At 44.0% G+C, this 288358-nt stretch overlaps 1 long non-coding RNA gene across 1 annotated transcript; it reads left to right on the forward strand.

Moving 5' to 3' along the window:
* The first annotated feature begins 116300 nt into the window (after positions 1-116300).
* LOC144766983 (uncharacterized) lies at positions 116301-225789 on the forward strand. Its single transcript, XR_013598013.1, has 4 exons — positions 116301-116489; positions 117961-117996; positions 225277-225387; positions 225692-225789. It is a non-coding gene; the product is annotated as an uncharacterized LOC144766983 (long non-coding RNA).
* Positions 225790-288358: the final 62569 nt, after the last annotated feature.

The following is a 288358-nucleotide window of genomic DNA, read 5'->3' on the forward strand; positions in this document are numbered from 1 at the left end:
AGTGGTTCTGTGAATGATGTCATCGGTGATGGCATCAGTGATGTCATTTGCGATACCATCAGTGATGTCCTCAGTGATGTCACTTGCCATTTCATGAGTGATGTTATTTGTGAGGTCATACGCAGTGCAATACGGGGCATAAGTTATAGTTAGCTCAAGTAACAATAACTGCTATATTTCTATGGTTTTGCATGAGTGAAATTTAAGCCTAACTATAACATCCCTGTAACCTTTGATTTTTTGGGGGAATATATGTGAGTGCTTGAGTGGGTGAGTGTGTGTTTTAGTGTCTCAGTCGGTATGTGAGTGGGTGTGACAGTGTCTGGGTGGGTCTGTGAGTGGGAATGTGAGTGTCTGAGTGTGTCAGTGAGTGGGTGCAAGAGTATATCAGTGGGTCCGTGTATAGATGTGAGTGTGTAAGAGACAAAATATGTGTGTGTATCGTTTTCAGCAGAATACGCAAATTTCCACAGGGAGCGTGCTGAGCGTTCCTGTGGATTCACAAACCCTTGTTTATGGTACAAAACATTTTGGTGTATTTTCTAATCCATCAAAATGTCCTTCACAGATCCCTGTATTCCACTCATGGGTACCTCTACCCTGACCCCTTGTACCTCATTACATCTAAATTTTTCCAACTTTTCCTCGATATCGAAAATGGTTGCCGTAACTTTCTACACAGTTTGTGACCAACCAATCATGGCATTGCTGGTGGCGCTTGGCTTCGCAGATGCCCCACAGGGGATCAACAGAGGGTCTGCATCACTAGATATCTATAATTGTTTTATCTATAATATCTCACAATCTACTGAACAGATTTACACCAAATCATGAAAAGCATGCTTTCTGAACCAAAATCTAGCTTTCTACAACATTTAGTGTAATTCCATTCAGCTGTTCGGTCTGTAGTCATGGCGAAAATCTCTATAGGAATAACCATGGGAACACACATTTTTTTACCCCTGTCTTTTTCTCTGCCCCCCCCCCCGCTCCCCCCTTGACGGATCACCCAGTAGCTTTCGATGCTCAACTACACAAAGTGGGGCACTTTTTTGGAAAAGTTAGTGAAGATAATCAAGCACACAAGTGGTTGACTTTACGTATGGTTGGCCACCAGACCTATAGAGAGGGGTCAATGTTCCTCCCTCCCAGGCCTTAGTACGCCCTGGGGACCCCATCCCATAGGCCCCTATTTTTTGTAAAGGGGAGGGCAGCCTAGGGGTCACCCTTCCCGAGCCTTATTAAGTACTTGGGGCCCGGTCCCCCAGGGCCTTTTCTTTTTAAGAAAGTGGAGGGGGGCTGCATGGCCCCCTTCCCTGAACCTGATTAGGCCCTGTGGACTTCCCCTAGGGGGATTTATCCTCCAGGGCCTTTTCTTTTTAAGAAAGTGGAAGGGGCTGCATGGCCCCCCTCCCTGAGCCCGTTTAGGCCCTGGGGATCCTATCCCCAGGCCATTTTTATATGAAAGGAGAGGGGAACGTGAGTCCACTCTCCAGGATCCTTATTAGGCCCTGGGGATCCCATCCCCCAGGACTGATTTTTTTAATTAAAGAGGAGGGGGATAGATGGTCACCCTGACCGAGACTTATTAGGCCCTGTCTGTCATGCCCACAACTTAAAATAAAGGGGAGGGTGTTGTGTGTCCCTCTAGACATGGCCTTGGGGACCACATCTCCCAGAGCCATTATGAAAATTAAAGGGGAGGGTGGCTCCCATCAAAGCCTTTCCCACCCGGGGGGGCTCATCCCTCTGAGCTGCATTATTAAAGGTGGATGCCCACCCAGTACACCCACCATATACTCTGGTAGACACTGGCAGATCCCTAAGGCCCCCACTGCCCCAGCCGGCTCCCCACATGCAGTGGGAGCCGGCATTGATCTCACCGGAGGCACCATCTACTAATGCTGTTCCCTCCAGGCAGAAGCAATTTTTAATTTGTTTCTCTGGCCCACATCAATGCGGGCAGGGAAACAGATCAAAAATCTGCTCCCAGCCAGCAGTAGCATTTTCAAAGCTCCCTCTGGCTGGGAGCAGACTTTGTGTTTGTTCCTGAATGTTGAGAGTTTTGAAAATGCCCCGTCAAGTGGGAGCAAACACAGGGTTCCCTGTCTGCATCGGTACGGACAAGGAAACCGCTGTGTCCCTGGGGTGGGCTCCCCGGGATCCAGCAGGTGATAATGCCCATAGAAATAGGGTTCCAAGGGCATTAATGCCTCTGGGAGCTGGACCAGGCAACTTCCCTCCCTTAATTAAAATAATCTGCCCTGGTGGTGGGCTCCCCAGGGTGTTTAGAGGCTCACGAAGGGGATCGTGTTACCCTCCCCATTTCCAAAAGTTTTGGCATGGGGTGGGCTTCCTGGGGCCTGTCATGGATCTGGAAAGACCCCGCTCCCCATATAAACAAATTTTTGCCCTGGGCCCTGTCATGGCTTGGGGAAAGGGGGCCACGCAGTCCCCCTCCCTTTTATTATTGAAATTGGCACCAGGGGATGAGGTCCCTGAGGCGTCTGGAGTCTCAGAGGGAGGCTGCATTACCTCCCTACCCTTATATGCACATTTTGGACCAGGGTGTGGGCTCCCTGGGACCTTTAATATCTCGAGGAAGGGGCCACAGGGCACCCCTGACCTTATTTAATACGGCGCAGAGGTGGGCTACCCGGGTTTATAATAAATTCATGGAGGCTGGCTGCCTTTTTTTTTGGCCCCTGTTGGAGTCCCGCAGGATTACAGCAATTCTTGAGGATTTATATATAATTTTTATGTAGATAAGAAACCATTAGACTACATTAAAAATGTATAATTTACTCCCTGTAAGAATCCAACCTATATCATCATTGCTTCAAAAGCATTAAAAATCCTTCCGAGTTTGTGATATGTAGTCCAAATCTATCACACTGCATCATTTGTAAAATAAGCTCTTGAACCCTTCTGTAACTGTTACTCTTGTAACTTTCTGAGGGTTGCAAGTATCAAAACAGAAATAAAGAAACATTTACTCGTATGTTCAGTAAAGGAGTTTTATCCCCACTTCTGAATTATTCCAGTTTTCTTTTTTGAGGTGGAAACTGATTATTTCTCTCCTTTAGAACAAAAATTGGCTGACACCTCCAACAAACAATTGTGTAGTTATGTAGACAAACACAGACATGGCAGGGGTAAGCTAACCTCTGAAAACTCGTCACCTTAATGAAACTCATCCTCTTCCAAATCCAGTGAAGAGCCACACCTTTCATTTCAGACAATTTGTAAAACTTGTCCAGCTGACATTACTAGTATCAATCAAGTCAGTTATGTGCGATTTGTCATGCAAGGCCTCGGCTCAGATTGGCCAATTAGGTAATTAACAACACCCTTAATATTGTGAGAACGCTTCGAATAATGGCGTTCACTGTTGCTATTTTGATGGAAATGTATTTCTATTTCTAGTGGCTTTTGTACTCCCAATCGATCTGCCCAATTATAACTGACTAATTTTGATCCATCGTCATTGGGAGTAATTTTTCTTAACTAAGTGACATTTTTTGCTAAACTCAGCCAATTAGGTAATTAAGAACACCCTTAATATTGCAAAAATGCTTCGAATAATGGCGTGCACTGTTGCTATTTTCATGGAAATGCATTTCTATTTCTAGTGGCTTATGTACTCCCAATCGATCTGCCCAATTATATCTGACTAATTTTAATCCATCGTCATTGCGAGTAATGTTTCTTAACTAAGGAACAGGGTAGGCCTTCCTGGAGGAAGAGGTGGAGGTAAGGCGGCTTCGTCATCATCTGCTTGAATCACAAGGAACTTTTAAAGCAAACTGGGAGGGACATCAAAGAGAAGTCATTGCAGGCAAGCAATGTCCCGACTACCACGCCTCATGCAAATTTGCATATAAGCACGTTCTGCATAAGTGTATTGAATACAAGCATTGGCAAAGTTATTAGGGGCCAGATTTATGACTTATTTTTGCACCCTTTTTTGCAATTGCAAAAAGAGGGTGGGGGTATGTACAAACTCTATTTTTAGATATGTACCATTGTTTTGCAACCAAATTTGCGGTCGCAAAACACTTGCCGTTTACCGCCTACTTCAAGTGGGTGTTAAGCCACTCACAAACTGGGAGGGGTCCCCTTGGGACCCTTTACCATTTGTTAATGGGTACAGTGGTCCCAGGTACCACTGCCTGCCCTTAAAAAATGAAAAGAAACTTTTTTATTCTTGTTTTTAAGACGCATCCCGTTTTCCTTTCAAGAAACCGGGCTACATTTGAAAAAATAGAAGTTGCTTTTATAAAAAATTAAACACAGACATGGAGGTCTGTTGTCCCCAGCACGCCACCATCCCTGTGTTTGCAGGCCATTCCCAATGGGTGGCAAATTGCAACCTGACTCATGAATATTAATAAGACATGTCCTTTGCGACCTATTTGAGAATCATATACAGGGTCTCAGACTCAGAGTCGCAAATAGCAAGTCACAAAATGTCGCAATTTGCGACTTGCAAAATGGATGGTCGTACATCTGGCCCAGGATCACGACTACCAGAGAACTGCTGGCTTTGTCAATGTTTTTAGCCATCTTCTTCAGAAGTACAACTGCTATGCAGCATAGCTAAAAGAAATATATATATGTATATGTGCTACGACTCGGCCAGCGTTGGCTGTGTCACAGAGCTTTTGTTATTTTTTTTTAAGCCGCTCTTGCGGCATACTTCACCAAACTTTCAAAGTTGCGAAAAACAAGCAAAGTTGCAAGTCAACCACTGTAGTGCTTACTCGCTAAAGTACTGCAGTGTCTACTGCAGTGTCTTTCAAAATCGTCTAGGAAGACTAGGGATTTCTAACGCTTTATTTACACCTTGGGAGAATTCAGGGAATTTCATTCTACTTTTAGAACTATGAAGTTCCCTAAATTAACCCAAGGTGGCATAGTTACAGTTTGCACGATCTATGCGTTATCTAACTTGAAGTGGACATCACGCTTCAGGGACTCATTTTGGGGGTGAGGTTAATGGAGATGAAGAACAATACTGACAAAAAAAGTAAACAGCTACTTCTACAGGCCTTGCACAACAGCTGGAAAGGTACCTCAGCAATGTATGGACATTTTCCGTTTTTTTGTTGTTTTTTTGTTGTTGTAATCCTCATTATTTTGCAATTGGCAAATCTAAAACACAAAGAAAGCTGCGGGAATTGAATATTCTAACAAAGCAGTAACCAAGATCTAAATAGAGGCCTATGTGGCAAGCCTTCCACTGCACTCTCCTGGGACGTGGAGGGTAAGATGGCTGCCAGTACCCTTTTATCAATGAAAATAAAATGGCTTAGATTGTTCTGTCATGCGCAGAAGGGAAAGGGAAGGATCCCACTACTGTGTTCTAAGGAGGGTGGGTAACTAAGATGGTTTCCACTACTTTTGCCCAGGCAGGTGGAGAAAGCGGTTTCTCTCATCTGAGTGGTGAGAACAAAATTAGTGCCACTGCTCTTTTCTGGGAATGGATATTAAGATTTCTTCAACTTTATCGCCTGGACAAGAGAGTATAACGTTTCAGCTGCTTTCTTTAGTAATTGGGGGGCATATTTATCAAGGGTTTGCGTTGCTTGGCCCTGAAGGTTTGATTACTCTGGAGTAAAGCAATTCAGCATAAATCGCTTCGTTGCGTTACTCTGCCCCATGTAAGCATTCCATGGGCATTATGTGGGTGTTCCTAAGCAACTCCCATGGATTCTGATGCATTCCCTGATTTATCATTACTGCTAGACCTCAGAATGAGCCAAAATACCACGCCTTCCTAGGGGAGGCTTAATGCAGTAAACTATCCTTATTTCTCATTGTTGCTTCCGATTTCTACGTGCGCTGCATCCTGCAGCACACATAGAAAGAGGAAAATTCCTCATGGTATTTATACCCGCCCCAGCCAAGATGGCTGCCAATCAAGTGACTGGAACGAGACCACAAGCATATTTCTTTACAAAGTATGAGCATGCTGGAAAGCCTATAGGTCTCAAAGATCACAAATAGTGGATAAAGGCCTTCATTAGAAAGTGAAGCAAATGGAGGCCTTTAACTCCACTACAGGTTGTTTGGGGGCAACATGAAGCAACTCATGGATGTCAGGATTGGCAACAGGGACTGAGGTGTGTGAATGTGGCTAAACAATGCTGAGTGACAAAGGCCACAAATGGCTCAAGTGGCATGAGAAGGAGAGGCGCTAATAAATAGTAGTAGAAGCTAGTTTGAATTTGATTCCAGCTTCGAGATAAAGGAAGAATACACCCTTTACAATGCTAGCATGCATTTTCCACCTGTGGTGAACGAAGACGCTGAAATTCACGCTTCTTTGAGATAGCAGGTTTAAAAGATGAATTATTTTCACTAGGGACACTGCGTCCAATACTAGAGTTTCGCTTTACTAATCATTTCAATTTGCTTCCTTATTCAAATTCATGGAATCAGGGTGTCGTTTGAGTACAGCCAAAGCTCTCAATATTTGACTTTCTATGTATCCAGCCATTACTTTTCACTTCCAACCCATAAACTGATCAGCTAACCTGGCAGGATCAAAGGTCTAACAGCAGCTTTGTATTGGACAGACTGTCTGATTTAAAAATGCTTCATATTGCATTATCTTTGCATGCAGATAATGGGGCATATTATCAAGGGGGTTTATCTCCGCTTTTTTGGCTTTAAAAGCCAAGAAAGCGGAGATAAAATTATCTCCCTATTACCTAGCTGTCGCTAACACCAGTTAGCGACAGCTAGTAGGAGATAGCGACCATCTTGGGCCCCACTTTGCATGTCAGTGATATTTATCACTAATGACATGCAAAGTGGGCGTGCCAAGATGTTAGCGACTGGAAACAGTCGCTAACATCGCTATCTCCTATTACCAACTTTTGGAGATATTCGCGCTAAGTGCGAATATCTCCAAAAGCTAACACCTGCCCTGAGCAGTTCTTAGCCATGTTATCCAATGGGAGGTGGATAACATGGCTAAGAGCATTAGCTAGGTAATGCATGAATATCGCTGACTTTTCAGCGATATTCATGCTTTGCGGCCGTTTTTTATCGCATTTGCGATAAATCTTGGTAATACCAAGGTTTATCTGCGATAAAAAGCGCCGCAGCTCAGCGGTAAAATTTTGTCTCTAACCAAGCAATAGCGATAATTATCGCTATTGCTTGGTAATATGCCCCATTGTTTCTTTCCACAGTCTTGTATATTAATTTGCATGTTGTCTCAAAAAAAGTCCTCTATATTCCTGAAGTTTTGCAATAAAACTGGTTATTACTCAAAACGTCGGATTGTTGCATTTCTTTTTTCTTTCTTTCAATTGGCCCTCTCCTTTGCTTAAATTATCTGCATACCTCCTCTTGTTCCGCACAATCTACTCTGTCACATGCATGTTTGCTGTATGCTCCGCATTTCTGCAAAACACCCACAGCTCATTTACAAGCTCACAATTCTGCTACTTTCAAAGTCATACCCCTGCAACCTAACAATATTGGGAAACAGTAGGAACACCGCTGCCTCCGCCATGTCGGTTCCAACATCGCAAGCGTAACCACGCTTTCCTTAACCACGCAAATGCCTTAACCAGGCATATGCATGGTTAAGGCAGTGTGTGGTCTAGCTGCTGACCACAGCTGGGTGGAAGCAGGAAGACCACGTCAGGAAGAGAGCCAGAGGATGTGGTGAGGTAACTGGGGCAGGGCTCTGGGGTAGTGTTCAGAGCTGTGAGATCGTTTTCAGGGCTGGGTAAGTAGGGGTAGTTTTCATTGCTGGGGGGGTCAGGGTAGTTTTCAGGGCTTGTGTGGTAGTTTTTAGGGCTCGGGTTGTTTTTAAAATTAGGGGTTAGGGTTTTAGGCCTAAGGGCAGTAGAAGGGGTTGGCGTAGTTTTAGGGACAGCACAGGGCTCGGAGGGGGTTGTGGTAGTGTATGTTAAGGAGCAGGGTTTTAGGCTATCAAACCACAAGAGGGACAGACAGGGCTTGAGTAGTTCCAACGTACATGCCCTACGCTCTGTCTTTGAGCAATGGGAGCTGGGGAGGTTCTAATAAAAAAAAGAGGAACCACCAGCAATATCCCAACTATAACATACAGCACTTTCATTGCCCACAGCCACCATACTGGCCTTTTCCAATGTACCATCCAAATCAATCACAATTTTATTCTACTGAGAACCCCTCTTTTGCAGGCAGAGGCTGGGGCAGAAGAAGAGGGCGCAGAAGAGGAGGTCAGAAACAAGTACAATGGCGGGACGAAACACCGAATGGGATGGACACCCGGAGCAAAATACGGGGAAGGGCAGTCTAGTAGTGAACTTACCACAGAGACAATTAACTGCCATTGAGGAAAAAGTACTGGAAAAAGGGCTAGGGTTTGTACCTACGCCGAAGGTAAACCGGTTTCAAGAACAATGTGAGGTTAAAAACCTGTTTAGGTAGGTTCGACTAAGAGCATATTTATAGGACACTCCAGAAACTAACCAAATTGACTCAGGTCTACACAATCCATCTACATTTACTCCAACTACGAACATGGTACCAGCAGAAGTATTGACTTTTGAAAAAGCAGTGCTAAAAGAACTTGAGAACGGGAACATACCGGCCCCCTTCCACAATCTGTCTAATCAAGAACGTGCAGCTAAAAAACACTAACAGAGGACACAAGCATTACAATAAAACAATCTGACAAAGGGGGAGCAGCTGTCATGCAATCCACCAAGGATTATGACACTGAATGCTTACTCCAACTTCAGAATAGAAAATTCTACACCCCGATAACAGTGAATCCAACAACCCGTTTGGCAAGAGAAATTGTCTCTATGGTTTTTGAGGCAGAGAGCAACGGATGGGTTAGCAAAAAATCACTAAACACCTAAAGACTCCATACTTCTACACCCTCCCGAAGATACACAAGGGTACAACCCCAGTCCCAGGTAGAGCTATTGTATCAGGAATAGGTTCTCTCTTAGAACCCCTGTACAAATGTTGTGATTATTACCTACAACCATTGGTTAAACAGATCCCTTCATACGTGACAGACACTATTGATGTTTTACGTATCATTGATGGTTTGGAAGACAGTACTGACATTGACTTATTAGTCACCTTGGATAGAGAGCAACTATGCACCAACATCCCACAGAGAGAGACACTGACCATGATAGAAACAGCTCTGATGGGTACTGAATGGGGGTCACCCACCCCCATTCCTTTCATCATGCAGTGTGCCACCTTAGCACTTACAGAACACTTTTTCGAATTCAACATACAACTCTTCCACCAGTCTCAGGGTACTTCGATGGGGAGTACCTTTGCACCTAGTGTAGCATGCCTATACATGGAGGCATTTGAGCATGAGAAAATACAGCATGCCAACAACCCCTTTGGCGCTAACCTGAGACTGTGGAAGAGATACATAGATAATATACTCATCTTCTGGAAAGGGGGATCACAAACTTGCATTGAATTCTGTGAATGGATCAATACCAAGAACCAATACCTGAAGTTCACCCACACGATTTCTAGTACAGAAATTCAATTTTTGGATATGACAATCAGATTACAAGAGGGCAAACTGGACACAACCCTGTACAAAAAACCAACAGATATGAATAGCTTGCTGTTACACAGCAGTTACCACCCTAAGACCCTAAAAGGCAATCTACCTTTCAGTCAATTTCTCCACATAAGGAGAAACTGTAGTTTAACACATGACTAAAAAACTCAAGCTGAACTATTGTCTACAAACTTACTGAAAAGAGAATACCCTAAAAAACAAGTCAGGACCTGTATGAAACGTGCCCGAAATAATCACTGTGAGACTATCTTAGAGGTAAAAAGAAAGGAACATGACAATGACGTCACCTGTGTGACTATCTACACAATGCTGCAGCCAGAATGGTCACCGGAATTAAGAAATTTGACCACATTTCTCCTGCACTCAGAGATCTAAAAGGGCTCCCAGTCGAATTGCGGGCCAGTTTCAGAACTGCCTGCCTCACACACAAAGCCCTGTACACATGGAAACCGGAATACTTAGCCTCCAAACTCAAGAAAGCCGGACAAGCAAGAAGCCTCAGGAGTTCCAACTCCCTCCTACTGATTCCCCTAAAAACGCGTAAACAAAAGACTGCTGCCCGCTCTTTTGCAGGAAACGCTCCGAAAATCTGGAACGCCATCCCAGTCAAAATCAGAACCACCCCCTCCTTTCCAAAATTCAAAAGCCTCCTAAAAACCCTCTACCCCAACCGTGCCTTCCCGAATGCAATTACGTGACGCTCTCGCCGCCACAGGCTGTCACCTGACAGCGCGCCCCAACTGGCAACCTTCAGTAATCACATAATAACTACCTACCTCCTAACCTCTCTCTGAACTCTCATCCCCTGGGTCAGCACCGCAAAGAGAACTTTTCCAGCATTAGTCTTGCCTTTCCCTAGGATTTGAGACTACCTCTTGACCCCTCTTCCTCAATGCCACACCTTGGCCTCCTCGACCTCTCGACCTCAACGGCACACCTCTGGCACTCAGCAGAACTGTAAAGCTTCTTTTTGAACTTTTTCTACCTCAACGGCACTCCGCCGACACTCAGCAGGACTATAAAGTTTCCCTTTGAACTTTTTCTGTATTTTTTTTTCCTACCATGCCTTTGTCCTGTATTTTTGTCTCCTCTCTGACATGTTGTAAAGCGCTCCAATACCCTCGGGTCTGGCTAGCGCTTAGAAACCTCAAAAATAAATAAATAAAACACCCCGATCGAACTTGATTAAGAAAGCCGTGAACAAACATTGGGGTATTTTAAATACTAGGGACCTTGAAATTCCTAAACCAAGATTTGCGTTCAAGAGAACAAACAATCTGAAAGACTTGTAGATACACACAAGATCCAAAAACAAACCCACTACTAGCCAAAGATGTTTATGGGACCTTCCACCCTTCACAAGACATTTTCCTTGTGGGTCGTGTGCTGTTTGCCCATAGACAAAACCAACTAAAGAATTGAAACTCTCTGAGAGGTTCACATGGAGAATCACAAAACATACTAATTGCAATACGACACATTGCATATACTTGTTGACATGCCCATGTGAGAAAAAATATATAGGGATGACCATGAGAATCATTAAAACTAGGATAACAGAGCATAAAAGTAATATTCGCTGCCTGAAGACAAGCACAAAACTCTACACCCAATTCACGGAACACCGACACCCTCCTGAGAGTTTGGGTGGGTGGTGCTAGAAGTACACCAACAGATTACACAAACAGCTCTTTTCAGGATGGAGCAGAGATGGGTTTATCGTCTGGACTCAGCTAACTGTGGCCTGAATGATGAAATCCCGTGGAGCATCCTGAATTATTGATTGACAATTTGCCAATCCCTACTACCCTCCCTTAATCATTGTGAGCACCCGCTGAGATTAGAGCGGCATAAAAATATGTAACCCCTACACCATCCGGCAACACAACTCCATCATTGGTGACATCTTCAGCCATAACTGAATTAGGGCCTGCACTGACTAAAGCCTGGATCCAAAGGTTACCATATGGAATCCAACCCACTGGCGCCCTTAAACCAAGCTCCTTTGAACACACTTGTAGACCCCAACCACACGGGCCCTACATCGCCCAGCCCATTAGATTTTAACATGTCATCCGCATATCTATTAACTTTGTCTGACTAGCTCAAAAATTTCACACTACTTTTATTTTTTGATTTTATTTTAATTACATTTTAAACCTTGGAAAACACACAAGCCATGGTCGTTTTAAAATTCCTTATGAGTTCCAACCTACATTATGACAATTTTTGGTTTTAAACCGCATCAGTAATATATTAGTTAGGATAAAGATCCGTGACACACTCTCACAGACTATAGGACCATCCTGCTGGTACGCTCCAAGATGGCCGCCGTGTTTACGCAGTCACACGAGCACCTTACACCATCACATGACACGCATTGACACCAGCTGTACCCGCTCGGCTTTCCCGCGCACTCCTCTGCCGCAAACACGGAAGGTATTTAACGCTGCCAAGTACAGGGATGAAACACCTTCCTGGATGCAGCGGAGCGGGGTAGGTCTGCTGGCTGGCTCCTAATGGCAGCAGGTAAGTTAGCACTACTGGTTGGAGGCACTACATGTCGACTGCGACATATAGAGGTAAGGTATACTTGTGCCAGTATCTGAATTGCGCCTGCCTGTGGAGCCTGCCACTTTTGCCTATAAACATTCTTAGAACCTGCCTTACATGCACCCGGGACCTTGGGGAGCTTGTATGCGGTGGTTATCACCATGGCCTCCATTATCCGTTAATGTTGTGGTGCGCCTAGTACTTCCCCCTGGGATTACGGACTGTGACCACGGCAGTCTCTTTTAATGGAGTTTCGAGAGGGTGCAATGGCACCCACTTAGGCTACACCCGGACTGTCCAGGATCCTTTATACTTGTTTTATTACTTGGCAGAGACATTGTGCAAAATATCAGGATACTAACCCCTGAGAGTGGGAAATGTGTCATTTTCACAATTGCAGAGACACCACTGACTGTGTCTTTTACACTCCGCTGCAACTGATGAGGCAGCACTCGATACCAAACTAGGTGAGTCTACGCTCCACTCACCTCCACGTTTTTTATCACTTGTGCTCAGATAACTAAAGGGGTCTTCTAATGAAAGTCAGATAATGCTCTAGAATGTAATGCATGATTAGCATTATTTTTTTTAAATAAGCAACTTGAACACACCACATCACCATTGTCTTGTGTGAAACCTACATAGACTGTTGTATTCTCTCTTGTACTACAGGTTGTCTCAGTCCCCAAGTGTAATGTCCCAGGGGTACAACTAGTGGAAGGGTAGCGTTGCACCTTGCCATTCATGTGTAGATAGTTTTTTAAATTCACTCGGTCCTGAAGAATTGCCAATGACCACTTCTTGAAGGCATAAGGTGAGAAACATGTTGACCATCTGGGAGTTGAGTGCATTTTTTGTCACATTATAACAAAAGACCCACCCCTCCCTATTGACTTTTAACCAGGTTGGGTCCCTCGCAGAATAAAAATTACCATAGAGGACTCCCTTACCTGTTTTATCACCACTCTTCACATCTACACTCACGTAAGCCCCTCACACCCACGGCACCAATACGGCGAGGAACAGAAGATCTCCGATAAAGAGCCCCTTTAAGGCCCATATGATGAAGCATGACACCTAGCTTGCTGGGTGTGTGTGGGCCCTAGGTCCTCCTCACTACCTGTAGTACTTTTAAACCCTCCCCTTCCAAGTGATTTGCATCACATAGGAACTCCATACCCTCTTTTTTATAGATTGCAGGGTTTTAGGCCTCAGGGCAGGAAGAGGGAAATGGGTAGTTGGGGTACTTTTTAGGGCTTAGGGGAAGACAGGGTAGTTGTTAGGGCTCGAGGTGGTCTGTAGTTTTTTAAATTAAAAGTTAGGGTTATAGGCCTGAGGGCAGTGGAAGGGGTTGGGGTATCTTTAGGGACAGTGTGGGGGTGGGAGAGGGTTGGGGTAGTGTATGTTTACGGGTTAGAACAGCTCTGGGTGGGAGGGGGTCGGGGTAGTGTATATTAAGGAGCAGGGTTTTAGGCCTCAATGCAGGGGGGGAGAATGAGTAGTTATCGGGTTTGGTGCCACAAGGTGGGGGGGGAGGAAAGGGGTCTAAAGCTTAGGGAGGGGTTGGGGGTCGGACTGGTGGCAACCTTATCTGCACATACCCCTTTACCATTCATGTCTGTAGGATGAAATTTCGTGGTGAAGGAATGTGTGGTTAAGACACATTTGTGGTTCAGGCTGTGTGGTAGAGGCATGAATGGTTTAGCCATGCGTGCATCTATCATATAACCAACAATATCTAATCGGCAGTAGCTCATGCATGAGCACCATCAACCTTCATCATGAGTTCACATACTCCCCTCTCCCTCCGGTAATGACCACACCTAAATCCTATTAATTTAATCTACCACAATGATACTGGAGTGAATGCATGGAATGGTTTGCTTGAGCACACATAACTAATCCATGCAGCCAAAAATAATAAAGAACACCAGATTACCCACTACCTTGGTTTCCAGAGCTGCGTAAAGCACTTCATTGCCTAGTTAGGAGTAGAAAGTGCTATGTGGATACAATTGTGTAAGAGATAAAGTACCCATTGCCGTACATTATCAGGATATTGCAAGTTACCAAGGAGTACCTTGATAAGGTTATAGAACTCCAAGGTGACTTGCAATTTCCTTATCATGTACTCCAGGGTGTACTTTATCCTATATAATACATGGTCATACTATCATCTTTCCCACTAACCACTTAAACCCTTGGTACGTAGCTCTTTCAAATAAAAGAACAAGTATGTCTGCAAACACAAAAAATAAAAATAAAACGTCTGGTGCAAAATTAAACACAATAAAAAAAAGTTATATATTTGTGGAAAACAGTTATTAGAAATGGTTCAAATAAAAGCTTTTTTTTACATCTGCAGAAGCTTGGAATGTGTAGAAACATGCAGAAAGATTCTAGCTTTTCTCTTTCTCAGGGGTACAAAATTAAAGGTATTCTCTCTGCTTATCGTTGTAAACTATTAAATAGAACAGAAGAAAGAAAAGCAACTTTTAGTTTTTGTTGCTTTTAACAGCTGCTTCAATTATGCTCCATGACCTGATCTGGCTTTCACCGCGGGTGCTGGCTTTGGCAGCAGGCATTGTGATGTCAGAATTTAATTTCATTCAAAATCAGTTCTGATGTATTTTCTTTATAAGTAACTAATCTGCGATTATAAATAAATAAGAGATGAGCATTCATATAGGTATTACAGAATCTTATGTGTTATGACACAATTACAACAAAGAAATGGCAAAACCAATCTCTGGAGTTCCCTGAACTCTCCAATATATGGTTTGAACCACAGTTAGACCAACCATCATCCATTAATCTCCAAAGAGGAAACGTAAGGCATCACACTGACTGGTATCCCATGCTAGTCTTATTTTATTGAGTAGTTCATTCAGATTCAGAATTGTTAAGCTTATATACCCAATTCCAAAAGGCTGGACGATGATATTTGTGAAATGTGAGCAGCCTGCCTACTAATATTGACCACCTCCAATTAATAATCATACTGCCACTAGAATATTGAAGCCTCTCTAGAGTTTGACATTGTATGCTATAAGTAAAATGGCAGAGTCGTGAGCACAGACAGGAGAAGGGATTGGATTTGGCCTGCCACAATAAAGAAGTGACTAAATGCATTCTCCCTTCTTGTCACAAATTATTGAGAGTATACAATATTGGTCTATTGGGATGTTCACTATCGCACAGAAGTCCTAACAAATTGGTGGGAATAATGCAAAGGGCGACTACTTCCCTCCAGGTCATGAGGGGCACAGTTGCAAATCCAGCACTTTTGTGTGATACGAATGCGTTCTGGGTGTTGTAGTTCTGTTTTGCTGCAATTGCATGAAATAGACGAACGCACCTGATTTGTGGTTGAAAAGTTTGAGACTGGAGTCAGTCTCCATAATGACCTGGAGTAAGGTGTCGGTTACCCTAATACAGCCCTTCCACTATTTTAAATTGAGCCTCGGGTTTTGAAGGTGCAAGGATCTGGGACCGGTTCGTGTTTTTCTTTCCAGGCCTGTCTGAATATTAGGTATTTGCTTATATCCATATAGCAACGAGTTTGGAGTCCATTTCTGAATCAGAGAATACGTTCATTCTGCCCATTGGTGGATACCTTTTCAGAAATATTGGGGCAGATTTACGACTTCTGGCGCATCTCTGCTAATCAGCAGAAATGTGCCCGAAGAATTGCGACGCATCGGCCCACCCGTGCGCCACCACTGATGTGCCGCATTTACAATGCGGCGCACCATGGCGCTCGGATGGGCAGATGCGTGACGCATCCCTCGCGGAAATACAGTGCATTGCTGGAGTTGTGTCGCAAGCGTGGCGCAGCTCCAGCAAGGCTCAGGGGTGCCCTATCTCTAACATGCTGCGTCAACCCTTATGCCTGCTTCAAGCAGGTGCAGGATTTTGACGCAGCATGGCCCTAAATGTGACTGAGTGAAATCTTGTAGATTTCACTCAGCCACTTTTAGGAGGCGTTCCTGTGCCGGAACCCCCCCCCCACCTGCGCAGGTACGCCTTCTTGTGGCGCAGGGCTTTACAACGTGATGCATCTCCCAGATGCGTCACGTTGTAAGTACCCCGCATCATGGCGCTGGATTTGCGCCACCGCTGTGTCACAAAAGTGACGCAACGGCGGCCTAAAAGAGGCGCAAGGGGCTTGTAAATCTGCTCCTTAATCTTTTGTTTTTTGATTTAGCATTTGCTACCATAGGTTTCCAGATTCAGGAACCTAAAAAACATAAAAAGCGTCTATCGACCGAATCAATAGTAATTTTATAGACATTAAATGGATGAACATTGAATACCAGCCCAGCAGGTATTCAATGCTCTGACCTTCCAGTGGCAAAGAGATAGCAGAGCAAGCACTTAACTCACTGGACTACCTTCACATGAAATGAAATGAAATGAAATGAAAAATTGCATTTGTATAGCGCATAACTGCCCTGAGGCCTCGCAGCGCTTGAAGATTAAATGGTTTAGCGCAGGCTCAGGGCAGATCAGCAGGATTTTGCAAACAAATGCGTTTTCAAGGCCTTTCTAAAAGACAAGAGGTTGCTGTTTCCTCGGATGGTGAGGGGAAGGGCGTTCCAGAGTCTGGCCGCCGAGTGGGAAAAAGAGCGGCCACCCCACCGGGCTTTATTGATCTTAGAGGAGGTAGCCAGCTGCAGGGTGCCAGAACGAAGGGAGCGAGCTGGAACATAGGGCGTAACCAAGAGGTGCAGAATCGCTGGGCCTACACGATGGAAGGATTTGTGCAGGATGCACAAAGCCTTGAACTGCACTCTGGCAGCTATTGGGAGCCAATGGAGGTCTTTCAGAGCCTTCCTCGCCGACTGCCGACGGGGCAGATTAAACAGTAGGCGGGCCGCACTATTTTGTGTGACCTGGAGCTTCTGAAGTACCGAGGCCGGTGCTCCCAGATAGAGAGCATTCCCGTAGTCCAGGCGGGGGAGAATCAGGGCTTGGACCATGATCCTCCTCGCCTGGAGAGGGAGCAGAGGGAGCACCCGCCGGAGCATCCTCATTAGTCCAAAGCAAGTGGCAGCGGTCTTAGTGGCCTGGACCGAGAAATCAAGAGCGGTGTCGAGCCAGATCCCAAGGCTCTTTATCTCGGACCTGGGGGCGGGGGGAACGCCAAGACATGGTGGCCAGACGGGTGCAAGAACAGACGGGGAGGAATTTCCGAGGAGAATGATGTCTGTCTTCTCCCCGTTAAGTTTCAGACAGGAGGCTTGCATCCATCTGGCAACAGCCTCTAGACAGGGGCCTAAGGTGTTGGATGATCCGTCTGCGTGGTCTAGCGAGACCACCAGCTGCGTATCATCCGCGTAGGTGACAATACGCACACCAAAGGGATGGACTATCCTGTCCAGAGGTTCCATGTAGGCGTTAAAAAGGGTCGGGCTCAGGGAGGAGCACTGAGGAACCCCGCACCTGAGAGGATGTTTGGGAGAGACTGTCTCACCCTCAAAGACCTGGAAGAAACGCTCGCTCAGAAAGGAGGCAAGCCAATCCAGGGCCGCGCCCGACACGCCCATGCCAGCCAGTCGATGTAATAGCGTGGCATGGTTCACCGTGTCGAACGCGGCGCTAAGGTCTAACAGGATGATGGCCACCTTTCCTCCCTGATCAAGAATAGCTCTTGCTTCTTCTGTAACCGCTAACATAGCGGTTTCGGTACCATGTTGAGGACGAAATCCTGTCTGGGAGGCACGCAGCAGACAGTTGGACTCCAAATAGTCTGTTAAGATGTTGTTGACGTGCCTCTCCAGCAGTTTACTCAACCAGGGGAGCAACGAAATGGGACGGTAGTTGGACAGGTTGCTCTGATCCAGGGTGGGCTTTTTGAGAAGTGCCCTCACCATGGCACATTTCCAGGAGAGTGGGACCGATTTGGACACAATGGAAGTGTTTAAGGTTTCCAAGATGACAGGGCGAATAACGTCCAAGGCCTTGACAAAGATCCGGGGGGGTGCCGGGTCATTGGGTGACCCGGAAGTAACTTTGGAGATTAATCTATCCAGACTACAGGCATCAAGAAGCGGAATTGTGTCCAGCTTACAGAGAGCCAGAGAGTCAGCTGGTTTGTGTGGGGCAGAGCGGGCGATGACCATAGAATTGCTAAAGGAGGAGTATATGGTCAAAATTTTCTTTGAAAAGAAGGCAGCCAGCTCATTGCAGCGATCTTGTGCACCTTCGGCAGTGGGACGCTCAGCCGGGGGTGAAATAAGGGACTTAGCTATCCTAAAGATTTCCCTAGGGGCATTGGCTGCTGCATTAATTTTCCCTTCATAGAAAAAGGTTTGCGCCTTTTTAATCTCTAATTTGTAGAGCTTCATTGCAGACCTATAATCATCTTTCCTAGACGAAGAATGGTCCTTCCTCCACGCTCTCTCCAGTTTACGGCAGTCAAGTTTTAATGACCTATCGTATAATGTGCGCCAACGTCTTTCCCTTGTGATTACTAAATTAACAAATTAAACAAGTAGTCTCACCATGTATGGAATCGCACCTCAGCCTCGAGAGGGGCTGCATTATTTATCTCTTACATCCAGGGCCACTGGAATTATGGGGCAGAGGAGGGCCAAATTATGTGGTGCAATGCTGCACATTTTGTGATAGTAATACTTTGTTATTTTGTAGTTTTTACACTTGTTAAAACTGTCTGGGCATCGGTTGCACCTCATATTAACACCCACATATAGCAATAAGCAACAAGTGAACTTTTTCTTATGGCCTTTTTGCTTCGTTTTACTAACTGTTGAGCCATTTAAGGTAGAAAAAACATAATTTTGTTTGTCAAAATCTGAAGATCATGCAGTAGATGATGGATTATGAGGCAAATGCTGCTTATCTATAATTATGCAAAAAACGCCGTGGCACACTATCACATAATTCCAGTGGCCCTGCTTACATGCCAGGAGCTCCAGTTTTAGTTCAAAGGTCGACCAAGATCCGTTGTGAAAAGATTTCTAAAACCCACAAGAGCTTGGAAAGGTTTATAAAAATGTATCTATTCCGCCTCTCTTTTCCCAGACCACAATTCTGAATTTATTTCTTGATTATGTGTTGTGTCACCATGCTGATTTAGGAACTCATATCTAGTACAGTTGTATGTCCAGAAGTTGGTTGTCCTTTTTGAGATAGAGGAAGAATCCTTTGATAATAAAGTATTGAATGACCAAGACATAGAAAGAATGTTTTGTATTATCTTCTATGTGCTTAAGTTAAAACTTTAAAATACTATACAATTCATTTAAAATTGTTGAATTCTTAGAAGGTGGCACCAGTATGTCATCATGAAAATGTCTTGTTTAGTTGTTTAGTTGTTGGTCACGTATTAAAATACAGGCCTTGTTGGCAAGTGTTAATGTTAACTTCATGTGGTGGCTGCTGAGTTTGGCAGGCCTCTCCGTTAACTAAGACCTTGCCCAGAGGCTGTGGCCTTCAACAGGTCAGCAATGGAGTGAAACAGCGGTCTCATGTACCCGACATGCACTTGAATGAGCGCCAACTTGACTGCCCTTTCAGAAATGTTGAGAACACAATAAATTCGTACATTATAAAGATATCAACATTAAAACAGCGTAGGCTTATATGGGAATGCAAGGGCAGTAAGAGCTCCTTGTGGGGGAAATCTTATGTGGTTTGTGTCAACCTGAAGTGTGCCAAAAGTAAGACTAGGGATCTATTAGAGATTTTGACTATAGAACTTCCCAGATCACACAGGCTTACCGGGAGATATTTAATAGCCACCTGCAATGTGCATGACATCATATAGCGCTTTACCCAATACTACTTAAGAACCTGCTAAGACAATACCCATTAAACTGATACGAGTCAGTACCACCTTTGCTGCGATGACATCGCTCACCCTTTTAACCCAGAAGCTTCATGGTCTTCTGAAGACCCTGTTAGTCTGAGCTTCGTGTTGCAATGCCACTCCCCCTGTTTGATCTTGCAGCAGTTGTTCAAAAGAGAGCAGCGAGCTTGTGAGTCACCTGCTCTCTCCAGGCCCCGAGCGCTCTGCAAGGCCAACATGCACATGACACAGAAAGGTTTTCAGAATAATAGTCCTGCTACTTAAGGTTAATCAGAGCGGGCGCCATGCAACTTGCAAAGGTACCAATTTTCCGTCATTATAACTCGAATCTGGGTAGAACGTTTTAGGATTCCTCTGGGCTAATTACAAGGTGTTAATAATAACAATATAATAGCAGCAATTTTCAAGCTTTGCCCAAACCTATAATCTGCCTGAGTGCTTTGTAGGATTGTCTGTGAGTTTATATAAAGCCGAGTGTTAGTCCAAAAATGTTTTTAGCTGCTTCAATTTTTACATCATGTCTCTATCAGTATTTATTATGATATGTTAATTGCTGGGGAGGTAGGTTTCCTTTCTACGTCTGGGAAAGGGCATGTAGCAACAAGACAGTGTGCAAACAAGCCATCTACCTGCAACTGAGCAGAGGGGAGTGGCTCTTTAGGCGTAGAGCCCTCTGTTTGGGGAGCAGCTTAGGGGTTCCCCTCTTCCTAGAGGTGAACTGCACTATAATAAGCCTACCAGGAAACCTAATACTTCCTAAGAGCAAGGAGAGTTGTATTGGTCTGAGGCAATACACTTTCTCCTCAGTCTGGCTCTGTCTCACTCACACTATCGTTTCAGAGACACCAGGTAGTTGGGAAATCTCTCTCTCTACTTCAGCCGCCTGCCAGTCACAGTTCTAGGAAATGTATGAATGATGCAGTCTTACTTCCTTTTGGAAAAGAGGATTGTGAAGTGACAGCTGGCAAATCTGTTCACCCAACTCACTAATCCGCAATGACAAGCAACGCCAGCTTTAGGGTGGTCAGGGCCGTCACATACATGAAAGTGTTTTTCACAAGGCTCACGTGTCATAGGAGAGCTGGGCTCCTACTGTAGAAGTTGAGAACTACCAAATCAGTGCCATGCTGCTCTCTTGGCTGAAATAATAGGAGCAGGGTAAGTCTCCTTTCACCACATTTGTCTCTTTTTTACCCTGAAATATTATTCACTTCTAATATTGAAAACGGAATTTGTTCTGGGATTAAATTCTAGAAGGTCAGGATCATGTGTCCTTATAAAATTAAGAAAGAATAAGGCTTTCTAGAATCCAAGACCTCCATTGGGCTCACATGGAGGGTGAGGCCAGCAGGGGAACATGAGGCAGGCAAATTTAGGATTGAGCTGTCCGGACAACACCCTGCCAAGCGCTTCTTCTCTCACCCTCGTATGTTCAGGTATGCCAGTCTGGCCTGTATGGTGCCCGTCCACCTTTGTAGCCTTCAAAAACTTGAGAGGAGCCTGAGGCGTGAGCCCCTGCTCAAAATGTTGGCTTCCTTTGGCATAGCAGGAGTAAGTTGATTCAGGGCCTTTTAAAGCTGTATAGTTTCTGCTCAAGTTTCCAGGCCCAATTGCTCTTTCACTTCTTTCCTCCTTCATGAGGTGCATCTATTCAGCAGTCAGCAGTGTCCCAGCCATAAAAACAATATGCAAATAACTATCAAAAATGTAAATAGAATAGTGCAAGGCTACTGCTTATATCACCAATTCCCATTCTTGCCCTATTTCTAACCTTTTTAGGGTCGAGCCTGGGTAGCGAATGCGCTGCTCTCCGAGGCATGCTGTATTAAAGTATGGACTTGAAGCTCCGCCCACTCCCTGCCCATATTTTTCATTGGCTAGTGTCATTGTTCTTTGTAAACCGTGGCTTTTCTTTGGTCAATAGGCTTAGTAGTCCCTTCTTAGTACCACAATTGTCTAATTTTGTAGCCTCCCATGAGGACACTACCTGTTACATGTGTTGTTACTCAGTAGGTTTTAATTACAGTGACATGGTTTTCACCTGCTGCTGTTTCAGGCAGGACATGCACTACCGCAACACTTTATTTTATTTTTTTTCATAGCACGCAACTCCACACTGATACAGTGGTGGCCGAACCTTTGGTTTATTTGCAGCGCAGAACACGGCAGCATGTTTTTTTTTCAATTTCTTCCCTTTTTTAGGTCTCGCCTCTCAATGCGCATTGAGTGGAGCGAGACTATAGGGGCTTAAACAGACTTTAACTACACTGGCGATTTGCTGCTGTGGCCGTGCGCTTTTAGCTCAAAATGCGCGTGCACAGCAGCAAATCGCCAGCCATCTGTTGCCCAGCTGGGTGCCGCTCCACCCCCTGCTGCATCAAAGGCTTTCACGGCCGGCTGGCCGTGCTTTCAGTTTTACGGCCGGCCGGCCGTGTCTCCTTATTTAACTTGTTACTGTTTCATTATCAATTAATAGCGCGAGATTTAGAGCGTTAGAAGAAACCTCTCAATTAATATACACCGGCACTCCTTGTTCTATCAATCCAGAACGTTAGCAGCCTTAAGCTGTACCTTTTAGAATATCCAGCCCCTTGTTCTTGACCAATTATGTTGTAGCTTATAGCAACTGGCCAGACTTTGGGTTTTCCGTCTTTTTTCGAGCTGACATCAGCTGCACCTTTAGGAATATCCAGCCCCTTGTTCTCGGCCAATTATTTTGTCGTTTACATAAACTAGCCAGACTTTGGGTCTTCCGTTTCTTTGCGAGCTGACACCAGCCAGCAACATCAGCCGCGAAGCATGAGACTGTTAGGAGGAATTCACTGCCCCTCAGGTAATTACCCCATTACGCAGCGCCCATTTGCCATTTTTTTACACCGGCCGTTTGCTTTTAGTTACACTGTGTTCTGTGTTTTTCACTTTCACAGAAACACAGCAGTATCAGCAACTTACATTTTACGGTTACTCATCAGCCACGCAGCGCAAGCTCGCTAGGAGGCAAATATTGCCCCGTAGGTAATTACTTCATCATGCTCCGCTTATTAGCTGGCTTTTTACATCAGCCGTCTGCATTTAGTCACACTGCGTTTTGGTATCTCTTCTCTTCGCAGAACTTTGGCATTATCAGCAACCTAACTCCACAGCTACTACCGGCCCGTTTAAATGCCCTGCGATACATCCCGAGCCATAACCGGATTGTTGTTTAACGTATAATACAGTCACACGTGGCGCCAGTGCCCTAATTATCAGGTAACTTCCGAAGCAGAGAGCAGAGAGCTTTATAGCTGCATTTGTCTTTCATGTTATTGTTAATCACTAGCAAAGCGCCTCCAGCGTTTCCCCTTTTCTGCCCCCATGTAATGCATGCCCTCGTGTAATTCCAAACATCAGAGCAAGCTACTAGCAATACTACTTGTCCAGAATCTTTAGCCGCTTCTCTATCTCCTATGTATTGTTTGCAGCAGACTGACTGAGATGACAAGTCCACCCCTTAGGTCTGCCACATTTGCCTGTAGCACACAGCCCTATGAAACACATGTTACCAAGGCGCACTTATCTTTTTTTCCCTTGTCGGCTTTAGCGTTTTACTATGGCTTCATTGTCTAAAGGATTTACTTTGATCTGCGATCCCTGTGTGCTTTAATGCAACAGTCCACTGTGAATTAGTAAGTCATGTGGCCGCTATGTTGATAACGATTTTGTCTGCTTTCTTTTTGTTGTGTTTTATACATTCACTTCACGCTATTTTTTAGGGGTTCTGAGGGCAGCGTGACCTGTCACACCGTAGCTTTTGCCATTCGCTTCATTGCCATTCCATCTATTTTCTTGGCGTTCCCACTTTCTGGCTGCATGGCGCAGTGACCCTTGCAGCCGCGCACCACCTTTGAAGTGTTTGTGCTGCGCCTTGAGTATCACAGGAAAGAGTCGAGCAGATAAATTGCCGACAGCAGTCACTCCCATCCCAACTTCCCGCGCTTTTGAAATGTGCTCTTGTCGAACAGCTCCGTGCTGATCAAAGCATCGCTTTGATATTCTTATCACAATCACCTCCTGAACCAGCCTCCTGCCTTGGAAGAAAGCAGCCTTAATTGACACTCAGATGCAAAGGAGCCTGGTTGCTGTTATCTGCGTGCAGCTCCTGAGAAACATGTTAATTGTGACAGAATAGTCCACTTCTGGCAAACCGTGTTCCTATCTATTCTGTAGAATCAATATCACCACCACAGCATCACTGGTTCAAATATGTTCTTTCAATGTTTCAAGAAGTTTTCAAGCTTACAAGCTTTATTACAAATCACAAAAAGATGTTAATTTTTCACTTGTGTTCTTGAATTTTCGACACAATAAAAAACACTAAACATAATCTTCACAAAAGTTATTTACAAAACTTAAAGCTATTGACATTACAAATTAAATAAATTATTTAAGTATTAATTATTTAAAAAAAATTAAAAGCCATTGTTATTTGTAATATCAATACATCTAAGTCACATAAATACAATACATGTTGTATTACAAATGATATAGTTGTCACATTTGCGAAAGTTATAACTATTGGCATTGTAAATGACAAAGCTATTATTTTAGCTATTTTAAAAAACAACACATAAATAAATAAATAAATAATTTATAAGACCAATAGCTCAAACTTTCCTAATGCGAGACCTATTGCATTTCCAATGCTTGTTTTACAATCTCCCCATGCCATGTTTTCACCTTAATGGTGGCTGCGCCCCATTCTTTAGACAAGCTGCGTCTAAAGAATGGTGTCCAGCTGCTATTAAAGTGAAACCGCTGCATGGGGCGCTTTTACAAAAAAAGCATTTATATCTCAACTTGACAAACAGATGCTTTTTTTTCTAAAAGTGCCCCAAACTGCACTTTCACTTTAATGGTGGCCACGCCCCTTTCTTTAGATGAGCCGCGTCTAAAGAAAGCAGAATGGCCACTGTTAAAGTGAAAGAGCAGTATGAGGCGCTTTTACAAAAAAAAGCCTTTGAAATGCAGTAGGTCTCGCATTTGCGAGAGCTTAAGCTATTGGCTTTGTAAATGGCCAAGCCTTTTATTTATCTGTTTTAAAAACAACGAATAAATAAAAGGCATTGTCATTTACAATGCCAATAGCTCAAACATTCATAAATGTGAGACCTGTTGCTTTGCAAATGCTTGTTTAATTTGTAACAGGCTGACTTCCAGCATGCCATGCTACAGACAGGAACAGCACATTTACATTTATCATTGACTCTGAAAATAAGAAGATTTCTTTTAATCTTCATTTGCACCCTATGTTGTGATTATTGTGCAACATCAGCTAGGAGCTTAGTGTGAGTAGTCCTATGCAACTGATGTTGAAAAAAGTATGCATGTACTAAACGTGTTTAGGTTGGGGTGTTGTTAACACCACATTTACTAGAGGGAGTATATATTTTAGAACAACATTAGTAATTTACACAGTGCACATCACAAACTCAGCAGCCCTTCGATGAGTTATCATAGGCATTATTATTACTTAATTCAAACATTAGACCAGATGTCTGTCGCAATTTTTGACTGGTATTGTTTTACAAGCTGACCTGTGTACTAATAGGTCAGTTCATGGAATTCCGATTCAGAGTAGGTCTTAATCTGTTTACCTCATGAATAATTTTGAGGTATGTTGCAAATTACTACTTACTCCTATTGGTGAGCATCACAGATATGGTGGCCTTCTTGGATCAACATTCCATTATGAAAGTAAACTTTTTTTGTAATGCAGCTCATTTTCCTGAAAGGAAAAGGTGCCACGGTTTTAAAAGTAAAGTTTATTTTGAAATTTTAAAGTTTGTTAGAGGGTTGACAGTGATCCACTGAAACACTGCCTACTCACCAGCAAACTTTTTTTTAAACATTTACAAAGTGGAAGCAGTCCCAATGGTTACTACCCCTGTTTGGGAGTCTGTGACTTTGTAATGTCTGCAACCAGATTATGGTCCCAAAACATTGATACATTGCATATCGATGCCAACAACACTCCTTTTCCAAATACCTAACAAGCACAAAGTTGCAATCTTTCTTTAATAGTTGGTAACAGTTTACTGACTCCTATATTGGGATAGGTACATTAGAAAAAAATATTGCAGTCACATCTTCCAAATTGGAGTGTTTGCAAATGTCAAAATAATTTATACGTCTGGCCCTAGTCATTTCCATTCATCAGAAGGTAGACCTACATATGTGTTTCATGTTACAAATATATTTTTGTGGCAGATGTTAGACCAAGTGAAATACTTTTAAGGTTCAACAGTCCATGGATAGTGCTCAGACATACCCTCTTTATACATGATAAACATTCTTTTCAATCAGTGCATTTTTGCACACTTTATAGTAGTACATAAAAGTCTAGCCATACTTTACCAGTGATTCTCCATTTGAGTCCAAAATCAGTGCCATTGAATAGACTACTTTCTTTTAGACAACTCTCTTGAGAAATATCATTCTTGGTAGTCCATTGTGATTGCCCTTGACTCTTTACCCTCTTCACTATGTTGGTGATGAGTCAAGGAGTTCTAGTACAGTTCACAAAAAAAGTACTTGACTGACACCCAGCTGTACATATAGAGCACACTGAACTCCAGTGAAAATCTCAGTTCTCTAATCCTGGTAGCCATACTTGGGAAGGTGAAAATAGAGCACTGACTATTCTGTGTGGGATAATTTGTGTTCATCTCTCCATCACTCGCTTTCTCTCATATAACTAAGTAACAGTTTATCTGTCTAACTGCTTGCATTTTTGTCTGCTTTCCTGTTTTCTATGTGCACACTGTGCTGTCTCTATGTTTTCATCCCTGCCTGCACACCCATCGTGCCATTAATCAATTCATCCATCCATATGCCTATCTCTCAGTAAAGCTATTGTTCTATCAATATCCTATCATGTCATCTATCACCAGTGTATCTATCTGTCCGTCCGTCTGTCTTTCTATGTATTGATCACCCTACCTGCCTATATCTCCATGCAGCTGTCTGTGCATTATCCATGTCACTAGCTAACTATGCATCAAACTGTGTAGAGATGTATACATTTATGCATCTAATATTGTTTGGGCATTTATGTCTCGAACAGGTTAACGCACACAGCTAAGAATGGCTTCGTGTGACTCCTTCTCAGCCCTTCTCTGCTCAGCCCTGGTCATAGCATGCTGTAGCCCAAGCACACAGGATGAAACAAGGGCTCATGCGCCTTCTTGCTTGGACAGAATCTTGTTTAGGTGTTCATTTAAAGCTTAGCCAAGGAAGACAAACATATAATTGCATTTCAACAGCATGCCGCTGAGGCTCACTATACTGTGTTTTGCCTGGAGGAAACGCCTGGGGCTTCAAACATCAAAGACAGACTTTGCTACAGACCTGCAGTATGTTGCTTGGGAGGAGTTGCAATGGTTGACGGACTTCATTGTTTTCCTGTCATTCCGTAAAACAATGTTCTACAGCCAGTTGAGCATGTCGTTAAAGTGAGACAAGATGGCTCTCCTGCAGCGCCAGCACAGAGACAGTGTAATTAGAGTTAGGCTTATCCTAACTGCACAGTTTATGCTGCTTAAGAATACACGGAGGCCTCTGTGGTTTCTTCTGAAGAGGAAAACATAACTGCTATAATTGGGATGAAATAACTGACAAACGGTTACTGAGTGGATAGTTAAAAACCCATTGTGAGAGGCACCTTGGTAAGCGCAAGAAATGAGCCGTCCAGCTTATGACAACATCCTTTGTGCATGAACACGGCCACACCGGCACCAATGCAAGCCTCTGCAACTAGTATAACTCGCCGCATGTACAAAAGACACTGGTGAAGTTCCAGGGGGTGCTAGAAGGAGGCCGTGCATACATACATACCTGCCTAGATTAGCATCCTGTGCAGTGTTCAAGCCTAAATTCTTTCAAGTAAAAGAGGGCCACAAAATGCATTTTGATGCACAATTTTTTAAAACAATTGCTAGAAATCCAGGCGTTATGGGTTAAACATCCCAGTACTTTTGTGCTGTCCTAGGCAAACCTTAATATTATATTTGGAGTACATTCTCCAAGAAAACCTTGGTCACAAAATATTGTTATTTTCGGTACTTTGCCCCTTAAAATTAGCTATATGTTTGACAAGCAAATTAAACAACCTGGTTAGACAATGTTACATGCTCAATCTTTTTTCAAAACACATACAGCAACATTCTTCATTGCAAATTTCCATCCTGGTATTTTAGTATATATTGTCAGTCAGCCACAAGCCTTCCACACTCAGCACGAACTACCTCTCAAACACCAGCTTTAAATATATTTTAAAAATTCAGTCTTGTTGTCTGAAGTGTCAGACTGCTAGTTTCTAACATCACAGTCATTTCACCCTGAAATTTAGAAATTTAATTTCACCTAATTCAGCAGAAGTCCTCCAAATAGAAGCATATCCATCAACAAAAAGAGTTTTCTCTCATGAAATGGCAAAAACTAATATGTTCGTAAATAGTCTCCAAACAGAAGCGTGTCTTTTTCGCAAAGGAGTCACATGTATTACTGTTCCTGCTTGCCATAATCTTCATCGCAATTGTCATCAAATAGAAGGTTTACCCATTATTTGGCAATTACGTTTTCAATCATTATGTAAGGCATAGCCAGAATTGTGTCTGGAATGGCCACAGTAAGTCAAGGGATGGGCACAACTGTGCAACAATCATTTTTCTATATGTATAAAGCATTTATTTGTTTGCTATTTCCATTTTACATCTACAATGTAGATTTCCGATCATATGTTATGACTGACATTCAACTCGGAAGGGGCAGTCTGGAAAAAAGCAAAAGAAACTCAGATATCATAATCACAGAAACAAAACTGTGACGCGCAGCTCTTTTCCTCTCGCGCAGGAAGACAGAGAGGAATGACGTACACACAGCGAGCGCGAGTCAAGGAATGATGCAGGCACAGTGAGCGCGAGTCTCGATTCAAACGATGCAGATTACTCACAGTTCGTTGCACCGTCAACAAAAGCCAGGTAAATTCCTCAGTTTTGAAGAAACAAAATTTCTTCTCCTTCTTGGACTTCCGATGTACACAGCACTTTCAGCCTGATTCATGAAGCGAAATAGCGCCCGCAATGGCTGCGAAAACGCAATTGCGGGTGCAAAACACGGAATCGGCATTCAAGTACGAAATAGCGAATTCGCAAAAAATTAATAGCGATTGAAATAGCGATTACGCTATAATAGTCGCAGACTCCGGGAAGTCGAGCATTAGCGATACGGAAATAGCGACCAACCACGGAATCTGCGAAATGAATAGCGAAACGCAATATTGTCTCAATCGGCATTCATGAAATAAATACATTAGCGAAAAAGCGCTAATTCGCACGTTTGCGCGGCGCAATTTAAGGACAACTCAAAGCAGGTGGTAACCATAAAAGCCATGATTAAGTAAAATTTGAAAAACTGTTGGCCAATCACCAACAGGTCCAGGCCTGACCAATCACACATAAGGACATTCAGCAGCAGCATTAGGCGTTCCACAATGCCTGGGATGTACATGGTGGTGAGGCGGCGAAGGCTACAGCGAGCTGCACGGAGGAGACGCATGAGGCAGGCAAGGATTTACCGGCAGCGGGTCACCTTGCTGGGCCAAACCAGAGAACAGATTTATGCAAAATACAGGCTGAATGGGGAAATGATCACCTGGCTGATACAAGAACTCGACCCCATCATGCAGCACCCAACAAGGCGAAACAATTCTGTGCCCACACATGTGCAGGTATTGTGCAGCCTGCACCTCCTGGCCTCCGGCAGTTTCCAGGGCATAGTAGCCGCTGCTGGGGGGATATCCCAGCCCACCATGTCACGCTGCCTCCACACTTTTGTTGACGCCATGCTCAGCCAGCTCCACCGGCACATCACATTTCCCACGAGCCAACAGGAATGGGACCTGACAAAACTACAATTTTATAATGTCGCCCATTTTCCCCATGTCCTCGGCTGCATAGACTGTACCCACGTCGCCATCTGCCCACCTGCTGGCACGGAGTATATGTACCGCAACAGGAAGTCCTACCACTCCCTCAACATACAGATGGTCTGCAATGCCAAGACCATCATCACTGACATTGTGGCCCAGTACCCAGGGAGTACCCATGACTCCTTTATCTTCAGGCACAGCGGACTCCACACATGACTGATCAGGGGAGAGTTTGGGGAAGGACACCTACTTGGTAAGTACACTTTGTCGACAATGTCACATTGCTATGAAGTAACTGCGCTGCACAGGCAATCAACATCTGCTCCTCTCATTCAGGTGACAGTGGCTACGCCCTACGGGAATACCTCCTGACCCCTTACCTCAACCCTGCCACACCTCAGCAACGGCGCTACAATGTTGCGCACATCCGGACAAGGAACTGTATTGAAAGGACATTTGGCCTGCTCAAGAGCAGGTTCCGTATACTGCACAAGACAGGTGGGGCCATGTATTACAGTCCTGCAGCGTGCTGCCGCATTGTGGCTGTCTGTGCAATGCTTCATAACATTGCAACCAAGCGCCGGATACCAGTTGACATCTCAGGCAGTGAATCTGAGGGGGACGACCGGCCACCAGCACATGCGCACCATGCACGCGGGGAGAACCCAGCTGAAGGCCACAGACGTCGCAACCACATCACAGCTAACAATTTCTAGCCCACCCCCTTCCCCCACCCCACATATCACAATTGCATGCAAAATGTAATGATTACACAAGGCGAATGTGTGCAGCAAAATAAATGTATTTGTTTGATTCACAAGAAAAAAGGGTCATGGTATCAACTATTTACAAAATACAGTATTCCTGCATACTGCATGTGAAGGTTCATGGCAGGCTTAGCGTCAGCCTGCGCCAGTGTCCCTCACACAATGTCATTGGCGCCTCCGGCGCAGAATGCCCAGGCGCCTGTGAGGCTCTTCCTCATCCTGGGTAGCTGTACCAGGCGTAGCCCTGGTGCTGCGCCTAGGTGGCGGGACCTGCGTGGCAGAGTGGCTGCTCACGCTGGAGGCACCCTCACTCGCATCGTCTCCCCCTACAATGGCCGGTAGCACAGGTGTATGCAGTGCGGTCACGGCGGTGGTCAAGTGCTCCAGCACCCGGGTAATGTCCTCGCAGCACTGGACCAGTTGGTGCTGCTGGGTCAGAGAGCGCCGCGCAAGTTGGGTGGTGGCATTTGCTGCCACATAATTAGACCTACTATAGGTCGACAGCCGGCTCAACAGCTGGTGGTGGCGCCTGCTTGCAACACTGCGGTGTTTCACGAGCGCTGCAGTATTGTCCTCCATTGCCGCCGTCATGCGGTCCGTGGCCGCCGTCATGCGGTCCATCCGCTCGCCGACTCCCGCCACATTGCGGCCAATTTTATGCAGCTGGAGCTGGATGGCTCCTTGCTGCTGCGACTGGCGCTGGTGTATTCGGAGCATGCGCCGCTCCACGCTCATGCAGGCATGGAGATGCCCATTGCCCCTCCTGCTGTTCGGCCGCTGTGTTGCGGATGTGGCTGGCCCAGATCTGGTTGGACGAGCTGCAGGTGGTGTAGCAGCTGGTGTTGCTGGTGCGGCAGGCACTGGAGGCACATTGGTGGGGTGCCTGGCTCTGGCAGCCGGTGGGCCGGCAGATGTAGCAGCAGGTAAGGTGGGGGGCCTGGCCTTGGCAGCCGGTGGGCCGGCAGATGTAGCAGCAGGTAAGGTGGGGGGCCTGGCCTTGGCAGCCGGTGGGCCGGCAGATGTAGCAGCAGGTAAGGTGGGGGGCCTGGCCTTGGCAGCCGGTGGGCCGGCAGATGTAGCAGCAGGTACGGTGGGGGGCCTGGCTGCTGGTGTTGGTGCAGCGGCAGGGGCTGGTGGCTGGGTATCGGGTAGGGATTCCTCCTCCTGGGCCTCCTCATCAATCAGCAGCCTCTCGCTGTCACTGCTATCATCGGCACCTGTGAGGGTAAGTGGATACTCATTAGGTGCATGTGACTGTCAGACGTGCAGATGTTACATGCATGCTGGGTGTCATTCCCTGGATGGCTGTGGATTTGCGCACTTTGGAACCTTACTGGCCGCATTGTGGTACTACTACATTGTGGACATACTACGTCTCCCACAATGCTTCAGGGCATTTCCTGATGCACAACATAGGCATGACTAAGGGCCAATGAGTGAGCCTATTTGGTCAGGGACGGTCATAGGGGACAGGGTCGCAGTCGCATGCCACTTACCTTGGGTGTCTTGGGTGGGGCGGGAGGAGTCCAGAGGGGTCACGCCAACACACGCCTCCCTCTCCAAGGTGTCCTCAACCTGGTCCTCCAGGGGTGTGTTGGGTGAGACAGTCGGTCCGCCACCTCCAGTGCCCGAGGCCTCACCAAGGCGCTCCGCCACCCTCTCCTTGGCACGCCCTCGGAGGTCGTACCAGCGCTTCTTCAGCTCCTCCAACGACCTGTCCGCCACACCCACGGAGTTGACGCTGGAGGCTATCCCCACCCAGATCCTCCGCTTCTCCTGCTCTGGGACCCTCCTTGAGTTGGCACCAAAGAGCCGGTCGTGGTTGGCCACCACCCCTTCAATCAGGTTCTCCAGCTCCTGCTCGGAGAACTTGAGTTTGCGCTTGCGGCCAGCGCTGTTGCTGGGGCCAGGGACAGGTTCCTCGGACATGGCGGTCGCTATTTCGGCCGGTTCGGGAGTCGCTAACGGAGGTTTAGCGTCTGCTTTCCCTCGTGCACACTCGAACGATAGCGTCACTGTGGTGTTTGGGGGTGGGAACGGGCTGCTTCCTGGTTGTGATGTCATCACGGTGCTCGGAATGCGTCTTCCCGTTTTCCAGATCCCGCGAGAATGCGACTCGCATTCCCGAGCGCACGGGATTGCGAGTCGCAATCCCGTGCGATCGGGATTGCGAGTCGCAATCCCGATCGCAGGTAGCCGGAAATAGCGATTTTTCTGCGTTTTTTGAAGGTCGCTAACGGCTTTAGCGCCCGCGTGCGAGTCGCTATTTTTTCCCCGAAAAGTACATGAATGCCGTTTTGCGTTTCCTCGATAGCGAGTCGCTATTAATCGCTATTAGGGACACGCAAAACGGCCCGTACATGAATCAGGCTGTTTGTGGGTTCCTTTGCGATGGTAGCTGCTGCTTGTCATTTTCTTAAATCTGTAAAACGTCTTCTTCCGTTCACAGGACACAGCTCACCTTCTTTAGACCTTCTGACCAGCAGGAATCTTCGTCATCGTCGCCAAATTGTTGTATATAAGAGGTGATGCTTTCTTGTAGATTAAATAGGTTATTTTATTTGAGCATAAACAGCAGTCTACCAAACGCTTGCTGGCCAGGCACAAACTGACTCTAAAAGGTTCTATGTGAGTCAGAGCCACCTAAGTTCTAGAATACAGAATAGAGCACGGGAGAAACAGGGATCATAGAGTTGAGAAAACAAGTGATATGTTTACAACACTCTACTACGCACTTAAATAGAGCCTACAGGGTCAAACATGTGGCACTAACTGTACATGCACAGGTTGAGGCGGCAGCAGTGATAATGCCATAGAATGCTTTATCAACATAAATGGTGAAAAGCCTCCACAAGAGAAGAAATCAGAGACGTTTTATGGCATGGGCAAAGAGGGCTCTGGCCCAGGGCCCCAGCCTTTCAGGGGGCCCCTGATAGAGCCAGCTCTGTTCTGACGAGTCTTGTCCTGATTGCCTTGAATGATTCTTAAACAGATTGTTTTAAAAACCATTTTCTTTCAATGTATTTGTAACTTGGGTGATGTGTGAACATCTATTACAGACATTTTGCAGAGAAATGTTGTGTTTATGTTTCGTGCAACATCCATTAAAAAGTTTGTTTTAGATCAAAACAGGCCTGCAGATTATGTGCAGTAATATTAATGAGCTGCTGCTGTGATACAATATTAAAAACATAATTCTAGATCCTTGAATATTATATGCAAACACATTTAGAATTTGGAGGAGTGTGCCTGTGCAATGTCAGTGACCTGGCCAAAGCCAGTATGAAAGAGCTGAAAAAGGATCACCCATAGTACTTTCACACAGGAACAGATTCTGACTTTCATACCTATTCACCAATATTACAATTAAATGCGTGGGTTCATATAATTTCATATTGAGCAACAACTCAGTTGAAGTATGTAAACAAGGCTTGAGAGGGCAAATAATGAGCCCTACTGTGTCTGGGCGATCAGTACGACTTGGAGAACAATTATTATTACAAGAAGACACTCAATGTGTCATGCATGTGCCCCATTATGGCACTAAAAGACAATTTGTATTCAGCCATGCTATCTATGTATGTCACAAGAGGCCTCCTATATGACATGGAAAGATAAATGTGGCTAGGAATGCCCAGGATATAGGTCACAATTATGCCAATGAAAGCAAGATTCTAAAGTCAATTGCTTGTCACACCATATAAAGGTAACCTTTAAGAAAAGAGAAAAAAATGTTCTGTAAGGCAAGCCATTTGATCTGTTTATTGAATCTGTGGGCTGACCGGAAACTACATGGAGATAAATGGATTCCTTCAATCCCTGTGATTATTGACATTAACATCGATTATTCAAATGTAAAAAAGAAGAGGCTACTAAGCATAGGTACAATGTCCCACCCATTACTAGATCATTTATATACAAATCAATGTAGTTGAAAAAAAGTTTCCATCCATCAAGGATAGTACTTTCATGCAAAACATTGAACAACATTTTTATACGTGCATTAAATAAATTTACAAACAAAAACAAAAGAACAAGACCAGTTAAAAATTATAACAGTGAAGAAAATGGCGTTCACCTAGTGTAGGCTCTATTTGTTTTCATAGAGATGTGCAGTTTTCTTAGTAATCAAGTTCCAGCAGTTTGCTGCAAATGACTCTTGACAATCCCATGTGCCTATGGGAACCAGTCCCTTCCTTGGGAAACTAAAATTTGTTTTTGTTAAAAATGTCTAGGGTCATCGCATATAAATGAAATCATAGAGATGAAATCTACCCATTTCAGAAGGAATTCATAAAATGCCTCCCTCAGGATGACATTGACCTAAGGAGAAGGAAAAAAAGATTATGTAAGATTATGTGCTCAGTTTGTAAAAGAATGAGTGCCGGTGCCCAAAGCCCTGCTCAGAATCCTGCGGCAGGTGACACTAAATATCAGTGCACCGAATACCAAGATTGCCTAGTCTTGAATCCACTCCATGCCTCATTAATCCAATGCAAGACACTCCCTGACCCCCTTTTCTCCCTCTTGTGAGTCCCTAGTTTCTCAATTTGTGACTGTTTTTCTGTCTTTCTCTTTCACCTTTGTGTGTTTTTCCCTCTCTTGCTCTAGGGAAATGTGTGAAGAGGAAAAATAAATGCTGGTTTCCAAATATGAGTGCTGGTGACCTCAGCAGCTACCATCGGGTCAAATTTAGCACTGCAACACCCACAATATATCATAGTAAATATCCATACCAGTGAACCAAACAAAAAACATGGTGCCATCTGTCTTTCTTTTTATGGACAATTGCAATGTCTATAAATTAAGGTGTAATGATAAGAAAAAAACAGCTATAGTCTTTTTGAGCCGAATGTATAAAAAATGACAACTTGGCAGATCATTAATGAATAAATCACTCAACAAAAAAGCTGGTGTTGGGTGTCTGCTGCCAAAACTAGCCAGTGGAAATGGACTCTGTTATTATCTAAATTCTCTATGGGCTATTTTAAGGTCTAATCCATCTCTTATGTAAGCAAGGTTCCAGGATCAATATCTAACATTGGGATATCACACATTTTGTTTGAGCTGTTCTCACACATCTTACCACTTATAACAGCCTTGGTAAAATTGTATGAACTGTTGTTATTTAGGTGTGCTGTGTTTTTTTTTTTAAAGAACCATACTGGGTGGGATAAGCGAAGCAGTTCCATGCAGAATGACATAACTCTGCATATTTATTTATTTATTTATTGGTTTATATAGTGCTTGAATCCACTCCAGCAGGAGTATCTCTGTGCTTTTTTAGAACCGGTAGGTTAACGGGCATGGTATGAAGCTGACGTTTAGATTTCATTTTTAAACAAAATGGTTTTTAAAGATTTCCGGAATGTAAGATGTTCTTTACATCGTCTTAAATCCAGCGGGAGTTTATTCCACAACTTGGGACCAATGATGTCCAGAACTCTATCTCCGTGTCTGGCTTTTTTTACGCGAGGAACCACGAGGAGGAAATCATTACTTGATCTAAGGGATCGTGCTGGAACGTAAGGGACAAATTTCCGCTTAAGATAAATCGGCCCCTGTCCATTCAAGCACTTATGGATCAAGCAGCAAATTTTGAATTTGGCTCTTTGTCGAACTGGGAGCCAATGAAGTTGTTCGAGGAGGGGCTTAGAGGCAGTTCTCGAGGGGGCATTCAGAACGAGCGGGCTGCTGTGTTCTGAATGACTTGTAACTTAGCCAACACTCCTTCGTTTGCAGAGAGCAACAAGCCATTGCAGTAATCGATCCGACTAAGGATCAGTGCCTGAACTAATGTTTTTCTAACAGAGTCGGGTAGAAGTGGGAAGACTTTGCGGAGCAGACCGATGGTATGGAAACATATCCCTGAGATGTAGCTTGTATGTTGTTTTAATGACAGGTCGTGATCAAACCGAATTCCCAGATTCTTCACGACCTGTTTAGGTTCAGGGACTGCTCCTAATTCTGATGGCCACCATTCCGGAGTCCATAGTATTTTAGCCTCCCCAAACAACATGACCTCCGTTTTGTTGACATTACATTGGAGATAGTTGGTAGACATCCATTTTGCCACTTCCTTCATACCTGAAGAAAAAGAGTTCCTAACCTCAGCGGAAAGAGTTTTAAAAGGAAATAGGAGCTGGGTATCATCTGCGTATGATACGGGGATGAAGCCGTACCTACGCAGTACTCCTGCCAGGGGTGCCACATAGATTTTAAAAAGAGTAGGGCTCAAACATGAGCCCTGTGGCACCCCCTTAGAAACCTCTATTTCCGCTGAGTGATACGCACCCATGGTGACTCTCTGGGTGCGATCGGATAGGAAACTCTTCAGCCAGTCAAGGGCTTTGTTCTTAATGCCAGCGTTCGACAACCGTTGAGTCAGAATGGTATGAGACACGGTGTTGAACGCTGCCGACAGATCTAGTAGAACCAAGATGACTGAAAAGCCCTTGTCCTGGTACATGTGAAGGTCATCAGTAACGGACAGGAGGGTGGATTCTGTACTGTATTTGGGGAGGAATCCTGACTGCGAGTCATCCAGAACATTGGCAAGTTCAATATGTCCGGATAGGTGGCGATTCACATGCTTTTCTATAAGTTTTCCTAAGAATGGTAGTAGAGAAATAGGTCTTAAGTTAGTTAAGTCAGACCAAGGTATGGCGGTGTTTTTTCTTATAGTTCTGACAAGAGCTCGCTTCCACTCCTTAGGGACGATACCTGAACTAAGTGAGAGGTTCACCAATTCAGTGATCGTAGGGCATAGTTGTTCATCCAATGCAGGCATTAACCTGGCAGGGATAGTGTCCTCTGAGCTCCCACTTTTGATCTGTTTTATCAAAATAGATGTTTCTTGTAATGAGATGAGGGGAAGGATATCTAAAGAGTGCATATCCGATATAGCTTCTGTAAGATTCGGAGGGCGTTCTACATCTAAAAGTGTAGCCTGGTTCGTGCACACTATTTTGTCATAAATTGTATTGATTTTATTAGTGAAAAAACAAGAAATTTCATCACACAACTGTTGGGAAGATATATCAGGGGCTTCGCAGGCAGTGGGTTTAGCAAATGTTTGTAAGATTTGAAAAAGAACCCTGGGAGAGTTCTCTGCCTCTTGTATTTGTGATGTGATATAAGCTTTTCGTGCAGTGCGAATTGCTTTATGGTAGAAGGATAAAGCGTCCCAGTATTTATTCTTATCCTCTAAAAGATGGGAAGTTCTCCATCTTTTTTCTAATTTCCTAGCCCCTAATTTAAGTTTTCTTAGATGGTCAGAGAACCAAATTTCTTGCTTTTTAGCTGGCCTAGATTTAAAATGTTTTAGTGGGGCAATTTTATCTATAGCTTTCTCGGTTTCTCCTTCAAATTTTTTGAGAGCAGTTTCAATGTTATCCGAAGGTAGGAGAATAGGAGGATTAAAATTTTCTCTAAAGGTCAGATTGGTAACTTTATGTCACTGTCTACGGATGCAAGGTAGTGAGCTGGGGAATGAAGGAGTGGGTACTTGGAAGGGGGTAGTGAATTCCAAAATAAAATGGTCAGTCCAGCTCACCTGAGTTGCAGGCGGGCAGGAGACAAGCGGGACATTAGAAAATATCAGGTCTAAGGTATGACCTGCCTGATGTGTGGGTCCGCAGTTCCTTAATATTAAGCCTAAGGGTGATAGGTCTGTTAGTAGAGATTGTGCCTCATTACAGTCTGATCTCTCACTATGTATGTTAAAATCTCCAACTAATATGAACTCACTATCATTATTAATATGTGGGACTAGCAATTCGACCAAAACATTGGTGAAATTACTGTAGGGACCAGGTGGCCGATAAACTAGAGCGCCTTTATAATTTTCTTTAGGGGATGTATGTATTTTGAAAACTAGGATTTCAATGTCGGGAGAGCTGAGTTCCTCTAAGACCGAGACCACCAGCTCTTCCTTATATACAATGGCAATCCCACCGCCAGTTTTCAAAGGACGGTCTAATCTGACCATTTTATAGTTATAGGGAGTAGCTAAAGTTATGGCTGGGGTGCAGTGTGGCTTAAGCCACGTTTCCGTAAAATAACATACATCAGGTTGTTTGGAGGAAATTAGTTCCCAAACCTCTGCGGTATGTTTCGAAAGGAACCTTATGTTACATAAAATGTTTTTCCTCCCCATTGGAAGGTCATCTGCGACTAGCGATATGGTGGAAGTTAATGGATTAGGACATCTTCTGCAGTATGTCTTCCTCATTTGCGTAGAGAACTGAGTGTGACAGAAGCGGCAAGAGAAAGGGCCTTCAACCTCTGGACGCATACTGCAGCTTATGCCTAACGCATAGTGAGTATTTATGCTCCGCAGTACCTTGGAGGAGTATGTTAATCTTTCCGGGGGGGATACATGAGGTAGATTTGTGTAATCCTCCATGGCCCCTGGCCCGTTCTTGCGCGGACGGGCGCAGACGGGCTACTCTTTGGCTCCTCTTAGGCGATCTCGCAGGTGATCCACTGCGCGCGACCGCTGCGCGCTCGAAATGGTAGAGGGGCTTTATGTCTCTCGCCCTTGTGTTAACTAGAGCGCTAACCGCTCAAACACCGGAAGTGAGTCTGGCTCTCGCCTGTCCGCCCTCCGCCCAACGGTGCTAGTCACCGAGTCGGAACGAGGCGTGCAGGCAGATGATCGAGCTCAGGCACCTTGGGAAGTATCAATACCAATCAGGTCTTTAAAATTGCTATGAAACAAAATAGTTTCGTTATGCTTTTTAAAAATTATCAATTTAAAAGTATGTCACAATAATGCTGGCAGTAAGTGTAAGCATTCAGCCTTGCTCTTAGCCGTAGCGCTAGCCAGTTCTAAAAAGCGGAGGAAGAGACTCTGCCACCGTCCCTACCTTTGGTCAGGTACTGCCGATTCTCCTACAATCAGGTTGACCCCAACCTCCCCTCCAGAGACCATGGGGTACTTCCCGTCCCCACCTTTCCCCCGAGGCAGAGATAATTAATCAACATCCAACACAGATCTTGGAACAGGGGTCGATAACCCCCGCCGTATTTTATTAAAATAAAAAATCATAATTTGAAAATTTTTAAACATTTTTCAATACGCTGAAAACCCACACATATTCAATAACTTTATATGTGTCATACACAACGTATTTATACATCTTTATGGCTAACTTTAAGACTTATCTAATACATAGCCATACCTAACCTTAAACTGAAATATCTACAATTTGTTTTCTGCGTATTCCGGATGAGCCTACATGCAAGGTCATGGCTGGCCCCAACTACTTGCTAGGTCTCCCTTCTTACCAGAGTTACCTTGCGCAGGAGGCCCGGTTGCCCATCAGATTCCTTCCCTCGGGCACCCCCTATACCCTCCAATACTACCTCCCAGGAACTGCTGTTATACCAACTTGGCGCCCATGAGCCTGGGCAGGGTTTGGCCCAAGGGCCTGCTGGAAGCAGAACTTCCTACCTCCCGCACCCTTCAGCCTACCACCCATAAACACCCCCTGGAGTATGATGAGAGACCACTATCCCTCCCCAGGTGTCCCCATTAGTAATGGGATGCCTACTAAGAGATGGAAAAATTTACTAAACAAATCAAGACCTTACCGCAACAGGCCAGTATAAATGATCGACTATCTGCCCCCCTTCCGCCCTCTGACAAAAGGTCATGCCCTGTCTTTTGCCCCTAACATCTAGGCTAGGTCATGCCCTGTCAGCAACATTTCCTGTGAAAAAATGTTGTTTCAACCTGCTCACATAGGAATGACCTATGATACAGACTTCATTTTGGCCTGGCCCCCAGGCGGGGACCTCAAATGGGTGAGGCTCCGATGACCGGCAGACAACGGGTAGCTCCCCTCATGTGGCACAGTCAGAAGACCAACACCATATTCTCTGAACTTCATGACTCTGCATTCCCGAGCAGTGGCTTCAGTGGCTGCCCCAATCCTAAAAGAATGGGTACCAAATTTTGATGTATCCGGGCCTGCAACCCCCTGCGCCAACGTCAATATCCTGCCAAACTGAAATTTCGTGAGGGGGTCCCATCCTAGTGAATGAATAGTGGCCCTCCCGCGCCTTGTGGCCTGCAAGCCAGAAAAGCCTCTAGGTTGCCTACCAAACAGCATGTGCTTCCTTGAGCTTTGCACAGAATATCATGGTCACCCCTCCAGTTCTGGTCCATCTTGGACCTCGGAATTGATAGGGAAACAAATCCTCCCTGCAGGTGAACATGTGCAAATTGCATCCCGCCATGCCAATCATGCTTGTTACGCGCCACTAATTCTCCCACCCTGAAAACACCATAGAAGGTGAGGGAAAAGGCGGACATGAAAAGCTGTACCTCCCCAGTGGATCTACATACTTTCCCCACTGCCTCGATGAGGGCTGACAATACTTCCTCGCTAATCGGGTGCTGGATGTCCGGCTGGGACCATTGCAGGCACTGCCACCCTTTCAGAGCCCTTTGTACTACAAAAGAGCCCTGTGGTATCCCTATGTCCCTGCATCTTTGCAAAAAAGGCTATCTCCACCACGTGGCGCCTGGCGCATGCCACCGAGCGTCCCATCCCTCAATTCCTACCCGAATGATATGACACGTTGGCTCGCGCCATGCTCCCTCCCAGCGCCCCCAGAAAATTGCAGTAGGTAGTAAAAGCCCCCTCATAGGCCCCTCCTGGTCCTGGGTGCTAGGCTAGCTGCCACAAGGTCCGATAGGTAGGGGCACCAAGTTGCCACAGATGCTCTGAAAAAGACATTGGACTGTCCACTGCTCCTGGATGGTAGAACCTGAAACCCTGCATCTTGAAATTAGACAATGCATCAGCAGCGTGGTTGAGTACTTCGGGGACATGCCTGGCCCTACACATCACATTTAATCTCATGCATTGAAGTACTATCTCTTTTAACAAGCGAAGCATCATTCTACAATTAGCAGACTGCTGATTAATGCATTCAACTACTGCCATATGTTCAGACCAGAAAACTACTGATTGATTGTGAAACTGGTGCAGCCAAAAGATTAGGGCCACCAAGATGCGAAATAGTTCCATAAATCCAATGTTACCTGTATTTCCGGCATCAACCCGCCAAGTTGCCCATCGATGCGCTGCTCATTGTGGGCCCAGAACGTCACCAAAACCCTCACTCGCAGCAGCGTCTGTCATGAGACCAAGGTCCAGGCTGGACCTAGCAGGGCTGGGCCACACTACAGTGCCATTGAAATCACGCTGGAATGGCATCCAAATCCACATATCCTGCTTAACCTCACTGGACAACCTAGTGTGGTGACGCTTCTCTTTCAAACCAGACATTGCTTGTGCAATGGAACGCAAAAAAGGGGCGGGCCATTGGAATGATTCTTAGCGCAAAATTAAGCATTCCCCCTGCCTTCTGCAGTTGATGTAAAGTGACCTTTTCCTCGCTCAGGCAATCTTCCAAATGCTAGCGTTAAACCTCTTACCTTACTCAGCGGCAGGCATGATACACCCTCCACTGAATCCAGTTCTCTGTCCAGAAACTCAATTTGTGTGGGCGATCCCACTGTCTTTCCTGGCTCCAAACATGTGTATGAGTGTGCAAAATGCTTCTAAAGCCTTGTCACACTCCTGTGAACCTGGCGCTCCTAGCAACAATAAGTCATCCAGATAGTGCAATACCCAGTGGTGCCCAGTCACCTGCCTGAAAACCCACTCCAGAAAGGAGCTGAATTTCTCAAAATATGAGCAAGAGACAGAGCACAGCATTGGCATGCACTTGTCCATGTAGTACTCCCTCTCTAGCTGGAACCCCAAAAGATGAAATTCTTGTGGATGAACTGGCAGTAAATGGAAGGCAGATTCTATGTCAGATTTCGCCAACAACGTGCCTGGGCCAAGCGACTGCAGCATTGCAATCGCCTGATCCAATGACGCGTGTCTCACAGTGCACAGGGCCCCATCAATAGCATCATTCAATGATTGACCCCTGGGAGCGGATAAGTTATGGATCAAAGGGAACTCCCCTGGGTCTTTTTTGGGCACCACCCCCAGCCATGCGCAGACAAAATCTTCAATCACTATCATATCAAAAGGACCGGACAGTCTCCCTAAAAGCAATTCCTTAAACATTTTAGCTATTGCCACAGGCTTGTTATCCCTCACTGATTGCTGATTGCGGCAGTAAGAGATCCCAGAAAAGCCAGGTGCAGGACCCTTCTAACAAAGTCTGGGCTGTGTTTGGGCAACAGTATTTATTAAGGCAGGGTATCAAAGCCATTGTTTTTATGGATGAGTGTGCCTTGCTAAGCAACAAGCCCTCATTCCTGTTTTATACCTCCCTTATCTTTTGATTTCTTGAAACATAAAATTCCGGGAGGGAAGATAGGCCGTAGAAGGAACAGGCATGCCTGGATTTGCACATACCAGTGGGCCTAGTGCAGGTCCACCTGTTAAAATCCCAACAAACCCCTTTCTTGCCCCCCTCCCCTGCTATGGAGTGTACCTGACCAAAAGGACTGCCCTCTTTTGTTTACCTTGGCTCAGGGGTTTCATGTGCCGCAACCACAAGATGACATCCATTTGATTCTAGGTTAAGCCCAGGTCAGATGCCTTCGCCCTCCAGAAATCCTTGTCATACTCCTTCCAACCCACTCCCGCATACTCATCATGCGCTCAGGTGATCCTATTCTGATAGCACGCCAATTGCGCGCCCAGCCGGGGAACCGTTCCACCATTATCGCATGATAGTTGGAGAATGCCTTTATCCAATTAACCAAAGTTTCATCAATCTTTTTCCTAGTGGGCCAATTGCCCAATCCCTTGGATGAGCCTATTCCCTCATCTATTTAGCCTCCCCTTCTCATCCCTATCAACTAACAAAGAAAACATATTCACGTAGCCCCCTTTCCAGATTTGTTCCTTCACCTCCTGTGAAATGTGTCTCCCCAGATGCTCTCAGGAGGAGCGCTGCTCTCCCAAACCTAAACTCAATAAAACTTGCACTGTACCTGGAGTCGTGCCGGCTTGTGTCTTGACGTGCTCCGTTCCTGCAGCTTTGGAAGGCTCAGGGCCACTCTTGTCGCTCACTGAGCTGTTTTGCCCTGCCCCGCTGGTAACCCCAACAACTGCCGCTGGTGGGCCCATCTTAACTGATTGCGGCACCCCCTGCTTAGCCTCTTCCACTTGTGCTACAAACTTCCTGGCCCTTTGCACTGCCTACCCCTTGCCTACCAGGCCCCCATTGCCTGCATAAGGGATCATTGTCCCAGCTTTTGCTAACCATGGGAGCACTGCCACTAGACTGGCCACCAAATCTGGTTGTCCAGGCACACTACCCGCAGGGGACCCACAGGGGGGTACTACCAGCTGGGTCGGGCCCCCTCTGACCTGGGACCCCTTAATGTGCCTGGTTGGCTAGGGCCCCCTGGTGGGGTTACTCCCAATGGAGCTGCCCCATTCCCCTCCTCTGGCCGGAAATCCCCTGCTGGGGCTGAAGGCCCTGGGAGCCCTGGACTCAGCAACTCTAGTGGCGCAGCCCCCCACTCCCACACTTGGGTTTAGATCTCCTGGGTTACGGAGGGAATGCTGCCCTGGGGGCCACCCCAAATGCCTAGACCTTTCTTCAGCTTCTTCCTGCCCATCTATTCTCCTATGTAACTCCGACAAGGACTGCCACATATCAGTCACTGTGCACATCATTGCATCCATCCACTCCTCCATACGATTGGAACCTGACCCCTCTTCACCTTGGGTGCTATTACCAAATTAACACATGAAAAGGAGAGCCCACTAAAGATATATATAGCACACAAGTACAATCAACAAAGAGCTCCCTTACAACCTATATTTCTTTCTTCACAGTGAAACTGAATTCAGAATGGGCTTAACAACAATGTAGTTACATCAACAAGAATCTTGGAATGAAATTGTTTTTAACATGGTTGTTTATTTTCCTTCTTTTTTAGCATTGAAGGTATATGTATCAAAAATTTCATAAACTTGTTCTCCTTTTTTATAAAACTTTTTATATATATATATATACATGAAACTCAAGAATAAATACAATACACTGTTGAACTAATACCCTCCGAATTAGAGCAATTACAGATACATCAAACAAATACTCATGCAAACTCAAACGCAAACCATCCAGACTCATACAACATTCACAAGCAAATATATCTGGATAAAGGGTAGAGAATAGGTTGTGAGGTCTCCACGACCATGTAGGATAACTGTGTTCAGCAAGATCTGAACAACCTAGGTCAACGCGCGTTTCGGTGCCACACAAGCACCCCTAGCAGCCCCAACAGGGAAGACACCGATCTTATGCAACAGTCCAAAAATCACCTATGGAATGCTGACTTAAAGTTCAATATGCCCCCTTGCACAATCGGCAAAAGCTCCAAAATCTATGCTGCAGGTCAAAACAATACCCCTGCCTACGCTAATGTGTCTCCAAAAACCCTTGCCCTAATGCACTCCCCAACTACCCTGGGTCCAGTTAGGGCGATGCCCAAACCCTTACCTCCCTTTTAAATTAATCAACAAACCAAGCCCCGGCCGACTGCAAGCACTCCCACAGCCAGAGCCACTCCCACAAGTCCAGTCAAGTGGGGCAGGTGAGTATTCACTCTAACCCGCATGGCGCACAGGCGTGATACAGTGCAGGTCCACCGAGGAGGAAGGGAGAGTGCCCAAAATTGCTGCTGCCAGTTGCTGTGTTCTCCGCATGCTCACAGTCCTTGAAAAATTCCAAAAAGAAATAGCCTGCAGAGGTAAAGAAAGAAAAGAGGGTTTAAATGAAGACATCTGTCGTGTGGACAGGGGCGTGCAGTTGTCCCAAGGTGGAGCGGTGAGGAAAAGACTGTGTCGCTGCTCCGCACTCCTTTTAAAGGAGCAAACAGCCAAAATACTGGCTCTAACAGGTCCCGGCAGGATCCAGGAACTGTTCTTCCTACTTTTCCCCGGAAGTGCTTGTTGCACTTACGCGGCATTCCTCAACAATCCAATCATTGCCCGTGGGCACCGGCAGCATCAATTGCCGTGCTGACCCCGCCCCCCACAGGAGAAGCGTCCCGGGGACCGGCACAACCGCCATATTTGCGGCATGCCCATGTTCCCGGTGGCGCCTATTGACATTCTCTGGTGAGGCTGGCAGTCTAGTCTATTCATGTCTCCAACCTCCTTAAAGTTTCAGTTGCTGGCTAAGAGAAGAAACTTGCAATAAAAGTGTTTCATAATTAAGCAACCAAGGTTTTTTTTTAAAGAATTCCAGACTAATAAATGTTACATGAATTTCAAACATTAACTAATCAAACTTACATATAAAACAATGACACAAAGCTAAGTTTAAACAAAGCAAAGTTACTGACCAAAGAAAATCAGCTCAGTTATATTTACAAAGAGGGTTGGATTTGTCAATAAAATTGGGCAATTTATTAGGGATGCTAGCCATTTGTTCATTAGGTAAACTAACAGCAATTTCTTGAATGAGGTTGTTATTGGAGAGTCCTAGCTCACTTTAAAATTACTGTGCACAATAAACTTTCAAGTAAGATATTTAGCTGTAGCAATCTTTAACTATTAATCAGTTGATCACCTCGCACCAGCTCTTTATGGGCACTGTCCGCAATCCTGATGTTTTCATCTACAAATCATTGATTATCCTGTGCTCACCGTCTGGTAGCTCGGCACAGAGCAGTCAGGATTAACATAAGATGCAATGTGTAAAGTATTTGTGTAATATTTAAACAGTAAAACAGTGAAAACATCACAAAAAGACTCCTAACATTTTTGAAAAATAAATTGTGATTTTTATAAATAAAACAAGATAAAAATGATATGAATCTTTTCAGTAGACTTTGAAATATGAAGTGTATGGAATCCAAAACTCAGAAGAGCGCTTAGAGACAATAGGCGCATAAGTGAATTATCGAGTCACACTAGGCCAGGACGAAGTCAAGAGTTTAGGACAATTGTGAGGAAGCACGGGCCAGCAGCAGAGACCTCCTTGGGTCGGCTGAAAAAAGTACCTTTGATCCAGATGATGTTGTCACTACGAAGATGCGTGGATCACGCTGTGGACGAGATGTGTAGAAATCTTCTACATAACGGTGGCAATGCGCCAAGTCCACTATAAGTAACAGCAAGAGTGCACTGGTCCAGACCCACACAGCACCAGAGAGGCACTGAATCCGATGTGGATGTTTGAGTGCAGGTTATTGAGTACATTAGGGCCTCAATTCCAAGAGTCCAGGACTAGGATGGCACCACTTGGTCAGGCTCATGGTGTGTAGAGTCCAGGCGTAGAAGCAGTTGGTTCAAGTCTTTAATATCCTTGAGACTTAGAAACAGGAAGCATGCCAGCAAGCCCTTGGAGACACTCTGGGTTCAAGTGATGAGGGTCCAGTTCATCTCACCCAGTCAGTCGCAGAGCAGGCAGCAGGGCAGTTCAGCAGGCAAGAGCACAGCAAGGCAGTGATCAGCAAAGCAGGGGTAAAGCAGCATGCCAGTCCTTTTAGCAGCACAACAGCTCTTCTTCTTGGTAGAGTGGTCACAGGTCCAGACGTGTTCTGTCTTGGTAGGGTCAGCGACCCAGTACTTATATCCATATGAGCCTTTGAAGTTGAGGAGATTTCAAAGAAAGGTCTTTGAATGGCACAGCCCCAGGTCCAGAATATAAGTAGTGGGTAATCAGTCCTTTGTATGGGTTCAGGCCACTATCTTTTGAAGTGTAAGTGTCGTCCCTTGCCTCCCTCCATGCCCAGGAAGAGCCATCAGAATACAGATGTACATAGTTGGGTACTCAGACACACCTAGCATTGCTGTGTTTGTGGCTATCTAGAGGGAATGCACAAAGTGTAGCTGTCACCCACCCCAGATATGTATAGAGACAGGCTGCAAGGCACACAGAGCTGTAAGAGCAGAGAAATGTCCACTCTATAAAAGTGGCATTTCTAAAATAGCAGTGCTAAATCCAACTTTACCAGTAAAGAGGATTAATCATTACAGATCAAAAGAAATAAAACATGAAATAACTACTCCTTTCTGAATTACAACTTAAAAAGTGAATTAAGAAATTCCCAATGTTAGCCTATGAGATGAGCAGGCCTCACAGTAGTGAAAAACCTGTTTGTCACTACCAGGACATGCAGACCATAACAGTACATGTACAACCATTGACGGATGTATGACATTACAACGCATGCTTTTACATCGCATGCTTTTACAACACGGTTTTTACAACGCATACCATTACAACGCATAGTGCTTTTAGGCGCAGGATAGTGAATTGTTTAATTTACTATTCCAACTCCAGTCCCCGTGGATAGTAGGGAAGGTGTTGGATAGTACATTAAACCTATTCCCTATCCTAGAGCGCCCCCCAGCGCAATGCGTTGTAATGGTTTGCGTTGTAAAAGTTGCGTTGTAAAGGCACTGTGTGGTAAAAGTTGCGTTGTAAAGGTTGTTTACCACCATTGACTTACACTGTACCCTGTCCTTAGGGTGACTTATGTGTAAGAAAAGGGGAGTTTAAGGCTTGGCAAGTAGTTTTAAATGCCAAGTCAAAGTGGCAGTAAACTGCACACACAGGCACAGGAGTGGCAGGCCTGAGACACGGTTAACGGTCCAATTATGTGGGTGGCGCAAATAGTGCTGCAAGCTTCTAGATATATTTACAACAAGGGGTGGTGAGGGACAGAGTCTCTGAATTAAGCAGAATACTCTCACCCAGTCAAAAGATCAGGGCTAGATCCAACACCGTTTTTTAGCTCATTGCACCATCCCAGTTTCAGAACCTGGCTGTATGCAAATTAGTCTGTTCCTGTCCCAGTGCATGATGGGAACAGGGCAAACCAAACTACAAAAGCCAATTCTTACACTGGGAAGGAAACAAGCTTCCGGGGACCGGTTTCTGGCATTACAGCCGTCTTCGGCCCGGCTTGCTTGAATCCTGATGGTGCAATGAGCAAGGGACTCATGTCTGAGTATACCCTTCCACGATTAGGGTGGACAAAAATATTTACAACAAGGGGTGGTGAGGGACAGAGTCTCTGAATTAAGCAGAATACTCTCACCCAGTCAAAAGATCAGGGGTAGATCCAACACCGTTTTTTAGCTCATTGCACCATCCCAGTTTCAGAACCTGGCTGTATGCAAATTAGTCTGTTCCTGTCCCAGTGCATGATGGGAACAGGGCAAACCAAACTACAAAAGCCAATTCTTACACTGGGAAGGAAACAAGCTTCCGGGGACCGGTTTCTGGCATTACAGCAGTCTTCGGCCCGGCTTGCTTGAATCCTGATGGTACAATGAGCAAGGGACTCATGTCTGAGTATACCCTTCCACGCTTAGGGTGGACAAAAATATTTACAACAAGGGGTGGTGAGGGACAGAGTCTCTGAATTAAGCAGAATACTCTCACCCAGTCAAAAGATCAGGGCTAGATCCAACACCGTTTTTTAGCTCATTGCACCATCCTAGTTTCAGAACCTGGCTGTATGCAAATTAGTCTGTTCCTGTCCCAGTGCATGATGGGAACAGGGCAAACCAAACTACAAAAGCCAATTCTTACACTGGGAAGGAAACAAGCTTCCGGGGACCGGTTTCTGGCATTACAGCCGACTTCGGCCCGGCTTGCTTGAATCCTGATGGTGCAATGAGCAAGGGACTCATGTCTGAGTATACCCTTCCACGCTTAGGGTGGACAAAAATATTTACAACAAGGGGTGGTGAGGGACAGAGTCTCTGAATTAAGCAGAATACTCTCACCCAGTCAAAAGATCAGGGCTAGATCCAACACCGTTTTTTAGCTCATTGCACCATCCCAGTTTCAGAACCTGGCTGTATGCAAATTAGTCTGTTCCTGTCCCAGTGCATGATGGGAACAGGGCAAACCAAACTACAAAAGCCAATTCTTACACTGGGAAGGAAACAAGCTTCCGGGGACCGGTTTCTGGCATTACAGCCGTCTTCGGCCCGGCTTGCTTGAATCCTGAAGGTGCAATGAGCAAGGGACTCATGTCTGAGTATACCCTTCCACGCTTAGGGTGGACAAAAATATTTACAACAAGGGGTGGTGAGGGACAGAGTCTCTGAATTAAGCAGAATACTCTCACCCAGTCAAAAGATCAGGGGTAGATCCAACACCGTTTTTTAGCTCATTGCACCATCCCAGTTTCAGAACCTGGCTGTATGCAAATTAGTCTGTTCCTGTCCCAGTGCATGATGGGAACAGGGCAAACCAAACTACAAAAGCCAATTCTTACACTGGGAAGGAAACAAGCTTCCGGGGACCGGTTTCTGGCATTACAGCCGTCTTCGGCCCGGCTTGCTTGAATCCTGATGGTGCAATGAGCAAGGGACTCATGTCTGAGTATACCCTTCCACGCTTAGGGTGGACAAAAATATTTACAACAAGGGGTGGTGAGGGACAGAGTCTCTGAATTAAGCAGAATACTCTCACCCAGTCAAAAGATCAGGGCTAGATCCAACACCGTTTTTTAGCTCATTGCACCATCCCAGTTTCAGAACCTGGCTGTATGCAAATTAGTCTGTTCCTGTCCCAGTGCATGATGGGAACAGGGCAAACCAAACTACAAAAGCCAATTCTTACACTGGGAAGGAAACAAGCTTCCGGGGACCGGTTTCTGGCATTACAGCCGTCTTCGGCCCGGCTTGCTTGAATCCTGATGGTGCAATGAGCAAGGGACTCATGTCTGAGTATACCCTTCCACGCTTAGGGTGGACAAAAATATTTACAACAAGGGGTGGTGAGGGACAGAGTCTCTGAATTAAGCAGAATACTCTCACCCAGTCAAAAGATCAGGGGTAGATCCAACACCGTTTTTTAGCTCATTGCACCATCCCAGTTTCAGAACCTGGCTGTATGCAAATTAGTCTGTTCCTGTCCCAGTGCATGATGGGAACAGGGCAAACCAAACTACAAAAGCCAATTCTTACACTGGGAAGGAAACAAGCTTCCGGGGACCGGTTTCTGGCATTACAGCCGTCTTCGGCCCGGCTTGCTTGAATCCTGATGGTGCAATGAGCAAGGGACTCATGTCTGAGTATACCCTTCCACGCTTAGGGTGGACAAAAATATTTACAACAAGGGGTGGTGAGGGACAGAGTCTCTGAACTAAGTAGAATACTCTCACCCAGTCAAAAGATCAGGGCTAGATCCAACACCGTTTTTTAGCTCATTGCACCATTCCAGTTTCAGAACCTGGCTGTATGCAAATTAGTCTGTTCCTGTCCCAGTGCATGATGGGAACAGGGCAAACCAAACTACAAAAGCCAATTCTTAAACTGGGAAAGAAACAAGCTTCCGGGGACCGGTTTCTGGCATTACAGCCGTCTTCGGCCCGGCTTGCTTGAATCCTGATGGTGCAATGAGCAAGGGACTCATGTCTGAGTATACCCTTCCACGCTTAGGGTGGACAAAAATATTTACAACAAGGGGTGGTGAGGGACAGAGTCTCTGAATTAAGCAGAATACTCTCACCCAGTCAAAAGATCAGGGCTAGATCCAACACCGTTTTTTAGCTCATTGCGCCATCCCAGTTTCAGAACCTGGCTGTATGCAAATTAGTCTGTTCCTGTCCCAGTGCATGATGAGAACAGGGCAAACCAAACTACAAAAGCCAATTCTTACACTGGGAAGGAAACAAGCTTCCGGGGACCGGTTTCTGGCATTACAGCCGTCTTCGGCCCGGCTTGCTTGAATCCTGATGGTGCAATGAGCAAGGGACTTATGTCTGAGTATACCCTTCCACGCTTAGGGTGGACAAAAATATTTACAACAAGGGGTGGTGAGGGACAGAGTCTCTGAATTAAGAAGAATACTCTCACCCAGTCAAAAGATCAGGGCTAGATCCAACACCGTTTTTTAGCTCATTGCACCATCCCAGTTTCAGAACCTGGCTGTATGCAAATTAGTCTGTTCCTGTCCCAGTGCCGCTGACACTTCGTGGTGCCACTAGCTTGCTGGCTTTCAGGAAAGGTCTTAAGACCTGGCTGTTTACTTTATAGGTTTCTTTTTCTGTTTATCACATTCTCTTTCTGCTTTGTTGTCGTGTTGTGTTACTTTCTGTAGGTCTCGCTGTGAAAGCGCCAGGATACTCTTTTTGAGTCGTTGTGCGCTATACAAATAAAGTGTAACATAACATAACATAACATGATGGGAACAGGGCAAACCAAACTACAAAAGCCAATTCTTACACTGGGAAGGAAACAAGCTTCCGGGGACCGGTTTCTGGCATTACAGCCGTCTTCTTTTGACTGGGTAGGAGTGTTCTGCTTAATTCAGATACTCTGTCCATCACCACCCCCTTTTGAATCGTTTTGGCCACCACAAGTGTGGAAGGGTATGCTCAGATGTGAGTCCCTTGCTCACTGCACCATCAGGATTCAAGCAAGCCGGGCCGAAGACGGCTGTAATGCCAGAAACCGGTCCCCGGAAGCTTGTTTCCTTTCCAGTAAAGAATTGGCTTGGTAGTTTGGTCTGCCCTGTTCCCATGATGCACTGGGCCAGGGTCAGACTAATTTGCATGTAGCCAGGTTCTGAACTGGGATGGTGCAGTGAGCTAAAAAACGGTGATGGATCAAGCCCTGATCTTTTGACTGGGTAGGAGTGTTCTGCTTAATTCAGATACTCTGTCCATCACCACACCTTTTGAATCGTTTTGGCCACCACAAGTGTGGAAGGGTATGCTCAGATGTGAGTCCCTTGCTCACTGCACCATCAGGATTCAAGCAAGCCGGGCCGAAGACGGCTGTAATGCCAGAAACCGGTCCCCGGAAGCTTGTTTCCTTTCCAGTAAAGAATTGGCTTGGTAGTTTGGTCTGCCCTGTTCCCATGATGCACTGGGCCAGGGTCAGACTAATTTGCATGTAGCCAGGTTCTGAACTGGGATGGTGCAGTGAGCTAAACAACGGTGATGGATCAAGCCCTGATCTTTTGACTGGGTAGGAGTGTTCTGCTTAAGTCAGATACTCTGTCCATCACCACCCCCTTTTGAATCGTTTTGGCCACCACAAGTGTGGAAGGGTATGCTCAGATGTGAGTCCCTTGCTCACTGCACCATCAGGATTCAAGCAAGCCGGGCCGAAGACGGCTGTAATGCCAGAAACCGGTCCCCGGAAGCTTGTTTCCTTTCCAGTAAAGAATTGGCTTGGTAGTTTGGTCTGCCCTGTTCCCATGATGCACTGGGCCAGGGTCAGACTAATTTGCATGTAGCCAGGTTCTGAACTGGGATGGTGCAGTGAGCTAAAAAACGGTGATGGATCAAGCCCTGATCTTTTGACTGGCTAGGAGTGTTCTGCTTAATTCAGATACTCTGTCCATCACCACCCCCTTTTGAATCGTTTTTGCAAGCCTACTAGAAGCATTTAATTTACAGGCCCCGGGCACATGTAGTGCACTTTACTTTGGGACCTAAAAGGAAATGAAATATGCCAATTTGGGATGAACCAATATTACCATGTTTAGGCGAGAGAGCACAAGCACTTTAGCACAGTTTAGCAGTTGTAAAGTGCAAAGAGTCCCACAGCCAGCAAAGGCATGGTCAGAAAAATGGAGGGAGGCAGGCAAAAAGTTGGGGGAAGACCACCCTAAGGCTGCCAGGCGTACATACAAAACCACTTGACAGGATTAGGACCACAGAAGAGAGGGAGCTAGAAAGAGGCAACACTGTCACCATCATTGTTCACCTTGGCAATAAGCCTTTTGCCTGACAAATGTGAATTTCTTTACAAAATCGAGCGATAGAGGTACTCAACCACAATCACATAGTATTATTATTTGCAGATCATCTAAAATTAATTTATGTTTCCTCTCGGTTCACTACTGAAAGTACCAAGGGAAATATTTCTAGGGATCATGGTTACACATTTAGAGGAAAGATGGAATTAACTGAACACAGAAAGACTGATACTAGACATAAAAAAATCTACAAGCATTTGACATCATTGCTGTGGGCCTGGCAGGGAGAATAGTGATAGCTAAAATAGTAGTGCAACTGGAGCCAGCCTTATCAAACTTGATCTGGGGAAAAAACAAAAGTAGAGTCAAAATAGAAACTTTATAATGCACATATGAAGAATGGGGGATTGCGAGTTCCAGGTCTATAAGGATATTAATAGGCACTGTAATTAGAAATGTGGCAGGGTGGTTTGGGGATGAGAATAGTATAGACTAGACCCATTGGGAGGCCTTCGAATGAAAGATGGACCTACATCTAGCTTTATTATACAGTCAAATCATTGATATATGATGTATACATGATGACACAGGTTTGGATGTTCCACGTGAGGTGGGGTAAGACGTTTCCATATGCACAACAGTTCCTGCTGTGGATATTCCCAGAATTCGTACAATTGGATAAAAAACTGAACTTGGCTAGATAGTAAATGCAGGAATAGAAGACAAAAATATTGAAATACCTATACAGTCCTGTAATTGTCTTCCCACAAAGCAGGACAATTCAAACAATACAATGCCATTAGAAGAATGGAAAACCAAGTGTGGGTACTATTACGAGAACCTTTATGTAACTCCCAAACCTTAGAGCAGATCAAGACAGAGGAAGAATCACTAGACTCTACTGAGCTATTCATGTCCATACAATGAACACAGATTAAATCACAACAATGTGAAGGCAATTGTGGTGTGGAAAATTGAATTTTGCCTTGTCATGTGTGCCTACGTGTTCCCCATCCTATATTATATGTGCATGATCGATATGCATGTATTCCCCTATGACCGAATACAGACGCAATTATAGTCGTGTCCAACTCTAGTATGCCAGTTATCCAGTCCCCGTGAAAGCAACGTGAATTAGGCTTCCAGGCCTATGTTGCCAACGTTTTCCATTGTGCACGTTAATTCATTGAATTGTCCCCGTTTCTAGGCCTCATGAGGGCCCGAACACCAGATTCAAGCTCCAGTCTCCTGAACCTGCTCCGAGGAGCGATACAGCCCCCACCTGCATCCCTGACCCTTCACTTACTTCCTGCCGCGCAGCGCGGTGCCCGGCCTGGCTCTGCCTGCCTGTCTGCCAAGAATATGTTATGCCTCTAGTTATCAGTTCAGCTCTTCGTCTTCACATTCCTAAGCTAACGAACTGTATAAACAGCTTCAGCTATAGTCTAGTCTTCCTGTCTCCATGCAAGAGAATTACTGTATTAATATTCATAAAAGATTCATAGCACACGGAATACATGAAGAATATATGCATGCCCCAGTCTTAGTGTCAAGTAGCCTTTACCCTGATGACTTTTGGATTCTATCAACATGTACTCCAAACACCAGATACCAGATATGCTATAGGTACATGTCGTCCTGACATCGCAGACTTTAGTCTCCTCTTCTAGTGCAGAAGTCAGAGCCCCCAGTTCTCCCCAGATACACGTCATAGTCCGTTTGCGCGCACCACTAGGTTAAAGGTCCCAGCTGCTCAGGTAGCCCCCTCCATGTATCCACCCACTTCATGACACTTCTGTGACGTTCTCATCACATGTCTACGTGCACGCCCTGTGCACGCCTACTTTTCACGCCCATGTGTTCTTATCTTACGCTTGTCACTTGTTACGCCTACTGTATGTAATGTAATTGTGATGTTTTACTATATATACCATGTACTGTTAATATGACGCTAGCTGTCCTGCTGTCCCTCTCTCCCCTGTCCCGGCAGCTGCCACTTGTGCCACTCTATTTCAGGCTGTCCCGATCCTGTCCCTTCCCTTATGCCTGATTAAAGCCTGTTAACCTCAGATTCCTCGGATCCTGCCTCTTATTTATTGAGCTATCTGTTATTATAAATGTATTCAAAAATAGTACCGGTAATTAATTATTTATTTACCACATAAATGGCGCCCGAATAGGGACGAGCCCCTTCCCCACGCGCCGGCGATGTAACGCAGGCCCCCTGACCCTTCTACAGCCGTGACGGAACTCTACCGTGCACGTGCAGATATTTCTGCTTCAAGTCTCCCTCAAGCCCACGGAGGAGACGGAGACTGCGGTCCGGCATCCAGACGAGGCGGTGTGGAATGCGGTTCGTTCCGACCAGAGCCCAAGCCGAGAGAACAAGGTCCGAGGTATCCGGAGGCCCACCTGTAACCGAAGCCCGAAGTTCGAAGCACATGCGTGGTCCGTAATGCGTAACCAGACGTCGTAGCAGTCCAGTCCAGTCCGAGGCCTTCAGTTTCTGCTTCCCGGTGAGTACCGTTGCGGGGGAAGTATCTAGACAGGATCATTAGTTTGTTCCTGGTCCGTTGGGTTTGGGTACACAGATCCAATCCGAAGTATTCACCTAGGTGGATACGGTCCGACGTGTCTCTTTATGAGACCGGTCTGTTCTGTACTGTTTTAGCAGTGCATCCAGTATTTCTGTTAAGTCTGTTCTCGAGAAATTCAAGTATTGTGTTTTCAATGTATCAGGTAATATTTCTGTTCGCTCTGTTATTCATGTATTTTTATGTCGTGGTATGAATGATTTGTTTGCCATTTCATTACTGTGTCTATTGTATATTGTGTTAAAGTCGAAGTACAAGTTCAAGATGCCTCTATTCTCGAAATTACGCCAGATCAAAACTAGGAAAGGGTTACTCGAAGAAGCAGTTCCTGTCCCCCCTAGGGACAGTCCTGGTCATTTTATGTATCACAAGCATGGCTTAGATGCCATATTATATCTAGACTTATGGACAGATTACACTAAAGATCTTGAAGAGAAATATAGATGGCCTGTATCAGGTACATGGGATGCCGAGTGCATCATGCGAGTAGAAGAAGCATTATGGAAAAAGAAAGCCAGACAGTCCCAGAAAGACGCCATCGAGTTATGGCGCAAAGAATCTCACAGGAGATCCGAGAAAGAATTCAGAAAAGCAGAATTAAGTAGGGAATCCTCAGAAAAAGCCCAAGAAAGGGAACTTCTAGAAGAAGGTGAACGAGTTAGAGCAGAACAGTCAGACAGACAGAGAAATGCCCTTATTAAAGGTATGTATCCTCTTCTTGCCGAGGGCTTGCCGAAGGCAACCCCGGAAGCATCCTGTAACTTACCGCCACCCTTGGTCCCGACTAAGCTACGTCATAAACCGACTGCAGCTGAAATTTTTCTGTCGTCCTATTTGGACGATACTGTCCCAGAATATGCAAATCCTATTCCGCCTGCTCAACCCCAGCACCCTGTTAATAATGTAATTCCTGTTCCTCCAGTCACTGGTCCCGGGAACCCTGTCCATGTGCCAGTACCCCCGGACCAGTCCGCACCACGTGTTTTGCCAGTCACTTTACCAGCACATTCAGTATTAATAGACGATTCTAGTCCGGGAGGGGCGGCAGGAGGTGCTCCTATCACCCCGCCTCAAACAAAACGAATGACGCTGAGAGAAGCAGCGTTACAGCGTACGCCAAAAGTGACTACATACGCAGATCTCAAGCGACACCTTACTGACTGCACATATGATTCAGTACCAGGTGAAGATCACATGATCCTGTATTCAGTACGTTTAAGACGAGTTGCCAACTTCTTGGCCACCCTGCCCGATATGAAGGAACATCTAGACAGAATATATCATTTTATCCGTACAGGGGAGAATCCAGGAAGTATTCACGAAGCTATGGCACACAGAAAGGTCGAGATCCAAAGTATGATTCTGCAGTTCTTGATCAACTGTTTAATAAGAGAACAAGATTATCCTGATAAAGATAAGGAAGAGATGAAAGCCCTGACGAGATGGAGTGATAACATAGCTGAGGGAAAACACAAGACACAAGGTAGTATAGAAAGTATGTACAGGAAAATTCGTAAAGTAATTTTACGTTTACACGAGAAAGAGAAAGCAAATAGAGCAACCGAGAAAGAGAATGACTCTTCCAGTGAAGAGGTAGACAGCGAGAATCCCGACAGAATAGCGTATGTAGGTAGAACTAGATTTTCCGACCGACATTCACACCTAGATTACAAGAAAGTTTTTCCCTCTACAGTACCAGAACAGTGTTCTCTGGAACAAGTATTCCAGGCTACAGATAAAATCCTGAAATTACGAATAGGTTATAGTGAGCCTAGTACCATGCATGAACAAGAACTAGCCCGATCCGCCGTCCGATGGACTAGTGACTCCGCCACATTTCCAGACGAAATAGTGGCACAAACGTTCCTGAAACTGCCCCCAGCCGAGCAGCGACTGGTGGGTATGTATATGATCCAGCACCTCATCACACTGTATGAGGATCAGCATTCTGATCCAGGTCCTTTGTATGATGTCCTGAACGAATTACTCCTCAACAGATGGAAAGGTCTAGGTACCGATTTAATTAGTGTCATTCTAGAACAACGCCACAAATACAGAACGTTCCTGAATCCGCATTTTGTTCCTGTTCCAGCCCCAGTAAGAAAATCATTCTACATAGACAGACAGAATCCGTTACGAGAAGTACACCGAGTTAAGGGAACGGGGGGTGAGCTAGAACGAGTATTTGTTTACACCCCTATCACGAAAATAGAACTCTTGGAAATGAAAAAGTTAATACCCTGTCACGATAAAGTCCAGCAGGGTTCCACCGTGAATTAAAAGACATGCTCCGTATGGGTGAATACACGTATCCTGATATCATTAAAATGCTAAAGGTCCTGCTGCCTGCGGGCATATATGAAAAACTCAAAGAAAAAGAATGGGAGGTGGGAGAGAAAAAGATAGATTGGACCGCATTAGAGACTGAAGATAACACACGAGTTCCAGGTACCGGTCTTGGGGAAAAAGCCAAAGCTTTGCCCGAATTGTTAATACAAGTCTTGCCAAGACTACTAGCCACGAAAAAGGAAGACTGGGATGCTATCTCAGCCTGTAAACAGAAACAAGAGGAAGACACTAGTGACTTCTATTCTAGATTTGAGAAATGTTTCATTATAAATAGCGGTCTGAAAACAAGTAGTGAGTCATATCCACATCTTTTTGTTACCAAACTAGTTGAAAATTCTTTACCACAAGTTAAAAATCGAGTACTGAAAATCGAGAGTACTTGGCAAGCTAATACTCCGTCACAAATGCTTCAGATGCTCCAGTACCACCAGAACAGAATCAGGGAAGAGCAAGAACACGAAAGGAGACGTATGAAAGACACGAAAATGAAAGTACTGGTTGCACAGTCTGTTCCCCAAGACAGTCAGAAGAGGGGTGCGAATCAAACCAGTCATTCTGCAGTTCCCGTTAAAGGGACCTGTAATTATTGTAAACAGCCAGGTCATTATATAAACGAATGTGCAGTTCTGAAACATAACATAGCTACTGGTAAGACGAAAGAGAGACCACGTCCGCCTAGACAAGAACATGTTCCGCAGAATACGCAAGCACCGCAGAACGCACAACAGACAGTTACAGTACCGCAGCCTATAGCTGCCACACAACACGTTACACAGCAAATGTACCAGTACGCACAGTCAGATTATCCAGAATATCAGCAGTATTCATGAAACAGCCTAGAGAGGGAGGTTGGCTTGCCTCTCATCGAGATTCCTGTAGATCAAGAGGGTCCCTATGTACACAGTCAAGTATTAGGGAAGGACAGAAAGTTTCTGATTGATACAGGGGCAAGTAGGACTACCATCAGTCATGACGAGGTTCCAGGGGCTCCACTCTCAGGCTCTAGAAATGTCTCCCTTGGATTTTCAGGAAAGCCTATTGTTAATGAAATATCGAAACCAGTTTCCCTAGAAGTTGGTCCATTGTCCCGAACTACAGACTTGTTACTTACGAAATCTTGTCCAGAAAACTTATTGGGTATCAAGACATTGAAAGAATTAGGTGCAGTAATTTGCTGCTCCCCAGAAGGAGTACGACTGTTCCTAAGTGATTTTAAGGGTCATTATGCATTACGTGATTGTGATTCAAGATTATTGAATGTACCACAGCATTTATGGGCGCAAGGTCCAACTGATGTAGGTTGTATGCACATTACACCCTATCGTGTCACTCTGAAACAAGGTGTTGTATTACCACGAATCCGACAGTACAAGTTGCCACCTGAGGCTGTAGCAGCCTTATCCAAAATTATTGACGAGCTCATTGCTCAAGGAGTAGTTGTAGAAACTGACTCCAATGTATGTAATTCTCCTATCATTCCGATTCTGAAACGTACTGATCCAAATGCACCTCCAGTTTATCGATTAGTGATTGACCTTCGAGAACTTAATAAATGTATCATACCCCAGTACCCAGTGGTCCCAGATATTTCTTCCCTATTGACAGCTATTGATTCCGAAGCAGAGTTCTTTACTGTTATTGATCTCAAGAATGCATTCTTTAGTGTTCCCATTCATCCAGACAGCCAGTTTCTTTTCGGTTTCTGTTTAAATGGAAGAAGCTATAAATTCACACGAGCACCTCAAGGTTTCACAGAAAGTCCTAGTATTTACAGTCAAGCACTTAAGAGACAACTAGACAATATACACATGCCAACTGACACTGCCCTGATCCAGTATGTCGATGATCTATTGATCACAGCCCGTTCTGAACGTGACTGCGAACGTGCGTCACTTACAGTCCTGTATTTCCTGGCCGAGATGGGGCACAAGGTGTCCCCTTCGAAACTGCAATTCTGTGTCCAGCAAGTGGTCTACCTTGGACACTTACTGTCCAAGAGGGGTAGGCAGTTGACACCAGACCGTATCCAGTTAATAGCACATCTTCCACAGCCCAAGACTCAGAAGGAGGTACGAGCTTTTATCGGCCTCACTTCTTACTGCAGACAATGGATCCCTCAGTACGCATATCTAGCCAAGCCACTGATACAGTTAACGACACAGGAGGCAGCCACATCGACTGTCCTCCCTTGGACCCAAGAACATACACTTGTTTTTAATGAGTTAAAGAAAGCCTTATGCCAAGCACCTGTTCTAGCAACACCGAACTACAGTAAGCCTTTTACACTTTTCGTTACTGAACGTGAAGGTACTGCATTATCTGTTCTCACACAAGATCAAGCGGGACAATACAAGCCTTGTGCTTATTTTTCTAGCACATTAGATCCAGTGGCCCAGGCTCTGCCTGCGTGCCTCAAGTCAGTTGCAGCCACAGCTCTAGCTATCAGACAAAGTGATTCCATAGTGTTAGGACACTCCCTGACAGTACAAGTTCCACATTCTGTGGAAGTTCTTTTAAACCGAACACAGACTCAGCACTTGACAATTGCACGTTTAACAGGTTATGAACTGACACTATTTCAGCCACACATAGAAATCAGACGCTGCAACATTTTAAATCCTGCTACACTGTTGCCCTCGACTGTTCCAGATCCTGCCACACATGACTGTGTGGAAGTTGTTAACATCATGACAAAGCCAAGACAAGACTTGACAGACATTGCATTACCTGATCCCGACCTGACACTCTATGTGGATGGTTCATGTATGAGAACAAGTACAGGAGAACTAGTAGCCGCGTATGCAGTGACTACTGAAACCGAAGTTATAGAAACACATCGTATTGACACACTGTCTGCTCAAGCAGCAGAGCTCGTCGCTCTGACCCAAGCCTGCATACGAGCTAAGAACCTGAAAGTAAACATATACACAGATTCACGTTATGCATTCGGAGTCGTACACGACTTCGGAGTACTCTGGCAAGAGAGAGGTTTCATGACATCTCATGGAACCAAGATTCAGCATGGCCCCCTCATTCAAGCTCTGTTAGAAGCAATACATTTACCGACAGCTATCGCTATCATGAAGTGCAAGGCACATACGAAAATCACCGACATCATTTCCCAGGGTAACGATCTAGCAGATCGAACAGCCAAGCTCACAGCTCAGACTCCAGACATTCCAGTTAACACGACACAGACAGACATTCCAGCCCAGACTACTTGTATGACAGTTAAGGACCCTACACAAGACGTACTAGATATCCAGTCACATGCTACTCCCGATGAAATCAAGAAATGGTCTGAACAAGGAGGGGTCCAGACAGATCAAGGATGGTTGACGAAGGGGAAAGCCACATGGTTTCTCCCCGACTCAATGGTTCAAGTCATCATTAATACCGCACATAGTCCTGCACATCTAGGAGAAAAAGCCATGTTAGACAGCATTCAGAACCTTTGGTTTAATAAGCATCTACGAGCAGCAGCAAAGCAGAAAGTGCGTACCTGCATGATCTGTTGTCAGTTCAATCCAGGTAAAGGTGTCCCGGTGGAACAAGGTGGATTCCATCCTCCTGACCACCCTTTTGAAGTCCTCCAGATGGATTATATTCAGATGGAGCGATGTCGAGGTTTCAAGTATGTTCTCGTAGTTGTATGTGCTTTGTCCAGATGGACAGAAGCATATCCAGTCCCAGATTACACTGCCGCGACCACTGCCAGGCAGTTGGTTCGTGAGTACTTCCCCCGCTATGGATTACCGAGGGTCGTGTATTCAGACAACGGCCAGCCATTCTCATCCGAACTCATGAAACAAGTATCTCTTCTGTTAGGGTACCAGTGGAAGTTCCACTGTGTACGACATCCCGAAGCAGCAGGTCTCGTTGAGAGACATAATCAGACTTTAAAGATCCGCATTGCAAAGGTATGCGCAGAGAAAGGCGTAGATTGGTTGGTAGCACTGCCAGTCGCCCTTTTTTATATGAGAATGGTCGCTCACTCCCGTTCAGGTCTGTCACCTTTTGAGGTAGTTTTCGGTCGTCCCCCAAACATGTGGGGTACTCCTAGACCCCGTAAGATAACTGATGTTGACAGTAATATGCTGACAGATTACTTGGCCTCCTTGATGTCTGCACTACAATCTTGTCGTTCACAGGTTGCCGCCGCTTTTCCAGACAACACCGAACTGAAACCGCACGAGGTCATACCAGGCGACCTAGTCCTTGTGAGGAACTTCGATCGTTCAAGTCCGCTGGAGCCCCGTTGGAAGGAGCCAAGACTAGTACTACTCACCACGAGGACGGCCATCAAGGTGGAAGGCAGGAAGGGGTGGTTGCACTGCAGCCATGTAAAGCGATTCCATGGACTTCGGCCAAAGACATTTTTCAAAGACTGCCCCGTTCTCAAGGACTGCCCAGACACTGAATCTAAACTTCCCCTGTTAGAGAAAACTCCGCAGCAGGAGTATAAAGAAAAATTACGGTCTAGTAAGTCAGTCAGTTTAATTGTCTAAGTCCCTCTCGGGTGAAACGGTTAGACAGGTTCCTGACATGTATAAGATAGACCCACTTAGTGAGAAAGTTAGTCGAAACTCTAAGAGAATCCGTTATCAAAAGAATATTCGAAGTCGATGTATTATTACACTATTACTTTTGTTTTTTCCGAGTTTTATGGTTACAGGCATAAGTTATGTTTTATATATATATTTTCCTCCTATTAATTCACATGTACATATGTTTTCTAATGTTACAGCAGAGCACACTTTCAGTGAACTGCCTCCTCACGAGTTATCCTATCGTCTTGCCATGCGCAACAATTCTTTTATCCGTATGTTACACTATTCACACCAGACCAGCAATGCCACTAATTGTTGGGTGTGTGGTCGACTCCCCCCTTTCCAGACACCGAAGGGAGTTCTGCCACTCTTTCCTTATCCGTTTTCACATAATGGTTCGTGTGGAGCATGGTCTACGTTAACGTCATCCTCAAACGACATGTCCCTTCTGAATAGAACATGTTTCCCAGACAAGGAGGGTCTTCCCCATAGAACAGGGTTAGATCTAGAAAATGAAGTATATGATCTAGGTAATTATTCCTCGAATTTCATGGTTTTGAATGTTCAGTCCGAGACTACTTCAGATTTGCCTGCTATTTCAGTTCTACCAGTTAAAGGCGAATTATGTGTCAGAAAGAATGGTTCTGTACATCTAGGACACAGTGATTGTACTACTGTGATCGAGTATAGTGACAGTGGGAAATCTATTTTTAAAGCCTCACGTCATTCGTATTTTGTATGTGGTCAGACCGCATATGTACGTCTGCCCCTTGATTGGGATGGAACATGTTATATTGCCTTCCTACTGCCACCAGTTTTCCTAGCCCCATCGGATTATCACAGAAACACACATCTAGTACACGTTAGACATAGAAGGGAGATCGAGTCCCCAATTGTCGATCAAACTGAAACTGCTCTAGAACAGTATACAGACTTCAATAGAGGTTTCTTTTTCTTCATAGGTCCTGTCCAGAATAGTAAGTTAATACGTAGGTTAACTAGAACCCTTGAAGCAGTAGTGAATGAGACTACTTCCTCTCTAGGTAACTTAACTGAAGAGCAATCTGCTATTAGATTTGTCGTGCTTCAAAATCGCCTCGTCCTTGACGTCATACTGGCCGATAGGGGAGGAGCTTGTAGAGTCATCGGATCTAGTTGTTGCATTTTCATTCCTAATAACGCACCGTCTGTTTATTCAGCTATAACCAGACTTCATAAAATTGCCCATCAGTTACACCAGAATCCAGGCACCTGGACATGGTCCGGTTGGCTCTGGAGTATTATATCTGCCTGGGGATGGAAAGTATTGTCATTCCTGGGTATAGCAGTAATGATCATATTCAGTTGCTGTCTCTGTTTACAATGTGGCCCTGCGATTTGCGGCTTGTGTGCTACATCTTGTATTCCTAGTCCAAAGTCCCGTTCCCAGACAATTCGAGACGAGCAAATGATGCTATATGAAATGATAGATGGTATCATGAATATTGATGTTTCCTGATGGAAACGTAGGGCACAAGGAGGGAATGTGGAAAATTGAATTTTGCCTTGTCATGTGTGCCTACGTGTTCCCCATCCTATATTATATGTGCATGATCGATATGCATGTATTCCCCTATGACCGAATACAGACGCAATTATAGTCGTGTCCAACTCTAGTATGCCAGTTATCCAGTCCCCGTGAAAGCAACGTGAATTAGACTTCCAGGCCTATGTTGCCAACGTTTTCCATTGTGCACGTTAATTCATTGAATTGTCCCCGTTTCTAGGCCTCATGAGGGCCCGAACACCAGATTCAAGCTCCAGTCTCCTGAACCTGCTCCAAAGAGCGATACAGCCCCCACCTGCATCCCTGACCCTTCACTTACTTCCTGCCGCGCAGCGCGGTGCCCGGCCTGGCTCTGCCTGCCTGTCTGCCAAGAATATGTTATGCCTCTAGTTATCAGTTCAGCTCTTCGTCTTCACATTCCTAAGCTAACGAACTGTATAAACAGCTTCAGCTATAGTCTAGTCTTCCTGTCTCCATGCAAGAGAATTACTGTATTAATATTCATAAAAGATTCATAGCACACGCAATACATGAAGAATATATGCATGCCCCAGTCTTAGTGTCAAGTAGCCTTTACCCTGATGACTTTTGGATTCTATCAACATGTACTCCAAACACCAGATACCAGATATGCTATAGGTACATGTCGTCCTGACATCGCAGACTTTAGTCTCCTCTTCTAGTGCAGAAGTCAGAGCCCCCAGTTCTCCCCAGATACACGTCATAGTCCGTTTGCGCGCACCACTAGGTTAAAGGTCCCAGCTGCTCAGGTAGCCCCCTCCATGTATCCACCCACTTCATGACACTTCTGTGACGTTCTCATCACATGTCTACGTGCACGCCCTGTGCACGCCTACTTTTCACGCCCATGTGTTCTTATCTTACGCTTGTCACTTGTTACGCCTACTGTATGAAATGTAATTGTGATGTTTTACTATATATACCATGTACTGTTAATATGACGCTAGCTGTCCTGCTGTCCCTCTCTCCCCTGTCCCGGCAGCTGCCACTCGTGCCACTCTATTTCAGGCTGTCCCGATCCTGTCCCTTCCCTTATGCCTGATTAAAGCCTGTTAAGCTCAGATTCCTCGGATCCTGCCTCTTATTTATTGAGCTATCTGTTATTATAAATGTATTCAAAAATAGTACCGGTAATTAATTATTTATTTACCACAGTGGAATGCAATTCACGTACAAAATGTGGGTAGCTACCCTTTGACTTATATGGCTTTAGTCCGGTAATGCAAGATTTGGGCTTATGCATTTTAATTACTTGAATGTGATATACATCACCTCAATAATGATGCATAAAATAGACCCTACAAAAAATATTAGCAGGTCTAAATGCAAGCTGCCAGAAGGTACATTACAACACTTAACTTGAGACTGTCAGCACTGTTGAGCTATGAGAAAACCACCATAGACAAGTACTAAGAACATATAAATCCAGAAATACAACCACAGGTATGACTGTTAGGCATAGAAGCCAGCAACTCTAAAAAAACATAAAAGAGAATTACAAGAAAATATACACATGCTTACAAGCACCGCGTTGGGGCGGCTCCTCTAGTCACTCGAGAAGCTACCGGCTTAGCTTCACTCAACTCACTGCCATAGCGGCGGACATCTTGGGTGGGGGGTGAGGCTCTGCACGGTCTAGTCGTAACAAGGACGCTAGACCGGTACTTAAACCGGCTATGCTTACGCGCAGCGGTCACGCGCTGCGGGCTCGCCAGATCATCGCCGGAGTCACGCCAGAGTCCAGCCCGTCTGCGCCCGTCCGCGCACGGACGGGCTCGGGGCCGGGACTCTTGACCATCGGCATATCTATACATCGGAGGAACTACGTTATCTAGATAATGGTGAGCCGCTAACAGATCATGGAGTCATTACTAGGCTAAAAAAATATGTCATACTGCGACCTCATAGTGGAACCCTTAGAGCCCAATACCCTGTATTAAAGATAGCGAGTCTAAATACCAGGTCACTTCACAGCCATCATGTGGAGAATTATACACTGCTTCAGGATGAGGACCTTGATGTCCTGACCCTTACAGAAACTTGGATGGGCGAAAATTCCATGCCGGACATCATCGCTGCTCTGCCAAATGGCTATGATGCAATATGGCAGAACCGCGGAGGGGTTGCGCGGGGGGGGGGTGGAGTAGCGATCCTATTTAAAAAGACCTTGTCCGTAGAAAGACTATTGTCAGAAACGGTGGATCTAGCTGATTTGGTAGGAGTAAAGATTACCCTGAATAACTCCTGTTGGGTGGTTCTGTCGATTTATCGCCTGCCCAACTCAACCCCACTTTTTAATGACTTATTTGCTCCTATTATGTCTGACCTCCGTACAAGGTATAAGAAAATCCTGATAATGAGAGATTTTAACCTGCATTGGGACAGCCCCCACAGGGACTTGGCTACACGCCAATTGGACATTACAATGTCCTCCCTGAGTTTTAGTCAACTCGTGGAAGTTCCCACACACATCAAGGGTCATACCCTTGATTTAGTATGGACCACAGACCCAAATGTCATTCTTAGGGATGTGGTCCCTTGTGTGTGGACTGACCATTATTTGGTGACCTGTGAGGTAAATATCAATGACCACTTAAAATATCTACCCCGGGGTACTAGAAAAACCCGTAAATGGGCTGAGGTTGACTTAAAAACCCTGACCCTGGTATTCCCGAAAGTGGCCTGTCTGTTGAATACAGATAAAAGTCTGGACCTAGAATATGCGGATCTAACTAGGAGCTTGAGTAAAGCCATTGATCAGATAGCGCCGGAAAGAACTCAACTAATAAAAGGACCTGGCAAAGAGGCCCCTTGGTTTACCCCACTACTGAGGGAACAAAAAAGAAAACTCAGAGCTCTGGAGAGATCCTGGAGGAAATCTAAGCAGGATACAGCAAAGAATCATTATAAAAGCTCCCTTCACCTGTATAAAAAAACGTATTTCACTTGCTAAGGCGGAGTACTATGAGTTGTTAAAAATAGCAATATGTATGTACATAAGCGGCGTTCATTTATGTTCACGGTACCTCTTGGTGTAAACAGAATGGATATCGCTAAAACTCTGACTGTGTTGTCCCACTAGCATAGACCCCTGCACACACGTACACGACAGCCATTTTAGGTTTCATGATCTCCCCGTTCACGATCGCTCATCAACGCCACTTCCCTGACCCTGCAAGCATCCCCCATGCACCCTGACTACCCCCGCTCTCTCATGCACAAATCATTAGCCCTCCCCTCCCGCATGACTCTGTCCCTAAGAATCGCACACCCCGCGCCTGACCAACACCTCCTGTCCCTCCATGAATACCCCTCCTTTGATGACCTCTTCCTCTGAGCCCGAATGTCTGCACAAGACCGCTGGTCATCCCTTAGCCTGAGGATACAGTTCATTGTCCACTACAGTATGTATTCGCCTCTCTAGAAAGAAGCCACTATTGATCATGACCGCCCCAACCCCTGAGATTCGATCAGGCACGCACATTCCAAAGGAATCAGCAGAACACTCAGCCGCATGACAGCCCCCTCCTGTTGCATGGAGGATAAGGGCCCTACTGTAGCCACGTGTTGGAATACCTCCATACTATACAAAGTGTTGATTGTAATGAAGGATGCCTGTGTGTCACCAACCTGTGTATAAAAGACGAAGCCTCAGAGAAACTTGTTAGAGCACCTCCCGAAGACACTATGCGAGTGTCCCAAAGGACAGGCTCTCCTCATGAGTAATAAACCCTGTTCTTGTTTTCCTACCTCCAGTGCCCGTCTCTTTATTTGGTAATTATTCAAGATAGAAACGAAGAGTCGCCCAGCACCAGCAGCCGGGGCATCGGGTGCGATATGGGATGACCCTTTTTACAATTGGCGCCCTAAACGCGGGGCCCATCAGCGACATAAGGTCCGGTAAGAGAGGTCCAGACGATGGGGTGAACACCTAAATGATTGGAGTATACCTGCCTTGAGAGGGCCCTCGTCCGGCTGCCGATTGAATGGACTTCACCGATTCCGAACGGACCTCTCTCAAGTGACCTGTTGTCCTGACTGGAATCCCACAGGAATGCTGCGGTAAAAACATGGAGAAAGAGAACGATCGGGCGCTGGAAAAAGGAAGACGAAGAACTACCCATATGGTCCGGTCCGGGTAAGGTCGTGAAACACGACAAATTGCGAAATTGATTGATTGATTGATTGTTTGATAATACTAGTATTACTTATTGACCGTCTCTGAGAAATTCTCTATTTGCAAACAAACGCAGAATCGCCATACTCTGTTTAGTCTTTGCAGATAGTGGAGAGTAGGCAACGCAAAACTGTAACACGTCGTGCTTATTCATTTTTTCTCCCCATTGATTGATTGATTGAATCGAGCATTGAATTGTTCGAAGTTGGTTCTCTTGGGGATCTTCTCTACCTACAAACGGGGAAGAATAGGAATATTCTCTCTCCCTTTGCAGAGAGTGAAGGGTAGGTAACGCAAACCTTTAACACGTCGTTCCTATTTCGTTCCTCATTGATTGATTGTTTGCCCGAACATTGACTGTTTGGGAATTGGTTCTCTTTTTGGAGGTATTCTCTATTTTGCAAACGAGCACAGAAGTCGCCACACTCTAGTCTTTGCAAGTAGTGAAGGGTAGGTAATGCGGACCTTTGTCCCCCGTGGTAATCTGTCATACCTATCTACTCCCCACTGGTTGATACGCCAGTTTCGCCCGGACCATTTACTAGAGGAAGATCATCTGGCCCGACCAGAGAACACCCCTAGTGAAAAGGACACATACACTAATAACTAAGTGATCACTGTAACCTGTTAACAGAAGCTTTAGCATGAAACAACCTGGAAAGAAAGGAATGGGAAAACGAAATCAGTAGGCCGCTGATGAACATGAACTTTTATTTAAAATAACGAGCAAGAAACAATAACAATACGTAATAATAACACCTATTAATGCCCTAAAAACAGGAAACGTTAGAAACAAGAACGGTAAACTGTAGAAAATGAAAGTCAGCAGAACATCCGCCCCCCCCCACTCTGGAAACTTCCAAGGTGGGGCAGGGTTGCGGCTACGCCCAGCCGGCAGCAACCCATATAAGGCGGGTCCTGCTGCCAACAGTCGACCAGGAAATCGTAACATAGGGTGGAGCCGGAGGAGAGACAGGGGCCAGCGGGACCCAGCCAGGGGATCGCCTTGACCACACTGGAGAGTTGTAGGGGGGGGAATGTCTATGTCCTCGACCCTCCCCTCTCTCTCCCAGTCCGGCCGCGGTGGCACGTCATAGTTGCAGATAGTCCCGCCACATGCTCCCCCGGTCCGGCCACCAATGGCCGGGGACTGGGGCCAACTGGATCCGGCTGCAGCCGATAAACCAAGGAACCCGTTCATGGGGCCAGAGCAAAGGGCGTCCAGCCGACATCCACCGGAAGCCCGGCCCAGAGACGGATGGGACATTTTTTCCTTTTCTCCTTCGTAATAGCAGCGACAACACGCCAGGCGCCACTTCTTTCTTTTCTCCTCCGTAATGGCAGCAGCAACACGCCAGGCACCACTTCTTTCTTCAAAAATGGCTTTGACAACACTGGGGGGGGTGTCTTGTACATACCTCCGACCCCCCCCTGTAGTGTAGCTCCTATTTTCCCAATAGGCTCTGCGCATTGGAATAGTACCTACAGCAGTAAAGGCCTAGACCAGACGTTAACTAGGTCTACTACTGTCGATGCTAGACTTAATTTTTGGGTTTGCCAGCTAAGCTCAGAGTTCGCTAGAAACTTTCTCGAATGTTCAAGGAAGGGATTAACTCCCCTGATTAGACAAGAAGGGATTTAGTTTCTGACAACCATAGAACATGACAACTTTGCTCTCCCCTAATCAAGAGTCAATCTCAAGAGTCGTGTGAGCACAAGGCAATTATTTTACTCAGTCAGTACGTGCATTCTTAGTCTCATCAGAATGTAGAGAAAAGGAAGAGACGGGCGTGTTCAATAAAAGATGTTATTTATTGATCAGTCTCTTTTCTCGTACAAGAGAAATGGATCGATATTATTGCAATACTTATAGTTAAGTAAAGTGCATACATTAGAAGCAATAGTATAAAATAATACTGTAAAAACATTGATATGGTTTCTGAGCCATATGATGTTTAAAATGATTAAAATATATTTACATACACATATACATTTGACTAAACGTACTCAACTGGTGTTTCTAAATACGCCTACCCCGTGTACCTGACCTAAGTCTAATGCGTGGGCGGGAATAGAAAGTTACAGTTTAAGTTAAGTTTGTTTTTGCCAAGTGAATAACTAAAGAATTCTCTGTGAGGGGTTATTCAGTTCTGTACCTGGAAGTTAGGATGAATGAGGAATGGTATCTCTTTCTCTGCTCTCGATATTCCAGGCTGCCTGCGAGGGCTGCCCAGAAGCGCCGGTGCTGGGTCTCTCGGCTTGAGATAGCAGCGCGTCTCTCAGCGCGTCAGGAAGGCGGGGCTGCTGCCAGCGGGGTCTGCTTCTGCTCTCGGCTTCGGCAAGTGTGGCTGCTCCGTCTTGTCACCACGCGTGTGTTTGCATAGGGCAAGGTCGGCAATATTTATACCTTAAAGGTGCCGAGATTGACGTAAGGATGGACATAGGTACGTCAATAAAGATGTCATACGACTTGCTCGTTAGCACATTCTTTTGCAAAAGTTCTCTGTGAAATCAAAACAATGGCCGCACGGATTTTCCAGGTTGTCATAGGTTTGATTTGTTATGAGAACGTCGTATGCCTTATCAGGGGCTGGAGGAATGTCGCTTGTCTAATTAGATCTCAAGCGTTATGACCTAATCAGATAACACGTTCCTGTGCCGTAGTGTGACTGCGTCAGATAACGGTATCTGCATCATGGGGGATTTCTTGCCTCATGGGCTGACTGTTAGTTAACTTGATAGTTAGTTTAACCAGAATAGGGTCAGGAATAGGGGGATCGATTCAGAACCTATAGAAATACACGACACCCACTCCACGCTAACTATGGTCATATCTACTAATCTATGCATAGTATAACATAGTACAACATACTATAGAGTAAAGTGTATACCTTACCACCCCAAAATACATAAATGCATTTCGAAATTTTCAAATATACTGAAAAATTGCAGTCATATATATTGTATGCACTTAAGCTATGAATTAAATGCAAAAGTAAACACGCATTGTTATGCATTATTGCTTATTGGTATATGAGAAATACACATGAAATGGCTCTTAATATGGCTATACAGAAAGGAAGTCCGAGACCATTTCATCACATAATAAAATATTTGTGAACCTACCAGCGGGCAGCTAAAGTCTATATAAAGTATCTAAAAATAGAAATCTTAGTTCTCTAGGAATAGTTTCTTACTTTAAGCAGAAGATCAGTGTCCCGGGAAAAAATATGTAGAAAAATATTTTAAGGGGCATGCTGAAAAATTTGCTGTCCGTGAACTGGATTGTAATTGTTCATGTGACTTTATTTTTAAAGTTGAAGGCCGAATTCAGGGAACGCCGTGTGCGAGTTTACTCAAAAGTCTCTATTTCTGTTCTGGAGAGAACATCATATCATTCAGGCTTTCGAAAAAACTGTCAACAGCTTCATGGGAAAGTTCCACTAAGTCGGAAATAGGGGTAACCATGCATTCGTGCGCATGATTGTCTCCATTGACATTCTGATTTGCATTGCTGACAGAAGGTCGTACCTGTTCGATGTTGCTTTCATCTTGAACTTCACTACTCTTCAATCGTAGTGGTGAAGATTCCAGGAATGCCGTCATCAGGATTGGCAGCCTTTGAGGGCAGCACAAAGCGTGAACCTTGGTAGGAACCAACAGTGTATCTGCATCCACTGGCGCATCCGATTGTAGCGTCAGACAGGTGTCTAACACGCATTCTTCTCCGCATAGCAGACACCTTAGTACAGGTAAAACACACCTTTGCCACATTGGTCGAAATGATAGAAACCAAGTCATGTTTAGGTCTCTAAGCCGGGAGAGTCCCAGGATTTTTGATATCCGGTCCCGGTATCCAATGGCTAGGATCGTATCTTCCATTGTCGCGAGAGTTTGATCTGTGACATGGGTTGCCATAACGAAAAATAAGGACTAGGAATAGGATTCCTGCAATTAGTCCCAGGATCAGGGGAAGTCCGCCAAAAATCGAATGGACGAAATCTGGAAAAATACCCAGTATGGCTTTGAATGGTGTTAATGCCATCGAAAATACTGTCTTAAATACCTTTGAGACCCCAGTGGTATCAGAAATATTTAAGATTTCGCTTAGGATTTCCGCGAAATGTACGGGGGAATTAGTTGATAATAATGTATGTATCTCTGCAGTCGTCCTTGCGACTTATAGATCATACGTTTCTTTTGATGACGTGAGCCTTGTAGGCGTCTGAAGAAGCACTGTTTTCATTCTGCTTAAAGTGTCTATTCGAATAGAAGTAATTTTCAAACTGGGCCATGCCCTTGCCTCCCTGTCTGGAAAGGAGCTGGGGAACAAAGAACGTCCACAGCACTTGACCTTCGCTGTTGTAGTTACTAGATAAGGAGTCCCGGGCATAAGACTGCAACATCTGCGGTCTACAATAAGAATGTAACTCCCATTATAGAGTCTTTGAAAGAATGGTTCTATTTCAGTTGCAGGTGCGCCTTGCTGGTGACATGAAAGGTTGTATGAATTCCCTTCACAGGCTCCATGCAAACTAATTCCGTTACACAGAAGCGTGCCGCTTAGTGACATATCACAATTGTTGCCACTAAGAAACACTTTCTGTCCTTTATTACTGACACATGCATGTGAATAGGGCAGGTTCCAAGTTGTTTTAAGGTACCCCTTTCCCAATTTCTCGTACATGCCAGCCTGTATATATTTTTGGCAGTATTGAAACCTGAAGGTTGAGATTGGAATATTTATGATTCCGTGGATTATCCATTCACTGACAGGTCGTTCTGACATTGTCATTGGTAATCTTTCTAGTTTTTCAATGCTCAAGATTGTATAATCAGCACCCTTTTGCGCCATACCGATTTGTCTATCAGTAAGGTTAAAGATTTGGAATAGTGACGTTGTGTTGATTAAACGCCAAGGCACATAGCCTGAACGCAGATTTTGTAACGTCCAGCCAAGCTGTACAATGGAACGCAATTGTGACTGTCCTTGTTGTAATAACAGTAAGTCTTGCGATAATATATCGATTGCTGAAGACACAATGCTGTCCAATGAAAAAATTCTGGAGGACAGAGTCATTAACCCATTGTCCACTACAGAAAGTGATTTTTCCAAATTGATACGGTCAATTTCCCGTATTCTTTCTGCTGTCTCAATTTGAGTAACCTTCCAGGCCTCATTGTATGCTGCATATACAGAGGCTGCTATGAAACGCTTTTGACGCTGTTTGCGTGGTCCCAGTATGAAATCACGCAAGTCAGCACCATCAGTAAGTAAAGTTAGGTGTTGCTTAATTTCAGGCAGTGTGGAAGTCTGTAGCCATTGAAGGCATAATTTGCCCACACTGTAGGTTGTTATTATCCCTGGGTGATGTCTTTGGGGATATCTAGGGTCTGGCCTGGTCATTTTGAAACCCTGTGTTTTATTCAGGAATCTATCTTGACAGTTATTTGTATCTGTGGGCCAGATCAACCATTGTTTCCAATCAGGATGTGTTCTGTTTTGATTTAATATATGGTTTACGTCTATCTCTTCATCTGTATCAGAGCTATTGCTAAACATTGTTGGCTTTGGAATAGACGGGTTATTTAAATCTTTGATTTTGGCTAAGCCAAGACAGGTGGTTTGTTGAACAGTGTCATTTAAAAATATCATTTGTTCTGGGATCATGCAGGCTCTAAACAAAGCTTCTAAACCCTGTACTTGCCATTCTTTTGTACCCCAAACACTTTTCAAATCAACATTTTTGTCCCAATAATCAAATCCAAAAGTATTCATTTTTTCAAAGAATGAATCTGAATATATCAATTTTGTGTTGGTTATCATGGTTTTCATCCCTGTCTTGTTTGACAATTTAAAATAAAATGTTTCAGCATTACTTGTGTTAAAACCTGAAAAATATGAATATTTGTCGTAAACGGTTCTAGAGCTTCCTTTTGGAGGCGTAGCACAATGTTCCCATTGATTATAATTTAAAACATTTCTAGGTTGTGCAGATTTATGCAGAAAATGGTTACCATAATGGTTATAGCAATACATACTATCATAATTTGTAGAACCTTGCAAATAATCATGTTTTGTAAATTTAGCAGACATTACTAAGTCAGACATCATATTGTTAATACTTTCAAAGTCCCAATCATCAGCAAATGAGTTTGGTTTTGCAAAGTCACTCAAAGAGATCTTGATTTGGTGTGGATATTTCAGGATCTCGACCGGACCATAAATTTCATAGTCAGTGTTGTCCCAGGCTACCCCACCAGGTATCGGATTGGCTGTGAAGTTGGCTGAAGAAAGTTCTGGAGAAAGTTCTCTTTTCTCGACGTGTGAAGATGTGTGTGGTTTGAGGATCAAGTTGATGTTCTGACTTGCTGTGTCCATTTTAGCATATTTTCCCTCAATGAAGCGTCCCAAAGTAAATACCATGATGAGCCAAAGTATGAGGATAAATGCACCAAAACCCACCCAAAATTCAATCCATGGAGAAACCAGATATGTTTCTTTCAGTTGTTTCAAAAGTTCCTTAGCTTTGTCTTTAAAGGATTTGGATGATGGCTGTGTCTTTGATTCACTGAAGCCGTCAGAGGAATCATCGAAGTTGATGAAGTAACCGGATGCAGTTCTGTCAATTGTTCCAATTGGTTCAGGATTTCTGTTTTTTGCATTTTCACTTGGTACTTCAGTATAGATTGGTGTGTCTCTGCTAAATGTCTTTATTTGGGTTTTCAGAGGTCTGAGTTCTATTGCATTGTTGCATAGTTCTTCTTGTTCTTCTTTAGGCGTTTCGAATGTGATGAGCCTTTTTGTTAGGACCTCTGTGCTGGTAGCAAACCTTGGTGTTCTGCTACTTATTGGGAGTCCACTTGGCCTACTGTTTGTTATTGGCCACATGTTGTGGTTTTACCAGGTCGATGGATACAACTCGGTTCTCCTTTTTTCCAGCAAGTGGCGGTAGTACAACTGATCTTGTCCCGTTGACAGACAAGACAGGAACTGCTTTTCTGTAAGAAGGCCCAAATTCCTTCTTTACCGCGATCTTCTCCCTGACTAGATCCCCGACTTTTGGAATCCAGACAGGTCTTGCTGGGACAGGTGGTGATTCTTCAGTGGTCGTTGGCTGTTGTTTCAACTGTATGTTGCTCAGGTCTTTTCTTGTTTTGTTTAAGTCCTGCAAAATAGCCAAACGGTCTTTGACATCAAAGGTTTTTTCTATTACCACTGAAGTCTGACTATCAAGGTCAGAGATCAACATCCTAGTTCCGAATAATAATTCGTACGGACTGAATCCCTTCAGAGAATTTCTTGGCAAGTTATTTAGACTACGTTGGACACTTATTAGATGTTTGACCCACCCAGCTCCCGAACCTAATACCTTTGCCGTTATAGATTGCTTTATGTCACGGTTTTTTCTTTCAACAATTCCGTTCCCCTCAGGGTGAAATGGACAAGAGTACCGCAATTGCACGCCCATGCTGACCATGGCCTCCTTATAAGCCCGAGAGCTAAAAGCAGGACCATTGTCCGAATGCAGAATGCCAATTGCGTATGTGCCGATGAAGACCCGCAAATCTTTTATAACAGTTCTGGCGTCAGCCGTTCGCTGGGGCCACATCCATATGAATCTCGTGCATGAGTCCACTGCGACCAAGATATATTTATAGTTACCATCCCTTTGTAAGGGACCGCAGTGGTCTAGATAAACACAGGCTAATGGTTTATCCGAGATTAGAAGGGGCGTCTGCGCTGGACGTCTCACCGTTGATACTTTCATTTTTTGACATATTTCACATGCTAGAACATAGTTCCTTGTTTGTCTTCTCATCTGTGGCCACCAGTATCTCTGTTTTAATAATGATACTGTGGCTGAGACGCCAGCATGAATAGAAGCAAGCCCTTCGTGTGCCGCTATTATTAGTCCTAACCTATGTTCCATGTTTGGAATTGCCCTATCCCCCACTCCAGGGATTCGAGCAAAAGGAACATTGTTTGCATCAGTTATGTATGAGTATTTTACTGGAAAGCCTTTAGGGAGTGGTTCTATCGAATCCTTTTCTGAAGCGCTGACAGATTGTAATATTTCGCTGTCTATTTTTGTTTTTGACCGGGTGACGGCAGCTACGGAAGCCGTTTGCACAGCTGCTTTCGCGGCCTCATCAGCCAATGAATTCCCTGCAACGTGAACGCCATCACGTTGATGACTCAGTGTATGTATCACGTGAGTCTTTGGTAGTTCTTTTTGTAAAAGAGCTATTTGTTCCCAGAGCAGTCTCTGCTTTATTGGTGCATCTGTGTCATCTTTGTAACCGTTTTGAATCCATGTCTGCAAATCCTTGTTGTATGATTTGACGCAGTAATATGAATCTGACACTATAAGTGTCGGGAATTCACGATCCGCATTATCTAGCGCCATTTTCAAAGCTATTATTTCAGTTTGTAGTTCTGAATTAGTTTCTACTGAGTGTGATTTTGTTAATAGAGGTCTTAGTTTACCTCCGCGCCACACTTCTTTTGTAATCTCACATGTGGGATTGTATGCATGTTCTCCCCAAACGGAGGGTTGAGCATGTCCGTCTGTATAGATTACACAGGCGTAATGTCGTAGAGGCAGAATGTCGATTGGCAGAGGATACGTCTTTTCATATTTTAGATTTTTTAATTCTTCTAGTTCTGGATCAAAGTAGTAGTATACTTTGTCCGTTGTGATTGAATTCACCCATTGTATCCATTCTGGATCCAATGTTGTTGATGGTAAATTACACGGTGTTGTTAATGCCTCAAAGGCTGATTCAGCTGTTCTGACTGTGATATGTCTACCGTCAGCTATGTCTTTTTCTCTAGCTATTGCGGTTTGAACTGCTTGAATTATTTTTCCTTTGTTGCTGAATCTCTGTTCAGCTTTTGTGTACAAGTGTGATTTGAATGCAATTGGTACCTTTTCTCCCTCATTAGAGGTTAGGTATGTGAATCCGCATCTCCCTGGGATGACTCGGATCACAAGGTTGCGTGTATTATCACGGGTTTCTAATTTTGTTTTAATTAGCATGTCTGTTTGTAAGGATCTCAAAATTTCTGTGTGTGTTTGAGTCCAACTGGATCTTTTAAAGTCTGGTTTAATTAGATCATAAAGGGGTTTGACCCTTTCTACGTAATTTGCAATGTATGTTCTTCCGAAATTTAGGAAGCCTAGAATTGACTGTAGGTTTTTTAGTGTTTTAGGAGCTTGGATTACGGCACATTTCTCTAGGAAATTGTCTGCCAGGCTTTTGCCTTCACTTGATAACTCATATCCTAAGAATAGGACCGTCAGATGGGCAATTCTGGACTTTTTGAAGTTGAATTTGTAACCCTCTGCAGCGAACCCAAGTATTATGGTGTTCACTCTTTTCAAGTGAGTATCCAAGTCATCATCTGTTAAGTAAATGTCATCGACATAAGATAATGCTTCATCATCATATAGTTGTAGTAATTCTGTTACTCTCGCTGAGAATACCCCCGGGCTGTTCTTGTACCCCTGGGCTAACCGACAGAATTGTTTTTGAGTGCCATTTACTGAGAATGCAGTTAAAGATCTGCTCTCTGGTGCTATGTTTTGACAAAAGAATCCATTGGAAATGTGCAAGGTAGTTTTGTATTTTTTGCGCACTATGTTATTCATTAGTGCAGCACTGTGTGAGTTTTGCACTGCAAAGGTTTTGCAACATGTGTTAAGGTGTCGGTAATCCAAAACTAGACGGTACGAATTGTCTGGTTTGGAGACCGGAAACAAAGGATTGTTCATTTGTGAGGTGCAAGTTTCAATCACCCCCTGGTATTCTAGCTGATCTAGTATTTCATTTACTTGTTTTTTAGCTTCTTGCTTAATTGGGTACTGCCTTTGTGCAGTTGGTTGTGATTTTAACTGGATTTTGTGAGGAGGAGAATCCTCATCCCATCCTACATGATTTTTATATAAAGCAGGTGCTAAGGCCACTGCCCACTTTCTAGCAAGTGTGTATTTTTTATGAATCGGTATTTGATTCGAGAAGGCAGGCATAATTACTTCTTCGCCATGAGGGCACTCCCTGACAAACTCTGGTGGCCAGTCTTTTTCAGCTAGAAGGATGTCATAGCCTTTGGAGAGGTTATCCCAAAATAGTCCCCTTATTTTCCTAGTCTTATCTCCCTCTATACGTAATGTTATCTCGTATATCTTGTGGGGCTTGCTAACTCTGGTGTCTGCAGTTTCCACTTGAAGGTATTCATTCGTGTCCACTGTCTCCAGATGATTCATAAGGACTTTGCGAGCTATGCTCACCTCTGCTGCGCTGTCTAGCATTGTCTGAGCCCACTCTCCGTTTTTCAGTTGTGTCCTCAGTATTCTCGGCATTTTTAACTACCTTGATACTGGCTACCTTCTTTTTTTGAAATTGTAATTTCTTTTTTTGTTGAGCAGGTTCCTTGTCTTTGGACTTGGCGTGCTCTTCTGATCGTCCTCTTCTTTCCGATTTCTGCGAGGAAGTCTGAAAAGATTGAGAGGGACGTGTATCAATGTCTTGATATCTATCAGGTTTTTTAATATTATCCCTATTTCTAAGGTTATATCTATTCCCAGAGGGGTCACTCTGCGGTGACCTCTGTCTTTGGTTTGGAGATTTCTCTCTTCGCCTAGGAGACCTTCCTCTGGACTGGAATTTCTTTTCTTTAGGATTGGATTGTTTGGTTCCATCCCAGTTCTTTTTTGGTGAATTATTATTATTAAAAAATATTTTTTCTGGACTTGTAGTCAGTTGCGGTTTTACTGGTATTCCACCTAGACTATCTCTGCCTAGTTCTTCATAGGATTTTTCTATGATTCTGGCAATTTCAGCTGGTTGGTCTGCTATATCTGTCTCTTTTAACCTCTGGCGGATCGCCACGTTTGCTGCTTCACCTTTTATGTTGGCTAGTAATATAGCCGAAACCTGTTTGAAGTCTTTTAGTAATTTCATACCAAGAGTTAAAGCAGGTTCTGGACCGTATTCATCTTGAATTTGTTTTAGCACATCTGGTATCACCGAAATGGATGGGACACCGTGCGTTTTTGTGTAGATGGAAGCAAAGACTGTACCCCAAGTGTCACAGTCCTCAATGTGTGGTGCGATTCCCATTGGGAGACATATAGTCAGAATCCTGTGTTTTTCTAATGGGGTGGTGTCAGGAAACACCGCCTCTATTTGGGGCATTTTCTGTGCCAACCAGAATGGTATCTGTTCCCGTTTAGCTGGAACTTTACCTGTAATGTGATTGTTATGTTTTAGGGCGCCATCAAATAAGAGCAAATGCTCTTGGAATTTGAGTGGTACTTCCACCTCCTCGAAAGGAGTGTACGTTTCAGGAGGTTCCTCTACTTTGTAATAGTGGAAGTACTTTGTTACAGCATTTGCTGCTGGAAAATGTATCCATGAATAGTATACCTCTGTCTGCCGATATTCGTGTGCCTCGATTACGAATATGACTGTGCCACCTCTAGGTGTCAGTCCATTTTCTATAAGTTTTAAGGTTATAGATCTCCTTTTAATGACCGGAATGAGTATTATATCCGCGTCTGCTGCTTGCATGGTAGCATCAGCATCTGCGAGTTCAGTTGCTAATCTAACTGCCTCTCTTTCATCATCACTCTCTGCCATTTTACAGACAGGATGGTATTATGTTTGTTTGCAGATCAGGTTTCTTATGGAACAAAGATAAGATGCACAATATTTCGGAACTGTTTTATCCTTCAACGTTGACTTGACCAAGAACCATACATAGGAGTTCCCTCCTGCGAGGTTTTGGAGGATATAACCTTTCACCCACTCCAGACGTCTTTGGAGTATTCGGGAAAAGGGGTCTGAGTGAGAAAGCACGACTGAGTTACTCTAAATGTCTTACGTTAGTTTTATCGCCCTTTCCAAACGCGTTGGGCGCCATGTAGTGTAGCTCCTATTTTCCCAATAGGCTCTGCGCATTGGAATAGTACCTACAGCAGTAAAGGCCTAGACCAGACGTTAACTAGGTCTACTACTGTCGATGCTAGACTTAATTTTTGGGTTTGCCAGCTAAGCTCAGAGTTCGCTAGAAACTTTCTCGAATGTTCAAGGAAGGGATTAACTCCCCTGATTAGACAGGAAGGGATTTAGTTTCTGACAACCATAGAACATGACAACTTTGCTCTCCCCTAATCAAGAGTCAATCTCAAGAGTCGTGTGAGCACAAGGCAATTATTTTACTCAGTCAGTACGTGCATTCTTAGTCTCATCAGAATGTAGAGAAAAGGAAGAGACGGGCGTGTTCAATAAAAGATGTTATTTATTGATCAGTCTCTTTTCTCGTACAAGAGAAATGGATCGATATTATTGCAATACTTATAGTTAAGTAAAGTGCATACATTAGAAGCAATAGTATAAAATAATACTGTAAAAACATTGATATGGTTTCTGAGCCATATGATGTTTAAAATGATTAAAATATATTTACATACACATATACATTTGACTAAACGTACTCAACTGGTGTTTCTAAATACGCCTACCCCGTGTACCTGACCTAAGTCTAATGCGTGGGCGGGAATAGAAAGTTACAGTTTAAGTTAAGTTTGTTTTTGCCAAGTGAATAACTAAAGAATTCTCTGTGAGGGGTTATTCAGTTCTGTACCTGGAAGTTAGGATGAATGAGGAATGGTATCTCTTTCTCTGCTCTCGATATTCCAGGCTGCCTGCGAGGGCTGCCCAGAAGCGCCGGTGCTGGGTCTCTCGGCTTGAGATAGCAGCGCGTCTCTCAGCGCGTCAGGAAGGCGGGGCTGCTGCCAGCGGGGTCTGCTTCTGCTCTCGGCTTCGGCAAGTGTGGCTGCTCCGTCTTGTCACCACGCGTGTGTTTGCATAGGGCAAGGTCGGCAATATTTATACCTTAAAGGTGCCGAGATTGACGTAAGGATGGACATAGGTACGTCAATAAAGATGTCATACGACTTGCTCGTTAGCACATTCTTTTGCAAAAGTTCTCTGTGAAATCAAAACAATGGCCGCACGGATTTTCCAGGTTGTCATAGGTTTGATTTGTTATGAGAACGTCGTATGCCTTATCAGGGGCTGGAGGAATGTCGCTTGTCTAATTAGATCTCAAGCGTTATGACCTAATCAGATAACACGTTCCTGTGCCGTAGTGTGACTGCGTCAGATAACGGTATCTGCATCATGGGGGATTTCTTGCCTCATGGGCTGACTGTTAGTTAACTTGATAGTTAGTTTAACCAGAATAGGGTCAGGAATAGGGGGATCGATTCAGAACCTATAGAAATACACAACACCCCGTCCTCATCGCCACCGGCCATAACAAATGTCAAGCTGGCGCCGTGGGGTACACTGGGAGGGAGAGACGGTGCGAACAGGCCTCTCCCGCCTCCCCAGGTGGAGGCTTCCCAGTTGCACCCCCAACGCTCCAGGCGCCCGAAAAGGGTTCTTCCACTGTGGCAATGCTGCAACGCCTCGCCCGGCAGGTGGGAGCCCGTCCGCTCGTTTGACCCCGCGATTGCTGGCGGCTGCCGAACTCCCAAGATGGCGGTCGACCCGGCAAGAGTGGGCCCAGCATGCAGGTATGGCCTGGTCACTTGTCGACTCCACCATTATAGTTCTCCACAACCTTGAAGATTCTAGAGGAACAGCAGGAGTCCCCGACTCCCGCAAATACCCCCGATGGGGAATAACTGCCATGGTTGCCCACGGAACGATGGAAATGTAGCCGCAGGACGTCGGCGCTCCCATACTGGCGCCAGCCTCAGTTTGAATGACTAGAATCCTGCAGACCACGGTTCGGATCAGTTCCAGTGAAAGCACAGTATGACCCGGTAGGAACATTGTTGCCTTCCTCCCCCCTTTTTTTTTTTGACTGATGGTTCAAACCCCCGATCCTTTCTTTTGCCCTTTAACGGAACTTTGGACTACCAGAGGAAGCTCTGGGCCAACCACGAGTTAGTAGACATTTAGACTATGCCTAGGGTCTGCCTGACTGCACCCAAAATGGCGCCGAAGCAAATGAAACCCTCAACTCTTTATTGTACTCCGATTGCTCAGCCTTGGTGTCATAGGATATGTATGAAGTTTTTAAACATTTTAGATTGATATAGGATGTGTACTGATTGTGAGTTCGAACAATGGATTGATATAGGATGTATACCGTCAGCTCGAACAATGAAATGATATGAGATAGGTACTGATTGGGTGTTCGGACAACAAAGGACAATGAATTTGCTTAAGATGGGTACCGATTGAACATTCGGACAATGAATTGTTGTTGAGTTTGGCGCATCATGATTATTGAAAGTTCGAAACTTCGATGTTTTATAATATACGCTCACGCTAAAAGATTCAATGTGATTTCATTGCGCTTTTCGCATTTTTTGTATGAAATAAAAGACCACCGACTCCATTAAAGTTTTCTACTAATAAAGTATCCTCGCATCTACAGTTTCAGCCTGCTCCGTGGCTGATCCACAGGAGTGTAGGCCCGTATTTATGCACCGACATTCTTATTAAAGATTTCTCGAGAAAACAACTATATTTGTCCGTGTAAATTGATAAAGTCTTGAATGAATAATGCCTATCTTTCAATATAACTGAAATATGGGCGGAATGACTAAGCTCGATTAGATGAAAGGGTTGAAATGGTATAGCACGTAGAAATATTGCAAATATGAAGGGCCGAATTTTTAGTTGTATATTTTTCCTTTTTATACAGCCAAAAGCAACCGCTGAAGATCCAGGTATTTAGCCCATACTTTATATGCTACCTGTATAAGAAAAATCACACTAACGGTCCCCCTGGGCTTAAACGCCCCAGTTGGCAGTGACTGCATCCTGTGGAAATAGGCCGAGTACGCAGTAAGTAAAAGCCTTTCTGGGTTTATGCGCGCGAGTGCGTATCAATGTAGCCTGCCCTCCCTTCCCTTCTTTTCCCTCTCTCTGCAGGTCACCTCGGAATGACGACGAAAATAGTGATCCAACAGATGAAGAGACGGGAAAAGGGGTCTGATTATAGTACCTAACCGCGACAAACCCCGAATAGAGCAAAAAGAATAATGTACACACGTGATTAAGCATTCTTACGTTTAACTAAGTAGGGAAAAGTTTAGGGTATTTCGAGGTAAGGGTTACACCAGTATCCTCCGCCGAGAGGACTAGGGATATTACCAATATTTGAAAACCCACTACCTCCTTTTTCCGCATCCTTATAGGCATATAACTAAAAGCTGCCCCATTGCTCTCCAATTGACACCAACGGTTTGTCTCAGCCTGGAAACGTACTTGCTAAAGTGACTCGAAAAAAACCTCTGTGAACATTAGCCCGACTAGGTTAGTTCATGACCAATTGCCAAAGGCGTAAGTGCGTACAATCAAAGCCACCAGAAAAAGGCAGCCAACGAATAAAAAGATAAGAAACAGGTAAAAAGAACTCAGAACAATAAGTATGCGCAGCATACAGAAAAAGATAATTATGGCCAATAACTGTTTTATGTTTGTCTTGGGTCTTTGTATATAATACTTGTACTGTCTCCCCGTCTGAGTTTGTGTGTACGTGATGCATGAATCTACGTCATCCCTCTGCCTGTGTTTCCGTGTTACTTAACTTCTGTTGTTCTGTGTTGCACGCGCACTGAACGGTCCATTATTGTACACGTCTCTCTCTCTCTCTCTCTCTCTCTCTCCCCACGGTATACGTGTACCGAGTGGTTCATTTAGAGTGCGAGCGACTCTCTCTCTCTCTCTCTCTCTCTCTCTCTCTCGCTCTTTCTTTTTCTCTCTCTCTCTCTCTCTCTCTCTCTCTCTCTCTCTCTCTCTCTCTCTCTCTCTCTCTCTCTCTCTCTCTCTCTGAAGGTCCCCCTGCTCCCTCCTCCTTTGTGCAAGAACGTTGTGTCCCTCCGACACAAACATAATTGGATTTCTTCGAACGCAAAGGTGTTCAGCAAAATTGACCAAAACCAAAACGATTGTGACTTGCCATATTACTACCTCTCCTTTCTGCAAACGATAGAACCCGAGTTGGTAATGAAGGAAAGGACGGGTAAGACGACGGATGTCCCCTAATCTGGCCTTTTATAAGGGAACTATAACGTCAATGGCCTTCTGTTTCTCAGTTCGTTAAAAATGCGATCCCCAAATGTCCCGATTGCCCCACCCCCTTGCACCTAAGTGCGGATGTCCAGAGTACCCCACTTCTCCCGATCGACCCCAGCTCCCTGTCCAAAAACACTAACACGCCCGATCAGCCCTGGCCTCATGTCAGCTACCCGCGAAACGAAATTAATGACCTTGAGTAACGGTCATCCCCCAGGAAAGCCACATTTTATATCTACCCCTTCCCCCTTCGTCATGATGATAATACCTCTGCTTGCAAAAAAAAAAATTAGCCGACCCCGAAGGGAGATGTAAGATCGTTGATACTTGGGTTAAAGGGAAGAACGAGTCACCACATAAGGACTCGATTTTTGTAACGTAATACATTGTGTACGAAAGCCGAATTTCTCTTATCATATGTCGCGAATGAATGCCAAGCCAGCCTATAGATTCAATATGCCATGCCCTTCTCCAGACTCCATAAGTGACGACCTCTGACTGTGACCGATGAACCTATTCCCCACCTACTTAAGAATGGGGATGGATTGAGATGTATATCTATTCTCTCGACCAGTTTTTCTAAAACTTGTGTTTTTCACCCATTCAAAGATACAATCACCAAAGGAGAGGAGCTGGACGTGACGCACCGCCTGGCCACAGATCATGGAGCACGTGTGACGACCAAAGGTGGAGCCGTAGAGCAACGTGACGTGGGACGAGGCACAACCTCCAAGTTCAGCTGATGAAGAAATAAGGGGCTGCCTTGAAGCCCTCGACTTGCTGACCCACTCGTGCCTGAAGTCCCCGTCCCTTTCTGAGTCCGACTGATGGGCCTGCCTGCTCATTGTCCTTTGCTCCCTTGGTCCCTTGGTGTGTTCGAAGATCTGGCCCCACTCCGCCCTCTCCTCCCTCGATTATTCAACAAACTCTTGCGTATAAAAAATGACTATGGACTGGGATTTTGTCACGGAAAACGAAAGACACGCAGGTGCCCAGCATAAGGCACCCCTAAGAAACTGAGTTAGGAAACAGGACTGTGATCTAACAGCAGAGGACTGATCGCACCCTGCAACGTGTAAGGACGAATCCGAGCTGGACCTATAGCTCCACCGCCGGCGCTCAGCAGCGCCAACAAAAGAAGACGGACTCCGTTAAAAGACATTGCGACAAAGACCCTCCCCCTTTCCAGAACTTTCTATTCGCCCCTTGACTAAAATTACTTGTATCGAACTGAACACCCCCCTCAACCATTTTGTATTGCCTTTTAAGAAATGTTTCATCGGTCACTCATGTGGTTAGTTTTCCAAAGATCCCCTATAGTACTGACAAGCCGTAAGGTATCAGAGCATTCTTTCTGTATATGATGTCACTAGAGAGAAAAATGTGAACTTGATTTTTTTTATGTATAGAAGCATTTTTGATTCTACACCGACTGAATATGATGCCGATTTCTAGGCTTGTATAAAGAGCCCAACAGATGTAAAGTGACATGCATTGTATTCTGCCTATCCCGACGACTGTGTAGAAATTGAACGTGCTTATGTAAAAAGTGGGGACTGTTAAAAATAGCAATATGTATGTACATAAGCGGCGTTCATTTATGTTCACGGTACCTCTTGGTGTAAACAGAATGGATATCGCTAAAACTCTGACTGTGTTGTCCCACTAGCATAGACCCCTGCACACACGTACACGACAGCCATTTTAGGTTTCATGATCTCCCCGTTCACGATCGCTCATCAACGCCACTTCCCTGACCCTGCAAGCATCCCCCATGCACCCTGACTACCCCCGCTCTCTCATGCACAAATCATTAGCCCTCCCCTCCCGCATGACTCTGTCCCTAAGAATCGCACCCCGCGCCTGACCAACACCTCCTGTCCCTCCATGAATACCCCTCCTTTGATGACCTCTTCCTCTGAGCCCGAATGTCTGCACAAGACCGCTGGTCATCCCTTAGCCTGAGGATACAGTTCATTGTCCACTACAGTATGTATTCGCCTTTCTAGAAAGAAGCCACTATTGATCATGACCGCCCCAACCCCTGAGATTCGATCAGGCACGCACATTCCAAAGGAATCAGCAGAACACTCAGCCGCATGACAGCCCCCTCCTGTTGCATGGAGGATAAGGGCCCTACTGTAGCCACATGTTGGAATACCTCCATACTATACAAAGTGTTGATTGTAATGAAGGATGCCTGTGTGTCACCAACCTGTGTATAAAAGACGAAGCCTCAGAGAAACTTGTTAGAGCACCTCCCGAAGACACTATGCGAGTGTCCCAAAGGACAGGCTCTCCTCATGAGTAATAAACCCTGTTCTTGTTTTCCTACCTCCAGTGCCCGTCTCTTTATTTGGTAATTATTCAAGATAGAAACGAAGAGTCGCCCAGCACCAGCAGCCGGGGCATCGGGTGCGATATGGGATGACCCTTTTTACAGAGTCTCGCCTAAAGAATGCCAGGAACACCCAGAAGGAGACCTTTAAAATCCTGTCGGAGCTGAGTAAAAAACAGGAGAATTTCGAATCCCCCATAAACTGCAACACCTTCCAGGGGTACTTTTTAGAAAAGTAAAGACCATCATCCTGGAAATAAAGAGTAGTGTGGTGAATAGTGCTACTATACACTAGTACAGTTCCCTGAGCTGGACGAGTTGAGTCTAGAGCAGTTGATGAGTAAAATTAAATCCGGTTCCCCAGCGGACCCCTGTCCTCCGAGTGTTTTCCGTGTGGCACGTCCTCTACTGGAAGATCGGATTATCTCTCTCCTTAATAGGTCTCTAGATACAGGGTATCTACCGGACGAACTTAAGGAGGCCCGAGTTAGGCCCCTGTTAAAGAAACCAGGAGCAGACCCGGCTGTTCTGAAGAACTACAGGCCAATTTCCCAGCTGCCTTTCCTCTCAAAGATCTTAGAACAGCATGTGCTGAAGTCCTTGTCCCTGTATCTGGAATCCCATGGTTTATTACATGAGCGGCAGGCAGGGTTCCGAGCGCATCACAGCACCGAGTTAGTGATGCTCTCGGTGCTGGATGAACTAAGAGGCATGGCTGACAGCAAGAAACCGAGCGCCCTGATTTTATTAGATCTGTCAGCGGCGTTCGATACTGTCAGCCATGACCTGCTCCTGGAAAGACTGGAGGCCTTTGGAATCAGAGGCCTAGCCTTTAAATGGCTGCAATCCTTCCTTTTGGGAAGGACACAGAGGGTACAACTGGGGGATTTGACTTCAGAGGTGGGGACTCTAGAGTGCGGGGTACCACAGGGCTCCGCACTGTCCCCACTTCTGTTCAATCTCTACCTACAACCTCTGATTGCATCCTTGGCCAATATGGGCTGCAGAGTTTTTAACTATGCTGATGACACTCAGCTTGTGCTGGGTGTCGATAATACAGGGGCAGCTCAAATTCAAGTCCAGAACATCTTGAGGTACACTGTAGGATGGATGATGGAAAACCTGTTAAAGATCAACCCGGATAAGACCGAGGTACTGGTAATTCCATCTACCACCTCACCCTGGAGCGATCTGTACTGGCCTTCAGAGTTGGGATCAGCCCCAAAGCCAAGTGCGAACGTAAAGAGCTTGGGGATTAAACTAGACTGTGATTTGTCAATGTGCAGCCAAATATCTTCCGTTGTGGGAAGCTGCACGAATATTATCAGGCAACTTAGAAAGTTAGCCCCCTTTCTCTCTCAATCTATGTTGCGCTCAATTTTAGCAGCGACCGTCATCTCAAGGATTGACTATGGGAACGCCCTCTATCTTGGCCTCCCAAAAACGCTGACTAACAGAGTACAGGTCGTGATGAACGACGCCGCACGACTGATCTTTGGATTATCTAGAAGAACGAAGGCCTCCCCTCTATTACAGAATCTTCACTGGCTCCCTGTCAGAGAGAGGGTTGAATTTAAGAGCCTATATATAGCCCATAAGGCGATCTACGGTCACGCCCCTGTCTACATTAAAGATCGCCTGGAGGTGTATTGTCCAAAGAGAACACTTAGATCATCGGATTCCCAGCTGCTGGTCTGCCCCCGTTACAAATTAGTAACCAAGGGAGGGAGAGCCTTCTCTGTACTGGCCCCTCAGCTTTGGAATAAGCTGCCTGAGGGGCTACGCAGGGAAGGGAATCTCCTGCGGTTTAGAAAACTGCTGAAAACACTACTGTTCGGCAGAGCCCTGAGCGTAATGTAAACTGGTAGCCATGTCTCTCTGATCTGTTGTGCTAAGTTATTGTAATAACATCGATTTCCGAGCGCTTAGAGACCTGCAGGTGATTGGGCGCGTTATAAATCTAAATTAACAATAACAATAACAATGCTCCTGCTTGCCAAAAGGTGCTTAGCAATACACTGGAGGAGTTCTAAACTACAATAGAAAAAGACTGAATAAAAGACATGAGGGAATGGACAATAGGAGATGAAATACTAATGGTTAATGCTATTAAATTAGCTAGGACAGGCGTCAAGCTACTAGATTACTTTGACTCCTGGAATGGATTTTCTAGAAATCTTGTGTACCGTCCCCACACAGGACCAACCTAAAGTTGAAAGTCACAGTTTAATATACATCTAAACAATCAGAATTAAGCATATATCAATGTAGTATTGCATGGAATGTAAACTGAATTGTTATATGTTCCTCTGTATATTGGTTGCTTATTAAAATGGAAATATTAATTGAAAAAAAATTAAAAAGGTGCACAGACACATAATTATTTGGGTTCAGACCAAGCTCGGGATCCTAGATACAAGATACAGATGGTCAAAAGGGCACTGATTTACCAAGGATCCTAAATATGACAAATGTAGGGAACTATTATACTATGCATTGACCTGGGGGCTAACTAGTAGGACATAGTTACATAGTTATACAGAAAAGCCTTGGTATTGTAGTTAAACCTTTTAACCAAGATGTGCCGCCTATCAAAAGGGTGTTTGTCTGGTCCCTTTCCGGGAGACATGAATGGGGGATAGAGCAGCCTCCGTCAGTAAGGACTAAGGGGACAGTGTTCCGAGTAGGGCTATGAAGAACAAATTGGGTTAAACTATGTGAAGATCCTAAAACAATAAATGTTTTTGTTACACATACTTTTGGTAAGCTAGAATAGTGTGCCTTTGTATGATCTTTGGCAAAATATGTATTTCTGTCGAAGAATATTTGAATATTATGTCAGGGTGTACCGTAATTGTGCCCGAACTGGCTACTATTGTGTCAAAATGTATTCTCAGGGCCATATTCTCAAGGAGCTATCGCCGAGTTATCGCAGCAAAAGTCATGATAAATTTGCTGCCCCATTCACAAGCTGGTGCTAACAGCCCATATCACCAGTTTTCCGGTGATAGCAGCCTCCAAAAACATCGCCACAGATGAGCCCCGCAACTATTGCTAATGAGATGCAGAGTAGGCGTTCCTGAGCAAAAAGCTGCGACAACACCACTCCACAACATTCTCAACGACCAGCCTGATCTGCAATAAGAACACAAAACAGGCGATAAGGTGCACTAACACCTGCTCTGACCTGCTGCAAAGGCGGACGGCAGCCTGCACCACAAAAGGGAGCCCAGTCCAGACCTTCACCTGAACAGCAACAGATGCCATGGAGCCACTGAACATGCAGGCCAGACACTCAAGAGGGCCACAACACCCACCTCCACCAGCCCCAGGACCACCACCCCGGACACCCACCACCCCCCCAGGACCAACACTGAGGCCGTGCAGACAAAGACAGCGACCCTCCCAAAATGCACCAACCACCCAGACCCAACACCAGAGAATGTCATTGCCCACCACATGCCCAAAAGGACAACCCTCCTCTGCATCCTGACCACCATTGCCCACAGGCTGACGGTACCAACACAGCGGAAAACAACATCCCACCTCAGACAAAGCTGATGGCCGTGCTGCATGTGTTGGCTTCTGGTACCCTCCAACCAACGGCCACCTGAGACGGTGGAGTCACACAGCCAGGCCAAACCAGTGGTATAACGAAACTTGAGGGGGGGCCCCCTGCAAAGTACATGGGTGCCCCCTCCCGGCGGCCCAGCTCATCACCTAACTCTTTGCCCCACCACCCAAAAATCTGGTATATTTTGATTCGAAACCTCCAGTTAACTTTCAATTTCGAGGCAGCTCGGGACAATGGCGACCGCTTAAACTCTCCTATTGCAGTCTTTGGTTGCCAGAGCCAAATTTGAATATCAAATCGGACCTGTCTTCCGCATATTTGTTTTTATTTCTACCCTCTCTTCGCCACGGCGCAAGGCACTGCTTACACTTTCTTCCCCTGCCGATGCTATGGTAGCTCTCTTCACATGAATGAAGTTTGCGGTGCGTGCGCCATTTTTAAAGTGTCAGCGCTGTAATTATTTTTTGCTCGTAGAAAGCAAATTTCCAAGGTAGGTTTTTTTCTGAACTGAAAGTAAATAACCTCAATGTGTAGGAAGCTTATTCCTTGCACGCGGGGGTCACTTAACTTTACCTTGCTGGGACGACCATCACTGTGACCCAGAGATCCTGTGACAAACAGACTTCTTGGATAAGGGTTACCGTCAGCAGTGTCAGAGAACTCTGTGTCAAAGGTAATCCATTAGTATGCGCAAAGTACATTAATAAATATGCCGGGAAAAAATGAGGTGTGAACGAGGATGCCGTTGCATTAAGAATGAACAACAAGAACAAGTTCACACGTGTTACATCCGTTGATGACCCTGAGACTGCATCGCTCTTCACCACACAAAAAGTGCGGGCCTGAACACACACGCTATGTGCACAGAGGTGTGGTGCTCTCTACCACATAATCGTAGCTTTGCACAGCACAGTCTGTTATGGGAGTACCTAGAGAGGTAGAAAGTTTCTCCACTCACACACACTCTCCACACTCACACATTCCTACGTATCTGTCCACCTGCGCTGTCCCAGTCTCCTCCCCATATATCAGAAGATGTCAGTATAAATCTAAGCATTCAATTAATACATGTTTGCAAGCCTTAAGAAAAAAACCACAAGAATTACATTTAACATAAGTTGAAACATCGCTTCGCACTTTAAAGTGATTATGAATGCATGGCAAGAATTAAAATCAGCAACTTCTTCACTTACAAGTTGCTTGGCACTGCAGACCACTGCAAACCACAGAGAGAAGCTCAGCAGGTGAGTCTGGAGCGCATGTGCACCATATAATTAATCAATGAACAACAGCAACGAGCATAACTTTAAAACTAGGTCCCAGAGATAGACCCTTGCTGTGAGTGTACTGTGGGCTGCAGGGGCCCCTGGTGCTGGCCCCCCCCCCGCACAGCGGGGGCTGCGGGGGCCTTTGTTACATCCATGTGCCAAACCAAGTCCCTCACAATGTTCATGGATGACACCATCAGCCTGATACCCCAATATCTACACTTCCCACACACTGTGCAGGAACAGCCGGAGACCAAGCAAGGAATGTACACCACAGCTGGCGTCCCGCACGTGTCAGGGGGCAATTGACTGCACACATGTCCTACAAGTGGCCCCTGGCAACACTGCACACAATAAGCGCAACAGAAAGTGCACGTATCACACCAATGTCCAGGTAATAGTGGACCACCGGCGAATCTCCGCCAACGTCGCCGCAAACCACCCAGGCAGTATGCATTATCCCTACACCTTCCGACAGTCCATTATCAACCTGCGCCACCAGGATGCCACCTACGGAAATGCACTGCTCGTTGGCCAATCACAAATGCACACACCACACACCTCATCTCCACAATCATGCAACTCACAACACTGGGAATGCACACGTCACAGGCTCACATACAACATGCACACCCACCAGACACGACAGCATAACTCACAGTGGGAACCTGGGCCAGCCATGTACATTAGCCATCAACGGCATGGCACCTCGGCCACACAATGGCAGAATGTCGGAAGAGGTGGGGACCAGGCATGTGCGAAGGAAGCAAGTGACCCATGAATGAGAATGTACACAATGCAAGTATGGCATGGATGTGATGGCCGGACTGTAGCATACAGACCACACACATATCCATGTCTACACACACCTCAAGTGTTTGGAGTGTAGTGGACAGTGGACACAACCAGGTCACCCCAGCCAGTGGGGAAGATCCCGGAAATGTAGATTGTACGTCCTCCTTGTAAGCGTGAGCGGAGTGGGCTAGCCCGGCGTACCCCAACCCAGCGTAGGGGTGTGAATAAAAGGCACGTAACCCTGGGCATGGTCCACTTCCAGAATTCCCAACGTCTCTGCCAGGGTGGCGCCTCTCACCCCGCAACTAGGCAAACGCCATGAGTGGAGTCACCAGTGATCCTGTGCGGCAGCTGCACCCCGGGACGCTGGTCCTTGAACCAGTCCTGCCTGGCCCTGTGCACCCAGGTCTCAATGCCCATCTGCCCACCCTGGTGTGTGTCGAAGAGGGCCTACCAAGTGCCGGTGCAATCACCAAGCCCGGGGCCTGCGGCCATGGCAGCCACCTCAGACCATCACGGCCTCCGCAACACAGGCCCGCAGTACTCCTTTCCCATTGACGTACTACACCTGCATGCACAGCAGACAAATAGGTCACACATTTTAACTGAGTCTTGATTACACCATTGCAGAGAACATTATTCATTGCAGATTTTATAGCACTTTACTCCCTTCCATGTGGTGCCACCAAGTCTGTGCATAGCATTACAACCACACGTGTCTGCGGGCCCACGCGGACTTCTGCCCTCGGCCTATGCTGCACACGAGTACGTCACAGATTTGGAACCGAACATCGACCATTCAGAGGCAGAATACATATCATTGCACACAAGGAGAGGCGTAAGAGGATGAGGCGTTGCAGTCCGGAGGGAATTGGATCATCATTACGGAGGTGATCGAACACTACCGACAACTGCCCTGGTGTCACTAACTCTGTGCATCGCGAGCCAATGACACGTGGCTGTGGGCCACTGCTGACTGCTGCCTCCGGCCTACACTGTGGTCTAGTAGGTCACAGAGTCTTGATTTAGCGATGGGGGAGTCCATATCAGTGTACCGGCATCATCGCAGACTGCATCCCCTCCCAGCCCCTGTGCCACTAAGTCTCTTCCCTGACAGACATGGACACTTACTGGTCGTACATTGGTGGAGTCTGAGTCTATGAACTAGGGGGGTAGTTTTCCATCCTCATTTAGCTGATACCAAATTGGTTCTGGCAATGAGGCTGTCGCTTCCCACCCCACCATTGGCTGTTTCTGGATAAAATCAGACCTTTGCATCATGCCCTGGAGGACACCTTCCACTGTCCCCTGCAACCTTCTGTCCCATTCACCTCTGACATGGATGAGTACCCTCCAAGGCCGCGTGGCCCTACCTCAGTGCACCGCAAGTCACCGTCCTGTGGCGGGGTGCCTGTGCCTGCCGCTGTGCATCCAGGGCCACTAACTCTATGCTGGTCAGGTTCGGGACCCCTTCTACTGAGATATTGGATGGCCTCTGAGATGATGGCCTTGGGGTCCTCAACACCATGTGTCTGTGGCCCTCCGCTGTCTGCTGCCTCCGGCCTCACCTGTGGACCACCAGGGCTCTCACATCAACTCGAGTACTGACTGGACCGGACGGCGCATCACCGCAGGAGGCACACGCCACCATCGTAAGGGCCAACTCCATCCACCATCTTCCAGAGTCGAAACACTGGTACTGGCAGACTAAAGGAGTTGCTCAGGCCTGTAGTGGATGCCATCATCTGCCTGATTCCCTGCTCAGCACTCCAGGTGCCACTAACTCAGTGCACCACAAATCATCGTCTATTACTGATTTGCTTATGTGCTGTGGACAGCTCACGCAGCAATGTCACCTCCGGCAATGCGGGAGACCAAGGATCGCGATGAGGAAGATGATGCATTTGTGACGACACTCCCCCCACTGCAGCTGCATCAGGAATGACCCGAAAGGACTCAATCCTAGACATTTCCTTCACATTAGCACGCTCATCTCTATTGCCTGTGTAGTCTTGTTGTATGCATAAGGGCTCTGGACCCTGCAACATTACATTGTGCTGTGTCCAGCGGACGCAGACATGTCACCGCAGGCAGCAACTGAGACCTTGGACATGTAGCTTTGTCGTCAGCCACTCAATGCATATGAAGAGTGGACTGGGTTGTTGTACGGAGGTCCAGCGTGGGGGTGTGAATGATGATTCCGTGGCTCTGGGCATGGTTCATTGCAGGACATGTGCACATGCATGTGTATTTGTCGCGGTGTGGGTTTCCTTTGTGGGGTATTGGTGGTCCCTGATGGGACTTGAACACCCATGTTTGTGATGTAGTTCGGCTTCCATGAGCTCTGAGCCCACCCACACCTGTCCGGCCAGCTCCTTTGGGCATTCTGACACCTGGCATTGGAATGCGTTGTGTGGCCCAGTGAAGTGTTGGGAGCCAGCCATGGTGGAGGGTGCTTCCTGCTGTGTGGTCTGTGCAGGGGCTGGGGTCTCCTCTATGTAGCTTGGCTGCCCTGATCCTGGCGGTGGGTTGCCTGTGAAGTTCATGAGCTGTTGTAGGGCGGCGGTGTTGGAGGTGTGGTTGTGGTCTCCGGCATCACTGATGGGTTGTCTAGTCTGTGGCTGGTTTTTGCAGCTTTTAGTCTCGAGCTTGGCCTCATCGCAGCTTTTTATGCGTTTGTATTTCGCATTTTTACAGCCTGGCGTTGATTTGAATGCGGCCATTTGAAGCTTTGTCTGGTGACTATGGCATGGTACCGCTGTGTTGTGAATACTTGGTTAACAAAGCGTAAAATTCCCGCGATGGACTGCGATGTTGTAGGTTGCGTTAAGTTACTTTTGCGATGATTATCACACGTTCTGGAGAATATACCCCTGAGTGTACTAACATATGTCATCACTCGGCCGAAATGTTGAATCATTTTACATAGTGGTCTTCAGATTACCCAAACAGGTCATCTACAAATTGCAGCTGATGGAATTTTGTTAAAGATGACAAGATCTGATCAATTCTCTCCTAACTTGACCACGCTTCATTGACTCCCAGTTGCAATACTATCAGAGCTTAATTTGAGCAGTGGGTTTCCGGTGAAGGGCACTTAATTGTCGACACTGGCACTTATGACAGCTGCCACATGGTGGCGCTGTTTGTATAAATTGGAGATGATCAGAACAGTATTTGTTTATTAATTCAGTATGCATTAAAACAACTAACACCTGCCACCCAAAATATTTCAATAGCTTTGTGGTGGGCCTGGAATAGGCGGAATTGTCACACTTGTGGTGTGCCAGCTAGCAATAGTTGTGTAGATAGTGTCATTGGAAAAGACGGTGGTTACAATGGGTGATGCAAGTTGGTGAGGCCTCGTGACTTGAGCCCTGGCACTTCTGTTTTTTAACAAATTAAGCACTGACTTAAATTTGTATCATTACGTTTATTTAAAAAATCCGCCTAGTGAGCGAGAGCGCCTCCTTAACGGTTGTGTAAATGCCTTTTCGACCGTCGCAATCAAGTACAATGACTGATTTGCTGGCTCCATCTTTCAAAAAGCCCTGGCAGAGTGATGGAACCTCTTCAAAACTAGCATTAAATCTTAAACCTCAGACTTGCCATGCATTCATTTAGCCTTGTAAAGTTCAGAAAAGTAATGAAGGCTTGATTATTGGCGCACCAATTTTTAATAACAAACAGAGCATCCAGTTCTTATTGCTAAGATGAATCAGCGAAGCCCAGGCTCTGTATTAACAATAAACACGATTTCCTAAAGAAAAGTTTCAATTTGAAGTTTTTTAGTGCTCCCTCTACCAGCACAACATCTCTCGCTGTTGCATACTACCACAACCCTGATGACAAAAAATAACTTTACACAGACGTTATGCACGCAAGTGGGCTTTCATATAGTGTACCCCAGAAATTGAGGACATTTCTGCGTAGTGGGGCTGGGTGAAAAAATATAAAAGTGCACTCTTTTGATTTAAAAAACATGTATGCACGAAAAACAGATTAGCATTTTCAAAGACATTGACACAAAAACCTAGAATGTACAGACAGGAGGGACAATAAACACGAAAAGTGCATACGTCATTGCGATTTTAGGTAAATGCTCTACAGACAATTACACTTGAGCACCTTTGAATCCCTTCAGATTTATTTTACTTTTTCTAGGTTTACTGGTGCTTTAAATAGGCACCTACCTTCCACACCGAAGTACCTGCACTTCTTTAACTTAGAAGGGACACTGAGACAGAACTGCACTTCTCAGCATTTCGGGAGAGAGTACCTGCATTTCAGACAGGGTAGGTACACTAAATAGTGACTATCTGTACTTCTAAATTCCAATTTAAACCCCTGAATGCATAGCCTTAACCGGGTCTGAGGGCATCAGGGAGGTTGCACTCTGAGCTGATGATGCAAATCGAATTGCGTTCTGCGGCTCTAAGGGCAAGCTTCAGCCGCAAGGCCACATGCTCTGTGCGTATCAAAACATCCCCTCTGATCTGCTGCTGATTTGTGTAAACACAAATAGAAGAACAAAGCTCTACCGCGAAGAAACCTGTCCTTGGTTAGCGGGTTCCATCTCACCTGTCTACAGGATCCACCTTGCTCTATTAGCGCGGGCTTACAACAGAGCTGGAGGTTTCGGTTGAGCCTCATCGCGCATGACTGCCGGATTACTTACAGTAGAACTATGCAAAACGAAACCTCTGCTGTGGCCCTTAATAAGGCTGTAATTGCACCCCGGCATCTGGTGACATCACCAGGCATGAGTTCTTTCGGAAATGATTTCAGAAAACAAGGGCCTATTTCAGTCAGGAGGGAGCGTTCGGTGAAATAGCTGAAGAGGGTACATGCACACGTCGAGATGAAGGAAGTTGATGATGGACAGGCTCAACTGATCTTGTTGTGTCCCTTGCCTTTGGGAAAGTCGCTTGACTATTTACAACTGTGTTCCATACTTACTTTGAAATCATTTTCAAGCTGTATTGCACGACATTGTTGTCTTGCATTCTTCCCGGGTTTGTGTCCATTGCACATTTTTCCAGGTGTCAACTAGAAAAATGTGCATAGTAAAAACAGTGAACAAGCATTTGCAATGCAAAAGGTCTGGCATTTACGAAAGTTAGAACTATTGGCATTGTAAATGACAATGCTTTTTATTTTTGTGTTGTTTTTAAAACAGATAAATAAAAGTTTTTTTTCATTTAAATTGCCAAAACTCTTGCAAATGCAAGACCTGTTCGGCGCCACTGCTATAATAATTTTAAAAAGTGTTAGGAGAGAGCGGATTGCATGCAGGACAACGCTATTTGAAAAAATAGTACTCGGAGACTGTAGTTAAATCCTACAGAGCAACAACACATGTAACAAGGGGTGTTGACACGGGAGGTCAGAAAATGAGACAAGGCGATACTAAGGAGAGACTACTAAGCCTATTGACCAATGAACAGCCACAGTTTAAAATGGACAATGACACAAGCCAATGAAAAATATGGGCTGAGTGTGGATGGAGCTTCAAGTCCCTACCTGAACACAGCATGCCTCGCAAAGCAGCGCATACACTGCCCAGGCTCGACCTAAAAAGGGAAATACTGTTCTCCCTAAAAACTTAACAGTAGCCTGGTTCAACACACATCCCGGACCCTTAAAAACGAATCAATAACCCTGTGCAATACACATCACTCTCCCCTAAAATCAATCAGTAGCCTGGTGCAACACCCACATTGATGCACTAAGAACTAATTAGTAACCAAGTGAAACATCTATCCCTGCACCCTGAACACTAATCAGTAACCCAGAACAACACCCACACCAGTGCTCTAAAAACATATCAGTAACCTGGTGCAACACCCATCCCAACACACTAAAAACAAATCTGTAACCGAGTTCAACAACCATTGCTGCTCCTTAAATCTAAATCAGTAGTAACCCAGTGCAATATCCACATCTGCACTCTAAAAACTAATCAGTAACCAGTGAGACACCTGTCTCTGCACCCTAAAAATGAATTATTATAACAATAAAAGTTCCATCAATAAACCCCAATTCAAAAAAACAATTAACATTTTTAATCATACACTCCAATACACCACTCAGAAAAACCTTTAAAACCCAACAGACCAAGTTAAAAGTAACAAAAATGCTTTTAAAAATAAATAAAAGCATTTGTTAAATTAGAATTAACCAAATAAAATATAAGTTAAAAAAAAGTAATACACTACACACGCAAACAACTAGTATGAAACCAGAGCTTTAAATAATGTACTTACTATTTAAAATTATACAACTATACAATTTAAAAAAAACAAAAATTATGTTTTATAAATTTCACCAACCAGAACCCCAAAATAATGAAAAACACCAAAATAAACATCAGCAAATAATTTAAAAAAATAATTAAACTTTAAAATTTAGAAATGAAGGAATGAAACGAATTAAAGAATGCAATACCTGTGAAAATTGATAATTGATAAGTGAAACTAACATGCTAATCCATTGTGCTTTGCACACGTGGGTTTGGATCCCACCCTCGTCGCCAGCATTAAAGACATGTATACAGTTGTGCTTGAATTTGCCGTCTGGCAACCACCGACCGATCTCCACAGGTCATTCCAGCAGCTCGTCCAGGGAAAGAATACCTCATTAGATTGTCATGAGGTCATCTCATTCCATGGCTCAAGCTTTAATTACAACAATTACACAACCAAAACCCCTGCAAAATTCAAAAACCTAAGCAATATATACCAAAATAAAAAGATATATATCTAAAAAAAATTAAAGACATTTTTAAACAAATATTATTAAATAAATGATTCACCCAAGCCCCAAAATACCCATAACATAATAAAATAAAGTAAAAGAAATACTTAAAAATTATTAAAAACTAAAATAAATTAATATTTTTGTAAAACATTAAGGGCCTCATTTGGATGCCAGTTGGACCACTACTGACAGCCTGCCAGTGGCTGTCTGACCGGCTTACAGTACATCGGTCTGACTGCTTGATTTTGATACTGGCAGGTGGGGCAGTCACCCCTGATCTGCCCCCGGGGGGCAGAAAGCGCTCTAGGTATCAGGGATTGTTTTTTTATAGGTAGAGGTGGGGAAGCCCAAAATGGGCATGCCAATGCCCCCACCCCCCAAAAAAATTACCACTGCCTTTCTGCCTCCCCAGGGGGCACACAGCACACTAGGCACCAGGTTTTTTTTATATGTATATAGGGATTTTGGTTTTGGGTGGGGGCTGCCAAGAATGGGCATGCTAATGCCCCCACCGGCAGAAAGGCCTTCCTGCCCCTCGGAAGGCAGATCAGGGCTGTTTCAGTGATACTTTTATTCTCATCTGCACCCAAGCGGGCGCAGAAAACCGCTAGAAACCAGGGAGAGTTTGTGTGTGTGTAAACTGGAATTTGACTGACGGTCTACATGCACTGACCTTTGGCTGGCATTTTTATGGCGATGTGTGTGGACTTGCACTTGGCTAATGGTGTGGGTGGACTCGCTCTTGATGATGGTGTGTAGATTGGTGGTAACGGTGCTTTTTACTAGCACGCACCCCTCCCAGGCTGGTCGAGCAGCAATCAGCCTTGGCTGGTTGCTGTTCCCAGTCCGTCCCTGCTGGGCTGGCAGTGTGTGGGGATGGCGCTTGTCTGGCAGAGTGCGTGGGTGGCGCTTGGCTGGCAGTGTGCGTGGATATTGCTTGGCTGACTGCATGCATTGATAGCATTTGGCTGGCGGTGTACGGGGATGGCGCTTGGCTGGCGGTGTGCATGGTTGACGCTTGGCTGGCGGTGTGTGTGGATGGTGCTTGGCTGAAGGTGTGCATGGATGGTGCTTGGCTGGTGGTGAGTGTGGATGGTGGTGTGCATGTACTGACTCTTGGCTGGTGGTGTGGCTTGCATGGATCCCCCAGCGTTTTCTTACCAAGAATCCCCCGCAAACCTCAAATTTACTTAAAAAGTCTTGATGATGGTGTGTAGATTGGTGGTAACGGTGCTTTTTACTAGCACGCACCCCTCCCAGGCTGGTCGAGCAGCAATCAGCCTTGGCTGGTTGCTGTTCCCAGTCCGTCCCTGCTGGGCTGGCAGTGTGTGGGGATGGCGCTTGTCTGGCAGAGTGCGTGGGTGGCGCTTGGCTGGCAGTGTGCGTGGATATTGCTTGGCTGACTGCATGCATTGATAGCATTTGGCTGGCGGTGTACGGGGATGGCGCTTGGCTGGCGGTGTGCATGGTTGATGCTTGGCTGGCGGTGTGTGTGGATGGTGCTTGGCTGGAGGTGTGCATGGATGGTGCTTGGCTGGTGGTGAGTGTGGATGGTGGTGTGCATGTACTGACTCTTGGCTGGCGGTGTGGCTTGCATGGATCCCCCAGCGTTTTCTTACCAAGAATCTCCCGCAAACCTCAAATTTACTTAAAAAGTCTTGATGATGGTGTGTAGATTGGTGGTAACGGTGCTTTTTACTAGCACGCACCCCTCCCAGGCTGGTCGAGCAGCAATCAGCCTTGGCTGGTTGCTGTTCCCAGTCCGGCCCTGCTGGGCTGGCAGTGTGTGGGGATGGCGCTTGTCTGGCAGAGTGCGTGGGTGGCGCTTGGCTGGCAGTGTGCGTGGATATTGCTTGGCTGACTGCATGCATTGATAGCATTTGGCTGGCGGTGTACGGGGATGGCGCTTGGCTGGCGGTGTGCATGGTTGACGCTTGGCTGGCGGTGTGTGTGGATGGTGCTTGGCTGGAGGTGTGCATGGATGGTGCTTGGCTGGTGGTGAGTGTGGATGGTGGTGTGCATGTACTGACTCTTGGCTGGCGGTGTGGCTTGCATGGATCCCCCAGCGTTTTCTTACCAAGAATCCCCCGCAAACCTCAAATTTACTTAAAAAGTCTTGATGATGGTGTGTAGATTGGTGGTAACGGTGCTTTTTACTAGCACGCACCCCTCCCAGGCTAGTCGAGCAGCAATCAGCCTTGGCTGGTTGCTGTTCCCAGTCCGGCCCTGCTGGGCTGGCAGTGTGTGGGGATGGTGCTTGTCTGGCAGAGCGCGTGGGTGGCGCTTGGCTGGCAGTGTGCGTGGATATTGGTTGGCTGACTGCATGCATTGATAGCATTTGGCTGGCGGTGTACGGGGATGGCGCTTGGCTGGCGGTGTGCATGGTTGACGCTTGGCTGGCGGTGTGTGTGGATGGTGCTTGGCTGGAGGTGTGCATGGATGGTGCTTGGCTGGTGGTGAGTGTGGATGGTGGTGTGCATGTACTCACTCTTGGCTGGCGGTGTGGCTTGCATGGATCCCCCAGCGTTTTCTTACCAAGAATCCCCCTCAAACCTCAAATTTACTTAAAAAGTCACATTTTCCTGACATTTCTGTGTGGGTAAGTTGTAGAATCATCGCGCAGGCACAAATTTCCTACTACCCAACATTCCCCGTGGTCTCCCGATAAAAAGGATACCTCACTTGTGTGGGTGCCCAAAGTAGCGTCAGCCTAAAAATGTATAAAGAAATGCCCTTCTGGACCCGTTTTGGGCCCCCTCAATCTCTAAACGTTGTTGGCCCTTCCATGTCATAGGCCCATCCACACATGTAAGGTATATTTTTTATCAGGAGACTGAGGGAAACGCTGAGTGGTGGCAAATTTGTGTTGTGATCCCACAACCTTCCCATACAGATATTAGAGGAAAATGTGACATTTTAGCTAAATTTGAGGTTTGCACGAATTCTTGGAAGGAAAATGTTAGGGGATCAACGCAAGCCACACCTCACTGGACTCCACGGGTGTCTAGTTTTCAGAAATGTCTAGTTTTTTTAGGCTCCCCTAGATGTCCATAAACCCGGGACCAAAAACACAGGTGCCCACCTATTTATCACAAACAACCTGGTTTTTCAAGAGGGTCATCTGCGTTTTTGGTCCCTGGCTCAGCGGCCGTCTAAGAAAACCTACCAAATCCAGAATTTCTAAAATCTAGGCACACAGGGGAGTCCAGGGAGGTGTGGCCAGCATGGATCTCCCAATATTTTCCTACCCAGAAACCCCTGCAAAAATCAAATGTTCCCCACTTTTCTGTGTAACAAAATGGTGGGATCACCGGTCCAGTACAAATTTCCTACCAGCCAGCGTGCCCCCAGGTCTCCTCATAAAAGTGGTACCTCACTATGCCTGTGGGTAGGCATAGTGGCCGCAACAGGAAATGGCCCAAATCATTCTGTGGAGAAAATACCTATCAAAAAAATGACCTGGTTTTGCAAGGGGGGTCACCTGGGTATTTGCCCCGGGCTCGGCGGCCATTTAGGGAAACCTACCAAACCCACACATTTCTGAAAACTAGACACCCTGGGGAGTCCAGGAAGGTATGGGTTGCATGGACCTCCCAATGTTTTGCCTACACAGAATCCCCTATAAATCTCAGATTTAGATGAAAAATTCACATGTTTCTCACATTTCTGTGTGGGATCACTGTGCCGGCACAAATGTACGACCATCCAGCATTCCCCTTGGTCTCCTGAGTAAAATGATACCTCACTTGTGTGGCCGTCCAATGCAAAATCACCTAAAAATATATATTTTTTAAAAGTGTAGCGCTTAGAATTTTCTGTGCTACACCCTTAATCCCTATGTTTTTTACCCTTCCAAGTCACAGGTACTTGGTCCACCCACACGAGTGAGGTAACATTGTTATTGGGAGACCTGGGGGAACACTGAGTGGTAAGAAATTTGTGTCATCCCAGTGATCCCACAACTGTCCCACACAGAAATGTGAGGAAAAATGTGGTATTTTTCAGCTAATTGTGAGGTATGCAGGGGATTCTGGATAGGAGAACATGATGGGATCAACACAAGACATACCTTCCTGTACTCCCCAGGGTGTGTAGTTTTCAGAAATGTGTGAGTTTGGTAGATTTCCCTAGATGGCCGCCGAGCCCGAGGCCAAAAACCCAGGTGTCCCCCTTGCAAAACCAGGTCGTTTTGTGAAAGGTTATTTTAATGTCCCCACAATATGCTTTGGGCCCTTGCCTGTCGCAGCTACTTGGCCCACCCATACGAGTGAGGTACCATTTTTATCGGGAGACCTGGGGTAATGCTGAGTGGTAGAAAATTTATGTCAGCCCATTGATCCCACAACTTTCCCACACAGAAATGTGGGAAAAATTTGATTTTTCAGTTAAATTTGAGGTTTGCAGGGGATTCTGGGTAGAAAATGTTGGGGTGTCTACGCAAGCCATACCTCTCTTGACTCCACCGAGTATCTAGTTTTCAGAAATGTATGGGTTTTTCAGGTTTCCCTACATGGCCGTTGAACCCGGGGCCAAAAACCCAGGTTCCCCCTTACAAAATCAGGTCATTTTGTGATAGGTAATTTTGATGTCTCCACAATACGTTTTGGGACCTTCCCTGCCACAGCCACTTGGCCCACCCACACGAGAGAGGTACCCTTTCTATCGGGAGACTCTGGAGAATGTGGGGTGGGTGGAAGTTTGTGGATCCACACAGATTCCAGAACTTTCCATCAGTGAAATGTGAGGCACATGTGTTTTTTGACACAGTTTGAGGTTTATAAAGGATGCTGGAGAGCCACACAAGTCACCCCATCCAGGATTGCCCAGGTGTGTAGTTTTAAAAAATATATAGGTTTGTTAGGTTGCCCTATGTGTCGCCAGAGCTAGGGTTCAAAATCCACAGCTAGGCACTTTGCAAAAAAAGGGTTAGTTTTCACTGTAAAAATGTGCTGTATCCACGTTGCGTTTTGGCCCGTTTCCTGTTATGGGCACTAGGCCTACCCAGACAAGTTAGTTACCATTTTTATCGGGAGACTTTGGGAAATGCGGGGTGTGTGGAACTTTGTGGATCCACGCATATTCCAGAACTTTTCATCACAGAAATATGAGGAAAATGTGTTTTTTTTTAATACAGTTTGAGGTTTGCAAGGGATTCTGGGTAACAGAACCTGGTGAGAGACACACAAGTCACCCCCATCCTGGATTCCCCTGGGTGTCTATTTTTTAAAAAGGTATAGGTTTGCTAGGTGTCCCTAGGTTCGGCTGAGCTAGGGTTCAAATTCCAGAGCAAGGTAATTTGCGAAAAAAGGGTTAGTTTTCACTGTAAAATGTGGTGTGTCCATGTTGTGTTTTGGCCCGTTTCCTGTCGCGGGCACTAGGTATTCCCACACAAGTGAAGTACCACTTTTATCAGGAGACTTGGGCAACACAGAATTGTAGAGCAACTGTTATTACCTGTTGACTTTCTATGCATTTCTGCCTTCCAAATGTAAGACGATAGTTAAAAGGAAGTCACTTTAAAAAATGTCCTATAATTCACATGCAAGCATGAGTACCCACAATTTTGGAGATGTGCAAATAGCTGCTGCTTCTAAACTCTATATTTTGTTCCCATTTCAGAAATACATAGGTGATAACTATTTTCCACTCTTTATATTTTACCAAATGATTTGCTCTATACCTGGTACACAATGAAAAACCATTGCAAGACGCAGCTAAGTTATTGGTTCTGGGTTCCTCGGATTCTTGGTGAACCTACAAGTCCTATATATCCCCACAACCAGAATGATCCAGCAGATGCAATAGCATATTACTTTAAAAAATCTGTCATACTTAGAAGAAGTTACAGGTGAAAACGTTGGCAGAAATGGCTGTTTTTTTCAAATTATTTTCAATTTGTCTTATTTTCAATTGCTAGTTTCTATAAAAAAAATCTTGAAAGATCCACACAATTGCTGAATTTGGAATTGTGTCTACTTTTCAGAAATGTATAGCTTTCCAGGATCCATTATTGCTTTCACACCCATTTCTACAACTAACTAAAAGGAGGTTAAAAACACAAAAAGTAGCTAAAATAGGCTATGACCCAGTAAAATGCCCAAACCATGAAAAACAATTTGGTTTTCAGACAAAAGTCTGCCTGTCTCGGGAAGATGATTTCAGCACCACAAACCCTTTGTTGATACCATTTGCAGAGGAAAAACAGATACTTTCTTCTGCAGCACTTTCTCTCCATTTAGCTGTATTTTGGCTAATATCTGGGTCCCCTCCGGGGAAATCCACAAACCCTGGGTACCTATAAAATCCCCATGATGTTGGAAGAAAAGGATGCAACTTTGCCATGGATACATTATGAGAACTACTCCAAATAGCCAAAAAAAGGTTTAGCGGGGGATTTAAACTTCGATAGTACTGTAAAAAAACTAGAAACATGATATTCTTACCTAACCACCAACATTAATTACCTCAATATAATGATACTGTAAACATTGTGTCTTAGAAATGTATTACCACTGATATTGTAACTTTGATGTTTAGGTGTAACACCCGTAGTTTGCAATAGCCACAAAGTTGTTCTGCTCACGTCTCAACCCTTGCATGGGGTGTAATGAGGTGTAACTGTATACACTTGTATAGAGTTGCAAAGCTTATCAAGACTCCTGTGAATTCTTTTCTTTTTTTACTTTATTTTTCCATTTTCTCATAGTTTACAACCCAGCATGATTATTCATTACAATTGTGAAACAGCAACACAAATAGACAGTAATGCAATTGCAATTTAAACACGTACAAGTACATAACAGAGTAATCTCACAGGGTATATTGCACATCAAAATTTGGAACGTCCTCACTTGGCTCACCCAGAGCAGAATAATCCCAAGCAGCAACACAGTGCAGACAACCCAGGGACACAGTAGAGAATCATAGCAACCCAATAAAACGAAATGTGTTGTAATTACCCCACTCAGATGGGGACTATCCCATTGGGTGGTTGTGTAGCAGAGGCGGTGCTAGTTCCCAGCAAGAATGCTTTGAGCGGCTCCCAAATATCTTTCGGACGGGAGGCAAGAGGTCGAGTGCTGGTATATAGCTCACAATTAGTATTGTAGTATGTAAGACTATGGAGCCAGTCCCTGACCATAGGCGGTGCTCTGCTAGCCCATTTAAGTGCTATCTCCCTCTTTGCAAGCAGAAGGGCAATGGCTGAGAATTTACGGATCTAATTAGAAAGCCCTCCCCCCACGAATCCCAGCAAAGCAAGCTCCAGCATAGGGGACACTTCCAAGTGAATCATTTGTGATAAAGTCTCAAATATGGATCTCCAAAAAATCCCAAACTTAACACAATTCCACGTCAGGTGGGCAAAGTCGGCCTGTGGGAAAACTCATTTGAGGCAATAGTGTGAGCAATTTGAATCAATAGCATGTAACTGAGCTGGGGTCATATATACCCTCCACAAATATTTGAAATGTATAAGCTTATGTCTGCTATTTAAGGAGACTTCCTTGGTCTGTTCACAACAGGAGGACCAGTACGAATCCTGAACTGGGTGCCCAAGTTCCCACTACCATGCCTCCCGTATTTTGATGTTCCTACTAGGAATTAATGTCATACATGCTTTATATGATCTTGAAATTAAGTGCTCTCCCCTGGGCTTGTGATTTGGAGGGTGGGTGGAGGGAAGAAATCAGGCTCCAGCGTGTACTCCCAAATCGCGGCGCGTATCGCCCTTCCTATTTGAGCAAAAACAAAATGGTCCTTGAATGTGGCCTCGCTAAAGCGACCACAATCAGTACTACAAAATACATGTCCCCCCGGGAACAAATCCCCAAATTTAGTCATGGAATATGCTGCAAGTGTGTGCTACACTAATTTTTCTTCTGTGATGGGAAGCCAAGGGTTAATCGCCACAGGGATTTCCGATGAACACAAAACACCTTCCCCTGTCACTTCAGCCAATTTGCGCCAGGCCCAGCTATTGGTGGAGACTGTCTGAATATCACTGGGATCTCTGGGGAATCCCCTCGGGAACGCAGAGCTTAATAGAGCCAGAAGCACCAGATCAGCCTCAGGCCTAGAGTAGGGAATCCTTGCATCATGATGATACCAGGAGTGAGCAAAGCTACACTGAGCAACTAAATAGTATACCTGGAAATTAGGGACCCCAAACCCACCCCTCACATATGGTAAAGACAAGGTGTCCCAGCTAACTCAGGGCCGTCCGCCCCCCAGACCAAGCTGATGAGATGAGATCCCAGCGCACAAAAGAAAGTGGTGGGGAGGGGAATGGGTATGTTGTGGAATAGATACCAGAATCTCGGAAGGACAGACATCTTTACCAGGGCTACACGGCCCGCCAGGGATAGCAGGAGCTTTGACAAACACTCTACTTGCTGTTCCAGGTTATGTACCGCAGGGCCATAGTTTAGCCGGATTATTTGCTCAGTGTCTCTGCGTATCTGTACCCCAAAATACCTGACCTACTCCTCGCACCACGCAAGTGGGAATTCACACTTCCAGCGAGCAGTGGCCTGTGTGAGGGGGAAAATCTCGTATTTTCCCCAATTAATACCCAGCCCAGAGGATCCGTCAAACCTAACTATCTCTCTGATAAGCAGTTCCAAATTCTCTTGGGGGCGACGGACATACAGAATAATATCATCTGCATACAGAGAGATTAAAAGTGGGCCCGTTTTGAACTGGAGACCCCTGTGCAGATGCCATTCCTGGAAATGATGAACCAATGTGTCCATTGCTAATATAAAAAGCAGCAGAGAGAGTAGACATCCCTGCCGGGTGCCATGAGTGAGCGTGACTGAGGAGGACAGTGTACCGTTCAGACGGAGCCTAGCGGTTGGGGCGGCACACAACAATGCTGTGAGATCAATAAATCCCTTTGGGATACCAAGCTTCCTCATTACCGCAAGGAAAAAAGGCCACTCCAAGAAGTCAAAAGCCATTTCAGTATCCAATAGGACCACGGCCGCCGGGACTACAAAGTGGATCCAATGTATGACCGCAAACAACCTACGCAGGTTTTCACACCATAGACCTGTGAGGGACAAAGCCTGACTGAGCCGAGGAAATAATACGGTCCAATAATAGGGCCAGTCATAATGTGATCATCTTGGCTAATATTTTATAATCTAGATTTAAAAGTGATAAAGGCCTGTACGAGCTGCATGAAGTTGGGTCTTTCCCGGTCTTTGAAAGAAGAATTATGATAGCCTCACGTAAAGTAGGAGGAGAACCTTGCAGTCTAGCGCTTCCAGTAGAATGGGCGAAAGCAAATCCTTATAGGTTTTATAAAAGACGTCAATAAAACCGTCAAGGCCCAGAGCCGTCGAACCATTAATGGCATCAATAGAGCAGCCAATCTCCTCAACGGAGAAAGGCTCCGCCAGGATCTGCTGCATAAACGTCTCGAGCCACACCATTGCAATCTCTGCAAGATAATTATCACGGTCCACTTCATCCTGTGTCACCCGAGTGGTATACAAAGTGGCATAGTAGGATAGAAATTCATCTCGGATCTCAAAGGTGCTGTACAGGGTGTGACCTGTGGTGGAACGTGTTTAGGTGGTGTATGACCATCCAACCGACGCTCTGGTTAGAAGCGCTAACATGCAGCCTGGTCTATCTCCTTCCCCGTATCGCCTAGCAACGGCAAATTTGCTTAAAAAATGACTTTCATTCAGCTGCGTCTTTAAATTCAGTGAGAAGCTCACGATCGAGCCACGCACATCTTTATGTACTCCTGAGTGCTTAGAAATACAAATGCCATGCATGGAGGCTTTAAACGCCTCCCAGAGAGTGGGCCACGAGCTCACAGAGCCTTTGTTAAGCTTGAAGTTGACAATAATAGCCTCCCTAAGTTCAAATCGAAACACCACATACATCAGGGCATGTCCAGGGAACCTTCACACCCTCTCAGAACCCTCTGGTCTGGGTGTATGTACACGCAAAACCACAAGGGAATGGTTGGAGTAAGTGCTCGGGAGATGCTGGGATGACCTATACCATGAAGCGAAGTTGGAGGAGACAAGCCAAAAATCTAATCTGGTCCAGGTGCCATATTGAGCAGCATAGTGAATAAACACAGCGTCTCCCGGAATATGCTGGTGCCACATGTCCACATGGCCGCTGGAGTCACACATGTCAACCAAAACGTGGCGTGACCGTCGCTTAGTATCCGGGGATTTAGATGTACTGTCTTTCACCGGATCCAAAGATTAAAGTCACCCCCGAACATATATAGTCTGCCTCCAGTTGTAAAAGCTGTGCATGAAGCTCTTGGAAGAATTCCGGGCAATCAACATTAGGTGCGTATATGCAGATGAACGCAATCCGATAACCCATCAGGAGACCCTCTTCCAAAGTGTAACGCCCCTCCCTGTCCGTGTACGCTTTCATAAAGTGCAAAGGGACCCTTTTATATATCAGGACAGCCATACCCTGGGCATATGTGCTATAGCCAGCAAAGTAGTGGTGTGGACCCCAGCCCAAGGCGAAAGTAGTGGTGAGGGCTCTAGGCAAGTGAGTTTCCTGCAAGAAAGCGATGTGTACCTGGTGCTGCTTAAGATAATGCAAGACCTGTCTACCTTTCTTAGCATTATTAAGCCCTCGGACGTTACGTTCCAGGTGATTAATGTGAGATCCTAAAATGATGTTAACCTACCCCGATCAGACATCCTAGTGGTCTGGGCAGTGAGTGAGCTTGTGCAATACAATAGGAACGTGTAATGCTGCAGTGAATAAACAATGGGAGAACTATTAGCAACCCCAGGAATCTACCATGTCCCTCACCACTCCCCACCCATTCCCAGTGCAACATAACACAGGGATTATCCCCAGTGAAAAACCATGAACCTGAATCATGTAAACACCCTCGTAAACCTAGCTGAATCAGTACAATATACATATCACAAAATTGAAACACACACAAATTGATCAACACTTGGGTCGTGGCAACACCACACCATTTACCCAACTTGCAAAATCATGCAAAAACATGTCCTTCGCCCAATAATAAGGGAGTGCATGCAACAATTAGCTGCAGTACGTCCATGCAAATTACCAACATTACTCATTAGAAAATAAGTCTACACTGGCAGCCGAGCCATTGTTAGGAGTTGATGCCCCAGATAAGGCCTTATTCTTGTGGCTGCTGCTATTTCCCTTGTAGTCCCTGCACAATTCCTGGGCCGCGGTGGCAGTGTCAAATACACAAGTTCGGCCATCAAAGTCTACTTGGTGTCGAGCTGGGTACAGCATGCCATATCTTATGCCCAGGTTCCGCAGCGTGGCCTTCACGCCAGCGTACTTCCTCCTTGCGACCTGAACCATGATAGTGAAATCTGGGTATAAAGCAAGTGTCAAGCCCTGTCATGTGATGGAGCCCCACTCTTTCGCCAACCTCAACACAGTGTCTCTGTCCCGGAAATTTAACAGTTGGGCAATGATAGGCCTAGGAGGGCAGGCAGGGTTAGGGCAGGGACCCAGGGAGCAATGGGCCCTTTCTACGAGAAAGGTGGAAGTGAAGGCTTCTTTATCAACAAGATTTTAAAAAACGAGGGACACGGCCCGCAAAAACAAGTCGGATGGGGTGGGGGCGGGGGAGAAGGAGAGTGAGCAGCCTTTGATGAGCGAGTGGGGAGGAGGGAAAGGGGAGAAGAAACGAGAGACACTGCCTGGCGGCCGTGAAAGTGAAAGCTCTTGGCATTGCTGTGGGGAGGGGGAGGAGAAATGTGACACGGCCGAAAGCCTTTGATGCAGCAGGGGGCGGTGAAGCTGCTGGCGGCAGATGGCTGGCTTTCATGTGCACGCGCATTTTAGGTCAATGCGCTTGCGCATTGAGCTTGCTTTTCACAGGCACTGCATGAAATCGCCCATTTGGTTAAGCTCTGGATAAGCCCCTATATTCTCGCAAGCTCAATGCGCAAGCGCATTGACAGGCGAGACCTAAAAATGGCTGTGAGTAGGGACTCCACAAACTTATCCATATGGTCTGTGTCGGATGACTCCGGATCCCCCAGGATGCGAACATTATTGAGCCTACTGCACGCCTCCAAGTCCTCGTTCTTGATGGCCACCTCCCTAAGAATTTTTTCCATGCGGTCTACTCGCTTGGTAGATTGAACTGTGCCATCTTCCAAATCCAACACCCTGCCCTCCACCGTATCTAAGCGCCTCCATGTATGTCCAGCTTGGCGCCCATGCCCTCCAGCCACTTATCAAGCGTGTCAAAGCGGCCCTCAAGTTTCTTAAAACCTGCCCGCATTTCTAGCAGCTGTGTATTTGAGGCTGTTGGGGCCTCATTAGGTGTTCTCTCTGAATAATCTGACCCATCGGCAGCAGATCTTGACTCATCGGTGCCCCCGTGTGAACGTCAGGAGTGACGTGTGATGGTAATTTTAAAAGAAGACGGATTTTTGACGTCTCCGCCGTAGACTCCAGGAGCTACGGGAATTGAATACTGAAAAAGATTTAATATCACGACATCACCGACACGCACTCAGAACTGAATCACGTGGGGAAAACCGTTTTATGCAAAATTAGGAACTGGATAAATATAAAAGAACGTAGGAGTTCGGTGCCTTTCAAAAGTGTTAGCTCTACGCACGTGAACGAAGCGGTACCACTAAATAATATCACTTCAAGATTTTAGGACGTTATTCCGCACACGGGTGGCCTAGATGTGGTACTCAGCCGTTTTCATTGACCCCAGATGACGAACGGAGCATAATCCCCTGAGGGATAGTGTCATCGGTTCTTATTGTAACCTAAAAACACCCAAGACAACGAAAGTTCCTATGATACTTTAATGAAAAACACAAGAAAACCACAAATAAATCTTCAAATTTTGAAACCGATGAGAGATCGTCTATACAGCCGTGTTGCAGGTCAAAATAAATGGTGAACAGTATTGTTCGTGTACATTTACATAAATTTAGAAATTGGATGGTTTAAGTCCCGATGAAGGCATATTTTATGTCGAAACGCGTCGACCGGATGCCACCTGACCTCCTTTTTAATTAAATTGTTTTGTGAATATATATGTATTATTATACAATCTTTTATCATTTCTGATCAATGCACTGTTTTTTATTAAATCCTTTTTAATCAAATTAAAAATGTATATTTCCTATAAACTGCACTAGTTTGTTTTGTTTAATCTATTGGTCGTTGTTTTGATATATGCCTGGGATTGTTACTCCACATATATGGGGCCTCATTAGGGCCAGTGTCCTCCATGCCCCCATCCGCCATGCCGCCACCAGACTCAACCAATTGCTCAGCAGGTTTCCCAGACTGTAGTAGGCGATGTTTGGGGTCCTTTCACCCCATTCCGTCTAGCTGCCAGCTTGGCCCAGGGCACAAATTGAGGTCACGGCCGCAACAGACAGGAGCAAGTATGGGCCCACTACGACTCAAAGACCACACAGGACCCTGCAGACAATAGGTCAATGTAGTTGCCCATCTGTATCACAGGAATATGTAGAAAGAATAGGTCATTACAAGCTGTCACCGGGGCACTTCAGTAGCTCCCATCTTCGGCACCATTAACAGCCATGTCACAGAATCATCAGGGCGGTAATAAATGGGCTCAGTCTCCTTGGAGCTCCAAAAACGTGCATTGAGCATCCAACAGTGCTCTCTGGCACCCGATAAGTCCGAATCAGCCCCAGGCACCGCCAGACAAGTCCTAATCCCCCGCAGCCCCCCAGTCCAGCACCAACAGCCGGGTGGCTGGCCCCCAGGCTCACCTGCAGCCCCTATCGCGGCGGAGCCTCCGGGGGCTAAAGGGGCCGAACCACAGCCAAGTATGGGGCCTCAGGCTACCAGCAACGCTCAAGAGGGGGGGTGGGCTCGCAAGAAGAACAGGCCTACCTGCAGTCCGGCGGCACCTGCGAGGCCGACCCGATAATGGATGCCCGCTGGAGCTGTGTTCCGCTGCAGTGACCCGCGCGGCCTAGTCCCTGGCTGCACCCTGCTCTGCACTGCAGCTCTGTCCTCGGACCACATCTGCTTCTGCTGCCGCAATTATGGAAGCTTAGACTCCACCTATGGCTCAGATGATTGCGGGGGTTCTCCAGCAGACAGCCGCATTGTCCCGCTCTGATCTTGGCCAGGAGAAATAGCATGATGGACGAACTTCATCAATCACTGGCAGAGCTTCAGCGCTGCCCGGCCAGCTTGGTCGGCAGCCTGGTCACGCCCCCCACTCCTGTGAATTCTTTACAATCATAATATAAGCTGTTACTTTGTGAATCAGGTCATTCATCTTCAGCTCTATGTATCCTTTGGAAGTTAATAGGATTGATAGAAAAGCTCTAAAGCCCTGATTATGAGTTGCCCAGATTTAGGTGTGGTGGTGTCAGAGGTCTAGAATCTCAGAGTCCAGCTTGTATTCCTTACCTACAGCAGTACATTATGCGTTTTTATCCCTGGCATGGAGAACAACCATGTTGACCATGAACTACTGAGCACTTTTCCTTTAATTTACGTGATTCTGGAAATAAACCAGAAGATATACAACCTGTTCAGAGGTGGTCATCGGTGGCTCCTCCTCTATGGTGGAGGAGTATCACCCCCCCCTCCCCACCGCCAGCAGCCTAAAATGTAAACAAGCATTTGCAATGCAATAGGTCTCGCATTTGCCAGAGTTTGAGCTATTTGTATTGTAAATGATATTGCCTTTTATTTATGTTTTGGTTATTGTAACATCTTAAAAGCCATTGTCATTTACAATGCCAATAGGTCAAGCTTGCGTAAATGCGAGACCTATTGCATTGCAAATGCTTGTTTGATCGGTTGTGGGTATTGTAGCACGCCTCCTTTTCTCATACATCTTTGCATGTGCTCATGCAATCATAAATTGCTGTATCTTGAGAATAGTCCGGATCTGGAGAAGGCAATTGAGTAACATAGATGCTTTCTGCTTTGCAACCTGATAGTCTATTGCTGACGGAGACATATAGTTAATTTCTGCTTCACAGCAATATGATTTCTTTGAATTCCGAACTATTTTTTTTTTCATGCCAAGAATAACAAAACAGAAAAAGGAAAATTTATAAAAAATTCGTGATAATAAAACGGGAGTGCATCCCAGTATATGCTACGATCTTTAGGTCAGGAGTGCAACTTCTGGTAGAAAACAAATGTTTTCATGCGTGTAAATGAAATGTTATTATACTCGGTAATAATAATACGTTATTCATAGCACTTAGGAATTGCAGACATGCAGCCTAAAGTGCTTTACAATACCACTATATACAAAACAAGTTCATATCATAACTGCGGAGAGTGCATTTATCATCTGTTAACATCCTCGAAATTGTGAATTTCACTTCTGAGTTCCGCGTGAAGCTGAAGCCCTGGCTCTTCGTGCAATCACATAGGGGACCTCACACCTACACACCTCTCCAAGCGCCTGGATACCCTCGCGGGTGATTAGTGCGCTATACAAATCAACATAACATTACATACCTTGTATTATAAAAGGCATCCAGAAGAGCTTACAATGCCATAGTCAAAGAGAGTAATTTCAGCTGCAAAATGACACATGTGACATCACAGCATATTATGCATTTTTGCCCTTAGTTCTATCAGCCAAACGAAAATGATTGTACGTGCATTTTAATGGCGGCGTGAGGCTGTAGGAATTAAAAGCTGTAAATATCTGTAATGGCTTTCAGGAGATTAGCTCTGGCAGTGAGCATCATGTCTGCAGGAAGTGTGTGTGTTCACAGTTTAACACACAGTAGCCTGTCGCCAGTTGTCTCCTCAGCACGTGCTGCTTTTGTTGAGAACTTGCCACGGACCGTCATTTATATCCAGTTCGGAGAATCGCACCCGATGGAAGGATGCTGTGGTGTGAACTCCTCAGAACAGGAGGAGGAAACAAGTGTGAAGCAAGGCGCATTCATTAGTAGCGCCTCTCGAGGGAGGGTGGAGGGGCTATTAACTGTTAACTGGCAGAATCTGAGAGACCAGGCAAAGTACATGGGTAGTTTAGGCAGCTCATGGCATCTATATACCTGGTTAAAAACACCCAATTTCCGAAATTCACACAAATGATTCCTCCTACATTTGGAATACATTTCATTTTTTAAATTATTTTTTGTAATTCACCTTTGTTTCCAGGAGCTCGCTTGGACTTTCACAGTCCTATGAGAACTTCTGAAAACTTAAAAAACAAGCAACACGGGAGAGAGAGGGGATGGGAGAGGGTGGATGAGAGAGAAAGAGCGAGGTTCAGAACTGCGCACAAAGCCTCCTCCTCCCGCACGGCACCGCATGATGAATGCCGCTGAGATAAAATGTCACGAATTTTCATTCCGCGACGAGCGCAGAATGATTTTAAAATGAGAGCGAGAAAGCACCGATTTTGACATTTGCCCTCCCCTGCTCTGTCTCCCCTCCCCGCCCCAACCCGCGGATTCGTCATATTTCGAGGTGTCTCCCATGCCTCACAGACACACTTACCAAAAAAAAATAGGTGTCGCGAAGAGGCGTGGAGGCAAGTAGGCAATTTAAAAATGCACTGTCGCTGCTATAGGTCACTCATGATAAAAAATTCATCTTAAATCCATGTCTGTATTTAAAACATACGTGCTGCATTCTTGGTAAATCCCATCTGGTCACGCTGAAAGCCTGGTGCGAGGGATTTGCGGACCTGCACGTTCACGCGCCGGAGGTGGGAGCACTCACCCCTATGAAATGAAAGCTAGAGAACCCGCATGGGCGCGCGTGCGCACCCAGCCCGGATACTGAGCTGCTTTTAGTATCCGGGCTGGGTGCGCATGCGCGCCCATTCCTAAGTTTCGTTCTAAGTAGCCCCGGCCCGAAAGCAAAGGGCAGCATCTGAAGTCCCGGGTCCCAGGAGGGGGCCCGGGTAAAGACCAGCAGATACTACTGCGGGGCTCCCAAGCCTAAGGGGAGTCCCGCGTTGTGCTGGCAGAGGAGCCGAGGCTCCCATGAACGAAGGAAGCCCTGCTAACGAAGGAAGCCCCGCGTGTGGACAAGAGGCCCGTGAGGTAAGGGGGGGAGGGGCAGGGGGTGTGTGGGTGTGTGCGTGTGTGCGCGTGTGTGCGTGTGTGCATGCAGTGTGTGTGCCTGCGTGTATGTATGTGTCTGTGCATGTGCGCGCTTCAGGGAATCTTAGGCAGGCGATGTGCACGGCGCCGGGCTGGGCGTGCGCGCCCACGAGGTGAAGTCGATGCTCGTGCCCGACCCCTGTCTCAGATTCCAAGGAGACGGGCGGCTATAGTTGTCGAGCTAGATGCAATGCTTCGTATTGCTGAGCTCGACCTAAAAATAAAATGATAATAACGCGTGTTTACTATCATTTTATTTTTCCTTCTCGGGCTTTGAGGGTGGGGTCTTCTGGGTAACAGTGATGAGGGGGAGTGGTGGGCACTGTTGTCAGCCTGCATGTCGGTTTGACCGGCTGTCACAGGATGGGCAAACTGATATGCGCACTGAGCTGTCTCGTGCCCCAGCTGTGTTGCCGGGTTGGAGACAGCAGGCACAGGCTCCCAGTCTCTCCGGGAGTGCAAACAAAGGGCACCCAGGCCAATCTTGCTGCTGCTGGCAGAGCAGCATCTGGATTGGACACAGGGGAGTCTGGGAGCCTGTGCCTGCAGATGGAGCGGAGCAGAAGAGCATAATGCGGCAGGCAGCAGGTACGTTTTTTAATTGTTTTTTTTTATTTTCATGAGTCGTCCTTCCTTTCCCCCTCGGCCCCTATCCCCTTCCCTGACCCCTCCCTCCCTGCCACTCTTCCCTGACACAAGCCGCTCCTGGAGCTGGGAAGTATTAGTGCTGGGGGGCGGGTTATTGAGTGAGGGGCTGGATTCAGGGAGAGCAATCATGGTGAAGGGAGCCAGTAGCCTGCCTGCTCCCCTTGTGGTGCAGTCTGAGATGTGCCAGGGCCAATTTGTACCTCCGTCTGCACCCACCTCGCGTGTACCGTAAGCTTATGAGTAAACCGTTTTTGTTTTTTAAACTGGTGTATGCAGTTTATTCGTCTTGTGGCTTTTTAGTCACAGCTGAAATAACTTGAAATGATTTGTCAAAAATTGCACTTGGGGTTGATGCCGAGCTAAAGGAAGGATCCAGTAATTCCTAGTTCTAAATCCAGTGTCCTCCATATAGAACTGGTATTTTCTGAGAAATGTGCAAGAAATATGCAGTTAGGTCATGTCATTGGTAAAACAGGAGCCTTTGTAAAGAACTTGTCCATTAACAAAGTGAGATTGGTGCTTGCAGTGGCGTCCACAGACATCGTAGGCACTGGGAGATGTAGGCAAACATGGCTGAGCCTAATATCGCCTGGACAGTTGCTGTCCAGAGAATGACTGATGCATGATTGAGAAAACTAGTGCTGCATGCTGTTAGTATAGTGGTGTCTCGTGTTTTACATAATCCCAGCGCTGTAGACATTTTCCAGTGTGAGTGAGATTACGTAGGCCTAGATAACTAATGGTTGCACTTGTACTCTCACAGCACAATATTCCGCTGCACCCGCTGGCCTTTTCAGTGGTAAGTAAATAACTGCAATGGTTTGTATTGTTTTATACTGCTTTGACCCCCACCAGCACCTATGCAGAAATGCTAGTAAATGACCATCGTAATATACAGCTAATGGGAACACTGATTTTGCATTAAGAATTTTCAGTACAAGTATGCTTAAGCCTTTGATGGTTTGAGGACGCATTACAAGGCGTCAGTCTGAGAATATAATCAAACCTGTGAGTGCAGATGTGCTAGCCAGTGTTCCTATAAGGGTCCGTTAGCCATGAGGTCGGGTTAAGCAGTGACTGTAGAAGAATCACCTAGAGCATGTATAAAGAAGCTACTATTAGTGTGTGTGTGATGTTATTGGCATTTAAACACAGCACAGTCCATCAATTGCTTGGGCTTTTTTGCCCATCTTTAAAATTCTGATGTTCTCAGCACAGACATGAGTGTGAGAATGTATAGAGCTCCGAAACAGGTGTAATTTTGTGTTACGTGATTTGTTTGGTGTGTTTTTTTTGTGGGGGGGGGGCATTTTTATATAGCGAGAACTCAACCCGAAGGCACCAGAGAGCTTTACGTGAGCAACAGTTGTGTTGCGGATGGACAGGTTTCTTTATGTTAGGCATGGGGAGATTAAGGGACCGATTACGATCGCGGTCAGAAAGCCTCCAACCTTAGGTCGGAGGATTTCAGACCAAGATTGTTGGTTTCACTTCCGAACGCCTAATTACAATTTAGGCGGTTGGAAGTGAAACTGGCTGATTATTCAGCTGGCTTCCACCAAGCTCAAGGAGCCCGTTGAGCAGTTGGAACCAGCCCGTAATCCATATGGACGGCGTTTTATGCCATCCGGATTACGTTGCACGGTTTCCGGCATGCTTTCCATGCCGGGTTTTCCGACACGGAAAGCCTTTTGTAAAGTGTGTTTGGGGGCCCCTAGCAGGGCCCCCTTCTGATTGTAGCCTCTGGTTGGGGGTCGAAGTGGCTCCTATGATGCCCCCTTGTGGATCCCTGCACCACGTGGCAGGCACCCTGAGGTGCCTGACACACAGTTCAGGGATGAACACAACTTCCTATTTAGCTATGGGAGCTTATGCTAAAGCCAGTTTATGGGTGTAACACATGCTCCCAGAGGAAAATGTGAGTATGTGACTGCACCATGTGCGGTCGCATCGTAATTAGGCGTTCTGAACCGTTGACCGGAGGTCATTTGCTCCCGTTTCCGTTACAACATCGTAATAAGCCCCTAAGTGATTTGCCCAGAATCAAAGGATGTTGAGAGTCCCTGCCGAGACTCGAACACGGTTCCCCAACTTTGGTGATAATTAAACATCATAAGCATGTGGTTGTCTAATACGGTATTCAGACAAAATATCGAAGTAAAAATATTGTGTCCAAAATATCTTGATATGGAAATATCGTTACCAAGAATATTGTTGTCAAGAATATCGATTTTAAGGTAAGTAATATCAATTTTTAAAATATCGAAGTCGTTAATATCATTTGCAAAAATATGGTTGTTTAAAATATCATTTTTTAATTATTGTGATGTCCTTTAGTATATATTTTAAATGTATATGATGTAACTTTTTTTATATAACTATTGTTTATGTTTTTAAATATTTGTTACATTTTTAGTAGTTATTAAATCTAATGTAAGTAATTTAGGGGATTTTTTGTTCTGCAGCGGTGGTCGGTTTATAGAGGTATAGGTTGGGAAGTAATTAAATTCTGATATATTAATGATTATTTTGTATATAATATTATTTATTTAATTGATAATTATGTTAATTGTGTATTTGTCTTTTAGGTGTGGGTTGTGTGATTTAAAGGGGTAAAGGGCGGGAAGTAATTTATTTATAACTATTTAATAATTAGTTGTTAATTAACGTTAATTAATTGATTGATAATTATATTCATTATGTAATTAATATTTTTTAGGAGCGGGTTGTGGGGTTTTTAGGGTTAAATGGTGGGGAGTAAATTAATTTAAATTAATTAATAATTAGTTGTTAAATACTATTATTTGAGAATTTATTATTTCAATTGCGTTAATAATTTTTTTAAAGTTTAATTTTAGGTGTAGGTTGTGGGGTTTATAGGGGTAAAGGTTGGAAAGTTAATTAATTTTAATGCATTAATATTTAGTTTTTAATTAATAATATTAGATTAATTGATAATTAATGATGATAATTGTGCAATTATTAAAAAAAAAAAGATTTTGGATGTAGGCTGTGAGTTTTGTAGGGGTATGGGGTCGAAAGTAAATTAATTTTAAGTAATTAATACTTTGGTCGGAGGCTTTACAACCAAGATCGTAATCGGCCCCCTATATAGGCCTTGGGCCCTCCCTTAATTATTTCTTTGACAGGAGCAGAGCTCTTTGTGATTCCGGACTGGGAATCTACCTGAAAAATGTTTGTGAATGACCACAAACTTACTAGTTTGTGAGTGCACACTACATTTTGCAGCCCCCTTACACGAAATGCCCAGGGTCCTGCTTAAAGCCTGAACCTTCAAATGTGAAAATGTCAAAAAACTGTAGATTGTCTGCATTCATGAATCAGGGTGTAAAACCTTGGAGGGCTGCAACTAGGGGTGTGGCATGTTTAAGAGGGACACCTAAAGCACTGCCTAACCTGCCGTGAGGGGAACGGCCAACACGATTTAAAACTTACCCCTGCTCTGCTCTGCTCCACAACCGCGCCGTGAGGGAAACGGCCAGCGCCCACACCGCCATCCACCGCCATCCACCCGGAGCAGCAGCAGCTGGGGAACTACATCACCCAGCTGCCCCGGGGGTGGACGCGGCGGAAGCGACGACGGACACGCGCCAGGAGGCGCTTCATAAGCAGGGAGCGCCGAAGCGCTCTGGGGACACCTAAAGCACTGCCTAACCTGCCGTGAGGGGAACGGCCAACACGATTTAAAACTTACCCCTGCTCTGCTCTGCTCCACAACCGCGCCGTGAGGGACACGGCCAGCGCCCACACCGCCATCCACCGCCATCCACCCGGAGCAGCAGCAGCTGGGGAACTACATCACCCAGCTGCCCCGGGGGTGGACGCGGCGGAAGCGACGACGGACACGCGCCAGGAGGCGCTTCATAAGCAGGGAACGCCTCTCGCACCCGCGAGTCGCGCGCGGGAGAAGCCCGGGAAAAGGGCGGGTCGTCTGTGGCCGTCCGTGGACGACTGTGGTCGGGCGTGCCACCCCCCTAAGTTCTCCTCAAACGTAAGTGTTATACTCAAGCACAATTATGGGCGATTCCACTATTACAAATACCCATATTGATATATCTTCCCAGGGTGCTGATACCTCTGCCTCTGTTTCTCTCATTACATCCTTCGAAACATTGATAGAAACTGCCTTCAATGAAATTGTAGAGACCGAGAGGAGGTTCTCCATGGGCTCATTTGTTACCAATAACATATCGAGTGCTACTGGAAATATCCATATTATCCCCGAGGTTACTGTGGTTAAGCCATCACTTCCACTTGTAGACGTGCCCATCGTTTTGGAAGATGAAAACACCGTCACCTATATAGCTGCAGGTTCTGTCCCTTTAACAACCGCTGCTGCTAGCCTACTGGAACCTCCACTCAAAGAAACTATCCCTATTAGCATACCTGTTTCCCAGGGTGATGTCATTACCCTGGATATTACGGACTCCTGTAGTAATAAACCGGGAGGGGAAAAAAGGAAAAGAGGTACTACTAAGCAAAGCGCTAATAAAAGGAAACAACCTTCATTGAATAAAAGACAGCCCACTCCCCAAAGCCTGTGGAATAAACAAAAATCTTTGGGGGTGGTAACTGTACCTACGGAGGAAAAAGACTCAGTGGATATAGATAGCACTTCCCCTTTGTCCACCATTCACCCCGGTGGGAATTTAAATACCATTTGGACCCAAACAACACTAATGGGAGATAATTATAACCTCTCTAAACAAAATGGGAACCTTATTGAAACTATAGTGGACACTATTTTTAACCGATTGGAGAAACTTATGATCAACCAATTTAATAATGTTTTTAAAAGATTGGACAGATTAGACAACCTGGTTAAAAATGATGAAGCCAAAAGGAAGGGGTCTATCATTCTGGACCAAATTAGAGCCGATCGTCTCTTAAAAGATCTTGAATCCTTAAGCAATACTCTGTCATCAAAAACACCGGCAGCCCGTATTACATTGGATAAGGGCACGGAAAACCTGGAAACGTCTCCACCGTCCATTACACAACCTATAATCCAACCGCGAACTATTAATACAGGGGTTAAGTGTGCAAAATCTAGTATAGCTGTTAAAACCATCCCAACCCCTGCACCTAGGAAAACTACCCCTTTGGTTACTACTAACAAAAATGCCATCAGCAAGGATGACGGCCTTACACAACCTACTACAGCTACAACATCAGCTGTAGTTCCCAACACAGGTTCCACTCAAGTAGGGTCCAATAAGCCTCGCAAACACGAAGGGCCTGTTTTTCCCTTACACCTGCCACCGGATGCCTGCCCGTTCGTTCTGGGTTTGGCAGGAGTACCAGCGCTGAGGGAGGACCAGGGGGAAACCTGGGTACAATTACGAAATAAATGTATAGACTGGCTAACCAAACACAAGGGGGCTGGATATGACATATCAAGAGAAATCATATCGGTTCGCAGGGTGCCTTGGATTGGACCACTACCTAAAGATAAGGACGGGGATTGTGTGGTTCTTAACTTTAAAAATCCTGGAACTGTAAGACATCTGCTTAACATAAGTGGTAATTGCTCAGCTATTTCCACGGTTGTAACTATGCTACCTTTAAGCTACTTCTACAGACAGCCACCTATGCAATTTCGACCGCCTTTAATGCATTTCCACCCCCCACCCAGGTACCCTCAGCCACCAGCTATGCATTTTCAGCCAGTTGCTTTCCCTTTCAACACATTTAACAGATTCGCACCTTTGTCAGGTTTGGACATGCTGGATTGACCCTCTCCATTTAAGCCAGCCAACTCAGTTGTTCCTTTACCATCTGTCACCAATGGAAATCAGGTAGCTATAAATTCCTTGACAGGGATTTCAGGAAGAGGCCAATCTATGAACAATAACCCCCTGGATTCTGTACTTTCTATTGTAAGTTGGAACATAGCGGGTCTTAACTCCAAACTGAAAATCAAAGAATGGACTGACTGGGTGAACACCAATTGTGACTTACTGTTGCTTCAAGAAACTTGGTGCTTAACTAACCCCACAATGGAGGGCTTCTGCTGTTATAACTTAAAGGCCATAGCCTCACCCATGGGTCGCCCAAGCGGGGGGTTATCTATTTGGTCTAAGATAAAACCTGGGGTACAAACCAAACCGATCCCAACACCAGGCAAATGTTTTATGGCTGTGAAATACTTTAACAGGAAGATTTTATGTATAATTAATTTTTATAATAATGACTTTGTTAATCATCCCAATGGAAATTTTTTGTCTTTGTTTAATTTTATTGATGATATCGCGGAGGGGCTGAAGTATGGGTATTATGATGGTATCTGTATAGGAGGAGATTTTAATGCCCATATGTATCGCACTAGTGCCCCTTGCCGAAATGGTGAGGAGTTGAAGAATTTATTAGCATCTCGTAATCTAGTAAACGCGATGGAATTTGCTGGAACTAGTGCTGAAACTAAATTTGCACCCACCTATATAGGTCAAGGCTGCGCCTCCACGATAGACTATATATTTCTTTGTCCATCCCTGTGTAATATAATTCGAAAAGCTGAGGTTATTTGCAGCGCATATAGTGACCATCACCCGCTTAGAATACATCTAGACCATCCTCAGACCACAAAGGCCGCCTCGAAGACTGAGAGTGGGCCACAAAATTTGGTATTGTCTACCGATAAACTAAGACTAATATGGAAAGGGGTGGATAATAAAGCTATCCTAGCCAAGGTAATCAAAAAGCATCCACTGTTAATAGACACCTGCTTGTCATTTGATAGTACTGGCGAAGTATTGGTTGTTGCATTTAGTAATCTCTGTGGGGCAGTGGGAAGGGAATCTTCTAAACCATCTAGGCCAAATATAGACCAAAGCCCTCGCTGGTTTGATTCCGCATGTTCAAAGGCCAATAGGGAATTGAGGGTGGCTTTACAACAAAATCCTAGGGATTTTAACCTAGTGAGAGAATCAAGAGCCAAATATAAACTCGCCCTACGGACAAGAACTGAGGCTTTAGTGGTTAACCACTGGGAGTCTCTAACGCGGACTGCTTTATTAAAAGACACCGCGGGGTTCTGGAGAGAAGTCAAATCACTCAGGTCTTTTGGTTCTAACATCCAACCAATCAACTGTAACATAAATGGAGAGGTCTGGGTGGAGCACTTCTCCGAAATCTATAATATAGCAGCCCCTACTATAGATTCTATAATGTTATTAAATAATGCTGAACGACCGAACTTCTCCATATCTGAGGTGGAGGATGCAATTTCGGATAGTGCTAGTAATAAAGCCCCTGGCCCTGATGGTCTATCTATCGATCAGATCAAATCAGAAATTAACTTTTGGGCCCCTCTATTATGTAACTTATTTAACAATCTGACCGACAGCTCCATCCCCGAATCCTGGTCGAACAGTGTCATCGTACCAATATTCAAGAAAGGTGACAGGGCCGATCCGGCCTGCTACCGTCCGATCTCACTGATCGACAATACATTAAAAGTCCTTGGTAGGGTATTATTCAAGAGGATAAGGGAATGGGCCGAGGATAATAATGTGTTACATTGTAGCCAATTGGGGTTTAGAAGCCACGTGGGTACGGTTGAGCAGTGTCTCAACTTGAACCTAATCATGGCCAAATACATTATTGTTAAAAAATCCCCACTTTATTTAGGTTTTATGGATCTGAGTTCCGCTTTTGATTTTGTTAACCGTTCCAGGTTATGGTCACAATTGCTCGAATATGGTTTAGATGATTCATTAGTATATTTTCTTTCATATTTACACAGGGACCTTAAGGCAAGAGTACGCATCAACAATGATGGTGAACTATCTGGTGATATTTCCATTAAAAGAGGAGTCCGGCAGGGCTGTGTACTCGCCCCTTTGCTTTTTATTTTATATATTAATGGGCTGAGCCCTGCCCTGAGCAAGTACTCCAAAGATGTTCCAATTATTAATGGTTCCCCTATTACCACATTACTTTATGCGGATGACGCAGTATTAATGGGGCGCACCCCTAATGCTCTGCGCTCATTAATTACAGGGTTTGTTGTTTTTATGTCTGATTTAGGTTTAAATACCAATTTTAAAAAATCATTTATTATGAATTGTGGTTCAAAAAGATATAACATCCTCTCAATTAAAAGTGGTGAAAATGAATTAAAATGCACTAGCACTTTCCCCTATTTAGGGTTATTATTCTCCAACACAGGCTCGTGGCAGCATCACACTGCCCACGCAAGAAATAAGATTGGTAAATCAATTAATTCAATTTTATCTCTTCGCCAACCGAGAACGGCTGATGTGATTACCCCCCTGTTAAACATCTATCGTACCCAATGCCTGCCAACTGGGACATATGGATCTGAAGTGTGGGGTCATTGTAATAGCCTGCCCTTGCAGCTGGAGGAAAATAGATTTTGCAGGAAGGTGCTGGGTGGTATTTCCTGTACGCTGATTACCCCCCTGTTAAACATCTATCGTACCCAATGCCTGCCAACTGGGACATATGGATCTGAAGTGTGGGGTCATTGTAATAGCCTGCCCTTGCAGCTGGAGGAAAATAGATTTTGCAGGAAGGTGCTGGGTGGTTTTTCCTGTACGCCAACCTTCATTTGTCACCAAGAACTTAAGTTACCATATATAGCTGATTTTATCAGGTCAAGGCCTACGCTTTTTTGGTTAAAAATATGGACAAATCCAGCGGCTTCTTTGACCCGTCGTATAATTTTAGATTGTTTATCTCATGAACGATCCCATCTCATACCTTGGCTAAATGCGGTCAAGACTAGCTTGATTAGCGTGGGACATGGCTGTCTGTTTAGCTTCCCAAATACTATTGTGCCCGCCCACAAGAATAATGTAAAACGGGCATTGTATGAGTTTTATAAAGAGGAACGTATGAGAATTGAAATAATGAAACCAGCTATTACTAAATATCTTCCACTAACTGAGACAAGTAATGCTGTTTTAAATAAACCCCACAAGCCCTGCAGATATTTGTCATTACCGATAGGAAGATGGAACCGGAGCCTTTTATTTAGGTTCCGGGATGGCAGTATTGTAAATTTATTGAGCTTCCCACTCGGCTATAATAAGAATCTAGAAGAACTTGATTGTCCGTGTTCTGTCGGTGGGAAACAAAGTTTACTGCATTACTTTATTTTCTGTGGCCATTATAAATTGTATATCCATCATTATCTAATGCCAATTTTCAGAAAATACAATCTAAGAGACTTTAAATTGGCATTGAAATTTTTGCAAATGTTATCAACTGACGATGTCATATTCACTATTAGCTGCTTCATAAAAGCCTGTGTAAAATCGAGGGCAAGTATGGAACATGCATAATGGCCTTCGGATGCATAACGCACTTTAAACTCTAAATATAAATCGTATAGAGGTTTAATTATTTGTATGGAATCAATGTTATTGGTATTATTTAAACAGAAATCTATGAATGCTCTCCCAAATTGTTTAATGTCTTATATCTTGTATCATGCACTTTATGCCACATATGCTGCTCATGTCTAATTGGGCTGTATTTTAACTTTTATACATGTTTTTATGTATTTTAAATGATTCATCCTGTATGTACTTTTATGGATTTTTCATAATCCGAATAAAGATCATTTCATTCATTCATTCATTCATGTTTAAGAGGCCTCCTAAACGTGGAAGGGATGCCCCGGGAAAATGCCAATAAAGATACCTTCTAAACAGTTTGTTCAAAGCGACATTTGATCTGTGGCCATAACGTCTACCATAATTAAGCAGAGCCCAGAGTAAAATGTGCTTTATCAATCACTACAGTTGCCTTATTGTGTAGAATTATCCTTGCCATTTTCTATCTCCAACATAGTGGGATTTGTAAACTTTAATGATGCTCTTGGTTGTTACTGACTAAAGAGATTGAAAGGAGAAGTCATGTCAAAGATAACATTTCACGCACATATGTAAGTTATCATCTTTAGTGGATATAGGCCAAAGGATAAGATTCCAAGTATCATTGCAAGAATTGTAAATGCAATATTTTCTCCCTTAACTACTTTCATAAATTAGTTTGTTACTAAACAATTTAATCTCAGGTCTAACCCCTCATGTGAACAGGATAAAGAGGCCCGAGGACTTAAGAATGTAGTAGAAATGGTTGTAGAAGGTGATATTAGTCGGCAAAAGTATAATTTGGAGGAGCCACTCTCTTTTAATCTAGAGAAGGGCACAGACATTCGTCTTTGCCTTGGGTTGCTGGCTAGCTCATTGGCAGTAGGGGTGTCGGTGCCTATGAATTACTGTCTAATCTGGACACTCAGGAGTTATTACAGACTCAAGAGCTGCAGTCCCATTTATACAGCGGCGGCCGGCACAGGTCAGCGCGGTGAGGCGGTGGGGTGGGGCGGGGCAGGACGCGGGAGGGCGCCTCAGGGGGGAAGCCGACAGACGATGGTATTGGTAATATTTATTTATTTAATTACACCTATTCCGTCGTCTGTTGACTTAATCCCTCCCACCCGCACCGCCTACCGCGTTTACCTGTGCCGGCCGCTGCTGCATTTATATATTCATCGGTAGGGGCATCTACTGACATTCAGCCATCTGCATCATCATCTCTGATGGATGTCCTCCTACTTATGCAAAAGACACTCCAAGGGATCCTGGAGACTCTTCAGGTAGTTAGCTTCAACCAGGTTTCCAGTTTAAATATTTAAAGGAGATCCTTCCCGAGCTATGTAAAATCGATAATTGTACTTGTACAGCAATAGGACCTGCGTGGGAAAATGATCCGCCAGTGAGCATGAATTATATGGGTTCAATAGATTTTAGGAGTGCTCAGCAGGATCGTGATGGGACCTCTAGTTCAGGTTATGTATCCAAATGCCCGATGTTAGCTAGAAAAGGGCACCATTTTTATAGTCCCCTTAAGTTTTTTCTGGGCTTTTTTACTAACTGAGACATGGAGGATGGTAGGATGAGAGGAAGGTGTCAGGAGGGAAGAGGCTCTACAGGGGAATTAAGAAAAATAAGAAGAGGGGAATAGCGCAATCACAAAAGAAGTGTTTGAGGCTAAATTTAGGGTAAAGTGCAAAATGTCCCTCTAGTTGGGAGATTGCTGTGCCAGGGTTGCTAGGTTCGGTGGGGTACTCACCCAAAGTAGAGGGCGACTGCTCAAGATAGGCAGCTTAAACATGATAAAAATGACAAAACTAATAACAGTCCCATGCGTGGTGACAGGCGGTAGACTGAGCCCACAAAACTAATGGCAAGGGTAAGAAAAAGAAAGCAATACATCTGCAGCTAACCCTCCCATGCTTAAAGCAGTTTCATTTGTATTGATGTTAGATATAGTCTGAGGGGGAAAGAAAGCAAAGGAACTGTGCTTGCTGAATCGTTCCAAAATATCTGTGATATTTAAAAAGATCCCCTACCTCTCCGGGATCTCTTCATGGGATTTAGCCTATGTGGGGTTTGAGGCTGGGGAGGATTGGAGAGAATTGGCAAAAATTTATTTTATCTTGCCACTGATTGCAAATATGGTAGCTGTTGCAGAATGCAATTTAGCTGGTGCAGGCCTGGGGATAAGGATTCCTGTACAAGATGAGATTTTGCTAAGGGCCCCAGTGCAAACCTAATCTTAAGCTCCCATTGGCTCGGAACTAAACCTCAATGTAAACTTATTTCATCTTGTTACTTAACAGGGAAAATGCGAGAGCCCAACCTGGATGGGTATTGGTTGGACCCACAGCCCCCTGAGAATATGAGAGTTGTTATACCCAACTGTAGATTATAGGAGAGATCCCCATAAATGGGAGAGGAACAATAGGTTTGCCCCTGATTCATTTTCGAGACTTGCCAGAATGGGGAAACTGAGAAAGTGCTCCATAGAGAGTGGATTGTCTCACATCCAGAGAATCCTGAGTTGGAATGTACACAGGTTTGAGTGATTCAAAAAGGCTGGCAATGTCTTTCAAACAGTCTGCGCCATATTGTGTTCCTGTAGGAATCTTGGTTGAAAGAGGACATAGTCATTGAGGGCTTTGTGGCTGTATACAGCAAAGGTAATCAGACGGAAAAGGGCACCGCTTCTGTTAGGTTATTGACTCTAATTTCCACTAAAGTAATTAAAAAGATTGTGAGGTGTTCAATGCATCCAGTGGAATACACGTTAGTAGTAGAGTTAGGAGTGAGGAATATACGTAATTTATATTTATTAATTAATATATACATCCACAAAGATGAGTATGGTAGGATAATTAAATGGATTGAGGATTTTGACCAATCTTTTCAGAGGGTGATGGAAAGGTTTTGGATAGCTGGGGATTTTAATACATGCTTGTATCCTAGGCAAATTGATAAGTTGCAGAAAGTACTAGAACACGGAGGGGGCTGCTTAATTCCACAATCCTGTTTTGCAGCTTGCCCTTATTTTATGGAGGCATTTCAATAGTGCAAGCAAGACTTCAGCACCCAGATGGGACCGCGGCAGGACGGCCGCAGGTGCTCCCGCGTCTGTCAGCTGGGGCTTGTTAAAGCCCTTCATCTCCCCGCAGCATGGGGCGCACGCGAGGCAAGCCCTCACACATGCCTAGGCCAAGACAGGCCAAGACCAGGCTCGTCTTTGCCTGCCATTGGCCGGAAAAAGCTGGGCCATCCCTTTTGGCCCTTGGTTCATCGAGCTCCTTGAAAACATCACCATATTATTCCAAATAGAGTAAGAGCTCTTGTTTTATAACCCTTCTAAAAAGTCTCTATATTTGCATTCTTTCTGGTGTTACATCGACTGGGAAGTTCTCCCCTGGAAATGGGCAAGAGAATGGCAATACTTAGACCTAAAGGAAAGAAAGGCCACAAGAGGACATTGAAACACCTAGCTGAAAACTTTGTGATTACTAATTTAGACAATCTGAAACTGGAAGTGGAAGCCCTTCTTGGAGAAAATTAGCATTTGTTTCAAAGGAGTTGCTTGGCCAAAGGTTATTTAATTCTTTGAATGGAAAAAGCCTTCACAGTCAGAGACCCAGGGACAGCCTCCACCTGACAGCAGCACTTTAGAGTTCAAACCTCAAGTATTGCTGTCCCAGATCAACCAGACGTTTTACAGATCCCCCAGATCCAGTGCACTAATAGATTTGCGCCGCCTGAACTCATGGCCAGTCAGCCGTCAATCTACCATCGAGAGATATGTACACGCAAACAGACGAGTTTGCTGGTTCTCCTTGCTTTGACATCCCTGGCTCTGAAGACTCTTTAATCCATCAGCTGAAAATGGATGTGGCTGATCTAAAGCTGACGGTTCTTAACTTGTGTGATGTGGTTAAGAACTTTGGTAAAGACTATAGCAACAGAGAAAGAGACTTCCCCTGTGCCGTAGGGGCTGAGAGGATTTTTCACATGGGAGTACGTCCTCCAGTGTTTTACCACTAAACCACAAAAACTACTCCACGACAATGTGAACGAGGTTCACAATCTAAACTCAGATGAGAGAGGAAAGCCACTAAGTGAATACATGAATCTGTACCCACTAGGTAGTGGGAAAGGAAAGGATTCCTTTTGTTTAGGTTACCCTCACACACCGTAGTGGTGTCATGCTTCATCATCGGGTCACCCTGATGCCTAGAAGTCAGGGTGGGCTCAACTATATTCCAGTGAGCTCTTAGTGAGATTTGGCCAGGAACAGTATAAAGATTAAAAACCCTCAGACAAATCACGATGTCCCTTTATTAATGGCTATGTCAGGGGTATTAAAAAGTGGATAAAAAGGGTCAGTGGGAGTATTATGGCCCTATGACCCTTATGCCAACATTTTTCAGTCCAGTGTAGACTAGAAAGGTCCCATACTTTCTTCAGGGCACAGAAACGAGTCCTCCCTGGAAAAAGCAGTTGATGGGGGGGTCCCTATCCTGCTTTGATGTAACGGTAGATAGCTGCTCCTTAGAATCAAGTGCACAGATAATTTATCTGATATTACACTCCTATCTCCATCTGTATAGACAAGAAAAAAGACATAACAAAGTAATCATAGTGTATCATAATGTAAACAACATTTAGCTTCCCAAGAGTGTTGTGCTAGCCAATGCACCTGTGTTGATGTGCAGTACACAACAGTCAACGCACCTATTTGGTATATGAACATAATACAATATAACATTACCACATCCGACTAGGTGGTCAATATAGTGTGTGGCGACATGACTCGCATTCTGTCGTTCTGCACGTACTTGTGCGTGCTCAGTCTCAGTGAAATATGCCTGTGTCACTCATATCAGACAGCAGAATGCTGCTACCAGTCGGCGTGCTTAACCATACACTCAATACATCCATCCATAGTATTCCCAAGTACCCCTCATTAGGAGAGTAACTGCGTCACTGGCGGCCTCAGGAGGTCATGGGGTAGCCTTTTAGTCACACACTGCATGGGTAACAGCAGAGGAGATGCCAAAATGGTAGAAAACAATTGCCCAATAGGAAGAGAAAAGAACATAGAAATGGTGAAATTATTGCCCAACAGAATTAGTAGCGGCATGAGCAGCTTCTACAGCACGTACCTGTAGCGGTGTTAGTAATAGTCCCATTTACTTACTGCATCAAGGGTCCTGCCCAGCAGAGTAACCTAGTAGGTCTGGGTCCCTGGGCTTGCGCTCAAAATGACTGGGGGCCTCAGTTTAAATAGACCGTCACTGCGCGGAAGAAGCCGGCTTAAGGCACACCCACTGGGTGTGTCGAGGACTCAACCTACAGACGCGTGGCACCGGATTGACACGTCACGCTTGCCTACTGGGAAACATGAACGGAGAGCCCGTGCAGGTGAATATAAGTATTAAGTATTGAGGAACTGTAATAAAGGGGTCCAAATCTATTTAGTGAGTACCCAAAAAAAGACATCGTAACACTCAGAACACTGCACTCTCGATACTATAACGTGAGTCTATGTTACAGAGATACGCGTAATTGAAAAACTGGACAACTTTATTGTTATGAGCACTCAACAACTGATGTTTGTTCGAGATGTGAAAACATAAAACACAGTGCCTGGGCTATAATAAAAGAGTGTGGCACAAGTTAAAAAGGCAAGTACTTCCATGTATATACCAGATGGGTTGTGTGCTAGATAATATGACTACCCCTATTATGCCATGTATTAAGACATATGTGGGACTCCATGTGAGTTGTGTGAACTGAGGTCATGTGACGCTTGTTGTCAGAGAATGCCCTTAGAAATGGAGAGAGGCACATCTGAGCATGAAAACATATACGAATAAATTAATTGCTTCTAATAAATTGTGAAAAATTACAAGGCGAAGTGCCAGGGGTGGGAACTTTGGTAACATTCATCTGCTCCATCCCTCAGAGCAAAGATCAGCACAAATTTGAGCTCCCTCCTTTAGTGCTCTCTGCAATTCAAACCCTGAGCAGAGTACTCCTCTGGAAGTTACCCCATGTCCTTCTACTAGCTGGGACTTATTATCCCTGTCTTCTTCAAATCATACTAACTCTCTGGACTTTCATTCCAATGTGCCCAGAACCTGTCTTCTGAGAGAAAAACCAAAGGTGATGATGGACGGAGCGTTGACAATACAAACACTCACCCCCAGTCAACTGATCTGGGTTTAATCCATCACCGTTCTTTAGCTCACTCCGCCACCCCAGTTTAGACATGGCCATATGCAAATCAGTCTGACCCTGTGCCTCATGGGAACAGTCCAGCCGAACTGCCAAGCCATGTCTTCCCTGGATCGGAATCAAGCTTCCCATGACTGGTTTCTGGCATTACAGCCGTCTTCAGCCGGGCTTGCTTGACTCCAGTGGCAAAGTGAGCAAGGGACTCACGTCTGAGCATACCCTGCCAACTTCCATGTATATACCAGATGGGTTGTGTGCTAGATAATAGTACTACCCATATTATGCCATGTATTAAGACATATGTGGGACTCAATGTGAGTTGTGTGAACTGAGGGCATGTGACGCTTGTTGTCAGAGAATGCCCTTGGAAATGGAGATAGGCACATCTGAGCATGAAAACATATACGAATAAATTAATTGCTTCTAATAAATTGTGAAAAAAATTACAATGTGATGTACCAGGGATGGGAACTTTGGTAACATTCATCTGCTCCATCCCTCAGAGCAAAGTTCAGCACAAATTTGAGCTCCCTCCTTTAGTGCTCACTGCAATTCCAACCCTGAGCAGAGTACTCCTCTGGAAGTTACCCCATGTCCTCTACTAGCTGAGACTTATTATCTCTGTCTTCTTCAAATCATACTAACTCTCCGGACTTTCATTCCAATGTGCCCAGAACCTGTCTTCTGAGAGCACCTACAGCGCTAGGCAATACAACCAACAGCATGCTCCAGAACCCATGCACTATTAAAACTGAACAGCAGAGGAGGGGCTTAAGGGAGATCCATGATGGCCGCTTGATCTCTCGGCTCCGCCGATCTTTCCGTCTTCCTCCCGGCCCGCACCTCCTTCTGTCGCCGATCCTGTTTCTAAGTTGAATTTTCGGGACCGGGAGGCGATTCTGACTCCAGCGGTGTGTCTCTTTGCGTGCCCCGTGCGGTGGAAGTGCCGGGGCGCCCTCACTCCCTTTCCGGCGCTGGCTGAAGCTGATCGGGTCTTTGTTTCATAATGGCCGGCCATGTTTGCAATCTCATCTGATACTGAAGCGGGGCGGAGACGACCAGCGGGAACGGCTGCTAGGCTGTGTTAACTACTGCGGAGATTTGCCTGGCTTTGCTCATTTTCGCGCTTGGGGACTGTTGTGTTTGAAGTGCAACATTGTGTCTCCGCTCCGATCCGCGAAAGGCACTGACTGCTCGTTTATCCTTTCCAGCGTTGCGGTGGACGCCATATTGTTGGCTGTGTCCCCGGCTCCTGTGCTTACTCCGGGCTGCTGCCGGTGAGATGTCTGACCGCCCAGATTGCTATGGTACCGTGCATGGTGTAGGCATGGTTTCTGCTACTCCTGTACCCTCAGCCAGACCATGTTATTCGGAACCCGGATTGGGCGACCGGCTATGCGGCGCTTACGATGGAGATCGGCCTCATGACCCGCAGCGCCTTCGGGGATCCCGTGTGCGGGGACCGGCTGCCCCTCTTCCTTCTGCTGCACCACTGGGGATTGGAGACATCCTATGCGCCTTGGGCACTTTGAGATCTGATCTACAAGATGCTGCCCGAGACTTAGGGGACCGGCTGGACTCTATTTCCCCCTACATGCCCCCGGTGGGAAGAGTTGTCTTTCGATTGCATGACAATGCGCCACATCCGACTCCCGATTGTGGTGCGGTGCCTGCCCGGGCGATCTCGGGGGCGTTGCGGGTGCGAGCACCCGCTGATACTTCAGTGTGGATTGCAAAGTTGGCGGAGTGGTTTGAGGAAGGTGGGTTTGTGAACTGGCCGAAGAATCGTCCCTGGAAGCTATGCCTGGCTATTTCCTTGTGTTCTAATGGCGACGCTTAAGACTTTCTCCTGACTCGGATGCTACTGCTTTGGCCGGCGGACTTTGGTGGTCCGTTACAGTGCATTGTCCCCCCTTCTATCATCGTCGCATGCATGGCATTGGGATGGACAGACTTTGTTGGACAGTATCCTTCTTTGCTGGGGCTACTCCGTTTACTTGTGCTGTTCAAGATGGCGACCGTGCGGCTGGACTACGTCGATACCCCCGTTCGAAGGGGCCAGGGTTGAGGCCGCTCCCTTATCATTGACTGCGGTAGCGTTTACTGCTGGGGCTGCGGGAGATAGACGGTGGAGTTGAATATTGTTGCTTTGGTTCGGGATCTGGGGATGGGCGGCCGAGGATTTCCATGCTGACTGTTTTGAGCTTACGTATATGGCCCTCCTCCGAACTTCTGTGATAACCTTTCTTTCCTTTTTCCCTTTTTCTTTATCTGTATTTCGGGTACTCTTTTAGGGCGACAGACACACTGCTAGGGGGGGGGTAGGCCGTAGCCTCTGCATGCGTGTAGGGTGGGGGTAGGGGGATGGGGTTCTTATTTTTGTCCGTTTCAGTTTCTATGGGCCTTTCTTTTCTCTTATTTTTGGCTTTCCTTTCCTTTTCTGTTTCTTTGGGGCTGACTGTCCATGGGTCTTGCACCTTTTTTCTTTTTCCAGGATTTGAATGCGCCTCTTGTTCCAGTTCCTGGGGGTGGGCTCGCGGGGATCAGACTTGGTAATGTTGATTTCTGTACCGTTGCTTATCATTCTGTTTTGTCATTGCGGTTGCTTCAATGGTATAGTTGCTATAGACTTGCCTCTTTATGATCATATCTGTGGTACGTCCCCCCTGTCTCTTTTGTGTTCCTTTTGTATGGTGTATAGTCCTTGTTGCTGCAGCCCCCTCCTTTCTTTTAAAATTTAAAACGAAAACCTCATATCATACGTCGCGCGCCCTGTACTCCTGTATAGTGCACTTTGAAATATCCTGTTTGAAGGTTGGTCTAATGTTAGCGATTCTCCTGATTCTAATGATTGTCTTTGCGGCCGGCCTTGATGGTTGTGGGCCTGCGCATGTATCTCCTTGTATTCCTCAATAAAGGTTTTATAAAAAAAAAAAAAACTGAACAGCAGTGTTCTCACATGAAGAACCCATGAGACGCATATAGCTAGGCTATTTTCGAAGGGAAACATCCTTTACGACGCAACTTTTTCCACGCAGTGCCTTTACAACGCAGGTTTTTCAACGCAAGTCATTACAACGAATTGCGCTGGGGGGCGCTCTAGGATAGGTAATAGTTTAATTTACTATCCAACACCTTCCCTACTATCCACGGGGACTGGAGTTGGAATAGTAAATTAAACTATTCACTATCCAGCACCCCCAACGCAAGTCGTTGTAACGACTTGCGTTGAAAAACCTGCGTTGTAAAGGCATGCGTAGTAAAAGCATGCGTTGTAACAACGTACATCCATTTTCCAAGCACTATTCACCTGCGAATTCCCACCACCTTGATTAAAAGTGAGATATATATGGGGAAAATTCCCAACCTGGTCCAGACTCAGCAATTTTCTAAAAATATGGAGTCACTGACTAATAAAGTAACCCACTGGATCAGGGATGTGAGGCACTGCTATTCGGTAATCCATGATGGAATAGTGCACGCAGAGCACCAACCTGCCCCAGGCACTAAGTGGGACTTTATTAAAATCACCTTGAATAGCGAGCGCTTCCATTGCAAATGGGCTCCTTGCACTTGGGCACTCCGATCCACCTGCTGGGAGTGATATCCAATTCAAATTTGTCCTCCAGGTAAGCTATTTCAAAGATGCCCTTAAGGCTTTGAGTAATTATGAAAACCACCCATTTAACCTAATTTCTAACAACATGGCTACTATGCATGCAAATCAAAGTACCCAAACCTCCCAAGTGACTATGGCACAGATAAAGTTATTTCTCTTACTTGCAAAGACAATCTAATTAGCCAAATGGGCACTGACCCTTGTGTTCAGATTGACCACTTCGAGAACTCATGCCTTTAGACCAGGTTTTAGATGTCATCAGGTCAGGTCATGGCGAGGCTTGATTTGATGGGGAGGGTGATGGGCGGGTTGTGCACTTGGGTGAAAACTTCTGTTCAGAGGCCTAGTCAAACTAATTCCTTGTCCAGGCCAGGATATACTAATCCTTAATATAACTCTGTGTAAAGGCAAATAACTTTTAGTGATCATTGTATACAATAGACCTGCCAATACTAGTAAACACTCTCCCACACTGTCTTACTTAAATAGCTTTTTGAAATCCTCCAAAAAGAGCAAACACATCATATTGGTAGGTAAACTTAATGTTTATTTCGAAGTATCTTTATCAATCAAAGACATTAGTAAGGAGGTGGATGCCTACTGGAGTATCCCAGGAATCGATCTCCCCCTTATTAGACATCTGTCAAAGGTAGCCCATCAGGTAATTACTCTATCTTTATCTTAAGGTATCAGGGCTTGTAATGGGTGCTCTCCTTCAGACAGCAAACTCACCCACACATTTAGGGGAGGATCAAATAACAATCATTTAAACAATATTTTTATTAATCTCGAACGTTGGGCTGAATTTACTGATTTTTATATCACCCAAGGATGGAAAGTGACCGTGATCCATTAACTTTTCTCCTGAAGGGCCCGATATCGAGTTCTTTACATTCCATGCTGGACAAAGGAAATAGTACTCTAACCTAAACTAACAGCAGCAGACCTAGCAGGTGGGTACTGCCTAGAGTGAAATAGTACTGCTCTGGACTCTATTAGAACTGGTCCTTCGGTGGCCCTTGCTTCCATTCAATCTCTTTTCTACAGTCCTGGTGGTATTTTAGAGATTCATAACGCCTTCTCTGAGGAAATTAGCCAGCATTTTGTAACAAGCAGGAGAGGTAAGGCTTGCCGCCTGAAAACTAGCTAGTGGTTTAATGCCAGCTGTCGAGTACAGAAATTAGACCTCCTAAAAGCATTTAGGCTTAGTAACAGAGAGGTGATCAGAGTTGCTAGAAACTGTTATAGATTGGCAATACGGGCCGCTAAGAAGGATTGGGACAAGGCAGCAATGGATAATCTGCTTATGGCAGCCAGGGGCAAAGATACTAAACTTTTCTGGCACCTGTTATACATGGGAGCAGGATGGGCTATACAAAACAAGATTCTAATGTTTTGCTGAGCGATTAGGAATCTCATTTCGAGGCACCAAATTCCTGCAAGGTTGAGCGCTCATTTGTTCCCTCGCCCGTCTTGCATCTGAATCATTCTGATCAATTGTTAAACTTTACTCTAGCTGACACTAAAGCAGCTTTGACCTCTCAAAGAATCGGAAAGGATCCCGGTCCAGATCAATTCCAGCTGAACGTTACCATTGTAACTTCGACCTATGTCTACCTTACATTAACACTCCGAGTAATGCAATATTACGGCGAGGCCCGATTCCATAGTCCCTATTCGCAAAAAAAGGTCTCGCAGTGACCCAGCTATACCACCCGATTACTTTAATTTACTACTTGCAGAAATGTTTTCGTAAAGAAGTCTTGGACAAGCTAACAGCCGGGATCTCAGAAAACTCCATCTTCACTGACCTCCAGGCCAGTTTCCAACAAAAAACTTGCACCCTTGACCAAGTCTTCTTGTTTCAACTAATCAGGTGGGCGGTAGTGAAATCGGGTAAGGGCAGCCTTGGCGTTGACTTTATAGAGTTACGCGCAGCGTTTGATCTCATCCCTAGAGCTAAGTCCTATTTGACCTGGGTATGCCCCATGGCTTGCTGTCCATATGTAGTATCCTACACTTTGTGTTAAGTTACCTGTTTACTGTATCACAGCCAACACTGATATGTTTTGTAAATCAGTGTTAGCTTAACTAGAATGTGGGAACTGTTTTCTAGTTGTCCCTAGTGATAGAATGTATATGCTTGAAAGGGGACAGTTGGCGAGAGCCTGAGTTATCTGCTGGAGGCTGCGCTGTTGAGGCTGAAGTGTTGATCATCCATCTTGATAAAGCCTTCCATTCATCAAGATACTGCTGTCTCCTACATCATTTCACCATTATTAGTCATTTGCACGTAAATATTTATGCCAGGGTCCTTGGTGGCCCTGAAGATGAACTCATGTCTAAAATAAATGTAAATAGATGGGTGCATCAGGGATGCGTTCTGGCCCCAACCCTATTTCTATTTTATTTACTAATGGGTGTATAGATTATTTGCTGAACTCAGCTAATGATTCGCCCACCCTGGCAAGGAAAAAAACCATTGTTACTTTTGATGATGATACCCTCCTGATTTCCAAGATACCCAGAGGACTCCAAACACTGGTAGATAAGTTCTACCTGTTCTGCAAACATAGAGGTCTTGAAATCAACACATCCAAAACCAAATTTATGATTTTTAATGCAAAGATGCATAGTCAGTGCAGAATTGTAGTGAATTCTAAACTGCTTGAAAGAGTCAAGGAGTTTGACTGTTTGGGCATAAGGTTTACGGAGAATGATGGATGGGTAGAACAGTTAGCTAAGAGCAAGTTATGCTTGAATCATAGGGCTAGTGCCATCATAAACTTTTTAAGGGTTTTAAAAACGTTTCTGTCTCACCTGCTTTGGAGGTGTATAGAGCAAAGGCCATAGGCGCAGCGTTACTTGGTGCAGAGATGTGAGGATATACCAAAGTTGAAGATCTACTCTTCCCGGTGGACTTGTTTATTAGATCACTGCTGAAACTCCCACAGAGTTTTCCTTTGCTTCCACCGCATTTGGGCTTGAACCTTCTCAAGATAAGCAATAGTGCAAGGCTTAACCCTATACTCTTTTGGCTTAGACTTTATTCAACAGGCATATTGGCCCACTATAGGGTAGCCCTAAGTGACCTAATTATCAGGACAGAAGCTCTGAATATCCACTGACTAAAATGTATTCAGAACTAAACTAGTTGTGAGGAAGTTCTTGTCTGACCCTGGCTTAATTACTTCCCATTCAGCTCTTTTGGTAAAAAAGTTTTTTTTAGCAATCCACCTTGAGGGCTCATTGTTAAGCTTTATCCCATGGCTCCCTAACTGAGGTATTTTTTAACAAAGAAAATCGACCATAATTCTGAAGAATACATTGATTTTTTGCAAGCTCCACTCCAGAGGAAGCCATAAGTCCAACTAAGGCTGGATACTTTTCCATTGACCTGCTTTACAGGTATATGGTCAAACCATCTCCTCAGCAAGGAAATACGTTTGATGTGTAATACTGCCGTGAAGATGTCCAGCATGTTTTTTTTGCCCTGCTTATAAACTTGTCCTAGCAAAATAGATTAAATCACTTTGCTTAGGCTTGGGGCCTAGGCATTGCCAGAAGGCTCTACAAATCTGCCAAGCTGATCACACTGTAAGACAGTGTATTCTGTGTCTAGTTTTCTGAGAGTGGCCAGGTTTCTTAGGAGCAAATATTCGAATACTAAAAAAATGATCTCTTGAACACAGCCATGCTATCTTAATGGTTGTATGTACTTCTATTTATATTTTGTTTTTGTTTTTAGAGTATTTTATTAATTGTATGCGTATTTAGTTTTTTTTGCCTTAATGCATTGTTTGTGTTGATATATTCATGTCCAATCGAAAAGTAAAAATAAATTACGGAAAAACTAGGGTGTTAAGGTGAACCTCCTGCTGCATTCCCAGCAGGTACTATTGAGAAAGAGGTCAAGGTGTTGGGTTGATGGCTGGCAAATAATTAGTTGTTATGTCTGAATGGGAACCTTGAGAATGATGTATCGGCAGCCTAAATATTTCGCTATGGCTGCCAAGAGTGCCCCATTGATTAGATTTTTGTTACTGCCTGTCAGCGCCAAATTTACTTGAATTTTAGAAGATTGTCTTACCAGGGAAGTGACCACTGGGCAATTTCTGCTGCGCTGTGTTTTATAGGAACCTGAGCCAGTTGCTAAAGTTTTGCCCCCGGGTATAAGCTATACCCGGAGACTCACAACACTCCTTGACGTATCATATCGTCAGCATTTGGCAGTATACCAAGCTTCTGAATGTATATATGTATTTGAGGGGGCGAAGGAATTTAGGGGCATATTATCAAGGGGGTTTATCTCCACTTTTGTGGCTTTAAAAGCCAAGAAAGCGGAGATAAAATGATCTCCCTATTACCTAGCTGTCGCTAACACCAGTTAGCGACAGCTAGTAGGAGATAGCGACCATCTTGGGCCCCACTTTGCATGTCAGTGATATTTATCACTAATGACATGCAAAGTGGGCGTGCCAAGATGTTAGCGACTGGAAACAGTCGCTAACATCGCTATCTCCTATTACCAACTTTTGGAGATATTCGCGCTAAGCGCGAATATCTCCAAAAGCTAACACCTGCCCTGAGCAGTTCTTAGCCATGTTATCCAATGGGAGGTGGATAACATGGCTAAGAGCATTACCTCGGTAATGCATGAATATCGCTGACTTTTCAGCGATATTCATGCATTGCGGCCGTTTTTTATCGCATTTGCGATAAACCTTGGTAATACCAAGGTTTATCTGCGATACAAATCGCCGCAGCTCAGCGGTAAAATTTTGTCTCTAACCAAGCAATAGCGATAATTATCGCTATTGCTTGGTAATATGCCCCTTAGAATTGTGCAGTTTAGTATGATGTTAGAAAAGGTGTTGGCTCGTATTTTTGTAAATTTGAATAACTGTTTAATAAAGCCGGCCAAAGCGGACAATGAGGAAGGTTAGTTTGATGTAGCCTGTCAGAAAGCGGAAAGTCATTTGAGGAGGGAATCGAAACAAGCAAAATTAGGAATAAGCACTGTTTCCTAAAAGGAATTTAATTGTCTAAAAACTCAATACAGGAATTTTTACACACACATTGGAATGATATGATGGAGGTAATTCAGTAAGGACACCAACAAACATTTGACAAAGAGTCAATAAAGTTTGTACTTTGTATCCGGTATCGCTGGTCTGTATGATGGAGAAGGATGCTTGGAGTTTGTACTTGGGGTATTTTTATGGTTCCCCACCAATGCTGGCCAATATACATGTGAGCCCTTGAAGAGTGTCAGTCCTCGTTGGTTTGCTGTGAAAGAGATAAGCTCCGTAATTGACTGTATCAAGTTAACTAGAAATGCTGGTCCAGACAATATTACAGCTGTGTTAATCAAGACTAATAGTGAGTGGTGGGCTTGGGTCTAACTCTTGCTTGTTTGGTTGGATACGCTCAACGAGGCTTTATCTCCCTTCATACAGGGGCTCTGTTGTGAAAATCATAGGAAAAAAGGGGAATGGCACACAACTATCACACTACATATTGATTAGCCTTCTGCATATTTCAGAGAAAGGTTTCTCAAAGTTCCTATTGACATATCAGGATGAATGGGTACAGGAAAATAGATGCGTCCCTATTGTGCAGGGTGGGTTTTGTGAAGTCCAATCCACTCTACTATAGATCACTTCTTCTCCCTTGGGGCTATTATTAGGAAATCACCAGTAATCAATCAGAGATTGTGTTGTTGTTCTGTCAATTTTCGTAAAGCTTTTGACACAGTGGATAGGGGCCTGAAGTGGGAAAACTCTGTGGCTGAAAGATACTGTCCCATTTACTTAGCATGATTCAGGCTTCACATGCTGATAACTGTGCATGGGTGCAATTTGACAAATCAGGGAGGCTATCAAACAGGATCCCAATTTGGAACAGCCTGCAACAGGGATGCCTCTTGTCTCCATCCCTCTTTAGTTTATTTTTAGCAGTCTTGCCATCAACTTTAGACTCATCAAGATCTTTTTTTCATAAAGTAGGAAAAGGGCATGTACCATGCCTGCAGTATGTAGACAACTTGATCCTGCTGGATTAAACCCTTTTAGGTTTATAAAGGAAATTGACTCTATGGAAGTTTATGGTAAAAGGAACTCTCTAAAACTCAATCTAGAGAGAACAAAGAGTCACAAAGTTTAGATGTGTTCTGAACTCTATACCTGTTGAAGTGGTGGACTCTTACGAATATCTGGGGCTGACCTTTTATAAGAATGTCAAATGGGATGCACATATGGAGAGGGTTAAGTCTAGGGACATGTTACAAACAGGATACTTTGTTAAGTTCAATCAGACATATGGAGGCCTGCATCTTTCCCCCTCAGGAAAGCATAGGGAACATTTCTCCTCTTGCGCTGTATAGGGATGAGATTCTTACACTTTATACATCTTGTAGTTGGGAACCCGCTGGAGGGTGCAATTCTCAAGAAGTTACTGCTCCTTCCATCAGGAACTATGAAAGAGAGTTTGAGGAGGGAACTGAAATTGGTATCCTGGCAGTTTGCTGCTGCCCTTCGTGTTTTTTTAACAACTTATCTAAAGATAAAGAAGTACCGCGGATCTCTAAGTTGTGTTGGGAAGAGATCTCTGTTAGTGAGAGGCAGTGGGCCAGGGATGTTCGGTTCAGGATAAGAAATTGGAAAACGATGCCCTCCGTATGGGCTACAATAGAAGCATGGACTCCCTTTCCAAGTATGCAAGCACTGTTAACTACCGGCCTATCTCTCTGTTGACGGCTCTCACGAAAATTGTTGAAAAGCACGTGCAGACGGTGCTTTCCAATTTTCTTGAGTCGAACGAGATTCTGCACGCCACCCAGTCGGGCTTCCGTCCCAATCTCAGCACGGAGACTGCGCTCCTCGAGGTCTCCGAAACCATCAAGGGGATTTTGGATACCGGGGGCAAAGCCATGCTGGTGATGCTGGATTTGTCAGCGGCTTTCGACACCGTCCCCCATGACGGTCTTCTCACTAGACTCTATGAGATAGGACTACGGTTGACGGTGTTCAGCTGGTTTTCCTCCTTTCTAGCTGGCCGCCGGCAAACGGTCTGGGCCTCGCCAGATTCCGCCGTGATGCCACCTCTGGGAGTCGGGGTCCCTCAGGGCTCCACCTTGAGTCCGACCCTCTTTAATATCTTCATGACCCCTTTGGCGGCATTGGCGGAGTCGTTTGGGGCCCGGATCGTATCCTACGCAGATGACACCCAGCTCCTCTTCTCGTGTGAGAGAGGAGGAGACTTTGAGGGGGAGAGTATCCGGGATTGCCTTGGGGCTGTGTTTCAATGGTTCCAACTGAACAGCCTCAAGTGCAATTCCGATAAGTCCGAGGTACTCTTCTTTGGGTGTGACACAGAGCCAGACTGGCAGGCTTGGTGGCCCTCCAACATGTTCCCCCCAACGTGTTCATCCCAAATGGCTAAGAACTTGGGTGTTAAGATGGACAAGGGGTTGACCATGAAGTCCCAGATCCTGGGGGTGTCGGGCATGTGCTTCGGCCTCCTCCGGATGCTTCGGAGGTTCCTTCCCCTATTATCGGAGGAGCACAGGAAGCTGACTGTGCAGGCCCTGATAGGCTCTAGGTTGGATTATTCCAACATTCTATACCTGGGCCTGCCAGAGTACCTGTTACAGCGGCTCCAAGTTGTGCAGAATGCTGCGGCGAGAGCGTTCTATGGATTGAACAGGCGCGCCAGTGCTGAGGGCTTGCTCAAGACCTTGCACTGGCTTCCAATCCGCAAGCGGATCGCCTTTAAGGCTTTGACCCTGACATACAAGGCCCTCCATGCGACGGGAGCAAAGTACCTCCAAAGGAGACTTGCCTTCTACCGACCGGCTCGTTCTCTGAGGTCTGAATCTTTATTTTTGGCGACTGTTCCGCGAGTGAAGCGAGCGCGCTTGGGAGGTCGCTCCTTTGGACTACTGGCGCCACAATTGTGGAATTCTCTGCCTCTTAGTCTTCGGGGAGCCACTAGTCTACTAGCTTTTAGAAAGGACCTCAAAACCTGGTTGTTTACCCAGTAGGTCTTTTTTTAGTTTGTTGTTTTCCTTCTGTCTATGACATATTTTCTCTTAATGTGTTATGTTAGTTTACTGCAGCCTACCTCAAATAAAAGCGCCGGGACACTCTTTTTGAGTAGCCGTGCGCTCTATAAAAACCATTTTAACATAACATAACGTAACATAACTGAGAAAGTAAGGTGTACACTAGATATGGCCCACTTGAGCGAGAGGCACTCAATACATTTCACACTCAAGTCCCTAGGAATGGAAGATGTCTTTCCCTATTGGGTACCATTACCAGACCTTAGGTTATGTAAAGAAATGATAAGAAAGAGACAGGGGTGTAACCCAATTTATTTTCATGTCATGGTTCGCATAGGGCAGTATGCGATGGAAACGGTTGCTTTGTGCGCTCACTTAATGTGAAATGTTCATTGTGTCATCTTCTCATGGGTTGTACTTCTTCTAAGACTGCTCATATTAAGTTTTTGAACCCCTATTTTTAAAATATCGAACATATTCTAGTGTAAAAGCAATGCAACTATGGTCTGAAAAGCATTTAATGGATGTTGTAGTAGAAACTGCGTGTTTTATGCTTTTATTACGAAATGCTTTAATATTGGACTGGGCTAGATTGGTTTTAAGTTGCATATTTTTATGTTTTTAGAATGTGTTTAGATTACATGTTTGTTTTTTAGAAGGTTTTATGAATGATTGTCCCAATAAACTTGCTTTTATCTCTCTATCCTCCGTAGAGTGGACCACTTTGGTCATGGACATCATCCATTTAGCAAATCCATAATGCCTGCTTTGATAGGTCAGTGTTTGGTCAATTGTTTGCAACTGCTATTACGGTTGCAAAGTATTTATTCATGGCATTGCAAATGAGAAGTAAGAAAGATGCCCCTTTTCACACCCTTTCTACTTTCTGAATTGCAATGAGGCACAAAGTGTACTTTGCAAGTAAGGAAGACTTTTCAAAATCACAATTTGTCACTTTGAATTTTGTGGTTGCAAATCTTGTGATTTGCAAATCTCAGACTTAGAGACCAGTGAGCCCTTTTGTACCTAATGCCCATAGTGTTTACCAAATTTAGCTATCTTATAATAGCTGAATTAATTAATTTAAAAATAGGACTCTGGTATTACATCAATCATCATTTGGAATCTCACAGAGGAATATTTGTGTGCTTATTTAAATGCCCTGAATAACAATGAATATGGATTACAGTTTACATGCAACATAATAACGGTACAAATAGAGTTCTTGGATGTGAAAGTTTACATCAAGGATAAACCCATACAACCGACCCTTCACAGCAAAACAACACAGCTACCAACAGCATTTTACACGGATCAAGCTTTCATCCACATTCCCTCATAAAGCATATTCCGTATGGGGAATTCCTCAGAATCAGACACAATTGTTCAAATGAGGAAGACATGCTGGATCAATCTGAGGCCACAGAACAGAGGTTCCAAAAGAGAGTATATCCGAACAGATACATTAAACAGGGGAAAGAACAAGACAGATCCCTGACCTGGATTCAAACGATGGTGAACAAGAAAAAAAAAACATCAAAGAGAATCAGGATGACAAATATCAATCATCCTCACACAAAGTAAAGAGAATCAACAAATCTACATTATTTATAAAAATATTGAAATTTTCTGAACAAAGACCCGGATATTGGCCATAAGGTTGGTCCTAAATCAAATGTCACATACAAAAAGGTACCATCACTACAAAACAAATTAGTGAAAACCACTTCATTATTGCCAAACCTCAACACGGCTTGATAGAGAAAGAAATGGCTTTATCAAATGTGACAAATGCAAGGCCTGCCAAATCGGGAAAAACACTAAAGAAGTTCAAGACTACAAAGGCCAAAATATTGCCATAGTCCAAAGGTTCACCTGAAACACGAAGTGTGTGATATATGTAAACGAGTGCCACTCTGACCTAAGGTATGTAGGTAGCACCATAGGCCCACTCACGAAGAGGATATTGGAACACATCAGAGCGGTGCAAAATAAGGATAATAACTATGCCCCAGCCAAGCACTATTTGCAACACCCCCATCAAAGACTGGAAAACCATGCGATTTTATGGCATGGGTACAAAAAGATGAGAGAGGCGGCGACAGAGTTCAAAAACCTCAACGCCTGGAATCACGCTTTGTTATCAGGTTACGGACCAGGATTCCATTTGGGCTCGACGCTGACAAAGAACTTTGCACACATTTGTAATTGGTACCTCATTTTTCTCATAAGTCATCTAGGCATTTTTTATCCACAACCCTGCAGAATCAGCCTAAATTATAGAGATGGTTTACAGATTGAACATAGTTTTCCGAAATGTACAGCAAGGGCATAGAAGGCACTAAGCCAGCATTAATAAACATGTTGGTACATGCTGTACTTTAATTCAATATTATTGAGAACATAGAGCTTTCCCAGAGGCATAGCAATGAATTGACGGGCACTGAGCCAGTAACTGAAATTGCACCAGAACACAGCTATGTTTCAGTGAAACAATACCTGGGATACCGATTCACACATGTGAGGCAACCCTTAGATACCAATACTTAGTAAATGACATTGTCATATCAATGGGATAGGCCCACATATGCACAATCAAGAAGTGCTATATACTAACACCATACAGGCATGCTCACGATACAGTGGTCATTGTGCTAAATAAGGAATATAGCCATCCCACACTGGAATGTTTGGACACAGGGGAATGATTCTTAAATGTCAAAGCAATTACTGTGAAAAACCTATTCGTAAATCTAACACCCACATGAAGGCAGCAATAGAGTGACATGTGGACTTATTCCAGAGTTTAGAACATCTGCACTGAGCAGAGATTTAAAAAAAAGAGATAAGAAAGAAACAAATACATGAGAAATATTTGTCTTATAGATGAAATGTATTGATAGACACAAGTGGAACAGTGAGGTTTACTGTTGTTGGAATGTGTATACACATTGCAGATATGTTTGATTTTTTGCCTTCATGTATATATGTTACCTTTTATTTTTGCAAGCTTATGTTGAAAACTACAGTTCCCAGAATGCTGCATAATGGCCTAATTGGGCTCCTGAATTTAAGTTGAAGCCAAAGAAGGACTCACTAACCGTGAGCAAGACTTGGTGTCGGCAAAGATGCGAATGCAATGTTTTTCTTCTTGGATATCAATATTTCAGAGACTGTACGAGCTCCGACGAGTGTAGCTGTCAGGAGAGAGTGTGTCGCATATATATATATATATATATATATATATATATATATATATATATATATATATATATATATATATTCGCTCCTGTTACAGCGAAACCGGATCACTCCTGGACGGGTGCTGTACGTGGCGGTGCCCCGCGGAATTATTTTCGCTCCAACTTCTTTCCTTGCTACAAAGATTAAAAGCACTCATGGGGAGAGTTTTTTAACGTTGTTTATTCACAAGTAGACAAATCCGTTTCGGTATTTCTTCTTCGGTGTCTACCATCTTCACTGTTTCCGGCCATTTTAAAGCGTATGCATCACATATCATGAACATAGACAAGAGACTGTTCGGGTACAGTGACTTTCGGCCATCTTTAAATAGTAAATTACTGTCAAATATTGTTTGTCAGATCTCTTAGTTTATATTATTCACCTCATATGGCGCTTGGGTTGTTCTGCACACATTTTAGTATTAAGTAAAAGTTATTTCAAAACATTTTTCAAAACATTTTTAACTTTCGAAAATGGAGCACACTTTCAATGCCCCCATTCCTTGCTATAACTTTTCTTGTGAACACACCCAGCACAAAAACAGTATTCAGCCGTGGATCGGAAATGGTCACTGTATCCGGCTTCTAATATCTCGCCATGTATTGGCACATTTCAAACGTTTCAAAATTTTCAAATAGATAGCAGATTATACTCCGGAACCAATTAAAATTCAAATGTTTCAATTCTATATCTAGTTACCCGGATGTACTGACAATTCCTCGCTTCTGTTTAATCCATTCGGTGTTTTGGTCCCTAGACCACAATTCTTAAAATGCACTCTCCTTTTAATATGGAGTCAATGATGGGCTTTCAAAAATAGAACACTTAGGGACTCATTACAATGTCGCTCGGAAAGGCTCCGACCGGCATTCAGATTTTCCTAACTAGTGTTGGAACCTCTGTTTCTGATTGACTCAGAAACCTTTCCGACTGACCGATACAATTGAAGGTAACCGTTCGGTCTTCTGACTCGGCTCCGACTGGCATTCAGAGACTCCGAGTCAGTCGGAGCCGAATCGTACAGGTCTATGGACTGTGTTTCTGACCAACGTTTTACACTGTCAGATCCAGACAGCCTTTTTGAATCAGTCTGTCACAAAACAGCCATCAAAAACTGACTTTCTGGGCCTGTAGCAGGCCCCCCTTCACTGGAAGACCTCTGGTTGGGGCCCATTGGGGACCGTCCAACTACGACAGAGAGCAAGGTTTTCCACAACCACCCCATTTTTCAATGGGAGCCTCTTGTCGGTCGGAACACAGGCTCCCATTGAAGTCAATGGGTGTCTGACTGAATTGTGTTCAGAAACATAGTAAACAGTCAGTCTGACTCACCGAACCCGAGTCGGTTGGAGCCAATTCTGACAAGGAGTCGGCCGGAGTACTTTCTGACCGACATCCCAATGAGGCTCCCAGTTGTGCTGGTCTGTTAGGAAGATGAGAGTAGAGAATGTTTTGCACTAACTGGAACTGGTGCACTGGATGAACGGGATAATCCAAAGCCAGGGATGCAGCTGTTTGTGCCTAATTTGTAAAAAAGTAAGTGTCTGAGCCCCTCTCAGGAAACCACTGCAGCTTGCACCACCACCTGCCCCTGCCAGTACCAACACAACGCTACACATTGCACTCTTTTTAGTGTGAGGATTCTGACTATTTCAGGCCACACAAACTTTAAAAATGGGCTAGAAGGCTGGTAATAATATTTTTTGTATGCATATTTATTTACTAAACATGCTGTTAGCTCACCTAAAAAATAGACAAACAGCTTCACCATGTGGTACAATGTCATGAGAGCCAGAGTTGAGAATTAAGGTGCAAAGCATCAGCAAACACCGGCTCAAATTAAGCACTGTGCCTACCTTGCAAAGCAGAAAGCAACTTCCAGAAGAGCGAGTGGCCTCACACTACCAAAACCTTGGTTCGTCTGTCCGACACACATGATATAAGGCATAGATATAGCTACAGATATAACTATCTGTGTATATTTATTTATTAATGTATGGTAACTAATAAGAGTTCACTGTATATCTCATTTTTCTTTCTTGCACCGTCTTCCGCTGTATATATCACTTGCGCCGTTCACCTTCTTCACGAGCACTTGTGCACAGTTTAGTACAGGTTACATGACATTTAATTTAACAAAGTGCTAATGTTTTGGGCAAATATATGAAAAAGATTGTTCACATTCATTGCTTTCTGGATTTTTGTCTCCCCTTGCTTCTCCCTTCCCTGTAACATGTTATGTGCATAATCCATACTAATAATATAAAGAGAGAGCCAAAACATTTGAGGCGGGTAATCTCAGTAACCACAGCACCAATCACAACACCCAATACAGCATTGGAAAGGGCAGTTGCAGCAAAAGGACATAGGCTATGCAGACGGATAAAAAAATGTATTAAAAAATTGCAAAAAATCCATACTATCCATCCATACTAATATTTTAAAGAGAGAGCCCAAACATTTGAGGCGGGTAATCTCAGTAACCACAGCACCAATCACAACACCCAATACAGCGTTGGAAAGGGCAGTTGCAGCAGAAGGACATAGGCTATGCAGATGGCCACCATATATATATATTTTTTGCAGAGTTTTATATAGCGCGAACTTGACCCGAACTGAATCAGGTATCAGAGCGCTTTACATAGCACCAGTTACGTTACATGAGGACACACATTCATTTTTGTTAGGCAAGGGGAGATTAAGTGATTTGCCCAGAATCACAGGATGTTTGGCTTCGTTACCAAGACTCGAACCCAGATCACCAGGTCCCAGGTCGAGCGCCTTAGCCGTTAGGCCAACTCCTCTATACATTTAAAAGGTAAAAGAACCGTGCCAGCAAAGTAGTCCCTTGTGGGCGTGTCTGCGTTGTGCTGTGAGCGTGGGCTGGAGGCGTGTGGTACATCCATCACATCATAGGCTGTGGGTGTGTGCTGGGGGCGTGACAAACGCTGGGGGCGTGACAACCGCTGGGGGCGTGTATCCACCCTTCATGCCATGTGAGTCGTACATACAAGCGCCAATTACGTTGCTGCGCAGCATCAAGGGGCACGCTGGGGACGTTACACGCTGGGGGCATGAGAAACGCTGGGGGCGTGTGTCCGGCCTTCATGCCATGTGAACGCAAATACGCCGCATCCAGGGGCAAGCTGAGGGCGTGAGAAACTATGGGGGCGTGTGCTACGTTCCGCCCTTCATGCCATGTGGGTCGTACTTTAATCAGAAGATTGTCTGCTGTGGCCGTGTGCTGGGGTGTGACAAACGCGTTCACCTGGAGGCCTGGTAAGTAACGATACTGCAGCCTCTCATGCGCGCTGTTACTGAACTCTCTCATTCAACGAAATTACACGCGCCTACTACCATCAACCAGGGCTCTAGCCGAGCTCAGGTGGTGAATCAGTACACTAATTACATGCGCCTGCTAACATCAAACAGGCCTGCATCTGGGCCTCCAGTGGGGGAACACGCAAATGAGCGTGTCTGCAGGGACAATTACTGCAGCCTCTCCTACTCGCTGTCACTCAACTCTCTCATTAAACGGATTTACCCGCGGCTGATAACTCTCTCATTCAACGACATTACACGCGCCTGCTAACATCAACCAGGGCTGTAGCCAGGCTCAGGCGGCGGATCACTACACCAATTACACGCACCTGCTAACATCAACCAGGGCTGCAGCTGGGCCTTCTCCATCCCTATTCTAATGAAACAAAAAAATGTTGTCTACTGCGAGATTTTAAAATAAATTGCCCTTGCCAAATACACACATTACACACATTCTATTTCATACCCGGACAACGCCGGGACGGGCTGCTAGTACTTTATAATTGTCAACAAATATAATAGGATCACTGACAGAATATCGAGGAGCAAAATATCGACCTGCCAAAATATTATGGAGAAAATATAGAATGCCAGAATATCGAATTCCTATCTACATACAGGTAAGTACAAAAATATCGAATCCAAAATTTACTATTACCACTCAAGTGAGTGCAACAGTAGGGAAAGCGTTGGATAGTGTAGGGGTAAAAATTACTATTCGCACTCCAGAGAGTGCAACAGTAGGGAAAGCATTGGATAGCGTAGGGGTAAAAATTACTATTCCCACTCCAGAGAGTGCAACAGTAGGGAAAGCGTTGCATAGCGGAGAGGGTAAAAATTACTATTCCCACTGCAGAGAGTGCAACAGTAGAGAAAGCGTTGCATAGCGGAGAGGGTAAAAATTACTATTCCCATTCCAGTGAGTGCAACAGTAGGGAAAGCACTGGATAGCGTAGGGGTAAAAATTACTATTCCCACTCCAGAGAGTGCAACAGTAGGGAAAGTGTTGGATAGCGTAGGAGTACAAATTACTATTCCCACTCCAGAGAGTGCAACAGTAGGGAAAGTGTTGGATAGCGTAGGAGTACAAATTACTATTCCCACTCCAGAGAGTGCAACAGTAGGGAAAGCGTTGAATAGCGGGAGGGTAAAAATTACTATTCCCACTCCAGTGAGTGCAATAGTAGGAAAAGCGTTGGATAGCGGAAGGGTAAAAGTTACTATTCCCACTCCAGTGAGTGCAACAGTAGGGAAAGCGTTGGATAGCGTAGGGGTAAAAATTACTGTTCCCACTCCAGAGAGTGCAACAGTAGAGAAAGCGTTGGATAGCGTAGGGGTAAAAATGACTATTCCCACTCCAGTGAGTGCAACAGTAGGGAAAGCGTTGGATAGCGGGAGGGTACAAATTACTATTCACACTCCAGAGAGTGCAACAGTAGGGAACGCGTTGGGTAGCTTAGGGGTAAAAATTACTATTCCCGATCCAGTGAGTGCAACAGTAGGGAAAGTAATGATTTAATATTGAAATAAAAATACATTTTTTATCAATACTAATAAAGAATTAATTAAAATTAATTACCAATTACAAAATATTTAATAATTAATTCATTATAAATAAACATAAACAAACAGAATGGGTTATAACTCACCTTTTTAGCCTTTCTCATTGTCATAGGATGACAAAAAAAACCGGACTATGGCTAGGTCAACCGTAGACAATTTTAATCTCAGGAGTTTCCACCGCAGGGTCAGGAAGCTCTACTGCTAATTCACCAGTGCAGGGAACGTGTGAATGGGATCACTCTAGTGCCAAACACTCCCACCACAAGAGCTTTACTTTGGAAGCACATCCCAACTTTACAAGTTGGTCATCGGAGGATTGATGAGCAAGCACCATGATGGAGCATACCACATTTTGTAGGTGAGAGCCCAGGGCCCTAAATAAATTATCTTAACAATGTGTCCGATGTGCATTTTTTGCTGGCGACATGTAGCAACTTTTAGGCGCCAGGACTGCTCTTTTCCTATTATGTTCTAACAGGTTCCTGAAGTAATTGCTGCTTGTTAATGCCTCAGTCTGCTCTTCAAGTTAAAAATACAGAGAGCTACTTTGTCTAACAGAACAGCTACAATAAATGGTAAGTTCAATTACATTTACTTGGTCTTGTGGACCAGAATATCCACAGGATTTTGTACTGTTTGCAACACTTTTGCAACTCTAGGGCCCTATTTAAAATTTAGTGGACGGAATACTCCATACAGATATGGTGGATATCATGTCTGCTACATAGCAAGTGCTGCAGGCATTACTAATCTAAAAAGATTGTTGTGAGAATGTCGCCGAGATGCCGATGCAGCGAGCCCAATGTAAATAGTTTCATTTATTTATTTACTTACTTTACTCATGGACGTTGCATGTCTGACTCCACTGCGCCCCCACCCTGTTCCTCCCCTGCCCCACCCAACCATCCCACAGCACTCCCACTGTGAGCCGCCACTGCTAACATATCCGTAGAATGCAAATGCAAAATGGCGGCCATCACTGAATATAGATATACTAGCAGCCCGTCCCGGCGTTGTCCGGGTATGAAATAGAATGTGTGTAATGTGTGTATTTGGCAAGGGCAATTTATTTTAAAATCTCGCAGTAGACAACATTTTTTGTTTCATTAGAATAGGGATGGAGAAGGCCCAGCTGCAGCCCTGGTTGATGTTAGCAGGTGCGTGTAATTGGTGTAGAGATTCGCCGCCTGAGCCCGGCTACAGCCCTGGTTGATGTTAGCAGGCGCATGTAATGTCGTTGAATGAGAGAGTTATCAGCCGCGGGTAAATCCTTTTAATGAGCGAGTTGAGTGACAGCGAGTAGGACAAGCTGCAGTAATTGACACGCTCATTTGCGTGTTCCCCCACTGGAGGCCCAGATGCAGGCCTGGTTGATGTTATCAGGCGCATGTAATTAGTGTACTGATTCGCCGCCTGAGCCCGGCTAGAGCCCTGGTTGATGGTAGTAGGCGCCTGTAATTTCGTTGAATGAGAGAGTTCAGTAACAGCGTGCAGGAGAGGCTGCAGTATCGTTACTTACCAGGCCTCCAGGTGAACGCGTTTGTCACACCCTAGCACACGGCCACAGCAGACGATCTTCTGATTAAAGTACAACCCACATGGCATGAAGGGCGGAATGTAGCACACGCCCCCATAGTTTCTCACGCCCTCAGCTTGCCCCTGGATACGGCGCAATTGCGTTCACATGGCATGAAGGCCGGACACACGCCCCCAGCATTTCTCACGTCCCCAGCGTGACCCTTGATGCTGCGCAGCAACGTAATTGGCGCTTGTATGTACGACTCACATGGCATGAAGGGCGGACACACGCCCCCAGCGGTTGTCACGCCCCCAGCGTTTGTCACGCCCCCAGCACACACCCACAGCCTACGATGTGATGGATGTACCACACGCCCCCAGCCCACGCCCACAGCACAACGCAGACACGCCCACAAGGGACTACTTCGCTGGCACGGTTCTTTTACCTTTTAAATGTATAGAGGAGTTGGCCTAACGGCTAAGGCGCTCGACCTCGGACCTGGGGATCTGGGTTCGAGTCTTGGTAACGAAGCCAAACATCCTGTGATTCTGGGCAAATCACTTAATCTCCCCTTGCCTAACAAAAATGAATGTGTGTCCTCATGTAACGTAACTGGTGCTATGTAAAGCGCTCTGATACCGGATTCAGTTCGGGTCAAGTTCGCGCTATATAAAACTCTGCAAAAAAAAATATATATATGGTGGCCATCTGCATAGCCTATGTCCTTCTGCTGCAACTGCCCTTTCCAACGCTGTATTGGGTGTTGTGATTGGTGCTGTGGTTACTGAGATTACCCACCTCAAATGTTTGGGCTCTCTCTTTATAATATTAGTATGGATGGATAGTATGGATTTTTTGCACTTTTTTTTATCCGTCTGCATAGCCTATGTCCTTCTGCTGCAACTGCCCTTTCCAATGCTGTATTGGGTGTTGTGATTGGTGCTGTGATTACTGAGATTACCCGCCTCAAAGGTTTGGGCTCTCTCTTTATAATATTAGTATGGACAGTATGGATTTTTTGCAATTTTTTTTATGCATTTTTTTATCCGTCTGCATAGCCTATGTCCTTCTGCTGCAACTGCCCTTTCCAACGCTGTATTGGGTGTTGTGATTGGTGCTGTGATTACTGAGATTACCCGCCTCAGAGGTTTGGGCTCTCTCTTTATAATATTAGTATGGATGTAAAATAAGCATAATGAAAAAGTAAATAAACATCAACTCCAACCACCTTGATCTGACAAGTGTGCAGCTAAAAACACTTAAATATCCTCAGCATGTGGCTAGAATGGATACATGCGAGACCCGATATCTAAGAATTGTCATTCAATATTGTCTGTAACTCCCCATTAGCAGCCAATTCCACATTGACACCTGTAAGAGCATTAGCAGACTCCAAATTGGATTGTGGTACATGTTCTCAATAAAGAATAATGACGTACCCCTTGCACATGCCGAAATCGCGTATATGGCAAAATATCAAACCGTCGCGGGAGCAAGTATTCAACTGCGGCGTGAATTAGTGACCACAAATGCATAGTAACAGCTTAGTGGAGTTATGTGCCTATATCAAAACAAAGTCATCATTACTCAGTTTGCCTAGGAAACTTATGACACAGTTTGAAATACCATTTGAATACATAACTAGCGACTGATGGCATAACAGAAAGTATATTGGAACAGTCACGCGCATTGTATAGATAAATGAAGGGGATAAATAAATTAAGGGGTTAGTTTGATATACTAGTTAAATAATATGCATTTGATGCATATGAATTCTAAGGACATGCTATTCCATCTTCTTTTGTGTCATCAATCTGTAAGCAGATAACTTAAGACAATGGAAAATGTGTGTGCCTCACCCGTGACCAAGATGCTGTTGAGACAGAATGTATTGGGTGTTTCTCTGTATACTCCCACAAACTTTGATTTATACCGCAATAAATCCTTATGCTTCAAATCGCTGGAGTGTGTGCTGTTTACTCCTGGAGGAAAACAAATGAGGTCCTGGGAGTATTGATGAAAAACATACACACACACATATATGTATATTTGCACCTTTTTATTTGTAATATGACGGACAGGATATACACCATGTTTGTGATCGAGTACCCTGTCTGCCAAACTCTAAATAGGGCGCACAGCTTGTTATTGGGCAGAGAATGCTCCATGCAGGTACAACTGCATAAACAACTAAGGACCATCCCGAATAAGAAGCCCAAAAAGCCCTCAGGGGTGACAGCAAAACATATGCTAAGATACGTGACTTCCCTAAATCCCCAAACCCCAAACAATTATATGTAATGCAATATTTTCAATCTCACATCTTAGACAGATATGAGAACTGAATTATAAAGCCTTCTCAAGCTTCCTCAAAATTCAAGGGGTGTTTCCTCCAGGGAGAAAAACACCTGTTCACCTGTGAGGAAGAACAATGGCATTCAAGCAGAGCAAATCATATTGATAGTCCATTGTAATTTACGGTACAAAACAAGTGTCTGTGTGTGTGAGACACCGTACAAATAAACTACATGACTCAGGGCGCCCTGTAATATTCCGCCAGTCTGTGAAGTAAATGTTGACATCTTTGTCTGATAGCCCCAAGTTACTTACATTGCTGCTAGAATAATGATTGTCTTGTTTGATGACTTCTGAGCTAGAAGTAGACTCCTGGCTATTCTAAGCTAAAGGTGTGTGTATAATGTTAGTTCAGATTTCTGATTTTACTCTGGCCCGGCATTAGTAGCCGAAAGACATTACTGGGCAATGTCATCTTTATCACCAAATATTCATTTTGTTGCATTGTATAATTTTTATAGCACTGATCTCCCCTTGGTGGTGTTGTGTCCCTCGCTGTTTACAGAGACAAATCTAGTGGATCTCTGTACATTTCAGCGGGTTTATCCACAGACATTTTGATTTTTGGCCTCCTGTTTCTGACTTGCTTTTGTTGGTTTTATGACTCTGGGCACTTTACCACTGCTGAAGTGCATATGCTCTCTCTGTAAATTGTGTTTATGGATTGATGTTTCCATGATTGTATATTTGATTTACTGCTAAGACACTAGTACAGTGTACTGTGTGTGCCCATGGTCTGTAAATCAAATGCAGCTAATGGAGTTGCAGCACTGATTGTGCCACAGACACAAGCAGTCTTAATAAGGGTTCTCAAATCTGCCACTGCAGTGCTTGTGCACAGTCTCTACTGCCATGTCAACGTGGTAAGTGCTTCCACTTGCCAGGCCCTAACCTTCCCTTTTATTACATGTGAGTCACCTCTAAGGTAGGCCAAAGGTACCCCTGTGGGCAGGGTGCAGTGTATGTGAAAGGCAGGACATGTACTGGTGTGTGTGACATGTTCTGATAGTGAAATGAAGTGTATTTTGTTTTTCATTATGGAAAGGCTATCTGTGCCATAGGAAAGAATGGGAGTTTATGTATACCATCTTATAAGTATAACTTACCATTGGGTCGAGGTAGAAAGATGGAGTTTGGTATGCCTGAACTCAGAATATACAAATTGCATCTTTTAGTAAAAAAGCTTTTTATATTGTATGTTTGAAAATACCACTTTTAGAAAACAGGTATATTCTTGCTTAGCCGTCCTGTGTGCCTCTGCTGGTTTAGTGGGTTGACTGTTTGGCTTTGAGTGACAGGGGCTGGGGTTGTTCATGCACTGTAGACAACCACTGGGGGAGAGGGGGTTGAGGTGTGTCCTGCCTTTCCTGGATGAGTGACGGCTGGGCTGAATAGACCTGGGCTGCATTTAGAGTAGTGGGCGGAGATTTCCTTGCACCTGAATGGGCCTGGTCTGCCTTACACAATGCTGTCTCCACCACCTGCTGGGAAGCTGGACCAATACAGAACTGGTTTTGACTGAGAACAGAGCCTCTCTGCCACCAGAGAACATAGGAAAATGCTGTATAAATAGTGGGGCCCAGATCCCAGAACCTTAGAATGTTTCTGGACTCAAGAGGAGGATCCTCTGCCAAGGAGAAAAGCTGGGCAAACTAAAGGAGAAGTACTGCCCCTTTGCTGTGTGCTGTCTGGGGTTCCCCTGCAATGGCTGTTTCAGCGAAGGAGAGGACAAAGACTTTGCTGTGTGTTTGAGGAAGATCTCCAAGTGATTGAAGTAGAGCTTGCCTCCTGTTCTAAAGTCTCAGGGACACAACGACTTTACCTCCAGATACCCTGAACTTCTTTGCTGGGAGTTCTGACCTGTCAAGAGGTGCCTGCCTGTTCCCTCTGTTGGGCCACCGGAGGTTGCTCCTGCTGCTGGGAGCTGGGAAAAGAGAAGCAACTAAAGAAGCGTGACACATCTGCACCTGTTTCCGATGCATTACCACAGAAGAAACCAACGCAGCACCTGCCTGTGGCTGGAGAAATCATTGCACGCTGAATCTCGTGCACCGATCTCTGAATACCGAGATCACTGCACCGATTCTGATGCAGGCCCTGTTATGCGACTGCAAGAGCCAACACATCGTGGGACCACAGCTGGAGAGATCAATGCAGCACCATTGCCACCGCCACTGCACCGAGAACCGACGCATCTCTGAATCCCCACGCATCGCACCAGGGTGCCAAGTCTACATCAACTCTGGGGCCACAGTAAGAAACCAACGCTTCAACTCCCCGCACAGTAAGAAACCGGCGTATCACCTCCGCTACAGTAAAGAACCGAAGCATCACCTCCCCTGCGTGGCAGTAAGGAACTGACGCATCACCTCCCCTGGAGTAGCAGAGCAATGCATCACCTTCCCTGGGCTTAAGGAACTGACATATCCACTGCCCTGTGGCTGTGTTTTTTTATGATTTTGACACATCCAAGGTACTTTGTGTTGAAAGTGTAGCATCTATAATTTGCTATAGACAGAACTGTTTTACTTTCTAAAAGTCATATTTTGATTATCGTATGTTGGATTTTTCTTGCTTTAGGTCTTGTTTAGTTTAGAGAAAGATTACTTATTTTTCTAAACTGGTGTGGTGTTCATTTGTAGTAGTTTCACTGTATTACTGTATGTGTGCACAAATGCTTTACACACTGCCTATTAGCTTAACCTTTCTGCTTGTGCCTAGCTACCAAGGGGGTGAGCAGGGGATATTTTAAAAGTGTATCCCCCTTACCCTGACTAGGAAGAAGGGTCCCTACTTTGCCAACGGTGCAAACCATTGCCAACTAGAGACCACCATTTCTAATAATCTACTCAGCCCCAAAAGTTAACAATACATGGGGTACCATTTTTAGAGTAAAGTAGAATGGCCATTTGCTTCTCACTCTTCTCTCTAATGAGTTATGCTCTATTGCAGAGGTCTTAACCTTTTTACTTCTGTAGATCAGATTCCCATTACAACTGGAACTCGGGGACCCCCATTCTAGCAATTTCTATAATTTGAATCTTAACACAATACACCAAAATATAGACCGAAGTACACAACAATGAAATACAAAAAATATTAAATATTGTATTTAATTAACAAATAAAATAAGCAACAAATAATATTTTAGTGTGAAGGTTGGATATTTTCAAAGTGTATTATTATTTCTGAAAGATGAAGCGATTTGCTAAACCAATGGTTCTTATCCTTTTGACTTCTATGGACCCCTACTAAGTTATTACTGGATTCTGGGGAACCCACTGAATCATTATTGGAATCCAGGGACCCCCACTGAGTTACTATTGGGAACCCAGGGACATCAGCCTAAGCAATTTCAATCATTTGAACCGCAAAACAATACACGAAAATAAGGAAACAAGCATTCATCAAACAAATACACAAATGATAAAAAATATTAGGTTTGAGTTTTTCTAAATTCAGTTCAGGCCGATAATTGTCTAAGCTATATTCTGTTTGATACCCTGGTAATGCTCCCTTGAATTAATCTGAGGATGCCAACTTAATTTTAGCCTTCAATTATGAAATTCTTTCACCTTTACCAAACGTTTTGAAATATTAGTTTAACATGTTGCTTCTTTATTTATAATAACTTTATTAATCTGTAAATATTCTGTAATTTTCTAAGCAGTCGTGGACACCCTAAGTAGGGGTATACACTCAAAATATCGAGTTTTTAATATCGATTTGCATTAATATCGAATTAAAAATATAGAATGGACACAATATCGAATGGACAGATATAGACTACAAAAAAATCGAATAGAATAGCAGTAATATCGAATTCAAAATATAGAATGGACAAAATATCGAATGAACAGAATATAGACAACAAAAATATCAAATGGACAGAATATAGACAACAAAATATAGAATGGACAGAATATAGACATCAAAAATATCGAATTTGAGGCAAGTAAGTTAATATCAATTTTTTAATAATATCCAATTTTTTAAAGTGATTTTTTATGTTAGTATATGTGTGAAAAGTGTATATTTATTTTATAATTTATTTTAATTAATTAAGTTTATGGTATTTAATTTTTGCGTAATATAATTCTGTAGTGGGTTGTGTTTTTATAGGGGAATAGGGTGGGAAGTTATTTAATTATAATTAATTAAATATGTTAATTCATTTAGTGTTAATTGCTAATTAATTAAAATATAATTGGTAATAAATTTTACGGAATTGATTAATTGATAATAATTGTTAATTTTATTAATTTATTTTCTGTAGCGGGTTGTGGGTTTATAGGGGAATAGGGTGGGAAGTAATTTAATAATAATAAAAAAAAAATATTTATGTATTGGTATTTATTTTGAATTAATTGTTAATAGGTAATTAATTAAAATTTAATTGGTAATTAATTTTAATTAATTGATTAATTGATAATTATGTTAATTTTATTAATTTATTTATTTTCTGTAGCGGGTTGTGGGTTTACAGGGAAATAGGGTGGGAAGTAATTTACTTATAAATAATTACATTTTTTAATTTATTTATTGGTATTTATTGTGAATTAATTGTTATTTATATGTTTAATTGGTAATTAATTAAAATATAATTGGTAATTAATTTTAATTGATTAATTGATAATTACGTTAATTTTAGTAATTTATTTTCTGTTGTGGGTTGTGTGTTTATAGGGGAATAGGGAGGGAAGTAATTTAATTGTAATTAATTAAATATTTTAATTTATTTATTGTTTTTTGTTGTAATTTTTAATTATTTTTTAATTGTTAATTAATTAATTGTTAATTTGTAAATAATTTGTATTAATAGGTAATACTTTTTAATAATTAATTTGTATTTGTATTTATAATTGATTAATTATTATATTATATAAAATTGTTAATTAATTATAATTAATTTGTAATTGGTATTAATATTTAATTTATTTTTATTCATATATTAAGTATTTACTTTCCCTACTGTTGCACTCTCTGGAGTGGGAATAGTAATTTTTACCCCTACGCTATCCAACACTTTCCCTACTGTTGCACTCTCTGGAGTGGGAATAGTAATTTTTACTCCTATGCTATCCAACGTTTTCCCTACTGTTGCACTCTCTGGAGTGGCAAATATTAATGTTACCCTCACGCTATCCAACGCTTTCCCTACTGTTGCACTCACTGGAGTGGGATTAGTAATTTTTACTCCTACGCTATCCAACGCTTTCCCTACTGTTGCACTCACTGGAGTGGGAATAGTAATTTTCACTCCTACGCTATCCAACACTATCCCTACTCTGTGGAGTGGGAATAGTAATTTTTACTCCTACGCTATCCAACACTTTCCCTACTGTTGCACTCACGGGAGTGGGAATTGTAATTGTTACTCCTACGCTATCCAACGCTTTCCCTACTGTCGCACTCTCTGGAGTGGGAATAGTAATTTTTACCCTCCTGCTATCCAATGCTTTCCCAACTGTTGCACTCACTGGAGTGGGAATAGTAAATTTTATGCCTAGGCTATCCAACGCTTTCCCTACTGTTGCACTCCCTGGAGTGGGAATAGTAAAGTTTACCCCTAAGCTATCCAACGCTTTCCCTACTGTTGCACTCACTGGAGTGGGAATAGTAAATTTTTACCTCTACGCTATCCAACACTTCCCCTACTGTTGCACTCTCTGGATTGGGAATAGTAATTTTTACCCTCCCGCTATCCAATGCTTTTCCTACTGTTGCACTCACTGGAGTGGTAATAGTAAATTGTATGCCTACGCTATCCAACGCTTTCCCTACTGTTGCACTCTCTGGAGTGACAATAGTAATTTTTACCCCTGCGCTATCCAACGCTTTCCCTACTGTTGCACTCACTGGAGTGGGAATAGTAATTGTTACCCTCCCGCTATCCAATGCTTTCCCTACTGTTGCACTCACTGTAGTGGGAATAGTAAATGTTATGCCTACCCTATCCAACGCTTTCCCTACTGTTGCACTCTCTGGAGTGGGAATAGTAATTTTTACCCCTACGCTATCCAATGCTTTCCCTACTGTGTGTGTTTATAGGGGAATAGGGAGGGAAGTAATTTAATTGTAATTAATTAAATATTTTAATTTATTTATTGTTTTTTGTTGTACATTTTAATTATTTTTTAATTGTTAATTAATTAATTGTTAATTGGTAAATAATTTGTATTAATAGGTAATACTTTTTAATAATTAATTTGTATTTGTATTTATAATTGATTAATTATTATATTATATAAAATTGTTAATTAATTTTAATTAATTTGTAATTGGTATTAATATTTAATTTATTTTTATTCATATATTAAGTATTTACTTTCCCTACTGTTGCACTCTCTGGAGTGGGAATAGTCATTTTTACCCCTACGCTATCCAACACTTTCCGTACTGTTGCACTCTCTGGAGTGGGAATAGTCATTTTTACTCCTATGCTATCCAACGTTTTCCCTACTGTTGCACTCTCTGGAGTGGGAAATATTAATGTTACCCTCACGCTATCCAACGCTTTCCCTACTGTTGCACTCACTGGAGTGGGATTAGTAATTTTTACTACTACGCTATCCAAAGCTTTCCCTACTGTTGCACTCACTGGAGTGGGAATAGTAATTTTTACTCCTACGCTATCCAACACTTTCCCTACTGTTGCACTCACGGGAGTGGGAATTGTAATTGTTACTCCTACACTATCCAACGCTTTCCCTACTGTTGCACTCACTGGAGTGGGAATAGTACATTTTTACCTCTACGCTATCCAACACTTCCCCTACTGTTGCACTCTCTGGATTGGGAATAGTAATTTTTACCATCCCGCTATCCAATGCTTTTCCTACTGTTGCACTCACTGGAGTGGTAATAGTAAATTGTATGCCTACGCTATCCAACGCTTTCCCTACTGTTGCACTCTCTGAAGTGACAATAGTAATTTTTACCCCTGCGCTATCCAACGCTTTCCCTACTGTTGCACTCACTGGAGTGGGAATAGTAATTGTTACCCTCCCGCTATCCAATGCTTTCTCTACTGTTGCACTCACTGTAGTGGGAATAGTAAATGTTATGCCTACCCTATCCAACGCTTTCCCTACTGTTGCACTCTTGGAGTGGGAATAGTAATTTTTACCCCTACGCTATCCAATGCTTTCCCTACTGTGTGTGTTTATAGGGGAATAGGGAGGGAAGTAATTTAATTGTAATTAATTAAATATTTGAATTTATTTATTGTTTTTTGTTGTAAATTTTAATTATTTTTTAATTGTTAATTAATTAATTGTTAGTTGGTAAATAATTTGTATTAATAGGTAATACTTTTTAATAATTAATTTGTATTTGTATTTATAATTGATTAATTATTATATTATATAAAATTGTTAATTCATTTTAATTAATTTGTAATTGGTATTAATATTTAATTTATTTTTATTCATATATTAAGTATTTACTTTTCCTACTGTTGCACTCTCTGGAGTGGGAATAGTAATTTTTACCCCTACGCTATCCAACACTTTCCCTACTGTTGCACTCTCTGGAGTGGGAATAGTAATTTTTACTCCTATGCTATCCAACGTTTTCCCTACTGTTGCACTCTCCGGAGTGGCAAATATTAACGTTACCCTCACGCTATCCAACGCTTTCCCTACTGTTGCACTCACTGGAGTGGGATTAGTAATTTTTACTCCTACGCTATCCAACGCTTTCCCTACTGTTGCACTCACTGGAGTGGGAATAGTAATTTTCACTCCTACGCTATCCAACACTTTCCCTACTGTTGAACTCTGTGGAGTGGGAATAGTAATTTTTACTCCTACGCTATCCAACACTTTCCCTACTGTTGCACTCACGGGAGTGGGAATTGTAATTGTTACTCCTACGCTATCCAACGCTTTCCCTACTGTTGCACTCTCTGGAGTGGGAATAGTAATTTTTACCCTCCTGCTATCCAATGCTTTCCCAACTGTTGCACTCACTGGAGTGGGAATAGTAATTTTTACTCCTACGCTATCCAAGACTTTCCCTACTGTTGCACTCACAGGAGTGGGAATTGTAATTGTTACTCCTACGCTATCCAACGCTTTCCCTACTGTTGCACTCTCTGGAGTGGGAATAGTAATTTTTACCCTCCTGCTATCCAATGCTTTACCAACTGTTGCACTCACTGGAGTGGGAATAGTAAATTTTATGCCTAGGCTATCCAACGCTTTCCCTACTGTTGCACTCTCTGGAGTGGGAATAGTAAAGTTTACCCCTACGCTATCCAACGCTTTCCCTACTGTTGCACTCACTGGAGTGGGAATAGTACATTTTTACCTCTACGCTATCCAACACTTCCCCTACTGTTGCACTCTCTGGATTGGGAATAGTATTTTTTACCCTCCCGCTATCCAATGGTTTTCCTACTGTTGCACTCACTGGAGTGGTAATAGTAAATTGTATGCCTACGCTATCCAACGCTTTCCCTACTGTTGCACTCTCAGGAGTGACAATAGTAATTTTTACCCCTGCGCTATCCAACGCTTTCCCTACCGTTGCACTCACTGGAGTGGGAATAGTAATTTTTACCCTCCCGCTATCCAATGCTTTCCCTACTGTTGCACTCACTGTAGTGGGAATAGTAAATGTTATGCCTACCCTATCCAACGCTTTCCCTACTGTTGCACTCTCTGGAGTGGGAATAGTAATTTTTACCCCTACGCTATCCAATGCTTTCCCTACTGTGTGTGTTTATAGGGGAATAGGGAGGGAAGTAATTTAATTGTAATTAATTAAATATTTTTATTTATTTATTGTTTTTTGTTGTAAATTTTAATTATTTTTTAATTGTTAATTGGTAAATAATTTGTATTAATAGGTAATACTTTTTAATAATTAATTTGTATTTGTATTTATAATTGATTAATTATTATATTATATAAAATTGTTAATTAATTTTAATTAATTTGTAATTGGTATTAATATTTAATTTATTTTTATTCATATATTAAGTATTTACTTTTCCTACTGTTGCACTCTCTGGAGTGGGAAAAGTAATGTTTACCCCTACGCTATCCAACACTTTCCCTACTGTTGCACTCTCTGGAGTGGGAATAGTAATTTTTACTCCTATGCTATCCAACGTTTTCCCTACTGTTGCACTCTCTGGAGTGGCAAATGTTAACGTTACCCTCACGCTATCCAACGCTTTCCCTACTGTTGCACTCACTGGAGTGGGATTAGTAATTTTTACTCCTACGCTATCCAACGCTTTCCCTACTGTTGCACTCACTAGAGTTGGAATTGTAATTTTCACTCCTACGCTATTCAACACTTTCCCTACTGTTGCACTCTGTGGAGTGGGAATAGTAATTTTTACTCCTACGCTATCCAACACTTTCCCTACTGTTGCACTCACGGGAGTGGGAATTGTAATTGTTACTCCTACGCTATCCAATGCTTTCCCTACTATTGCACTCTCTGGAGTGGGAATAGTAATTTTTACCCTCCTGCTATCCAATGCTTTCCCAACTGTTGCACTCACTGGAGTGGGAATAGTAATTTTTACTCCTACGCTATCCAACACTTTCCCTACTGTTGCACTCACGGGAGTGGGAATTGTAATTGTTACTCCTACGCTATCCAACGCTTTCCCTACTGTTGCACTCACTGGAGTGGGAATAGTAATTTTTACCCTCCTGCTATCCAATGCTTTCCCAACTGTTGCACTCACTGGAGTGGGAATAGTAAATTTTATGCCTAGGCTATCCAACGCTTTCCCTACTGTTGCACTCTCTGGAGTGGGAATAGTAAAGTTTACCCCTACGTTATCCAACACTTTCCCTACTGTTGCACTCACTGGAGTGGGAATAGTAAATTTTTACCTCTACGCTATCCAACACTTCCCCTACTGTTGCACTCTCTGGAGTGGGAATAGTAATTTTTACCCTCCCGCTATCCAATGCTTTTCCTACTGTTGCACTCACTGGAGTGGTAATATTAAATTGTATGCCTACGCTATCCAACGCTTTCCCTACTGTTGCACTCTCTGGAGTGACAATAGTAATTTTTACCCCTGCGCTATCCAACGCTTTCCCTACTGTTGCACTCACTGGAGTGGGAATAGTAATTTTTACCCTCCCGCTATCCAATGCTTTCCCTACTGTTGCGCTCACTGTAGTGGGAATAGTAAATGTTATGCCTACCCTATCCAACGCTTTCCCTACTGTTGCACTTTCTGGAGTGGGAATAGTAATTTTTACCCCTACGCTATCCAATGCTTTCCCTACTGTGTGTGTTTATAGGGGAATAGGGAGGGAAGTAATTTAATTGTAATTAATTAAATATTTTAATTTATTTATTGTTTTTTGTTGTAATTTTTAATTATTTTTTAATTTTTAATTAATTAATTGTTAATTGGTAAATATTTTGTATTAATAGGTAATACTTTTTAATAATTAATTTGTATTTGTATTTATAATTGATTAATTATTATATTATATACAATTGTTAATTAATTTTAATTAATTTGTAATTGGTATTAATATTTAATTTATTTTTATTCATATATTAAGTATTTACTTTTCCTACTGTTGCACTCTCTGGAGTGGGAATAGTAATTTTTACCCCTATGCTATCCAACACTTTCCCTACTGTTGCACTCTCTGGAGTGGGAATAGTAATTTTTACTCCTATGCTATCCAACGTTTTCCCTACTGTTGCACTCTCTGGAGTGGCAAATATTAACGTTACCCTCACGCTATCCAACGCTTTCCCTACTGTTGCACTCACTGGAGTGGGATTAGTAAATTTTTACTCCTACGCTATCCAACGCGTTCCCTACTGTTGCACTCACTGGAGTGGGAATAGTAATTTTCACTCCTACGCTATCCAACACTTTCCCTACTGTTGCACTCTGTGGAGTGGGAATAGTAATTTTTACTCCTACGCTATCCAACACTTTCCCTACTGTTGCACTCACGGGAGTGGGAATTGTAATTGTTACTCCTACGCTATCCAACGCTTTCCCTACTGTTGCACTCTCTGGAGTAGGAATAGTAATTTTTACCCTCCTGCTATCCAATGCTTTCCCAACTGTTGCACTCACTGGAGTGGGAATAGTAAATTTTATGCCTAGGCTATCCAACGCTTTCCCTACTGTTGCACTCTCTGGAGTGGGAATAGTAAAGTTTACCCCTACGCTATCCAACGCTTTCCCTACTGTTGCACTCACTGGAGTGGGAATAGTAAATTTTTACCTCTACGCTATCCAACACTTTCCCTACTGTTGCACTCTCTGGATTTGGAATAGTAATTTTTACCCTCCCGCTATCCAATGCTTTTCCTACTGTTGCACTCACTGGAGTGGTAATAGTAAATTGTATGCCTACGCTATCCAACGCTTTCCCTACTGTTGCACTCTCTGGAGTGACAATAGTAATTTTTATCCCTGCGCTATCCAACGCTTTCCCTACTGTTGCACTCACTGGAGTGGGAATAGTAATTTTTACCCTCCCGCTATCCAATGCTTTCCCTACTGTTGCACTCACTGTAGTGGGAATAGTAAATGTTATGCCTACCCTATCCAACGCTTTCCCTACTGTTGCACTCTCTGGAGTGGGAATAGTAATTTTTACCCCTACCCTATCCAACGCTTTCCCTACTGTTGCACTCACTGGAGTGGGAATAGTAATTTTTACCCTCCCGCTATCCAACGCTTTCCCTACTGTTGCACTCACTGGAGTGGGAATAGTAATTTTTACTGCTACGCTATCCAATGTTTTCTATACTGTTGCACTCACTGGAGTGGTAATAGTAAATTTAACCCTCCCGCTATCCTACGGTAAAAATATTGTATATTTTTTATTAATATTATGTTTAGATATATATATGTATTAAACAATTTAAAAAAATTAAGTTACATTAAATATTTATTAATTTTAAGGTTATTTAAGTATGTTAAGTATGTTTAAGTTAATTATATTTATTATTTCATTAATTTTCAATTACTTTTAAGACATTTAAAAAATTCGATATTTTGACTAACTATATTTTTTACAACGATATTTTTGATACGATATTTTTGTACTTACATGTTTGGAGATAGGGATTCGATATTTTTGCATTCTAAATTTTTTACTCGATATTTTGGTAAGTCTATATTTGTGTCATCGATATTCTTTCAGTGATCCTAAGTAGGCATAGCAGACCACAAGGATTTACTGAACCACGGGATAAAAAGAACTTGTGTATTAGATAGGTAGTGTTAGGATTCAGACAAAAATTGTCAGAGGATCTCCCCTCTTCAGAAACAGATAACACAAAAGCTAGTTTTTTATTATGATTACTTATTTATTATTCATATTTTGTCTACAAATCATATGCTTCAGAATACTATATTTTTTTAATAAGGCAATTTTATTGGCATTTTAAAGATATTCAAAATAACAGGAAGCAAACTTTTACTGACCAAGTATAGCAGTTCCATACAAATCTTGACATTCTCTTGATACAAAGCACTCATAAAAAGTCCAGCAAGATTATTCCCTGATCATGCTTCCAATCTCTCCCCTTCAGCCACAAGTACGTTCTGGGCTCTTCAGGTCTCGAAGTTACATACTTCACCGTCCAAGTACCTTCCAGGGCAAGCCTCAAGCGAAATCCCGATATTGAACCCAGTCTCTCTAAAACCTGCCATGTTTATAGGGACAACCTCTTGCAAGAAATATAGGTTTGTTCAAGGTCATAATGCTGTCCATCTTTGTCTTCCACTTCTCTCATGATGGAGCCTCTGTATGTTATGGCAATATCTTGATTGACCATAACCAAACTGAGCCACAACAGGGCTCTTTTATATCTGCAGCCCTTTATATCATTGGTGATGTGCAGCACAGCAAATTTAGGTTTGCTGGAAAGTGTCCAGCCCGACATCCTACAGAGGCACACTGACATCTCCGCACAAAACGGGATGAGAACTAAGAAGCCTCAGACTGAAGAGAGAAAGTCACCCGCTGATGAGAGCAACTTAAGCAAAGCGCCGAAGCATCCACCCCCATTTTCCACATTCTAGCCCATGTAAGATAAATCCAGTGAAGGTACTTCAGGTATATAAATCAAAATTGGGCTGCAATAGTTGCTTCTCGTTGGAATCCTAGAGCCTCCTGCCATTCATCATGAAGAAGGGAGCCTAGGTTTTGAGCCCAGGGTGAACGCCGCTAGGGAAAGGAGTTTAGAATATTTGTGACAAGGGAGTTGTATATATTAGGAAGTTTGAGGTTTACTATCTCACCTGTGCCTCTGCTGGAATGTATTCCGGGATACTTTCTAAACTAGAAACTGATGGTATAGGATCAGGTCTCAGTTGCAGGCATCGATAAAATTGACCGCAATGAAGGTCAAACTCTTCTTGAAGCTCAGCGAAAGACTTGACCATGGTCCCATTAATAAGATCACATTGATATAAAAGAATGCCTAGATCCCAAGGTTTGAATACTTATGACTTCAAGACCTGCTGGAGCCAGTTCCTTTCCCATGAAGGAGCGACCCGCATTAATTGTCGGTTCCATTACTAGCTCTTGAACTTATCCCCAAGCTTTAAATGCTATCTTCATTGATGAAAGAAAAGGCAGGGATCAGTCCCCCATAAATCTGTGTCTCTTGCATTGCCAATTTCTCAGAGGTGTAGACTGGTTCATACAGTCCACAAAATCTCCATGCATTCAGAATAACCAAGTGCAAAGTTCTCCAGACCGTCCGGAACGCTGCAGCCAGACTCCTCCTCAGCATCCCACGACAAGACCACATCATCCAGCACCTATGAGACCTCCACTGGCTCCTTGTCAGAAAAAAAAAGAGTGACCTTCAAACTGCTCACACATGCCTACAAAGCCCTCCACAACACCTGACCCCAATACTACAACAAAAGAATCTACTTCTATGCCCCCAAGAGAAACCTCTGATCTGCTGACCTGACCTTGGCTGAAATCATCCGCATCCACAGAGCCAGAACAGAAGGCAGGTCTTTTTCCTACATCGTGGCCAAGACCTGGAACAAACTCTCCTTCAGCATCAGACGAACCCCCACACTGTAAGCATTCAGAAAGAGCCTCCAGACCTTTTTTTTAGATGACCAGTGTCAGGTAGAGCCCCTAGACCTGGCTTTCAGTTGCCCAAATTTGCTGCTTTGCATCATCGTTGAGCGCTGGAGGCACCTTAAAGACAGGCGCAGGCCCCCACAGCATGAATCCCGCTTTCAGCCCTTCTTTGTTTGCCCTCATAGCTGCCTGTGACTCTGCTGGGTCACTCCAAGCTCCAGGGTTCTTCACGGCTGGAGCCGCTTCACATCGTTGTTGAGCACCTGGAGGCGCCTTAAAGACAGGCACCGGCTCCTGCAGCGCGGGTGTGCCCCGGCCACACCCAGGCCATGTCTGGGCCAAGAGCGGGCCTGTCTGCGCCCGTCCAAGACCGTGTGAGGCTGGGCTGGGTCTATTCTCTTGGCCCACCACTGGAAATTTCCCCAAATCACTTATGGAGCGCAGCTGCTTGGTTATATCGTTGTGTCCTGTTCCTGTTTGAGGCTTGTCCATCTGCGGTACCAACAGCAGCTGAGGAGAAGGTAGGACGGTGTCCTGCTGTATATAGTTTTATATTTGCACCGGTATTATTTACGTGGACTGTATGGGAGCCTGTTTGTAGAGTGTTTCTGTGCTCTGGACAATGTAGTGTGGTACTCTGATACACCAAATCCGGCCAACTTTACCTAGCAAATTTCTGGAGCAATATTGGAGCTACTTCCCCCTATCTAAGCGCTATATAACCAGCCAACTTTGAATCTATCTATTGAATTTGTCATGGCTAGGCGCAAGGATATATTAGTTCCGGGAGGGGCCGCGACTAGTACTACCGCCTCGGTGACTACCATTGATTCGTTACTCCAGCGAGCGGCAGCAGTGCTGGATGAGGAGATCGAGCTGGTTAACCGATGTCTTTTTAGGTCTCCTGTCATTTCTACACATCTCATGCATGCTGACACACACACGTCTTTGACTAGCGTTGAAGACAAACTATTGAACTTTCCAAATAAAATTGTGTTGCAGGAGGTCGTGCAGGATTGTATCGGGATATCCAGTCATCCAACAGCTCAATTACCACCCCTTTCCCCGCTATCACAATTAGCAACAAGGGGGGTAATGAAGCATCCTCAAATCAAGGGCATGCAATGATTATCTCCAGCAAGCACCCAGAAACATCAAAAGTAACTAGGCAAAGGAGCTAATTCTTGGCTGAGTCGGATGGTTTAGGGACAGGGACAGGTACCAAAAGGAAATCCCAAACAATGGGGGGCAGAGCAGAAAGACTAAAACTAAAACAACCACCCAAACACTGTCCAAACCAGACTTGATGGGCGCACTGAAATCCTTCCAGGTAACGATGATGAACCTGTTGGACTCTAAATTGGTCCCAGTAATCCATCATCCGACACAGATCAAAAAAATCTTAACGGACCTTAAATGCTTTGCTTCACATGCATTAACGGGAGGGATAGCTGTCCAATCAGGACAAAGTACCTTATTTGAGCCCCTTACCCTGGACAGCTTGCCTAAAAATAGTAGGGGACAGCCACAGCCACAGCCACAGCCACTGGGGGCAAGTAACTGCAAGCCAGGTAGTGCCTACACAAAGTGAAAGCCTCAACAACAGGGTCAGATTGCGCACTCAGTACAGGTCCCGGGAGAGAACCATCAAACAGCAGGATGGCCTCAGGGGGGAAGGGAAGTCCACTTGCAGCATTTACCAGTAATTCATCGGCCAGCGCAATCTACCCCTTATGTAGTGGTACTGGGGAATGTACCAACCCTCCCACGGGGTAAGAAGGAGGATTTTTTCCAGTTAAAGAATAAAGTTTTATGCTGGTTATCGCACAACACAACCCTGGGAATAAGGGTGGAGAAAAATATTACCATGGAGTGAAGAGTTAGCTGGATAGGTAGTTCGCGCAAATCTTGTATGGGGGATTGTGTTATTATCTATTTTAATAGGCCTCACATAGCAGAAAGGATTCTGTCACAGACTCACATTCTGCTCCTTTCCGTTCAAAGTCGACCATCGTGGCTTTACCACTTGGATATTTTTATAAACCAGAACCACCAGTGTATATCCATATGAACACTGCCAACATGGTCCCATTTGATGGTCCGATGCAGAGAATTCCATCTGTTAGGAATGCTCATTTGAATTTGCCTCCATCAACAGTTTATTTAAATCAGTCACGTGTATGCCGACAGAAATTTGGTCCCCACTCTTGGAGTTGTTTAATTTGTTTACTCCACTGTCTATGAAGGATGCTTGTGATTGACTTAGTAGTTCCCCACCGATGGACCCAGCGACCTCGTTAACCCAGCAGGACTCCTCAGTGCAAAGTAATGGGAGCCTACATTTATATAATAATAATGTTTTATCCTGGAATGTTGCAGGCTTGGCCAATAAGTTTTCTAATCCCATATGGATGGCATTTGTGAAACAATTTTGTGTGATCTGTCTGCAGAAAACATGGTTGGTGGACTGTGGTCTGTTCTTGGAGGGCTGCAAGTCTTTTTTTGTCCTGGCCTCTCCTTCTATGGCTGGTAGACCAAAGGGAGGTCTTGTTATTTATATCTTCTTAGCCTGTATAAATACAGGTTTATGTGTTAAACTTTGCGGACCATTATTGTCATGTAAAAGAGGAGTTGAGCAAAAAAGATCAATGAGACCAACAGATAGTAGAAGACGACTAAAGTGGACACAGATTTCCCCAGATGCTTTTAACAAATCGATAAAAGAATCCTGTGCCAGTGAACTAGCTCTGTGTACTTCATCGTACACATCCCTGGGGGAGGTTATCAGTGCTTTCAATATTATCTCTGCTAGAGTAGGCGACCTTTTAAGTGTTCCGGCCCTCAGAATAGTCATCCCAACCCTTAGATGGTTTGACTCCTCCTGCTCTCTGGTGGCAAGAAAATTACGGGAAGCTCTTGATGGGAGTCCAAGAAATCAGACCCTGGTTAGAGCGTGTCGTAAAGACTTTAAACAGAAATTGGCAAACGCAAGTTGATTATGAAAAAGGAAGCGTGGAGGGAGTTCACTGAGGCAAGTACTCTGAGAAACAGCTCCAGATTAATAATAGCCCATTTTAGAGCATGATGAAGGTAGCGCAACAGGTGCACATATTACCAAGGATGAATGGGTGCTCCATTTTAAAACCAAGTTTGAAAGCCCACCAGAGTTTATCTGTCGGCCAGGCTGTGAAGTAGATACCCCCCTACTAACCTCTGGGTTGAGGGAGGTGGAGAGGGGTATCACTGGGCTAACAAGTAATAAAGCCCCGGGACCTGATGGCATCCCTCCAGACCTTTTTAAATCTGACCCAACTTTTTGGGCACCAGTCCTTGTTGCCGTAATTAACGCGGCAGCAAGGAATGAATGCCCTGAGTCCTGGGCTACCTTGCCTAATTTTAAAAAGGGTGACCGTGACAGTACACTCTGATATAGGCCAATCTCGTTGTTGGATTCGGTGGTTAAGGTGGTGAGCCGTGTGCTTTTAGATAGGCTGACCACCTGGGCAGAGGAACATGATATACTTTCAGATGTACAGTATGGGTTCAGCCCAGGCCAGTCCACTGTGGCGCAGTGCCTCAATCTTACCATGATTCTTAATAAATACACAGTTGCAGTTCCGGCACCATTTATTTAGCTTTCATGGACCTATCTTCCGAGTTCGATCGCGTGAGCAGGGTTAAACTGTGGCAATCCATGAAAAATATTGGGGTAGATAGTAACATCATCCATTTGTTATAAGATCTTCACCGGGCAACTAAGGCCAACGTTAGATTCTCACAGTACTTACGTGTGTCACAGAATTTTGAATAAAAGTTGTATATGCCAAGGGTGCATCTTGGGGCCCTTTCTGTTCAACCTTTGTATCAATGATTTAGATAAAGCCGTCTTATCAACAGGGGTAGATTATCCGCATGTAGGGCGACGGGGTCTCCCTGTACGACTCTATGCGGATGACTCAGTTCTTATATCTAGGACTGCCAGGGGGCTTCAAACACTGCTCAATGCCTTTTCTGATTTTATGTCATGACGGGACTTATCTATAATGAACTCAAAATCATAAGTCATGCAAGTGGGGGCACGCCCAAAAAAATGCTTCCAATTCAGTTTAGGTCCGGCTAAGGTACCTCGCAGAGACATTTTTACATATTTGGGGGTCATACTGGATGACCACATAAAATGGGAGCCTCTCAAACAAAGAAAGAAGGGGATCGGGTGCGGGTGAATGCAGCCATTTTTAACTTCGCCTCTAAACTAGGAAACAGACCCATTGTAGCTTTGCTGAAGATCTACCAAGCTAAGAGTGTAGCAACAGCCTCTTATGGGAGCGAAATATTGGGGCACACCATCACTGATGTTTTTCAGGTGGCCAAGAACACATTTGAAGTGCTTGTTTGGTGTTCCTAGTGGCCTGTCTAACATGGTGGTACACGAGGAAGTGGGGTGCCTTATTTAAGCAACACCTTGGCACTCCGGCCCCTAACGTTCTGGCTAAATATCTGTTTGAATGAAGGATTAACACTGAGCCAGTCGATTCTAAAAGAGTGTATGACCCTTGACCAGGCGCTTAGTATACCTTGGCTTAGATACGTTAGGAGCAGTTTTGAAAAGCTAGGATGAGTCGAACTGTACACCAACCCCAAACTAACAACCAAAAAGGATGTGGGGATAACAAGGGAATCCTTTAGCAGTTTAAGGAAATTGGAGAGGGAAGAGCTGGAACTGCGGAATCTTAGTGTCCGCAAATTTCTGTTTATGAACGATTTTTATTGACCAGGTTTTGCCTGGACTCTTTCACCTGCTGCTTTCCATACCTAGGGGGAGCAGTAGAGGTCAGTTGCTAGTACCCTGTGTCTGCGACGGAGAGTCTCCACAGGATCTGCTACACTTTGTGTTATTTCGAAAATTTGATGAGGTCCCCGAAAGTTTTTTATTGTTCCGATTTTAAAGAGGATTAATTTTAAGCAGGCACGCCCAGCTCTTCTATAACTACAACTGCTGAAGGATGAATGTATCTTTTTTGTCCTTGGTGATCTGAAATCTATGGTGAAGTATAGGGCTTGTCTTGACTAAACGTTAATAAGGGTCAGGGTTCACGATAATTTTTAAGACACATATATCCAAATGGGTTGGGATAATTTTACTGGAGAGCTTTCAATAAAGGGTAAGATTATATGCACTTGAATTCTGCACCTTATGTTACAGATTACCACGGACCATTGAGGAATGTATTTTAACTGTGACAAATTGTGTTGATATTTCATGAAATTTTGATGTATTGATAACTTTATGGTTTTATACCTCTAAAACCGAATACAGTTGATTTGATTTGATTTGAATTTGAGAGGATCAATGAGTCTTGGTTTGACCAGGTTTTGGGAAAACCATGATGTCAGCCATCCAGTTTTCCACCATTAAGCGATTTTGCTGCAATTCTAGTCCCAAGTGTAACCAGGAATCCTTATAGAATTCCACCGGGAACCCACTGGTACCTGGCGTATTGTTGGATGGTATTTGAGTCAGGGCTGCCTCCAATTCTTCAGATGTGTTGATGCTCTCCAGGAGGACTCTCTGTTGTAAGCTCAGCCTATGAGTGGGTAAATCCACCATAAATACCGCCAATGCAGTCTGGTTGGACTTGATGGCTGGATTGTAGAGTTCCGCGTAAAAAAATTGCAAACTTTTGAGCTCACCACTGATAGGGTTACCCTATGCATCCACCAAGTACACAATAGGGTCATGGGTGGAAATGCCAGAAAAAAGGCAATGTAGGCTCTTGTTAGCTTTCTCTCCCCATTGCTATAAGCCAATTTGTGCTGCTAACCACAATGCCTTTGCTTCATTCATCAGTGTTTGTTGGAGGATTGATTGAGCATATTTTGTGAAAGGTTGGTTTAGGGGGCTGTCAAAAATTGCCCCTCCACCTCTAAACTGTGTGTCTCAAGATGAGAAACTTCTTGTTTCGCCACTTGCAAACCGTTGGGCTAATACCCTGTGAAAATTCTATTCGCTTTGTCGAGCGTCTACCCGTCTTGAAGAAGCCCGCAAGTGTGAAACGCGTTGGCTGCTATGCATTAATCAAAGAATAAAAGGATCTACCATACTATCTAAAGAGAGAAATTGTATTTCTGTCATCGCATTCTCTGTGTGTTTTTGGGATGAAACCCCATGAGTGTTGTTATTACATGAATGCCTCTCTTATCTTGTGTATTCATAGTTTGTATTTGAGACCATAGTTGATGGCTGGTTTAGAGAGGTGGGCATTTTTGTTTACAACTGTATTTGGAAATATTGATACTGCTGTGATTACATCTTGAGCAAATACTGGTAGTTGGTGCAGCAATACACACCCCGCCACCATGCTTGTATGTGTAATCTTTTTGTTTTACTAAACATCGTGCTTTTCTTGCAGATTTTCACGTCATACCTTCAAATATCCCCGTGTACGCAGTTTTTTAAAAGTCACACCATTAGACATTTGTTTTGTTAATAACACAGTTATGAGCAGATTTGATCAAGCAAGATTATTTCGCAAAAATCATGCTTCATCATTGTGTTTGCAGGAATCCCATAGGATCGCATCTCTGTCTGCCAAGTTGAATATACAGGCAAAAAAGGGCCACAGTTGTGACCCCGGCGGCGAGTGAGGAGCCAAGGATATATGTGAGTGTGTGCGCCACAAGAAAGCAGTTACTGAATGATGAATTGTGCGGGGTTGCCCCCTCTGTCCTTTGGAGAGTGACCTTTGGCATTTTCCACTCGGATGGAAGATGTGGGATCAACATTTTCAAGTCTCTGGGTGTCAGTGACATCACAGGTTGGTCACTGTCTAGTGCCCAGTTAGTTTTGTGAATTTGTCGATGCGCCCCTGCGTGAGATGGGATGAGAGTTTGTCCTTTCCTATTGAGATATTCAAGTGACGGTGTGTTTTTTCATATACATAAAGTTTTGTACAGGGCAAACAAGACCTTAGTGGGTATCAGAGCGCTTAACATTATGAGGAGTTGTGTATCAGTTGGACTGGTAAACAAAAGATACATGTGTGTATGACAAACATATATGAATGTATAAAAAGCTTGCTCTCAATTAAAGTCAGTAATAAGATGGTCAATCGTCATAGAGACGTTAATATGGTTAAATTTCCATAAGCACAGATTAATTGTCTTAGGGTAAAAACGTAGTCATCAAAAAAGATTTTGCTTCTTCTTTTAAAGCAGCGGTAGAGGAGATTAGGCGAACAACCAGAGGTAGAGAGTTCCATATCGTAGGAGCGACAACCGAGAAAGCTCTGTAGCCTGTTTTTATTTTGTGGGTTCGTTGGGGTTTTAGAAGCAGGGTGTGCGAACTTCGCGAGAGTCCGCAGACCCATGATTTTTATAGCTTGAGGTATGAATCAAAAACTTTCTTTCATCGCCACTAATATCCTGCACCTCGGTCTTATTGACGGCCAAAGGCATAGTGAGGGATGCTAGGGGTTACTAGGCACAAAACATTTTGACCTTATGTGTAACATCAGCCCTATAGGATCATAATTTCCAGTTAGCGCTCATACTTTTAGTTAGGCTAGGGACTGTGCTAATAAACACAATATGTTAGGTAGACCTATTTTACTTTTCACTCTCACTACACTTAACAGCCCACACACCTGCACTCACCCACTGGCTTCATCACCAAAATATCTCCGCTAAAGAGCCCCTTCGCGAGTGCCCATCGGGCATTGCAGCACTGGCCCGACGAGTAGCACACCCAATGATGAAGCATGTGTGAGGGCAGTATTGGGAAATACCTCCCCTTCCCTGATCCTAGGATGCACGCCTCTGTGATTAATCAAGTTACTCTGGAGCACGGGTGCAGGACCTGTTTAAATATTAGCTCCAGGTCCCCTCAGTTTATTATAGCTTTGCACTGTGGCTCAGCCGTGGGACCCATTCCTCCTCTATTCTGGGTGAAGTCAACTCTCTATGAGCAATGGAGAGTAACCAAGGGTTATCATTCAGCGACGACTTAGTCTCAGAAATACTGAGAACACCCTCTCTGTTAGACATGGATGGAGGAACCTCTTCCAGCAACCAAGGCGGCGACTGGACCACCATCACAGCAATGAAGAGACAACTGATGAAAATTATAATGCATGGAGCGATCATCCCCAAGTACCTGCGGGCTAATATGTAATGTAATGTAAAGTAATATTTCTTAAGCGCAGACTGTCACTCCGCAAGGAGTATCCTGGCGCTAGGGAGAGAACGATGAGCGTGGGTCCTATAGCACACCAGCTTATGTTACTACTAGATTAATGCAAGACAGCGGACGTCAGAAATGTTGTATATCCACGTTTTCAATGCCTTCCTGAATTGAGATTCGGTTTCCTGTAATCTTACATTGATTGGAAGGGCATTCCATGCTTTGGACCCCAGGACAGCAACCGTTTTCCCTCCTTTAGTAATCAATCTGAAGGAGGGAGGATTCGGAAGATTGGCTGTGGGTGACCTGAGATTCCTAGTAGTGAAATATGGTGAAAACCGTGCTGAAAGGCACTTATGGCCGCGTTTATGAATGGCTCAATAAGTAATTAGAAGAATTTTAAAGAGAATTCTTTTATGAATAGGCAGCTAATGCAAAACTTCAAGCGCTGCTGATGCAGATGCTCTGTGTGGAAGTCTCAGAACAAGACGTGATGCAGCATTCTGGACCACTTGTAGTTTTTTTATCGTTGCTTTATTTGCTCCAGCAAGGAGGCTATTGCAGAGGTCCAAGCGCGAAAGGATTAGGGCCACTGCTATTGATTTCCTTGCAGGAAGCGGAATCAGATAAAAAAATGTCTTTAGTTATCTTATTAAGCTGAAACAGGTCCCTGCTGTAGCTAATGTGTGTGGCAAAAAAGACAAAGTGGCATCAAATTGTACCCCTAGGTTTTTTGCTACTTTGACTGTGTCTGGTGGGGGGCATAGTTCCCTCTGGCCACCACGCCTCTGGAGCAAAGGTTACATCTCTCCCAATGGGCAGAATTTCTGTTTTGTCAGTATTACATTTAAGATGATTATCCCTCATTCACTGTATGATTTGTGAAAGACAGCATTTAAAGTTCACCTTGGCATCTGTATTGTTGTTATCAAGGGATACAATCAATTGAGTATTGTCTGCATAAGACGTTACTTCAATTCCAGAGGACCTTATGAGAGACATGAGCGGGGCCATATAAATATTAAACAACAAAGGGCTCAAAGAAGAGCCTTGCGGAACTCCTGTTGTTAAGGTTTTCTCTGTTGAGAGAAAGGTGCCTAAGGTCACAGCTTGTCTCCGATTAGACAGGAATGATTTTAGCACCGTACCTGAGATGCTGCTGCGCTCAAGTCTCCTTAAAAGGATGTCATGCGAGACAGTATCGAACGCAGCTGACAAATCGAGTAGGATCAAAACTGCTTACTTACCCTTGTCTGCTAAGTTTTTAACACCTCAGTAACCTCAAGGAGGGCTGATTCCGTTGAATGTTTCGGACGAAAGCCCGACTGTTGAGGATGGAGAATATTGGCTACTTCAAGAAATCTCGTAAGTTCCTTATGAACAAATGTCTCCATTATTTTACCCAACACTGGGAGCAGTGAGATGGGCCGAAGATTAGAAAGCACTGAGGGGACAATATTCTGTTTCTTTTTGAGAGGTTTTACCAACGCTAATTTCTACTCATCTGGAACAATGCCGGTTCTTAGTGAGGAATTAACTAATGAGTTTACAACAGGATTGATTATGTCAATAATTTTATGGAGGATCATGGGAGGACATGCATCTAGGGGAGAACCTGATTTGCAGGCCCTAATGGCCTCATGGGTCAATTCTGGTGCTATATAGCTCCTAACAGCCTCATTATCTCCAATACACCGAGAATATTCTTGGAGGACAAACAATTTAAAGAGGAATGGTCCCTGGTTGCTTGGAGTGCACCATTTTGGTGTTAATCATCAAAACAGCAAAACGCTTAGCAGATGAACTCATCATGAAAATCACAGTAGCAGAAGGAGCCTTAAAAGCCAGTATCACTGTTGCAGCCTTCAAATCCAAACTGTCTGATATCAACAGCGAAATTGCAGACAACAAAGATTTCCTGATGAGACAAAAGGTCATGAATTTACAAAAGGATATTTCACGATTCAGCAAGGAGAAGATCTACTCCCACCTGAAGGATGACTACGTTCCAGGAGTGGAAGACACCTCCTCAGAAGACAGCTACTCTCAATGCAGAAGGAACTACTCCTCCAGCAGTAACTCCAATACCAACGTCCGAGGTAGCCAGCAATCACAACCTGGCACACCAATGAATATGGCATATGGATATGGCTCCCAGCCTATCAAGACCTATCAAGCCATAATGTGGCAATATCCCAATTTCCAGCCAGGCCAACAATTTCTGTTTGCTCCCTTTCAACCACCTTTTTTGGACAGAGATTGGGACAGAGGGAGAGGAAGAGGCAGAAAAAGAAGAGGTGTCAACAACCAGCAGAAACAGGTGCAGTGGCAGGATTAAGCACACCAACCACTTATGGAATTGAGAAGCCACCTACAGAAGAAAAAATAATTGTCAATCTATCTGAAAGACAGCTTACTGATGTAGAAAAATCAGTTCTGAATGGGGTCTTGGCTTCATGCCTACCCCGTTTATTGACAATTTCCGTACCAACTGTGAACTCCAGAATTTCTTCAGAAAGGTTTGCCTTAAAGCCTTCTTTGGCAACCAAACTGAGTCACAACCTATTGACTAAGGTTTGCGTAAACCTTCTATGTTCACCCCTAATGCAAGCATGATACCCCCTGAAGTGCTCACCTTTGAAAAGGCAGTCCTAAAAGAGATTGCAGGAACACGCACTGTAAGAGGATTTCACAATACTTCCAGACTGGAAACTGAGTCCATAAAAACCTTGGCTGATGATATTACCATAACCATCAAGGAGGCAGACAAAGGCGGTGCCATTGTCATAATGTCAACCAACGACTACAGGACAGAATGTCTGCAACTACATGACAACAGATACTACACGCCCTTTTTGGAGGATCCTACTGCACGCCTACTGCTACATATCAAATCATTCACATTATCTGCTCTCACCCAAGGATGGATCTCCACAAATGAGTCTGAACTTCACATTAACGATAACCCACGACTACCCTACTTTTACATAGTGCCCAAGATTCAGAAGGGGGTACTTCTACCACCTGGAAGACCGATTGTGTTGGGCATAGGGTCTGTCTTGGAGCCACTCTCCAAATTGTGTGACCATTTCTTCCAACCCTTGGTACAAATCACACAAACCTTCCTACAGGATACCAGGGATGTCCTGAGACTGATTGAGGCTACCAACATAGAGGGCTCTCCACCCGATGTCCTTATAACCCTCGATGTCAAAGCCCTCTATACCAATATTCCACAAGTGGCTACCCTTGAGGTTGTAGAAGAAATTCTAAGAAACTTCACTTGGACTTCCCACACGCCCATCAGCTTCATTATGGAATGTGCTCATATTGCCCATACGGATAATTTTTTTCAGTACGTGGATCGGATCTACCACCAAGCACATAGGACCTCAATGGGCAGCACCTTTGTCCCTAGTCTGGCATGTCTCTACATGTCAGACCTTGAGCAAAAGCATGTACTCACCAATACTAATCCCTTTACCCACAATATCTTCCTGTGGCATCGCTACATCGACGACATATTGGTATTCTGGAAGGGGGATTCCAATCAGATCCCCACTTTCCTCACTTGGGTAAACAGCCTCAGGTTCATGGCCAATTCATCCGATACTGACATTCCTTTCTTGGATTTAATGATCAAACAGAGGAAGAACAAACTAGTCACCATTACATTCAAAAACCCAACTGACAGCCACTGCCCAATTCTATTTAGTAGCTTCCACCCAAAAGCTCTAAGGGACAATCTGCCATACGGACAGTTCTTGCATAGGCGATGCAATTTTAGCAATTTGGAGAATTTCAAATTGCTGTCCTCTGAATTAACCTCTCACTTGACCAATCACCAATATCCATTGAGTAAGATAAAACATGCTCCGAAGCGAGCTCACAATACTAACAGAGAAGTACTGCTAGAGACACAACCCAGAGAGAAGTCTGACCAAATGACTTGTATCACGACTTTCACACCTGAGTCCGATATGATTAGATGAACCGTTATCAAGCACTTGATTATCCTCCAAGTAGGAGATCATACCCTAAGCAAACCAAGATTTGCTTTCAAGCGTACTGCAAATTTAAAAGATCTGTTGGTTAACACCAGACCAAAGAAGAAAATGACTCCACCACCTCAGAGTACCCTGTGGAGCCTCCCACCTGTCAGAGGCCATTTCGCTTGCATGTAGCATGTCCTCTGACCAAGGCAACTAAGACAATTACACTCACCAACACCTTGCAATGGAATCAAACCAAACACACTAATTGCAAAACTCACAATTGCTTCTACCTCATCACATGCCCCTGTCAACTGCAGTACATAGGTATGACCAGGCGCCCTCTAAAAACCAGAATGATAGAGCACAGAAGCAATATCAGGTGCAACAAAACTAACACCAAGATGTGCACCTTCTTATTGGAACACAATCACACCCATAACAGCTTCCATTGGACTATCCTGTAAGCCTTTCCAACCATCTCTAAAGATGCCCTCTTCAGAAAGGAACAGAACTGGGTCTTCAGGCTCTTATCCCACACAGAGGGCTGAAATGACATTCCTGGGCTGAACTCAACCGCCCATAAAACATCCCCTCATCCGTTATGTGGGCACCACCATATCCATTCTAGGAAAACCCTTATTCCAGCCAGGCACATACGTCCCTGGGCACTTCTACTGCCACTTGACCCAGGCAGACTGCATACCCATACCCTTACCACTTGTCTCCATCCTTACGTGCCCCCCTTGGGGCAGCCTTGAGCCCTCTTAGAATTCTATCCCACCTTAGTCCTTAACTACATTGACACAGAATCCCCTAGCTATTTTAGGGCTCCTTTGATCTACTCTATTTGTTTAATTAGGGCCCAACGCATCACATCGCACTAGTACCATTCTACCATTATCAATAGGGCAGTGTCACCAATTAGTCACCCTTGTCACCTCCATCATTTCAATTTTTTCTAGTTTTCCTTAACTAAGTACCACCACACTCTATGCACCACGATTATTGGACCGCAACTTATGGGGCTACTCCGACAATCTCGTTCCCGAAGCTGTCACCTTCGTAACCAATAAAATTAACTCCCAAGATGGCCGCCCCAGTCAGCACTCTAGAGGGTGACGCTAAAACGTTCCACGAGGAAGTTACTTAGTCCCCAGACCTGGAGGCATTGAGCATGGGGTCCAGAGTAAGGGTAGGATCAAAGCCAACAGCTCTGTAGACCTACCATAAGTATGGTTCTACGCCGCACCGCTGCTATATCCCAGAGTGGCCTCCTGTACATTCCGGTAAGATTAACTCAGCATAATTAATGATAAGCAATTTTACGTTGCACATCAGAGCTTTGCTCTGCCACCCCATTGGCCTTTAACCATACTCAGTTTGGGTGAGTTTGCCTTATTCATGACAGTGCTTTTAACAACATCGGTACACAACCGCACTGGTCTTGATACTGTTATTCTTCACTCCATTATACTTTTAGGCACTTCCCTCCATTATAGATGGCTCACATAATTATGTGGCTTGCACTGTTATCGCTACTTCTATGATGCACTAATGTCAGTATGAATGAGTGTTGATCCGTTTGTCTGGAAATGAGCCGCGGCATACCCAGCTCACCAGGCGACCTTGAGCTTCACAGTAATGCTTCATCTTAGTCTTGATCACGCACATGAGCCTCAACAATAGCTCAGAGGAATCATGAAGTATGAATCAAAAAACTTTCTTTCAACGCCACTAATATCCTGCACCTCGGTCTTACTGACGACCAAAGGCATTGTGAGGGACGACACGGATTTGCTGCCATTAGCCTCTTTTTATTGTTGCACCTGAATTACGTTGACCTGCCTAGTTGATGCACTTAGGCACCATGGGCCATATGTAGGTAATCAATATTTACCGATTTTGAAATACCGAATTTTACCGATTCGGTATTTGAAAATCGGTAAATAGTATGTAGGTAATAATTCAGTAAATTTTACCGAATCGGTAATATTCGGTATTACCGATTCGGTATTTACCACCATTCATTCCTATGGGCCTGGAGGCCCATAGGAATGAATGGGAAGCCATTCATATCCAAGGGTGGCAGGGGAACATATCCAAGGGTGGCAGGGTGTCACATTGACACCCCGTTACACCCCTGAATCGTGCATGTGTGCACATGTGGCACACATACGTTTGCCACATGGCACTGACAAAAAAGCAAAAAAAATGCTTTTTTAAAGGTATTCGGTTTTTACCACCAACTTATAGTTAGTGGTAAATAACGAATCCTGAATGCAAAAATGCACTCACTTGAGTGCCTCCTACATAGGTTTCAGGATTCGGTAATTTACCAATTTGGTATTTTAAGAATTCTGTAATTTACCGATTCCTTAGATTACTGATTCGGTAAATTACCGAATCCTTCAAACCTGCCTCCTACATCTCAAATCCCTAAATACCGGTCTGTAACGGTGAAATTCGGTAAATTTCACCATTACCGACCGGTATTGCCTCACTTACATATGGCCCCATGTTTTGTTATAATATTGCCTCCACGTTCGCTGACACTGCTCAAGTATGCTCAACCTCAGTTACTCCCCCTCGTACTTGTAGATAGTCTCACTGGTCAAACTACGCCTACTGCTGATTATAGCTGTATGTAATCGCCTTGTCTAATTAGATTGTTTCTATTCTTATCCTTTTTCCCCCCTCCCTTTGGGTCTTCCACCTCGGGACACGTCTACCCGGGGCATTATCTGCATCTAATTATTATTTGGCCAAATGGTAAACCAGTAATGGTATTGTGCTAGAGTACATTTTCTATTCACTTTGGTCCTGATGAGGTACCACTTGACCCGCTAGGGGCTACTAGGCACAAAACACGTTAACCTTATGCACCACTTCAACCCTATAGGATCATAATTTCCAGTTAGGGCCAATACTTTTAGTTAGGCTAGGGTCCAGAGATAAACACAATATGTTAGGATCCTCCTAGACCTGTTTTACTCTTCACTCTCACTGCACTACTCAGCCCACACACCCGCACTCACCCACTGGCTTCATCACCAAAAGATCTCCGCTAAAGAGCCCCTTCGCGGGTGCCCGTCGGGCATTGCAGCGTCGGCCTGATGAGGAGCACGCCCAATGATGAAGCATGACATCCTATGGGGTGTGTGAGGGCACTATTGGAAAAGACCTCCCCTTCCCCGATCCTAGGAACTGCACGCCTCTGTGATTAAGCAAGTTACTCTGGAGCACAGGGGCAGAACCTATTTAAATATTAGCTCCAGGACCCCTCAGTTTATTATACATTTCCATAGGCACAGACAATTGTCTCAATTAAAGTCAGTAATAAGATGGTCAATCGTCATAGAGACGTTAATATGGTTAAATTTCCATAGGCACAGATTAATTGTCTTAGGGTAAAAATATAGTCATCAAAAAAGATTTTGCTTCTTTTTTTAAAGTGGCGGTAGAGGAGATTAGGCGAACAACCAGAGGTAGAGAGTTCTGTATTGTAAGAGTGACAACCGAGAAAGCTCTGTAGCCTGTTTTCTTTGTGTGGGTTCGTTGGGGTTTTAGAAGCAGGGTGAGCAAAGTTCACGAGGGTCTGCAACCCCCTGATTTTTCTAGCATTTGAGCCAGGTATCTGGTATTAAAATGTAGCGCTTTATGTGTCAAGCATGCATTTTTAATTGGATTCTTGCTTGATACCAGTTCAGGGATTTTAGGACCTGGGAAATGTGTGTATTTCTTTTTGTTTCGGAGACAAGTCTGGCTGCTGCATTGAGGGAGGCTCTTATAGGGGCCAACTTGTATAAAGGTAAGCCACATAATGCAGCACTACCATAGTCAAGTCTGGGCAATTCAAGAGCTTGGACCACTTGTTTTAGGTCTTCATGTGGAAGGTAGGGTTTAAGTTTCGGTAGAATGCTCATTTGGTAATTTGCTCCTTTGGTGGCAGCTTTAATGTGTTCCTGCATATTCAGATGCTTGTCTAGTTTAATACCCAAGGGTCTAGCAGAATCTATGATGTGAGGGGAGCAGTTAAGGGCTGAAAGATGTTTAAACCAAGGCTCGATATTAGGGGTGTTATTTGGTGGTGAGATGAGAGGGAATTCGGTTTTGGCAGTGTTAGGTTTGAGATGATTATCTGTGAGCCAGAAATGAGTGTTTTGCAGGATGAGATTGAGGGATATATGTCCTCAGGGGAAGGGATTTTGAGATACATCTGAGTGTCATCAGCTTACATATGATAATGGATGTAAGCAGATTATAAGTGATTTGCTAGTGGTTCCAGGAATAGATTGAAAAGAATGGGGGAGAGAGAAGATCCCTGTGGAACACCCAGAGTGATCGCGTGGGGCTTAGACAGAGATTAGTTCACTTTGACTCTCTGGGATCTGTTTAGGAGGAATGAGGAAAGCCATTGCAATACAACTCTTGATAGGCCCATCCTTTGTTCCAGAAGTTTCAGTAGACCATCATGTTTGACCATGTCAAAGGCGGCTGATAGGTCATGCAGTATCAGAAGGCATGATTCATTTCAATCCAGCATTTTTAATATGTCATCCACGACAGGAGTAAGTGCAGATTCAGTGCCGTGACCTTGACGGAAACTTGATTGGTGTTGGTCAAAGAGTTGATAGTTGTCTATGTGATCGCAGAAATTGATCTGGACACATTTTTCTAAGAGCTTTGCAAGAGTAGGGATGTTGGAGATGGGTCGGAAGTTATTAGGATCAGAGCAGTCTGCATTGTTATTTTTTTTAAGTGGGGGTTACTTGTCCTGCTTTTAGGCAGTCAGGGATAATACCTTGATGTAGTGAGGCATTTATAATCGTAGTCCACAGGGGAAGAATGCATATTTTGATCTCTTTGAATATAGCCGGGGGTAGAGGTTCAGCAAAGTGAATAGATGGGTTTAGTGATGAAAGAATGTTGTAGATGTCTCTTTTGATTGATAGTTGAGAAGGTGTCCCATGAGGCTCTGTTTTTGGAAGGGTGCTTGGATGGATCGCTCCCTTCAGTGTACTAGGTGGAAGTAAGAGAAGCTGTATGAGGCAGCGGATAGCAGTTAATTAGCTAATTCTAGTTCATTCTCTATCTTTATAGTTTTTAACATGAAGAAGGTGGCCTATTGACAGTTTGGAAGGGATTCAGGGTATAACGGGTTTGATGCATTACGTGATAGCTGCTTGACTATTTCTAATAGTTTTGGGGCCTATTTCTGGCTTGGTCAAGCTGTGCTCTGGAAAAATATCTTTCATGTGGTGGGTAGCTGTGTGTAGGTGTGTAGTGTCGAAAGACAAAGTCATAGCGCCTGAAGCACCCTTGACCAGTCCTAACTGTCAGTGGCCACTTTGACAGGTCATAATGCACCAGGCCAGCCCCAGAACACTGACCCACCACAATTAGCCATAGTGAAGATCCACCTTGAGGCTGAAGTCATCCACCTACCTCTACATTGTGGAAGTCTTCACCTTGGAAACAGAGTGGAACACTGCACGATATCAACTACCTGATCCAGCAGCAGCCAAGGAACTCAACCTGAAGATCAGGTAAATTTGCACAAGGGGGAGTCCGATATAGCCAGACAGGCCACAGAGTGTCAGTGTGGGTGTGCTGCTTCCTTCACTTCACCTTCATGTCCCATGGGACCACAAGCAGTGTCACCGGGCCAATACCAGAAAGGGAAGTTCTCTCTCTGGTAGCAACAAAGGTGTCCATCAAAACTTCCCGGGGCCTGAAAGCTGCACAACTGGGCACCCAGCACCCTTCGTCAAAAGATGTGCAGGATTTGCCTTCCTCCGCATATCCGATCAGAGCCCCACATTGGTTTCTAATATGGGGAGCAGCAGCCGAGAAGTGGCCCGGGCCAGTGCCACTTCGAAACATTGTTCAAGCTGACCTCATCCAGATAATGATGGATGTATGGTGGGGTGGATGACTGAGCTTAGCAGGCTGCACCGCCATTCTTGGTGGTTTAGCCATGCCCAGAATAATATTAATTATTATAAGAATCTCAGTGCTCATAACTGAAATAAAGACGAATCCTAAAAATGCCATAAACATATTTCATCACACATCCCTAGTCTAGTCATACCTAATTTACAATAGAATTCTACAGATCATATAGTTGTCTAACTACGCTTTGTCATGGCAGATCATGTCAGTATCCCTGCTTACCTTAAACTTCCGCAGGGTCTGCAGTCTTAAATTGATCTCTCTGCATGTCCGCTCGGGAACTGTCTGTGTGCCACCACTCCTTAATTCTAGATTTATTTTATAACTTTCTTTCGAACGATTTCCTAAGGTAGGTTAAAGGGAACACCTGCTCAGCTCAATGCTCCTTTTGCAAAAGTGCATAAAATGCAAGAAAATGTAACCATTTCTGCTTACTTCTAAGTCACATCAGTGCAAGGCATGATGGCCTTGTTTGTAGTCCCTCCATGTAACTGCAACTTTCAGAGATTGAAAAGTTTACGCTTTCTTTGTTTTGTTAATGCGACTAATGTCGATATGCATTTCTGAATAATATATGGCAACTGAAGACAGACTAGTTAGCATTACCATCCAGACATTTAGTTAGCTCTCTATGCCATCTGCTTATCACTTGCACACTCTAAGGAGTGAGTGCATTAGTAGGAAAGCCCTGCCATACAGGGAAATGTGGAGCTGAAGCACACTTTCTTACAGTTCACTCCTACACACTGGAGAAGTGTATGAGTGACAGAATGCTGTTATTGCAGCGATCCTGTGTGTGAAAGGGTTTGGAGTCATGTGTGCCTGCATGGCCAGAGAGTACCTTTACTTGCGGTGCAGGGCCTAGCACAGTGATCGAAGTGTGATAGGTGGATAAAATATTCTGCTAAATTGCGGGGCAGTTACAAATTATTCTGCAGGTACCCTACTATGTTTCATGGTTTCTAACATGCTAGGGGCAACGAAAAGTGGCAGAATCTACTTGGATGGTCTGTGTTCTAAGTTGTCCGCTTTGGGGGAGTGGGTAGTAGAACGAAACATATAGGTAGCTACACAGCACCAACCCATAACTAGTGGGTCAGTTGAATGATCTGTGTGTACACCAACAAATGGGGTTATCAGAATGACAACATATGGCAACATATCCAAGGCACAGATGCTGCCAGATGAGAAAAACAATAGCTAAAAGGGAAGAAATGGAGTTATTGACATGAGCAGTAACAAAGTGCATATTTTGATGGCAAGGATAATGCCTACTGCTGCAAAAACTACACCTCTTGAGCGGGGAAAGTAGGAGAACATTCATGGTTGACCAGAAATTACACAATCAAAAGCTACCATAACCTGATCAAGATGACTAGTGCCAACAATGATTCCAAAAGAATTGAAATCTCCAATAATTCCCCGAGGAAGTTTTGTAAATGTAAATGTAATGTAAATGTGTAAGACTTGTAAAGCGCACGGCTGCCCGTAAGCGTCCCGGCGCTTGCTTAGGGAACCCGTCCTGGTATTCCCCTGTGAGAAACCCCGGCAGGGTGTTCACAAGGTGAAAGCCAGGCATCCCGCCGCGAGGGGCCGTAGTGGAGATTAAGCAAGCTATTGCCCAGAGTCGCAGAGTGTGACCCCGTGAGTTGAGTAGGCACCGGAGCGAGAATTGTCGAGTCCGTGGAATTTTGAGCCAGAGACCCGCCGAGGCGGTAATCGAACCCTGGTCCACGGTCGATCTCAGCTTCCGGGTCTGCCGCCTCTAACCACTGAGCCACGCTTCTCCACAAGTTTTCCCTAATGTTAAATCACTACTCCCGTCAGATGACTGCCTGCAGTTCATTCTCAGTTCTATGACTTTTTGGGAAAATCTTACTTCTTTCTTTTATAAAAGAATTGCTCAGACTGAATTAAATTTCACAGGGCAGTCTGCAAGCACTGACCCGCTTTGTCTAGGTATATTCGTATGTACCCTTCTGTTTTTTTTTTGTCCAAATGTTATTCTCTCAATCTAGCAGACGAGTGCACCCATTTTAGCCTGCAAATCTGTCTCCCCTGCAGATGTCTGTCCTCTATGTAGTATGACGTCAGCAGTTGAGTTTTTTGCTCCTATCCAAAATGAGCTGTTTAACACATCGCTTTTGACAGCATCCCTCTGGACTACAAGCATGACCACGGGTCCTAGTATAGATAGGGCACACTTTTCCTGTTTGTGCCATGGCACACCTTTAAGCAGGTGTGCTGGGTGCAAACAGGAAAAGTGCAGCTTAACATATAGAATGCACTGCCCTCAGGACAACAGCAAACTCATGCTGCCCTCAGGACAGCGCATTCAAGAGAAATACGGAGCAGCTGTTTAAAAGACGCTCTTTGTTTCTCTGTGCAGTCGGCAACCTGCCTGCACTTTTATAAGGGATTTCGGATCTCCTTGCAGGCGGGTGCAGTGAGTGACTGCACCTGCCTGCAAGGGGATGTCTGGGGATCCATAGAACCTCCTTTCCCCCATCCACAGGGCTGGCTTCAAGGGGCACTGACAGCTTCTTTGCCTCTGCACCTGCATCTGTAATACTGCGTGGGCACTGAGGCAAAGGGTTCCCTCATTTGGGCCCATGCACGCAAGCAAATGTGCGAATGACCTCTTGAAAAAGCGTTGGTGCTATATGTGCACCAGCACTTTCAATATTACAGAAGGGGCCACTCAAGCGTCTGCGGCCCCTTCTGTAATACCAATGTTCTCCGGAGAAGCGCATCCCACGAACACATGCCGGTTGTGCCCCTGAGGCAAGTTCTGTAATACGGCCCCAGGTTTTTACGTTACTAAAGAAACATTCTGCTGCCCTGATTTATCAGTAAACTATAGGCACATCTCTCTTCTTTCCACTGCACCAAAAATGGTAGACAAATAATTACCATTCAGGTGTCTGAGTATCTTGAGTCTAATTTGCATCTCCATGAATCTCAATACAGTTTTAGCCCCACAGACACTTCTCTGCTCGCAGTATCAGAGCGTATTAAATCTAGACTTCTTGATTTGTGGGGAGTCTTCAATACCATCTCCCACGCTGCCTCCTTGTGAAGACTTTTCAATCTCAGTATCTGTGGCCATGTCTTAAATTGGCTATGTTCTTTCTTTTCTAACTGTTCTCAGGCAGTCATCCTCCTCCGAACTCAACCTCTTAGGCTCTTCCACTGCTGTACAGGGGGCCTCATGTTTTGTCTTTGAGATAAACTCTCTTTAAGGTATATCTTTACACACACCCGCTCACCCCGGCTGATTGGATTCAATCATTCAAACTTAAAATTATTTCTTATGCAGACTATACTCAGCTGATCATTTACGTTTCAGACACACATCGCTTTATTTCACACCTCTTATGATGTTTGTATTTCCTCTGTACTCAAATGGAAGAGAGATATTTGGCTCAAACTCAACTCATAAAAAACAAAGATCTGTTTTAAGAAACCTAACTCCATCTGGTTCCCAATATTGGTGGCACCTCGAGCGTGGCTGGCCGCTTGTTCCGGCCAATATTATAAGAATCCTCTGCTATGACAGGTTTTGAGCATGTAGAAAGGAAACATAACAGATAAATGTTTAGACTAATCAAAAGTGGCAGGTGGGCATAGACAGGTACAGGGTTTGTTCCCTTGAAGGTCGAAAGGATCAAATGTGGCTAATTCAATCGATGAGGTTGATTGAAAGTTTGTATTGGAAGATGTATGTAGTGGGAAAGGCTAGAAGGATAGGTGGAAGGAGAACTGAGAGAGAAGTCATATTGTCTGACTTTTGGCATGCAGAAATTGTGTAATGTAGTCTGCCTTCAAGTAAGACTGGATGTTCACACTTTGCAGGAGAGGATCATGTCGATTGTGCACGTTCTGCGGCCGGAGAAAAGTGCTGATGTCTATCAGTAATTTTCGATTGAATATTGTGGGGATATTGCCCTCCCTTGCAAGAGAAGAGATGATTCACTTTTGGGGGCATGTGTGGCTGATGTGAATGTTCGGAGTAAGTAGGAGTACATTAAGTTGATTTCCAGGGTGTTATTCTGTTTAGTTACTATCAAATGTTGGTTCTTTTGCCCATGTGAAAATGTTGGAATGTGTCTATTCTGAAAGGCTCCAATAATTTAAAAAAACATTCTCTGCAGTTTAGGAAGAAACTCATCCCCTTAAATTTGCTACGCCAACTCTTTACCCCCCATAAATTTGGAAAACTATAAAAATCTGAACATAAGTGGCCGTTAAGCTTCACCCTGATATCAATGTGTCACTCTTAATCCACTCTTCCCTGGTCACTCATCCTTCAGGTAATAAGGTCATATTAGATATTTTTTCTTCTGCTACTATTGGGAGAAAATTAATTTGTCACCTTCCCATCTGACTCTAATTCAGGGTGGGTGATAAATTGAAGCATGCCCCAATTTTATCTTTGCTTATAGATATCACTAATACTTTAATGCGGAAACAAATAAAGTTGGAAGCAATCAAGGTAGAATTGTAGCAGAGCAAGATTGCTGCTTTACAATTACAGAAATAGCTCCAATCAGAATCTTTACAGCATCAGGTACAGTCTGATTTTGTCCTCCTGGTCGGATCGGGCGGAAGCTGATTTTGGCTCTGTATTAAACTATTGTAAACTAAACGTTACATCAGATTAAATTGTAAAAGGAGAACCGGAATCTGCCATAATATTGAGCGGAGCGCTTCCAATGTACACCTAACATTGCAGTCTATTAGCCTTGTAGTCATATCTCTATGATGCTCTGCACAGGGGAAAGAGTAGAAAATATGTTTCCCTCCACAGTCTGTGTTGGGTGATAATATCCTTGCCTTTTGAAAGCTTATGCAACAGGTTTCTATTTTAATAAATGGCTGGTCGCTGAGCTCTTCCCCACCTGAGCTGGTGTTTTACCTACTTTTGTTTCATACATGTGTGCCCGTGCCCAATCAGCTTTAACTTCAGACTTGCGCAGGAGGTCAAAGAGGGTTCATCCTTCATCCACCAGAAGAGCCAGTCCAGGGCTCCTTCTCTTGACCCCTGTGCCCTTGGGCTTCTTTTCTCAGTTATGGGCCTGCTGCCAGAGCTTCTTTTGTCCATGCGCAAATTCACCTGTCACGCTTGTGCTTATGCAGAGGCCTTGCCCTCAAAGTGCAACTTTCTTGTTGCCACATACTCTACTAGTTCACTTTCAAACATTGTAAGCCCACATCATTGCGAACCTCTTTATTGGTAGTAGCTACTTCATTGAAAATTGCTCCTTCCTGAAATGTCCATGGTTCTGTCCCATGTTCTTTCTGAACAAACTAGTCAACTTCATCTTCTTGGAATCTTCAGTTTCTCTTGCGATGCTCATGATAAAGCCTCCATTTTGTGCAGAATGCAGTTCTCAGAAAGTGACATGTATTCTTCTTATAACGAGGACATTTTGTTCTTAAATTAGAGGAGACAACATTATAAAACATGAAAGGTGGCTAAGCCTAAGAACAAATCCAAAAAGGCAGAGCACACAAAGAGACATAAAGGGTAAATAGTGAAGACTATAGATGACCCATGTACAGATCCATCATGATGCAGTCACACTGCAGGCCGCAGGACTGCCAGGCTGCACGGTGCGATGTGACAATGCAAGGATTCCAAGCGGAAACAGAGTATAGGTGTGCGTGGTACTGACCGATATTCAAATATCCGGCTCCTAAAATGCTTCATTGTTTGAATATAGTCCATTCTTATGAACCATAAAAAAACGTTAATGTTAGACTGCATCGTCAAATGAACGACAATAATTTCACGTCATGGACAACTCATATTATTGAAATTTCATACATTTTGACACAGAAACTGCATCACGCATATAAATACAATAGCAGTTTTAGCTCGAACTTTAGTCATCCCTTTCAAAGTTGTAAAGTGCCAGAAAGCATCTTTGGGGGACATTTGCTCCTTACAAAATTCGGAAAGTAAAATGAAACGAGGTAGCACACCATGCTAGTTTCTAAATGCCTTCACAGCATAACTAGCCCTAATCAGAATAAGTCGATAAGCGCTATATTACATGTTAGTTGCTCCTAGTAAGGATTCCGGGTGCCATTGCTTTGGTAAAATACGCTGCCCATCCTCCGCCAGGGAAGTGAATGCATTTCTATTAGTGCTTTACACTTGTTCAAGGCTCTGCCAAGTTTTATAAACAAGCCGGTTTCTTGGATTGCTCCTAACGAATAAACGTATTTGCTCTCCGGGCCTCGAGGGGTTTCCAAGGAAAAGTTATTGAAGGTGCTTCCAAATATTGTTTGATCACATTACCAGTTCTGGCGCCAGGCATGGCTCCTTCACTGGTTGCCATCCGTGTTGGCACAGGCATGTGGGAAGCTCTAAGGGATTGCAGGCAAGCGTCCCGTGGTGAAAATACTTGGTATGGAAGAGGTGTTTGAATAACTAATTAGATATGTTTTCTTCTTCTCGTCTCTCTCTCTCTCTCAAAAGCCCTTTGCCTTTTTTCCCTCTGTCAATGTGCCTCCCCTATTTATCTCCCTGTCTCTCTCCTCGATCTATCTATCTATCTATCTATCTATCTATCTATCTATCTATCTATCTATCTATCTATCTATCTATCTATCTATCTATCTATCTATCTATCTATCTATCTATCTATCTATCTATCTATCTATCTATCTATCTATCTATCCCACTCTCTTTTAGGTATCGCCCTTATCTCTTTCCTCTCTCTTCCTGCTTGTCGACCTCTCTCCACCAACTTCCTCCTCTATTTCTCTTTCTCTCGCTCTCTAACTCTCCCTGATTCTCACTGTTTCTCGCTATCTCGTTTTCTCGTTCTCTGTCATTCTTGCTTTCGCCGTCTTCCTCTCTTTACCAATATCTTGTTTAGTCTTTTGTTTAGTCTTTTTCTCTCTTTTTATATTTCTCTTTCCTTCTTTCACTCGCTCGTCCCTTCTACCTTTACTGTTTCTCTCTTTGTGTCTCTGTTTCGTGTGTTATTCTTTCTGCACTTCCTTTAAATAGCATTTCCTCCATTTGTGAACTGTCCCTCGGCATCCCACAATAACAAGTTTAGAAGCAGCTTGTTTCCTTTTAGACTAACACTGTCATGTCACATCTATCAGCATTAATTTCCCTGCGGTTAAATATCACATATTTTCCTTATAATACAACATCTGATTAACAATATTGTATTGATTAATAAATCTTGATAAACGATACTCCTTGGGGTCCTGAAATTTTATTGCAATTGGATATCACTTCATCTCTCTTAATCTTACCCTTGGACTTGAGAAATATTCATTAAATATTGTAAAAATTGTCGGTCTAGTGGCACAAAACTCTTCTGAAAGATGTATGCCGGCCTACTTTAATAACAGATTAACCAGATCAACAGGGAGGGCAGAAACTTAAGATGTAACAGGAGAAAAACTTTGTGAAGTTGATCATTACAGACCACAAAACAAATCACCATCTTTGCCTATTAAGGATGAAACATACTAAATCCAACTTTTTTCTAGCTTTTTTGGGGCAGTTAAAAGCAAAGCATAATTCCTCTTGTTCCATCCTGACAAAAAAAGGCCACTTAATGGGAAGGTATTTTTTTCTTAAATTCTTTTCTTTGAACATTGTTTAGCTAGATCAGGAGCTAAACAATTTTTATAGGAGATCTCGGGATTTTTCAAACCAATGGCAGTGTGCATATTGAATGTCAAGTCTTTTAGAAGGCCGGCCAGGTTTAAGTAGTTAACCTGCTGAATTTGTTATGATATCAATCACAAAATATAAATCCTCTTCCTTGTACTTCTGTAGGTTTACAAATCAGTCATATTTAATGATGTCCATTCGTGTTTTAGCTTATCTCTCTAAACATTTAAAACATAAACATCTTAAACTATGTCTTAAAGGTATTCAGTTTTAAAATGACTGTGGGTTTTTATATATTGTACAATTACATAAATAAATGAAATACCGAAATTAAAATTTTCTAAATTACATCCTTCAAAAAGACTACTTAATTATCTTATTTATGAAAAACTAAAATACATTTATAAATGTGTATCCTTCCAGATCACTAATGAATGAGTTTAGCAACATATGTGTATTGTGTGCCACCATGGAGTGAACAGCACCTCTGCGGCGCTCCTCGCCAAGCCCTAGGTTTTTTACTTCATCCTGCTGTTGAGACCAGCTCCTGTGGTGTAAAATGCACACCGATGACCCAGGGACAGCTGGGGAGCACCTCACAGCCGGTTGTCAAAAACGATTGCCCGGCTAGTCCCCAGCCGTATCGTGCTTCCCAGCAACTCACTGGCAAGATGGAGTCTGGGGCCTACACAAACTAACTTCTGGCATAGTGCTAGGGTCGACATCTGGGAGCGGCTTGATGAGAGCTATCGCCTATGAATTGAGGCTGAGGAGGTCCTGTGACCTTCTCCACATTGGTGGCAGTTGGCTTGGGATGTGACTCTAGTGGCCAAGGTGACGACTGACGTAATAGAGCTCTGACCCCGAATGTTGTGTGGTATTTGTAGCGACTACTGACTGGACTTCACTACCGCCCCTCTGTGTACCAGGCCTTGGCATGCACACTGGAGAGCCAGGGCTGCAGGGATGCCCCATGGAGTAGTTGAATCGTGCTCGCTTTGTCTGAGTGGCAATCGTAAGGACTGCCTTTGGGGTCCCCTGGAGACCATCTGGCTAAATGGACTTCCTCGCCTCCCCTCCACGAACCTTGGAGGTATGCTATGCTGGCATTGGTTTGCACCTCTTGTTTGCAAGAGTGAGCAGCGCCTCGGCACGCAATCGGGCATCAAACCATGATGATGTCTAGCTTCCTGGTGTACTGTCACCAGGACCACTATTGCCTAGCAACACCAGATGCAGCAGACCTACTGGCAACTTACCTTTCGCTTCTGAGTGCAATCTTCTGCGCTGCGACCTTCCTCTCAGCAGTTTGGAGGCTGCAACCCGTTCCTTGCTCTGGTACCCTGCGTCCTAGAAAGGAATATCTACGCTATCATTTGGTCTCATCATATACGCCTCATCCTCGTCCAAAGCCCTGTGGCAGAGGGCTGAGGGCTTCGCGCCGAGCGCTGGGGACTGCTCTGTGTTTTTAAACTTTGCATTTTACCTGATTCGCGCTGCTGACTGCGAGCAGCTTCATTCTTTCTGCCTACCGCCGTCCCGCTGAATACAAGCGGGGAACGGCGACTTGGATTTTTTAAAAACTCACCACGCCCACCCCCGCCCTCCTGATCCCTCCCCTGCCGTGTCACCATTTACAAATTCTTGTTTGTTCCCCCTCGCGCGCCGTCCAAAGCCCTGTGGCAGAGGGCTGAGGGCTTCGCGCCGAGCGCTGGGGACTGCTCTGTGTTTTTAAACTTTGCATTTTACCTGATTCGCGCTGCTGACTGCGAGCAGCTTCATTCTTTCTGCCTACCGCCGTCCCGCTGAATACAAGCGGGGAACGGCGACTTGGATTTTTTAAAAACTCACCACGCCCACCCCCGCCCTCCTGATCCCTCCCCTCCAGCGTCACCATCTATATAGCCGCCCATTATGTGTCAGCGCAGCGGGCGAGCGCAGCGGGCGCGACGTAGGCGCGCCGGAGTTGCGCCAGAGTTAAGCCCGTCTGCGCCCGTCCGCGGCCGGACGGGGCTAGGGGCACGACTCCATGCCAAAACTAAAATTATGTCTTATACCACCAAGGACTTGACTGCCCTCCAGGGCCATTGGCCTCTCCCGGATTCTATCCGTAGCCTGATTTCTACACAAGGTGTTGCTCCCTCTTCCCCCACTACATCCTATCCCCTGCAGCGCGACTCCCTGTTACCTTGCCCCCTCCCTCCTGACCCCTTCCCCCGCTCCCCGGCATTATCGGTTGTCCTACTCAATACCAGGTCAGCGGTCAAGCACCACCACGAGCTGTTTGTCTTACTCGACTCAGAGAAACCAGACATGCTGCTCCTGACCGAAACCTGGTATTGTGACTCTTCCCTCCCGGTTCTCTTGGCCACCTTACCCTCCTCTTATGTTGCCCTACGGGCTGACCGGCCGACAGGTAAGGCTGGTGGTGGGGTCGCCCTAATTGCTCGGTCGGAGCTGAACTTTCAACAACTTCCTTTTCCCCCTATTCCCCCTGCTGATTTCCTGGTAGTTCGCTCTCTTTCATTTTCCCCACCCATCACTTGTCTCCTTATGTACCGCCCACCTCAGCCCTCACCCTTATTCTTGCCGGCATTTCAAGATCTGTTGGCTAACCTGGTGGTCAACTTTGCTTCGGTCTTGGTCCTAGGGGACTTCAATTACTGGCCTACAGACCCACATGAGTGCGCTGCCTCTAAAGATTTTACTGATTATCTTTCATCCCTCAACTTTGTGTCACACATATCCGTCCCCACTCATTCCCATGGGCACACACTGGACCAGGTTTGGTCCCTTAACCTCTCTGTGGCCTCGGCTGCTGTTTCGCCGTGCCCATGGTCCGACCACACCTCATTTCCTTCCTCATTCTCCGAAACCTGATGCCCAAAACTCCGCATACCAAAAACATCTGGGCGCGGAACTGGAATAGACTGGATTATCCCTCCTTGACCTCCTCACTTCGCAACTCCACTCCCATTCTTGCTGGCTTATCATCTGCCTCTCAAGCCAAGGCCATTGACACCTGGCTGGCCGGAGGATGCGACTCAGTGGCGCCTTTACGCCGCATTGCCATCCGCCGTCCCAAGGACTTCAATAGATGGTTTAATGACCACCTAAAGGATCTCAAATTGAGCGCCCGACGGGCGGAGAGGAAATGGAGGATAAATTACAGCCCCTCATTAAAAACTCACGTCCTATCAGCACTGGCTGAATATAAATCTGCAATCCTGGAGGCAAAAACTTCCTACTTCTCTTTAAAAATAACTTCTGCAGAAAATAAAACCAGGGAAATCTTCAGTATAGTGAATGACCTGGCATTCTCAGACCGAACCTCGTCCCAAATTCCTCCTTCCCAGCTCCTCTGTGATCAACTGAATATCTATTTCGTAGAGAAAATTGCTACCATTAAGACCAACATTCTACCACCCTCGTCTGCCTTCGTCGAACCCTCCCCCCCGTCCGTCCTATTCCCATTCATTTCCATTCCCCCCTTCACCCAGGACTCCTTTCTAGAGATACTTCCTAAAGTGAAGTCAGGGTCTCCTGCGGACGTTTGCCCGGCGCGAGTCTTGCAGCAAATTTACTCCAGCTGCCCCGACCTCCCCATCGCTTTCCTCAACAGTTCTCTGGCACAGGGTGTTGTACCCTCTGCGCTAAAGGCAGCAACAATAGTGCCCATCTTGAAAAAACCTGGCGCGGATCCTTCCATCTCGGCCAACTATCGCCCCATTTCTATGTTACCCTATCTGGGCAAGGTGATGGAACGCCACGTCACTGCGGCACTTAGCGCCCATGTGGAGGCAAGCGGAGGACTAGCATCCCACCAAGCCGGATTCCGTCCTAGGCACTAGACCGAATCAGTCGTGGTCGCAGTCTTAGACAATCTCAGAAAGGGCATGGATGAGAACAAGCACCAGGCACTGGTCCTCCTCGATCTCTCCGCCGCCTTTGACACGGTGGACCACACCATCTTACTCACCCGTGTCAAGGCGGCCGGTATCGGGGGATCAGCCCTCGTTTGGCTCTCCTCCTTTCTGAGGGACCGCACTCAGGCGGTTCGGTTAGGCAACTTCACGGCCACTCCTCTCCCCGTCACGTGCGGTGTTCCCCAGGGTTCTTCTCTTTCCCCCCTGCTTTTCAATCTCTACATCTCTCCTCTCATTTTCGCACTCCAGCAGCTGGAGGTCACCGTTTATAACTACGCGGATGACCTCCAGCTCATCTTTGATCTATCCCCCTCTCCTCTCTCTGTCTCTAATTTCCAGTCAACTATGACTTTCATCAGGGACTGGATGAACCACAACCACCTTAAGTTGAACCCGGACAAAACCGAGCTGGTTCTAACGGGTGGTTCATCCAGCCCCTGGAACTCTTTCTTCTGGCCCCCCTCTCTCGGCCCCTCACCCACCCCTTCCACCACAGTCAAAACTCTTGGTGTAAAAATAAATAATCAGCTCACCCTCCATTCACATATTAGTTCCGTGGTATCCTCTTGCTTCCTCACTCTCCGCACCATCCGCTCTATTTCCCGCTTCTTTTCCCCCCAGGCACTTAAGATCATCTTGGCCGCACTTGTGATATCGCGACTGGACTACGCAAACGCTCTCTATCATGGTATCCCCGCATACAGCTTGCGTAGACTCCAGATTATCCAAAACCAGGCAGCGCGACTGGTGCACGGCCTTCCTCGTTATCACCATTCCGCCCCCCTTCTCAGGGAGCTTCACTGGCTCCCTGTAAAAGAACGCTCCCTTTTTAAGATCGGCTGTATGGCCTTTCAGGCCCGCCAGGGCACTGCTCCCGCTTTTATCACTTCACTAATCCATCCCTATGTACCTGCAAGAGAACTTCGGTCTTCCTCTATGTCCCTTCTTCAGACCCCTCGCTTCACACGCAAAAAGTGGGGCGGGGCCAGCTTTTCCATTCTGGCCCCAACCTTTTGGAATTCACTCCCCGATCACCTCCGTGCTGCTACTCAGTACCTTCCCTTTCGCAGAGATCTGAAGACATTCCTCTTCAGCCAGGCCTTTCCCTCTTAAATTCTTTTAATATCTTCTCTCATCTTTCCTTTTTGTCTCTTTCCCGCAGTAGCTAATCCCCCCAGCGCCAAGAAACCGCAAGGTGTACGCTGCGCTCTAGAAATATTTTAAATTAGAAATTAGAAATTATCCTGAGGTGCTAGAGTAGATGGCAAGTGGTGCCTGAGGGCATAATGGGGCATTTTTAAAATCTAAGGAGGATCCCCTAGAGCCCCCTGTGGTAAGAGAGTGCAGCACTTCTACCCTGATGCAGGGAGCGGAAATTGTGTTATCACGTCTATGTTTCCTTGTATGCAGATGATCTATTACTATAGCTGTAGGGGTAGCGTTCAGATGTTGAGGGAGCTTGCAGCACCCTGGAGGACAATGGCTGTTTGTCAGGTTTTGGGGTAAATTGGAACAAAACTATCTCTTTACCAAGACACGCCCCTGAGACAACCACCACACTATGGTAGGTAGGAAATTACCTCCATTGGGAACTACATTGATTTCGCTACCTGGGTGTCTGTAATTATCATTCGGTGTCTGATATCCTTCAGGGCAATCTGTAATTGGCATTCTCCTCCCCGACTCTTCCATCAAATTCTCCCTGGCTCTCCCACTGTCTATGGTGGTCTGAGTTGCACTGTTGAAGATGGTTTTTCTTCCACACTTATTGCGATGTTTTGTGGCACTCCCGACTAGTCTGCCAAAGTCCATCTTTTGTGAGATGGATGGTCTATTACTTCATCTCATTTGGGGTATGGCCCAAGGGCGACTGGCACTGACCAAACTCTGACTTCCCACTGATGGTGGCGCTGACCAAACTCTGACTTCCCACTGATGGTGGAGGGCTGGAGGTCCCTGACGTAGAGATTTATTATCTGGTGACACAGCTTAAGTGGGTAGCTTATTGGAGCCAATCTAGTTGGGAAGGCATGTCAGTTGGGGTGAGCTTTATCTCGAGGTGCACCTTGCTGCTGTCTCTATTGCTCAACTCGAATACTCAACTGAGTGATGGTCACTCTGGCTTTCTATTGACTGCACGACAGTGTAAGTGGGCCAGGACTTTGCAGCGGATGCAGACGAAAATCCTGTATTCAAAGGACCTTCCTTTGACAGTCTTATTACACCTCCGGCATGAAGGAAACTGGCCTGGGTTGTGGGACTGAGAGTGAAGAAGTATGATGCTATTGGGAAGCTGATGTATGAATGGGAAACTGTGAAACTTTGCGGACCTGGTTTAAGACTATGACATACCTCCCACCACTTTCTGCTCTATGGAGCAGTAGGATCTGGCATGTGGTGGATGCGGGGGAAGATGGCAGGGAACCCTCAAAACACAAAGGCTTGGAAACACTCTGTTTCATCACTGACCAGTCCCATGCGATATCCTTATTTACAAAGCACTGCTGGCATAGAACCACAGCACACATTTGGCATGGGACATGGAACATGGGCTCACAGACAGGGACAGGCAGAACATCCTCAATCGCACACCTCAAGTGTCGCAAAATGCTCGATTCTAACCTATTCAAATGTATTACTTCCTCAGGGTGTAGATAATGCCTAAATGTATAAATCTAATGTTGCTGAAATTTCAGGTGGCACGGGCCCTCTGCCTGGAAATTGGGGTGGACTTTTATCTTAACATGGGGATGCAAGACCTTCACCTCAAATTAGAACACAGTGGTGACTTTTATCAATACTGCTATGGGCCTCAATATAATTCTCTCCCCATTCACCTGTCTCTTAGGCCTTTTCCCTAAAACCAAACCTAATGCAATCACCTCAAGATTTGGGGACCTATCCCTGGTACTAGATGATTGCCAGATAACCTGGTTTTGAAAATCCCCTAAAGGGCCCATGCTCCAAGGATGGGGTCAAGAATTGTCTGAAATAGCTACCTGTGAAGGAGCTGTGTTGTTGTCGGAGGCGCAGAAAGGGCTGCGAAGCTCAGATCACGCACAGGCATGGGGCATCATTCTCCAGGAATGTCCCTATATGGACTTTACAGGGTAGTTGCTCTGGCAGCTGATGATGATTCGACCGAGGAGGATTAATGTGTTACCACTCAGGAGGGATGGTGACAGGATCCATGGGGTTCACCCCGGGGGGATCCGTCATGCTTGTAAATTGGAGTCCTCACTGCTCCCCTACTCGGCTTCACCCCCACCAGAAGCCTTGAGGCCAATATCCATATATCATATATGGTATCAACCCCTTTAGACATTCCATTCCCCTCTACCCTTGTTGGTGAATGTATTCTACCTGTGCACTACTACACCGTCCCTACTGGACAAGTACGCCCTTGAAGACTGATGTCTCATTGATCTGAGTTAAAGGATAATGCCATAGTATCTTATGTATATCTTTTGTGTATTCCACTGAGACACCGATTACTCATCTTTGTCCTGCCAAGATGTTAATAAGATATGTTTTACAAAAACAGTTTGTATCGTGTGACACAACAGTCAGTCCTGTCAGAAGTCCCTGAAGAGGCCTTATCTCAAGAGACTGTGTTACTGTGCAGTGCTAACCTTTAAAGGGCTCCCCCTATCCTTTTTATTAATTGATAGCTTGGTTAATGGTCTTAGTTTTAAGGATTAATGATAAACCCAATGAAGCCCTTCCTAGTGTAAGTGACTAACCCCTACTACCAGTATGGTGTTTGAAAATAGATGTTTTTCTTACCCTGAAGTGAGATTCATTTTATCTCAGAGACTCTGAGCAAAGGTGAGGCTTCAATTGTACTTAGTGAATATGTTAGCCACAATGGGTGCAGGAAGAAATCGAGGATGTATGTATCTCCATCAATTGTGTCTGTGCTATGGAAATTTAGTGCCCCAAAGCCATGAAGGAGCTTTGAGTAGAGTATGCATTTAAGAGAATGTTCCTGTTCAAGGTATGACATGTGCTCTATTAACTTCACTAAGAAAGAGTGCAAGGGGAGAGGTTGAGTTAATATAATCAGGACCATCCTGGGCCCTGAGGCCTCAGCTCCAACCAGGTTGAAACAAACAAAAACGTGTTTCCACTACTAGCAGTAATGAGGTCTGATGATAAACAGGCTTGAAAACAAAGAGAAGTTATTTTGGTAAGTTCCCATAGAGCTATCGAAACCCACGAGGACATTAATTAGAAGGTGTCGATAGCAGATCTACTGCCAGAGAGAACTGTCAGTGTCCCAAGGGAAAATGCATAGAAAGAAAAGTGTTACAGTCGAAAGTGACCAAACCATGCACAGAGCACTCAAATGCCAAGGTGCATTAAATAATTCAAAACCCTTTTCGAGGAGGATGGCAAAGAGATTAAATATATATATTTTAAAATAATTGCAGCAAATAATAAATATAATATTTTAAAATTGTTTAAACATACATAACTAGAAATAATAATACAATTTATAATATTAAACATTGGATGTTACAAAATAGAAAATATATACAAAACAAAATAAACAAAAAAATGAATAATAAAAATAATTTACATTTAAAAAACTTTTAAAATGAAACCAAAAAATATGTATTAAAACTATAAAAAATTAAATTATAAATAAAGATTTGGAGAGATGAAATTCAGTGCTCCCAGTCCAACCTGAGGAACTGTAGGAAAACTGTTTGAATTTGCAGGGGTCCGATTTACTATTCTCACGCGAACGTAAACAAAAGTAGGGAAAGAGTTGAACTTTGGAGGCAGGGCCAGACTGGGAACCAAGAACAGCCGCAGCAAACATGTCCAAAACAGCTGTGCTCCTTTTCTCCTCACACTCTTGTGTCTCTCCTCTCACTCTCCCCTGAAGTACCCCTCGTGCCTCCTGTAGTTTCCTAGGAAGCTGGAAAAAGTGATAGAGGAGTCAGCACCTTTCCTTAGAAACTGTCTTTCAAAGGCTCCAGCCCACAGGTGAAACACCGGTGGAAAAATCTGGCAGTCCAGTTCTGTTTGGAGGGATTATACTTACTATTTCCCCTCCAACATAATGAAAGTATAGAAAGCGTTGGACTTTGTTTCCTATTCCCATTCCAACAAGTGCTTCACTAGGGAAACATTTTTGGAGGGGTCAGTTTTACGATTCTCAATCTAACATAAACAAAAGAAGGGAATGTGTTGACCTTTGGAGGGGTTACGTTTACTGTTCCCACTGTAACATATGCAAAAGTTGAGAAAGTGTTGAACTGATGATGTGTCAGATGTACTGTTCCCACTCTAACGTAAGCAACAGTAGAGTAAGTGTTGGACTTTGGAGGGGTTAGAATTACGATTCACACTCCAAGGATATTGTTGGACTTTAGAGGGTCAAATGTACCATTCCCACCTCAACATGGGCAGAAGTAGGGAAAAGGTTTGGACTTTGGAAGGGTCAGATTTACAATTTCTACCCCAATCTAAGCAAAGTGTTGAGCTTTGGAGGTGTTAATCTTACTAGAGCTACTCTAACATGAGCAAAAGTAACGAAAGCGTAAGATTTTGAGGTGGTCGAGTTTACTATTCCAACTTTAATCTGAGCAATAGTAGAAAAATTATAGTTTTTTAAAAGGCTCAGTGTTGCTCTTCCAGCTCCAAATTTTTAAAAGTATAACATTTATATATAGATAAAAAAATACATATTTAAAAGAAAATCTTTAATAATGAAATATTAAACAAATACATTTCAATTTAAAAAATACGTATTTTATATAACAAGTAAAACATTAAAATAAAAAAATGTAAACACATATTTAACATTAAAACAGTTTATGCACTGCTACTCTAAAAAACAAATGCAAACAAATGATACAATATAGTTAATAACTGTCCACAGGACCATTTCCAACTCTCAAACAACAAAAAACACAGTGCTGTTCTGTTTAAGGCAAAATGGCAGCATTTGAAAATACAAGTTTGTTTTATTTAAAAGTAATCACAGCACGGTGGTCTACTGACCTCAGCAGGCCCCCATCCATGTGATGGTCTCCAATTGTACTGAGTAGTAGTTTGCGACCTACCTCATTAATAGCAGATAGGTCGGTTAGTAAAATTCTTTCCATGGTTGCAAAGATGCTGGTTGCAATTTCACTAGTTATCCGTGCATCTGGCCCTAAGATCTGATCTGCGGTCTTTTGAGTACTGGATTGTACAACATAAATTAAAGTTGAAAGCGAGCAGGATACATTCTGAAGCCAGATTTTTTCTTCTGACTAGTAACAAATGAACCCTTCCAATTCAGTCTTGGATTGATTTGTTATTTGATAGCACTCCAATGATGCCCTTAGCAGCAAAATTCCTTATATTCACACTGGAAGTTAGATTTTTTTCTAATGTGGCTGATCTCCTCAAGTCTACTCTTACACTAATGAGGGCTGCGATCCTTGAGGTAACACCCCTGATTGCTGGTAATGGGAACCTTGAGCTCATCTTTTACATCTTGAGAGAGTTACACTGCCATTACCCCTCCTCCGATGCTCAAACTGTCTTTAAATATATGTGCTTTGCACACAAAACAGATAACTCAGCATCCTAGCATACTTACGGTTTAAAAATGACATTTCTAAGAATACCTAGCTGGTAACAGCCTTTGTTGCAACAGATGCCAATGATGAACAATTCTACAATTTAAAAGCATTTTTTTCTGGCTTATTCTTATCTCTGGAATCACATCCAATGCAAACCTTAATCTTAAGCTCTGTTCTGAAGTTTTGGAGACAATTTAAATCCTGCTTGTTTCAAAGACTTCCCCTGGCTGGGATGGACACATTTAAAAATGCCGAGACTGGTGTTTTAATATTGGCATTTTAATTGTGTTTACTCAATTCTGTCCATGTTTTTGTTCTTGTGTAATACATTTTTAAGCGCTCAAAGACCTATGGCTTCTGTTTGCTTCATATAAAACTGGTCATAAGACATAAGTATAGCAATAAATACATATGCACAGCCAAACATAAACATGTTCTCAGAAAGAGTTTACCACACGCATTGGAAATCTGAGTGGTTTGCCAATGATTTTTTGGCCTCACTTTGCCAGATGACACTAGATGGAAGTGATCAAAAGGCATCTTTCTCCTTGGCTGCCTTCTTGCAACAAAATAGTGACGTCCATTGAGTTACAAAATGGCAGGGAAATGTATGCAAATTAATGTGTAGCATCATTTTTGTAGTAAGCACCCATTTCTATCATAATTACATTGCCAAGCCAGACCAGGTTTCATTTATTTTCTTCACTTATGTTTTGCCTTTCTTTTTAAATAAATAAATGCCTTTAGAAGATGCTGCATTGGTCTATATTAAATATATAATATACGTTTGACTCCATTAGGCATGTCATTTTTGTAGAATGTGCAGACTTTATAAAGTATTTCTTTTCTTCCTAAGCTACATGTTCTCATATTTGGTTAGATTTTAGCTGCCACATATTCACAATAATGAATACTAAACAGTATATTAAAATATTGATGTATGCAGGAAAATGTGAGCTCATGACTTAATTCTGTAAAAGTTACAACTAGAATATTTCTGCTTTAGAATAGTTCATTGTCACACAGTGAAGGTCAGAGTAGCTAATACTGTAAACGGCACAGTTATCGCGGGAAATCAGAGTGAAACTAACCCACATGAATATTAAAAACTAAGTAGACTGCAGATAATACTTTAACCGTCTTTGCATGTTTACCTTTGGAACGAAGAAAGATGTATCGGGCCATCGAACGATCCTTTTCATTGGATTGAGATGACCTAACTCAGGTGTGGATGCATACATGTGTTTTTGTGTTTAATATATGTGTTCCTACTTAGAAAGATATTTATTTATTTTGAAAGTTTTATATAGCGCGAACAAGATCTTTGCAGATATCAGAGCGCTTTACAGACGAAAGGACCAACCCGTGAGTAGATAACAATTGGGGTGTGGAAGGTCCATGCGGGAGCATAGTCAGACAGATACATCAATAATGATACAAGTACAAATACAAATACAAGTACAAATACGTGGTAGCTTAAGCATTCAGGTACCATAGTCAGACAGATACATCAATAATGATACAAGTACAAATACGTGGTAGCGTAAACCCTCAGGTAGGTCAATAACATGAGTCATACAAAAAATGCACAAAGATCAGTAGAACTGAATGGTACAGCGTCTGTAAATATCAACCCCAGTAATAATTCAGGTGTATTTAGCGATGAGGATAGCTTTTACTTCTTTCTTAAAAGTATGGTGGAGGAGATGAGCCTGGTTTCAGGGGGAAGTGAGTTCCAGATCCTGGGTGCCATTCCTGAGAAGGAGCGTTTATACGTTTTTTCCTTGCGGAATCTTTGGGGCTTTAGCAAGAGATTGTTTGTGCCTCTAGTATTTCTGGAGCCAACAGAAATCGTCAGCTTCTGGGCGAGGTATCCGGGTGAGCTCAGGTGAACAGCCTTGTGCGTCAAGCAGGCGATTTTCAGATGTATTCTGGCTTCAAAAGGCAGCCAATTCAGGGCTTTCAGGTCAGGGGAAATGTGGGAGTGTTTTTTTGATCCAGTGATGAGTCTCGCTGCGGCGTTTAGAGAAGCTCTTATGGGTGTCGTAGTAGTTAGGGGGAGACCGCAGAGGGCGATGCTACCGTAATCTATTCGCGGGATGACTAGTGCTTGTACCGCAGTTTGGAAATCTTTGGCTGGAAGAAAGGGTTTGAGTTTCCTTACGGTATTGATCTGGTAGTTCGCACCCTTAGTTGCTTTGTTGATGTGTTTCTGCATGTTGAGGTTGGTGTCAAGTGTTATGCCTAGAGATTTTGCTGAGTCCACGATGGTGGGATGAACATTGAGTGCGGTTAGGTGTTTAAGCCAGATTTGAGCGGTAGTGATCTTCGCGGGAGGTGAGATCAAGAGGAACTCTGTTTTAAGAGCATTGAGTTTGAGATGATTAGCGGCCAGCCAGGATTGGGTGCTTCTGATCGTTGAATTCAAGAGCATGATGTCTTTGGGTGATTGTAATTTGAGATAAAGTTGGGTGTCATCGGCGTACATGTGGAAGTGAACATTGGATGCTTGTAGCAAGGTGGTGAGAGGTTCCATAACTAGGTTAAACAAAGTTGGGGATAGGGAGGATCCTTGTGGGACGCCTAGCGATACAGGTATTGGCAAAGACATCAAATTGTTACTCTTGAATTTCTGCGATCTGTTGTGTAGAAAGGACGTAAACCAATTGAGCACAGTTCCAGATATACCCATTCTTGTGTTTAATAGATCGAGTAAGTTCTCATGTTTGACCGTGTCGAATGCAGAAGAGAGATCAAGAAGGATGAGGAGGCAGGTATCGTTTTGATCTAGGATTTGAAGGGCGTCGTCAATTATGTGAGTCATAGCAGTTTCTGTACTGTGATCTGCTCTGAAGCCTGATTGATGAGGATTGAGTAGATCAAACTGATTAATGTGTTTAGTCAATTGTATTTGAACGCATTTTTCCAACAATTTGGCAAGAGTCGGAATATTGGTTATGGGACGGTAATTATTTAGATCAGAGGGGTCGGCTGTGGGTTTCTTTAGTAGAGGTGTGACTTGTCCAACTTTGAAGGAGTCGGGGATGGTCCCTTGTAGAAGTGAACTGTTGATAATTTTAGTCCAGAGTGGGAGGAGCGACGGGGTAAGGTCTTTGACAGCGTTGGCAGGAAGTGGGTCTGTGAGGTGATTGGCTGGTTTCACAGTGCTGAGAAGACTACCAATTTCTTCTTCCGAATAGGTGACAAAGGATGACCATGTAGCATTGTTTTTTGGTTCAGTGGGTGCTGTGCAGTGGTCTTTGGGGTAGAGAGTTACGTCAATGAGGAGATCGTTTTTTATGTTTTCGGTTTTTTGGATAAAGAAAGAGGCGAAGTCTTCACAGGAGGGTGCTTCGCCCAAAGTGCTGAGTGGTTGGGGTTGTTCCTTGGATTGTGTTCTGATTAGCTCAAACAGCTTTCTCAGATGATTTTTGGCTTGGTCCAGTTGACGGCTGAAGAAATTCGATTTTGAGCGTTTTATTTTCCTGAAGTAGGCGTTTCTCTTTTTCTTCAACGTTTTTAAGTGCAGTGCGGAGGGGGCTGATCTCCAGGTGCGCTCTGCCATTCACATCGCCCGTCTCTCCTCATTGAGACTCCCGTCGTACCAAGGATTGGACATTTTTGTGGAGGCTCTTTTTAGCTGCATAGGTGCAGCTTCATTAGCTATAGAGGTCATAGCGTTGAGATAGTGATCCGTCAAGGATTGGACATCCGTAACGCCAGTAGGGGGCAGTAAGAGGTTGCAGCTGTTGGGGGGTAGAGAGTTTGGGTTGAGTTTTTTCAGGTCTCTTTTCCAGACTTTAGGCTTGCAGGATTGAACCGGGTTAAATTTGACTTTTTCATTGACGAAGAATGTGACAATATGATGATCTGACCAGTCACAGGGTTGGATAGATTCAAGTTGGATAGAGTCCTCTTTGGAGATGATGAGGTCAATGATAGAGCCTTTCTCGTGGGTCGGGCTGTTGCTTATTTGGGAGAGGTCATGGGCATCGAGGAAGTTTTTAAGACTAATTACCACCGCGTCATTATGATCGTTCCAGTGGAGGTTGAAGTCACCAAGGTATATTTGTGTGAGTTGTCGCCCTGAATTAGTTGTGATCAGATCCATGATTTGTTGCGAGAAGGTAAGGTTATCCCCTGGTGGGTGGTAAATGCCGTGAAGAGAGCATATCGGTTTGCCCTCACTGATAATATCGAGGCAGATGTATTCAAAGGATGTTGGGGAGGGTAGGGAGGGAGAGGTTACTTTCCGGACAGAGAGGTTACTCCTGCGTATACATGCGATTCCACCACCTTTTTGACCCACCCTGTCTAGTCTAGTGATGTGGTAGTTGGGGGGAACCAGTATGTCCATTATAGGTGTAGAAGATAAGAGCTCTTCACTCACCCTGTCCTTAGAGTACGCTCTGAGAGCTTTATGCTGCCAGCCTGGTACAGGCTATTTGTTCTGTGTCCTTTTTAGGTCGAGGACTGTCGCACTGCGCAGCAGTGGGCGTAGCCGACGATTTTATGTTTTTTGTTAGTTTTTTGTTAGGGGGCTTGAACCCGCCCCTCTTCTCCATTGGCTGGCTTCCTAAACGGAGGCCAGCCATTGGAGGAGAGGGGCATCACTCGGTTCAAGCCCCGTCTTTTTCGGATTCGGGGGTGTTTTTTTTGCGTTCTTTCTATCTGTGACGTCATCCGTCACTCAGCAAAAAACACGCCCCCGATTCCGAAAATTTCGGACCTTTGCGGCAGCCATTTTTTGTTGTTGTTGTTGTCAGGAACAGTTCCGCTGCCATTCCAGGTATGTTTGCGAGAACATCCATGCCTCTGGGGTGTCAGGGTCTTCACCAGATTGTTCGGTGACAGCCCCCGCCGTGCCTGCTGGTTGGCCTTCTCCCTGGCAAGTGGCACCGGCGCACGCCAGACTTTGCTGCGAGATTCGGGGACAGGCCGCCAAGCTCTGGAGCTCCATGTTCACTTTTCTTTAGTGCTCGGCACTTGATGATGTTTGCCTTAGTCATTGTGGCGATAAGTGCCTACGGGCTGCAACCCTCCCCCCTCCCTCCTAGTTTAGCGCAATCCCAGGGCTGGCCGGGACCGGCTTCCGAAGCTGCCTCCAGTCCAGGTACGCGCGGTGGTGCATCCGTACTGTGGCGTCAACCCGGGGTCCTGGCATCGGCTGCTGGCAGGCAGGTGATTTCAAGCTCTCGGCTTTGCTTCGTGCTCCGTCCACAGTGTTTAGCTTTGCTTCGTTTCTCAGTCGTGGTTTAGTTACGAAGACAACAACATGGCCTCCGTCTGCGCCCGGTGCACGGGCGGGGGATGAGCGAGAGTTCACTTGTACTTCTGAGGAGAACTTTGTGCGTGTCTGGGATCTCCTCCATCCTCCATACCCTCCCCCCCTCCTAGAATTTGGAAGCAGACCTGCGCTTCCTGCTGTGTCGTATCTGTGCGTGAAGGGGTGGTGAAGCGCCTGGTGTATGCACGTCCGTGTTAGCCGCTACCAGTAGCAACATGTCATCGATCTGCAGTGTAACAACACACTCCTCGTAGGGCTGGGCACTTGTAGCAGTAACTACGAATACGTGCGAGAGTAGAGAGCACCGCTTGACAGACGCCTGACTGCAGCTCAGTCTTGAATCATGCGCAGGGCATTGACTCGAGGTGCTTTGTAGTCGTATTACGAGGACCGAAAAGAGCTGGCTTGATGGAGGCCTACGGCGCACCTGCTTCATGTTTGGGTTCTCGCTTAGGTCAAGCGCCCCGCAGATAGGATATAGTGTAGTGTGTGCTGTTCACTCGGCGCACCCTCGTTGTGGGTAAGATGTTAATTTTGTGCTGCTCGCCTCCAGATTGGATGTAGTGGGTGTCGTTCACTTTGTGCATTCTTGCTGTGGTTGGTAGTTTTCATGATGAGCTGATCGCTGAAGTCTAATACCCTGCAGATAGGGCGTAGAGTGTGTTGTTCACGTGGTGCATTCTTGCTGTATGTGGAGGTGTTCATTTTGTGCTGCTCCGCTCCCAAAGTGCAAGCACTAAACCGAAAGGGTGTTGTGTACTTTGTGCTGTTCACCTGGTGCATTCTTGCTGTGGGTGGAGGTGTGCTGACACACTGCTTTAGGCTGTAGGGCTGCAGCAGTGTATTAGTGATAGGCAGTCTGGTGCCTCTGAGTTGTCGCACACTGCATTCAGCTCTGGTGCTGGGAGTGCTTGCTAATGACAGATAAGCTCCAGGATATGGAAATGTGCAGAGACCCTGCATTAGTCTCCTCTACTGAATTCAGTTTCCAGTAATAGAGAAGGTCTGTGACTCTGAGGGCTGATGTCACACTACATTGGGCTCGGGAGCAGGGGCAGTTTTCTAGTAACAGAGATGCTCTCCGACTCTGAGGGTTGTGACACACTGTATTGGTCTGTAGAGCCAGGGGTCGTTTTTAGTGACGGAGAATGTCCATGCCTTTCAACTGTGCAGACAGACTGCACTCGTCTCTGCTGTTAGGGATGTTTTGTTAGTGGCAGAAAAGCTCTCTGCCTCTGAGGTGTGCAAATTGCAATCCTCTTTATTCTTAGAGCTGTTTGTGAGTGAGAGAAGTTCCATTAATAGGTTCAGTCGATGTCGCACGATTTACAGCCATGAGCAGCAAGTATGTGGAATCCAGAAATTCTGGCGCCTAGGATGTGCTTGCAGTTTCTGCTAGAGGTGGACCCCACAGTTTAAAGGACAATTTGCATAGTCTGGAAGATTGGATTTTCAGTAGAGAGCGCCATTAAAAGCATGCACTGAAAAGATCATTAATTTGGGATTTATATTGCGAGTATGCTTTACCACTATTGACTAGCACAAGCAGTTCAAAAGCATAGCTTTGGCAGTAGCTGATGAGCTTCCCTCTAACACAGCAGGTGCAGCATGAGTTTAGGGGGAGTGCTTGCTTCCCCACGCACACAATTGGGACAGTATAAGCAGAGCGGGGTCAAATCAAAACACACACACACATTCAAGCACGCACTCACACACACACACGTGTTAGAATACAGCCAGCAGGAGTGCAAGTTTTCTTCACTCACACACAGATCAGCAGTACAATATAGACAGCAGCGCAGTTTCCCTCACACACAGAATATGTCCCTATATCGCCCCAATACTCAGATCGCTACATTGGCTACTGATTAGGAAGATAATTATCTTCACATCCTTTCTTATAATCCACTCCTTTATCCATTCCTCATCTCCTACGTTTACGACAGCCAAATCGCACTTCCTTCTAGTGATAAACTCTTAGTAAAAATCCTAGTATGGTGGGGATTGAGAATAGAGTGTTCTCCTTCACTGCTGCTCATGGATGGACCTCTCTCCCCCTTCAGTTAAGTTATCTTTCAGTCTTGTCCATCTTCCATAGTAACATTTATACAAGCAAGCAAAACCGCGGTAATCTTTTTCACCAGTGTTCTGTTTTTCTTCAAATCACCAGAGCCTGTTGTAGCTCAACTCAAGTTTGACTATTGTGTGCAACATTCCGTTTCATCAGTTAATGCTCTTTATCCCCATCTCCCAGTTTCACAATTTTAGGCGCAGTTACATGCTCAAACGTAACCTGTTTCAGTTCACTGTAGAGGAACCTTCGGGCCATCCCAGGACAAACAAAGGGGTGGGTAGGCTGAAGGGAAAAGGCGAGAAGTGGGTGTCACTGAAACAACCTGGATTCCAGGCGATCCCTTAAACCTTGGCTTCGAACGGTGTGAGGCTGTGCTAAGTAGTGTCCTTACCACACCTTGATGCTTTTGCTTTTCATATATATGGGAACACAGCACACATTCAAAGTGAATGTTTCCTACAATTTTGTTATGTTATTGTTCCACCTTTCTGGCCAGTTTTGACTCTTCTGAATAGAAAATGTACTTTGATTTGGATGAAATTAACTATTGAATGTTTGTTTGCGAAAAAGAACAATTGATATGTACCAGACAAAAGAGGCTTTGCTTAATTTAAGACCGAGTAAAACCCAGGTCTAAACATAGCTTGAAATTGTTTTTGTTTAGCCCGGAGGCTCCTTCACAACATTTTAATGGGGTTGGAGGTTGTAAGAAGTTGGTAAACTGATAATCATCTGAATCCGGTAATCCAATGATACAAGAGGGTTTTTAAAGCTGAATATCGCCAGGGAAGCACACTAAAAGTGTATGAAAAGATGAGTCTTCAACTACTTACTGAATTTTGTTTTAGCTTCCCTGCCCCCTGGCTGTGTTTGCTTCCCTGCCCCCTGGCTGTGCTTCCTTCCCTGCCCCCTGGCTGTGCTTCCTTCCCTGCCCCCTGGCTGTGCTTGCTTCCCTGCCCCCTGGCTGTGCTTGCTCCCCTGCCCCCTGGCTGTGCTTGCTCCCCTGCCCCCTGGTTCCCCTGCCCCCTCACTGTGCTTGCTTCCCTGCACCCTCCCTGTGCTTGCTTCCCTGCACCCTTGCTGTGCTTGCTTCCCTGCACCCTCGCAGTGCTTGCTTCCCTGCCCCCTCGCTGTGCTTGCTCCCCTGCCCCCTGGCTGTGCTTGCTCCCCTGCCCCCTGGCTGTGCTTGCTCCCCTGCCCCTCGCTGTGCTTGCTTCCATGCCCCCTAGCTGTGCTTGCTCTCCTGTGTGTGTATGTGGCTCTGTGTGTGTATGTGGCTCCGCGTGTGTATGTGGCTCTGGGTGTGTATGTGGCTCTGGGTGTGTATGTGGCTCTGGGTGTGTGTAGGGCTCTGTGTGTGTGTGGGGCTCTGTGTGTGTGTGTGGGGGGCTCTGTGTGTGTGTGGCTCTGTGTGGCTCTGTGTGTGTGTGGGGGGGTGGCTCTGTGTGTGTGTGTGTGTGTGTGTGTGTGGCTCTGTGTGGGTGGCTCTGTATGTGTGTGTGTGTGGGTGGCTTTGTGTGTGTGGCTCTGTGTGGGTGTAAATGCAATCGGTCATGCATTTGCGAGCGATTAAGCTATTGGCATTGTAAATGACAGTGCCATTTATTTAACGATTAAGCTATTGGCAATGTAAATGACAATGCCATTTATTTATGATTTAAAGAAAAAAAAATGTGATGAGCAATGCCAATAGCTCTACCTTTAATAATGCCGAGACCATTGCATTGTAAATGCTTGTTTCCTTATCCTTTTACCCTTTTCTCTGTGAGCTACTGCTGGCAGTGATTTCTAAATTCTCTAATGGTAATAGCTATTGCCTTGACTACTCTCTGATTGAGAGAGGACACTTGAACGAGTTTCCAGAACTACCCTTCATGAGGAGTTCAACTAAAATCAGATTCTATTTCAATGCTACTTAAAATGTAATGTAAATGTAAATGTAAAATTCTTTATTGTTCAGTTAATTAAAACCATTACAATATAAAGCATTCTCGATCTTTTCTGAAAGGATTATTTATGGGTTCTGGTAGGTTAGGATCTGCTGAAATAGAACAGAGACTTAGAACTATTTTAAAACTCTCTTTATTGACTGAATGTAAAAAGTAGGGTTTGTGGAGATGATTTTAACTTATGCTCCAATATAAAACGGTGGCAAAGATCCAGTTGACCTGAAGAAGAACAAGAAAAGGAGTTGGAGACCGCCTTTGTAAGTCACAGGTTGAACTGATTTAAAGAAAAGATATTTCTGCAACAACACAGCCCAAGTCAGGCATTCAAGCAGAAAATCAGTAATCTGGTGTCATTCTTCCTTAGCTGATACATGGGAAATTGTGGACTGGAGGGGATGCTTTACTCAGAAATATTAGCACATTCCATTCAAACACTCAACCAAATAGTATAATAATTGTGCACAGTAATGGGAAGCTTAAACTACCCTAGTATATTTACTCACTGCTTATCATTGGGAATGTAATCTGATTTTCTGCACACCCCTTGTGCTCTGGTACATTGACACCAGAGTAAAGCGTCACTCAAAATCTTGAGCTGCTGATCAAACATCTTTCCAAACTTAAGTTGCTTTGCAAGATCCTAAATTTATTTTGAGATGAACACTCCATCTATATTTAATTCATAGTATTATCACATGCCATATCAGACCCTAGGAATCAGTGTTGGCCTCAATAAATCAGCCAACATAGAAGGCACTCATACAAGTCAACGCCCAGAAACTTGGAAATTACTTACACCTTCATTCAGACCTCAGGATGACAGCTATCTCTCCCGGAAAGAACTGCTAATATTTGTATTTCCCATCAGCCATTCCCTAGTATGTATAGGAAAACCTAACTGAATAGTAAAATTAATTTCCACAGTCAGACATTTACCACTGTGATTACAACCTGTAGCATCTGCACCACATATTTCGTAATAGACATATTAAACTCTCAAAACTCTGAAGTGACACCTGAGGTCTACGAGGGGCTGAATAAACATATTAAACACATCAACAAGAAATAATACCTTTTGAATTATTTGGTAACAATGCACTATTGCATAATTACCAGAATCACTGAAGGATTTTGGGGCATATTTAAAGAACAAATACTGTCACTGGCTGCTTGGTGTTAGTACTTGATTCTCCCAGTACCTTGCCATACTATTCAAGCCACCAGCGGCTTCTTGATTCCTCTCCGGATAATAGCGTTATACTTTAAAACATACTCTTTACCACACAAGGACTAGTTCTTCATATATGTGTGGTTGATAATTTTTTTTTCTCTCGCAGCAAAACATTCTACTGAAAAAAATGCAATTCTGCATCCTGCAGAGGATTACTTAGTCTATGCTTTCCTCCTTTGTGCCTGATGCTTACTTTCAATAATCGTTAATTATTACCCGTAGCCCATTTTATTCCACCACATATGTTATATCACTCTCTCTACATGGTCTGTGACTGCCGGCCACCCCCCGCCATAACATGCAGAACACCGTTACACATTCAAACTTTCAACACGGAATTCTCTTTGGAAGGCGGGGAGTCTCGAGCCCGAGACGCCCCGGCCGTATTTATTAAAATATGAAACAAAATTAAAAATCGATAAAATAAACATTTACATAATTATTAAAAATGCAAACTTCAGAACATTAGATTTACATCCATTTTGACAGGTATGATGGGCTAACCTTAACAAATCTCTAATACAGCGTGTTCCTAACCGAATCTAACATCCTGATATTAAATTTGCATTTACTAATAATTTCTGTCCTACGGCAAGGTCGCTAACCGGTGTCAGATCCTTTTACCCAGCTACGCTCTCACGTCCGAGATGCGCATGCGCGACAAGGGCCCGTTTACCCTTGTGCGCTCCGTGAACTCCATTTAACCATAACAGGAGGGCCCTTACACTCGCGCCCTTAGCGTCATAGTGCATAGTGTATGTGTGGGGTGGCTACCAGCCTGAGGAAAGCGTTGACTTCCCTCCCCCGCACCCAAGCGAGCGGATATCCTGCCCCTGAAGTTCTGGGAGAGACCAATGGCCCCTCCCCCTGGGCGACCCCTTTCGTGAATGGGGCCGCCCCCACCTAAGGACCTTAAATTGCTGCTCACCGATTATGACCTTACCGCCACAGGCCAGCATAGTTGACCGACTATCTGGCCCCCCCCAACCGCCTACACTGAAAGGTCATATCTTCCTAATCAAAACCCTCTACCCCTGCTAGTTTGTTCCCTATCCATAGGGCATTCCCTGACTCTGTCAAATGGACCCCTAACCTGCGAGTAGGACAACCCCTCCAGCAATTGCCAACTCTTTCTATCAGCCGACTGCTAATCTAAATTGTTCCTCTCAAATGCACCCCTGTGGGATATACTGCAATTGAGGTGTTTGAAATAATTTCTCAATCCAAGTGTTGATCCTCTTTACCGAGTGATTCTTCACCGAGTGATTCTGCGCACTCCCAGAGTCCAAACCCCCCCTTTTCCTGCAGCCTGGGAAACGACTGAGACCCCCTATGGTGCAGTCTGGGTTTTATCTTTTGCTAACCTGCTTGCTAGTGCGATTATCCCTTCCACCAGAACCCCCTTGCCCATTTCAACCTAATCGTTGTTACCCGCAAGTCAGATAATGACTGAGGGTGGGGGGCGTGCCTATCGAGTACCTCTCATTCCCCGCTCTGGACGGACAGACCCCATCTTTGGGGTCCCTGTAGTTGCTGTGACCGGGGGTATCCTGGTACTATACGTGTACACCTCCCACTGGCGTATCGTGAAGTCTGCTAACCACCCACACCTTGCCACTACGCTCTGAGAAATGTTAAGTGTATGTCTACTACTTTACTATGGAAGTCCCCACTTCCCGACAAGGGGTGATGAGGTGTTGCATAGGCCTATTATTCCTGGGGTTGCCACGGCTAGCAATGCACACCCTTGTGCACTGCCCCATCCCTATCGTTGGCCCTACCAATTGGTAACCTATGAATATACCATGCCCACACTGGTGGCCCTGCGAGCACAGGCGCCGTTACTGTAGAAATACAATTTCCTGTTAAGGAAAATACTGCCATTTTTTGTGAAGCCACATCCCGCTCCATTACTGCGGCCAGCCCAATCTAGGGTTAACACACCAAAAACAATCAACCCAGTGCTGGCACCTCTTGCGTCCTTGATCGCTTGCCCATCACACTTGACGTTGTTGTTTGCCATCCTCTACCTGACGTACGCATCCCTTGGTCTCTCCACCAGTTGCAGCTGTTGTGGTGTGGAGTACTTCCCAGATATCCACCATGGACCCGGCCACACATAAATGGAAAAGATAAACACAAACCATTAGTGTTTCTGGCGATAAGTGCAGTACACGTGCTTGTCTCACATTGCCCTCACATGCTAAGTTTTAGATAAGATTAGCGCCAGATCCATACTCATTAACACTTCCAACTGTAAGTGTTAAGCATAGCCTCAGTTTGCGTCCCATGTACTGTGTTTGGATTAGTGTTACGGAGACAGTGCCCTGTAGAATGACGTTAATTAAAGAATAGCACCCAGTGTGCAGTACAGTGACCCAGTGCATGGGGTCCACCGGGAATACACTAGCGCCCTCATGACTCCTTAAGGATGATACACAGTGTGCAGTGCGGTGCCATGGCACATTCACTGTTACTAAAAATTCTGCTGCAGACCAGGACATCACCTCCTATTCCTGGTTTTCTACCCACGTATTTAGGCAATAGGATCTAAGTTTGAAAGAGACAGTCAGTTTGCCAGTGCAGCATCAAAGTCTTTAAGCATAGGATTAGCACCGCTCTAACCATGCTAGGCTGTAACAATGGCTTCCTATTTTCACATTCATTGTTACTAACGGAAAAATGGTGCTGCAGACAAGGACATAATTTCCTATTCCTGGTTTTCTACCCACTTCTTTATGCATAGGATATAAGTGTGAAAAGGACAGTCTGTTTGCCAGTGCAGCATCAAAGCCTTTACACAAAGGATTAGCACAGCCCTAACTATACCAGGCTGTAAAATGTAAAATGGCACAAGAGCCTTTGTAGCTCCCCACTTTGGCTTCTGGTAAATACCATCCCAGTCAACCTGACATGATGACAACCACCCCTGACATGTGTTTTACCCTCCTCAGAGAGATATACCCCAGTTCACACCCGAGTGCACGCCGGGTTGAAGTCTAAACAAAACCCGTTCATAAAGAAAATGCTGCATACGTCTACCAGAAAACCCAAGCAGAAGACTTTGGATAGTTCTCAAGTTTAATTGGAAAGCTCCCGTATATAGCACTCTCAGCATCCTCAGTATCACACTGCGTTTTGGACTCCCCCTAATAATAAATGAGACAAGAGTCTTTTACATATCCCTGCTTCCCGAATTGAATACATTACTAGGCCCCCCACGGTATTACTAGTCTTCAGATTGAAATATTCCAGTGCCTTGCTTGGTTTTCTGCTTTGAGTTGCACAGAACGTAGTTACCGTCCGTGCCTAAAAATATAGTGCCGCTCAACCTGGGAAACTGGCTTTCACGTTACTCGCGGGGAGGACCCCAAGAGAGGTCATTAGCATAGAAAAGTTTCCACAATTGTTCTAACTATCAATCTCGTTACCACTCCCGGCACGCATTAAGCTTTGGCCTTCGGTAAAAGTCTATCCAAGCCATTTGACATAATTAAAAGGACAACCCCTTACATGTACAGCACTCATTAAAGCCTTCAGAGAGGTACAACTCTGTCCCTACCCAAGGAAGCACCCAGTTTATGTGTACACGAGACCTGTCCTCTACGGAAACACACATTTTAGGGACAAGCAATAAAGTGCTGCATGAATTATGCTATAACAGAAACAGACACATCTGGGTAGTTCTCAAGTTTAGCTGGAAGCCTGGGAAACGAAAAACGATTTTCCCCAGCTGGAGTTTGAACCCTGGTCAAAACTCACTCAAAGCCCCTGTGAACTAACAGTGAGCCATCTACTCTGCTGAAATTTCCCCAGCCAAAGGCATGTATGTCATAGAATAATTAGCGAGCCCACCGCGGGGCAAGGAGCGAGCCTGGGGAGCGTGGGCACAAAGAGGCCGCTTCCCGCGCTCCCCAGGCTCTTGAACCCCACGGATGTCGCGGTCCCGCCCCGGAAGCGTAAAACTGCTTCCGGGGCAAGGCGGGACGCACGCCCAATCAGGACTGGCCATGGGGAGGGGCCGGGCACAGCCATGTGTGCGTGGGGGCCGAGCGGCCCCCACTTTCCTTTCTCATTAATCACTCGATATGCACACCTCCACTCTGTGCCCTCTCGCCCTGTCTGGGATGCCTCCCTCATTCACCTCCCCACTCTCACAATATCCTCCGTGCCTATTATCTATCTCCCAAACTTCTAATCTTGCCCTCCTTTGAAAAGTATCACTCATTGGACTCACCGTCACCATCAAAATAATCCAGATGCCTCCCATTGGATCCATGCTGAATCACCTTCTGTGAAGACTCACTCCGCCCACGCAAACACCAGTCTTCTTTAGTGAATTTAATGGGAGTACCCTCAAAAACACCAGTCTGCTTCCTCTTTGGAAACTCAATGGATGGAGAGCTTTGCTAACGGTTTGAACGTTCTCACTTTGTGCCAGCTTCATCAAATGTTTGTTGACACCCTCTGTGCCCTCACCCATCCTGTGATCATCCTTTCTGTTTTTTGCCCATCCACCCTCACTGTGCTGTTCCCATCACATCCTCCCTGCATCACCTCAACCATTCCGAGCCCAACTATGGCTCATCAAAATCTGTAAGCCCTCATGCACTCTTTATCCCCTTATTTTCTCTTCTGCCTGTTATTCACTGTCGCCTCGATCACTCTAGCCACCCTTGTCCACTATTTGTATCTTTAATCGCTCCATCCAATCAACAACTCTATGAACCTGCACCAATTCTATTCCGTCACCCACTCACTAGACCACAAACACACTATGCTCATTTAAATATTTGTGTCTCCTCTCTCATTCTCTGAGCCCTCACCCATCTTGTCACTCAGCTATGCTAAAAAATGTTTGCTCTTCTCAAACTTTCCATTGAAATTCATAGACTGCATGCATACCGTGGTTGTCACAACAAAAACCTGTCCTTCCTTTAGCTGAAAATAAGACAAAATGAGGATCATATGTTAACGTCATGGTAACGTCATCCATTCTGTTTCCCGATTACCATGTCTCTTGTCTGTAATTCTTTGCAGGTAGTGCCAGCCGCAGTCCTTGTAGTTAAGAATGGTGGGGTGGTGGGGGGGGGGAGTGGAGGGGGGCGTGGTTAGCAGATGACTACGATGGAAAAATATTTATTTCTTTCATTTTCCCTTGTGGTCATCTGTCAAACCTCCCCCCCCCCCATTCTGCCTCACCGCTCTTACCTGAATGGGCCGTGGCTGTGTGGTGGTTGGAGAAGGAAAAATGTCTGGTAATCAGGTGGCCCAAATTTTTTCTTTTCTGAAATACTAAAAATGTTTTTAAAAGTTATCGGGAGGTATGCTAATTCAGTAACAATTGATTTTTTTAAATGTCTCAGTTATTTCCAGAAGCCTTTACTGCCAGTGAGTTTTTAGTAACGGCTGAAGGAAATATTGTTATCAATCTTGTTAGTCCCCCAAAATGTTGGCTTTGTCATTTAATGTTGCTTTTCTTTTATGTACTCTGCAACCTGGCCAGACGGTACCAGCGCACTTAGAACGTTTATTTAATTTGAAGGCTAATTGTGCTTGTCATCTCTGTAGACATTGGATTGAAATTGAAATAGTCACATTAGCAGGTGACAAAGAGATAAACCAGTTATAGGTAGGTATGGAGTGAGCCCTAGCATATCAGGCATCAGCGGTGTATGTGTAATTCACAGCATAGACCAGGAGATTCTAGAAGGGTGTGGAAAGCGGGAGGGCAAGGAGTTCCTAGAACCCTTAGGACAAACAAGAGCTGATGAAAGTGTAAATTAAAAAGGTCAGAGATTTTGCTTCTCCTGAATCTCTGCAAGCCTCTAAAGGTTGTGGCAGTGGCTGAGGGGTTCCGATTGCAAGGGTATCCGTGTACAGGACTGAAACAATTATTCTGTCTCCCTCCAGATTAAGAGATGGCAAAAGCTATTAAACCCACCCTTACCCTATTTATTCTTCTACCCCAACCCCTCCATAAGAAGAGCTTTTGCACAAGGCTGGTAGGCACCTTACTGTGTGCTTGATTCTGAAGGAGGATAGAGTGAGGAAAATGGGGCAGGAAAATAGAAATCGGGAAGAAGAATTCCCATCCACGCAAAATACCATAAGCATAGAATGTTAAAATTGGTGGGTATATTGAAGACTGGGTTAAGTCCTTTAGCAGTAAGGATTCAAAGAATTTCCCAGAAGAAGGCGCCTTTGATATAGAATGCTTAAACATCTTGTATAATTTAGTGCTTAATTTGAAAAAATAAATGCCAGGGCCTTCCTTATGAGGCCACTGAAGCATGCACCACCCATTGCCCCTGCCAGCCTTGCCAATGACTGTTCCAACACAACTACGAGCCATTGCACTCCTACAAGAGTGACAATTCAGACTATTCAGGGCCCCCAAACTATGACGATGTCTTGGCAAGCAGGTATTAGTCCTTTTAAATGTTTATTTAATTAATAAACAACTGCTGTGTGCTCATCCTTAATTTAGACGAACAACGCCACCATGTGGTAGACTGTCCTAAGGACCGGTGTTGGCAATTAAGTGCCGGTCCTGAGCACTGAGACCACCGATTCAAATTAAGTACTGGCATAATTCTAGTACTGAACAATGGGCAGGCTTTCTAAGTTGCTACAGAGAAGCAATGAAGCATAAGCAAGAATCTCAGGTGCAGGTACTGAAAGACGCCCATGAAAATCTGAGATACCCATTTAAGTACTTGAGGGAGAGACTTAGCACGTGTGCCCCCACAGTATTACCGCCTCCTTAAATATTTCTAAAGCACTGGTAATAACTTATAAGCACCAGAAGAAAGGATTATGATATGCTAAATCTACTTAGCTCCTCATGCCAGCATCGAATGCAACACAAGATGCACCAGGGAATGCAGAAGTGCTGGTCAATGGACCAGCAGGGAGTGCAATGGCAAATCCAATGCAAGCGAGCGCACCAAGCATGGTGAGAGCAGCGACTACTGCAAGCAACTGTGCAAAACTGCGGAAAAACAAGACGCTGAGAAAACAATACCTTACTTTCCACCACAAGCAATCTTTTTTAGTACCTCGTCGCGCCGAAGAAGTGCAATGAAGCAGCGGGGATACCATTCCATCTATTACTAGAGATAGTCCAAGGATGATCCCAGGACAAAGGTGAGAGTGCTTGTGAGAGTGCCCCGACGCTAACATAAGCCTTTGGATACAGAGGAAGACAATCACAACTGTAATGAAATTATCCCGGCAACTCAGTTGCCTTCCTATCTCTGCAAGAGTATCCAACCCAGGAGCATGGTACTAAGTCACTAGTATGGTACTAAGTCACCGTTTATGTCTCCTGTTTCTAAACCAGCACAATGAATATCAAACAACAGTTCATGTGATAACACTCTGAAATCTGTGAAGAATTACAAACTGTATCTTAATTTTATAAAATACCACTGGGTTGATCAATTGCTTTGCGTTATTGTGCCAAGTAAAGTAAATAATTGTTAAACAAGGAGAATTGGCCATCAGACACACCTACTGATGAAGCCCCTCTTATTGCTTCTAGAGGCGCTCTATTTAATTGTGGTATTGATGTATATCCAATGAAGACCAATTAAATAAAGTTTAATAACTGTAAGCAGAAAAAAGATGCAACTCCTGCTTATTATCTTGACCATTTGAAGTATGTGTTTGATCTTTATTCTGGTATTGCTAATGCTGCAGAAACTGCTCAACAAGCGATTGGAGTGAAGATCTTTCAATGGCTATTGCCCAAGGTTTAGATGCAACTGCATGCCATTGGTATTGGATTGCAAACTAAATGTCTTTGTAATTGGTTTCTGGTACAAATCATTGTGTCGCTGTACACAAAAGGAATAATCTACCAAATTGAAACTAATGTCATTCCAATGCAATCTTTCCAGGAAGCAATCAGAGGGTCAGTGTTTTGAGGAAAGGAGCGGCAAAATGACAACAGGGAAAGGCTTACAAAGTGGTAGACTGGGAATTGGGAAACCCGAACAGAGCCAGGGCAGGTAAGAGGAGATTCTGTTCTGCCTGATGGTTTTTGATGTTTCAACTGTGGGCAGTTGGGCCACTGGACTCCCGACTGCCCTAACTTACCCCAGTGTTTGCTTGATCTGACCCAACAACCGGAATTCACCCATATTTCACAAAACTAAAATCCTACCTTTTAGGATAGACTGTGCTGTGAATGCGTTAATCCCTGTACATTAGATAAAGCAGTACATATAATGCATTTTTATTATTATCTCTCGTGGGCAAAATGATTAATGCAGTTGGCATTACTAACGTGTGTTCCTCTGTCTATCTCTTTAGATCCTATAGATGACCAACAGGTCTTTCTCTTCAGTGTACTTTAATTGCAAACCTCCTATGGACGGATCTTTTATGCATATTTATGTAAATTAAAAAGAACAGTGTATTGTACCATTGATGGAGTCTATTTGGATGTTCCTACCACGAATGCCATTCTGGCTGACCTATGCGAGAGCAATGATTCATGTGAACCCAACAGAACTGTGAAACCAGAACTTTAATCAATGTCTGATGTGTTTCATCAACCTCCTTCTACTTTGCTGTCTGAACACGCTAATGATCTAGCGCATGTATTAAGAAAATCACCAATAGTTTGCGCTTTAATAAAACAAGGGGCTTTGGTTTCTCACATAGGGCCACATTTACTAACATTTCCGTTTGCGATTTCCTAATAGCAAATCTTTGTGATTCACTATTAGGAAATCACAAACAGCTATGTACAACAGTGTGTTTTACACTGTTTGCGATTCCAAGCGGGTCTCAATTGACCTACCTCACTAATATTCATTAGGTAGGTCGCAATTTGTGACCCATTGGGAATCGCTGAAAACACAGGGATGGTGGCCTGCTGGGGACAGCAGACCACTATATCTGTGTTTGCTTTCAAATAAAGAAACGTTTTGTTTTGGAAATGCTTGCCGTTTTCCTTACAGGAAAATGTAATGCAATTCAGAAAGAAAAATTAAAAGTTTTCTTTACATTTTTTAAGAGTAGGTAGTGGTCCGTGGGACCACTGCCTGCTCTTAATAAAGGTTTTCATATACATTCACAAAGGGGAATGATTCCCTTGGAGACTCCTTCCCGCTTGCGAATGGGTGGTCACCAAATTGAAATTGGTGGCAAAAAGTGAATGTTTTGCGACTGCATTTCAGTTGCAAAACATTCATACCTACCACTGTGAGTCACTAATAGGGAGGGAAGTCCTTAAAATGGCCATTCCTAATACCGAATAGCGAACCTATTTTGCTATTAAGTAAAAGGTTACCGTATCGCAAAATAGGGTTTCGTACATGGGAAAAAGGCTATTTACCTGTCGTAAACGGCCTAATTCTTGAATCGAGCTGTTTGCAACCGAGAAAAAGCTACATACATGTGTCCCTTGGTCTCTTCTCCTTCCATGGTATACAAAGTCATATTTTATGTTTTAATAGCCCCTCAGGAAAGACTGGACACCCTCAAATATATGAAAGATCTACTCTTCGCTAGTTCAATAAGCTGATGGCTTGTTAATTGCTCCAGACACTCTGGAGCAATGTAAGAACGATTCCCTGTAAATGCTAACTGAATTGGCTCAAAATAGACAAAGATCAAGTAAAGATGAGTTATAATTCTCCTTACCACTTGTTTGATATTTAGGCCATAACCTCTAAGTAGGTAGCGCACCTGTCCTTGGACAACAATGAAGCTATCCGTAAGCTATCCAGACTCATTACGTCTCACAAGTACGCACTCTTTTGGGCAAGGAAAAATACTGTCCCAAATGCATTTGCCAAGTTGTTGTGAGAATTTGTTGAGAAAGATGTGCCTGAATTAGTGCCATGATTAGAGAGGCAGAACAAACCTTTGGAACTTTGAAACAAAGCATTGCCCTCCACCTCTGCTTTGGGATTAACCTGTTATAATAAGCCTTTCATGTTGTACCGCCATGAGAAGAAGGGCATTGCTTTAGGGGTGTTGGTACAAGATCATGGCGACAAAGAGAAGATAATTGCTTACTATTCATCTGCTGTCATATAACATGTATTGAGTGAAAAAGCTCTTGTAGTAGAAAAATATTGTACGAAAAGTTTCAATAACCAAACTATAAATTTTCTTAAACCTCTATGTAAGCAACAAAATTATCAACTACTATCTTACCCGTCGCGCGTTGCTGCGATCTCCGAAGAAAGGAAATTCAAGGAAACTCGTTATGATAACATTCAAATTTACATTGTGTCATTTTTATTGAAACGTATTCATTTTAATATGGAAAACATTTCAAAGTGTCGTTTTAATTCTATTTATTTATTCGAGTGCTTGTGGATACACGATTTTTCATTTTTCCGTCTGGTGCTTACATCAGTATTCGAAAGAATATGAGGGCCCTGGGGGGCCGATATTTAAAAAATATTTTATGCCAGAAACCTTTGCGGAAGTGTACTCAACAACTTCCCAAAGTTTCATGGCGATCGGATGAATGGTGTAGTAATGCATAAAGGACAAACAGACATACAGACAGACAGACAGACATACATTCGTTTTTATATATATAGACTAGAATATAGTCATTAATGGGTTTGAAAAACAAAGAATATTAAAAACAAAAATATACGTGTCTAAAAATCTAACACACGCTAAACCTAATTTTAACAAGCACAAATATTGACAATAAATAGACTGACTGCTATAATATTGTTTTAAATATTACCAAGTACACTAAACAGAAATTGATATACCACACCACAAAATAAGCAGTTAATCTTAAAAAGATAGTAAAAATACGGTGCACAGACATAATATCGACTACATAATATCGTTTGGACATAATATCGACTCCAAAATATCGTTTGGAGAAAATATCGACAGGACAGAATATAGACAGCCAAAATATCGTTTTTAAGGTAAGTGAAGTAATATCGTTTTTAAGGTAAGTGAAGTAATATCGTTTTTATTTTTAGGGTTCAGGGTCAGTTTTGGGTTTTTGGGTAAAGGGGTATTTTTAGGGTTCAGGGTCAGTTTGGGGTTTTTGGGTAAAGGGGTATTTTTAGGGTTCAGGGTCAGTTTTTAGTTTTTGGGCAAAGGGGTATTTTTAGGGTTCAGGGTCAGTTTTCAGTTTTTGGGCAAAGGGGTATTTTTAGGGTTCAGGGTCAGTTTTCAGTTTTTGGGCAAAGGGGTATTTTTAGGGTTCAGGGTCAGTTTTCAGTTTTTGGGTAAAGGGGTATTTTTAGGGTTCAGGGTCAGTTTTCAGTTTTTGGGTAAAGGGGTATTTTTAGGGTTCAGGGTCAGTTTTCAGTTTTTGGGTAAAGGGGTATTTTTAGGGTTCAGGGTCAGTTTTCAGTTTTTGGGTATTATTTTATTATATTTTATTACTATATATATATGTTTAATAAATATGAAATAAAAAAATATTTATTTAACTTTCATTAATTATTTAATTATTATAAGTTAATTTAAGTAATTTTAAGTATATTTTAGTAATTAATTATTAATATTAATTTAATTTAACACTGTTTTAGTAAATACGATATTTTTTACAACTATATTTTTGTAAACGATATTTTTAACTCGATATTTTTGTACTTACCTGTTTGTAGATAGAAACTCGATATTTTGACTGTCGATATTTTCTCAACGATATTTTTGATGGTCGATATTCTGTCGGTCGATATTCTTTCAGTGATCCATCAAATACATCAAAGAACACTTTTAATACCATCTTCCATATAATGAAATATCTAAAAAAAAATAACACCTACCTAAAAATGTAACCAGTTGTATTAAAAAAGCAACAATTAGCACATAAGGAAACAGAGATAATTTAAATAAAGTATAAATACGGAACATGAGAAAAGCACAAACTCCTCCATACCTAGCTCATTGCAAAGGGTACAGAGTGGAAGCCTTTACGCACCCACAACAGCAATCTACATGAGGAATCAAACTGCACTACGTTAAAAAGTAAGGTTACTAACACTTTATAACAAAAAAGCTATTACTTTAAACACCATTTGTTTCTAATAACAAAAATAATTAGAACCAAAACAAATTAAATATGTGTTATTTAGTATATACTTCCAATACAGACCTGAATGTGTTAAGTGTGAAAAGCCAACTTCAAGAAAAAAATCAAAATGTTGTGAAGCTTTGCACAAGCACATAGCAAAAAGAAAACAAAGATTGTAAGTATAAAGTGCAAAATGGAAAATATTGAAACTTATTCAGTCTCATCTAAAAACCCCCATGGAATTATAAATGTAAATATATGTAATATATATTATTATCTTCATATCAGTCACAGGTTTCAAAATGTCCAATTCCGCTACATGCATAATTTCACAAAAAGGAAAACCACAATTAGTCCGTACGTGGTATGCATTAAAGAGAATAATACAAAGGAAAATAAAAACACTGCAAGTGCACTGAGTATTATTCTAATGGTTGTTATGGGTTAGCAATTATCATTGATGAGACTATTGAGAAAGTAAAAGAATGTAACCGAATAACGAATTTGTAATGTAGTATGAGAATTAAAAGCCTTAGCTTTTCCACACCAAGAGGAAAGAATTTTAAGAGGCATTATTCCAAACACACCACAGTAATAAGACACTCATCATCAATATCAAATTTAAAAACTCTTATGACTAGAACCAGAATAACCGTAAAGCAAGCCACAAAAGCCCACAAACCTTTAAGGAGACAGATATTCCTAAGTACCAACAAATATAACTCATGTAAAGGAGAACTTCATCCATGATGGATTATCTGGTAATGGATGGCCCTTTTAAACTTTTTGTGTTATTATAAATGTATATCCTTAATTAAATTGTATAATTATTTATACATAACATATTTGTAAACTTTCTCAATTATATTGTAGTATCTTTTTGACTTCAATAAGCAATGCATTAATTACACTATTGTTATTTACTTCATATTTATTTCAATACCATTTTACTTTTTTCTTTAATGTGGCTAGTTTGGAGTGTAAATAGTAAATGTGGTTCCCTAAACTCAAATACTCTCTACAGTGTTACTTACTTTGTTTTAGGAAATACTTCAGTTGCCCTCCCCTCAGAATCCAACACTTTCCCCAAGTTTGCTTTGTTTGGAATGGGAATAATAAATCGTCCGGCCCCTCAGATGCAACCTTTTCTGCAATATTCCTTGGTTTGAAGTGGGAATATCAAATATGATCCTTCCTCCTCTCCTTACAAAGCCCAACACTTTCCAGAATTTTGTTTAGTTTGGAGTGGGAGTAATACATCTAAACCCTCTAGAATCTGACATATTCCTGAATGTTGCTTAGTTTTGACTGAGAATTGTAATTCTAAACCCTCTAGAGTCCAACATGTTCCTAAATGTTGCTTGGTTTCGAGTGGGAACAGTAAATCTGTGCCCTTACCAAAGTCCAAGTCTTTCCCAGTGTTGATTTGTTTGATGATGGAATAGTAGATCCGACCTCCACAGCCTAACACTTTACCCAATGTGGCTTAGTTTGAAGAACTGTTTGAAAAACAGTCAATCTAATCTAATATCGCTTAATTTGGAGTGAGAATAGCAAATATGCCCCTCACCACAGTCCAACACTTTCCCCAATGTTGCTTAGTTTGGTGATGGAATAGTAAATGTAACCCCCCTCTTCTCAGTGTCCAACACCTTCCTAGTGTTGGTTCTTTTGGAGTGAGAATAGTAAATCTAACACCCTATAAGCAAACACTTTCCTCAATGTTGCTTGGTTTTGAATAGGATTTGTCAATCTGACCACTCTAGTCCAATGGTTTTCCTTTTTTTTTAATTTTGTTCTGGAAAAAACAAAAAAAACAAAAAAAATAAATATATATATATATATATATATATAAATACATATATAATTCATTTACATTACAAAATCTTTACTAATTTGTTTTAGTTAAGTAAACTTTTTTGCTTGTTTTCTATATCTTACTATAAGGGGACTCTACAGTTGGGGTGGAGCTTTCCCTTCGGTAAGGTAGTGGGAAAATATATTTTTTTACCTTTATAATAAATTAACATGCATATTTTTATTTTTAATATTAATTTAAAGTGAATGTTAATATTTATTTTAAATGTAGAACAATAGACAAAATGGTAAAGCACTAACAGGTACATGCATCAAGGTAGGATTTTGCGAGTTCTTAATTGCGATAATTAAGGAATCGCAATTAAGGACTCGCAGTTGCCTATGCATGTAGGAATCGCTGTAAAACTAGTGATTCCTACACATTCCTTATTTGCAACCCGCAAACTGTGAGTCGCAAATAAGGAATGGCTTACCATTCATTCCTACGGTCCTACAAGCCCATAGGAATGAATGGGAAATTGCATGCGCAATTTGCGAGTACCAATAGGTCCTCGCAAATTGCGCATACAATTTCAGGGTGCAAGGGTGTCAAACAGACGCCCTGTTGCACCCCTGAAATTGATCTGTGCACATATGTTGAACACACACATGCCCAAGGGCATGTGTGTGCGCAACATGAAACTTTAGTGCATTTTTCAGTTTTTGCAAATTACCATGAAGTTCAATTTCATGGTAATTTGCACCCCCTATTAGCGAAATCGCTAATTTTTTCACTTTAATGCATTGCATTTAAGGAATCTCAGTTTACGATTCCTTAAATTTAATAGCAATTTAAGTAATCGCAATTTAGAGATTACTTGAATTGCGAATTTTGCATTTGGGATAATGCATCCCAAATGCAAAAATACTGGTCGCAAAGGGGCAGATTCTGAGAATCTGCCCGTTTGCGACCGGTTTTTCTTTTGATGCATGTGCCTGTAATAACTTGAGGACTTATACGATGTCTGTCTGCCACATTACGATGCAGGCGGTCAGATCACAGAGGTCGGGGGACAGACCACTGCCTCCGACAGGATCAAGGATCCCGTCATGGCAGCGGTCAGAATTGTATCCCTAACATTGCAATGGTGCCTGTGTACGCACCACCACAGGGATTACGATATCTTTTTATGATTGCTTTTTCATAGTGGTCTGACTCTCATGAAAAGGCAGACAGAATCGAACTTTGGGGGCCTCAAACAGGCCCCCTATCCCCTGTGATCCATTGCTAAGTGGCCATGGGGATATTTGGTGCCCCCACATATCCATGCACCGTGTTCCAGGCACCTCATGGTGCACAGTAGAAAAAAGAACTTTCCGACTACCTACACGGTGGTCAAATTGTAATTGGGTGGTCGGACAGCCGCCTGCCTGTTGGGCAGCCCCCGTACAGCCCTGATCGTAGGCAGCGGTCTGACCATCCGGCATTGTAAAGATGCCCTTCATTTTAAATAAACTTTATATAACCTAAATGAAGGCGGGCGGTGGTCCAACCATTTGTTATCATAATGATGCCCTTCATTTTGAATAAACAGTATGTAATCTGAATATATTAAATTAAATTAAAATAGTCTTTCTGACATTTGAGTGAAAACTTACATTTCAGCCTTCAGCAAAAATATTTTTACTATGCATTAATAATGATTAAAAGTGATGAATTTTGTTAATTAAAACAATATAAAATTATATTTTATTTAAAATGTATATTGCATTACATTTTAAATTCACAAAGGCTATTAAAATGTTTTACAATCAAATACAAAATGTGCACTATTTTTAGATTTCTGAAACATTAAATTATATTTAGTTATATTTTTAACTATTTTAAATAATGTCATTGAATTGATCATTATTTCCAATGGGGTTTTATTTTAAGTCAAACCTCCATTATTTTTTATAGTTGGGTGTTTTAGTAGCAGCGGTTGACCATGTGTCGGACTAGACCACAGTTTCTTTTTTGGCAATAGCAGTTTTCCCTTGTAAATTTGGCTCCACACCCCTTTTCAGGTAACATAAACTTACTCAAAAGTGCAAGAATAGATAACACATGTAAATTATTCACATGTGTAAGTTACCTTTCTAAGAACCCCAACAGAATGTAAAGTTTCTAGTATTTTTAAGATTATTTGTAAGTACATATTTGCAAAGAAAGAATAATTGGGAAACAAATCTAATTATATGAGATATATTTTTCGAAATTGCTGCAACTTTTAAAAATGTTTAATTGGTTTTAGTTAAATACATCCGATCTTTTCAGATTACATATTCAATTATTTACATTATTTTTAACCCTGGGCAGAGAACTCCACTCTGCCAGCGGATTTTGCGGTGTTTTGTCAACTCCGCGCTCTGTTGAGAATGTGGAGTTCAGGCAAAACTCTGACTCCGCAGCGGATCAAAGTTGCCCCTGTCCACACCCACTCAAAACCAGCCTAGCAGTATGCTCCCTGTCATCTACCGCCTTAGGCCGGGCAAAGCACAGAGTGCTCACCCTGCCATCCTCTTCGATTGGACGTGGTTGCCTGACCTCAAAAGTACTGCCTCAGGACGTCACATGACCAGACTCTGCCGGCGTCCATAGGCAGCGTGGACTCTATGTGTGCAGGACCAGGTGCAGCTCCTGCTGCTTTAAGTCACTCCTGCCTCTGGGTCTGCTGAGGCCTGTGCTAGCCCCGTCTGCCTCTCGGCGCACCATGCACCCATATCCTCCCTCCTGCTGCTCCTGTGAGTACCCCGTCTCTTTGCCTTAGTCTCCTGCAGTCATCAGCGGTGAGTGTGCACGGAGGCGCAGGGGCGGGGTCCATGCAACTATTGCTAGGCCAATGGCCCACTCTATACATTAGACTGATATTATTGTTTTGTAGTTTATACAGCGAGGACTTGGCCCGCAGGCATTGTAGCGCTTCATATGAGCATCAGTGACGTCACACAAAGCCACTGTCAGTTTTATAGGTATAGGGAGAGTAAGGTGATTCACCCAAAATCACAGGATGTTGAGTCCACGCCAGGAATCGAACCTGGCTACTAAGTGGGAAGTGCTGGCTTTCACATCTCATCCTTTCCTCAATCGAGATCACAGGGGGTGTTGGAGTAGAGCTGGGAGGGTAGTGCCACTCCTCGTACCTACAGGTGTTGTGTAATACCTGGCATCCCCTGCTCCCCTGAGAGTAAACTTTGGCTATAAATTGCCTGAAATGTGACTATATACATAAGAAGAACAGACAGGCAGAAAATCGTCCATTAAATGAATGCATCTACAGTAAAAAAAAAGTTTCAAAAAGCAGGGGGAATGGAGCGAAGTGGAGCAGAGTTCCACAGAGTTTTTTTCCAACTCCGTGCAACTCCACATAGTGGCAACTCCGCCTGGGCTTAATTATTTTGGATTTCAATATTTTTTAATTCTAATGTTAATTCTAAAACTTGATTTTATAGTACTCTATTTGTATTAGCTATATTTTAACTTTTGATATTTTTGTAAAGCAGTATTTTAGGATTGGTATTTGGGTATTACAAATATAGGTGTAGTGTTTTTGATATTATGGCCATTTATATATTGCCCCAACATTGTGGTAGGCTAATACTTATTCAATAGTCAAAATTGCAGTCCTACTTTGAAGATACTCAGGTTGAACACATGCTCAGGGCACAGGTGACATTGCAAGTTCTGCGTATCATGGTGTAATGTGTACAACAGTACACTAACACAGGAAGCCAAAACTAACAATACATTGGAATGGTGGAATAAGTGGGTAGTGCTCGCTGTCACGTCTCATCCTCTCCTCAACTGAGATCACAGGGGGGGTTGGAGTAGGAGCTGGGAGTGTAGTGCCACGCCTCGCAGCTACAGGTGTTGTGTAATACCTGGCATCCCCTGCTCACCTGAGAGTAAACTCGGGATATACATTGCCTGAATTGTGACTGTCTGCAGAAGAAGAACAGACGGGCAGGAAAGCGTCTATTAAATTAATGCATCTACAGTAAAAAAAAAGTTTTAAAAAGTAGGGGGAGCAGAGTTACACAGAGTTTTTTTCCAACTCCGTGGAACTCCTCATAGTGGCACTTCGCCAACTCCACCTGGGCTTAATTATTTTGGATTTCAATATTTTTTAATTCTAATGTTAATTCTAAAACTTGATTTTATAGTACTCTATTTGTATTAGCTATATTTTAACTTTTGATATTTTTGTAAAGCAGTATTTTAGGATTGGTATTTAGGTATTGCAAATATAGGTGTAGTGTTTTTTGATATTATGGACATTTATATTTTGCCCCAACATTGTGGTAGGTTGATTCTTATTCAGGCAATAGTCAAAACTGCACTCCTACTTTGAAGATATTCAGGTTGGACACATGCTCAGGGCACAGGTGACATTGCAAGTTCTGTGTATCATGTGTAATGTGTACAACAGTACACTATCACAGGAAGCCAAAACTAACAATACATTGGAACGGTGGAATAAGTGGGCAGCGCTCTCTGTCACGTCTCATCCTCTCCTTAGCCAAGATCACAGAGGGGGTTGGAGTAAGACCTGGGAGTGTAGTTCCACGCCTCGCCTCGCAACTACAAGTGTTGTGTAATACCTGGCATCGCCTGCTCACCTGAGTAAACTTGTGCTATATATTGCCTGAAATGTGACTGTCTGCAGAAGAAGAACAGACAGGCAGAAAAGTGTCCATTAAAGGAATGCATCTACAGTAAAAAAAAGTTTTTAAAAAGCAGAGGAGCGTAGCGAAGTTCCACAGAGTTTTTTTCCAACTCCGTGGAACTCAGTGTAGCGGCACTCCGCCAACTCCGCCCGTGCTTATTTATTTTGGATTTCAATAAAGCAGTGTTTTAGGATCGGTGTTTGGCTATCACACATGTAGGTGTAGTGTTGATATTATGTCCATCTATATTTTGACCCAATATTGTGGTAGGTCGATACTTATTCAGGCACTAGTCAAAACTGCAGTCCTACTTTGAAGATACTCAGGTTGAACAGATGCTCAGGGCTCAGGTGACATTGCAAGCTCTGCGTATCATGGTGTAATGTGTACAACAGTACACTATCACAGGAAGCCAAAACTAACAATACATTGTAATGGTGGAAAAGTGGGCAGCGCTCGCTGTCACGTCTCATCCTCTCCTTAGCCAAGATCACAGAGGGGGTTGGAGTAAGAGCTGGGAGTGTAGTTCCACGCCTCGCCTCGCAACTACAGGTGTTGTATAATACCTGGCATCGCCTGCTCACCTGAGTAAACTTGTGCTATACATTGCCTGAAATGTGACTGTCTGCAGAAGAAGAACAGACAGGCAGAAAAGCGTCTATTAAAGGAATGCATCTACAGTAAAAAAAGTTTTTAAAAATCAGAGGGAGCGTAGCGAAGTTCCACAGAGTTTTTTTCCAACTCCGTGGAACTCAGTGTAGCGGCACTCGGCCAACTCCGCCCGTGCTTAATTATTTTGGATTTCAATAAAGCAGTGTTTTAGGATCGGTGTTTGGGTATTACAAATGTAGGTGTAGTGTTGATATTATGTCCATCTATATTTTGACCCAATATTGTGGTAGGTCGATACTTATTCAGGCACTAGTCAAAACTGCAGTCCTACTTTGAAGATACTCAGGTTGAACAGATGCTCAGGAGACATTGCAAGTTCTGCGTATCATGGTGTAATGTGTACAACAGTACACTATCACAGGAAGCCAAAACTAACAATACATTGGAATGGTGGAACAACTCCTTCGAATGCACTCATGGAATGAGCCATCCTACCTTATACCAATTTATAGAAATATAGAATTATCAAGAACTATGGGCCTGATGATTATGAGTTTGGCAGACTTACTGTTATCCTGCCGCAGCAGCAGGACTGAGTACTACGCCGCGCTTGGCTGCCGTATTAAAATGTTGCGGCTGGAGTACTCGGCTGTCTTCGGGCTGGATGTTCCAGATGGGCTGGTGGTCTTCTGGGAGCAGTGTCCTGGTGGAGTGATGTGTTTCTGCTGTGAAGATAGGTAAGTACTACATGTTACTATCAGAAAATACATATATATGTTGTGTATGTGTTGTAATGTATATGTAGGTTATGTGTACTGTCTGTTTCGTTGATGTAAAATAACATAAGCTGAAAGTTACTGATACCATACATCACATAGAAGTGACAGAGAAGTCTACCTTTGATTCTGACGACAATGGGGTTGCTGAGCGGTATGCTCTGGGGGCAGCAACACATGAAGGACCTGGACAATGGTGTCCAACACAGAATCAGAAGTGGAACCCCAAAAAAGGGAGTATGCACGTTCTTTCCTACCTTTCCACTGAGACCCACATGATGGTGTGACTGCAGGAAAAGCTCAATGGAAAGGCAGATCGTAATCTGGATGGCAGGAAGCTGGGCAGGAGCCTCTGGTTCTTCCGCCATCGACGCAGGATCAGGAGATTTTGCAGTGGCGATGGGAGTGCAGCAGTTTTGTAGCTGAGTTCCCACCAAGATCATAATTGGGCGGTCGGACCGCCAAGGCAGCGGGAGGGAAGACCACCGGATAAGCGACAGTGGGACCATTATGCCAAGATCGTAATCAGGCCCATGGGAATGTAACAATATATTTTCCCTGAAACTATGGCAATAAATACATGTAAATTATATTACTAAAATTATTTATTCAAGTTAAAATGTGTATTAAAAATAGTGTGTTATTTCTATCATATAAATATATATATATATTATATATATATATATATATATATATATATATGAACATACATATATACATAGTCTTAATAACAAATTTACTAAAATAACTTGTAAAATGTATTTATATTTGTATACTTTGCACTTTGTATTTCTTAAAAAAACGTATTTTCCAATATGAATCATGTTTATAGTATTTTAAACTATCATTTACATATGTTGTTGATTGCAACTATTTTAAATAAATTCTTATATTAATATGTATTATCTACCTACACAAAATATTTCCAGAACCTTCTGATTATTTTTAACCTTTATATATGTATAATATCTTAAATATATAAAATAAATTATGACCTATTTTCAACATACAAATGGAAAGAAAAAAACGCCTTACGTGTTCTAAATGCAATTAAAGTCAGACTTAAAAATGTATGTCTACTTACAATAAATAAACAAATTTTAGCTGAATCTCAGACCTATTTCCTATCTTTTTCATTCTCATTCTGCACGTACCTTTTATAATTTTATGCAAAATAATTGCAACTAGGCAAAGTGTTTAATTTTGCAGAATTCATATTCCCTACTCTAAATTCTACCAAACTGCCATTAAGGGCAGTGTTTGGGTTTTGGGGTGTGTAGATTTACTGCTCTACCTTCAACTCAACTAACATTGCAGAAAGCTTTTAATTTTGGGAATTGCAAATGTAGTGTTCTCGCCCAAGATACAACTAGAATTGAGGAAAGTTATGATTTTGGGAAGTGTACATTTACTACTCTCACTCCAAACTACTACCATTAGCTAATTGTTATGGAGTGCAGATTTATTGTTCTCACTCCATCTTCCAATTGGAAAGTGTTTGATTTGTGGCTTCAAATTTTGATGATAATTCCAACCCAACAACCTCTGGGGAAAGTATTTACTTTGGAAAAATTCACATATACTGTTCTAAATCCCAACCAACTAACACTGGGGAATATTATTGAGTTTTGTAAGTTGAGATTTAGGGCCTTATTACTACAGCAGATGGTGCAACGCGCTTTAATCCTGGTCTGACAGGCAGTCGTGCGGCGGTCTGACAGCAGCAGTCTATTAGCCTCATAGACGGGCCTATCATGTTGACTGCCACTCCCAGAGAACCAACTGCACCTTCCTGTGTGGTGTGGCATACATGCACCGAGCAGGAACTGGGTGTGCAAATCCAGGGGGGCACTACATGTGCCCCCCTGCATGCACACCCAGGCCCAGAGGCAGCAGGGGCCCCAGTTAGGCCCCCCTTTGGTGCTTCTCCACCACCCTTTGCATGGAGGGCTCACCACCATGAAAAGGGTGGGGTGAGACAATTCTAAATATGCTCGGTGGTGCTGCAGCGGCACCGCCAGCATATTTCTGCCTCTAACTGCCGTGTGACCACCTTTGGATCATTGATCCACGGCAGTCGAAGAGGTCCTGTGGTGGTGCGGCCGACCCAGTTGTAATACTGCAGGCGGGCCCGCAGTGTGGCGGTGGTTGGACCACAACCGCGAGTACGATGGTCCAATGGACTGCTATCCTCGTAATAAGGGTCTTACTATTCTAATTCCAATGCTACTTGTAATAGGGAAATGTAACATTTTCAAGAGAATATTTTTATTGTTTAAAGCAAGTATCAAAGCCATAGCTAAAATATACTTTCTTAAAATAAATTGTTTTATTAAACATTGAAACAACTAATTTTTTATGATTATATGATCAATATAATAATAAAGTAATTTTACATTTGGTACATAACTATTATACCTTCAACTAAATAACATCAAGTAGAAATTATTGATTTTATGGGAATTAATTTATATAATTTTAACTCCAAACCAACTTCCACTGGGCAAAGTATTTAATGTTAGGGTCTGCAGATTTACTATTCTCAATTCAATTTAACTACTATTGGGGAAAGAGTTGTATCCTGGAAGGTTCATATGGATGAGTCTAACTCCATACCATATTCTAACTCTAACCCAACTAGCTTTGGAGAAGAGTTTAATTTTTAGGAGTCACTCCAAATCAACTACCATTAGGGGAATATTTTTCTTTGGGGTGGGTGCAGATTTACTGTTCTCACTCCAACTGAACAATCGATGGGTTAATGTTGAACTTTGGGGACCTCAGAGTTACTATGATAACTGCAATCCGACTACCATTGGAAAAAATTGTTTAATTATGGCAAGTTTGTATGAACACTTTAACTTCAAGCCGACTGCCGTTGGAGGAAGTTGTTTTGATTTGGGGGGTGGAAATGTATTCTCTTAACTCGGAATCGAATACAGTTGAAAGATTGAATGTGAAAAATAATAATCTTTTTTTTTTTTAAATGTATTACCATTTTTATATCCATACACAACCAAAGTGCAATTAGCTTCATAATACTTTCTCCACCCACCCTTTCCCTCCTAACTCACCCCGACTCTACCCATACTGTGTAGACTAATCTCAATTGGGGAAGGTAAGATGCGTGCCAGATTAGTTCCATTTTAAATGACTGTGACTCCCACTCCATTTCCCCTTTTGCTTGTTCTGCACTGACTTCCTGCGTTGTGTGGTGCCCGCCTTATTCGTGGAGTGGCTACAGTTCGAATCTGAAAGTACATCATCACTTGAAGACAGATTTCCATTCGCGAAGAGTCAGATTCGTCAGTTAATGAATTAAACAATTCTACGGCTAACTCAGGGGAGGGGATCGGTCGATGTTGCCACCCCATTGAAGTGTTCTCACTTTTACGTGTTGGAGTTAAAGGGGTATCATCTTCCTGCCCCGCTTCTTTAAAAAATCCATGTGCTGAATCCAAGGTCTTGCCCCGGTCGGAGGCAGTCACGCTGGATTTAGGGACCTCCTGTATCTGGGGCATCATATCTCCTTCAGACAAATCCATCTGCATTTCCAAACTGTTACTCAATAGTGGTTCTGGGCCATCAACAAGATTGGTGCTGAGGGGGTGCGTAACAGTAGTGAGTTGGGCATTCGTCTCCAACCCAAGAGGTTCCATGGCTAACCCAGCCCAGTGACAATATTCCACTTTTCTCCCCTTGGAGATAGCAGTGCAAGAAAGAAAGAATAAATTAGCAATACAAAGTTCTGAGCCTCCCCTTTCAGGGTGCCCAATCCCCACTGTCCCACACTGTACTGTCTTTTTACCTCCGCCAGCGTCCCTTTAACATCTATCTGGCATTCATGAGATGAGTCTGCCAGAGCTGTGAAAGCCGCGCCAGTGATCCCCTTTGTGGGCTGGGTGGCTTGTGTATTGGTACCCTTTGCCCCTCTCGATGTCATAGCTGTCCTTAGAGTAGTAAATAACAACAGGAGTATAACCCATGTAACAGGTTGAGATCTGGGTGAGTAAATAGAAAACCAACAACAATGTCTCAACTGGGTTCGCCGAGAAAGGCAAATGCATTTAGTATGTACAAGACATTGCAAAAAACAGAGAGCGAGACTCCTGGTTGTTCATTCAAGGGTGCTCATGGCATCATATATTTAGAAACACAGTTTATACAGAACAGTTGTAACAGCTCTGTGAGCATTAATTGTGAAGGCAACCCTTGATCACAATGACTCCTGCCTCCTCATCCTACTCGATCTCTCCTCAGCATTTGACACCGTCAAACATGAGAATCTACTTGAGTTGTTAAATACCAGAATGGGTCTATCCGGGACTGTTCTCAAATGGTTCACTTCCTTTTTACATAACCGGTCTCAGAAGTTCAAGATCAATAACGTGCTGTCCTCGTCTGTACCTGTAACATTAGGCGTCCCACAAGGATCCTCCCTATCCCCCACTTTTTTCAACCTAGTCATGGAACCACTCACCACCTTGCTTCAAGCATCTAATGTACACTTTCACATGTACGCTGATGACACTCAACTCTACCTCAAACTAGAATCCCCGGAAGACATCAAACTACTGAACTCCACGCTCAGAAACACCCAATCATGGTTGGCTGATAATCACCTCAAACTTAATGCGCAGAAAACGGAGTTCCTTCTGATCTCACCACCTGCGAAAATCTCCACCACCGAATCCTGGCTCAAGCACCTAACCGCACTCAATATCCAACCCACCATCGTAGACTCAGCGAAATCCTTAGGCATCACACTTGACGCCAATCTCAACATGCAGCAGCATATCAGCAAAGCAACTAAAGGAGCGAACTTCCAAATCAACACTCTGAGGAAACTTAAACCCTTCTTCCCAGCTAAGGACTTCCAAATTGCAGTACAAGCCCTAGTCATCCCACGCATAGACTACGGAATAGTAGCTCTCAGCGGACTCCCCCTATCTACAACCGCACCACTAAGAGCCTCCTTGAATGCTGCAGCGAGACTGATCACTGGATCAAGAAAGCATTCGCACATTTCCCCTGACCTAAGATCCCTGAACTGGCTGCCTCTTGAAGCCAGAATACAGTGAAAATTGCCTGCATGACACACCTGGCTGTACACCACAAGTCACCCAACTACCTCACCCAAAAGCTGACTGTATCAGGAGGCTCAAGAACAAATAGAAGCTCAAAAACTCTCCTCCTGAAACCTCGAACATTCCGGAAGGAAAAAACATACAAACGCTCCTTCTCTCCTGAGAAGGAGCATTTGTATGCACCCAGGGTTTGTATGCACCCAGGATTTGGAATGCATCCCTCCCGAAACGAGGCTGATCCCCTCCACTATACTTTTTAAGAAAGAAGTAAAAGCCATCCTAATGGCTAAATTCACTTGAACTCTATCTTGGTCCGAACTAAGTCTTTACACCGACTCTGTATTAGCTGTGTATTTGATTATCTACATGTATTATGCTTTTATTTGACTGCGATCTTTTTGTTACTTATGTATTACCTTTTGTCATTATTGTAACAAAAGTCTGCTTAATCACCCTCTTGCTTCCCTTACCCCATCTTTCTGTAAAGCGCTCTGATATCTGCAAAGATCTTGTTCGCGCTATATAAAACTTTGAAATAAATAAATAAATAAATAAACCCATAGGGGCTTGGTGCACGTTGTGCTCGTGACAAGGAAAGTAACAGCGCAAGTAACTGGTGCAAGAAACAGCGTATCCCGCAAAGTGACAACAAAGTTATATACAGTGATCAATGGTTCTACATGAATGATTTAATACAATGAGTGTACAAAGTTTTGTTTTTTAAAGAACCAGAGTGGAATGTGGGCTGTAAGTTGCGCTAAAGGATAGGTCGACGGCGTTTCGGTCCTATTTATTCAGGATCATCATCAGGACCGGGTTGCCATAAATTTTAGGAGTGCTGTAAAGGGGAGGAAAAAGAGGTTCAGAGAGGTAACCAGGGGTAGGGGGGCATCAACGCTATGGTTGGACTGGGTAGGTTGGAGTAAAGCCTACCTGTCGGGAAGGGAGGCACCCAGGACAATAGGAGAGGAATCAACTAGTGTCGGCGAGTATAGGACGAGGGTTAATTCAGGTAGGCCGTGAGTCCCATCTACGTCAATTGAGGGATACTACCTAGAGAAGATAATAGATACGTGAGCAATGGGCAACTAAATGGGACGAGCACGCAAGGGGAGGCAGACTCACCTTCGGAGGAAACCAGGTGGAAATACTGTAAGGAATCTTTTGGCTATCGGAAGAGTTCAGGATAGTCGGGAAGCAGGGTTGAGTCCCGGATCCACTGCTGTGGTCCAATCAAGGGAATCTAGGTAGAGGAGGGAGAGATTCCATGTGAAAGGTTGTGGCTAACACGGGAAAAAGTTCCCGGGAATTGCAGTGAAGGGTATTCGGCTTAGTGGTGGAATGAGTGGGCTTATCTTGAGTTAGAAAGTAAGCATCAGCTTGAGTCAATCAGAGGGGCTGGAAAGTTGCCGAATGAATGGGGACCACCACAGCCATGTGCGGCTTCAGCGTCTAGATCCGAGTGAAGACGTCTGTTTAAGGGTAAAAGAGTATTTCCGCATTGTAGGTGTCATGGAATCACATGATCATAACAGGGCAGAGTGATGTCATGAGGGGGAGGGAGTGTAGTCAAGGATGCCTCTGCATGGTGTATCGTGCAGGAAAGAGGCATGTAGGGTGAAGAGAAAACAAGGAAGACGATTTATGGAGGGTAAATACGAGGCAGGAGTAGAAAGGTCGCACTAGCGAGTGAAACAGACAGAAGAAATCTTGCAAAAAAGTGCAATGGAGAAGTTTCAAGAGAGGAATAGATAGATACAATAGACAAAGCGTGCGCCTTAGCATGGATATTAGTATCCGCAATTCTAGTGGATACACAATAAAATCACAGATTAACAACACCAATTGGACAGAATAGTGGTAGTGATCGACCAACCATCACTACCCATCGGGGTGGCAACATCCAAACCCTACTCAACAGAAGTGAGTGTAAATGGATCACACTCTGCAACTCAGTCGACCGGGGTCTGAACACCATTGATGAATGGAACAGTACAGTACAAACATGACATGTATCACTTGACCTAATGCACCGCTAATACCAGGCTTGCGGTGAGAGGTACTACCTGTTGTCCCCTCTACACGTGTGCACCGTGTCTTTGCTATCCCCTGTGATTTCACCCCTGCTGGTGCATCGACGTCCATATCTCCAATGAATGGTACAGTACAGTACTAAATTGGCATGTAAACACTTGACCTACACCACTGCTTATGTGGCTTGCGGTGAGAGGTACTACTTGTTGTCCCCTGTACTCGTATACACAGTGTCCCTGCTAGCCCCTGTGACTACACCCTAGCTAGTGCATCTACAGTTACACTAGCGTGTACACATCACACCATTCCCAAACCACTCTTTTGTATCTCCTTTAACTCTTCAATCTCCAATTGAATGGATTTAATTGTGTTTAATCCATACATGTTTTATCTTGTTTTCTTGACCTTTTAATTATTTGAATTGCTAAATTATGGATGAGTTATACATGTCTTGTTTATTCCACACGTTCTCCCATGTTAACCACCATACCACCAATTTGCCTTAAGTACATCATATGCAGATGCTGATGCTCCGAATCCCTTTGTTCCAGCACTATTATGTCCAATTGGTGTTGTTAATCTGTGATTTTATTGTGTATCCGCTAGAATCGCGGATATTATTATCCATGCTAAGGCGCACGCTTTATCTATTGTATCTATCTATTCCTCTCTTGAAACTTATCCATTGCACTTTTTTGCAAGATTTCTTCTGTCTGTTTCACTCGCAAGTGCGACCTTTCAACTCCTGCCTCGTATTTACCCTCCATGACTTGTCTTCCTTGTTTTCGCTTCACCCTACAAGCCTCTTTCCTGCGCAATACACCACGCAGAGGCATCCTTGACTACACCCCCCCTACCCCTCATGACATCACTCTGCCCTGTCATGATCACATAATTCCATGATGCCTACAATCTGGAAATACTCTTTCACCCGCAAACAGCCATCTTCACTCAGATCTAGACGCTGAGACCGCACACGCCTGTGGTGGTCCCGATTCACTCTGCAACTTTCCAGCCCCTCTTATTGACTCGAGCTGATGCTTACTTTCTAACTCACGGTAAGCCTGCTCATTCCACCACTGTGCCGAATACCCTTCACTGCAATTACCGGGAACTTTTTCCCATGTTAGCCACAACTATTCACATGGCATCCCTCCCTCCTCTACCTGGATTTCCTTGATTTGACCACAGCAGTGGATAGGGGACCCGACTCTGCTTCCCAGCTATCCTGAACTCTGCCAAAAGATCGCTTCCAGTATTTCCACCAGGTTTCCTCCGAAGGTGAGTCTGCCTCCCCATGCGTGCTCCTCCCATTTAGTTGCCGATTGCTCGTTCACGCAACTATTATTATCTTCTCTAGGTACTATCCCTCAATTGACGTAGATGGGACACACAGCCTACCTGAATTGAACCTTGTTCTATACTCGCTGACACTAGTTGATTCCTCTCCTATTGTCCTGGGTGCCTCCCTTCCTGAAAAGTAGGCTTTACTCCAACCTACCCAGTCCTACCATAGCCTTGATGCCTCCCTACCCCGTGTTCTCTCTCTGTACCTGTTTTTCCTCCCCTTTACAGCACTCCTAAAATTTATGTCATCCCAGTCCTGATGATGGTCCTGAATGAATAGGACAGAAACGCCGTTGATCTATCTCTCAGCGCAACTTACGGCACACATTCCACTCTGGTTCTTCAAAAAACAAAACTTTGTACAGTCATTGTTTTAAATCATTCATGTAAAACCATTGATCACAGTATATAACTTTTTTGTCACTTTATCACTTAGCGCCACTCGCTGTCTCTTGCACCAGTTACTTGCGCCGTCATTTTCCTTGTCATGAGCACATCGTGCACCAAGCCCCTTTTCCCCCTTATGCTCACAGCGCTGTTACAACTGTTCTGTATAAACTGTGTTTCTAAATATATGATGCCATGAGCACCCTTGAATGGACAACCAGGATTCTACCTCTCTGTTTTTTGTAATGTCCTGTACATACTGAATGCATTTGCCTTTCTCAGTGAACCCAGTTGAGACATTGTTGTTGGTTTTCTATAGCTCTCCTTAGAAGCATCCTCACAATATCTGTTAGCCCGGTCTCCTTGGCCGAGAGAAAGCGCAAAAGTGATGCTGCAACAGCAGCCACCAGACAATCCAGCAAGGTGTCAGGGTCAAGAAAACTCTGTAGAACTGGACTGCACAGGAACAGAGATGCTGATTCCCAAATCCACCCTGAATAATAACCCAGAGCCCACTTAACACATGGGTCTCTAGACCATCATCCTGGGGGAAGGGGATTGGATAAAATAACAAATAGAGAGAGAGAGAAGAGACCGTCTGGTAGATTCTTGTCTTCAGATCCGGTTAGCAGATCTTGTCGTGACTAATGCAAACAGGGGAGAGAGGAACATAACATTAATTCCTAACACCTTTCCCTACTCTGCTCTACTAACTCTCTCTCTGTTTTCTAACCTACCAAGAAACCCTCCAGAGCTAGCTTCTCTTCTGTAACATCAGCGTGTCTTTTTGTCGAGGGTGCTGATTTGTTCCTTCTCTCTGTGTATCGATTTAATTCTGTGTTCTTTCGTTTTAACGTTCTTGGTATTTCCTTCAAGATATTCTGACAGGGTTCTTTTGCGTATTGTGTCTTCGTGTTGCCTTCCAGAAGATTCTGCCTGGCAGAGGGTGAGGAACGATTCCCTTTATAGATAATGAACTCTGTTGCTTATTTTCGCTGTATTTTCCTCCTCATGAATTCTTTTGACTCATTGTACAACTCAATAGTTCATATAGATATCGTAAGTCTCTTCACAGCTGTCTTTTACTTTAACTAGCAATAGCGCCTTCAAATTACTCTTCAAAGATTACTATTTATCATCAAGACTTATCTCTGTGGTATTCCGTTCACTCTCTTCACAGAGGAACGGAGCACTGACACACGCCTCCTCAGCTTCTCGTCAGCAGAGAAACGCATACGAACATGCGTCACCGAAACAAACTGATTTTTTAAATGACTGATTCTCGGAATGATCTTCTCTTTTTTTTTTTTCGTTTTTGGTAATCCTCATATATCACATATGGAACTCTTGATGGGACACTGGCTCCTCCATGCACTGCTGGCCGTTCTGCACCGACCCTCATTAGTTTTGGCCTAATGCAAGTTGGATTGCCCGTACCCCCAAGCGGCCACTACCTTCCCCTCCAAACTCCTTTATTTCGCCGATCTTTGTGCGCCCTTTGCTATTTAGGAGTACGGGGAACCAGCAGGGCTCCAGACAAATCATAGGAATGATCTTCTCTTGACTGGAGACGGGGGATTAAACAAAGCTGAAGGGAAACTCTGAAAAAGGGGAGGCCTTGACTATTCTCCACACAAACTCCTAGATTAGCTTCTACCTTGGGTCAGACTCTCGGTGAAGTGCGCAGCTCTCTGGTTGACAGCGCCTCACCTCAGCTGCGATGACGATGAGGCTGGAAGACTAGAATGCTAACTCCATGCGACTCTGGAGGCCATCTTGGAGTGCCAGAGTCGCATGCATGCTGACCAGAAACCTCTTCCTTGTCGTGCATTTTCTTTCGAAGCATGTTCCATAGTAATCGTGTTCAAACGAGGGGTAAGGGTTCTGACAGTACCCCCCAACAAGGCAGATTCCTTCCCTCGTGGCTTGGTAGGGAAGCGTTGATGGAACAATTTAATCAAACTGGGTGCATGCACATCTTCTTCTTTTTCCCATGACCTCTCTTCTGGACCATAACCTTTCCAGTCTACCAAATAATACAGTTGATTTCTAGATTCCTTTGAGTCAAGAATTTCCTTCACCTCAAACTCTTCACCGTCTTCCAACTGTATTGGCTCGGGGAGTAAAGTTCTCCGTAGACTAGCTGGAGCCTTTTTAAGTAAAGAAACGTGAAAGACAGGATACATTTTTAGGGTGGGCGGTAGAGTGAGCCGATAAGTTACTTGGCCAATCTTTTCTTCCACAGGATATGGGCCAATGAATCTTGGCTGGAATTTCCTGTTTCCTCGTAGTCTCAAATTTTTTGCATTTAACCACACTTGATCTCCAATTTCAATGGAAGGTCCGGCTCGTCTTTTCTTGTCTGCGTATGCCTTATATTTAGTCTTAGCTAGGGTCAGATTGTCTTTTGCACTCTGATGTACTTGCTCTAAATGAGAGACAATTTCTGCTACTGCTGGAACTGATATATCTGTCTGCCTGATGGTTGAATTCGGGTGTCTACCGTAGTTCATATAGAACGGAGAGTACCCGGTAGACACATTCTTGGCATTGTTATGGGCAAATTCTGCTGCCCATAAATATTCTGGCCAGTTTCCTTCCTGCTTTAAAAGATGCAACCTTAAGTATTGTTCTACCTCTTGGTTTACCCTTTCCGTTTGACCATCGGTCTCGGGATGGTAACTGGTGGAGTACCTCACCTCTGTTCCCAAACTCTCCATGAAAGATTTCCAAAAGTGGGAAAGAAACTGGGACCCCCTGTCTGAGATAATAACCTTTGGTATCCCATGTATCTTAACAATCTGAGTACTAAAGTGGGTGGCTAACTGCTTGGCACTAGGGACCCCCTTTAAGGCAGTGAAATGAGTCATTTTAGTAAACGAATCCACTACCACTAGTATTGTACTATAACCTTGGCTCAAGGGCAAATCTGTGATGAGATCTAAGGTGACGGTATGCCAGGGATAGGGTGGAGTGGGTAAAGGTTGAAGGAGACCTTTCGGAGCCTGCCGTTCAGATTTTCCCAACGCACAAGTCTCGCATGTCTTAACATACTCTTCGATATCTTTCGACATCTCGGGCCACCAATAATGTCTCTTGATTAGTTCCTTTGTTTTCGCTTCTCCTCTGTGTCTGGCTAATTTAGCATCGTGACATTCACGTAGAACTTGTTGCTGCAATTCTTTTGTGGGAATGTGTTGGACCTGCGATGGGCAAGCCCAGCACAAAGGGGGTAGCTTGGCTCAAGTGACAAGGCAAGTGAAGGCTGTAGTGTTAAGCCGGCTCTGACCCAATAATAACTCCTTGTACATCCACACCAAAAAGAAGGACACCACACCACTGCTGTAGAAAAATACGATTCCTTTATATAAAAGTTCTTTGTTGTAAATAGGGATGACTGGGAAAGCACATATACATTTCTTTTGGTCATACAGTTCTGGTAATAAATAGTATTAATAAATAGAATAACTTCAGGAATGAGTATCAGAATAAATATCAGAATAAATATCAGAATAAATATCAGAATAAATATTGGTTCATTTAAATAAACAACCACATGTTTCTTCTGGTATCGCTGCCACCAATTAAATACTTTAGAGTCATTACATCTGCAATATGTTTCAAATGGGAAAGATAACTCTTACAGTTTATGCTGTTTTCAATGACCAGGTATACGGCTTCTCTGAGCACAAAATAAGGTTTGGGACTCTTTAATAATCACTCAAGGCGTATGCGCGTATATCTAGAAGGCAAGGAAACACAGTAAATACATCATTTGCACTCGGCGGTCACCGGGATAGGATCTCTGCTTTGCCGGTGAAGTCTATGCGCGCCTACGGGCTTTAGCACCACTTGAGCACAGGCGGCACCAGTTCAAAGTCATTAGACTGACGAACGGGCAGCCGGAGAGGTCACACAACCTTTGCGCACAGTCAAATAAATGCCGGTTCACAGTTCCTTCACAACGCTGCATTCACTATGAGGAAACGGGCCGACCTCACATCGGCTGCAATTCAAGATACGATTCAGTCGGGCACAGCACTCCTCTCGTTAGCGACGGGGCTCTCAGGGGCTCCACGGACCTCCCTCCGACTTCCGCATTCAGGGTGGTTCCTGCCCACAGCTACAGCTCCCGGGTCACTGGGGAGTGGCAGAGACGCTAGTCCCGCCCAACGAAGGCTGGCCTTTCCCCGCCCCGGCGCACCACCTCACCTTCAATCTGCGCAGGAAGCGCTCTATGCTGGTGGGGCTCGGAGACGTCCGAGCTCCCCTCTAGAGGCACCTGTCGCGAAGGGGGCACAGCTGACGATCGCGGTCGCGGCGAACTTGCTCTCGCCTCGCGACTCGATAATTCGATCACAGTTCACCACCGGGGGGGGCGGAGAGGCACACGAATCTGGCCACAGTCTTTGGGGGCAATGAGGTACTCGCTGGGCAGGCGCTGTAGGCGCTAGATCACTTCTCATGTAGCTGACTGGAACGCCCGTCAGACACAACGCCAGCAACCCTTTGCTGCTCTACTGCCTGCGCTACCAGCCACCTCAGGGGTCAGCAGGGCAGGTGTCAATCTGGTGTCAAGTCTGGAATCTCTTCTCTAGTCTGAACTAATCTCCATCATCTCATCTAATCTAAAATGGCCGCCAGGGACTGGGCCTTATATAGCCAGTACCCTGGGGTACTGGCACGAGCCAGAAGGTTCTAGAACCTTCTCTGGCTGTGACAAGGACATGGCGCTCTTGAGGGGTATTTAGGACACTCACAGCCACCGTACTGGGGTTCTAGAGCAGCCATTTTGTGTACCTGAGGAAAATAAAGGAATTCCTGTCAGAAATGCGCGCCAAACAAAGGGCGCCAAAACCTCAAAAGGCCAGGGTTCATGAAGGCTCCAATGGGAGTCACTTCACATGAGGAAAAAGGGTGTCCACCATTTTAAGTTCATTTACACAGGTTGACAACCCCAGCTTGTAATGCCACAGGTTTGGGCCAGGCGCCTTGTAAATAGGTGCCACAAACCTTGTGAGCAACTGGGCGTCAAGGAACATCTAACCCCATGAAACAAAACATAAAAAGTCCTGGTAGACAAATAAAAAGCGACAAATTTTGGGAGGTAGAGGGGAACAAAAGAAATCATAGTGGTGAGGGGACTCTCAGAAGCAGACGGGTCTAACAGAATGTATAAGGCGTCTTGATAATACGGCAATTGACGGATGATTCTCCGATCATTCCCCTCCTTCACCCAACTCTGCATGGTCGCCTCGTCCATCACCTTGGGAATATCCTGTTCAAGACTGACAGACGACGACGTGACTCCAATGATCCTTTCCGCTGGGATGATTGCTTGGCTTTCTAGGGGGGTTTTGTGATCTTCGGTATCTATTCTTGACAAGGCGTCGGCCTTGCCATTTTGAGCGCCGGGTCTATAGGTGATCACGAAGTCGTAATCCGCAAAATATAATGACCACCTCAATTGCCTAGGTGTGAGGGTTCTGGCGGTCTTCAGGAATTTCAGATTACGGTGGTCAGTGAATACTGTCACTTGATGCCGAGCCCCTATGAGGTAATGGCGCCATTCTTTAAAGGCATCTTTGATGGCTAAAAGTTCCTTCTCCGTGATGGTATAATTTATCTCCGCTGGGGATAGTTTTCTCGAACGATACGCCACTGGGTGTAATTGTCCTGTCATCTTATTCCTCTGAGACAACACCCCCCCAACCGCTTGATCGGAAGCATCAGTTTCCACATAGAAGGGTTCCATGGGATCTGGATGTTGTAGGATGGGTGCTGAGGTAAAATCCTGCTTCAAGGTCTTAAAGGCTTCCTCGGCTTCTCTTGACCATTCAAATTTTGCTCCTTTTTTCAGTAACTGGGTGAGTGGCAAAAATGTTCTCGAGTACTCACTGATGAAGCGTCGATAGAAGTTCGCGAAACCTATGAAGCTCTGGACTTCCTTGACACTCGTGGGGGACTTCCACTCGACCACAGCCTCGACCTTCTTTTTATCCATAAGGATTCCACTTGGAGAGATAACAAATCCTAAGAATTCCACTTGAGTTACACTGAATGCGCATTTTTCCAGTTTCACAAAGAGGCTATTGTCTTTAAGTTTCTGTAGTACTCCCTTAACGTGTCTTTGGTGTTCTTCTGTGTTCATGGAGTAAATAAGGATATCGTCAATGTAGACGATAGCGCATTGGTCGAGGAAGTCTTTCAGGGCATCGTTTATGAAATATTGAAAGGCTGCTGGAGCGTTGCACAGGCCATAGGGCATAACCTGATACTCGAAGAGTCCAAATTTAGTCCGGAATGCTGTCTTCCACTCGTCGCCCTCTTTCATTCTAACTAGGTGGTAAGCCCCCCGTAGATCGAGTTTGGTGAAGATTTTGGCTCCCTTTATCTGGTCTAACAAAACCGAAATGAGGGGCAAGGGATACCTATTCTTTTTGGTGATCTTGTTGATGGCACGGTAGTCTATACACGTTCTCAGATCCCCTTCTTTCTTCGGCACGAAGAACAATGGCGAGGATACTGGGGACTGCGAAGGTCGAATGAACCTGTTAGCAAGGTGCTGGTCCAAATATTCTCTCAGGTGCTGATGTTCTTTCTCAGTCAGAGCGTACACTCTGCTACATGGTAGGTTGGCCCCAGGTTCCAGTTCGATTTCACAGTCGTACACTCGATGAGGAAGGAGCTGTTCTGCCTCCATTTCATTGAAAACTTCTTTGAAGTCTTTATATTCCTCTGGTACTTCTTGGGCATCGATAATACATACGGATTGTTCTATTTGACACAAGGAAGAGGCAGGATTCACTTCCCGCATTCCTTTATGTTCCCCAAAACAATTTTCCAAACAGTAATCTGAAATCATTTGGATGGATCTGGTGCTCCAATTAATCGTTGGGTCGTGCTCGGTGAGCCACGGAAGCCCTAAAATCAATTCGAACTGAGGGGCATCTATAATATTGAACTGAATCTTCTCTTCATGCCCATCGCACGAAATAAGTTGAACGACTTCGGTATGACTTACTATGGGGCCTGAGGATAGGTTCGTGCCATCCACTGCTCGGACAGGTTCACTTTTAGATTTCTTGATGGCTAATAGGCCCACTCTATCGGCAAACTTCAGATCACAGAAGTTTCCGGTCGCACCCGAATCGATCATCACCGAGACTTCGGTCAGAATGATGTCTCGAAATTTTACTTTCATAGACAGAATCAAATGAGTTGTCGCTGATTGTAACGTGTTGGCCACCCTGTGTTCCTCTGGAGTTTTCTTAGTTAACGCATCCACTTGTTCAACTCCTCCAACAGGTGGTGCCTCTAGTTTTCCTTCGGCTTGAAGGTCGTCTTAGGTTTCTTGGGGCAGAATTTCACAAAATGGCCACCAGTACCACAGTACATACATAGATTATTTGTCCTTCTTTTCTCTTTCTCTTCTCTGGTTAATGGACCACGAATAGTTCCTATTTGCATTGGTTCCGTTCCCGTATCTCCATCCAGACTCCGATGATTCTCTGATCGAATTCTGTCGAATCTGGGGACGGCCGGCCTGAAGTCTCTCCATTTCTCGCCCTTTCTCTCTCCTTGCCGAAAATCTAATTCTAGCGCGAGATCCACAAGCACCGAAATCTCAGTTGGCCTATTTGGTATCGCCGCCAGTCCGTCTTTTAACTCATCCTTCAGGCCTCTGTAGAACACTGCCGCCCTCTTGCTCTCCGGCCAGTCTGTCTCCACTACAAGTTTATTGAACTGTGCTAGATAAGACACCAAGTCTCTATTACCTTGTTTTAAGTCTAACAGTTCATTATCGACCGCTTGGGATATTCTTCTCCTATCGAAGATTCGCAAAAATTCCTGTTTGAATTCTTCATAATTTCGCAGAATGGGGTCATTCTTGGTAATTAATGACAAAGACCATGCAGCGGCATCCCCGCTTAAATATGAGCGTATAAAGGCAACCCTGGCTGTGCGTCTGGAAAAATCGAAGGGCGGCACAGGAAATGCAAAGAGCACTCCGTAATGAATATCTGTGCCTTTTGTGGGTCACCGCCAAATCTCTCTGGGGCCGCTAGCGGGATAACCGGGGATAGGGAATGAATTACTTGGGTAGTCATTCTATTGGAACTCTCAGACATAGACCCCGTTAATTCCTGCTCAGGACCAAAAGGCTGTCTACATTTTTGTGCCAACTCTGCAGTTTCTTTTTTAGAACCTAAGATTTCGATTTTCCTCCCTCAAGTCCCTCAGCTCTTTTTGTATGGTGTCTAGAATTGCACCTAAGTTTTGCATATTTATCCCCTCTACCATCTCTGTTGGGGTGCTATTTGCAACTTGGGCACTTCACTCTGTCAGGGTCAAGAAAACTCTGTAGAACTGGACTGCACAGGAACAGAGATGCTGATTCCCAAATCCACCCTGAATAATAACACAGAGCCCACTTAACACATGGGTCTCTAGACCATCATCCTGGGGGAAGGGGGATTGGATAAAATAACAAATAGAGAGAGAGAGAAGAGACCGTCTGGTAGATTCTTGTCTTCAGATCCGGTTAGCAGATCTTGTCGTGACTAATGTAAACAGAGGAGAGAGGAACATAACATTAATTCCTAACACCTTTCCCTACTCTGCTCTACTAACTCTCTCTCTGTTTTCTAACCTACCAAGAAACCCTCCAGAGCTAGCTTCTCTTCTGTAACATCAGCGTGTCTTTTTGTCGAGGGTGCTGATTTGTTCCTTCTCTCTGTGTATCGATTTAATTCTGTGTTCCTTCGTTTTAACGTTCTTGGTATTTCCTTCAAGATATTCTGACAGGGTTCTTTTGCGTATTGTGTCTTCATGTTGCCTTCCAGAAGATTCTGCCTGGCAGAGGGTGAGGAACGATTCCCTTTATAGATAATGAACTCTGTTGCTTATTTTCGCTGTGTTTTCCTCCTCATGAATTCTTTTGACTCATTGTACAACTCAATAGTTCATATAGATATCGTAAGTCTCTTCACAGCTGTCTTTTACCTTAACTAGCAATAGCGCCTTCAAATTACTCTTCAAAGATTACTATTTAACATCAAGACTTATCTCTGTGGTATTCCGTTCACTCTCTTCACAGAGGAACGGAGCGCTGACACACGCCTCCTCAGCTTCTCGTCAGCGGAGAAACGCATACGAACATGCGTCACCGAAACAAACTGATTTTTGAAATGACTGATTCTCGGAATGATCTTCTCTTGACTGGAGACGGGGGATTAAACAAAGCTGAAGGGAAACTCTGAAAAAGGGGAGGCCTTGACTACTCTCCACACGAACTCCTAGATTAGCTTCTCCCTTGGGTCAGACTCTCGGTGAAGTGCGCAGCTCTCTGGTTGACAGCGCCTCACCTCAGCTGCGATGACGATGAGGCTGGAAGACTAGAATGCTAACTCCATGCGACTCTGGCGGCCATCTTGGAGTGCCGGAGTCGCATGCATGCTGACCAGAAACCTCTTCCTTGTCGTGCATTTTCTTTCGAAGCATGTTCCATAGTAATCGTGTTCAAACGAGGGGTAAGGGTTCTGACACAAGGTGAGGCCACCGCAACCAGGTTCGGGGTATGAAATAAATGCCAGAGTCCTCCCAGCGCAAGGTGCAGTAGTACTCGAAACGGAATCCGGATTCCAGGCCGCATAGCCGATGGCCGATTGTCGGAACAGTGCAGTAGTGGCGGCGACACGCCTCCTAGAAGCCGGAATCCAAGAGAAGGCTCTTGACTGGACCACCTCCTCCCTCTCCGGCAGAACCCAGAGTGTCCGCCTCCCACCCTTCCGATCCGAAGCCACGGACATCATCTGTGGCGTCCCCCAGAGTTCATCCCTCAGCCCAACTCTGTTCAACGTGTACATGGCCCCCCTCGCACAAGTGGCCCGCCATCACGACCTCAACATCATCTCCTACGCTGATGACACCCAGCTCATCCTCTCCCTCACCAAGAACCCGCACACCACCAAAACCAACCTCCACGAGGGAATGAAGGCCGTCGCCGATTGGATGAATAGCAGCCGTCTGAAGCAGAACTCGGACAAGACGGAGGTCCTCATCCTCGGACCCACCCCCTCTGCCTGGGACGACTCCTGGTGGCCGACCACACTGGGAACAGCACCAACACCCACCGACCATGCACGCAATCCAGGATTCATCCTCGACTCCTCCCTCTCCATGTCTAAGCAGGTCAACACTGTCTCCTCCTCCTGCTACAACACCCTCCGCATGCTCCGTAGGATCTACAAGTGGATCCCGACCGAAACAAGAAGAACGGTGGCACAGGCCCTCGTCCGCAGCAGACTGGACTACAGCAATGTACTCTACGCAGGAATCCCAGCCAAACACCTACGGTGACTACAACGCATCCAAAACGCCTCCGCCCAACTGATCTTCAACGTCCTCCGCCGCAGCCACATCACCCCTACACCTGGAAGACCTACACTGGCTCCCCATTGACAAGAGGATCACCTTCAAGCTCCTCACCCACGCACCCAAAGCACTCCACAAAGCCGGACCAGCCTAACTGAACAGCAGACTCAACTTCCACACAGCCACCCGCCAGCTCCGCTCCGCCAGCCTCGCCCTCGCCGCTGTCCCCCACATCCAACAAACGACCTCCAGCGGTAGATCCTTCTCCTACCTCGCCGCCAAGACCTGGAACACCCTCCCTACCCACATACAGCAGACTCAAGACCTACTCTCCTTCAGAAGACTTCTGGCTCTTCGAGCAGTAGCAGCACCCCCCCTTCCCCTCAGCGCCTTGGGACCCTCATGGGTAAGTAGCGCGCTTTACAAGTACTTTGATTGATTGATTGATTACTACTCAGGCGCCATCCTGCTTCTTCTCCCTGAAAGTGTACAATTTTCAAGAGTGTATATTTATTATTTAAAATAGAGCCCGCACCCATTGTTGAAATAAATTTATTTAAAATATTATATTTTGCAAAATCTTAAAACTCATAATTTTAATCATATTATAACGAGTTTATTAGTAAATTAATTTTATGTTCTGTACACAACTATTATAAAATAGAAAATAGTGGGAGATGTTTAATTTTAGGGAGTGGATATACTACTCTAACTCCAAACCAACTCAACTCCATTTGAAGAAAGAGTTTAATTTGGGAAGTTCATATATATATTATTCTAAATACAACTCAACTACCATCAAGGAAAGGGCTTGATTTTGGGGAGTACAGATTTATTATTCTCACTCCAGCCTAACTACCTTTGTGGAAAGTGTTTGCATTTTGGGAGCTCATATATATAGTATTTTAACTCCAAAACAACTTGCATTTGGGAAGTCTGTTTTGGATGGTTGTTTGACGTTACAACACATGCTTTTATCCTGCATGCCGTTAGAACATAATTTTTTACTCTGACTTGCTGTCAGGGGTGCGCTGGAGTTTGTAAAAGTATAATTTACTATTCCAACTCCAGTCTATGCAACAGTAGGGAAGGTGTTGGAGTTAAATGCAACACCTTACACCCCCTACAGCAAGCCATTTTTGTTGTAATGGCATTCGTGGTAATAGCATGAGTTGTAATTCATGCGTTGTAATGGTTGTTTCCCTTTTTGGAGAGCTCAGATTTACTATTCAACTAACAAAACAATTACAATTAAGGAAAGTATTGTAATTGGGAGCTTTCAGACTTACCATGCTAACTTCGAACTAATTACATTTCGTGAAAGTTTGTAATTTGAGGAAGTTAAGATTTAAAATCCTAAATCCAGCCTATTTACTAATAGGACACTGTAACATTATGAAGAGTAAATATCTATGAACTAAAGAAAAACCCACACCATAGTTATTTTTTTACTACAAATACATTAAATAAAGAAATCTAAAAATACCTAATTTTATTAATTTAATTAAAATTATATCAATGCATGGGTTTAACAATATTAACATAGTTGAAGCATTACTAGTCAGTCAATCAATAACTCTTTATTCAGCCAATATAGGCCATAAAAGCACATAAAAACACCCACAAGACAGGTTCTGTCACAATTGAACATAGGCGTAAAGTATTACTAATTAAACATTACGCATTCAGCAATTTAAATTAAATATTTAACACTCCTGTTATGAAATATATCAAATAATAACACCTAAATAAATGTGACACCATTAGAACACAATTATAAAAAATAAATATCAAAATAATGCATTTCATTTAATTAAAACAAAACACTTTTCTGTAATAAACCTTAAAAACATATTACTATCTGTAACACATATCATAAAATGACACCTCACTTAACATTTTACCAATACAAATAACTAGTTCTTTATTAATAAATGCATCAATCAGTTATATTAATAGTGCATATATGCATTATCTAGTTAACATAAATCATAAATATATTAATATATTTACATTTGTTAAAATATATAGAATTAGGAAAGTTTTGTAAATATATTTTATAATATATATTATATATAATATTTATATTTTATAAATAACTTATCAACTTAATCTTCCACAAATCTACTAACTCATATACAAATGATGACAACTAATAGTTTAATTAAGTATTCTAATTAATATACCAAAAAATAATCGATTAATAAGCTATGCAAGTAAGTAAACACTTCTAACTCTATTACTTTACAAATTCAGCAACCTGTAAAAAACAAATATCAAGCAATAACTTTTTTTCAAAATATTATTACACTTACTTAAATAATGATTATAAAAAATTACTATAAAATAAAATAAACACTGACAAATAACAATAAATCTATCTGTCTCTTTCTGGATAGATAGATAGATAGATAGATAGATAGATAGATAGATAGATAGATAGATAGATAGAAAGAGTGAGGGCGATAGATAGATAGATAGATAGATAGATAGATAGATAGATAGATAGATAGATAGATAGATAGATAGATAGATAGATAGATAGATAGATAGATAGATAGACATATGACCTAGTGGTGATCACCAGTAGGTCATTATAGTTAGGGCCATGTTTCCATAGGAAAAGCATTTTGGGACTTGCCTATATCTTTGGTGCTGTTTGAAGAATCATAGCGAAATTTTCCACCAAAAAGTGTGCGGGTGATTCTTGTTGTGCGTGGAACGTTTCTGGCTGATCTGTCAAAAAAAGGGTTTTTCCAATGTGAATATCCATAGGTAAATTTTAACATGACTGCAGCCTGAACTCCTGGACGGAATTATCCCGAACTTTGCAAAAAGATAGCTCCTTAGCTAGAAAGAGTGCTTTTTGGTATTTGGTGTAAAACCTTTCAGTAGTTTTAGAAATATTAAGGGAAAACCACATTTGTATATACAGGGACACAAATCATCTGAGGATTTGATATTCCCCATGCTCAAATGTGATTGGCTGCCAACACTTCAACCAGTTCAAATTGCTATTGTTAAATATGCAGCTGCTCCACTGGTCCGTGAGTTGTCTGAATGGTATGCCCTCATCAAGCAAGCCATTGAAAGTGCCCCTTTATCTCTCTCTTCTGAAGTCAGGTTATATATACGCAATATTGCTGAGCCCTTCATGACCACAATCCTGAAAAGAGTGTCTGGTTATGAGAGGGTTGTAAAAGGGGACTCGGATTGAGGGTTTCTAAATACAATCAAAGGAGAGTGGTTGTCCCACAAGCACTGCTCCCAAACATTACACAACTGTACCTTGGTGATACCGATGGAAGCTGAAACAGCAAGATGTGTGATGCAGTTTTCTATCATCTTCCCTGCTACTAGTCAACAGCACTGCCATCCCTGTGCCACTTGTCAAGTTCTCATCTTTGAAAAGTGTGTCAAAACCACCCCTTCTGCCCACCCACCTTAACAGAGGTTCTTCTTCTATACCAAAATTGATTTCATTCAAATGTGTCATTGTTGTTCTTATGTCTATGTTCTGGTTGCAGCATTAATGTTTTCTGGATGGATTGAAGCCCACCCATATTTTCAAGGTAATGCAATCAGTGTAGTCAAGAATCTGCTAAAATATTTTTCCCTGGTTAAAGAATTCCTCTTCAAATAGGGACGAACACATATATACATCTCATTTTGTGTCCTCTGCGGTTCACGAATTATGCAAAGCTCTCGGAATCAAACAGCACTTTAATTGCCCTTACCAGCTGAGTCTTCATGGAGAGAAGACATTTTTATGGGGACTCTGAAGAACAAAATAGCTAAGATTTGTAGTGAGACAGGCTTGAGTGGGACTCCCCGGGGCTCCCCCCCCTGCCAAAAAGATAGTCTTTCAGTCCCCTTACTAGAGGCAGGGATCCTAAGATGGGGAGAGTTGATGGCAGGAGGTTCTCTGGTAGAATGGGAGGAGCTCTCTGAGAGGGTCGGCCCAGCCCTATCGAGATTCAAATATATACAATTGGTCAGCTGGTCCCGGGAGCAGTTAAGAAAAAAACGATCAGGTTGGGAGGAGCAGCTTTCTGGAAAAACCTCTGGTAGAAAGGCAAACGGGGGGTAAGGAAGTAGCCTTCTGGTACTGGTCCATTCTGGAGGAGGCAGATGGCGAATTTAATCTCCCGATGGAGTTGTTGGGCAGTGACATGGGGGTACAGGGTGAGGACCTATGGACAAGATCTTTTACTCTCCTCTACAAAGCTGTTAAGCCAGCCTGGTTAAGGCGTAACCATCTGTTTACTGTGCACCGAGCATATTTTTCTCCCCAAAGGCTATCTAAATTCCAGCCAGGAAAGTGCTGTAACAAGTGCCACCTCCCAGCAGCCTCCGATATTCATATGTTTTGGGACTGCACCAGTATCAAGGCATTTTGGGACGAAGTTAAGGCTACTTTGGAATCAATTCTCAAAATATCGATATCCCTCAGCTTGCCATTAATTATATTTGGTCTGGATGACAACATAACTGGGTTGGCAAGGACCTTTCTGTTCTACGCAATCCTCCTGGCGAGATGGCAGATATGTAAACACTGGGTCGACTCCAACGCACCAACCCACGCAGGCGGGCTGTCATCTCTCTATGAAACATCAAGGGTGGACACAGCTAGATCTGGCAGTTATCGGAACCTTGCCTTTTGGAATCTGTTAGTTAAGTGGAGAAGAACAACTACTAGGGCCTCTGGGGTTTTTTTTTTGTGGTTTTTTTTCCCCGGGTCCGATGATTATGCCCCTACACTCCATGGTTCAGATTGGGGTCCTGCCTGACTACGACAATGAACCTGGTCCAACAGGCTGGAATATGCCTTGATGGAGTAAGATCTTCCTGAAAGTACCTCCCGCCAATTTGGTACGTCTGTCTGGGTGCAGGATGGGATCATTTTCTGGTCTCTTTCCTAAGGACAACTAAGGTGGTTGGCTACTTCTTTGGAACGAGGGTTTGGCAAATGAGGAAAAGAAAAAAAGAAAAAGAAAAAAAAAAGAATCTGCAAAAATATTTTTCCCTGGTTAAAGAATTCCGCTTCAAATAGGGACAAACACATATATACATCTCATTTTGTGTCCTCTGTGGTTCACGAATTATGCAAGCTCTCGGAATCAAACAGCACTTTATTTGCCCTTACCAGCTGAGTCTTCATCGAGAGAAGACATTTTTATTGGGACTCCGAAGAACAAAATAGCTAAGATTTGTAGTGAGACAGGCTTGAGTGGCCCGATGATCTATCATTGGCACTCTGGTCAATGCAAGCCTCCCCCAATCAAAAGATTAAACTGAGTCTCTGTAAAGTTATAATGGGACACCCAACTACAATTCCTTTTACTCCTCCAGTTTTATTTGATTTGCCTCTAAATAATGGTGTGACACTGCAGTATTGCCAATAACGTATTCACCGTCTAAACAATGTCTATTCTCCAGTTTAAGCTGTCCTGCTCAACTGCCCTATAGGAATATGACATGACCCACAGCCCGGAGACTAGGTGCATGTGAAGATCCATCAAGGAAAATCAGTACTCGAACCACAAATGTGAGGTCCTTACCAGATCCTGTCCTCCACAAACACTGATTTGAAGCTTTGGAGACTGTTGTTTGGATTCATGCATCACATTACAAGCAGAAAACCGAAATGAGAGCCTCTGGACCTATTGACGGAGGTACTTCTGCACCTGTTCCTATCCAAGTGAACACTGCACCTGCCACACAGACTGCATCTACATATGTATGTATGTTTGTATGTATGTACATATGTATGTATGTATATGGTATTTCTATATTGCGAACCTAGCCAAAAGGCAGTGAAGTGCTGTACTAGGTCAAAGGCAAGCATAGATTCAATGAGTGAGAGGAAAGGTAGCTGGATTGTGGATAGTTAATGCATTGTGAAACAGTTTTCATTAAAGAGATGAGTCTTCAACTCTTTCCTAAACTGGAGCAGCATTGGGGTGGTACTGACAGATATAGGGGTATTATTCCAGATCTTAGGTGCATGAATCGAAAAGGCTTGCTGCCTTGTTTTTTTCTTTTTTTACACTTCTTAATCTATACTCAGAGTGTGTCAGTCTGTGGGTGTGTCAAAAACTAACAGAGATGGTGAGCTTATACACAAGTTAAGCAGAGGTGCTGGTTGTGATGATGTTGTATATTACGCAGCTGGTTTTGAAAATGGTGATGGCTATCAACGAGAGCAAATTGAGTTCCAGCAGGATAGGTTTGATGCAATTATATTTATTGGGTCCTGGGTGAGATGTGCTGCAGCATGTAGGATGTTCTTAAAGGATGCCTGTGTGGAGTCTTGCAGGCCATGAAGCAGGTCATTACCATCATGATGCTATTGGTGAATCAAGTTATAAAGCTTTATTCGAGTTGCATACTCATAAAAGCATAACAAACATATTAAAACAACGCAATTAATAATTTAGTTACATTTTAGGCAAAATACATTTTTATGAAACAGTTATGCAAGCTTTTTAAATACTGTAGAAATATCACACAGTAAAACAATTATCAAATCGGATTACTGGAAAGTGCTTTCCGCCTAATGTGCCAGGCCCACCCCAGATATTTGGCTATACCCATGACAATAGGAGCCTCTGTGCTGGTACAGATGATTCTCAGTGCCTCTGCAGCACTATTTGTCCCAATATTTTTGCAAACTGGAACTAGCCAAGCCCTTCTTGGTATGACGTAGGCATTACAAGCGAATAGGAAGTGACCCACGCTTTCGTTGGCTGCACCACATGCTGGGCCGCACAGGGTGTTCATACTCTTCCACCTGCCTGTTAAATATCTCAGGGGGAGGGAACCAGATCTTAACTGGAAAAACAGTTTCCTGTCCATTGGGACAGTAATACTATCCCAGTACTGTTCTAACACAGAACACATTTTGAATTCCAGAAAGCGACCTCCCATTGAGTCGGATTTAACCCCCCTCCATAGCCTGCCATCAATCCAGTCCCAATATAAGATTTTAAGTATATTTTTGTTTGGGAAAGCTTCCCCCGCCGGGTTGTTCCATAAGTTGGAAAGACCTAGGTCAGCCAGCATGACCCTCAGGTTTTTCAGCCATGGTATTTTGTGGAAGGTATCGAGTTTAATAACTGCTAAAAAACCATCTGCGTAGTGCCTAATCTCGGGAGTGGACCAAAGTCGTCTCCAATATAGGATGGGACGTAATCGAGCTCGATCGCTAACAGTTCTTCTCCCAAGATCAAGATTTAGGGGGATTAGCGGGGTACTCTGGGGAAGTCCAGTGATTCCCCTGAGAAACCTGTTCTCTGCTATCTGCAGGGAGGTAAGCTTTTCATGACCCCACAGCTCTGCCCCATATAGAGCCGAGCCTAGTGCTTTAGCATCATATACAGCAAGGACAGGTTTTATGGGCTTTGTTTTTGATTTCTTATGCTCCACCCGTAAAGCCCCTGAAATTTGCAGGTGTTTCAGAACTGCTTTTTCTATGTGACGGGACCAACCCTGGTTGGTAGCTATTTGTACTCCTAAATAGGTGAACTCACTAACTACCTCAAGCATAGTGTTATTCATCTTTATCCTGGGACGAGGTTTTCGTCCTCGGGAAAAAACCATTAACTTTGTCTTGCCTACGTTAACTTCAAGACCATGTTCCAGGCAGGACCCGTCAAAAATATCCAAAGCACGCTGCAATCCAGCGGGAGTCTTAGACATGATCAACGTATCGTCAGCGAACATCAGGATCGGTACCCTGAGGCCCGCTAACGAAGGAGCATCCACACTGGCGTCTTGGATCCTGCCAACTATCCCATTAATATACAATGTAAAAAGCAAGAGTGCCATTGCACAACCCTGCCGAACCCCTCGTTCTACCGGAAAATCGATAGAAGATTGTCCATCCAACCCCCATTGAACTTTGGCAAAATTGCTCTCGTGCAACCTCATGATTAATGTGAGCAATTCTGCTGGGATGCCTATCTTGTTTAAAACCGACCAAAGCTTGCATCTTGGGACTAAGTCGAATGCAGCCCGCAAGTTGACAAAGGCGACATACAGGCTGCCCCTGCCAAGAAGTACCGTGCCCCACCGCAACATAGTAAATCGGAACACTTGATCAACAGTGCTGGTGGCCCTCCGAAAGCCTGCCTGGAAGGGGGAAAGAGCGTTGGTTTCATCCACCCATTCCATAAGTCTGTTTGCCACCATCTTGCCAATCACTTTTTGGATAGTGGCAATCAAGCTTATAGGCCTATAATTAGCCGGGAGGGATCGATCTCCTTTTTTATATATCGGTATAATTATGGCTCCCTTCCATTGGTCTGGGACTTGCGCGCCTTTTGCAATAGCGTTCCCCAGCAGGAACACGTACCTGACCCACCTTTTTTTATCGTGTTTAAAAACATCCGAAGGTATCCCGTCTATACCCGGGGCCCTACCCCCTTGCGCAGAACTTATTGCAAGTTCAGCTTCTTTGGCGGAAAAGAGATTATCTCTAGAGAATACAACTGGAATTACTTCCCCCCCACCTTCTCATTTGACTCTGCATATTGGGGCCTAAAATAGTTCACCCAAGCAGACTCTGGGACGTTATTATCTGGTTTGTTTGGTATGCCCCCTCTGCCCCACTTCACTATCTTCCAAAAAAGCCTTGAGTCCTTTACTCCAGAGGCCTCCTTTAAATCAGCCCAAAACTTTTCGTCCCATATTTTTTTTGCCGTGGAAATGCTTAGGTTATATTGCTTCCTTGCTGCCCTAATTGCTACCCTGTCCTTATTTCTGATAGCGTTACCCAAGGTTAATCTAGCTACCCTGCACTCTTGGTTAAACCACCTAGCTGGTTTAAGTGGAGCTAAGGCATTTCCCTTGTGTACTCTCATAAAATGTGGTCTTAAAAGAGCAAAGAGATTATTGTGTATATCAGTAATTGCCCTAGATCCAGGGACTATGGAACTTACTAGTTCCATGGCGGCAAGAGCATTATCCACCTCAGAACCAATGTAATCCATAGATGCTTCATTTACCAAAACACGGGGCCACCTTAATCTACGCATATCATTTGAGATATCTGGGGGAAAACCTTCGGTTGCCCTCAAATCAGAATGGCCAGACTTCCACCATGTGTGAGACACACAGAGGGGGTTGTGATCGCTTTCTATTCTGCTCTTAATTTCCATATCACAAACCCACTGCCAGAGGTTAAGACTACATATAACATAGTCTATCCTGCTTCTATTGTGTCCATTATCAAATGTACACTCTCCCTCCCTATCTCCCTTTGTTCTCCCATTAAGAGCCCTCATGCCATGTTCCAAACACAAAGCATTTAGGAGAAGTATATCCTTTGTCCAGCGTTTAACGGGGGCTAAATTCAAAGGAGGCACTCCCCAAAGATTATCTTCCTCCTGCCCCAAGGGATTTTCAGCACTATCTAGGGGTTCAAAGGTCCTGTTTAAATCCCCTGCATTATTACTCGATTTCCGAGGGACTTAGTTTGCAAAAAGGAGGACAAGGCCTCTAAAGTGGAGGAGCTCCCAGTGCTGGATCCTCTAGCATAGACGTTGTAGAAATCTATCACCCCCCGCTTTACCGAGGAGAATCGCAACATTAAGATGTCTCTACAACCCAAATCACACATTTTCATCGTAAAATCCAAACTCTGCCTAATCCAAACAGTGAGGCCTCCCATGGGTCTACCCCTGGGACCTCTACTTGCTGAAATTGAGAAGTTTAAGTAACCTGGAAAATAGATAGGGTCGCAAGCCCATGTCTCCTGAAAGAAACAAAGTTCATACCCATTGATGAAATCAATCCAAGGTTGTAATGTCGACTTGCTCCCCAGTCCTACAACGTTCCAGGATAAAAAACTCCCCACAATAAGTCCATCCTTGGATAGCGATCTTATAGAGGTGGATATAGGGGTGATCACAGGGCCAACATCACACTCACCCCCGTTATAAACATTATCCCGAATATTTTGCTCAACATCTAGAGAGTCATTAATACTTAATGCAGGTGGTTCCCTTATCCCCGGTTCTTGCCCTGGCTCCCCAATGGTTACTACATTAGATGCAATCTCTTGGCCAACATTTACTTCATTTAGGACAGCACTAACATTTTGTATAGGTACATCCAAGTTCCGACATAAGTTCCAGCAAAATGTACCCCCCCAACTACCACAAGAATCAGCAACCCCAGCCCAAACATTGCATGCCTTCCAAATGATTAAAATTTTGACCATTACCATAGGTTTGCCATTGCAGTGGAGTGATAGATGGAGCAACCCCAACCAGAGAAAAACTATTGGAGCTGCTTGAGTTCCTAGGCATACCTACTTGGGCACAAGTTTGCCTTGGGTAGAAAAACGTGAGGTCCACGATGACAATTACACCACTACTTGTTCCCCATCCCTGCCTCGTTATCCAACCTGCCACCCTTGGGTCTTGAAAATTAATAACAATACAATCCCCCCCGAATTTTTAGGAGTATAACCAATCCAGTCAGTCCTTCTTACCCCTATTATTAGCCCATCCACTTCCCCTGGTAGTGGTCTGTTTACCCTTAACCAGTGCATTACCTTGTTTTTGAGCATCTGGAAGGTTTCTCTCTGTCCATCTACGAGGGGTGGTACATTCGTAAGTACCGCTACGTAGGGATAGGAATCCGGGGTAAGATTCATAGAAGGTATCTTATGAGACGGCTTCACTGGAAGGGGGAGAGGTTGTGTAGTAGCTGGGACATTTAGACGAGATATAGGGATATTTGATGTTGACTGGGTGTTATTGCGTGGAACTTTACTTAGCCTAGGATCATTGTTAGCCACAACTCCAACATTTTGGTGGGGTTTAGGAATGCTTAAAGGGGGCTGGAGATTAGTAGAGACACACGTGTTACCTTGCGGACATTCCAAGATTTTACCCTTGGGCTCCTGGTCTAAGACGTTAGTAGTTTTTTCCCCTGAACTGATTACCGGGCAGGCTAACCCTGTAACATTAATCAATTGGTTTGGTCCCTTTTTCTTGGGCCCATTTACAGTGCTATGGGAGATTTTGTTTCTACAGTAGACAAGTTTTTCTCCTTTCCTGCCATTTCCTGACACCTACTACTCTCATTTAACCTAAATTGGGATTTAATTAGAGATTTTGTAGAGAAAAAATTATCAAGGGTGGCCTGTTCCAAATGATCCAAGTGACTAATTACCTTGTTAACTTTATCCTCTATGGGTGCCAAAAGTGACCTTAATAATTTTTCCAGGTCAGGTATCAGTGGATGTACCGGGGAGGCAATCAATCCCTTCCCCTGGGGGTCATTGGTGGTTACACTTAAACTCACTACAGGAGCAATTCCCTCCTTGTTTGGTAGGTCAGTACTTTCACTGATCTCACTATTTTCCTTTCGTGTGGACAGGGTGTTTTTTGCTACTTTCCTGACTTTAGTTGGTGGTTTAAAGGAATAACATTTCCTCGGAGCGGTATTCCTTTTTCTTTTCGCGCCTGATTTTAAAGTAAGCGCACTAATGGGCACACTGGTTTCAGCCGCACAGTTTGGAGAATCTGTGAGATTTATAGAAGGGGTTATGGACAAAGGGGAAATTTCAGTTCCCAAGATTATAGGAGATACATTAGGTACTTCAGTCACAACAGGCAGATTTGTGGACGACAGGGGGGTAACCAGTGCCGGGAAAACTTGTGGTAAACGTTTGTCCACAGAATTCTTAAGAATCTCAATTGGCAACCTGCGCTCGGCACGTTTCTCTGCTAGAGTAATTTCCTTATCAATATCCTGAGTAACACGATTAAAAAACTTATCTAGAGGGCCAAGGATGGTTACTCCACCCTCAGCCTGGGAAGGGACCAGGCTTGTACTGTTTTGTGTTAGTGACATTGTTAGCGACCCTCTACAACAATACAATTAATACTTTATCACACTAAATAGATAAAACACAAGTTTAAATAAGTCGGTGCAGTCATAAAAGTTTACGAGGGTGATTTACTTAACCCTAAACGTTAATGGGGTGGCCCCGCCCGGCCTCCTTCGGCCCCGGACGGCCACAGACGGTCCCGCCCTTGTCCCGGGCTTCTCCCGGGCACGCTCCCGCGCAGCGGGACACGGCTGCTACTGATATACAATCCAGTTAAAAATGAGGAGGAGCCTGCAGGGAGAGCGTCCCAGGTGGTAGCGGTTTGGGGTTGCTGGCGCTCCTGGGACTTGTAGTCCTGCGCCGCAACACGCTCGCAGCCCTGCAGGGTCAACCTCCCACAAGGAGCCCCACACGAAGCGGGACCCGCGCAGCGGGTTCCGCGAGCAGTTAGGATGAAGGCAAAAGGTACAAACAGCAGTCCAGGGTCCCAGCTCCAGGCACAGCAATTTCCAGAGAAATCCGACGAACAGCCAACGGAGACGGCTTTTCACTGTGAGGATTGCAGGGAGGAGCTGCAGGGAGAGCGTCCCAGGTGGTAGCGGTTGGGGGTTGCTGGCGCTCCTGGGACTTGTAGTCCTGCGCCGCAACACGCTCGCAGCCCTGCAGGGTCAACCTCCCACAAGGAGCCCCACACGAAGCGGGACCCGCGCAGCGGGTTCCGCGAGCAGTCAGGATGAAGGCAAAAGGTACAAACAGCAGTCCAGGGTCCCAGCTCCAGGCACAGCAATTTCCAGAGAAATCCGACGAACAGCCAACGGAGACGGCTTTTCACTGTGAGGATTGCAGGGAGGAGCTGCAGGGAGAGCGTCCCAGGTGGTAGCGGTTGGGGGTTGCTGGCGCTCCTGGGACTTGTAGTCCTGCGCCGCAACACGCTCGCAGCCCTGCAGGGTCAACCTCCCACAAGGAGCCCCACACGAAGCGGTACCCGCGCAGCGGGTTCCGCGAGCAGTTAGGATGAAGGCAAAAGGTACAAACAGCAGTCCAGGGTCCCAGCTCCAGGCACAGCAATTTCCAGAGAAATATTGGTGAATCTCGATGCATGTTATGATGACAGAAGACCATATAGAACCCTGCAGGACCCCAGCAGATTGCTGAACCTCCACTCTGACACTCAGAAATTCTCTCCAACTGCATTGATCCCCAACTTGTTACAGTCCTTTTTCCTGCCATGGCTACAGCCTTCTACTCTGATAGTGGGAAGCCTCCCAGCTTCCCTATCCCATGGAGTGTCTGGTCGGTTCTTTTCAGTGACACCCCTGTTAGTTGTCAGAATGTGTGGCTTTGTTTGGAAAGAATAAACCAACTGCAAAAAGCCCATTTTTTTAAACCAACACTTACTTTCTTATGACAATACCTTTCTGCATTTCCTGGAGCAGTACAAGCAGAAACTCAACCTCTCTTCGTGCTAACTCTGTGGCCACCTACATATGTGCCCCAAGGGAGGGTCGCCATGATTTCTGTCCCTTTGGATGAAGGAAAACAATGTCTTGAACTGTAGCTGCATGGGTACTATCACTCAGAATGTGACAATGCCACTGTCCTCATTTTCCTTTCAACTCTTGTTTTCCTGACCAGCAAACATCACCACCTACTGTTCATCTTTTGGGAACTGCTCTAGACTGGTCTATGAATCTACAGATCGTAGTATTGAGTGTGGCTTTTTCTTCTTTCCTCGGCTTGATTCTCAGCTATAAACTTATTTCTTTGAATTCCTATAGATGCTACTGTGATTAGCTGGGGATGTTTTATGCATCTAGTAACCAGGCTTATACCGTATTACGAAAGGAGTAGGCCAAACCTTGTAATTCTGCTTATGTAGTACCTGCTATAAGATGCATGCAAGTCAAAATTCTTCCTCTCTGTAAAATACTTACCAGAGAGGTTTCCAAGACTGCCTCCTTTACCATTCTGTCCTCCAGTTACAGAGTCGGACTGTCAATCTATGAGATCTGTTAAGTTGCCAAAGTATTGAAAGAGTTTGCAAACTCAACTGTAATGGCTTTAATACTGATGTCTGGTCGGCTGGGGCTCAAAGAACTGCAATTATATAAAACAGAACATCCCTTGATGTTTTCAGACGCCAAAGGTAGAGTTTGCACAATCATAGGTCATGAATGTTGTACTTTCAAAAACTCTGTGTTTCTCTAGACATAGATGATCTGATTGATCAAATAATCAAAAGCGCTAAGAACCTGCAGAAGTTAAAAGACTGGATGAGTTTTGAAGGGTGGAGTATTTTATCTTGGCTGAAAAGTATTTTTGGATGTTAGGAAATGATTCTTAAAATTCTGTTGAGAGTCCTTGCCGTTCTTGTATTGATTTACATTATTGTCTGAGTTGCTATTGCCTTCATCAACATTCTTACCAGAGGCAAGGAAACCTCTCCATATTACCCACTGAAAACATTGAATGATGGTGATGATGATCATGGTTGTTTAAAATGTTTTTAATGCGAGGTGACTCCTTTGATGAACATTAATGTGTCAATTTATACTGTTAAATAGCACAAGATTGAGGAATTGTGAAATGTGATTTAGGGCCACAACCATCCTTTCTTGTTGATGCCAACTATATCTGCAGTAAGTGCTAGTTTATGATGTTTAGATCTTCTCTTTCACATCTTGGCTCCGAGAGGAGAGATTATGTTTTGCACGCTCAGCCAAATTTTTTTGCGTTGTTGTAGCTATCTGATGATCATCTTCTTTCTTCAGTAGAATCATATTTTGTGTCATGCATGGAATCCATTTTGTCTTGCTGAGTTCTGTGATATTCATTGATGATTAGACCTATAGAACGTGCACAACTTATATTTTGAACTTTTGTGAGCTGTTGTACTCTGCTGCAAGTAAATAGCTTTGAATGCCATATAACACAAGGCTTGCTCAAAGACATCACTTGGGTCATTACATGTTAGTCAACAACTAGACAGTTAGGCGCTGTTAACATACCATACATGAATGAGACAAAGTGTCTTCCTCTGATTGGCTACCACATTGCTTAAGCTTGGAAAAACCCTACTGTCCTAATCTGGGCATGTGGGAAGGATGTGATCTTCACCACTTTGTAACATGCAGGTAGCTCGCAGTATTAGCTTCTTCTGATTGGCTCTGTATCTAATAATTGTGTTACCTGAACTGTATGTTGCATGGACATGTGAGGTATTAGTCCATAGCTGCTGCAAAACCCTCTTATTTTTGTGACATATAATGAAACGCCTTTTGTGGTCTGAGGGCTTAAACAATTGTGTTGAACTACTGTAATTCGGACATTTGATGTTCCATGCTATCTGTCCCCATATATACGTATAAAGATGCCTTTGAAATTCACCTGTGTCTGTGACTATTTTATTTTATTTTGCTTCAAAACTTCCTCATGATACCAACCTTAAAAACATGCGTACTCTCTTTGTTTTACAAAGTCAGGTGATCTTCATTGGAAGTCTTTGTGTGAATTTGTGTCATGCTTTTGCCTGCCGGGCTCACTTCAATATGACTTCTGGGTGACCACTGCCAGTTAATTTTTATTTTGTTAAAAAACCGTTTCAGACTTCGATGTGCATGTTCACAGATTTTCTTCAACAACCGGAAGAGCCATTTTGCTATAACCTGGTATAAATTCTTGGAAATTGTGTTATGAACAAGAACAAAGAGGACTGGGTATAAACAATGAAAGAGAAGAAAAACGGTGAGATAAAGACTCTGTGTCAAACAAATAATGGAGTGGAAATGATTTGCATAATAACAGAATTTCATGGAAAAAGACTGTGAAAAAGTAAAGAAAAATCAAATATTTTGGAAACTTCTGTCAAATGATGTTAACACCAGAATCAATTTCATGTGCATTTTCTCTGGCTTCCTCCTGATTGAGCAAATCCACATGGCCTCATGAGCCAATGGGTACCTTAGACATGATGGACTTCAGAGGAGATTTCCAAGGAGACAGCGAAGGACAAGACATGCCAATGGTTTATATGCTAAGAATTTAAAAAGTGAGAAGTAATCTATATGCTGAGAATTTAAAAAGAGTGAATTAATCAATGCTCACTTTCTTTCCCTGATTTAACACTGGCTTGGCACATGTGCGTTCTACAATGTACAGCTGCATCACTGCAACATTCCACATGTCTGCAGCAGGAGCAGCATATGAGGAAATTGCAACTTGCAAGTCACCACTGCTCAGAAGAATAACCACTGGGTGATCAGGAAAGAGCTAATATAACTGTTTCCATCTAGCCTTCACGGCTTGCCTTTTGGGATACCCTTAGCTATCCTTCCTACCTCTGGTCTCAACGGTCGTGAATACATTGGCACGGATAGGACTTCCAAACCCCCTATGATTGGCTTGAATTTTCAGTGATAAGCCAGACACATTGGCTTTGTCAATGCCAGCAGCAGCCCAGTAGCAGATGAAAAGCAGGCAGCAGAATGACAATAACTACTGAGAGCACTGGAAACCAGGGATGGCCTTCGGGCAGACAACGGGTAGATTCTGAGTGCCCACAGACAGCGGTGACCAGCGGTAGGATGGCATGAACTGCCTGGCATGCAGTAATCCAGTTGTAGCCTTGTGCTAGATGAGAAGAAGTCACAATCGTGCAGGTATAATGTAGCGCAGGTGTGTACGTATCATATCATCTACCACTGTCATTTTGGTAAGTCAAGGCGCATGCTGCCTCTCACTGATAGGCAGACTGTGAATTAACTGCACGAGCTGTAAAGCTGACACCAGCCTGCATTCGACGGGCTTCATGTTCTTAACCTATGAACGCCCCCTTGCCTCATGTCGTTATGCTAGTGTTGCCACCTGAGCGCCTTGAAAAAGCAAATAAACGCCATTAGGCACTGAGTAAATACAACAACAAAATATATATATTTAAATCTTTGGCAACAGTATACGTTTTGTTGTGTCATTTCCAAAAATAACTCCATGCTTTTGTTACGTTTTCACAGGCCAATTATCGTCCCTGGCGCCTCGGCAGTGAATGCATTTGTGTACTCTTAATAAGTGTAATGTGTCTGTGCTTGTGGCACGGTGCCCTGTCTGCGCTGTCTGTGCCCCTGAAGCACTCAAGCTACTACCAACCACTTCTCCATCCGCATCCGAGTCGTGCCCACATGCCAGCTTCTCACACACGGTGCCAGCTAAAAGGCCCTTTCGGCAACTCGAACGAGGCCCTGTTTTTCCCAAGCATGTTTTTAATCAGGCGAAACACGGGGCTGCGCAGCCCGGCCTGGTTCTGCAGGATGTTGACTTTCACAGGCGCAGCTTCTAATGCAGTATTAACGAACTGAAGCGAGCTGTTTTCATAGATTTACAGTCTCGCACCCTCCTGCCCTTAGAGTTTCTTGAAGGAGAGCTAAAAGTAGCACGCGAGGAAGAGTTGGTCATCGGGATGCCGGCCCATGTTGTATAAGAGCGGTGCACAAGTTCAAACGGCTTATGAACTGCAAGGCTAGGAAAACACATTAGATCAAAATGTAAGCCTGTTTAAACAGACCCATCTTAGACAGAGATGCTTTTAAGCTCAGCCCCCTGGTAAAGTTAGAGTTCGCAAGCAGGTTAAGCCCACCCCTTCTCTTCTGCACAGGAATCTGCTTTATGAAGTAGGAGATAACGAAATATTGGCTGCGAAATATGAAAGGGCGGCAGCACGGGGGGCAGCTAAAGTGAACCCTGCAGCCGGACTGGCCTTTTATCGAACAACCGGGCATTTCCCCGGTAGGCTGGAGCCACTGGAGGGCTATTTTGAAAGCCAGGTTCACTTGTGGTGCCTTTGTCACTTTACCCGGCTCCCTGAGGCTAAATGCATCAGGCTCCGGTGCTTCAAGAGAGAGGGAGAACTAGAGCGCAAGAGGACTGAGGTAGAGTGGGAGAAGTGAGAATGGAGAGAAGGAGAGAGACAAAGAGGGTGGATGGAAAGAAACACAGTGAGTGGGCTGCGAGGAAGGGAGTGGGCTGATTTGAGCATTTTTACCAGATCTGCTTTTGTTTTCCTGGTCCAGCCCTAGTGGGCTAGACACGGTGTAGCATTTTCAATAGGGGCACCTTTTTTTGCTAGGCGGGAAGCTTAAATGGACCAAGAGGCTGACATTTACCAAACTTTCCGTGATTCACAATGATAAGTCAAATATTTTTCCGCTGTGTGTCCTCACTCGAGCGCCCGCATAACACTTTAATAGATGTGGAACTTGAGGTGTTCTTTCACTTGTGACCCTCTTTTGGAGTGACGTGTATGCCGTTTGTAAATCTTGGGCCAGATGTACGAGTTTAAAATTTGCGAGTCTCAAATTGCGTCATTTTGCGACTTGCAATTTGCAACACGCAAAATGTAATTTGCAACAGTGTCTCAGACACTGTTTGCAATTCCTAATGGGGTTGCAAATTGCCTGTCTCATTAATATTCATGAGGCAGGTGCAATTTACAACCCCATTCGGAATGGCTAGCAGTCCCAGGGATAGTGGCCTGCTCGAGACAACCGACCACCATGTATGTGACTGCTTTTTGAATACAGCAGTTGTTTTAAAAGTACATCCCGTTTTCCTTAAAGGAAAACTTGATGCATCTAAAAAAATAAATGAAACGTTTCTGTTTAATTTTTTAAGAGTAGACAGTGGTCCGTGGGACTCACTATTAGGAAGGGACGCCATTGGCGCTCCCTTCCTAATAACAAGTCGCAAACCCTATTTTGCGAGTCAGTCATAGGTTACTGACTAGCAAAATAGAGTTTGTACATGGGGCAAACCTATTTTGTGGTCACAAATGGGCCGATTTCCCGTTTGTGATGGCAAGAAGCGGTCGTACATCTGACCCTTAGACCTTTGTGGTTTCCTGAGCATCAACAACCTCATTTTGTACGCCTCCAAATAGACTTGAAGAAGTAACCTCTGGTGAAGGAAAAGTCCACCATGTCTTTTCACAAAAGAGATAGGAACATCTGTGCCTTCTGAGTATCCAGGTGGAGCCAGCAGGAGGAGAGTGCTGAACAGCTGAGGGGTCAGCAGTAGGAGAAAGATGACCAACTGCGGTACCGCCAGAGAGCAAATGTTTTCTGTGGATGTACCTCAAGCTGCCATGTATGAAACGGAAAGGGTGTTGATTGCAAACATCAGAATCTTAATTAATCTTTGTTGTCCCTTTCATATTTTAAAAGTCAGCATTTGCTCTTCCTTGCAGAGCTGTACATTGGACTGGCTCAGTAGCCAGGATTGTCTGGGAAGAGCAGGTTTTGTGTTTCTGGATCAATTCTTCCTTTAGTTCACCAAAGCGTTAGCCATTTTGAAAGAGTGTACAGTCTTTCCCATTGGTTTCTTGGTGCTAGCTACTAAGAGAACTCACGGAACAAATAGCTCAACAATATTGGTGGTAAGACAAAGATGGCTAACAGCGAGGGTTCAAGAGAGATTTTCAAAAGAATGCACGCATCCCTTTAAGATACTGAGACGTTTGCAAACAGACCATGGCCAACAGAGAACTGGAACACAGTCATGGCAGGCAAAGGCCAGTGATTTGACCAAACAGCTTCTAGTACTTGTTCAATGTCACACAGTCTCATGCAGCTATTCTTTAAATGACAGAGATAGTGTTAAGCAAGGGGTCCTCAAACTGCCATTGGCCTCCCATGGAGGGCCTCAATGTATCATAGGGGTGGCAGAACGGCTCTGGCCAGGAGAAGCAGACATAATGCCCCTAGGCTTCAGAGACAAACACCATGTTTAAAACAGTGATCTGCTCTTGACGATTCCACCAATAGTGATATATTTTTCCACTCATATGTTCAGAGGTGCCAAGTTTACAAACTACTTATGAGGGGACGTGAGATTAAAATGTTTGAAGACCTCCGTGTTAAGTTGACTGATAAGTGCTAGAGTTATAACAACACTTTCTTTGGGCACAGTAAGGCATTGTAAGTCTTCCCCGGCCCATTGGCTACATGAAAGTCAAACATAAACACATGCTAAATCATACAACTGATTCCTGTTGGTAAACTCAAGAGCAGAAATGTTTCAATAAAGTGGGGAATTGCCAATTCCGGGACCTTCCTAGGGTCCACCAGGAAAGGAAGTGGGGTAGTCAAACCTCCTGCCATAATTATGTTGCTCATAAAAAAGGATAATTTTCTACTCTCAGAGCCAAGCATGCTTGAAAGAAGCATAGTGCCACATTTACTGAGGATTTACACTGGGATAGACCACTGAAAGTGATGGAAAACAGCACAAACTCTTGCAAGGTATTTACATTTCAGCTCAAACGTTATTCTGCACTGAAGAAGTGTCCTCATCTCATTCCAAATACCTCTTTTTGCTACTTTGCATCAGCTGGGCATTACTCAGGTTTTATTGGGTGGATCAGCACAAGCACCTAGCGTTTTTGATGCAAAGCATGATCTTCTAAAATAGCCAGATCGGGCGTTGCGACGAACAATAACACCTCCTAGCATTTGGCACTAACCTGGAGAAATGTTTAATTTCTATAAATGCTCCATTCACTGCAAGTGGAAAATTTAAGAATTTGTCTAGGTATAGGAATTTTTACTTCAAGGCTATTCAACCAGAACAATTCCGAAGCCAGATTGCGCACATATCTTTACACTATTGTGCAAAGGTTACATGTTGGCGCAGAGTTAGTGAGCAGCAGTAGGCCATTTGTAGGTCTCGCCTGAGCCTGCAAATGCGCTGTCTGGCGAGACATTTAGTAAGTGGGTTTTAAAAGTGCTACCACACGCTTTTGCTGGCCTCAAGCTTGCGGTTACACGCGCAGGCACGCGCGCAGCCGCCATCTGGCTTTCCTCTGCCATGGGTTATTAAGTGCATTACTCGTGGGCACCCTTAAGCCCGCGATCGCGATCACTTTCACTTTCGCGCTGCCGCATCACTTTCACGGCCGCGCGGCCAATGCTTGTTTTAGGAGTTGTGTCCTGCCGAAAGCCTATATACAATGCTCAATAGCTGACATATTAATTCTTAAGGCTTTTTTATAATGATTTAAACATAACCCCAGCAGATTCCAATAAAGCTGGATAAGGCTAACACGATTTCACATTTTTTACATTGTCTGACACCGTTTACAGAAAACAATTGCAAAATGTTTCCAACATTTCAAGAACTGAAGTGCATTCATGTGAAATCTGGCTGATTTAAAAAAAATATACTAAAAATACCATGCTTTTGTGAGTTTCTGGCCTTTCCAAGATGGCGATCAAATTAAGCCTCACCTTGATTTGTTGCGATTGAAACAGAAGAAGGAAGACTTTCCCCTACATTCATGTGAGTCTTCTGCAAGAGAACGAAAATTTGCGATCTAGCTTTAAGTGCACGATTATTTGTTAAAGAGACCACAATATCAAACAGGCACATTAGCTGTTTAACCTCCATCGTGTTGCTTTTAGAACTAATAACACAGATTAATTCAATATCCTCAATACCAAAATGAAAATAAAAACCGGCAAAAATAATTTCTTTTAAATTTTTTGTTTTAGAAATTTTATAACTCAGATATTTACATTTTTTAATACAAACGAGTAAGCAAACTTGCTAGGTTACAATGGCAGACATTTTTGCTTGACCTTTCCTGGCGTTCACGTGGCATTTCACTTCTACGCTTTCATTGGCAGATGCTTGAGTTTGACCCCTCCTCTTTGGGGCGATTGCTGCTCACAGTCAGTTGCTGCTTTTGTGCCTGGTGTGCCTTTCTTGGATGTTGGGGAATGACGCTCAGCAAGGTCAGTGATGCTGCATTGTTAGGGTGGCACACTGTCTTGCCTTTTGAAGGACAAGACCCTCTTTTATGGAAATAAAGATCCCATTGTTTGCTTTATTCTGCTAAGTAGCCAACGTACCACCCTTCAAAGAGTTAGCATTTGGAGTTATAGTATGCTTTGCATATTTTTCGTTAAATGTTTTAAAAAAAATTGATTTCCCTAATTATTTTTCCAGTAATTATACTGTTATTTTTCTCCTAGTTATAGAGTCTGTTTTTAATTGTGGTAGCATGCCGTTTGTGTCAGTTCTTGGGTCGTACTTGTTAGCTCATCCAGTATTTGGGCTGCTGCACCTCAACTATCAGGGAGGGGATGTGGTCCGTCGGCTAGACTGCCGACTTTGGTGCTGGAAACCAAGGTTCTAGCCTCGGGGTCGGGTCCTCATCCTGTGATTCTGGGAAAATCACTTAATCTCCCCATGCCTGAATGTGTCCTTATGTAACGTGTTTATGAAAACTGACTAAAACACCGGGTTATGTGTATGTTTTCGGAATTTTATCACATATTGTTGCTCAAAAGATCGAAGAACACAATAGTATGTGAATTGTACAAAAAACTTCTTTTTAATTTTCTTTTTTTCCCCACAGATATTATATTATTTTTTTCTTTTATATGACAATTTATACACTCTTTTTTAACAATAATTCATAGAAATTCTAGACATAAATAAGCACCTGATTACAATAGTATATTATATACACTCTGATACATATGTCAACAATTGATTTTTGTCGCCCAATACAAAACCGAATCTGAATCCTACGCGTTTCGGCGAGTGGCCTTCATCAGGAGTTCTGTATTTTTCGAGTACTGATTAGATACTCGAGTGTCTAGTGAAAATGAAGACACCGTGTCTGGATATAAGCAGTAAATGGGTCTTGAAAGACGGTAAAATCTGTTGGATATAGTCTGACATAGATTATATGGAACAAGATCACATAGCGATGGAATCAATGTGAAGTAGGTGAGCCCTTGACACTGGGTCCTGTCAGGTGATATAACCACTGTTCGTTCTGTATTCGTGAACAAGGGCTGAAAAATGGACGGCTTTATGAAGGATGTCAGCGCTGCGGGAATTACTTAGAAAATACAGCAACTTGAAATTGTCCCTTTTTATTTTGGAGATTCAGCAAGATGTCTGTGGTTATTTTTGCTGATAGGGCAGTGATTTATAGAAGTGACGAATTCTAGAAGTATCGCTGCTGTAGGGTCCCGTCTGGCCAAATGCCGCCGTCCTTATGTAACGTGACCGGTGCTCATGTAAAGCGCTCGAATACCTGCGGGTCGAGTTTGTGCTATATAAAATTTGCAACATCAACTAACAACTTTACATATGGATTATTAAGCAATAGTGTATTTCAACTGTTAGCCTCTAAAAAACATCATAGTCAATGGTTTTTATTTGATTCATACCGACTGGTAGTTGCTACAACAAGCAGTGGCATAGCCAATAGGTCTCGCCTTTGGGACCTTATAAGTGTTTAACCATGCAAAAGTTAATGTTGTTGCACCAAGGATATTATGCTGAATAACTAAATACTTAGAAGGTCCCAAAAGTGAGACCTATTGGCTATGTCAATGCTTGTTAATAGATATAGGTGCCTTCAAGGGAATTCGTTTGAGCAACTATTGGTAATTCAAGTGTAACTTGGAAGGATGAATCAATAATCCCTATGCGAATTCAATTCCACAAAGTGAGTCAACAATTTAAAAAAAAAAACAATTCATCAAACTACAGAAAAGACTACATAGATAACAAGCACAAGCACAAGAAGGTGTATAGGAAAAAATAGAATTTATCAAGTGGTAAAACGGTTAATTTCATATACAGATATAATTCATTCAAAAATAGAATAGGTCTGCAGGTATACAACCAGTATGTTAATTAGTAACTCAACAGAACCTAAAAACACCTATCCAAAAGCACAATGAATAACATAAAGTAAGGATGAGGTGGAGGTCGACGTATCGGTCTCTTAGGGAGCACTTTATGAGACCATCTTCAGGACTGATGTCAGTTAGGAACTGTATATTGACAAAGTGTAATCTTAATTTAAATGCTGGAAAACGAACAATTTTCGGGTTGAAACGCTAATCCAAAGAGCGGATGTGATTAATCCCTGTATCGAGGATATCTCACATCAGTTTACGTTCGGTTTCAGTAGCAACACGGGTCAAATGCCGAGCACATTCAGTTTAAAAATCGTGGTCCAACGTCATGCAGACACATCAAATGAGTGAATGTATACATCGGTATACAGAATGGAGAGAAACAATGCCGAATCTCTAAGTCCAATTGTGAATAGTTTATATGGAGAAATGCAGGCGTGAAAAAGCGAATGAAAATCTTGGTCACACGTCCGCAATATGGAACTTCAAGTAACTTGTTCGAATGAAAATCTTAGTCAGAGGTCCGCAATGTGGAACTTCAGGTAACTTGTTCTAATTCGGCAGGGTCTCTCAATGATCATCAAAAAGGGTTCCTGTTCGTATCATCTACTTAATCACCCAAGCCCTCAAGGGTATTTTGGGTTGCTCACTGTTCAAATTTTTGTTAATAGATATGGCTATGCACTTCTTTCTACCTCTTGTACAACTCAGTTCTGCCCTATTCGTTGCTGCTCTGAATCATAATATAAAATAAATCCACCTCTTAGTGTATGTGCCTGGCCTGCCCAGCTTAAACCCTCACACTCTCAGGCAGGTGATAACAACTAAACTGCAAAATAATGGTTCTTCGACATTTCTTGCACCTTACGTCACCTCTTTCATAGACGCATCTCAACCTCCTCTTTTAGAACTAATTACTGAGAACAGACACAGGTATCTGTCTAGCCAGAGAAGTGCACACATATAAAGAGAAGAAGGACAACGTAGGAGAAGAGAAATTAGGAAAAAATAGTTTGTATTTTACCAATGGAATGTGAAATTCCTCAGAGCAGTGTTTTGATTTTACCTGTCGCAGCAAGAATTCCAGCCATGAAGGGGCATATATTTTTACTACAAACATTTAGAAATTAAAGCTACAATTTCAAGTGCTATTTGCATATGTCTTCCTTTAATATTATGCAGTAGTGCACCAAACATCTAATACATCACCCATAGTATGTTTCTTTTCTACAACTGGTTAGACACTGAATTCCAAACAACTTGTTTTTGAAAGTAAACAAATGTAGATGCAAACTGAAAAGACAGTGGCTTTAACAATGCTTCTCCAAGCTGTTTTTTTTTAACTATTGGCCAAGTGAACACCAGGCAGCTTGAGGTTTTGGCTGTTCTTGGGAGCCCCATTTCTGAAGGTTCAACAGATGATTGGCTTCATAAGAGCTTGAATGAATCAACAAGCATTGGCATAGCCAATAGGTCTTCTCGCTTTTGAGACCTTATAAGTGTTTAGCTAGAACTTTGCCAGTGTTTTTAAGCTATGTTGTAGAGCATTGTGGCTGCTGTGTAGCATGTTGAAACGTTATAATTAAATAGTGCTATAAGTATTTTTGTTATCTTATATATAACCAAGAAGACATTATGTCTTACTGAATGGCCAACTAAAAAAAAGAATAAACGTGAAAAATGTCTTGTCGTTTTTTTGTTTTTGCAATGCTGGCAACTTCTTTCTGCCTGTTCTAATGTTGCCGTGGTACTTAGTGATACTGAGGTGGTTTTGAGTGATGTTGTGGTGGTGCTTAGTGATGCTGTGGTGGTGCTTAGTGATGCTATGGTGGTGGTGAGGCATGTTGAGGTGGTGGTATTGCAGCGGAGTTGCAATGTTGCTTAGTTGGTGTTGAGATGGTGTTGAGTTCTGTGCAGTTGGTGTTGTGTTGAGGTGATGCCTGTTTGATGCTGAGGTGATGTTGCACTGTAGGATATATTATTTAAGCAAATACATAAACTACATAATACACCATTAAAGCCCTGAAAGGCAAGCTCAAAAGAAAGGGCTCCCTTTCTCCAAAACCTTCTCTATTACCAAAAAACAGAAATGATTCTGAAAAACTTTAAAACGAATCTGCTTGCAAAACACATATTTTTCACTCATGATCAACAACTCATAAAACTTGTGATTTAAGCATGCTCACTCAAAACAGACAGCATAACATTACAGGAAACAGCATGCCTACTGTAGCTTTCATCTTGCTATGAAAGACTTCTCTCCTAAGCGCCTATTTAATGCTCTAAAAAAAGTAGGGAGTTTTTTCTGTGGCTTGTTAGACAGTTTATACAAGAATGTAATTTCTTTTAATATGGGTTTTTGTTGGTAAATAGTGCAATCTCGATTGGTCCCAGTTGAATACTCTTTTTTTTGGGGAGAGGGAGTAGCAAAATGCAGACAAAGTCATATTTTATTATCTCCATCACTATCATTCATGCTTGGACTAATGCTTGCAGGCTGAAGGTTATGAAAGTCTAACTGTAGATGTGGTATTTGCAGAGGAGCAGCTGGCAAGGGGTTTGACAACTAAATAAGGGAACATGTTGAAGCGGTTGCATTTTGAGTAGTTTGGAATGCAACAGCTTTGGAAACAGTAGCTGCACGTGACCCTGGAAGTCTTCTTGTGGATGTGAAACACTTTCAGCCCTCCCTCCATGATGTCATACCCTCAGGTGATGGCTCCACGCTGTTATTTCTAAATGACTCGGCTTTAGTACTGTGCGTGTGCCTGTCCCTTATTCAAGCTCTCAGGAAGACGTGCCGCTGCTGTAGTGTTCTGCTTTTGTGCTCGCACACGTGTTCGAAGCTGTGTAGGGATGGCTGTTTGGTGCCGGGGTTGGGTAAAAGCGAGCGCAGTGGAGTTTTAATGTCCACCGTGTTGGCCATGGTGTATCAAAGAGATTCAGAAAATCCGAAGCGGGGGAGACCCCCAAAAAACAGACCAAAGTCTTCCAAATCCGAAACTCTGGTCTGTGTAATCTCAAACTGTCCATGGAAAGTGCTTCTCTATGAAAGTGGCCTTGGATGACGCTGAGAAAGAGCACAGATCTTTATTTAAAAAGAAAGTCAATTGATGACACTGTACTTGTACTAAAGTTAAAGGTATCATCAATTGTTATTGTAATTTGTTATGTTTGGGGACATCAATGTTTTTGTATTTATTATGTGTCATATCGTCAAGCCGGTGCACTTCTACTAACATAATTAAGGTATCACTGTGAGGAGCGCAGTGTAGAAGTGCTTGGGCCACTCAGGTCCGATCCAAGTAGGTAAACAAATGCTCCTTAGGTCGGCGGACCACGTACACGGAGACTGCACTGCGGAAAGCGAGTTGTCTCTTGCTACGGACCCGTGGTAATGGCGAGTGTGCTCAGGGAGTGCTTGAAGAGTAGGAAACAAAGGGAGGCTCACTCATGCACAGAGAGCAGAAGGATTGCAGCAACCATGAAGTGGATGCTGCACTGAGCAAAATAAACAAAACACCACACTTTTGGGAAGTGCACGTAGAAATTTAAAACAAGTGGGGAAAGAGTGAATCAAAATATTAACACAGCGCCTAAAGTAGGCAAAAGAGAGTGTGGAAGCCATGAGGAAAGATCAAGCACAGAAAATGAAGCCAGTGCACGAAGTAAACAAAAGACGAACACTTCTCACTACAATCCAAAAACATGAGCAGAGGCAGACAAACAAAAAAAAGAGTTCTCACAGAGTCTCATAAATAACAGAAAAAATAAGAGTTCATGTAACAGGGGCAGTCCTCATGGGAGGTATCAAAAGTCCAAAAGGAGGGACTATTAAGCATATTCACCAAATAAAAGCTTGCATTTACGAGGGGCAATAATAGACACCAATGAAAAAGATGGTTGGTGCTTGAAGTCCATATTGTAGATACATCATATCTCAAAGAGACAGCGCATGCACTGCCTACATGAGTCCTAAAAGGGGTTAAAAATTCAACATTGCTATAAAACAGGGGACCACAAAACATATCTTGCCCAGGATTCCACCAATCCTTAAGATGTCACTGCTCCAGACACAAATCATTTTTAAGTGTATACATCTTTCGCTGCCACCAGACAGGTGAATCATCTGTACTGAATTCAGCAAACGGGAGAGCTTCAAAAGTATTACACTTTCAGTTGAATTACTCCCTTTCAATTTAGATGCTGTCTACCACACCCATTGTATTAATGAGGCAACTTGGTAACCATTTTGTTGTGCTATGAGAGACAGCCAGTCAAATGCACTGCATGGTCTAGGCATGGTATGTGCTAACAGAAAGAGTAAGAGCACATGTAACAGGGGCAATCCTCATGGGAGGTTCAAAAAGCCCAAAGAAGGGACTGTTAAGCATATTCACCAAACAAAGCAGGCATTTACGAAGGGCAGTAACAGGAACCAATGATAAAGATGGGTGGTGCTTGAAGCCCATTTTGTAGACACAGCATGCCGCAAAGAGACTGCGCATGCGCTGCCTAGGCAAGACCTAAAAAGGTGTTCAAAATTCACCATTGCTCCAAACAGGGGACCAGAAAATATATCTCGCCCAGCTCTTACCAGTCCTTAAGATGTCATTGCTCCAGACACAAATCATTTTTGTGAGTATACACCTTCCGCTGCCACCAGACAGGTGAGTCATCTGAATGCAATACATCAAATGGGAGAGCTTCAAAAGCATTACACTTTCAGTTGAATTATTCCCCTTCAATTTAAATGATGTCAAACACACCCAGTGTATTACTGAGGAACCTTGGTAACCATTTGTTGTGCTAAGAGGGACTGCATGGTAAAACCTGTTTCAATTCTTTCTACTTACTCAGAGCTTATATTTAGAAGCAATGAACTCTCCAGGACCAACTCAGATCCAAGCGCAATTGGTAATGATTAAAAAAGCAAAGATATTACCACACCACTGAGCTTGTATTTTATACATGAGAATAATTTTGTAAAAGAACTGTGGGCTACTATGATAGAATGTTATGTTCAGCAGCAATATCCTTAGCTATATTTTAAGCCTGGCTTTAGTAAAGCAGTACTGCTGCAAGCAGCTGATTTTTACTGGTGGGATTTTGCATTGTCAAAATTCTATGATTTCTTAAATTATGGGCCCTATGTAAAACAAAAAGTATTAAATCTGCATCTGAGAGGTATACCTGTTTATGGGCGAAGATGTAATACTTTTGGTAATTTACAAACATTCCCAGTAGTACGCCTATAAAGCTGCACTAAGCATAGATTTCAGGGTGTCCTACTTGGAACATCATTTGACATCTCCTGTGGGTTTCTATTCCCCTGTGTCTAAATCTACATAACTTAAGTTTAAGCACTTCACAAATTGAGCCCTAAGTGCAAATTCAGATTACTGTTTCTGTTTCTCTTTGGGGTAAATATTTTCCCCTTGGAGAAAGCCCTTCAGGATACATTGGCAGCAAATCAGGAGATGATCAATTTCACTTCCCATCCTGGAAGGGAAATTAATCCAGCCTGAAGCTGGAATGCCTTATCCATCATTTTCATGGTGGAAAAAAGGTTAAATGTCAATTTGTGAACACCCACAAGCATATATGTTTGTGGGTATTCACAAAGTTAAAAGGCTTACCATGACTTATAATGTCCAGGACCCACCTTTTGGAGATTACCTACTGCTAATTTCTTCGCACTGTCAGGAATCGTTTGTGAAATCCTAGCAGATGTAAAGTAAGGTTTTTTTCAATTACAAACGTATGTTTTTGACTGAAAATACCTTTGTGAGTTGGCACTTTGATCTTTGCTTTTCTGTACAATTGGTAGACTCGAACTTGTGATCACCTTTAAATCATCAAACAATGAGCATCCATCTCCTAATGAGTTCCCTGATTGCTCTTTGATTTGTTTTCAGTCTGCTCCTTCGGTCATGTGGTATTATCATCATTCAGTAGAGCAGAGGTCTACACACCATGGGGGATGCCCCCTTCTGGCGTAGTGGCCTCTTCCGGGGCATGCTCCCATGTAAAGAAATAGAAAATTAGCTTGTCTTATGACAAAACGAGCATGGGCCTGAAAAAAAGCACTACTGCCTGTAGAACAAAATGGTACAACAAGCTTAACCCATACAATAATATTGATATGGGTATCAGTGTCATTGTGTGAGTTAGTGTATATTTGGACATCTTTTGAGAGGCATTTGTGGTTGTAGTGGGAAAGAATCCACACAGTGTTGCCAGAGTGGGCTATTTCCTGCACAAATGGGTGACATTTCTCTCATCTGTGTTGGAAAAAGGATATGTGGCGGGTGATTCGTTTTTGGGCAGGGTTGTTCCCTCTGTGTGTGTTTTTCCAAAACTAGGCATCGCTCCATCTGTTGTTACACACTGAAGGTCGTCACAGTGCCCTGAGCTCAATTGATTGTTCTCCACGTTCTGTCGTCCTGCTATTTAGCCTTCCCCATCCACTTCCCCAGGCCAGTGCTCACCTTCAGCTCTGAAGCAGCAGTCTGTCACATGCTCACACAATAATGATACAAGTAGTGACATTATGTAACTACTTTTATCATTATTGACACCGCCTCCCAGTAGTGTATGGCTGCAGGGCCATCAATCTAATTCAGCGTGCTAAAGCGCTTCTAACGACGGCTCCGTTTGAAGAAACGCTGATGCCTGTCTATGCTCAGTGTGCGTCCAAGTCCTCCAGTGAGCGGGAGTCGGGGCTGGTTATTTAGAGGAGAATGGATATTCAAGCTTGGTAGCAACTTAGTGACTGAGCCTCAAAGAGAAAGTTTCCTCTTTGGCTGGCCGTGCTTAAGTGCCTACTGACATGAATCCTGCTCCTCAGCAGCGCCAAGATGCCCCCGGGTGATACGTGCGCTATTGAAAATAGCATTAACATAACATAACAATGGTGATGAACAACTAAACTCAGACAATGGAGGTCGAAGTGGCAAAACACTAGCAAAACATATGGAGCTGTGGGTGAAGACGGACTGCACTAGTGCATGACATGAATGATGAGTCTGTGCTCCTGTTCATTGCAGGCAAAGTCTTCTCGTGGCACATTTTCCAAAAATATAGGGCACCTGGAGGCAAAAGGGGCAAGTGCTTTAAATCCAAAGTCTGAAGCGCAGGTACTCAGTATCCCGGAGTAGTTATTGCTGCCTAGAAGGTCTGGGACTCTCCTATTTAACGTATTGCGCCAGCGCGGACCGGTGTAGGTGCTCTCTCTTTCAATTTAAAGAAGTGAAGGTACTCAGTATCTGACAGTACCTGTCCATTGCAAACTCTGTATTAAAGTGTATTAAAGTGAGGGCCACTGGTATTATGTGGCAGGGGAGGACCAAATTATGTGGCAGGGTAGACTAAATTATGTGGCAAAAAAAGCCTAATTGTGCAGCGTTATTGTGGCACATTGTTTGTAATATTATTACTTCCCATTTTGTAATATAACTTTTTTCATTTTTACACTTGGTGACTTGGTATTATTTTTTCCATTTTTACACTTGGTAACACTGTCTGGGCATAGGTTGCACCTCATTAATACTGGTTGAACTCAAAAATATCAAAATAAACAACAGAAAGCTAACCAGTCAACCTTTGCAAAGGCGTTCCACTGCACAGCAATACGTGTCACTGCATTTTCAGTAACTTTTGAACCGTTTGATTTCAAAATCATTTTTGTTGTTAAAATCTGCATATTATGCAGCAGATGATGGATTATGTGGCAAATGCAGCAAAACTATAATTATGCGAAAATTGCCGTGGCTGCTCAATAACACAATTCTACTGGCCCAAATTAAAATACTAAAGAGAGTTTCTTTTGGATAGTAATAATGAATTTATTTATTTATTTATTTATTTATGTCAAAAGTTTACTGCATTACTGCATTATGTGTTCAATTCAGACTTTGTATTTCCCCAGACTAAACACTCTAAACATATAACGCGTACTAATATGGATGATATGTGACACCTACACCTTGTAACCCTTATTGTCCTATGTTACATTCAGTATACATTGATTTGCACACTTCTATGGTTTATTGTATAAAATGTGTGTGAGATATAAAGCACTCTCAGAACCTACCATCACCCCGGGATGAAGAGTGCTACAAAAGAAATTAAATATAAAGTACTATTTAAAGTGTCGCTAGTGTTAGTATTCATAAAGAGAGATGCCTCTGACATTCTTACTGTACATTCATATCTATTACATACAAGGGTTGAACAAAGTAAAAAACATGCCTTCAAACCATAGCTTCTGTTAAGCACCTGTGAA

The sequence above is a fragment of the Lissotriton helveticus genome, chromosome 7 (assembly GCF_964261635.1).
Source record: "Lissotriton helveticus chromosome 7, aLisHel1.1, whole genome shotgun sequence".
Taxonomy (NCBI): domain Eukaryota; kingdom Metazoa; phylum Chordata; class Amphibia; order Caudata; family Salamandridae; genus Lissotriton; species Lissotriton helveticus.